Raw genomic sequence first — 233070 nt, 5'->3', positions numbered from 1 at the left:
GGAAGAAAAATGGTCGTTCGATTCATTTAAATGCAGAAACGATTGATTCACTTCTACGAGGAATATTCATTGTGCTGCATTTAAACGTTCCGTCCCAATTCGTTACGCATTCAAAATTACATAGTTGTATCAAAGAGGAGATATAATAAGAGGCGTCACTCGACAAGGACAGACATAAACTAGGGAAATCACTAGACAACCAATTTAAATGCCCACTCGGCAATGATCGGTAAACCACGGTAAACTTCGGCAATAATCAGCAAATTGCGGTAAGGTCTGGATACATTTAGTCGATTTGAATATCCCGCTCGAATAGACAACCAATTTAAATGCCAAGGTCAAGTAAGAACTTCAAAGGTTCTGCTCAGAGTGATGTGCTTTAATAATGCAAACAAGTGCGATTGGATGATTTATCTGGGGTATAGCGGCAGAGTGCCATCTAGTTACATTATGGCGGCAACGAAATATCCCTAGTTTTAGGGCAAGTGTTCACAGCAGCGAATAGTCTCATTGGATACGTACCTTAATATGGGGCGCGACATTAATATTAATTCGCCCTAACGATTTAGGAACAATACGTAGTATGCCATCTTATAATCATTACCAATGTAAAAATTGGTAAGGAACGGAACTTGGTTCTCTGCTATAATTTTCACATTCGATCGGATGTTATCGTTAACGTGAACGGGCTACGCGCGTGTGAAAATATAAAGATAAAAACCGTGCTCACGTGTTGGAAATAGAGTCGGGCGGAATTTCTGTCGAGAATTTCAGGGGTTGCCTGCTGTCAGGTTTCGACGCTGCACGATGGATTCCATTCCTAGAACGCACGAAGGTTTGTTTGTTGTGGACTGAATTTACTGGCGATCCGAAAGAGAAACTGTGCAATATGATTAGTTACACGAATTTTATTACCATTTTCTGAATTGCGATTTACTTCTCACACCGTATCACCGTAACGAATAGTACTATGCTAATCCGCAGACATTGAAGCACAAATAAGAGAAATACAGTCCAAGAAAAAGGAGATTCAAAATGTAGCGGCAGAGAAGGATCAAGTGGGTCTGGGGAAGACTGGCTTCTACGATCAAGACATTTACGATGGAAGTAACAACAAATACGAAGGCTACGTTACATCGATTGCAGCCAACGATGAAATTGAGGTAATTTCAGTAAGTTTAGTTTGAAGTTACGATATTTAACGCGTTGCTCTGTATTTTCCAAGGACGAAGATTACGAGCCAACTACGTTTAGCACTAATAAGAGACCTGGTTACAATGCACCCGCCGCATTGCTTAATGACGTTGCACAGGTAAGGAATACGCGAAGGAATGTTATTACTAATCGTACGAGTAATTGTAACGCCGCTAATAATTAATCGCTTTGTTGCGCAGAGTGAAAAAGATTATGATCCCTTTGCGGATAGACGACGACCCACCATAGCGGATAGGGAAGATGAATATAGGCAAAAAAGACGCAGAATGATTATATCTCCCGAACGTGTTGATCCATTCGCAGAAGGTTGGTATTTCTTTCTTTTAAGCTATGAGTTATAAGAACAGAACAGGTAATTAGACATAAGTGTGTTTACATATTACCGTTTTTGTTTATATTTTGTAGCAGTATAATGAACTATGATAATTGGTTGTTACAAATATCTTTACACACAGGCAAGAGATTTTCACTATTCATAACCGAATATATTTGCAGTCTCGAATAGTCGAATGTAGAAAATTGCATACTGATTATATCGCGACAAAATATATGCACAACAAAGCTTTTTATCACTACAGTTTATAAGAAAATGAACTCATTAAATATATTGCAACGTATCGCAAAGAAGGAGTCAACTTGACTTTAATAAGGCAGGAGTATAACGTCGTGCGTAAGCGGCTAATATAATTTTTCATTAAACGGTATTTATGCCTGACAAGATCGATCCTACGTACCAAAAGCGGAGTTGACTCTTTCATATCATAATGCTGTATACATGTTTGAAAAACAGTCACCACACAAAGTTTTCAATAGTTAAATAGCAACATTTAATTACGTTTTTTCTCTATTCACTATTATTTCTTTTTACGATTATCGTTTATAACATAGAATCTAGAATTTTGTCAGATAAGCGAAATTATAAATATGCAACGTAAAAGCAGAATACGCAATTCCCCTGAATTAGTCGAACTCTGTTATATAATCTTACTCACTCGGTAAGATCATACTCTGTCCGTCTTAACCAGTAAATAATTAATACGAAAGCTTCGTTTCAAACGATTCACGGTATAGTTCGATTCGCCCATCATGTATCTGACATCTTTAATTCTTTGAATGTTTCTGTAAAGTCGAAGTTTTCACACACTGACTCGTGTAAGATTGTATGTTCTTAGATAAGCCCTATGTACATATATATAGAGTGAAGATATTAAGTATACCGATACTACAGCAAGCACGAACTACTCCTAACATGTACAGGTTCTACCTTAAACAATGTATTGTAATCCACGTTTCCCTTACGAATGTTTAAGTAATCAGTACATCCCTGTATTGCTGTAGTATTAGCCGCTACAATAACTGAGGAAACGACGAAGCGCATTCCTGCTTCCCGAAAAACCTGAGGCGCCACAGCTTGTATAAAAAGTTTTCATCTAGTTCGTAGACGAGAAAATGTTGCCCGGAACACTGCCTCAGTTATTAGTAGCTAATAGATTTAAGATTTCTTTATGCTCAGATTATGGGAGCAATGAGAAGTAGAAAAAAAACTGTCTTGAATGAAGAGAATGAATGCGACTCTTTCAAATACATACTAATGTATACATTTTTTTCCAATCTTAGTGACGGTCTGCACATTTGGAATCATCTGCTTACCGAGGATACTATGTCGAAGGTTAAGCGAGATTGAATTGTCACAGCATTACAGTCACTTCGTATAAATGATACAATGAGACTTAATCTTGTTTTCCATCTTGATCACATATCATTTCCGCGCGCCCCCTTTCTTAGCGAAAGCTTTTCCGTTCGGCATCTTGATCGAAACCTAGACAATGGTATGCCATTGAGCTCTCATTGTGTCATGTGTTTTTCGCGAGAACGTAAATATTGAAAAAAAAACTAGTATGAGTGGTTGGTGTGCAAATATTATTAATAACAAGAATGAGTTGATTTTTAGATGGCTAAAGTATTTTTCGATGTGGAAGGCTTGAGCAGGACAGTGCTCCCTATGGCACCAAATTTTCACGTACGTATGCTATATGCCATCTGCTGTTGCAGCTCTCTAATGTCCGTTGTGCGATTAATATGGTACATTTGTGATCTCTTTCTAAAACCGCTCTGTCGCTTAACTTAATGGTATATGCAACGTGGAAATGAGAGTGAATTCAGTAGTTTACTTAGAATATGCGCAAACATATTCTGAGGGCATTTAAACAATGAATATTATAATAAAATGACTAGGTATGTCAGAAGTTTCTGAAAATTTGAGCATTCTTCGAACGATTATCTAATGGTTGCGCTTTGCGTGACGTTTGATTCTTGATTACAGGTGGCAAGACTCCAGATATCGGTTCTAGGACGTACACTGAGATTATGCGGGAACAATTACTCAAAGGCGAAGAAACTGAGGTATATTCAACATTCCGTTTCCTTCGTTACCCCTGCATGAGCAATACAAACATTTATACGACTATTCTTCCGTGCACTTACAGTTAAGAAAGAAACTAGCAGAGAAAGCCAAAGAAGGAACATTAAAAGCAAACGGCGAGCCCAAGCCAGCGCCTAAGAAAAGGGGCCGTTGGGATCAGACAGATGATGCTCCAACTCCGAAAAAGTCAAGTGGTACCACTGCCACGCCAACATCCTGGGACAATGCAGATGTAATAAAGAACTACCCCCGACCTTATTTCTGAACCACGTAAAACGAGTTACCATTAATTCTCTTTAAACACCAACAGGTAACACCAGCTGCGATTAGATGGGACGAAACGCCTGGCCACGGCAAAGGTGGAGAAACTCCTGGTGCGACGCCAGGCGTAAGTACTAGAATGTGGGATGCTACTCCAGGGCATGCAACACCTGGTGCGGCTACTCCTGGTAGGGAAACCCCGTCTCACGAGAAAACTGTTTCGAGCCGTAGAAATCGTTGGGATGAAACGCCGAAAACTGAACGGGGTATGTTCGCGCTGTAAGTGCCGCCGAAACATTACAGACCAAGCTAACGATATCGGAATTCTTTTCAACAGAAACGCCCGGGCATAGCAGCGGCTGGGCCGAGACACCGAGGACCGATCGCGTTGCCGGAGATCTAATTCAGGAGACACCGACACCGTCTGCAAGCAAACGTCGAAGTCGGTGGGACGAAACACCTTCGAACCAGACACCCGGCTCTATGACGCCCCAGACTCCAGCGACGCCCCTTGCGACTCCACATCAGACTTCTATTCTAACACCTAGCGGAGTGACGCCAACCGGACCTAAAGCTATGGGACTGGCCACCCCAACGCCGGGACACCTGATGTCCATGACGCCGGAGCAGCTCCAAGCGTATCGCTGGGAACGAGAAATCGACGAGCGAAATAGACCGCTTTCAGATGACGAACTAGACGCCCTGTTTCCACCTGGGTACAAAGTTCTGCAGCCACCGGCTGGTAAGCATTAGGGACACTATCTACCCCGAGACTACAATGACAGAATAATAACAATCAAGCGTATATTCTCCTACGACAGGGTACATACCAATTCGTACGCCCGCGAGGAAGCTCACTGCTACGCCAACGCCGATCGCCGGCACCCCGCAGGGATTCTTTATCCAGACGGAAGACAAAACCGCAAAATTCGTGGACAATCAACCGAAGGGGAATCTGCCGTTCATGAAGCCAGAGGACGCACAATATTTTGATAAATTACTAGTGGACGTTGACGAAGAGACTCTCAGCCCCGAGGAGCAGAAGGAGAGGAAGATCATGAAGCTACTTTTGAAAATCAAGAACGGCACGCCGCCAATGAGGAAGGCTGCTCTAAGACAGATCACAGACAAGGCGAGGGAATTTGGCGCGGGTCCGTTGTTCAATCAGATACTTCCTCTCCTTATGTCTCCTACGTTGGAGGATCAAGAGCGTCATCTTCTCGTGAAAGTCATCGATCGTATTCTTTACAAACTTGACGATTTGGTCAGGCCTTATGTACATAAGGTGCGTATGCTTATTTTACACAGCATTGTCTGTCTCTGACCTCGACAAACGTAAAATACAACTTGCGTTTCAGATTTTGGTGGTCATTGAACCTTTGCTGATCGACGAAGACTACTATGCTCGCGTAGAAGGCAGAGAAATAATTTCTAATCTGGCGAAAGCAGCTGGTTTAGCTACGATGATCTCCACGATGAGACCAGATATCGATAATATAGACGAATACGTGCGTAACACGACCGCAAGGGCATTCGCTGTGGTCGCGTCGGCGTTGGGAATCCCTTCTCTACTACCGTTCCTCAAAGCCGTGTGTCGTAGTAAAAAATCATGGCAAGCTCGTCACACTGGCATCAAAATCGTACAACAAATCGCTATTCTTATGGGCTGCGCTATATTGCCGCATCTGAAGAGTTTGGTCGAGATCATAGAGCACGGTAATTATACCATTGCGGACCACCGAGTCATTCTATTTCAAAGGAAACGGTTAAAGGACGTTGATTAATTCACAGGTTTGGTCGACGAGCAGCAAAAAGTTCGTACTATCACAGCTTTAGCGATTGCTGCGTTAGCCGAGGCAGCAACGCCCTATGGTATCGAAAGCTTCGACTCTGTTCTGAAACCACTCTGGAAAGGTATCCGTACGCACAGGGGGAAAGGTCTTGCTGCCTTCTTGAAGGCGATTGGTTATCTAATTCCTCTTATGGACGCTGAATACGCCAACTATTATACTCGCGAAGTGATGTTGATTCTCATTCGTGAATTCCAGTCGCCCGACGAAGAAATGAAGAAGATTGTTTTGAAGGTAAGATGCTCGAACAATGATACATTCTCCTGTCTAAGGTTTCGCCTGACTAAAAATTATGCAAACGTTCCCAATAGGTGGTGAAACAATGTTGCGGGACAGATGGTGTGGAAGCGCAGTACATCAAAGACGAGATTCTTCCTCATTTCTTCAAGCACTTTTGGAATCATCGAATGGCTTTAGATCGTAGAAATTATAGACAGGTAAGTATCCCACGCGGAACCGAAGCTTGCGAGAGGCTGCAAACGTTCTAACTTCTTGATTTCGTAGCTGGTCGACACGACGGTTGAAATCGCGAACAAAGTTGGCGCGTCGGAGATTATAAACCGCGTGGTGGATGATCTGAAGGATGAAAACGAACAGTATAGGAAAATGGTTATGGAAACTATTGAAAAGATAATGGGTAACTTGGGAGCTGCGGATGTTGATTCCCGCTTGGAGGAGCAACTTATAGACGGTATCTTGTACGCCTTCCAAGAACAGACGACAGAGGTTTGTAGTACTCGAAATGCTACGAAAGCTTCGTTTATGCGAATGCTATAATGAATTTACTTCGCCACAGGATGTCGTGATGCTGAATGGTTTTGGTACCATCGTGAACACACTGGGAAAACGAGTGAAGGCGTATTTGCCGCAGATATGCGGTACGATATTGTGGAGATTGAATAACAAGTCAGCGAAAGTCAGGCAACAAGCGGCTGATCTAATCTCGCGAATTGCTGTCGTCATGAAAACCTGCCAAGAGGTAAAATTGATTTTCGCAATTCATTGTACGAATTGGTTACTAATGAAGTACGTTTACGTTACCAACAGGAGAAACTAATGGGCCATTTAGGTGTTGTGCTTTATGAATACTTGGGTGAGGAATACCCTGAAGTGTTGGGTAGCATTTTAGGTGCGTTGAAAGCTATCGTTAATGTCATAGGAATGACAAAAATGACACCGCCTATCAAAGACCTGCTACCGCGACTTACGCCAATATTGAAGAACAGGCACGAGAAAGTCAGTGTCGCTTCGTGTAAAAATTCCTATTTGTATATTCAGATCTTGAGACGCAGAAGTTACTAAATCAAATTTGGCACGTTCCAGGTACAAGAGAATTGTATTGACCTGGTAGGTAGGATCGCAGACAGAGGCCCCGAGTATGTATCTGCCAGGGAATGGATGAGGATATGCTTCGAGCTTTTGGAGCTGCTCAAAGCTCATAAGAAAGCGATTAGGAGAGCTACAGTCAATACCTTCGGCTACATTGCAAAAGCTATAGGGTAACTACAGACTATTAACACGAAACTCTAGCTAGCAACTGTGCTTTAACGACCTTTTGAAACGATCATTTCTGTTTGCAGGCCCCACGATGTGTTAGCCACGCTGCTGAACAATTTGAAAGTACAAGAACGCCAGAATCGCGTGTGTACTACAGTGGCCATAGCTATTGTCGCAGAAACTTGCAGCCCGTTCACGGTACTCCCTGCGTTAATGAACGAATACAGAGTGCCAGAGCTGAACGTGCAGAACGGTGTGTTGAAGTCTTTATCATTCTTGTTCGAATACATCGGAGAAATGGGGAAGGATTACATTTACGCCGTTAGTCCGTTGCTAGAGGACGCGCTCATGGACAGGTAAAGAAACGTTCATGAAAACAGCTACCGTCTTTTATGGACACAAGGCCATATTATTTATCGTTATTACTGTTACAGGGATTTAGTACACAGGCAGACTGCATGTGCTGCCATTAAACACATGGCATTGGGTGTTTATGGTTTCGGATGCGAGGATGCACTCATACATTTGTTGAATCACGTGTGGCCCAATGTCTTCGAAACTTCGCCGCACCTGGTACAAGCATTTATGGACGCTGTAGATGGCTTGCGTGTCGCTCTTGGACCAATTAAAATACTGCAATATACTTTACAGGTATGTAACTTGGGAATAAATTCTTATTTGAAATCGTCGCTTCGAGATCCACTGGATTTCATCGAACTTTCTTAACGCGGTGAATAAGAGCACACCTTGACGATAACATTCTTGAAATTGCAGGGATTATTCCACCCGGCGCGAAAAGTACGGGATGTATATTGGAAAATCTATAATTCCCTTTACATAGGCGGGCAAGATGCTCTGGTTGCTGGCTATCCACGAATTATGAACGATCCAAAGAATCAGTACATTAGATACGAATTGGACTATGTTTTGTAATAGTTAAGTATATACGAAAGATGTGTACCATACATTTATATAAATGTTCACGAGAGTTAGTATCATTCGCTTACTTGTTTGTAAAATCTGCTGGATAGTTTGTACGTCACGTAGCACACATAAGATAGTCAGAACGGTGAACTTCAAAGTGCATATTTATTTCTCGGACTTCTTTAAACGAACTGTACGCAAATCTCTTTGACTTCAAGATCGGTTCTAATCATAGACTCACCCGACAAGAAATATATGTCAGTCCTACGAATAAAAAGTTTCATATCTACACTATATTGACTTTACTTTGTGGAATTTGATGCCCGTTTAGTCCTCCCCTTGAAAAAAAATAGTTTCTCTCTTCGTTACGTTAATTTTCGTCATCGCGTAGTTACACGAGACTAGTGGGAATTATTTTCATCTTTCTAAAGCCAAAGTTGGATATTTAACAATGATGTATATTGTGTAAGACGCTCGCGCGCTACACTTAGCGATTTTACCATTTTTAAACGTAACATAATATATGTTTTCTTCTGCGAAATATTTATATGCTTATCGATCAATGAAATTTTTGTACAAAAGCTGTCCAATGTATCGAACTTCAAATTGATCTTGTTCCGGAAACTAATATAAAATGCATATGCGTAAATATATAATCGTACGTTAGTAGATAATACTTTATTGTTCCCTTCCGGGCTACAAACGTTCTTATACATTTTTATTCATACGTGTATCGCTCGTCAAGATTCTGCCCCTCTTTCTATATATCTCCCCCTTTCTCCACAACTTCTCGCTATCATTTGTTGCTGTCGTCTCGTATTTGTATTTTACTACTGATATTTTGATTATATTTGTTAAAAAGCGTGTAAATAATATTCCATGTCTGATTAACCGATAGCAGGTTCGACATCAAAGGTCTATGTAAAAAGGGCGCAGTTAAATTAAACTTAACAGAGGCTGTTACGACAGTATATCATTTTATCATGTAATAAAAAAGAAACTTTGGTATAAGAAGTACATAGGAGTAATTAATGTAGTGGAGTCTGTTATTACAATGAGAACATAAAGAATAGTTGATTATAGAATTACATTGATATAATATACATATGACTTGTAAAAATTATTCTGAAGCTAAGTACTTGTTGTTACTGTTTACGAATTTGCAAGAGCAATTTATATTATGAGAAGCATCCCTCGTTAATTTCCTGAAAATTTACTTTTGACTTAATATATATATATATATATATATTTCTCTATGCTTTCAAAATTCTTAATCTTAGAATTTAAAAAATCAGGTTTGTTTACGAAGTTTATAGTATATAAAAAAGATATTTCAATTCTAATTTCAACGTAGCACCAGACACACTTCTAAACACTGAAATTCGGTTGCGTTAAAGCTTCTCTGTAAAACTTATTACTGGGGATGGATTTCTCGAAACCCAAGAAAGTTTTGAGTTTCGAGATGTCGAAACTCTCGAAACCCAGATAGATAAAGAAACGTATAAAATCAAAGGGTAAAGAATTGTTCGCGATGTGCTTGGAGAATTTTCATTTTGTTATATTTTTGATTGAATTTTATGGTCAATGGCGATTTATACAAAAATTTTGTTGACTTCGGTTTTCGAGCACTTCGAGTTTCGAGAGTTTCGAAGCCTTAAAAACTTTCGGATTCGAGTTTCGAGAATTTAAAAATTAGCTTCGCACCCACCCCTACTTATTACTGTAAATCTATGACTGCAGTGATTTATACATACCGCAGGATCTCACGATTCGAAATCTGCTGTTACAGAATTTAAATTAAAATAAAAAGACAGTTAAAGAGATAATGTCGTTATAGTATTAAGTATTCATTTCTTCTTACACCCTCAAAAACTGATAAGTATTGGAACACACATACACGGTTATCGTAGAGCGAATTGATTTGATATAAAAAAAAGATCGATAAATATCACAAGCACGCGTGATCATAACATACGATTCTCGATGAAAACTAGATATATCTCGCCTTGCATCCTTTGCACTAAGAAATCCCTTTCTTATACAAGTTGCATTGAAATATCCGTTTATCTCTCGTTGTGTAGTGCGATCGAATTTACAATAAAATATCGTATATCAATAACTTTGGTAAATGACTATAGAATGTGAAAGACTGTCAGTCATTTCTACAGCTAATAAAATTCTTTTTTAAAAGTATTTCAATATCGTAGCTTCCTAGTTCTATCATAGCAGATTCACATATAAGTGGCCCTCCCTTTCGGAATCAGTTTACATAATTTATGTACCGAGGGTACAGAAAGATAACACTGTACTAATTTCAAAATGGAATATTTCTTTGACCTTTCCTTTCTCAAATCCTGTTGCATTTTATGTTTGATAGAAAAGAAAAATTGCTACCAACGGCTCTCCAAGGTCGCTTACGCCTAAGCTCGGGGTTCTCTCACTCTCATCCGCGTTGTCAGGGATACCGCGAAGACGCTAGCCCGGCTAGCCCATCATGGCAGCCTTCGTAGCGTCGCGCGGTCTCCTTGACAACGGAAAGCACGCTGCGCGAAAGAAAGATTGGAAGGGGAAGCAAGCGCGTGAGGGGCCCCTACGCTGGAGAGCCTCGGTTTAAAATTGTAAGTCATAAAAAAAAAATTCTAGCTTATAAAGCTGCCTCGAAAATTATGGGCCATAGAAATTTCTCGTGCGAAAAGAAATCTGAGGTTCCCATACTTTTTGCAGTCAAACTTCGTTCAAGATGCGGTCATTTAAAGCGTAAGAGCTCAGCTTCCGGTCCGTGGTACTTGAATTTCAGTTGCAAGATGTACTTACGCGCGATAAAAATAAACACAGATTTTTATTTGTTACGATAACTTTAGTATCTTATTAGTACACTATTATTAGCGTACTATTAGTATACTTCAGTATCGTCACTTTAATTATGTCTGTATATACGACGTAATCTTTTAGCTACCTCCTTGGGTAGCCAAATAAAGTATGTTTCTCGTTCGATATATGTTATCGACTTAAGCAATCTCACACAGGCATTCGAATATCATTCTGGAACGCGAAATGAAATGCGCATGGATAAAGTGATATAAAATACGCTCAACACAGTGGATTCTAAAGTTGTCAATGTTGACATGGAATTTCAATCAGACCGGCGCAACGATCGCCGCCGCCTCGCCTCTGCTCGTCTGCAGCGAGGCGCATTTGTGCCATTGGTTTGAATGCGGATCGTAGCACTCGACGGTACGAATTGTGATCTGTGTTCGGTAAAAATCAATTTCCTGTGACAGATTACCTCCTATGACGTAGAGTCGGCTGTCAACCGCTGCGACTGCTGGGTACGCCCTACCCAGATGCATGGGCTCCACGTTACTCCATTTGTTCTGGAACATAGGAAACGACGATGTAGAGAATGTTTAACAGAGATTGCGTTAGAAATTACCTTCTCGAAAGAGTATCGTTCGACCGACGTCAAGAATAACCCATTCTTATTAGTGCCGCCAATAACGTAAAGGTACCCATCGAGAATGCTGATTCCCATTTGCGAGCGTGGCGTGAGCATCGGAGCTAAGGAAGTCCATTCCCTAGTCACTGGATTGTAACACATTACATCTTGACGATGTCTGCTGTCATGCGTGCAACCGCCCACTATATATATCAATCCTGCGAAGGTAGTCAAAGGTTTAGCATCGCCTGTTACCTGCACGTGTTTATTGGTTTAAATTCAGAGAATGCTCACCTTCATAAGCCACCACTCCCATACTAAATCTCGGTTCCGGAAGCTGCCCATCTAGTGTCCAAGAATTAGCTATTGGATCATATACTTCTATCGAGCCGCCGATATCGTCGCCCACCCAACCGCCGAATGCGTACAAGCTATTGTTCAAGGCACAGAGTCCAAATTCACACCTAGGCTTCTCCATACAGGCAAGCGGGGTCCACACGTTATTACGTGGATCGTAACATTCGCAAGTGACGGTAATACCTGATTCCATCTCTCCACCAACAACGAACACTCTACCATCTAATGACGAAACTCCTGGTAGTATTCGACCTATGCTCATCGGTGCCACTTTGCTCCATTGTCTGTAAGAGCAATCGTAAGATTGGAAGGCAATTAAAGATCTCTAAGTAAATAGAACGTGATTGTACCCTGTGAATATATCGTATTTCTCCACTGATTCATAAGTACTTTCGATAACCCTGCAACCACTGTGTTCCGAGTGCTCGCGCCTTGAACCGCCGATCAGTAAAATGTTCTTCTTCACGCAAAGTCTTGGTTCTGCATGAAGAGACACGAGGCACCCTTTGTTCGATACTAAATCTTTCTGTATGGATCTCAGCGCAACAAGGAGGCTCGCGTCTTTACACTCCAAAATAACTTGTTCTAATTCCACTATTGAACACAGCCGTAAACGTATGTGACCTAATATCTCGAATACGTGACACCGTCTCGATGGTATGTCATGGGTGATCCAGTTATATGCAGCTTGGAAGACCTGATAGTATGTAAAAACATTGACTGCGAATCCGCAGATACACGCTTTCAGCTCTCATGGAAAAGTACAAACCTGGAATTCAGTGTCGATATGAATATAATCACTGCTGAGAAAATTAACGAGATGTTCTTTCGGTAGATCCAGAAATTCTTCCTCCAGAGAAACTTGTGGGAAATTGACGTGTATAAAGCGAAGAGCGGTCTCCAAAAGATTCAATCGGTTATGCGCTTCCGCGAATCTGTGAAGTAAAGGTATTTCGGAAGACAGTTCCACAGAATAACAGTTCCGGTGTGGAAAGACCCCAAATATAAAATTTTAGCTTTGGTAATTAATGCGTTCAAAAGATACAGGGGTAAATGTACATAAAAAGGTACAACATACCGATTTTTTTTAATTACTTTACCACGATCCCTCCTCTTAACAATATTTCTGTTGACTTATACCGATGCAACGCATTCCACTTTCCAACTTATCCCGGGGTATTAGTATTTGTTGGGGCTAGATCAGCGCGGGAGTGCGCGCCCGCGAGCGGGCGCGTAAAGCATGACAGCGAACCGATGTGAGTTTAACGATGCTAAAAATGAGTGTGATTACAAAATTTCAAAAATAAAAAATGGCAAGACTGGAGAGTTTCCGGGTAGGGGAGCCTGCACCAACGTCCAAAAAAAATTTTAAAAAAAATTAACAATAATTTTTTATTAATATTTCGAAAACTAATAAATACTCGAAGCTACAATTTTAGATTTAGGGTCCACACCCCCTCCCCCCAAACCTCATCTCAATCGGCCACCGGTCCCTTTTGGAATAATATCCCTAATCTCACCTATAAATCCCGAGAGCATTCGAGTAATGCAGCTGCTGCTTCAAGTAGACAATACAACCAGACACCACTTCGTCCAATTCTAGCATATCAGCAGCTGCGAACAATTCTTGGACATTATCCTGAGTAATATCAACATACCCAGTATAAATGAAATCCACCAGTAGTGGCAGAATATTAGCAGACACGGAATGAATTTCTATGAGTTCCTGCTGTTCTTCGACAAGACCGCCAGTGAACATAGCATTAAAATACGCGCTGCCCGCTGCCAGGACCGATCTATGCGCTCTAATGACGCAGCCCTCGGCGACCAAGCCGACATCGGTGAACTGATTGTTTAGTCTTTGAGTGTTCAAGTTCCTCAGTACTTTCGGAGCAATAATATTCGGGACGTCGGAAGTTTGTTTTGCAGCTTGCGCCGTGAAATCCATATTGCTGCAATTATGGACATTCTTTATGGATGGCGTCGCAGCATCCGCCATGAAACCATCAAGTTGGCCTTTATCAGCGGTTCCTACTGACAAGATCATTCTCATCATCGTGCGTATCATCGTGTTTCTTAAAGCACTCGACGGAAGTAATAGTTTCCAATTCTACATAATTATGACCAACATACAGCATTTTTATTTCTCAAACTTACTTATCAGAGAAGCGAATAATAACATACGAGCAAAATGATACTTCGAAATCTTAAACTAGTTTTATTAATCCAATACATCGTGTAGAATAATAACAGAACCGTATCTCTTCAGGGAAGCAAATGGGCGGTTTTGTTAATTGAACTGTTAAACACAGTGTACTTACGGCATATACGCGAAAGCACCTTATAAACGCTGTGAAAGGATTTGCTATTGTTTTTCCCTTTTAAACGCATCACTGCTATCACATTTTCACGTGGTTTACTATTGTTCGACGCCACTTTTCAGGCAGTTCAACCCTTTAGCGATACTACCAATTAGTAGCTAATTCGGTAATAAGAAATCTGCCATATGTCAAATAACCTGTTTAGCGCGTGAAAGTAGCCGCAAGTGAATCCTTACTAATAAATACAATGTTCGCACCACACCTAAGAAATGTGATACAGAAGTATCGACTTTCGGCTTGACACGTATTATCGTCTCGCGATATCTCCGCTGAGCAGGAACCTGTGATTCCGCTTGAAACTTAAAAATGAACAACCGATTACTTTTTTAGTTTTACACATTTAAATTGAAGCATTCTGCTCACTCACTCTGCTCATTCGATTTTGGTAATTCAATTATGAGTTCATTGCCTCGCAGTTATGCCAACAATAAGGCGCACATACGAATATGGCGGAGGCGTAATTAGACAGAAAGTACGATAATTCTTCCTACCCAAGCGTCTTATCTGGCTCCGTCTTTTCAAACGGGCATTACTACTTCGGCGTTTAATTCGACGGATAAATATCGTAACATTTTCTTCAGTCAGCTGATCTCCATTTGTAGTGGTACGAATGGCATTCCACCTTCAGCCCTATTCATTATGCACAGGGAACGTAAATCATCACGTTTCGCCTGAAATTATAATAGATTGATATTACTCCGGACACGGTGTCTTTGTATTAAAGACAATCGTTCCTTGCTCCCCTTTCCGGGAGTGTACATTTGAAACTGTATAGGAAGCCTGGTCCACTCCGTCTGTTTGTTTGTTTGACGAAAAGCCTCGCCGAAACTTAAGGTAAGGCAGCTGTTTACCATCCCTTTGAAAGGGAAAAGGATCCTCTTTTTCTCACTTGTGCGTCGTGTTACAGAGCATGGGCAATCATGACGAGTTCTTAAATCGTATAACAAAGTCGTTATACTATTCCAAATTACCGATGACCGATTGTCTCAGTTTGCCTGTTATTGGTTAGTACAAATCGTTTGCATTCCCTACGTTTCGTGTGAGATGCTACGGTGGCGGTGTATCCCTTTAATTGGTTTCCAGCGATGTTACGTAATTGATCGAATTGTTTTCTCGCACAGCGATTATGTAATTACAATTTCCTCTTAGAATTGGCAGCGGAACTCTTCACCGAAGCGAGGAGCGGTCATACATTGGAACGACTGGATGTGGAGGAAGCGAGTAGAATCTCTAGAAACGCGTGCGTCTCGCCTTGTTCCCTAGTCTTGGCTTTGCTGTACTTAGAAAGACTAAAAGACTGTAATCCAGAGTACCTTCAACGAGTGGCCCCCTCTGAACTTTTCCTCGTTTCATTGGTATTAATTTGAGTCGCATTGCTTTAAAGAAGGTATCGTGGTTTGGGAGACTATAATATGTATTTTGTAGATGGTGGCGAGTAAATTTCTGAACGACGAAGGGGAAGAAGGTGAAGTTTTTAACTTCGAATGGGCACAATCTGGTGATTTAAGTATAATGGAAATGAATCAATTGGAAAAGGACTTTCTCAATGCCATTGTAAGGGAGCTATATGATTGCACGCCATTCCGCTATAAGTTACTGGTGAATTTTACTGATAGTCTTTTGAATTTTATAAACTACTTAGGATTGGACGGTTTTCGTTAGCAATCAAGACTTTTGGGAAAGACTACAGAGACTGGAGAAAGATATAGCTTACAAAGAAGCACGAAAGAGGGGCTGGTTTTCGTATACGGAGTTAAGTTGTCTAATGAATTCAATGGAGCTAATAACAGTGGCGCACGCCATGATAAACATATCGTCCATATGTTTGGCAACGTATACCGCGGGGATAGTCACCCTCCTGGGCTCCGCTTTAGTCGCGAGCTACCTTCCAGGGACAGTACTTAGCCCACGGCAAGCAACAACAAATCCTACAAACATTACGAAAGTAGATTTAAATCCAATAATGGATACAACAGTAGAAGCTGCGTCGGAAAATGTTTTACCCACCGATTTCATGCCGACTTTATCGAATTGCAATGAAACTCAAGAGTATTGCGAAAGTACCGAATCAAACCAGACTGTGAACGAGCGCTGGGAATGGTGGCTGAATTCAGTTATGACCTGGCTACCGGAATATTCAGGCTTGGAATCGAAGCAGACGTTGCACACGATAAAGGATGAAATCGGGCATACAGATTCATTAATGACACCTACCAAGTTCGTGCTGGACAGTACCACCTTGAGGCAGGATTCGGACGAGCTAATAAAAATGCAGGACTGGAACCAAGTCCTGGGCATAGATTTTTTTCTGGACGACTGGAGCTATTACGTGAATTACGTCACGAAAATAACTCGGGGTCACAAGTACTGAAGATTAAATGTCCGAATTTTAGAGAATTAACAAAACGTAACACCTTCGCTAGAGAAAAGAAAGAGTATATATTTTTTGTACTAACTTGTAAACGTATGAATAATTTCTATACTAACAAAGTGATTTTTTCAATAAATACCATGAGACACGCATAAGTGTGTTATTATTTTTAAAGCTAAGGCAATCCGCGAGAGGCTAGTCTCGTAGGAGTTCGCAAGTTGCTGTAATAGACGGAGAATTAATGAGGAATATAAGACACCTATAGTACATCTATTGCTAATGCTATTGGTACCATTTCGATAATACATTAAAGTTATCTTATATACATTCGTACATTAAATACATTCGTTATTACAGAGAATACAATTATATTACATAAACACGTATGATTGTCATAAATTAATATTGCAAATAATGATAAAAGCTCCATTTATATCATACATAGTAACCGGATGATTTCCGTCTCCATTATCACACATCTACTTGATGCGTAAGAAAGATTTTTAAGCGCCTAATATTCGCAACTTCAATCGCTATTATGGAAATACGAAAACAGAGGAATAGGCGACATCCCAATTAGACATCCAATCGTAACTCCAATAACTCGACCCTAAATTGTTAGATATTATTTTCCTTCTTCCTCCGGCGAAGCATTAAGGTAGCATTTTTAAATAGAATATAAAAGCAAATATCATACCACATTAGCAGCTAGTTTTGTTTTAGGCAGATTTAACTCGATGGAAGTAAGCTTCGGCGCTCGAAATCCAATCTTTTGTGCAAAAATTTCTACGTAATGTACAGATCCGATTCCTATTATATCGGACACAGTGTTTCCTAATGCGGCGGCTGTCATAGTGGATATTGGAAATCTTTTATTTAACATTATTTCGATCTGATCCCCCTGAAACGAGCGAATTACACACTGGAGAATAAACTGTATTAAGCCTGTGATACGTACAGCGACAATCATGATGAAGTTGTCAAGAAAACCAAAGCCGATGAATGGAATTGCGTTCGCAATTCCAACTGTAAGAACATTAGCCAAGAAATTTGAAATTACGTGTCTTTCAGATAGATTCATACTTCAAGCGTAACATGAAGCATCAAATACGAGATACATCGAGTTTCGTACCTAATACTAGATCTCTGGTGGTTGGTCCTGGAATTTTTTCAACTGTAACGGGAAAGAGCAGAATATAAATGGGTGTACTTTCGTAAAGAAACAAGGTTCGCTAACAAGAAAATACTTGATTACAAGAAGATAATCTTCACATTACTTACGAAACACAAAATAGTTACCATTCATGCACTCGTTTCTTTAGATATGCAATGGGGATGAATTAAAATGTATCTTTAAATAATAATTAACTCTAAACATTCATATGAAAAGTGCCTGCCGGAATTGAGTGAAATCTATTCGATAGAAACTCAAGATTCTTAGGACGATCGACTAATTAATCACGTACACAAGATTTTGCGAAATAAAACTTTATTCAAACCAAAGTACATTCTTTTTACCTAAACATTTACATTAAAGTTTACTAAATAGTGCGTAACATATGTTAAAAAGGAGAATTCTACGCTAAAAAAGGAGCATTCTTGAGTTTGTGCAAAATTGCGGTTCTGCGGGAGATGTGAAAATCAACTTAAATAATGGAAATTGTGTTTGTAAAAAATATTTCAACGATTTAGTCTTATGTAGTGGAATTTGTAAGATTATTTACCTAAAGCCTCAATTTATTTTTACCTGCCTATTCAGGCAAGAATCATACCGCATTATGTTCATTGAAGTGATTCTCGAAACATGAAAAATGTATTCGAGCTTCTTAATCAAACTGTAGAAAATCCTACTGAAGAGAATGGTACGTTTCAGTTAAAAAGCAGGAAGCAATTGTTCGTTCAAGGGGGAACACCACTGCGACGGCCGGAAAAGTAAGCCATTTTGACGAATTTTTTTCAGGAATAATTTACAGTTTTCATAGAGAATTTGTATTACCTACCTTTAGTACGCTGTCTTAAGAGACTATACAAGAAAAAATAAATAGAAAAACATCCATAAATTTTAATATATTAATTAATCTTTTAGACCCCCCACGCGAGCTGGTCGAATCTGTAACTATGGAACAGCAGGTCCGAAATCTAATTTCATTTTTTTTTTTATAAACTATATGAGTGTAGTTTCCGTTGTACGTACCGATTTCTTAAACAAATTATTTTTGTAAAAATGGTGCGCATTAAAAGAAAAGTTTCGAAAATCCGCGAATAAGATAACAGTTTTTCGAGCGTATTTAAAAAAATTTGTTTTCAATCAAAGAATCCGTACGTACAATGGAAACTACACTAATATAGTTTATAAAAGAAAAATGAAATTTGATTTCGGACCTGCTGTTCCATAGTTACACATTCGACCAACTCGCGTGGGTGGGTCTAGAAGATTAATCAATACATTAAAATTTATGGATGTTTTTCTATTTATTTTTTTGTATAGTCTCTTAAGACAGCGTACTAAAGGTAGGTAATAAAATTTTTCTTTGAAAACTGTAAATTATTACTGAAAAAAAATCCTTAAAAATGGTTTACTTTTCCGGCCGTCACAGTGGTGTTCCCCCTTAAAGTGCAGATTTCTCGAGTGTATTACCCGTGAAAAAGTTACGCATATTGAAAAGGGCAAGTCTCCATAAATATTTATCATCGCATATTATGTTCTTATCCAGAAAATATAATTTAAATGGCTCTAATTGAATGATATTATCGTGTATACCGCGACAAAGATGGTACCAATGTGTATATAATGTGATTTATTACCTAAGTGTGGCTCTGTAGTCTTTTTAAAATATCCAGAATGTTCAGTGAGAGTAGAAGAGAAGCAAGTGAAAGAGTTAGGCCATAGAATTTAGTAAAATATATAGTTTAACATGCATTAAACTTACAGCGTGATGTCCGTGTAGAATGCAATAAGGGGAAAATTTTTATATTGTTAAAGAGTAATGGGAATTACACTGAATCGCAATATGATAATAATAAATATCTTCACTCTTCAACTTAGAATTATTAGTAAATTCGTATATTATTCTGGGTTATTATTAGTCCATCAAAGTCTCCAATATCAAAAGAAAATTATGTTAAATCAATGGTGGTATCTTGGACCAAGCGTGCTACGACCGTTACATACCGTTCCCACCAGCTTTTCAAGCAAAAAGTATATAACAAGTATAGCTCGCTCTAGTCCAAACATCTCTGTCGATTTAACAATATCCCTTACACAATACTAGTAATATCAAATGTTATTGAATCTGTCTTAATATTATGAATTATTCTTGATTAATTATGGTAAATGTTATTTTGGTGTTCCTACCATACTTGCGTATCAGCCAATCGTCAGGCACGCGGCAATATTTGCCTGTAGCGTCCACGGTGCCCAGCGAAGGTATCTTGCTAGGTCTCCCAAGTTCATTGCACCACCGGAAAACTGCTAACTGACCTGAAAGAAGTATAACAAGGATATATCTGCATCGCAAATGTTTCTCCTGTACATTCTTCTATCACAATAAAAAGTAGTTACGCTGAAATCCAGCCTTATCCTCTTCGGATTTAGATTCTTGCAGAGCGGTCAGAAAGAGATCGCGTTCCTCTGCGGTGAGCTTGGACGCTAGCTCTTTCGCCTGCTGTTTTGTCAGAATGCCAGGGAAACTGTCTACTTTGCTTTTGCTGGTGTGACAGGTCCTCTGTACAGTCCACGTATCGGCGAGGAGCGGTGCTGACAAGCATTTTCCTAACAGAAAATCATTCACACAGCATAGTTTTCGATGACGATGATAAAGGCGCGATATATTTCTACCGAAATACGCTATTTCCCGCGGGATCAGAATCGTTTGACCGGCGATGGCTGTGACCGTCATCTTTCTACGAAACCGAAGTTACCGAAGGTCCTTTAAATATTATTTTATTCGGAAGGAGCTAAAGTCGGACCAGACTGCAAGAACACGCGCCACGTTAATCCTCGGAAACTAATCAACTGAACCGCTTAAGAATGATAATGTTTCAAGTGCGGATGTTAAGATCAGCGCTCGAAGGCAGATAAAACCGCATATGTATCTCTGTTCGGATCAACTGGCGGTGAGTGGCGACGAGTGACTCAATCCACTCGATCCTGTCACCGCTATAACTAGTAGTCACTAGTAGTCGAGTCCCGTCATGTGTCGGACACAACAGTGATGCAAGAATCGTGGAACGTGGGACAAGTGCTTTATCCCCACCATGACCTACCGTCGTCTCCCACTTTGCTGCCACCGCTCTGCACACAAGCGTAGGTATCTCTAAGTATTCCCGTCCGTGTGCGTTGTTTCTTCGGCTTTTTCCGCCAAAAAAATTAAAAAAAAAAATTAAAACCGACTTCAAAAAAATAAAAGTGCACTAAAAAGTGAAAAATAATTTTTTCCCCTATTTAATCTACGACTCACATTTAGTGCTCTACCTCTGTTGCGTTTTGCGATTCTTGCTCTAGCGGCGTTTAGCGCAAGCTCTTGGAGCGCAAAGTTCGAACTTTAAAGAGTTAAGGATGAAGTTTATTACATTTGAAATTTGTCTTCGCCTCCTTCCTTATCGCTCGAAAACAATGTATTAATTTTAAAAAGAGGAACGAACGTACGAAGAAGCCTGTTTCTTCGCCTCGCAATTCATCACCGACGTTGTAAAAGCACGGACGTGTTATAATAAAGCCCAACTTTTGATCAATCTTTAAATATCTTTGTTCGTTTCTTAATAGTTCTGGTTAATATTCAATAATTAAATTTAGTTCAGTTCAATAATCTTTATTTCGTTCAAAGTTATTCGTTACAAATTGTCTTGTTCAATCAACTTCGCACGATTCGCGAGCAGAACCCTTTTGGGTTCCACGGACACCGGACCACGTTGAAATTCCCTGTCAGAATTTCCAGCCGGCCCCACAACACCTCAAAGACACCTGGTCTCAGGCGCTCGAGGCGTCATGAGTGTCCCATCTTGGCGTAGTCGTAGTTATATAATTAAAACTTTATGAAGCTTGTTGTTAATTAAGTATACTTTCAAATTCTAAACAAATGATTTAGTTTGCCGCACATTTCAAATTAGGGACTTTAGTGCGCGGTCATCACCGCCAGGTGCCGGAGCGAATTATTTGCGCGCCGTGTTCTTATACACTAATTTCATTTAGTGTAGCTGCATGGGAAGGCATCGGAAATTTAAATCACGAGACGCTGTCAAGTACGAGTTAGCGAATGTAATCGAAAAATTACTTGGGTGTATTTCCCACGAATATGGTTTAAGTATGCAGTATTAAGTGTACGAAGATATCCAAAAGAGATGAAAATAAGAAACATATACTATGTCATGACATTATATGGATTGTGTATATTGATTTAAAAGTCGGCAAAGTATTTGCCAGCGATTGTTCTGTACTTCTGAAGTATGGCTCGCTCATCGGTGTCGGCGCAATGTGATTTGGTTGCGTCCTACATGGACGGTGTTCACGTCAAAATTGCAGAGGCCTATAAACCTCCGAGGAAGGTGTGTTTACCAGCTGTATATAATAATAAACTACCGGACGTGTCGAAGTTGACTTACGACTTTAGTTTGGAGCGATCCGTACTCGAAAAGGTAGGGTACAGCTTTGCGTAAACAATGATAATGGGCAAGAACTGTTGAAAGTTTGATTTCTAGATGACCGAATGGCGTAAAGTTAGACAAGCGAACAATAAAGCACTGGTCGCACGATTAGACGAAAAGAGGAAGAAAGAGAAGAAAGAATTCTCCCCACCTCCACCACCACCGCTACCTGACACTGTGAAACAAGTACCTGTAAATGCTCCCGTGCCGGAGACAACGATTCTTACTCCACAGCCTTTATCTCCGCCAGCAAATGATCTCCACGACGATGTGAAAACGAATGGTCTTGATTTCGCCGATTTTGATAACGACACCAGCAGTCCTTTTGACAACATGGAATTAAAGACGATTAATGATATGGAAGAACTTGCACAGGTTAATGGAATGGGTTTATAATTGTTTAAATAACGAATAGCGACTTCAATCTGTTTATTGTATATTGTTTAGGTGCTACAACCTACATCTCAGTGGGTACCGCCAGCAAAATTAGAGAGTATACTGAACGACTTAACCATTAGGACCGAAGTCCATATGGAAGAGAAAAATGATAATACCAAAATCGAAATGAGTAATCAAGAAGAAGAGAATGAACAGGAAAATGTTAAGCACCGTAGCGTGTCCACAATTGTACAAGAACTACAGAGAGACTTAGAAAGACCTTTTATGGAGGTAACAGTATTTTTTAAAAGACTAGACTGTTTATATATGTTTAATTTTCCAATTATCTATCTGTTATAACAGGACTGGAAACCCTGGCCAAATTTACAATATCCTAACACCACTTCCCACAAAGCATCGAAAATAGAAGAGCCGATAGTATCGAATCAAGTTACACTTATGAATTTGTTACTGGACTTAACGGAGGAGGACAAGAAATTAGCTCGCCATCTAAACGACATGGGTTTCCCTTTATCGAGAGCTGCTCGCGCCATACGCGACTTGGGTGGCCAAGATAACAAAAAGATCGTGGAATACTTATTGGCTGTGCAGTCCTTAGAGGAGATAGGAATTTCTGAAGAGGACGCTGAGAAAGCACTCGCCCTTACAGAGTACAATCAAGAGAAAGCCAAAGTTTACTATAAAAATCTGTGCACTTTACGCGACTTAGGTTTCCCCGAAGAGGAAGCGTCTGCCGCGCTTTTAAAATGTAACGTCGATCGCGACAGAGCTTTAGACTTTCTTATAGCTTAAACGTAGGACTGCGTAACGAATAAATGAAAGAAACGGTCTAAACAAACTTTCTACTTTGGAAAAGATAGAAATTTACTACAAATAAAATTTTCGAGCCGTAGAGAGACGTGCTATTTTCTGAGCAGGCACTATTCGGTGACTAAAATATTTATAGCTTGTTTGTATAATAGGAATTCGATCTACTGGCCGCTGTAAGATAGAACGTTAGGTAAATATTTTTAAATGATATACATTGAGCAACTGCCGATAAACGTTTAAAGTAAATGATAAAAGATCGTTAAATCTAATTTAAAAACACTACAAGTCTTTTATTATTACATTTTAGATATATTATATTTACAGAATTGCCTATTAAACGAAGTAAGTAACATTAAACTATACGATGCCAGTCATGAATAACTGTCATGTTGGAATGTTTAGTAAACTCAGACGCACATCTGCAAAATTAAGATAAATTCTTGATATTATATAGAGATGTATATATAACATTTCTCGTACCTTTTGCAGCAGCATAAAGCGACTGTTGTCACAGGCTCTGTGTGATGGCTAGCGCCAACGGTAACCCAAGCTTCTGTGAAGATTGGCTGCTGGCATTCAGCATTCACGCAAATACTAATAGGTCCATTGATTAGCAAGTTGCAAGAGGCATGATTTATAGGAGACATTGCGAAGTCAAGTACTTGACAATTATTTATGGCAATCGGTTCATAGCGAACAGTTATATTTATAGGTGATGCAGCAATATTAAGCGTATGATTATACCTAGAATTAAGTATCGAATCTTTGCATTGAAGTATCGGATGGCGCCGAGTTCTCGTTAAAAACGATATAGTCCATGAAACTACGGTATTTACCTTTCGGTGTAAGATCTCCTCAAAGCTAACTCCCACAGGGAAACAACTGTGCTTTCGTGAACATTATAGACCTTTAAAAGTTGTCGTGGTAACACAATCAGAAAATCAGTATCTTTTCCGTGCAGTGCATTTATTATTATGTTCAACTTTATATTTGTACGTAACACAGTGTTCTCGTAATTGGATTTGAAACATCTAAGATTGTATATACACGCTTATTTATAAATATAATAACAAACGCGAATTTCTTAGTGTTAAGAATTAAATGGAACAAGAAATCTGTATTATGCGTTAATTTATATTAAAAGGTTTAAATATACCTTAAGTTACATTTTTCTGCTCAACCGTTATATTGTATTTATTTTGTACTCATACATACTACTCACCCGTGCCCCAGAATGCCTCTTTGATCGTATGTATACGAATCTTGAACTTGTGACATTAACTGATGAAGAAGTGGGTAGGACAAATAATTCAAATATAAGTTTGCATCGAATCTAATGCAAGGGGATGCTACAAATCCATTTAGTGGTAAATGCCTTAGCCTATATAAAAGTTATTCTGCATAAAATGGAAGCATTTAATGCCGTTAACAGAAAGTCTTATATATAACTAATTTATCTCAACGCTGTGACCGCTTCTATTTATTCCATATAACAACCTGTTAGAACAGACGGAGATCACTGATATCTCTGGTGATAATGTAAGTCTATTAGGTAGTTCCATCAGGTAATTATTATCCGCATTTAACTCTTTCAGTTTGGGCAAAGAACCGATCCATTCTGGTAACACAACAAATCTGTTTCCAGAAATGGACAAAATTTCTAAGCTACGCATTCGTTGCATTTCTATAAAAAGTATGCAAAGAATTAAATTAAATACACCCACGCGGAGACAAAGTTTAGGGACTTACCAACTGGTAATTTATCTATTACATTCTGATTTAGTAATAAAGATTTCAAATTAACTAAGTTCCCTATACAAGGAGGTATTCGCTCTAATTGATTAGCGCTCAAGTCGAGGGCTGTTAACTGAGTCATCTGACAAAGTTCCGGAGGTAGTTCCCTGATCAAGTTTCCATATATGTATAAATTGGTGACATTGAACAGTTCTACGATCCACGGAGGCAACGTCGTGAGCTTATTCCATTTTAAATATATTTCTTGGATGTGGCTCCCATACATTCTTATCGCCTCGGGGAATTCCACGAGGCTCCGACAGTTCCAGTGCAATATTACCTTCTCTTTGATTTCGTTCACCATTTCCGTAGAATCTGAGTCCATTTTTAAACGAGTTTAATCAAAAGAATGTTTTAGACATTAAATCGGAGAAGCAGATTCTGAATTTCTGAGGTTGGCAGCCAACCTTCGGGGTATGCTCAAAATAACTTGGTCTGCTCGAGGGATTTATATTAATACCCTATTATAAAGCAATGTCGTTTGATAATAACATTGTTGTATAATTATTATATAGAAATTTCTATCGACAGACTCGAGAAAGAATTGTACGTGATCTCGGTGATATGTTCGGATGATATCTACATCAATGACACGATCTTTGAGATATAAAATAATTGGTATCAGTTTAAAAATGTTACGCATATTTATTTTGAAACATTGTACTTACTGCTTCCCTAATAATGATGAATAGTAGGAATATATAGTAGATAGTAGATAGTAGAAATAGAATTACACAGACGTGACAAGCTGTCACATATTTTATTACGTTGTATGAATAAATACGCGATTGTGTTGGAGACAACAATTGAAAGTTAAGGCTATATCTTTATTTATTTCGTGTATTGAGGTGTGCTTGTACTTATCCATTGTTTATTTCCGACTCTTACCGACAGTTTATATCCGCAAGAATCGATACATGTTGCAAAATGCATGTAACAATGCTATAGGCAAGCGGGATCAGCTGTTTCAAGTTGCATATATAGTGTACCCGTCCATTAGTATACAGAGTGTTCCACAAAAATAGTACGAACTTAGAACTCGTAAAAAGAAACAAAAAATGTCTTTTTTCATTTATGTAAATCTATAAATGTATACTCTTTGAGGTATATATTATTCAGTTTTTTAGTTTGTAACATAGTACAGTTCTTTATGAATACAGAATATGCTTCGTTGTCACAAATTAATTTTGTTTAAATTTTCAACGATATTGATATTCCTCTGATGATTTTCTTTCTTTATTGCTGATTTTCTTTAGTCTTAAATTCCGTGTATATATTAATTTAAAATGATTCCTTCAAATTTAAAATCCAAGAATTTCATGGCTTTTAAATGCAACTTGGCCAGGAGCGAATTTGAAGATTCGATGCTCCTAGGCCCTAGGCTAACAAGCGCATGTCGCCCTTTCCGCGAAATATTATTAAATATTTTAATTTAAAATAATTGAGACAATTTCAAAATTAATTAAATATGGCAACTTACATCTGAGTTGTAAAGTTGTCTCAAGCGTCTGTGTTTAAACCTTTCCCAATTTCTTTCGCTCAAAATTTGCCGCTCTCCAAATTATGCCGCTTTCCAAAATTTGCCGCTCCCTAAAATATGTCGCTCTCAAAATTTGCCACTCCCCAAAATTTATCACTTCCCAAAATTCATCGCTCCCCAAAATTTGCCGCTTCCAAACTTTGATGCTCCCCAAAATTTTGTGGTTCCCAAAATTTGCCGCCCTAAACTGCAATCTACTTAACCTATACCAAAATCCGCCCCTGGTCTTGTCAGAGCACTTGCAAATCACACAGAAAACTGTTGGATTGCAAACAATAAGACAGAATATTAAAGATATTATATAATAGTTAGCGAACCGTTAATTACAAAGTTGTTTGTTTCCTTTAATTAATTCAATTATCCACTTATAAGTCTGCACACTTCGTGTATTTCTGGAACACCTTAAAGTTCTGGTGGGTGGGAAACGAAACTACGTCGCATACTTATCTTATTAAAACTATGTGATTTTTTAAGATTCTCAATTTCTCTCGAGTGCGATATATTTGCCAAATATTAAATATTCTCGAGTATCTACATCTGTGTATTATCCGTCGAGGAATGTAAATTGTAAATCATAAGTTCATTCAGTACGTGTAATTATGTATAGTTTCATACGCGTGTGATTGATGATTCTGCTTCATTCTACCAGGCGACGCTTGTGGAAACCAATGTCATTTCCAACTGTTTCCCACCCTGCCCGAAATCTAACCTAAATCGGGTACAGCGTTACATCGTTTCAAACACGTCTCCCTGAAATTCTCGTTTGTCACGCATTTGGAAAGTAATCTGAACTTATCAGCGCGCAAAGTTGAGTGATAACTTCCTTAACGCAAGTGACGCATCGTTCGATGAAGGATTACAATATTTGTACTTCAGTTGAGCGAAATATTCTGTTATTTCGGTTACACGCCGAGACAGGACGAAGAAAGTGTCATTAATAAACTGTCCAGCTAAAGCACGAGTATCATTTATTTTGTAGGTGGTATTTATAAGTTAAGAGAATGTTGAAGCGTAAGTTTGACGAGTTGGATGCAGCCACTAATAAGGCTCCGGTGAAAAACTCGTTAGACTCGGACGAGGAGGACGATGAGAAGGACGAGGATACTTACAATGTGATGCATGAGGACGACTTCGAAGGTACGCCAAGATTAAAGTGACCAGACGTCCCGCATTTGAGCCCTTTGTTCCACATTGAAAAGTGTCCCGCAAAGTGTCCCGGATTGGACATGTAGGGTGGATGTACCAGTGAATGGACATTTTATATTAAAATGAGTAAAATAAGTTGTTAAAATAAGCAACTGATTAATTAGAGACTCTTTTAATTTCTTGCTTCATATCCAAACAATTTTTGCAGCACGTGGAATCAATCGCGCTGCAAACATAATTTTATAAAAATGTCCATTCATTAGCCTTAAGTGTTCATCTATTGGTGCGTTTACCCTGACCTTTTACATTTTCGCAATGGCATAAAGTTACTGTTTCCTCTACTTTTTTTGTTGTGAAAAAAGAAATATTTATAATTTCGTTTCAATGTATCACTTTATAATCACAAGTATGTATTTTTAAATATATTGTATATGCTTTAATAAACTACAGAAAAGATCTCCTCACGGATCTGTTAACACTTTTTTTTTTGCTTGCTTGCTTGTCCCGCAGTGGAACAGAAAATATCTGGTCACTTTAGCCAAGATATACATGGATTAGCGTCGACACGCGAACTCTTTGTAGCTAACAATTTCTATCGTGTGCGCAGGTGTCGAGGATGGGCCTACTGCTGCAGAAACGAACGTGGGTTTCACGGCGTTTAATATGAAAGAAGAATTGGAAGAAGGGCATTTCGATAAGGATGGCCATTATCTTTGGAACAAAGAGAAAGAGATTAGAGATAATTGGTTAGACAACATTGATTGGATGCAGGTTCGTAAAATCAGTTGAAAGATGAAAGTCGTGCCTATGATCGATAATGTTCTATGGAATTTGTATTTGCCATGACAAAACGTGACTTTAATAGCGAACGATTCGAAAGCTGGATACGCTTTTATTTTCACAAGATTTTTCTTGCTCGAGGACTGTTGCATATTGAAATACCAGAATATGTTTTCATACAGCAGAGAAATAGAATTATCTGTAAACCTGCCTTGTTTACTCAGTGACGCAAAACATTACTAAGGCATAATCTTGATAGATCAAACCGAGTTCCGCAGCAAGCGTAAAGAAGGATACTGAGAGCAGTGAGAAACACGGATTGGCAGATAGCGATAGCGATAGCGACAGCGACGAAGACGGTCCAGATATTATGTTCGACCCGACTCAGCTTTATAAACAGATATTGGAATACTTGAAACCCGGAGAGACAGTTTCCAAGGCTCTATGTAGGCTCGGTAGGTGTTCGAATCGATTAGATTCTACTTTAAGGAACGCATATTCATTTCAACGATCGTGCGTAGGCAGGGGAAAGAAAAGGTTGACCACTGCGGAAAGATGGAAGAAGAAAAAGGAGAAAAAGGAAGTAGAGGATGACGAAAATTCCATTAATATAACAAAACTAACAGAATTGGCCAATGAACTGTTGACGCGTACAGGAAATATGGATATATATCAAGAAAGTTATGAACAAATCAAAAAGAAGGTAGTTTATCACGATGAAAGTACATTAACAGGTAGCGAAATTTCAAAGATTCTATCGCGATGCAAATGTTTACAGGTCGAGGTGGGTGAAAAGCGTGCGCATCCTTCCAAGCAGGAGGCTGAATTGGATATGTACGCCGACGACTTCGATGAGAAAGAGAAAGCAAAGTTGGATGAAAGTGAAAGTAATTACACTTCCCGCGTATTTATATTCGTACACAGTTATGTGCACGTAACGCATCCGATATCTACTTTCAGACAATGTCAAAGGAGCAGCGAATTCCGAAAACGATGAAGCCAAGGAAGAAGAAGTGACTTGGGAGTTAAAGTGGTTGCAGGACGAAGCCGCTGAAATCCATGGGCCACATACGACCCAGCAAATGCACGAGTGGGCGAAGGAGGGTTACTTCAAGAGCGGCGCGTGGGTGCGAAGAACAGGGGAGACTAATCAATTTTACAACGCTGCGAGAGTGGACTTCGAACTTTACCTGTGATATTCCGACGTAGCCATCCGATAAGAAAGAAATAGTATCGTAACTTTTCGGAAGCGACGCTGCAAAGCTTGACACATCCATACACTGTTCAGCTAGCATTCTAATTGACTTTAATTAAAGTGTCAAATATGTACATTACTGTTGTAAAGTTCGTCGAACAAGCATTCAAAGCAATTACTATGTAATAAAACTGTGAACTCGTCTGTATTTAAACAATCTCGCCAGTAACGATACAGTTCATTCCACACACGTTGAATGGATGAAAAAAAAGTGAAATGTCCGTACGTAATACATATCGCACGAATAAAACGTATTTGTGAAATATGCGCATCGACTTATTTTCTGTACTATCAGTCTTCGACGAACTCCGTATTGATATTTCGAAACTCAAGACTCTCGAGTTATGCACCTTTTATGGTGTACTCGCTTTGCTTGTTTTCTTTACCGTTTTACTAAAGACCATCCGGTGCGGCACTTAAGCGTGTGAAAAAAAAACGAAACTTACACTTCGGCAACTTCCTGCGCTCACCCGATGGCTGAATGGAGGGGAGAGAAGAGGTGAAATTTATGGTCCTCGAGGCGTGGTATTTTTAAATAGGATTTTATCCCTAAAGTAAATCTATTTGTACCCGTGCATGAAAAAACCTCCCGGCTATCCCCTGTTTATTCAACGGAGTGCAACTCGACGTCCTCTCGTCTGGCGCTTTTGTGTTTTTTAAAAAAATAAATTCTCGAAACTCGCCAACGCTCCCTTCGTATTCGCCTTATCCACGGTTACGTCATAAGCGAATATCGTTCCCTTTCTAGAATAAGGGGATATTAATATCGACGACACAAACGGTACACACAGAAGGATGGGACACATGAGACAGTGGGGATTACAATAGCAGAGATAGTCTACACGTGAACACAGCGAGGCAACACAGCGAAAGGGATCGAACATGTTCTACCGTCTATACTGAATATACAATATAACTTTATTAGGTATCTTAAACATTTTTATTAGCAATGTATGAAATTTCTATATGTTTACTTAAAATATTTCGTGTATGTAAGTACATACATATGTACCCGTGAATATGTGTATATATATATACCTTTTTTTTTGTTATATATATATATATAAATCGTTAAGTATAAATTCGTAGCTCCAGCCGAAAGTTCGAACGAAATTTCGAGCGGAGTTTCACAAGACGAGGCTCGCCCCTTGCAATTTCAACGCGTAGCAAAAGTCGACCGAGCCCCTATGGTCGTAGATCGGAATTGGAAAGAATTTTAAACACGACTTGCGATACATTATGCAAAATACGAATTTACGTCTACGTTTTATCGAACACCGTAAATCGTTGCGCCTTCGATCGAGCGTCGGTACCATCGATACTTTCGCTACGCTCGATCCAAGGAGATGCTATGAGATCCAAAAAATCGCGATCCTCCCCACTGATAAGAAACTAGCCAATTCCGCGTATCAGAATTCTGCGAATCAGCAAAGTATAAAGTCGTCGAACGCCGGGAACTGTGCCCTCGACGTTTTCACCCGGCCCGGCCCTTTTTAGAGGGGCAGGGGGGGGGGGGGGATGAAGAATGCAAGAGAAAGAAGGCATGAAGCGAACAACTGTACAGAAAGGCTACGAGCGGACGAAACTATTTACAGGAAAGATCGACATAGGTTAGGTTCAGTGCAATGACATTTTGCGCGGAGATGAACGGAACGGTTACACGTGACTGGTCTTCGTCGGTTCACGAGGACGCGACAGTGGCTAAGGGTGCACAAAAAACGAGCAGACAAAGGGACGAAGGAAAGGTACGAATGGCACAAACAGTGGACGCATTCAAGTAAGCCGGTTTCATAAACGCACGTAAATACACAAGCTTGTAACGAAGCGCTTGGCATCATTGTTCCGCGATAAATCGTTCGGGAAACGCTGGTGTCGATATTGTCTTAATTCTAGCCTTAATCTAGTACTAGCTCCATTAAACGTCGGATACACGAGTAAACGCGGCTGAGTCGACGGACACCCTGAGCGTTTCAGAGGGAGCTGCTCGGGCAGCACTGCTTACTCTCAGCGGTGCGTAAAATAAATCCTTGTAATATCCTAACCTATTGACACGTGTCGGAGGGTTCGCAAGGTTCCCTATCGTGAGCTCACGAAACACAAATTCCCACTGTACTGTTTACTATCTATAGACATTTCGAGAACCTATTAACTGCTAATAACTCAGTAACGCAAGGTGTAACAGTGCGATCCCTCGTGCGAAAATAAATGAAATTGTGCAACTTACGTTGATAAGTTGCAAGTACCGCATCATAAGAGATCGGAACATAAAGGCTCAATGAAAACACAGATAGAATCTCCTCCGAGATCATCCCCACCTCTCGTACAGCGATCTACTCCCAGCACTGTCGCTAATTATTAAACGCAGGATACCAAGTAAGTACTCTCAAGTGACTCTTAAGTCCAAACACGCAATTTACGTCCACCGATTAATATTCTAATGCCAAAACGCGCTTAAACGCCCACCAAGGAGAAGTCGCTGTACAACATACACCGTGGCCGAGCAATCTCCCTCGGAAGGCGGGTGTCGCCTCGGCGGCGGCACCCTTCATCAGGGATATTAGCATCGTCGAAAAGGCGAGTGAACGAGCAGCACTCGAGCGATCGAGCGACGGGCGTCGTTCACCAGCCCCGGAGGAAGTGGTGAAGCATATACACGTGTCGCCTACCATTCCATTTACAAGCGAAATTCCATCCGAAAAAGGCTCTCGAGAGTTTTGTATCTTTGCATCGTTGTTATGAAACCGGCGGTGATAATGTAGAGAGAAAGACAGAGATAGATAGATAGATAGATAGAGAGAGAGAGAGTGAGAGAGAGATAGACAAAGTAACACAGACAGGTAAACGAACAATTGAGAAACAACGGACACACACAGACGGACGTTTTCACGCGTTCGAGGAACGTGGTGCGCATACGACGTTGCGTAGGTTTCATTCTATGTACATACAAAAATAGCCGTCGAACGGGGGCGCGCCCTCGAAACCCATCGGAATCCCCCCCCCCCCCCAGGAGCAAAGCCGGAAAAAGGGGGGGTTGCCCGTCGTGGAACGGAAAGAGGAAGCAGACGGGTAGAAGCCGCTTAGCCCTCTTCTGGGTCTTTCTTGCGCGATCCAGCCGTCCTCCTGGACCATCCTCTCTTCTTCATCCTCCTCTTCTTCGTTCTTCAGACTCGGGGAGTCGCGTAGCGTGGGTAACTACCATGACTAACGAGTCGGGGCCAAGTGCCACCGAAGAATCTTGGCTAACCGAGCGGGAAGGTGGCCCCGACAAAACGCTTCCTGCGCTAATATTTTCGGCCGTCGGAAGGTGGTCTTTTCACGCCTCTTCTCACCGACGCGCTTCGCGTTCACCTCGAATTGGTCGATTATCTACCTTTGCTCTATGCTCAATGAGAATTTACGCCAGTGATTACTACCCTAAAGAAAAAGGAGTAACCACGACTGAAGCAATTCAAAAGTTACTTCTGCATTGTAATTCAGAAAATTGTTTAAATAACGGATCGAATAAAAGTTACTGTAACTCTAGATTATTGGATGAATTGAGTTAATAATTTCACTCGACAATAATGTTTCTAACTTTGATTCGTTATTCGAAATGTTTATTTGAATAAGACTTTCGCCCATCTCGGATCTGCGGACACTTCCTATCTATTTCCACAAGCGACGCGTGACACTGATCTCTTCAACCCCCTTTCTCCGAGCCACTCCCCGTAGTTTGCCAACGAAATGCCAGGATAAGTTCCATTCCCCGTGGATAAAATCATGGAACACGGCCCGCCCTGTTCACCGACTCAATCATCGAACTCCGCCGCGATAGAATTAAGTGGGGAGGGTTTTACGTCGACCCCTGACATATCCCGACAGTTCTGCACTTTATCGATATCAGCGGCGGAAGGGACGCGGGTCGACGGGATATAAAACGTGCAAACGGAAAGTCCCGGCGTAACCAGATTGCCACGGAGGAGCCGGGGACGCGAGCAAGTTTCCAGGTTCCGACCGATCGGTTTGGGAACTTCGTATCGGAGGCTGAGAAGTTGCGCGTGATGGACGACCTCGAGGGCCAGAGGAGCCAGCGGCTTCTAGGTCAGTGGGACCTTCTGTTTTCACCCTCGACTCGCCCCCTCCGCGGTATCGCTTCTCCGCGGCGGGGGAAGATGAATTTTTCAGACCCGTCTGCTCCTGGCGAGACGCTCGGGGAAGAAATACCAGCGACCGCGGAACCGTCCCGGCTCATTTCCCCGGGAATCACGTTCTTACAGGTGGCGCGAATATTTCATCCCCCGCTTAGCTCGCTCAATTTTTTATGCCGCCACCCACGCGCCCGGCTGCCATTGCCACTGAATGGCAACGCGAATTAAGCGGCTGAGTGTCAGGCGAATTGGTGAAATTCAACGCGATGGGGGTGCACGAGGGACTACAGGGTACCTAATACGCACATGCAAAGCGGTGACTCTGTTTCAATCACTCTTCGGCTTGGTACAATTGATATATATATATAATTAAATTAAATATGTATATCGATAAGTTAATAGTTGTAAAAGTTGCGTTAAAAATAATAAAATTAATACGCGATAATTTAATTATTGGGGGATAATTAAATTAAATAAATCGTTAATTTCTCGCCCCTCGTTTGCAATTCTGTGTACTCGATGCGAAGATAAGCTACTTGCAAGTTATACAAATTGTGCGTTCTTATGAACTTTCTTCTTGTCTTTTGGTACTGAATGCAACTAAAGGAGAACGCTATGGGTACGCAACTCCCTTGCGTTTGATGTAAACTCGAGTCGGCCCCACATAAATCATAGATCCAGTGTTTACGAAGCCATGGTCACAGTTCCTTCACGGCGAGATGAATATTTAACGCGGAAACTTTGCCTATCGAGGAGCTATCTAAATGGGAGGCTTTAATCAGCACGGAATTCAATATTCCGCGAGAATTTCTCGACGGACGGGTGACGCTTCGAGGACACGCTCTCGACGGCGAAACACACGCACACAAACGCAGAGCACGCATACAGACGAATCCCCGTGGATCGTGCCGACGAGTTCGCGTAATCATCCCGCGACTTGGTGACGCCTGCCGAAGGTACCAGTGCGGGACCACGCGAATTCGAGGGCGCGCGACAACCCCTCGGCGGTGTTCCACGACGGAGACGTGCGCATTATCTTCGTGATGCTTTAAGTACTATATTTTCATTTCCTCTCTCATTTTTGTATTCAAAACGTAACATCTTTCCAAACTTAACATCATAAATTAATAAATAAATATATATATATTATTTATATATATATATATATATGTATGCTTATGTCTGTATAAACGCGTGTAATCTCGTCTCTAAATATATCCAGTGTGTAGTGTGGTGCCTACGGTTAAAGATCGCGTCTATTATTGCTTCAATTTACAAGATCCTGATGAACGGTCCTCTCCATCGGCCGTGCGACGGGCGGGACAGAGAAGCGAAACGCGGGGGCCCGTTCGTCCCAGCGATTCCGAACGTCGCGCGTCTCATTTTGCTCCCTTAAAAACACGGAGGGAACGGGAATCGACGGCTTCCTGCTTTCTCTTTACAAATCGTCCCCCGTTAAAATCCTCGGCCGAGGTAGGCGACCTGGCACGCTAGACATCCGTCGCCCAGGTTTACACGGCCTAAAGTGGACCCTGGACGAGGGGACCGGACGGGGGTGTAGGGGGAATGTGTACGAAGGGTGCACCGTTGCGCGGGTGAACGTAGAGGAGAGAAGACGTCCAGCGAGACGCAGACGGATAAAACATAGCGAAAGACGGAGATGCGATTTCGAGGGATGGGATGCTATATCCTAGAACGGTTTAAACGGGCTAACGAGACGCTGCTTTGATTTGATTTGTCACCGCGTTTAAACGCGAAATGAACGCGGAACACGGCGCCCCCCGACATTTGCACTGAACCAACGGAATCCGACGCAATCCGTGGAAATAAATACGTTCCCGGCTGCAGCCGGCACGTTTGCGCCCCCGTACAATTTACATTCCAGGTCGGATCGCGCTCTCCCTACGGCCCGCCCGCCTACGCGCCCTCCCTAGCCAGCGAAAAATGCATATCTGGTTCCCCGGCGGCGCGACTATCTCGGAAGACATTTCATTTCCAACTGCGTGGCCGCTCTTCGGTGTCGCGTCACGTGGCAGCTTCTGTCCTTCCATCCTGGACGAACGCTCGTGGCCCGCTTAAAGGTCTGCGCATACATATCGGTTCCGTGTCAGTTCCGTGGTCGTAAAAGGTATCGGTTGCTTGTTTTGGAATGGAGCAGCGCACACTTGTCTTCTTCTACGTGCAGTTGTCCGTAAGAAAAGAATGAGACGTGCTACTCTTCGTACCGCGCGGCGATTTGTTCTTCAATAAAAAATATCTTCTCGCGCCCCACACATTTTTGGACAAAATGTTTCTCCGACAAAAAATGAACGAGATTGAAACGTTGTCTATTTGGATTTTACACAAAAGATGTAGTAAAAAACGAGCGAAGAGAAAGCATTGGGTTCATCCCATAAACAGTATTAGACGTGAAAAGGGAAGCGTGTGGATGAGATTGTATGGATTAAAATGTACTTTTACTTTAATAATTAGCAGTGGATTGCTGATGTCGAGGAAAGCATCCATTTACAGGAAACCAGATGTTTTACTATGTACCAGCATTGGAGTAAAACTTACTTAAGGAATTTTTGAATTTTCATTACAGGTGCAGGGAAAAAAAGGAAAAAGCGACCTTCATTATTTTCTTCGCTATTCCAACCAATTGCGATTTTTTTCAAAACGACGTAATACGCCACCTACTGAGGAACCTAGTACTTCTAGCTTCTAATAAAATCACGTGGTTTGGACCAATTTTAAAAACGTTATTCTGTTTTGAAGGGTGTGCGAATACTTCTGTCACCTGCTGACTGAAAGAACTGTACAGCAGGCTTGCAGAAACGGCTGAATTGGCACTGACCGAGCCGGAGCGGGCCTCCTACACAGTTGTCAGTGAAATTAGGGACACGGAACGGATACGGAACTGACACGGAACGGATATGTGTGCGCAGACCTTAAGGCTGTCGGGTACGCTAGCAGTCCCTGCGGACGCTGGGATCGATACTTCCGGGAAGGATTACCGTATCACGGCTGATCTCGCGCAATCAGTTAGAACAGATCCAGCCTTATTAGAGCCTCCTCCGATCGCGACAACGATGGATCCACCTCGGGGGACATTTCTTACGGTAATCCCCTCGCCGAAACACGGATTACTCGTCGAGTGCGCGCCCCGTTCGCCGTGGCGGCTCTTTCTCAGATTCCGTTACATCGGGTTGACGGACGTATCAGCTCATCGGCACGGCTCAGCCTCCATCGTCGATGGCACTGCCTCGCGTTGGTAGGGAGAATCTGCCGGAGGGAGCCGGAGGTGGAAAGGCGGCGGAGAGACAGTGGTTCCGTATCCCCAGGGGACAGCGTTGGAGCCAGGCAGACGGGAGACCTGCTACTCCTGCTTCCACGTGTCGCGGTGGGGAATATTCATGGGGATAAGTAGCGCAGGGATGCAGACGCCGTTATTGCATCAGCTTCCACGCGGTTACCACGACGCGCCCAACCTGCGTTTCAATAGGTGAAACGAGCCGAGGTGCGCTTGAGGAGGATCACGGCCTCCTCGCTCTTGTTCTGAGTATGTACTGCTCGGTACAGAGGGCAAGAGGCTGCGCGCTCAGACGAACACTACGTGAGGCTTCTGGGGAAGCGGAGGTTGGTAATCGTAGTCGTAGTCGTAGTCGTAAGCGCAGTCGAGTCTGTGAACGGCGGACCTCGGTGGAGCCGGGGTCTGGGCGCGATAAGGCGACAAGAGTTCCGGCGGCTCGTCGCGCGGATCGCTCACGTCGGCCACAGCGTACACGCCCTCTTCCGCCGGCTGTCTTGGCTCCGCGTCCCGCCGGCTGACGCGGGTATACCTGGGCGTCTCATAGATGTTCGTGTCCTGGGGCTGGCGGCTCGGCTGGCCGTTCTTGCCGCGAGACGTGTCGTACGGCGTGTCATCGCCCAGAGCCAGCAGTCGCCTGCTGTACGACTCCGCGTTCTTGTCCACGCGGTTGTTGCTCCTGCCCACGTAGACCAGGAACTCCGGCCGGCTAGGGGCCGCGTACGCTAGCCGTTTCTTCCTCCTCGCGTGCGTCTGACGGGCGATCACCAGTACTATGACAACGGTAGCGGCGATACTGCCGGCGGCCATGAGGGAAAGGTAGAAGAAGGTCAGGCTGCACTGCAGCGAACCCTCCGGCAGGGCGATCAGCGGCTTCCCGGCGAACTGCTCGTCGGTGCAGATGATGTCGTGGGTGTCCAGCTCGAGCCTCGACTCGTTCCGCAGCTCCTCCGCCCTGATCACGTTCCACAGCCAGCGCATCGAGCAGTTGCAAACGAGAGGGTTGCCGCCGACGCGCAGGGACAGCAGGCCGTCCACGGGGAACTGCATGTGGTGGAGGGTGGAGAGGCTGCAGCGACGCAGGGAGACCCACTTCAGGTACCTGGCGCCGAAGAGAACGTTGAACGGCAGTTCCTTCAGGCCACGGTTACCGTCCAGCGAGACCCGCTCCAGGTTTACGTTGTCACCGAACGCTTTCGAGTGCACGCTGAGGATCGAGCAGTCGTTCAGCTCGAGGTTCCTGAGCTCGTACAGATTGCGGAAACCTAAGGCGTCCAGGCTACCCAGAGGGTTCCTGCTGAGCACTAGCTGCGACAGTACGCGCAGCTTGGCTAGCGCGAACGTGGGCACGGACGTCAGATTGTTCCCAGAGAGGTCCAGCTTGAGCAGACCGGGCAGACGGTCGAACGTGTCGCCGGCGATGTTCCGGATGACGTTGTTGGCGAGGTTCAACGCGACCAGCGACGGCAGCGGGGGCAACGAGTCCCTGTCCAGCTCCTGTATCAGGTTGTCGGACAGGTCGACGTTCTCCAAGCTGGGAGCCAGCGCCAGGTTGTCGGTCGGGATCTCCAGCAGAGAGTTCTGCTTCAGGATCAGTGTGCGAATCTTGTGCAGATTCCTCAGCAAGCCGCTCGGCAGGCTGGTGATGGTGTTGTCGCTGAGATTCAACACCTCCAGCTCGCCCGTGCTCTTGAACGCTTGCTCGTCCATGTCGGAGATGTTGTTGCTGGCAAGGTTCAGCTCCTTCAGGGCCGCGAGGCCTTGCAGCGCGTTCTTCGCCAGCGCTCTGACCGCGTTGCCGCTCGCGTTCAGGGTGGCCAGCTTCTTTTGGAAGACGAAATTGTCCGAGCCCAGCGTGTGGATGGTGTTGAGGGTGAGGTCGAGGGTCTCCAGGTTACCGTAGAAGCCGAACGACAGGTGGATGTTCCCGACGCGGTTGTTGGACAGGTCCAGATGCTTGATCTCCGGGTTCAATTGGATCGGCACCACCTCGAGGCCTGCGTAGGCGCAAGACGCGCGCAGGCTCTCGTCGTCGCAGCGACATTGGCTCGGGCAGAGACCGTTCGCGACGACTGACATCGCGACGGCAATCGCTATCGCGATTGGCAGCGTCGTCGCCGAGGGTCCACGTGATGCCATTCCATATGAGCTCCTCCTCGACTGGAACTGCCCTGCAATCAAATAACAGGGGCCATTCAGTTGACGTTCCACTCCGCAACGAGGCTATCCAATAACGCCTAATTTATGTGTCGATGAAAATCTCCGTGTGCCTTTAATATCGCGAGCTTCTGTGATATTTTACTAGACCCGAGGTCAATTAGTATTTAATAAAATCTAACAGAGTTGCTAAGTGTTTCTGGAAGCCAGGAGGAATTAGAATCCACCTTCAAAGATAACACTGGCAATTTTTTATGAGGAGCTTAGCTAATGCCTTCAGCTTCGTAGAAGATATAGAGGTAGCAGAGAAAAGGGTAAAAAAACAATTCTGAAGGACTATCTTCCCATAGCTTCAGTCCCACGTAAGTGCAACTTATGCAAGCAAGTACCTTCCTTGAAATAAATATTCCAAATTTTCTTAAAGCTTCCCAAGTTCCCAAACAGTTCAATAACTCGAGCACAAGCTCCCGAATAAAAAGATGCGGTAAACCGTAGCAGGTTGAAGTCGAGCATGTCGACTGCTCGAGCATAATAAAGATCTATCCAAGCATCTTGTCCCCGTCAATAGCGGGGTCCTGATTATTGGAAACAGCCCATGTCGGGGACGCGCACTGTCGTCCCCTATAAAATGCATCGAACAACATGTGATTGGTCCAATGCCAGAAGGCCACGCCGATACAACTCAACCCCTAACTCTGCGAAGTTTCGAGTTACGCGACCACTCAACTTTCTATAGCTCTCCCTTCCCACAGTTTTCTCCACAGAGATAAAGACGCTCTCCTCTGGCGGCGCTTATGTTTCAACCACCCGAGCTCTGTTAACTTCAACCCCTCAACCCTACCGCCTGCGATGTAGACTAGAATATTGAATAGAGACCTATAACCTCTCAGTGGCATCGTGTACACTGTGTACCTCGCGTTCCTTTACTTCATTTCGCGGGTAAGTGAAAAGAAACTGGTACGCGGACCCAAACCCAGGAATACTTCATCAAGAAGCCACAACAGAACTATAAAACCCAAGGGACAGAAAACGCTGGTCATGGCTGAGTTGAAACGTCGACAATATCTACCACGACTAATTATTCAAGATGGCATTGTGTCGCGCATGCTTTTGTTCAGCGTGGACCACCGGTGGCTCACGCGGCACGGAGCGCGTTAAAGACCCTCAAAGTGGATTAGATAAATTCCCAGAGCCCCCTTTCTGAATAACAGTGGCTTCTCCGTGGAGCCCCTACACTTCATAATTACTTCTCGCTGAAAAGAAGCACCCTCTCCGCGCCACTAGTAAACCCTCCACCCTCGACGTCGTCTTATTTTTATTAGCGAAGCGCGGCAGCCTCGGACGACACCCAACTCCAGGACACCCTGTATATAAATCGCCGACTTAAAATAACCCTTTCCACTTTCATTATTACGCGCGCTATACGCGGAAGAGCGCTCCTCTTTGGCTGGGATCGCCGGCGTAATTATGTAAACGATATTCCCGGAGGCGCGGGCACGGCGGACCCGTCGGGAACGGTTCGGCGGTATAAAAATCCCGGCGGCCGAAAGAGGAGCTTTGTAAGCGGGCAGCCCGCGAGAGCGTAACTACCCTATAACGTTCGCCGGTTTGCTGCACAAACCCGATGCAAGTTTATTTACGGACACCTGCGCGTTCAATTCGCGCTCGGATCTCGCCCGTCCAGCCCGGCCAGTTCAGCCCCTGTGCGGCGACTTTTTCACGCTCCCCAAAGTAAATAACATTAGCTCGCCGACGCGAGAGGGACAACGATAACACCTCGGATAGTTCCGAGAAGCAAGCGGATCGCTCTGAAAATTAACAAGTCGATGAAAGCCGGTATTCCCGCCGTCGTTTTTACCACCCCACCCTGAAGCTCGCGTGGACGCAGAGAGAAGTTGTGGAAAGTTGCGCGAGTACACGTTTGAGGATCAAATGGAGAGCCACGCGTAGTTAAAATCGATGCAGTTGGCTTCGTTTCGCCGGAGGAGCAATATTGGGGTGTAAAAGAGACAATCTTGAATGTAGCACAGAAGGCGAGTCCAAGGCCGGATTCAGAGGGGGCGATAGGGGCGACCCCCCCCCCCCCAGGGGAATAAAATAGAAAAGTATTATGACACTGTGTACTATTCTGTATAAATAATTAATGTGAATGTAATTATTTAGGTTATAGTTTCAGATAGAGATATTAAAATATAAATTTCAAGCAAATTTTAAATCTTGTAAAATAAGATTAAAAAATGTACTTATGTACTTTTACATATTTCGCCCCCCCCCCAAGAGTAATAAAATAGAAAAATATTATGACACTGTGTACTATTCTGTATAAATAATTAATGTGAATGTAATTATTTAGGTTATAGTTTCAGATAGAGATATTAAAATATAAATTACAAGCAAATTTTAAATCTTGTAAAATAAGATTAAAAAATGTACTTATGTACTTTTAAATATTTCGCCCCCTCCAAGAAAGGCTCCTGAATCCACTACTGGGCGAATCTGTCGGTTTCGGGGCTGGAATGAAGGGATTTAGGGAGAATTGTGCGACGATAGATGTTTGTGTTTTTATGGAGTAGATAGGGGAGAGTTGCCAATATCGCACTGGTCACGTAAATGGTACCTCTTCATTTCTCGGTAATTAATGAATATAAATGACATCTGATGGTAAAAATATCAAGTAAATGATAAATAGGAACAAAACATTTCGAGCTTGCACCCTGTTCTATGCGTGATATAAGCATTTAAAAAAATCAAGTACGATTGATGTAACTTTTTACCAGAAAAACAAATTAATAACAAATTTATAATATATAATAGTAGCTGCCTAAAAGATCACGCTACAATATCCAATAGCCACTTGCGTTCAAATTATTTAATACCAAATACAACGTAAAATATTTTAACTGCGACGACCATCTAATATAAAATGGCTATTGAAGCTAATACTGATATTATTCTTTTTATCAGAATAACCTGAATATGTTCAGAATTTTATGCTGATTCAGAAAACCTGGTCGATATTTGCTTCAAGACAATATTTCTCCTAAGGTGCTAGGAGAGATAGTTCGTCGTTAGAAGGGACGGTTTGCGTCTTCGGGAGAGATGACCCACATCGTGTAACTTAATATATACTTTCCCATATTACGAAGTTACTCGCTCAGCGTTGGAAAATAAGGTCAGATTAAAGTCACATCCTCTTAATCGAGTCCACCAGCGTTTTCGAGGCACATTGCTAGCGCTCGACATTTTGTAACTCAATTTACAAGCCTAACGCTATTTACGATGATACTTAGCAAAGATCATAAACGTCGTTAAAAATTGAACCTCGTAGGTTCCCCCCCGTTGGACGAATTCCATGGAAAAAGAGGAATTACGTCTGGCGAAGAAGGTTGGAAGAGTTGGTTCGCGGCGCAGCACGAGAGCCAGTGTAGAGCATCATCCGAGAGCGACCGCTGATAATTTCAATTCCGTAACTAGTCTCCTGGCAAGTGTTCCGCAGTGGGATGTTCCCCGAAAGCCTCGTTTCGGTAAGTGCTGGCAGTGGCAGTAATTTTTCACGTCCCCGTTTCTTCCCTCTGCGCCCTGCCCGGCGGAATAACAAATGGCGCTGATCTCGCTGTCATGTATAATGCACAGATTTACAGCATTCCGCCTATCTGACAGAGCTATACGTCTCTCCCTGCCCTCCGCGCTCTCTCTCTGTCTCCCAGGGCCGCGGCAAAAAAAAGAGAGAGAGAGGGAGAGGGAGCGGAGGAAAAAAAGATACAGGCGGACGTTAACATCCGCGGCATGTAATATCCCGTATGGCAGCAGGCCCGACGTTATTTTCTTCCACGAGAAATCGGACGTTTTTTCCTTCGACCCTACGTCCCCCACCGCTGTTCGAGAGTTAGGCCTGGAGGAGACAGCGTATTTCTTGGGGTGAACGAAGGGCACCGTATCCACGGGAAGGAAGTCGCGAGGAATAGGGTGAAAGCGGGCTTTCCTCGAGCTGGGATCAAGGGGGACGTGATTACCTCGAAATTCGGGCTTTCTGGCCATCGCTATAAGCGACATCAGCCTGATAAACAACACTTGTCTACGGGCAGATAAGGGCGAAGGGCTCTGCATTAGCTGGGGGAAGGGGAGGGATCTTTCGCCACCAGGGGGGGAAATATTTGTGCTGGATGCTTCCGTGAAATTAGGTTCGAACTGTGCGGTGTTTGATCGGGTCAGTGGAGACTGGTTTATTGCGTTTCTTCCCTTGATTCGATTGCTCCCGCGATTCTTGCACCCGGGGAAATAGCGTAGGGGTAGCGAATAGAGGATTGCTATGAAAATCGGAGCTGGTGATATATGTATTCAAATTCTTTCCCCTCCACTGTCTCATTTACTTAAGGGATTATACCTAGTCAGGTGGCCGAAAAGAGGTGAATGTTTGTGATTTTTTTTCGAAAAAGCGGAAGCATATAGTTTTGCACAAATTTTTGTACTTAAAAGGGCAGCATTTAAAGAACATTTGGTAATTTTTTCGTAGAGATATATTTACGTTTATAGTAAAGTAACAACCGACATCCAAGAAGCCTTTTTAAAAATTTGCTTTTGCGGTGAGCACTGCCGGTCGGAACCAGATTATCTAAAATCAAAAAAAAGATTTCGAAATATTAATTTAAAACAAAGTAGCGGCTATTTAAAGCTAAAATCCTGATTTTTCGTGCAAAAATCAGGCGAAAAAATCGGGATTTCAGCTTTAAAAAAACGCCATTTTGTTTTAAATTAATATTTCGGAAATCTTTTTTTGATTTTAGATAATCTGGTTCCGAACGGCAGTGCTCACCATAAAACCAAATTTTTAAAAGGGCTTCTTGGATGTCTGCTCTTTTAAGGGGATGTTCCGGTCTAGAGCCCCCCAAAATAGGTGATATTTAGGAATTAATTAAAGGAAAACTACTGTATATAATTTAATCGGACTTCGTGCATTGTATTAAGGGTGTCTTAAGCTACAGATATATATTTTTTGTTTTATAATTAATCATTGCAGACGGCACTGGGGAGTCGTTAAAGTCAAGGCGTCAAAAAATTGATCCAAATCGGTGGGACCTGTATCTTGAAAAATAATTATCCGATTCGACTGAAACTTTTTTATTTTGAAGAATATACTTCTGGCTAGGGGGAGAAACCAGAAAAAAATACAAAAAATTGAAAATTTATAATTTTCAAAGGCGTTGAAAGGATGAAAACTGTAGGGAAAATGTGATTTCAAACTACAAGTGTCGTTATTTTCTAAGAAATGCCATTTTTTGTATTTTTTTCTGGTTTCCCCCCTAGCCAGAAGTATATTCTTCAAAATAAAAAAAGTTTCAGTCGAATCGGATAATAATTTTTCGAAATACATGTCCCACCGTTTTGAGAACACTGTTTCGAGAAAAACGCGTTTAAAGTTTTACGCGAGTGCCGAGTGTTGTCCATGCATTTGCCGCTACTCAAATGTCTATAACTTCGTGAATTTTACGAATTTCAACAAATCCTTTTAAACACGTATTCCTAAAAGGTTGAACATTCGAAAAATGAAATAAAAAAAATCGACTTTTAGACCAGAAGGTCCCCTTAAGTACAAAAAATTGTGTAAAAATATACGCTTCCGCTTTTTCATAAACAATTCACAAACATTCGCCTCTTTTCGGCCGCCTGACTCGATGATATAACCCCTTAACTCGACAAGCTTGGTGTCTACAGTTTGTTCAGGATGTAGAGAAGCATGGACAGAGATCTACTTTCAATCTTCAATCGACAAACCCCAGAGAAATATTACAGATCACTGGATGGACGGGTAACGACGTCCCATATAATATACCCATAATCGATCCCATCCGCGTCGATTGTGCAGGTTCGTCTCGTGTCTGCGTTCTTAGCCCCGTTACATTGACTCGCCCTAAATTATTCAACCGCCCCCGGCCGGCCAGGAGCACGTCGATCCGAGATTTCCCGTTTACCGATAAAGAGCGAAATAAATAATAAACGGAGGCGTTTCCTTGTCTAGCGCGGACGACGAAATTTGTCCGCGCATGCATAATACATGGCGGCCACGGCATCGAACGAGGCACCTAGGCCGTGCTCTGCTGACTTCTTGTCTATAATGGAATCTGCGCAGTCCGCCCAATTTCGGGGCCGCGAGGGAGGCCAGGGTGGGTGGAGTATAAAGCAAAGAAAACCGCGGGTAACATATAACAGGCCAAGTCATTCAATTTACAGGATCCCCTTTTCCGTTTCCAACTCATCTCGTTCCAGCCTCGGCGGCTCCAAAACTGAACTGAAGATGAGCCAAACTCATACCCAGACTTGGCTAACCACCGACCGAGCCCGTCGGGAGCTACACCCTCCGCAGCGATGGCTGCGAGTCACGCGCGAGGGAATCACCAACAACCTGAATAGCAAAAGTTTCCGAATCTAGTACGAGCTTCGTAACAGCGTTCTCCTGGTCACCCACAGAGTGGAAGCAAAGTGTGCAGTGACATTTTAGAAGGAGCGACGCGGTGCGTTCAATTCGCTGTGAAAAACAAAGCCTGGTCGCTTCGCGAGGATGTATTAGGTAGCGCAGAATTTCTTCATTCATGCTTAAAGAATTCAAGTACTTTCTTTTATCATTTGCTGTTTAGGAAAAATAGGAGATTTAGTTTGGATACACGTATCATAGAATTGGTGGTCAGAAGTTTAATTAACTGTTGCTACCACTCGGAATCTATGGGATATGAATTTTTAAAATTTTATTGTTTCTGATGGAAGCATTTTGCTTTTGTTACCGTTCAGAGTTTAAACTTTCTTTTGATCACTGCTGCGTGTGAAGGCTAAAGGGGAAAACGAGGAATGTTTATTTTCCGTGACTTTTTGCCATTTTTCGTGGCAACTGGAGCTACGGAACTGTCGAATAACAAAGGGTTATAAAGTTCAAATACCCCCGCAACGAAGCACTTAATTTTCTCGATAAAGCTGTATTGTGACATTCCTTGTTTCTCCCCTTAGCTTTCTTGTATGGGTACGTACAGCTGTGTTTCATTGCTTGGATTTTTGAAAAATAAGAATCGCTCTAATTTTCGCACGCAGTGTTCGCAACAGACTCCCGATTTAGGATCGCTTCGAACGCCATTCGCCGCGCTGTGAAGGAGCTAACGCGCACCAGCGGTCACGTTCTCAGGGTATCCGCGTCGTTTCTGCGACGGCTCAGAGTCATTAAGTGGAATTTTTGACGGAACGAAGGTGATAATCCTTGACTCGCTCCACTTTCTTGCTGCGTCAAAAGAAAAGTCATTAAGTGGAGGTCAACTTGAAACTAGGTTGTCTGTCCGAGAAAAACCTCTCGGGGGCATCGCGCGCGATATAACGCCGGCCATGTAAAATTCATTTGCCCGTCTAACGACTTGTGGACTTTGAAAATTGCAGTTGAAAAGTCAATTATCACTCTGCGACGGAAATATGACGCGAAACGAAACGAGACGCAGAAATAATCCCCACGAATCACTTCAACTTCGAATGATATTAAAAAAAAACATATTTTCTCGACGCACTTCAAATAATTCGTCTGATCCACCTAAAGTAAACTTTTGCGACAGGAGAAAATTCAATTTGTACTCGATAGTAAGCGTCAAAAATATTCCCATTCCATCGCTAAGAAGTTCAAACAAAAGGGAACATTCGAATCTCAATCATCCCTTAATCATCCCTTAACCAGTCACGTGGAGTCTGGAACTAATATTCCCCTCTTTTCATTCGAAATTGTTTCAGAATACGTGGTGCCACGAGGGCAACTTTCAGTGGATCGATCAGAACACGCAAAAGCGTCTTGTCAAATACGCAATAAATTCGCTAAATGCTCCAGTGGATGTTAGAAATAGGCTCGACAATGTGAAATTAATAAAGAAGGGTCTGCGAGACTCCGCGTCACCGTATACCTATGTCGCGCAGTGGGACGTCACCAATTAAGGGTTAAAGAAACATTCACATCCCCCTAGTCGTACACGTTCCACTTACACCTCCAAACCCACCCTCTCCAAAAAGAAGCTGCTCACACCTCTCATCTCGCGCCAGCAATTCATTTGCACACAAGCAACCACCCTTCCTCGCCCTCCGCCGCAAACTCCACCCCCATCTCTCTGCGAATCAAACAAGAACCCAAGCGCGAAAAAGCGTGCGCGTGTACGCGACTTAAAAGCAGTCTCCGTGTCGGGATATTCATGGGGCTGCGAGCGGTAGACGCGAGGCCGAAAGAAACGCGACGCTATAAACGGCCGCTGCCCGGCATTTAACCCAGATCCCGCGAATGCTAACGGATCAGGCCGTTAATAACGGCGGACGTTCGGCGGGCGAGTAGTAGAGGTCCGCGATTGGACCGGCGCGTGCACGGGTCTATACAAATCGCGCGAATCGCGGCTGCAATTGAAATGCTAATTCGATTACCGCCCACTCCCAGCGGCCGGTGGAAAAAGTCGCAGGCCGGTATCATCCCGCCGGAACGGCTAACTCGATCAGCATATTTAAAAGCGCTGGGAAATCGGGAAATTCGTTAAGGGAGCGGGGGTCTCCGCCGCTGGCTTTAATCTAACGCTCTCCTACCCGTCTTAATGAATAGTCCCCGGACCGTGGGTGAACGACGCGCTCGCAGCTGGGAATAAATTACAGGTCCGTAGACCGGGCAACTGGACCCCTTAGCGGCGAGCCCCTCTCGCTTAATTTATGCATTTCTTGACCCGTACAGACCCGTCGGATTCCTACCTGTTGGTCCCCGCTCGAGTCTACCACCTGTTCGAAACGGATACCTCCTACCTCGCCGAGAAAAGGAGACAAAAAGGTACTGGGTGTCCGAGAAGAAAGTGGTCAAAGTTAAGGAAGCCGAAGCCTCTGCTTTGGGGATGAGAAAAGGGTGATGGGATCGTGTGGCTGGAAACACTTGCTCCACGAGTTATCGACGGCTTCTGTCCGTGGTAGAGTGTTTTGCGAGTGCTGTAACTCGCGAACTGTAAAAAGTCCAAGTTACCAAATTAAAAGGAGTAACTTTTATTTGAGAACTTTTTCTCTATCTGTCGCAGTTCGCCAATTACGTATAACACAAAATTGGAAAATAGCCGGATTTTCAGGGGTTAATTTGACACCCTTAGAGTGAATTTACGCAGCAAGAAGAATATCTATATAGCTTCTACATAACCCCGAAGTTTCATAATTTTTTTAATCGAAGGGTTGGGGATCTTGTAAGCTTCTAACTCTCTACGACCACCCTCTATACGTCCCATTTACATTTTCGAGGGCAGCCGAGCGATTCGACACGACAGATGCCTCGTTAAGTGCTCGTGGAGTCGTTCGGATGGCCGAACGAACGCCTTCGGATTTAACGGCGTTTAACGAGCCGGGAGGCTATTAATTTTCGGTGCAGGAGGAGACCGATATTTCCAGGGAACAACAAGGGGCCCGTGGAATTCCCCCGCCCGTCGGACAGCTGTTCTTCCCAAGGCGCAATTTATCTCCGAGTCGATATCGATATAATCGGAAGGCGCGCGCGCGCGCGCGCATGGACCGTCGCCGCGGGGGCGTCCGATAATGGGCGACGTCCGCTCGAATATTATACCCGCGGAAGGGGGCTATCACTGTTCGGGAGTCGGCCGGCGACGATGGCCGCTGGGACGCGCCATGAAATTTTCATAAAACGATCAACAGGCTAGGGGCACGGCCGCCGAGAACGCTAGTTTGGGCGATCGTCGGGAGTCGCCTGCTCGTTCGAGGAGCACTCGTGGCTGCCAGGAAATTATGCAAATGACGGGGAAGATTCGCCGATGGCCTGGAATCCTGGCGCGATAGCGGAACCGGGTGCTACGAGCGATCGCCACGGGAAAAGGGGTGGAACCCAACGAGCGGAGGCTCAAAGAGTATATACACGGTGGCTCCGAAATAGCTGGTCGGAGGCCAGGCATTCTACGCGGCTTTAAGGTCGGGGAAGTGCGAGAAGTCGTCGGTGGGATACTACCTCTCCGGTTATTAAAGTGGCTGATATTTAAAATTTTACGAAGCATAGGAGACGGTGGCAACATTCTTGGGGCGTTCGGACTATTCTTTTCGTTAGGGGATGATGCAGCATCTATATATGAGCCGTTTATTTTGAAAAAGGCGTAAGTCCATTTATGTTCGAATCGAGATATTGTAGGGTTTGCGTTGGATTAAGGGGAGGTTCCGGTCCAAAAATCGATTTTTTTTATTTTATTTTTCGAATGTTCAACCTTTTAGGAATACGTGTTTAAAAGGATTTGTTGAAATTCGTAAAATTGCATGGGTAAAACCCGGCCACTCGGCACTCACGTAAAACTTTAAACGCGTTTTTCTCGAAACAGTGTTCTCAAACTCGGTGGGACCTGTATCTCCAAAAGTTATTACCCGATTCGACTGGAATTTTTTTTTACTTTGAAGAATATACTTCTGGCTAGGAGGGATACCAGAAAAAAATACAAAGAATTGAAAATTTATAAATTTTAAAGGCGTTGACAGGACGAAAAATATAGTGAAAAAGTGATTTCAAAATTCAAGTGTCGTTATTTTCTAAGAAATGTCATTTTTGTATTTTTTCTGGTTTCCCCCCTAGCCAGAAGTATATTCTTCAAAATAAAAAAGTTTCAGTCGAATCGGATAATTATTTTTCAAGATACAGGTCCCACCGATTTGGATGAATTTTTTGACGCCTTGACTTTAACGACTCCCCAGTGCCGTCTGCAATGATTAATTATAAAACAAAAAATATATATCTGTAGCTTAAGACATCCTTAATACAATGCACAAAGTCCGATTAAATTATATATAGTAGTTTTCCTTTAATTAATTCCTAAATATCACCTATTTTTGGGGGCTCTAGATCGGAAGGTCCCCTTAAATTTAAAAATATGGGTAACAGATAACATGGTAGTATAATGTTTTTGGGTTCCCAAAGGTGTCAAATTTATCATCCCAATTAGCGTAATTAACATTATTTAAGAAATAATATGTGTTTGATGGCTATGAATGGACTTACGCCACTTTCAAAATAAACGGCTCATATATCTATAGATGTTGCTAAGTTATCCCTTAACCAAAGCTACTCTAAAATTCGTTCCATACGATTAACACTCGAGGTGATCTTTCATCGCCAATCTCCAAGTGATTCGAATCCCATCGGTATTTCCGAAACATCCGGTACACAAGTTCCCCAGCGGCAGAGCGCCCCTTGTTTCCCCGTCCGGTTCGCATTTCCAGAAGGGGGATGCCACTCGATCGGTCATCGAGTATCTCGAAGCGATTCCACCGCGGCCGCGGTCCGTGCCCGGTGAAATATTGCTTTACGCGGCGGAGGAGGCCGTGACGACGTCGGCGTCGGAAGGAAGGAGAGCGCGCTAGGGCTCCCCGAGGGTTGGGACAAGGCGGCCGTGCGGCGACAGGGATGCTTGGCAAAGGAGGAACGAAGAAAGGTGACACGCAGCGCGGAGGTGGAAAAGCGTGGTCTCGCGAGAGGGTAACCGACGGAGAGGGGTGGGATGAAACGAGTGGGAAAAAGCCCTCTGCAATTGCAATCCGGACAAATATCCGGAGCCGAGACGAACGGCAGGCGAACAAAGAGAAAAGAGAGAGTAAAGAGAGAGAACTGGAAGCAGAGAAATTGTGCGAAACGAAACGAAACGAAACGAAACGAAACGAAACGAAACGGAACGGAACGGAACGGAACGGAACGGAACGGAACGGAACGGAACGGAACGAAACGAAACGAAACGAAACAAAACGAAACGAAACGAAACGAAACGAAACGAAACGAAACGAAACGAAACGAAACGAAACGAAACGGAACGGAACGGAACGGAACGGAACGGAACGGAACGGAACGGAACGAAACGAAACGAAACGAAACGAAACGAAACGAAACGAAACGAAACGGAACGCTTTTCTCGCTCCTCTCTAACCCTCCCCTTCTCTCTCTCTCCCTCTATCTCTCCCTTAACCTCTCATTCACTCTCTTTCTATATATACATACATATATATATGCGGCAGTCGATAAACCGCGCTTGCGTAGCTCAAACACAGAGAGCCACTACTACCCCTGCTGCTGTGAGACCTGGTAGACTCTCAGGGGGTGCTTTCTCCCTGCACGCATACCTCCGTTCCGCGTTCCCGCGCAGGGGTGTGGATTAAAGATATTAAAGATACCCAGGTCCGCGCGCGTCTCATCCATCCTCCTTCAACCCACCCACCAGTTCCCCACCCCCACCTGGGTCCGTCGTACGTCCACCAGTCACACCCTTCGCCTTTCATCCTCGCGATATCATTTTCGCCACTGTCCTCCGCGAGTGCCCCTTTCAGCCTCTCCCACCCGATCACCCCCGAACCACGCGCCTTTCTATTTCCTTTTCATTCGTGTTTTCATTCCTTCCCTACTTTTCTCTCTTCGCCGTTTCTAATGAATATTAATCGAGCCCCCGCCACGAACAGATCCGCTTTATCGGTAGGAGTGGGCGGTAGGGAATATTTACGAGCCCCGGCACCCCGTAACATCCTGTTGCTTTGAGAGCGGAAAAGCAGCCGCACGTAAATTCGTTTTTGCATGGTAAACGGGATCGCGACGCGCCTCTCCGCACACCGCGTCCTGCCGACCCCCGTTCTGCCGTGTCGCAACCCCGATAATCCACCCCCGCGCGCCTCGTTTCTCCCCGGCACGCGCGCCCAAGACGCACACGCAATCGATATCTCATAGGTACCCGCGTTGGGGAAAAAAATCAGCCCCCGGCGACGCGGGCTCCGTGATTTTTCGCCCTTTGTCACCGGCGGCCATTCCGCGTGCACACGCGGCCGGGAATTATGCCCGTTGAATTATTTAGTCGGCGTTTCGATCGCCGCAGCGGAGACCGTCCACGGATGATAATGAAAAAACCACGCTTCCGCGGGGGTATAATTAGCCCTAGCACGCCTCCCCGCTGCAATTCCTTCGGCTGGATAGCAGGGACTAATTAACATTGCATTAACGACCGCTGATCACCTCGCCCCTTCCGCGAACACCGTGCACACGTAAGCTGTGTACAGGGTTCGGCTAGGGGGTCGTACTGTTGAGTCTTGTACTCGAAGCACGGACTGAGTTATAGGAGCTTAAGGGAGGAAACCAGGGTTCGGAAAAATCAAAATTTTTGTTGGTGTGTTTTCTTAATTTCAGGGGTCTCAATAACGTATCTACCCTTAAAGTATTAAATTAAAATTGGAAGAGATAACGGAATTATAATTTGTTTGGTGCAGGTAGTGGAACGCTCGGAATTGGCCGTTCGCAGGTGATCGGAGCTCCTTCTAAAACTTCGAACGCGTTCTTCTCGAAACGACGTCTTTCAAACTGGGCACACGGATAACACAGTTAATGAGGTAAAAGAAAATCGACTTTTCGACCGGAACCTCCCCTTAAGGGAAGAACAGGCTCTGCGTGGCTGCATGGAACACTTGAAAATGAAAGTAAAACCGGAGCGCATTCCTAAAGCGCTGAATTCTGTTGCAGCCTGCATAAACGCGCATCTCTCCCGCAGATTTCAAATCCAACAACCGTGTGGGAACTTTCGGTCCCCGGAACAAAACACACACGCCCCAGAACTGGAATTTATCGGGCTCCATCAGCCCGTCCCATTTTTCCCCGCGCATCGTCCCCTCCACGCGAACGGAAGGGTTTAATGGCCCCCAATTTTCCAGCGAATGATTTATTTTACGACTCGAATGTTAATTACCGTGATTTTTCTGTGCGCGGCGTAAGGCTGCCGCGTTTTCACCGGCCATAAAGCACAGCAACGTTCGGCGCGTCCAAGGAGCGTGATTTACGCGTTCATTAAAACACGTTCAGCCGGACAAGGTTTAATCATCGACGCGGTTTCAAGGGAAGTTCCGGTCCGAGGAGCGTTCGGAATCTTCGGGGCTATCGTCCCCGAGCTAGACGAGAAACTTTCTCCCATCCCCCTGCGCGCCCACCCCTGCCTCCCTCTCGTTCCCCCCTTGTTTCCTGTCCCTCGAGAACTTCCTGCCTTCCTTCCAGCCCCCTTTTACCTGTTTTCGCGCGAAACAGTGAATACCTCCATCTGTCAGTCAGGATGTGCTGTATCGAATTACAGGTGTACTCCGCGGGCCCGTTCGATCGGTTTGCGGTTACGGGAAACCGGAGATTAAACGCGTCGTTTCTTCGCTCCTCGCGCCGGGTGGAGCGGCGCTAACGGTGGATGAGGGAGGACAGGGCCGGCGTATACAGTCGATCGTTATCAAATGATTACCGCGTTTCACGGCTATCATCCCCGGGCGGTGTGTTAAGCGGGCGCTGACTGTAATTCAACGACACGCCGGCCGGCCGGCGCGGTCCGCTGGGCCACCTCTGTTTCCCTCTTATCTCGCGGACGGCGATGTGTCTTAATTTTTTACAGCCCGAAGCCGGAATATCACGCCAGCGGTGTTTTCGCCCGGCGACGCCTTCTGTATCGCGTTAAACGCGGATTTATGGCTTCGCGGGGAACGGACGCGACGTGTATATTCTCGCGAGGAGTAGGTACAGTAATTATTCGCTGGAATGGAACTTGCGAGTTCAGGGGACGCTTGGACGGGCATAGTCTGTCTCTCGTGTAAAACATAGCTCGCGGAATTCGGAGATAATGACTGGGGGTGGTCGGTGGACGCATTTTGCAGCGCGGTGGCGATAAGTAAGATTCAAACGAGACGGTTTAAAATTGTTCGGGGTTCTCTGAAGTATCTGGATGCCTGCCGATAATTTATCAATGCTACTAGATGAAACAGTGGGCCACATTGCAGAGTCCAGGATTTCGGATGGATACAGTGATGGTTAAAAGAAAGTTTAAAAACAAACTGAGCCTCGTATTAGGAACACATTTTTTTTATCTGCGTATTTCAATGACTTTCGTTTTTATTTTGTTATTATGAAACCGAATCTTTGTTATAGTACTTTTCAGTAGGTCGCTAAAGAATACATATGCTGCTTATCTTCAAAATGGTACCAAGTTGATGAAAATTTGTGAGATTGTTCTTTCTAATCTACCTGGTGTGCTCCAAAAAATTTAAACAAATTCTATAAACGATTGCTGAGTTATAACGATCTTAATTTTCACTGATTTTACACGTACTCTTATGGAACGAGACTACCTTTTCGGATAAAACAGCTGAAAAAATGTTGAAGGAATAGTACCAATGTTTTCAATTTTTTTGTACATGTAGTATATGGATAGATGGAAATATCTGCCGAGTTTCAATTGTTTTCACTGCACCGTTTTAGAGAAATAAATTATAACTTGAGAAAATTGCGAATTCAGGGCATTTTCACTGCCAAAAGTTTAGCAAATAATGCTTGAGAAAGCACTTGTCAAGTGAAAATACCTTCCTAGGAGTAAAAATAAAACTCCAACTGTCGTTCGAGTACGTTACATCTAGATTTACTATGCGAAACACGAAGATATTCAAGTATTTCTAGTTTCGTATACTTTTGTCTAATATTGTACATTCGATACATCCTTAATAAATGGGTCTCATATTCGGCTACTTTACGCTATCTTTTGTCGTTTTTCCACGACTTGGAAAGAAGAAAAGAGCATCATAGCGTTGGACTGGCCTGCACAATCGCCTGATGCGAATCCAATCGAAAACTTTTGGGGTTTCATAAATCGAAAGGAAACTCTTCAAGGAAAACATATATTCACGGCCAAGCAGTTATCTCGAAAATTTCGAGAAATATGGTCTTTATCTTCGGAGTATGCAGAACAGTTAGTTGAAAACATGCCTAAACCGTGTCAGGCGATTATCGATAACAACGTGGTGGTCTGGACCATACCACTTAGGTAATTGCGTAATATAAACTTTTTTTAAATCTAAAGATATATAATAGTATATAATATTCGAGTACCAAGATAAATAACTGCACATTGCAAAAGTTCAAGCCACACCCCCCAAAAATCTGCCAACATTCCGCTCCACCACAACAGAACTTTCTGCCCAAAGGAATCTCGAGGCATCGGCTAATAAAACCGCAACAGGGCCGCGTAGAAGTCCATAGCCGTTTCATTGGCCTCTATTAGGCGTACGTTCCCGTGGGATACTTTCCCCGATCCCCATTGTTCGATTGCACAATGTTGTTGGTCGTGTGGTAAGTAATCGCGCATTGTCCCGGCGCAGGATGAACGTCAGGGGCCCGTTCGTCGCGGTCTGAGTCAATTAATGGCGCGGTTCCTCGAGACAAAAGAACTGCTCCTCGAGCGGGGCTCCGTGAACCGTGACCTACCACCGAAGGGGTCCGTAAACAATGGCGGTTGGCAAACAAAGTTGGTAACAAAGGCAAACACGATGCCCGCCCTTCAACGTGTCGCGCATAAAGTTGAAGTGCAAGGTACAAGTTCACAGCCACCGCCGACGACGCCCACCCGCCTCCCGGGCACCCCCGGCGTAGCTTAAGTCTCCACAAAATTACCTTTTTTAAAAAAAAGGTACGAAAAAGTGCGCCAAGTATACGCGCGCGCGCGCAGACGAACAAAAAAAAATTGTCGTAAATTTATTAATGCGCTATATTTAGCTTTACAAAATTAATGATATACGAAAATTGCGCCAATTATAATAATGGATATTTGTACAAACAAAAAATGTATTAAATAATATTAAGCAGATATATTTTTATTTTATGCAAATAGATATTTCGATACCAATAAATATTTTATTCAAAATACTTGGCGCTGCGAAACCGAAAAAATGTTAATTGTCTTAGTATTAATAATTTCCAATAACTCCGTTGCAATCTAAACTATATCAGCATATACATATTAGAAACGCAATTTATACATATTTATTACATATATATTAAAGGATTAATGCAATTTATACTTATTTCTTCAGTTTAGCAACACCAATTCGGATCGCAGCGCCAAGTATTTTGAATAAAATATTTATTGGTATTGAAATATCTATTTGTATAAAATAAAAATATAGCTGCTCAATATTATTTAATACATTTCTTGTTTGTATAAATAGCCATTGTTATAACTGGCGCAATTTTCATATATCATTAGTTTTGTAAAGCTAAATATAGCACATTAATAAATTTACAGTATTTTTTCGTTCGTCTGCGCGCGCGCGTATACTTGGCGCACTTTTTTGTACCTTTTTTTAAAAAAGGTAATTTCGTGGAGATTTCACACATTTTGTAGTGTTTATTTATGACTGGATAATTTTTTCACCTCCTCAGGGGTTATTTTTTTTTAAAAATATATTGTATTGTTATTCAAACTATGCACGCCTGCAAAACTTCAAGACAATTGGATTGGTGGAATTGGTTTAAATTTGAGTTTTCAGATATGAACCAAACATACAAGAAGCAAACAGAGGATCGAAGCTGAATAAAATCGTTTAATTAATATAATACTATGTCACAATAAATTTTGTTCTCTGGTAGATCACACTGCATCATCTTCTGCTTCGATTATCTGTAAATATATAAAATCCACATTTTAGTTACAACATAACGTAGAACTTATATAGAAATAGAGTGGCCCTTTGCCATAGTAAGTGTAGAGACTACAAAATGTGTCCAAAGGAGGTGAGAGCTTATGGCAGAAAGTCTTGTCGCAGAAAATTTAAATGCTAATGGTAATAATTCAGCAAAAATGAACCAAGGGATCCAATATTCTTAACGCACAATTTATTGGTGTTGGAATAAAATTAATTTAGTATGTTTATTGACGAATTAAATTAATATTGTTAATAGGAAACTAATAAAATTAATGATTAGCGTGGCAACTACTTTGGATTTTAAAGTATTACGAATGTCTTTCACAAAAGATTGAAAAGAATCAAGGGAGATGTGTTTTCAGCGTACTTTCTTCACTAATGTGACTCGCTCTACACTGCAAGCAATCGACTATAATTTTCTTAATTCTTAATGCTATATCTTTTGACAAATTTTGTCGATTTACCTTGTTTGACAAATTTCCAGAAACTTGTGCAACAGAAGATGCTCCTCTGTCTATCTAACCTTCTCTGGACAACCTCTAAGCCTGTGCGCCCCTTCATTTCTATAAGCTTTACATAGAAACTCTAAATTAAAAATAATTTGCTGGTATAAAAATATCTGGCAAATTAAATGCAACATGTTACAATATATTATTTTGTACAAGCGTGGCTTCTCCTTACAACTTCCAAATCTGTGCGTCTCCTTCGTTTCTATCAGCTCTACCTACTAAGTTTATTAAAAAATTTCAGCGCTTTACCTTGTTAATTGAGACAATAATTCAGTGTTCTAATTGGCGTAAAAACTCGTGACATAAAAAATTTGGACAACTTACCTTATTCGACACTGGGCAGGTTATGCTGGATTGACACTAGCTAGGTTACGTTACTAGCGACCTGAACGCAGCTCCTTTTTGTCTTTCTCGTGCTACGTGAATTGACGGTACATTTCCTCACCCTTTCACGCCCCCCTCTTGCCCACACTTGACGACGACGATGATTAATCTTTCACAACATAAAATTCGGCAAACTGGAAGTTTGCATTGAAATATCTCAGCTCATAAGGCACGTAGGAACAAAACGAAGACACTTTTCTTATATAAATCAAACCCAAGCTATCCATTAAGACCATTCAAAATCTAATCGGATCAACCATTATTGAGATTCGATAATCAAAGGGTTCTTGATAGCGGGTCGTGGCGTAATACAGACACTCTGTGTCTCTTGATCGCGGGCGCCCGCGCGGGCAGGTGGCCGCGAGCCGCGACGGGCAACATACGCGCGCGCCTTTATACGGCCAAGTTCGCCGATAAATCTTCCCCTTATCGCGGCTCGCGTGTGCGCGCCGACGTGCACGCGCGAACGAGCGGGAAAACGCTGGGAAACCGTGGCGAGATTCCACCCACGACGGCGACGTGGAAATAATCCCCGGTTACAAAGTCCTCGATCCTCTCTCGATCTCCACCCCTATGCCCGCTTCGCGTGGACTTCACAGCCTCAGCGCGCGGCGGATAGAGTCGTCGGGGACCTTAAAAGACGAGCGATTAAAGGATATTTATACACCACACCGAGACAAATTCCACCAGCACCAAAACACGATCGGTTCCAGCTTATTTCGGGGATACGATATCCGCGAGAGAGGACAAAAATACGCTTCTGCTCGAGGCTCTAATCCTGGGTGCGTCGGTGTACGCCGTTGTTTTCGGGAGGCTTTCTTCGTCGGCTTTCGATGTCCGGGGTGCTTGCTCTGCATCTCTAATGGTTCGGGAGGGATCGTATCGCGGAGTCAGAGAGGATGGACTCCGAAAGAAGGCTGCGGGACCAGCTGCAGAGCCCGCGCCGAGGAAACGATTCGATTCGGGGATAAAGCGGTTAGGACCCCCTTCCACGTCCATCCTCCTGTTTCTCCCATCTTCAGTTCCATCTCTCCTCATCGGGCCCTCCTCGCTTTCTGTCTGTCGCTTTTTCCCCCGGCGCGGGGGGAGGGAGATGTGTATCTCTGAAAATAGGATTGGCGCGGCACGCATTGTGCCGAGGACACTGTCTCTTTCCGCCTCCGTTTCACCGAGCCCGCCCCTGTGTCTGCCTTGTATTTATAGCCCCTCGGCTTTTCCACCGCGCTTCGCGCCCCACGACCGCTTAATTCGACCGCCCGCGAGAATACGATCTCCCCGGGTCGGCGTGGAGAAGCACCAATAGCCGCGGGCGAATGCTTTCCACCCCGTGCACGCAACAAGAGACGCGACGCCAGGTGGACCCGCTCGCTACTTTTGTAGTCCTCTTTCACCGACCGACAGCGGAGAGAATGATGCGCGCCGAAGAAACGCCGCGCGGAAGGAGGCGGACAGGGGATGGCCTCGTGAACAACCTTTTGTTAGTCTACTCGCTTATAGGGGATGCGAGGAGTAGCCAATGCGCGTATAATAACGTATTTACTTGTAAGAACAAAGCTTACTTTTTTTAAAGCACGCGGTGGCAACCCCGATGTCTGACCCGGCGGCCGAGGGTTTTAGCATTTAACGGAATAACTGACTCCACCTCTCAATTGATATTTCCCAATGGAAGCGCGTAACAAAGTTGCCCATAATGGAATCCAATTCGCAACCCCTGTAAATAACGAGCCGGCCCTTAGATTCCAACTTTCGCGTCGCTCCTAACTTCCTCGGAGCTCGAGGTGGCCCATAGATGCAGTCGAATCCTTTCTTCCTTCGCTCCCAATGCAAATACGCGAGGTTTCCCCGCCTGAGAGGGAAACGGCTTCCATTTTCCGCCACTCCGTCCATTGATTCCTCCGACGAATGATCTATGCGCTCCCAATAAGGAACCTCTCCCTATCGCCTAACTAATTCTTAATTACTCCAGACTGCGCGTTTTACAACCCAGACAGGTTCGACTAGGGATTAAGGGGTTGTACCTAGTCAGGAGGCTGAATAGAGGCGGATGTTTGCGAAAAAGCGGAAGCGTATAATTCTACGGAACCTTTTGCATTGAAAAGAGCAACATTTAAAGAACACTTGGTAACTTTTTTATAGAAAAATATTTATGTTTGTAATAAAAATACGACTTCTAAGGAGCCTTTCTAAAAACGGTCAGAGAGGTATCTCAAAAACTACTGCAACAACCTTTGCGAAATTCTGTGAGCTCTTATTTTAGTTATAAAAATCTAGTGGTAGATCGAAGGATTTTATTTCAATATGCACTTTCGATTTTATCAACGAAAAACTGCCTTTTTTGGAAAAATTGGAACCTTAAATTTAAACTGCCGCCAGTTTGCTTTAACTCAATATTTAGGAAATTCCATCGATTAATCGGAGGATGAACTAAGTAATATACTAACGAAATCTTTTAGTTTTTTGTTATTTTAGCTAACCTGATTCCGAATAGCAGTGCTCACCGCAAACTACTTTTCAAAAAGTGCATAGGTATCGGATATTGGTTGTAACATTCCTATAAGTGAATATTTTTACACGCAAATATTACTGAATATTCCTCAAACGTTGCTCTTTTAAATACAAACAGTTCTGTACCAATATATACTTATATTTTTTTTAAATAAATTCTCAAAGATTCGTTTAATTCGGCTTCCTGACTAGGTATAACCCCTTGAGTCTAACCGAGTCCCACTGTCTATCGTCTAATTCTGAATTACTCCAGACTGTACATTTTATAATCCTCCCTGGTCTAACTGGGGATTAGGTCTCGCCGAGTACCACTGTCCACATCGGCGTCCGGAACCCCTTTTCCCCTCTCGCTTTTTAAACACTGAACTTTGGTAAGTTTATACTAAAAAAGTGAATATATTTAATATCAGTATTAAACTTTTAATCAAATTGGCACTACAAAATGGTATGGAAAAAGCAAGAAGGCTACTCGCGCTGCGTGTTTCATGATCCAATTCGTCGACGTCATCGTCAGGGTTGTTTCTTCATTACTATATTTTTCTTCACCGCCACCCCAATGTGAAGTTGCACCCACACCTGGAAAGAAGTCTGCGAACGCCTTGTCCCTCGTACAATTCTAAATTACCCCCGACTATACATTTTACAACGTTCCATCCACCGCTCCATCTCCATTTTCCACCGTCGATTTAACTCCCTCCACCCCCTCCGAATCGGGGCTGCGAAAATATCCGAGCCGCGGCGTAAACTGTCCCGTCCGCGCTTTCATCTTCCTCCCCCCCCCCCCTTTCCAGACCTTTTTGCCGTGCATTTGTGGCCCATTTTCACAGGCCACGGTTTTTAATGCGGCCGCCGGAATACCTTTTCTCCAGCCACGGGGAAACTAATCGGGGGGTGGAGACCGGCGGCGTGCACGAGCGAGTGCGTCCGTCCGTTCGCTGCGCCAGGTGCGTCGCCATTTAACGCGAGAGACCCGATGGAAGTCGATTGACGGTACAGAAGGTGGCCTAGGGTGCACGCGGACCTGGTCCCCTTCGTTATTAAAATTTCTCACGGGTCCCTTTGCTCCATTTCCCCGTTCCTTTCCCGCTTCCCTCAGCCCCTCCGCGTGTAGAGAGGTTACCGAAGCGGCGAGCGCGACTCCCGCGATAATCATACTTTGCTCCGGTCTCTCATTGTCGGGGATTCGACTCGCTCTCCTGCCACGTCCCTGGGATCGATTCAGACGCATTCGTATCGGGGACTTTTCATCCTCGACTTCATACCCTCGGCGACGGGGAACGCGAGTCGAGACTCGTGCTCGAGGGAGCGGGAGGGTTCGTGCACCGGCAGATTCCTATCAAACTAATGATAAGAGTTATGTACCTTGGACACTTGATCGTGTGCTTTAACGCGTGGGGCTGGGCAGTTGATATCGTATCGTATTTCTGCACGGTTATTTATATTCGCGAAATAGGGGTGCAATAAAGGTTTCCGTGGAGGTCTCCACAGGATCGGTAGACGCGGCTTCTGCTTGGATAATAATTCTAATTTCCGTTTTATGGTATTCAAGTAGTCGATAGTGAAGCCCTTGGATTATACAGTGGCGGGCGGAAGAAAGTTTACAACTTTTGAAATCGAATAACTCTTTTAAAATTGGCCCAAACCACGTGAGTTTCTTTCAGAAGCTAGAAGGATTAGTTTGCTGAGTGACGTGCTTCGTCGTTTTGAAAAAAAATGAAATTGGTCGGAATAGTAAAAAAAATAGTAAAGGTCGTTTCTTAAACTTTTATTTGTGAGCCTGTAATTAAAATTCAAACAAAAGTTTGTAGATTCAAGTAAGTCGTATACTATATGTAAGTTGTATTGTAAAATCACGAAAATCCCGAAATCAGCGATTTTCGACCTTATTCTGCGATCTTTAAGCGTTTTTGACTTTACATTACAGGCTCTCCAAAAAAAGTTTAAAAAACCATCTTTACTATTTTTTTTTTTTGCTATTCCAACCAACCTTATTTTTTTTTCAAAACGACGAAACACGTCACTTGGGAAATTAATCCTTCTAGCTTCCCAAAAAAGCTCATGTGGTTTGGAGCAATTTTAAAAAAGTTGTGCGATTTTAAAAGTTGTAAACTCTTAACCTTTTAAACTGTTAACCTTTATTAGTATGCACGGGGGAAGAGACTTGCCTCGAGTCTTGCGTATTACAGTAGTGAGTAGACAATACGGTGCTCGAAGTTTATCCCCCGTTCTAAATTTAAACAACTGACCCCGGGAATAATTAAAAACCAGACACAGGAGGGAAGTGAATTTTCTCAAGAAACTTTGATCGGTGCTTCGCACGCGGTCTGGCGCGTCATCGCCCCAGGGTGCGTTAACCGTACGCGAAATCCGAGCAAAATCAATGCACCCTTGCCTCGCCGGCCAAGTGAAGCGACCCCGCCGCCCCGCGGAATAAAGAAAATCGTTTAGAGGCGGGCGAGGCGAGACGCTTAATATTAAATATTATCCCCCAAGACCGGGGCAATCTGCGACGGTAGCAGCGCACACATCGGGCATTATTAATCAGCCATTTGAACTGGAGCAGGGAAGTGTTTGTCGACAAGAGCGAGTGGACGTGCGCATGATTTATGAACATCACCGATATTGCCGGCACGGGGTCGTCGGGGGTAGGTATTGCGTTTCGATGCGTGCGCGTCGTTGAAGGCTCTTGAAACTCTGCGGCCTCTCGCGCACTTCTACACGGCGAGCTGGAAATTCAGTTCCGGGGGAAAAGGGATTACAGGAACGGTCATACCGGCGCGTACTTAATACCTGGCCGGCGATATAAGCCGATGTTAATAACGCGGCAGGAACATTTTTGGCTCGGGGAAAGAGGGCAACCCTCCACGGCCTGCAAAAATAGTAATATCCCGTGAAGGGGGTAAGGGTGCATTTCATTAACGAGCCTCCCCCTCGCGAGGAACCGGAGTTATCAGGATTAGAAGTATCCCCCCCATCTTAATATCAGGAAATTAATTATGAAGTTTGAGAGCGGCGGAGGGAGGCTGTAATACAGGGTGGCCAAGTCAAGGTGCAATTGGCCAGCTGGTGATTCCTTACGAAGTAAGCAGTAGAAAGTGTCTACGGAATTTGTTCCATTGGTCGTCCAGTTTCAGAAAAGCGATTTTAGATTTTAAGACACAAAGTGGTCTGGTTATGAAGGAGACTGCTGTACCGTGGAAGCGAGTGTGCTAATCTAAGGGATCCTCGTTGTGATCTTGAAGGGGTAAGCAGAAAAAGAATTGTTTTAAGGCTTGAAGACTTGGGGAATCGGAAAGTAGAGTAATTCACTCCTGATGATTTAATAATAAAAGAGGAATATGCTACTTCTACTAGATTTCTTATTTTATACCTAAAGCTACTAAATAAGTATAGCTCCATGTTAAATAAGTAAAGCTACTAAATAAGTATAGCTCCATGTTCAAAATGATTTTCTTCGAGAACTATATACAACTATGTAAGGAATTGCAAAAAATGTATTCTTTATTCTTCTAACTTCTTCCTCCCCTTGCACCACTATTTACCAAACACCCTGTATATTTTTCCCGAGGGCGGGCTGATTGTTTAATACATTTAACGGTTCGTGGCATCGCGAGCGTTATCCCCGCGTATCGGCGATAAACCATTGAACCGTGGCCGCCTTTGTGTTCGCTGATTTTTGCGAAATCGTATTGCTAGGGGATGGTCGTGGGCAATAATGCTTCTCATGAGCGTTTTAATTCCGAATCCGATTGTTAAAAACGCGTGGTATTGTTCGGATCGCAATCGTACCGGTAATTGCTTTGTGCTTAATTACCACGCTCGACGCTTCGATGAATTGCTAATCAGAATATTAATGAATCGTCTTCTCCATCGCGCGTACTACGGAGAACACGCGAGATACTGTAGTTCCACGATTTGTTTCTAAGACTCGACACAAAAGAGGAAATGAATTTATTTTGTATGCTACGTGCCTTCGCTACAGCCGAATAGATTGCGCAGCTTTAGCGTGGTCTTTTGTTGTTCGAATGACCTTACGAGTGCTCACGCCGAGCACTGTTTACGTTCCGCCCGTTTTCGCGAGACGTGTTTCGACGTCCTTGTTGGCAAATGTGTACCTACGTGTACACGAACAGCGCGCTCGCATCAAGTTTTTAATCAAATCGATCCACATACCCACGACTCGAGACTATTAATAGGAGATATTGCTCGGTAGCTTCCCTTTTTTCCATTTTTTTTAAGAAGATCGATTAAGAACGCTTTCTACTTTCTTCTTTCTGAGCTACATAAGAATCTCGGACAGATTTCTTATCAAAATAGAAGCAAGATAATGGCTCTTATTGCCGCTGTATATTGTATTTCCAACTCTTTCGATGTTTCGAATGTTTTTATCGACTTTTGTGAGCGCATGAACATCTAAAAGTCCCTGTACGCATACTAAGTAGGGTAAACCAACCAGTGAATGACCGAATTGTGGAATCTATGGACCTTTGAGATTAATACTTGAATATGTTTATGTATAACAAGAAAACAGCTGTTGAAATTGCATTTAAATTTATTTTTCTTGAAATTTCTATAAAATAATTACTTATTCTTATCGTAATTTAAAAGAAAACAATTATAAAATGCAAAACGTGTAGAAGCCCAGTAAATGACCGCATACTTTTAATAACAAGTGTACTTATTAATGTTTGCTTAATGCGCGTAACTAAAAATATAGGATATTAAAAGAGCAACTACACTCCATTTATAAACATATAATAATGTTTAAATTTATAATAGACATTTCTACTGGCTAATGGTCATTCACTGGTATGCGGTCAATTACTGGTTGGTTTACCCTAGGTATCATTTGCAGAATTCAAAGGAGGATTAAATATGAACGCACTTGAAATTTCGACCGCATTCTTTCTAGCAGGGAAGAGGACTATTTAACCGATATGCACACAGTGGTGCTCGTTATAATTTATTCGCCAGTGGAAGGGATGTTATTTAAACAGAATTATTAGCATTTACACTGCTCAGAGTAATTAGAGAGCCGCGCACTCCAAAGGGCAGTACGCGCCGCACAAACATTTAGCAAACAGGAAACTTAATTAGACCCCCCGGAATTTCTGAAATAAATTCTCTAATTATTCCAACCAGTATCCAAAAATTTACACAGACTCCGACTCGTCCCACCATAATTTCCCTCCACCCCTAATATAATAAACAATGCCTCGTCGCTCTATTAAAGCCGTCATTCCGGTCTGGATTCTTTTCCAGCCGAACCAGGCGTTCACCTGGCGCTGTTGCTCCAGTGGCGAGCAAAGGGCTCATTCTTTCGCGGGCACAGCTGACTGCGTGTGCCCTTAGACGGGTCTGGCCCGTGACTCATTGTCGCCTGCGTACGCGGCGGCGTGCATAAGCAGGGGGTGGCGTGTACTTACACCGACAGACGTGGAGTTTCAGTACGTGTCCCTGGAGTTGTGCACATCGACCTGGCCCACCGTTGATTCTGCACGCACACGCGCCCGCCCGGAGGTGTCCGCGGGCCCGAATGCCGCGCGAAGCCTCGATCAACTGGCGCACGCACGTTTCATCCAGCCGCGGTGATCGTGGATGAAGTCAGGCCCCGAGGAGCGAAGCCGAGGGCCGGCTCTCTTGAGTCACTGATGCCGCCCAGCCACGTGACTACCCATCCGCGAGGCGGGGGGAGGGTAACACTCGGAATCTCCGCGAGACACGGTCTCCGACCGCGACAGACGCTGGGTGGTGCAACGCTGTGGCGAGCGGTATCGGCGAAGGGAACTGGGGCTTCGTCGAGGGACGAACGACGGAAAAAATGCTGGAGGATGCGTGCGTACGCTTTGCCACGCCGCGAGAGCAACTGAGACAGAGGGTGGTTAGGCAGCGCACGGGACAGACAGGGAGAGACAGAGGGTGAGACGGATGAGAGGTGACAGGGCGAGACAGAGGGATAGACAGAGAGAAGAGAAGAGAAAGAGAGAGAGAGAGAGAGAGAGAGAGAGAGAAAGGAAGAGAAGAGAGGAGGAGAGGACGAAAGACCGCGGTTTCTCCCTGAGATTTCCAGCTGCACTGCAAACGGGAACGGTCACTCCTCACTGAATCGGAGTTTGGCTACCTACTCGCGGCTGTGGGACTTTGGGATCTGCGCAGTGGCTCGCTCGCCCGCCACCCTTCCCCTCCACCGCCGACATCGCCGCCCACCACCGCGACTACCGCCGCTCCCACCACCGCCGCTGCTAACCCCAAACCCCCTATGGCTCCTCCGGAGCTACAACCCTAACCTCGGGCCAGCAGGCAGCGCCCCAACCGCGCCGGCTGGAGAGAGGCTCTCCGAGGCAACGCGTGAACGCGAGATTATTCTTGCTCGCCGAGAATTGCTGCTCTCCGACGAACTTGGCCCCGGAGATTAAATCTGGGCGCGTGTACCGAGGGCGGGCGCGTAGGAAGCAGTCGCGAGTCCAGGAGTACGGGTCCGTCGGCGAGGCCGTGCTCCGAGGAGACGATGCAACCGGGTTGAGGAATGATGCGTCAGGCGGTTGAGCGATGAGTGGGTTCTGCGGGTTGGCTTGCTCCCTGCAACAGGCATTGTCGCTTGGTTACTTAGCACTGTATGACGGGGTGTGTGATTACAAGGGGAGGCTGCAGTTATAAGTTCGTTAGCGTCGCAGACGAATGCTAAAACAGGATCATGTACGTAATATGTAGATTAAGGGCCTCGTATCGAGAACAACCCTTGTCGGTTTCTCGTGCTTTTTAGGAGAGTACAAGAGCACTCTACCATCTTGAAATTTTGTTCCATGGATTTCGATTTTTTCTTTAAATATTAATAATTAAAAAAACGAGGGATGTTTTTATTGCGAGCACCTGGATCGAGCTCTGCTAATTACATCATTCATCATTGTTTATCGTGGTAAGGGGATCGTTTATATTAGCTCGAGAATTATCGGGGCACAGAAATGCTTGGGTTCTCCGTTGTGAAATTTATGCAATTACTGCATTCTCGTGTGAAACGTGTAACGAGTTCGTTGTAATAGTAATAAAATGGTGGGCAAGTGAAATGGGTGGGCTGTGTGCGCGAACCTTTTTTCCCCGATGCTGAATTCACATACCGAATGCGACTCAGTTAGAAGAGTACGCCTAGTATAATTCAACGTTATCGCGACAGAATGTAATAAAAGGATACTAGCGCTGTTAAGTGTGAAGTTAAATCAGGTGTTCGTGTAGAATCAGCTATAAATTCTCTCACGATCGTCTACGTGCAATGTGAGGAATGCTTCGAGACCAATTCTGGGAACACTTTGTCCTTCGCACCTTCGTGCTGTGTGTCAAGAGCTTTATGGCTGACGTCGGTTCTCAGCTTCTATTGTAAGAGCGAGGCTCCTAAATAACCAGCGTTTAAACCAAATCCCCGATCCCCCTCCTTCGTAAAGGGAAACAATCCTGAAGGAGGCACTCCTTTCCTGCATTAAAATCACGAAAGGTTAGAAAAATTCCAGTACCTCGTTGCAGTCGTTGCGATCCCTACGAATTAAAATGTCGCAACCTTCGTTCTATGTACACTCTGAAACCGGAATGCCGTGATACTTTATTTCCGTAAGAGATCGAGACTCCCAGCGTCCCGACGCTTCGATTCCTTCAGGAGGAAGCAACAAACGCGACGTAATTCCCCGGACAACCCGTTCGATGGTCTACGTATATATTCGTGAATGGAAATAGAAGGGAGCGAATTCCAAGAAACGACGAGCGAACTTTACAACCGAAAAGATTTTCTAAGGGAGAGAGAAAAAGAATTCTCGTCCCCGGAGTCACGCTTACCAAAGTTCGTTGCTCCGTACATGTTGTCTCCGCGCGTTCTGCGGCACGCTGGCTGGTTGCCAGAGTCATTCTCACATAATTTCAGGGGTATATAAGCGCGAAAAAATACACGGGACTCGCGGCCATAATTCCGCCATAAATCCATAATACGGGAAGAATCATCGCTCGTGCTTCTTGCCGGATTGAGACGTTAACGTGACTCGGCTTAATTAAATTTCATACGCTCACGTGATAACAGCTATCGCTTCAATTCAACGGGATCGCTGAAGCGCACGTCGAATGGGTTATATACGCGCGTCCATTTTCCTCTGTTCCGTCGCAGATGCTACGATAATGCTCGCCATCGTACGTTTTGCTAATTAACCGAGAGACATCGTATAACAGGCGTTACGGAACGACAACGCTGGAAGATCTTATTTATATTAATAACACGCTCCGCGCAGCGTGTGCATGTGCGCGAAGGTAATCGTGATAAATCTCGAATCCTCCAAGATGGAACTAATCAGGGAACGATTATTGTGATTTTAGTCGCGAAGAAATGCGGTTTGCTCGTTAAGTGGGACAAATGAGACTCTGTCGCCCTCTGGTGTCGAATGGTAGGAACGAATAAATTGCTCGTGCATGGGTAAAGTAGTCCGCTACCTTTTTTCGCCAAGATTACGGGGCACTTACAGGAATACAGTGGACCAAATTTGGAAATTTGTTTACGGAAAAACGCGTGCTGAAATTTTTCCACTTAAATCAACGATTCGAAAGTACAACCGATTACTTTGGTACACAAATAGTTGAAGCTAGATTAAATGTGTTTTCGAAATGAGATTTTAAGAAGATAAGGAAAATAAGAATTGAAAATTGAATATCGTACGAACGTAGGATAGACGTCTATTCCAAGAATTACTAATGCAGAGCAGTTTCTTTTGGTCGGGTACGTGTAAATTATAAACGAATGCAAGTGTCAAATCAATGACCTTAAACTCTGATAACTGCATTAGTGCATCATGAATAAACAGCGTGATTGTGCAATTCGGAAACGAAGTACACACGTGTACAGAACGGTTGCGTATAATCCGCGGATGAATATAAAACAGCCTATATAAAGCTCGCATAACTGTACGAGTTATATCACATCTACACATTTTTAAGTCCCTTATAATACGTCAATTGATTCCGCTCGATGTTATATTTCAGCCTGCCACGGACAAGTCGATCTTTCTTCAGCGCACGCGTGACCCATGAATCAATTGAATTTATTAAGTCACATACTCGCCGTGGAATATTCTTAATGCACCCACTCGTTACACTCTTATGTTCCTCCAATCACAACCTACGTTTTTATCATTCAATTTGAAAGTGAAGCTTCCATTCAAAGGAGCAAGACGTTCCTCAATTATTCAGTATCAAAATCAGAATAACAAAGACTGGTGTTCATTGGGCTGTATAAGATACCTTGGAAGCGTCATCTTTTAGTTTTACGAACAACATTGTATACTAAGAGAAAATAGAAACCCGAACCTTAACCTTAAAATCAGAAAACAACAACAAAGAGATTTTCGTAGCGTTACTTGTCTTTATTTACTAACTTATCATTACCGCGCAGTCGGTAGAGCGTGAAACTAAACGTTTCAACCACCGCAAACGAATTAATAGAAGTATGATAAAATAACGACCCGAAATCTCAATCGGACCCGGCAGTACATTTTCCAGCAACCTTACGCGGTTCAATATGTTTCCGTGATCGTTCGTTCCGCGAGGCCGGAGCGAAAAAATTGAGTCACGGCGCGCCCGCTCTAAGAGGGAAATTAATCTGGGGCGATAATTCAGTGGCACGTTATCGGGAAACCTAATGTCAATTGCAAAGTTAATCGATGCCCCGGCGTCTTGCTCGCTCCCACGCCATGGAGATACGAGCGTGGGGCTGGCAGGTCGTTGTTCCTAGTCAAGATCATGAGATCCTATTCCCGACGTTTCGCAATGCCTGGCGTAATGCCTGACCTCCGCTTCCAATTCGGCCGAATGCGATTCTTCAGAATTCGACGCGCCGCACTCATCGCTCAATCACGCATTGACTACGTGAACAAACGCTCCCGGACGTACGAGTGACACGTACCATATCCAAGCCATATCGATTTCCCATTGTCCTCTATGGCCATTCAATACGCCTGCACGTTTGTCGTATTATGATTGGCACAGAGATATCGCATTAACGTAACCTAAAATACTACATCCGTCACCGTTTCGAGTGGATACACGGAAAAATCCGCGGAGAAATTGTGATTCTCCATACGACGGATCGCCCGTTAAAAAAACTCCTCGTTTATTCAGCACGACAAAGAAAAACGTATAGGATGACTTTGATTAATGCTAATCGCAGAGGAAACCAGTTTTTTTGTCAAGTACTTTGCCGGTCGAGTGACTCAATTGCTCGCCCCATCTCCCGGTTTGGCCCTAACCTAAGTTGTGCACCTTGACCACGTACACGTGCACGTGACCAAGTGTGCTTAGAATTCGCGTAAACGTGCGTAAAACAACTACGCATTGCTGAAAGTTACATATACGATAATCTTATCTCGTGATAAACAGCGTCTGCGCCCGAGCGTCAGACCAGTGTAAAAAAGGTCGTAGAATAAAAATATCGCGTTATTCATTTAACACGCTTATTAAACCGAATGTCAGGCTTCAAACGTTATTGCCAAAGATAATCGTTGAACGAAATTGGGGGGGCGCATGCGCGTGTTATGTCACCGGTGCCTACTTCGGAGTTAATCGTTACCACTGTTCTGTTTGGTATAGAAACTGTTATATGTGCGTTTCATTAGAAGAATATCCAGAAGAAAGGAGGCTTAAGCTTTAAACTACGAATCAAGGTAAAGCTTTAACTAAAACCTTTAACGTCATGGACGATGTATGCATTAGATTCAAGGCAAAGTACCACCGGTCGATTCATTGATTTCTCAGCTTGTATCGCGCTTGCGATATATCGCATAGCCTATGCAATGGGATCACGGGACACTGCTAATTATTTCACGATATCGTCCGATGTTTATGGAACGCAAGATACGTTGAAATTCGCGCAGATAATGGATAATCAATAGAGCACGTGTCAGTCGTGACACATCCCATGCGATATTCCCATTACTCAACCGCATCGCACCTTAAAACCACTCTACAAAGAAGAGATTCTCGATATATCCAGCGAACAGTTCTCGGGTTCGAGAAGCATTACGTGTACGCGAATTAAGCCCCACTGAACGGAACGTGTTTTTAAAAAGGGTTAGCTTTCGCGCGCATGCGTTTCGAGTGTGTACATCAAGATTGGTAGTGTTTTCCAACCCTTCCACTCTAATTCTGCGTTACTAAGAACTCGAGAGTATAATCGTATCAACGAATCGTGAATATACGCGGAAATACCGATCAACATCCTTTGGAAGGAAGCGACTCCAGCAGGTAAATTATGACTCTGCAAAATAGTAGGAGGTTAGGACGGTCTAATGGAAGAGAATTTCAATCCCGCTGAATTTTTACTCGGAAGCTATGAGACTCGGGTGATTGACAAGGGGGGATGAAAGACGGTCGCGTGTGTGCGCGTGCAATCGTGGCACGCAAAAGAGGAAGGGGGAGGGGAGCATAACACCCCGTGAAGACGCGCGTCGCGAGACTAATACGACGCAGAAAGAACGAGAGTGCGCGTCAGTAGGTTTTACCCTGACCTCGGTCAGCCGGACATGGTTTAATTTAACCGGGGTACCAGCAAACTCAGTTCAATCTATCTTTGTCCAGTGCCACGCTCGAATCCGCCGCTACGCTCGCGGCTTTAACCTCACTTCTGCCGCGGGACGGAAGGATAACATCTATCCGGTACGTGAACGCGTGCATTTCGACCTGTTTCCGGGACGAACTCCACACGCAGCGTAAGTAGCGGTGATCTCGATCGGAATCGACGCCCGTCCGGATAATCGGTAACCGCCGGTGGATCGTAGGAATCCATTTGCCTCTGCGAGCACCGCGTTTCTTATGAATATTCATTCGACGACACTCTCTCGATACCTATGCAAATGCTCCCGCAGTATCCAGATTTAAAGAACAGTAGAGAAGATTCTGTGAACCGAGGCAAATGATATTCGGTCGCGATACAGCAACGTCACTGTGATTCACGTCGATAAGGTGGTTCCCTTCAAGGCGACTTCTCAGAGACGTAATTCCCTTGCTAACCGAGCCGTGTACTCTGGTTTATGTTGTTAATTATGCGAAGTGTTTGCTTCCCGATTAGGACAAAAGTGTGTGTCACAGTGATTCACGCGATCGCGTCTCGGGAGAAGGGAATGGGAGGGGGGGGGGGCGTGAGGAAGAGAAGCTTGCAAACCGTAACTTCGTTTTGAATGCATGCCGTGCTGCAGGAGACGTTGTATGTGTTACCGACTCGGTCGAGATAGAGAACTCGATAAGAAACAGATCTCGCGGAGCCGTAGATAAACTGTGGATGAATGGGTAGCGAAAATGGTTCTAGCTAGCCGCCTCTTCTAACGAAAGCTGTCGGGTTCCGCGTAAATTCCGCTTCAAGGCGTCCTCCTCCGCCGATGTTTGAAAACCCCGGATCGCGAATAAAGGGAGAGGATATTTGCAAAAAGTATGAATGTCTCGCCTGGAGTCTGAATGCAAATGACCCGAGCTCCGTGGCGGTAGAGGGGTCGCTGGCTCGGGGATGGAATTCAAAAAAGAAAGATTTGTGGCGCCAAAGGCGAGGCGACAGTGAGAAATACAAGGAAGAATCGAAAGGGGAAAATACACTTCCCCATACCAGACAGAGTCTGTTTGATGGGGGGTTTGGGGGGAGGGGGCCGGCGGATGGTAATGGCCCAGGGCCGAGGGTGAACTATACGTGGAGAGCTGAAGGGGCAGTGGAGCGTGGAACGCGTGGCATTCTGGCGGAAAGATTTCCGCTGGGCTTCGCCTGTGAAGTTGACTGCTGGCCAGAGGCGTCGCCACTTTTCTTTGTGCCGGCCTTCGCTCCCCGGCACGAAAACTTCCTCGAATGTTATTCATCGCTGTAACGAAGATGATTGTGCTCCGCGAAATTTAATGCGTACAAATTACTCCCATTAGCCGGCGCATGTTTGATCAACGGACCGATGGTAATGCAGATGAAGGCGGGCGCTAGCCGTGCCGCGCTGCACATGTATCATTTATTCGCCACAGTCGCGTCTCCTGTCGTAGCACGATTTTAAATAATACCCGTTAAGCCGTTTTAATCGCGTCCGCGTATATTCGTCCATCAGCCGCGTTGCTCGCTGTACGATTTTTATTTTCCAGATTAAAATTACCCTGGCTTACCGATGGAACGGCAACAACGCCAATTAGACCGTTCGGCCGAATAACGGGAGGCCGAGTTACCCACGGATTTAACGATAATAATAAATTAGGGAATAAAAGGAATTCGTTGAATGGCTTCTTTTAAATGGGGCTTTTCGGGGAGGGGCAAGAAGGGATAGTGAAGTGTGCTTTACGGAAACGATTAACGATTCTGGCTCAACGACCTGTGGCGCCGTGCATTGTTGCTCGGAATTACCGACCGCCAATTGCGAAGTCCGTTCTTAACTGACAATTGTTCCACTTGCTTCAGACCATTAGTACTCGCCGGTTATCTTGTTGGCAATGCACTACAATGAGCATGGCCGTCGTAACCGAGCCGTGTAAATCTCGAACAGCAACGGCGTATTTCCCTCCTTTTCTGCATTCATCCGTCCGTTTCTATACCGCATGTGGCCAGACAAATAAAACAATTGTTCCCCTCCCCCCCCCCTTCCGACTCTTTCTTTCACGTCCAATTCACGTTCGCAGCGAGGCATCCATGTTTTCCCGTCCCGAAGGGACTGGCGTTCAAGAGAAAAATATGAAATAAGGCTGTTGTATGAATAAAACACTGATCGCTGTTCGTTGTGATTGCAGATATATCGCGCGATTGAGACGATGCTAGGGCAGCTACTGCTGATGGTCGCCGTTGCGACCTCCACGCTAGCCTATAACGGCGAACTGGTGGAGCAGGAGTGCCCCATGGACTGCCATTGTCATTATTTTCGCGTCAACTGGGTGACCGACTGCTCCGAAAGCAATTTGACGAGCATCCCTTACGACGAGCTCAGCCCTAATGTCTACGTCCTGGATATGAATGGTAACAACGTCGCGCGGGTCGACCCGTTTCCGCAATCGATCAAGATAAGGCGTCTCCAGATGGCGCATAATCGATTAACCGAGCTCAGTCATGAATCATTCGCTGGATTGACTTATCTGCTCGAGGTGGACTTCTCGTATAACGAAATAGCCCATGTTGACCCTGAGGCGTTCAGGTAAGGATCGCTGGGATTAACGCGCAGGTAGACAGAAGTGCTAATCGATTTTAAGATTTGCTAATCGAGTCTGTCCCGCAAAATCTACACCCCATTCGAACTTATACGAACGTCTCTACCCTTCGATAGGGACAGCCCCGGTCTTATCACGCTAGAGCTTCAGAACAACCCGTTGGACGAGGTGCAGGGCCACTTCTTGAATTGTCGGACTCTGCTCTACCTGGATCTAAACACCTGCGGCATCCGTCGTCTGAATACGCAGTTCTTCCATAACACGACGAACTTGAACAAGCTCGACCTCTCCCACAACCCTCTGGAGCGAATCGAGCCTGGCCCGTTCGACCACCTCACCAATCTGGAGTACCTGAAGCTGAACGGCTGTAACTTGACCTACGTGTCCTCCGTGGCGTTCGCCCACCTGGAGAACCTGCGCGAGCTCGAGATGACTGGGAACGACTTGCGCACTCTGAGCTGGACCAACATGCTGGCTCCATTGATACGGCTGGAGCACCTGGACATCAGCAAGACAGGCATCACGAACCTGCCGGGCGACGCTTTCGCGAAGAACCTGTACCTTCGCCAGCTGGTGCTCGCCGACAACGAGCTGTGGCATCTAGACGTTGGGAACACGCTTGGCCACAATCTGCACAACCTTCAGTCGCTGGACCTGTCCAACTGCAACTTGCAGGACCGTTTATCCGAGGAGGCGTTCAGGAACGCCAGCAAGCTGCGCGTTTTGAATCTGAGCGGCAATCCTATGTTCGCCGCTGACCTGACCGTGGTTCTCCGTCACTTGCCGAAGCTCCACAAGCTCTCGCTAAGCAACTGCAGCTTGCGACGCCTGCCCAACGCGTTCCACGTCTTCGAGCACCTGGAGGAGCTCGACATCTCGCACAACCCTCTGTCAGACGCGTTCGGCAGCCTCCTGAATCCTCTAGAGTCGTTGGAATACTTGGACATGTCCTACTGCAACCTCGGCTACGTCGGCAACAACACGTTCGCTCACATGACCACCTTGAAGAGGCTGATACTGTCGGGCAACAAGCTGCACACCCTGGAGGAGGGTCTGTTCGCTAATCTAACCCGGCTGGAGGGCCTGGAGCTGAACAAATGCGACCTGAAGACACCCATAGACCCCAAGGTGTTCGGCGATCGCGTGAGCACTGATATAATCGAGCTGAGCCTCAGCGGAAACCCTCTGGTGGTCCCCGAGAACGAGCCCCTCCTGCCTCCTCATCTGTCCAACTTGGAGATCCTGGATCTGAGCAATTGCAACGTTCGACATCTGAACGAGAACTTGTTCTCGCGAACGAGGAAGCTCACCCAGCTGAATCTCTCTGGCAACAACATCTCCGGAACGGAGAACCTGGCTTGCCTGAAGAAGCTGCACGCCCTGGAGCACTTGGACCTCAGCAATAACAACCTGAGCTCGATTAGCCCGCGAGTATTCAGGACGAATCCGCGGGTGCTGTCGGTGAATCTGCTTGGCAACCCGTTCGTCTGCAACTGCTCGATCGCGGAGATGTGGGACTGGGCGGTGCAGGTGAAGAACAACCTCCCCGTGCTGGTGGGCAGCCAGCCGACCAACTTCGAGACCGGCGCCGCGAAACTGAGGAAGAGCCTGACTTGCACCTACGGCGAGGAGACCTATCGCAGCATCATGGAGCAGATCCGCGCCAGCGGTGACCAGCGCAGGCTGCGAAAGGGGGACATGGCGCCCACCCGCACCTGGGCGAAATACGTCCGCGAGTCGAGCTGCGGGCATAGCTCATGATATATGGTGAACAAATTTCAACATCCGTGGCTGAGCGTCGATTACGAAAGAGCACGCAGACAACGGATCGAGCTCTAACGTACCTTGACGTCAGACAGGAGGCGCTCCCGCTCGTATCGTTAACTCGCTGAGACCTCCGAGGATATAAGATAACAGAGGGGTGCCAGGCGGCGATCGATTTCCTGGCATGCTTGGCAGGTCTTCTGAATCGAAATAGTTATCTACGCTGTGGCCTGTTTTCAATAGTTACGGGGATAAACATTGCTCATTCACTGGAAGATCATATTAGAAACAGCCTTCTGCCGTTCGAAGGCTGCTCTTATCTGTCTGTTGATAAAAATTGTGACTACTGCTGATACCAAGCCGGGTGGATTGACCACAGAAACGAGGTCTCCTTCACCTGAACTTCTGACGATAGCGAGAATGGATGATCTGTACTTGGAAAAGGGTGTAGGATTGCACACTTCTCATCAGTATCTAATTGATTTTTATTGGGAGCCATCCTCTATGCCCCTGTTGATTCAGAATTTACCTACCGAGGTTGCTGGAAACGTTTACCAGCTCCTGCCCCCTCGGCACCCCCTGCGTACACTCTTTGCTTCCATGGCGTACAAGTTCATTTTTTGTAGCCGTCGTAGGATTAAGACGTGTATGCGCACGAGACGCCGAGATGTTGAAATGTATTTTCTACGCTCTACCAACGAGAACGTTGTACATAAGTTAAGGTGTAATATCATCCGCGTGCATGCTCCGTTGCAGCGAAGTCTGTCTTACTCGCCGGGCGATTATTATTGTCGCGGAATCAGTCGACGTCGTGGCCAGCGAGCAAACCGATTTACACTTTCTCTGCTTGAAAGGGATTCCTCGCGCTCGCCCGCCCGTCGCGCGGCGAAGCTGCAGCTTGCAGCTTTCGTCTCGAGGGCCCCGGCCGCCTCTTGTCAAGCGATTAGCGGGTCGAGCGCGCGACGAAGGGTGCTGGATTTTCCTCGAACCGTACAGGCGAGTGGTTCGCGAACAAAATGGTCCTAGTCGTTTGCATTCTGCTAGTCGTTGCATGCGAACCTGTTACGCAAGGCGCATCGACGTTCTATTTCTATATATTTAATAAGGTCAATTGCAAGTTCCATATAAGTTCTATTATACCTATTATTGTTCGCCTTAAGCTGCGTTTATCATGCGAGTAACATTTCTGTCTCGCGTTTACCGTTAAGTTGCCAATTAGTCGCCAAGAAATGTTTGCCTCCATTCAAGTTTGTCTTTTTTTACGGATATAATATTTATATGCTTTCCATGTGTCAGTAAAGCTGCCCCTTTTGATCAGAGAGTGTCCTCTGATAGTGCCCATGTATAAATAAGGTACCCCGAGAGATACGTAGATCCCCCGTGTAAGCCTGGTCCGAAATGGACAGTGGAGGATTCGATTCTACTTCAGCATACCGAAACTTTTATCAAGGTAACACGCTCGTCGTATTCCCGTGTACCTGGCGCGGGAATATCGACTCTAATTGTCTATTAGAAGCGTCGATCCTTGCAAATGTAGATATGTTAAAACAGATCCCCCTTTTCGCTGCCGACTTTCGGGCTACACGACTAAAATCAGGCGCCCTGGTTACGGTTTCATTATGTTCGTGAAATGTATAAGACTGTGTTTAATAAAGGAGTCATTTTTCTTGGACAAAAGTGGTTGCTTCCTTCTGCCTTAGATTGCATTATAAGAAAAAAGTGGTTTTTAAAATGCAACAATCGTTAAAGTATTTTAGAGATTAGTAATTAGAGATTATTGTTGGATACGATAAATGTACAGATAAAACTAAGACAGTAAAGAGCAATGTTACAAAAAAATGCAGAAGGTTTTATTAAAGCTTATGTCGCGTTATTATCACCAGCATATTAGCGTCTATGCTTGGACGAGCCGGTGATAACTACCACGCGATCGACCGCAAACGTAGACGTGTGTCTACGTGTCGGAGAATAAAGAAATATGAGATATAAATACTATAGCGAAATTGTAACACGAAGAGTCTCAAAAGGTCTGCGGTTGAAAAGGAGAACGACAGACGGCTTTCCCCTGGCGTGCTTCCCAATTCATTTTTCTTACAATCTAAATCACGCGGTTCTATATCTTTTCCCAATTGGGAAAGATAATCATCTTTCAATCCCCAATCCATATTCAGAGAAACCATTAGCGAACTAATTCTTGGGACGTATCGATCATTTGCATGAAATCGATTTCCAAGACGCGCCACTGGAAATAATGGAAGAACCACTGCCTCTCTTCGAAAGGCAACTAAACTGTAATTGAATTAAAGGCTGGAACAGACACGTCGAGTAATTTACAAGGGAAGATCCCGAACCCGGAAATTCAAAAAATTCTGAAACTTTGTGAATATGTAGAGAATTTCCTCCTGATTAGAACGCAATTTTTGTTTGCTGCCCAAATTCACTCTAAGGGGGTGTAATTGACCCCTGAAAATCCGGTTATTTTCCGATTTTGTGTTATAACTCGAGAACTGTAAAATATTTTTTTTTACCAAATGATAGATCTAATTAAAAGAAGTAACTTTTGTCTTGAAACTTTTTTTCTATCTGTTACAGTTCGCGAGTTATAACAGAAAATCGGAAAATTGCCGAGTTTTCAAGGGTTGATTTCACCCCCTTCGAGTGAAGTTGGGCAGCAAACAAAAGTTGCGTTCTAATCAGGAGGAAATCCCCTACATATTCGCAAAGTTTCAGAACTTTTCGAATTTTCGGGTTTGGGATCTTCGCTTTAGTCGAATCGCGAGTAATTTAGTAATTTATCATTATTTTACTAAACTACTTGACTAAATTCTAGTGTTCATTCACGAAAAATTACTAAATTACTCGCTACTCGACTAAATCACTCGGCGTATCTGAATCAGCCTTAAACGCGAGTAATTCCTACAGCTCCCTGTTTGGTTCATCGAAGACCCCAAAACAGTGGCGCATCCAGAGGGGGAGAGGCAAAGGGCCCTGGCACCTCCGCAAGAAAAAGGAAAAAGTAGATGACCACCACTGAAGTAATTCAAGAGCTTCGTAAAAAGAATAGAAACCTGGATTTTATTCTTGAAATAAATTTTTATAACCCCCTAACAAAAACATCAGCCGTTCGGAACTCATCAAAAGCAACCTCGACGACGCATGAGCGTACTGCACGAACGTACCCAACATATAATAAAGACAAATTATCGCTTCGCGTTCCTCTGTCTGCAGCTTTACCGCAGCTGGATGAAAACCACATACCGCGCGACTTCTGATAAGCATCGACGACCTTCCCCGCTAATTTCCTACACACTAACCTTCCGTTTAAAAAGAAACAAAAAGGAACTAACACAACTTCCTGCAATACGCTCCATTAGTGGCCATTCAAACACTCATAATGACACTGCAAAATATAAGAGCAGCGTGTGTCGCAATAGCGCGAGATCGCCGATACAGCCGACTTGCCCGCGATAGTAAGTTCTCGCTGGAAGACGCATAACCGCTCTGCAATCTCGTGGATCGAGCGTAACGCAGGAACGGCCCCTTCACGATCGAGCCAGCGTTTACGCCGCCGCTCGGCGCGGGGCGTATTGGTCGCGGGAAGCGAGTGCAGGCCGCATTACGAATGTCGATACGAAAAGTTCTGCTCTCGCGTTATATAACTCGCGTTACGCGGCGGCTCTCCGTGCACACGACGAAGGGGGCCGTGTACGTGTCTGACAGAGGCTCGTCGCACGCACGGCTCGGGCGAGCGGCGGGACGACTCGGGTTTTCGCCAGTGTGGGAGCGGATCCGCTCGTGCGCACGTGACCGAATCTCGAGCATACACACCTATGTGCGAGCGTGTAGCTGCAGTGGCTATCGGTACCGGTCGGCCGGCTAGCGAGACTAGTTGGCCGTCCAATTATTTGAACGTCATGCGCGCGGTCGCGCGACACTGTATGAAAGCGTCGCGATCGGTTGTTGGCCACCGGCGTTCGACGTGCAAGGATTGTCAACGGTCCTGGCGATCAGCGGCGTTTACGCCTAACCAAGCCCACTTAGACGTATCGATAGAGCATAAGGATGCTGAACTACATCGAGCCACTCCTCGACATCCCGACGGTCTACTACGGGGCGCTGCTGGGCTTCGGATTTTGCGTCTACTACCTTTTCGAAGTGGTCAAAGTGAGTAAGCATGGTGGGCAAATGTAGGTAAGAAGGCATGCCACCGTTTTCCTCGCCGTTGCCGGTATTGGCCACCGTACCGTGCCGAAAATATCGCCGAGCATGGGTTACATTTGAACGAACCACGGTATTGAAACGAAGATTGATCAATTAATCATTGATGGATTGATTGAAATTACCGACCTTGGTTGGTCGGATTCCCCTGTCGCGATTTAAATGACAGTTCGTAGATTTCGTACGAGATATGTGAAACGCGGTAGCATGACGCAAGGGGCTGCACCTCGGATGTCGAGGTTGGTGCTTCTTCGGCTGGGAATGTCTAGATTGTGAGGTTTTCTATGGAAGATAGGTTATGGCTCGTAGATCGATTGCACTTCTATGTAGAAAAGCATCTGCGGCAGGAGCGTTGGCTAGGATTGCTGTGCCTGCAGCGACGTGTTGCGAAATTACTAGTAAAACGTTCCTGCGGTGGCATTGCACGCACTGGCGTTACTTAAGCCTCAAGTCAAACTTGAAATTAGATCGTGCAGCGGCCGTTATCGTTTATACGCAGACTTTTAACCTTCATTACTCTCAATCAGCACCGCGTTTGATTCGGTCACGCGTATGCCGTGTCTGGCTTGATTCTATTCGATATAGTTTCGACGGATAAAGAATTCCGTTCGTCGAGTGTGCACCGTGCTCGGCTGAATTTCACGACGATCAAGGGTTATTGACACTTGCTCGGGGATACGTGACTTCGATCTCCAGGCGTCCGCTGGTCTACGATCCAACGAGAATAAGTCTAATTGAAGGCGAATTGATTCGACACTCCCTGCATTCGGTGCCCGTAAACGTACACGAGCGTTAACTACGTGTCTGCTGTGTCTGATGTCATTTTCGCTCGCGGTCGATCGATTCATCCTCGATGCATCAGTCTGCTAGATTTGCCACACGGAAAGCTTCGAAAATCTGCGTAAAAGAAACTGCTCGGTGAAGTTCGAGGCTCGTTGGAAGGAGCATTACCCGGCAGGCATTTGGAAATATCGGCACGCCCCTGGCCTCGAGCAAAGTTTCATTCCCCTTATCGCGGCATCGGGATCGCGATGCATCGCGTCGATATATTATCACTATTTCCGCGATACGACTACTTCGAACTCTCGCACGACCCTTCGTGGCCTGTACGAGCCACGAGGAGCCACACAATTTATTAATTTGACCTTAAAACTCCGAGGCGCTCGCCCCGGACGAATTGCCAGAGCTTTGATGCGCGTGTGCGCGCGCGCGCACCAGGCGCAAACGCCGGAACAGGTAACTCACGCTCACCAAATAGTCAGCCGCGAAGAATAACGCAATGTTTCAATAGACAGGCCTATTCACGCATGCGACTCGTCGTGCTTGCAAAGTAGCTCGCTTAACGTTCTAAGAACCGATTGTATATGAAACTGATGCAAACGAAGAAACAGCTTTCACGCGGGAATGCAATTTGCAAATTAAATCCGGGCCGCGTTACAATGAAATATTATTCCGAGTAAAAGACGAATTTCGAACGGAACGTTAGTGGAAACTTTTCCACGGGATTCGTAAGTTGTTTAATCGCACTCGCAGATGTATTCTATTAGTTCCAGCGTCGTAGAATGGAGCAATTTAGGGCCAATTATAGAGCCGCTGCACGCGATCACTGTATTCAGCTCTTTATAAACACGTGTGACGGTTGGCCATTACAGTTTTTTCCACAACAAAAGCGCTAATGACAGATAATGCTATATTTGTCGTGGATTAATCCCGCCTCGGTATGCTACTCACGCGGTCGGAGTGTGTTACAATGTTAGAAACATGATTATTTTCGTTGCAAACGTGTCATAGGGACCGTCGAAAAATATGCGTACAGTAATTGCGCCGTTAAAGATGCCTGCGTGGAAAGTTTCTTGCCAAAAGTAGAACAGTGACTATTAATGCTCGAGAGGCACGATGCGAAATCAAAGTACATAGATTGTTTCATTAATCTCCACCTCGGAGCGTGATCTATTATAGACGGGCGACTAGACGAGCGAACGAGCGTCGCGAACGATAAGATGCAGATTCGATTTTATCGAATTACGGTCTCGAGCCTCCAGGCGATGGACAATGCTCGGTGAATCGATAAAAATGACGAGTGTTTTCAACGACTTTCAGATGCCGCTGCTGGTATGCGCGAACGGGCCGTTCCGAGCGTTCCTAGAAGAACATGTACCGCTGGTCAGGAACAAATTCTGGCCGACCTTATGGTGCTTCGAGTCAAGAGCGCAGACTATATTGGCCAGCCTTCTTAGATCGCGAATATTACCGTCGATTCACTATCGCAGGTTGGTAAGTCTACCTTTAACTTCATACTTATTAAAAACTGAGGGTAATTGCTTGGAAACAATCGGTTACGTATACGGTGCTGCCCCCGTCATTTAAAATGTCCTATCTAGCGTTTCGAAACATTCGAGAAAATTGATGTTTCGTCATTTTCTTTGTACCGTCCTTGTGAAATATTAATTAAATCAGACTTATTCCAGATCTCTACGAAGCACTTAGGGTTTTATAACTTTACTTACAAGGTGAAAGACGCGTGGAACTTCAGATATTTCAACTTCTCTTGATAAAAATGGAAAATGCTAGACAGGACATTTTAATTAAGAGGTCAGACCAGTTTGGCCAGGTCAAGAAATATCGCATCTTTGGTAATTTATTTTTAAGTGACAAAGGCACTTTTATCGATAAAATTTTTATTTTAATATATACAATTTTTTTCAAATATCAAAACATTCCGAAAACTTTAAATGCGTTTTTCTGCGTAAAAAACTTTATGGATTTTTATACAATTTTGCACAGATGCTGTTAAATGTATTCTCAATCGTCGGACCGGTAATTTGGGGGAAAAAAATTGAAATCCGTCCGACCGACAATTTTTTAAACAAAAATTGTGAAAAAAATTTTGAAAAAATTGTCGGTCGGACGATAGAGAATACATTTAAGAACATCTGTGCAAAATTGTATAAAAATCCAAAGAGTTTTACTCAAATTACAGCGTACACCGTTTCGGAAAACGTGGTTTCGAGAAAAACGCATTTAAAATTTTCGGAACGTTTTGATATTTGAAAAAAAATTGTATATATTATTCAAAGATGTGTCTATCTTCATTGAAAAATTTGTATCGATGAAAGTGTTTTTATCACTTAGAAATAAATTCCCAAAGATGCGATATTTCTTGACCAGGCCAAGCTGGTCTAACCCCTCAAGGAGGGCCGAATGTACGTTAAAGGAAACACATTTTAATTCGCGAATATTGTATTAAACAAGCGGAATGTACATACAAGTATCGAGAGAGACGGGGGAAAGTGAGATTAACATAAGGAAAATCACAGGCGACCTTAAAATGACCTCTTTTCCCTCCATCTCCCTGGATTCTTCACTTGCTCGATTGTCAGAACTTGGAAGTACGCACGTTTGCAAAATAAAATGTGTCACCTTGTACATCGTCGCATCCTACGCCGTACGACGATTTTAATAGGTACTAATTACTGACCACTCTTGTTCAAGTAAACGATCGCGAGCTAATTATCTCGCCCGTTCTCGCTGCAATTAATTAATTAATCGTCACGCAGGGAGATCCTGACCTTGGCTGACGGAGGTGAAGTGGCCTTGGATTGGGCAGAGGGGGACTCCTCCGCTATTTCACCGATCGTGATCATCTTGCCGGGGCTGACCGGCGCGAGCCAGGCGGAGTACATAAAGTGCCTTGTCTCCTCTGCGAAAAAAGTCGGCATACGATGCGTCATCTTCAACAACAGAGGCTTAGGAGGTGTGGAGCTGAAGGTACAGTTAGCACGGAAACGCGCTGCGAATATAGGGAAACGGGCTTAACGTGTAATCGTCGGATTGCAGACGCCGCGGATGTACTGCGCCGCCAACAGCGACGATTTGTCGGAGGTTGTCGAGCACGTGAGAAAGCTCCACCCCCATGTGCCTCTTGGGGCGACTGGAATATCGATGGGAGGGTAACGAAGCCTTTACCTAAGAAACAATTGAATTCCTAAAATTTCTGTAAACCACAATCGGTTCTTTAATTCTATGGTAATAGTAGCAGCGCCGCAATGAACTCTGTTTGTAATATATTCCTTATGCGCGTTTACTTGCAGATTAATTCTAGGTAATTACTTAGCCCAACAGGGAGTAATGGCGAGAGGGAAGTTGAAGGGATGCTTCCTCATCTCTGTGCCGTGGAACGTGTTCGCCGCGACGAAGAACACCGAGGAGAATTATTTTAACCTGATGATGAACAAATACTTGGCCGGCACGCTGCGCAAGAACATAAAGCGTCTGCATTACGCGACGGAGTCTGGATTTTTTGACGTTGATATCGAGACAATTCTTAAGGTGAGATTAACGAAGTCTACCTGCTGATGTAAAAATTCTATGCGAGGGGACTCTGGCCCTTATTGCGGTTAATTTAATTTGACTTGCTTGCAATGATCGCCTTTGTACATCAGAGCCAGACCGTAAGGGAATTCGACTCGCATTTCACGGTGAAGCAATTTGGCTACAGAGATGTGGAGGAGTATTATTCCAACGCAACGATACATGATAAACTGCATCTGATCGGCGTGCCGCTACTCTGCCTGAGTGCCGCGGACGATCCGTTCCAGCCGGTTCATGGTAATTAACCTTGAATATTGAATCTACTTGCACAAAGTATGACGTCTCGCTTAAAATAATGTATTCTTCCCATCGGCGTCTAGCTATTCCGCTGAAGGAGATATCGGAGACCAAGAACGTAGCCGTGGTAGTAACATCCCGCGGCGGTCACATCGGCTTCCTGGAGGGCATGTGGCCGGTGAAAGAAGAGCAATACATGGGCAAACTGTTCTCCCAATTCTTCACCGCGCTGTTCACAAGCGGCGTGGATCACCAGGTGTTGTGACGAACATGCAAATTAAACTTCAAGTGCATCTACGATTATCGATCCGACGTGTCTCCTCTAGGTTTGGCCATTATGTAAAAAAAGAAACGATCACGTGCCATGATTAAATCGCGTTCAGGGTATCGCACATGTGATGTTAATAGTGATAAGAATTACACAACACTCGCCGCTTTTGTAAAAACAGAATTTTTATCAATGACCTATGCGTTAGTTACTAATCCTATAGATGTGATTTTTATAGCGCGCGTAAGCTGTCTTAGGAACTAAATGCGCACATCCGCTCGCACACGCGTTTACATTACAGCGATGTTGTATTTATTTCTCGCGCGGCAAGCGTCCGCCACGAAGGTTCCGCGGCCGATATTTGCTGGGGTTCCAGCGAGCCAAATCGTAGTTTAAAATGTTCTTTCTCGGAGATCCGTTTGGGCAACGCATTTGCGAGAGCATCGCTTTCACTGATACGTTCCGAAGGAGTAAAGTCAGAGACACAATCATAGAGCGTGATTAGGGGGATTCTACATGTACACACGATCACGATACGCGAAAGTTCCTTGTTTAAAAGAATAATTTATCCTGTTAATAGTGCTCGTGAAAGAAGGAACTGGTATCTTTTTCCAGCAATATTAACGACATGCATCTATTTACACAAGTTCCATGATTTAGAGTAAAACACGGACAAGGCGATTTGTAAGAATGAAGTATCATTGATTGTGATACAAAAGCTGTCACAAAGAATTGTAAAGAATTTACGAGGTATAACCGCATCGTATTGTATCTTCTTTTTTATTTCTTTACTATTAAAAGCATATAGGACAACCAAATACCAATGTCATACGTTACTAATGAAATGTATACTTGTTATTTAGTGTTTAATAAAAAAATTCATGTATTAACTCTATTCGCCACCGAAATCGACGATGGGTACTGTTTACTCTAACGCAGCTAAAACTCCACCGTACGCACCGACGAGTACGTGAGTTTCGTGGCCAGTAGAAAATATATGAACGCTGTGGGGTAAATTGCATGACCTTTTTATTCGTTACGGTAGAAATTTTCCTCCTGTATAAAATAATTTGCTAAGAAGCGCATTACATCATTTTAAAACAGTATTTTGCAATATGTACGATAAGCGTGTAAACACACTTTCCATGTTATCGCGTAACGTTCTTAAACGTGTTAAAAGATTTAAGCGTAGTATAAAATATAAAAATTGTTTATACTCTCGGTATGTGTTACAATTTGAATTCCAAACCCAAAGACTTCACAATGAACGTTAAAATGTCTGTACTTTCATCGATCTGAAACAGCAAAGGGTCTTACAGTGAGAAGTGCCAATAAAAGACAAACAGTAAACAGAGAAATAAATTATTAAAAACTAACCACTTTCATAGTTGGCTTTCCACCACCATGCCCGGCCTTAGTGTCTATTCTAATGAGTAACGGATTTGTCTGCTCCGGTAATTCCCCAAGTGTGTGTTGCAACGTTGCAATAAGCTTGAGGCTGTGCAACGGCACTACGCGATCGTCGTGATCCGCAGTTAATAGCAATGTTGCTGGGTATTGTCCGTTTTCCAGTACCCTCACATTATGCAAGGGGGAGTATTTTAGAAGATTCTCAAAGTGTTTCGGATCGTCGGAACTGCCGTAATCAGACACCCAAGCAACGCCAATTGTAAACTTATGGAAACGTAACATATCCATTACCCTGTATTTAAGAAAGTATGTAAAACAGAAGCAAGTTTATAGAACATTGCGAATCCGCGATGTACGCTTACCCGACTTGAGCAACCGCGGCGCCAAAGAGATCGGGTCTTTGATTCACACACGCGGCGACTAGTAGACCTCCGTTACTTGCACCCAGGATACTTAATTTCGATGATGCGGTGTAGCGATTTTCAATTAGGTACTCGGCGGCGGCTTGGAAATCGTCGAACACGTTCTGCTTGTTGAAGAATCGCCCAGCGTTGTGCCATTTTTCTCCGTATTCGCTGAAATCGATTATAGCGCATGCTGCTGTGAAATGTGAATATATTTAATTAACATCAGCCAACCTTTCAGCTTACCCTCCGCCACGAATATTTGGAATTGCGAGCACCCCGTTTAAATGCTGGACAAACACTAGCTTCGTGACGCTAAACGTAGGTTGAATGCTTACATTAAAACCTCCATAACCGTACAATAAAGCCGGCATGGAGCCGTCCAAAACTGCATCCTAAATTAAATCATCGTTGTCGACATTTGTTTCCCTTTATAAAGATAGAAAAATAGTGCCGCAAATACGTACATGCTTCATTACTATAAACATTGGAATCTTTGTACCGTCCTTACTCTTGTAAAACACCTGACTAGTCTTGTACAAGCTCGGATCGAAGTCCTTCACTTTAATCTCTCGTAACACCTGCGAACGATCATTGTGTACATGTATATGCAATTCTTCAATTTTCATCAGTTGCATTTTATCGAGACACGCATACCGCTTACCTCCGGATCGTCGTCCTTTTTCAGGTCAACTCTGTATATAATACTAGGGATCAAGAAGGATGTGAACTGGTAGAATATCTCGGAATATCTTTTCTTCCCAGTGAAAGTAACTACTGTGCCAACATCTAATGGAAACGTTTTGATTTTGTCGCCAGTTTTCAAGCTGTGTAGTTGTAAAATATTCTACAAAAGAGAACTCGTGGTATTATTAACGTTACGACGTCTGTATTTGTTCGTATATTATAATTTGCCGTGATATAAATTGCTTCGGAGGGGTTCTCGCTCACCTTGACATCTTCGATGTAGCAAGCCACAAACTTATCGCCGTCAACCGCGCTAGCCCAATCCAATACATTATCAGCGTGCTCTGCTAAAACATCAACCCACTTCTCTTGCTCGTAATCCAGTAAATCTATAGCTATTAACTTGTAGTTCGGGGCGTTTTTATTCGTCCGAAATATGGCCTTGGCGCCATCGTTCGTTACATACTATTTAACAAAGAATAATCAGTGAATAAAGCGAAGGAGAGTGAAACTGTCCAACGAAATCGCTTTAGTAGATGTTACGAACTTCATAATCGGCTTCAAATTTATCAACGACTTGATTTAATTGCAGTTTCTCATTTAGCTTCGTCTCCGGCTTCAATTCCGTGAAGTAAACTAAATTATCCCTGCAGTCCTTCACAGGCGTGATAATTAGCCACTCTCCGCAATCAGAGACTTGTGCTCCTCTGATCGTTTGAAAATACATACGTGAGAATGCTAGAAATATACGCGCAATCGTCTTAAACAATTACGTTACTTACATCCTCCACAAAGGTTCTTCAGGGAAATCAACTACAACAACATCTTCCGAATGAGGCGTGCCAACAACATGGTAGCACAACTTCTGGTTCCTATTGCCTTCCGTCTCCGAGCCATCAGTTTTACCCTTCTGGTCCGGATAGCATCCGTAAAAGACTCCACGGTGGTCGTGAGTCCATGCTATCGGAGAGTACTTGACTTTCTCTAAGATTTCTGGATACTTCTTGCCTGTATAAACAATTGTTAATGGCAAACATTCCCCAGGCATTCGACCCATAAGTAAATTGCATTGACCGTACCAGTTTCAGTATTTATAAAATGTATTGTACACCAATCAGACCCGCTACTGGATAATCCGTACGCGCATATGCTGCCATCTTTGCTAAATTTACAACTAGTAATTGCGACAGTACCGTCTTCGGAGAATGTATTTGGATCTAGAAATACTGTCGGTTCGCTGTCCAATGTATCTTGTACATATAAAACACTGGAACGATACATGTATGTTCATTAGGGTGTTCGAACTAAACGAATGCTTACGAATCTTACCTTTGGTTCTGCAAGCCAGTATTTTTGTAGAAATAATATTTATCCCCGTGTCTAGCTGGACAGGAGTATTTCGGAAAGTCCCATAACTGCTTCAGTCTATCATGGATATCCTGACGTGCCTTGCAGGACGCCAAATACGGCTTAGTAATGGCATTCTGGGCATCTACGAATGCTTTGGTTTTCTCAGAATCTGGATCCTCTAACCACCTGTATGGATCTGCTACCTATCGGATGGAATGGAATCTTGTACTCTGCGCGCGTGATTAAGGTATTAGCGTTTTTTCTAACCTTGGTTCCATCGTAAACATCGACGGTGTCGTCACGATGCGCTTCGGGATACTGCAACTTCCCCATTATTTCTCGATTCCCTGTGAGCTCTTGTACCGAAAGGCCCGACACCTGAAATTCTCACGAAACGGTGTAATCAGACTCCATCGCAACAATACCGATGGGACAACTCTATTGTAAATAAGGAATCTCACTTTAACGGTGGAAAAGTGCGATGCACGGATAAATTGCGAACGATTACGACCAGTGAATTTCACTGTAATCCGATAGACGGTACTTCCGCGCAAGCAGATTCTCTTTATGGTATTTACGACTAACGACCAGGCCATAACGCCGGCTTCACCTATGCGATTGTTCGTAACACGATTAACTCGGTGTTCACGTTCAACACGCGAGTATTGAATATGAAAATTAATTGATTCGAAACGCTGAACATTTACGAAGCAACCACTCTTCGCTTCCACCCAACACGCTTCCTGAAGAACGCTTCAATTTGTAGGTACTTAAAGGGATAATTAATAGATTATTGAAAAACGCGCATTGGCGCGAGAAATTATTCTACATAGTGTCACCGTTAGACTTCTATATAGGTTCTCTCCACCACATTTCATCGAAATCGTGGGGAGGGGAGGGGGACCGATCGTCGGACGCCTTTGTTACTTTGGACATCTTCGCATAAAAATATTTGCTTTTCTTTACACGCAATCGATAAGAATGTATTTCTGTTTTCTGCACGAATAACAAATAACGTCGTAAAAAACGAATGTGTGGAGACAATGTATGACTAATCGTACAAAATGTTTGTAGATTAAATATTAATTAGCGCATATATGGAGCCGGCGTACCACGCATGATTATAGGGGCGCCTTATCCGTGCATCTTAATTTTGAATATTTTATCGGAACAAAATGTTTTTGCTAATTAACGCACGGATTAAGACGGCAAACGTGTCAATTAAAACTGTATGTCTCCGTTATCGATAGATTGCATGAAAATCGAAACTAAAAATGGTTTATTTTTATTTGTTTGCTATATATATATATATATATATATATATATATATATATTAATAATATTCGTATATTTCCTATATTTACGCACGAAAGCGTTGATACTTTTCAATGCCTTTTCACTAGTACGCGTAGAATAATCAACTATCTAAATACAAATAGACGACCGAACTATGCGAACGGAAACTGTGAAACTGAAGTCGAGTTGCGCTTAAGTGACTGCAATTACAATTTGCGCGGCGCCAGATAAAAATTATACGATAGATAACACTGTCCAACAAAATTGAACTTTTTTCTGAGTTGAGTTTCTCATTTTCAGTGGTCTCCTTTTCCCTTTCATCGCTGTTTAAACATATTTAAATGTTTATAATTCAATAATAACTTATATCGTTGTGTTCTCGAGGGTTTATAGAATAATTTGGCGGAGCAAGCAACCGAATAACTATTACTGTTTGAACTCAAAAAATGTTCAAAGTTGAAAATTTACATTTTTAAAAAAAAATCAAATTTCTCGAAAACTGAGAGCACAAAAATCTATAAGAAATGACTATTGAATGTTACAGAGCAAATGGCTATTAGACAGTGTAGTTTAAAGAAACGAGAATCCTCGATGAAGCGAGACAAAACATCCATCAGTTGACGTGGCCGATAAAAATCGCGGAGTTTTCTATTGCAACTGCCACCACAAACCTTTTATCTACAACACTGCTACAAAGTCGATAATAACGGTAGTGCACATCACGCGGAAGGCTAAGGAATACGTATTGTATCTTTATCAATTGGCCTTAATTACCCCCTCCTATGGTCGGCGACGTTAACTGACACGTAAACGTAACTTTTCAGGAGTTTTGTCTGGTTATCAGGAATCATGGAGGCACAGTGTCGTATACAATACATAAATGCAAAATACGTTTGAAGAAACGAGGCGTTGATACGCGTACGTTTGCATGCATGCTGATTTGCATGCAGCCGCGTATAACAGGATATTTTGATACGTACTATTTCCGTAAATTTAGACGTTATCTTCTTAAATGTAATTTATAAATTTCTCGACCCTAGCTTATTGTTAGATAATATAAAAATTCGATTCTGACTTTGCTGAAATCGATAGAATTTTTTATCAATGTAAGCAGATAATCTATCAGGTAGTATCTAACAAGAAGATCCCCAACTCAAGAGCTCTTGCAAGGTGTAAAAAAGCCCGATTATTAATTACAAACAGTAATAAATAATGTATAAAACGCATTTGTATGTAATTTCGTATACACTGCGAAGAACGATCGAGAAAGAGATGTAAAAAAAATACAGACAAGTCACAACGGGTCTCGAACACGCGCGTGAATAAGCAAACAAGACGCGAGTTCGTAATCTAACACCTTAGCCACAGTACCATTATACTTTGCTGTGAAGAGCGTTTACAAAACAGCAGGTACAGGCAGTGGAAAATTGAACGTTAAATGTCTAGTAAATTATTAACCATATGCGGCAAGGAAATATACTGCTGGATTGAATATTTCAACCCCTGTCGCCCTGCACGAGCACACTGAAACGTGAGTGTTACACTTCCACTGCACCCCACCTTGTAAAATTCTAAATATATGACTCACGTGTAAAGCTATCCTTTTCCGAAGCAACCGCGTTCACAGAAATACTCACATTTAATAGCAATATTCCCTCGGATACGTAACGTTCATTGACGGCAGCGAAAGAGCTATTTACAGAGGGGCGCGTATGCCGATAATTACGATCCTGAAATAAACGCTGCAGGAGGGTGGGCGGATCACGAAGAGTAGGCGAAGAGAGTCTCGTTGGCCGATATCGCGCGCGGGACAGCTGTACTTTGTGCTGCGAACTTAGATAACCTCTTGCGTGTGTTCGATGCACCCCCCCTCTACTTTCTCCGACCACACGGAGCTCATATAATATCAAAAGCCAATGCCTGACTTATTCATTACGAGTCCGCGAGTGCGTCGATGAATTTTGGCTGACATTCGTAACCGCGCACTACAAAGTCTCGAGTGCTCCGACCGCGCGTGCTAAGCTTGCGACGTCCTTGGGAACGCGACACTACTGCCCGCCGGGACACGATCGTTGCTACCTACGCGTGCCGTTCGTCGCGCGTAATTTGAATGTTTCTTTTCAAACTGCCAGCACACGGAGGAATGCAAAAGGACTGCCGTGACTGTTTAGGTATCCGATACCGTATCAACTCCCTGGACCAAACGTGGAAGTGGCTGCACCAAACGATCACGCTCCACGATTACCTCATCTCCATAACCGCCAGTCAATCCGACGTCTCGAGACGAACCTGCCATTAGGGCTGCTACCTGCAGACGTAAATATTAACCTCAACCAAGGCTGATCCCACCTACGTGCAGAGGTAGCAAGCGCCCCTCGGAAGCTCATTATAACCAAAGACTGATTTCAAAAGGCCAGAGGCCGCGCGGTTTTCTAGGGAGTACGGTTGCTCGTATCGGTGCCTTCGCGTGCTCCGCTCCACGATCCCCGTTCGGCTCTGGAACAGGCGGCGAGGGGGGGGAGGTAGAGGCAAAGAGGAATAAGGGAAGAGGGACTAGAGAAGAAACTTGCCAACGAGAAAGATGTCTCTAATAAACAGATTTCTGATTGTTGTGGAGCGGAGAGTTCGATGCAGTGGTCTGAGCCGAGTGGCCAGATTCTCGACGAGCTTCAAGGAAAAGCAGGGTGACCCGAACGACTCGATAAAGAAGTCAGTATTTATATCGCAATCCACGAATGTGTTCACCAATTTAGCGCTAGAAGATTGGCTCTACAGGCATTATAATTTTACGAATCATCACGTGTTACTTCTGTGGCGTAACGATCCTTGCGTCGTGATCGGACGTCACCAGAACCCGTGGATAGAGCACAACGCTCAGCTGGCTGAGAAGCGCAGTATAGCGTTAGTCCGCCGTAACAGCGGGGGCGGCACTGTCTACCACGATAACGGTAATCTGAATTTGTCCTTCTTCACGCCGCGGGAACGATATGATCGGAAATACAATTTGGGGATAATCACGAGAGCCCTGTATCGGGAATGGGGCGTGAAAGCTGACATTAATAAGCGCGAGGACATCGTCGTTGAAGGGGAATTCAAAGTATCCTTCAATGTAATGTATACATGGCCAATATATTCCTAGCGATAAGGGTGTTCCAAAAGTACGTGCAGAATAGCTCAACATTGTCATACAAATCTCATGAAGCCCTTTACCCCTGACTTTACGATATAAGTTTAATTGGCTTAACAAAGAATGCTATTAAAATTTATATACCTTAAGGTGTGTTTACAATATTGTTTACAATAGTGTGATCAATATTGTGATCAGTGCGTTTTTCTGTCTATGTCTTATATCAGAATTTGTATACAATAATGTGTCAAAGTTTTCTTCAACGCACGCATGATGTAAGGATATCCCTACATCATGAACGCACGTACCGTGATTGAAGAGGCACCATCGAGCGTCGGCAGATTATTTTTTTTTTATTTCAATTTTTATTTACGAATAAAATATGCGTAAGTTAAATGATGTTGCGAAAGAATATTGGAACAACCTAATTGACAGTGGAGCTGCGCGCTTCACGAAAACGCGATCCGTTTTTCCTTAACTCTATTGAAACACAGGTGTCCGGTACTGCTGCAAAATTAGGGCGGCCGAATGCGTATCACCACTGCACACTCTTAGTCGACGTGAACAAATCAGCTTTAAGCCTAGCCCTTGAAAGAAAAGAGGTAAAAAGTTTTCCCCAACGATTATCATATTTTTCCGCACAAAGTCCACTGGATCAGTTGAATGATGATACAGTTATGTATATAGTCTCTTGAGATTAGCGTTATATATGAAACTATTGCCAAATGGTAGGAGATACGAGGAAATATAACTGAGCTTTCTTCCTTATTCTTCGTTTTGCATCCGATATTAGTAGGGGCAAAATGTTTATGCTTCTCGAACGCTGGTTCGTTCTTTTCATCCTCTCGTAGAACAATGTATCATTATTTAATTATCACTGGTTATTATTGGTCAACACTTAATTGTAATGTTTATCCGAAGACAGCCTCTGTCTTCTTTCTTCTAAGTAAAAATGAGAAAGTGTCTTTACGTTACAGAATGGTGTGGAAACGAATGCCACGGAATCTACGCGGTCTCCGATAAAGAACTTGATAGATGTGAATTCGCACATATGCATGGACAAACTGATTGATGCAATTGGCTGGGAGTACCTCCGTACAAAAGCACTGGTTTTGGAAGACGGCGGGCAGGATCTCATTCAACGTCAAAAGGGATTCCAGTTCATCAATCCTACCGAGGACTGGTTCCCAGGTAAAAAAATTGATCTTCATCTGCATACGTTCCCTAAAGTTTATGGTTGCCTATGAACCCTTAGGAATTGAAATGTAACCAACTATCTTATAACCTACGATTGTACTTCCAGGTCTGAATGAATTAATAAGCACATTTCGCTCGTGGGAATGGAATTATGGTAAAACGCCGAAATTCAGGGTAACACGCGTTTTAGATGTGCTCGGCCAAAATGAGAAATTCCATCAGTTTAATTTGGTATTAGAAATACAAGACGGTGTCATCGAGGAGATCAAGATGCGGCTTCCGGCTGGTTTGATATCGAATGATTTCAACGAAGACGCGAGCGTGATAAGCGATCTGCGCGGTACGAGATACGACTACGAAGTAACAGAGAATATTATAGCCGCCATTGGCTGCAAGACTGTTACAGTTAGTACAACCCAAACTGTAGATAAGAGTAACATGATAGCTACGCAATGATTAGACCCGCGAAGCGATCGCGACGATTGCTCCTGAATCGCTGCGTCGTATTTGACGCGAAATTTAAGCTTGTATCGTGTAAGGCTCCGCGAAAAGACTTACCCACACTTATCGTTAGATACGTATGTAATATATTGTAGTATAACTTGCAGCCATGTACCCGTAGATTATGTATCGTGAAATTTACATTTTTACACTATCAATGTGTACGTACGACTACCATAAATCGTTTGTCTTAATAAATCTTGTTTACGAACATATTCGTTAACGATTGCTTATCGCCAATTAGTTTACTGAATTTGCTTGGGAATCCTTGTGAAAAAAAAAGAGAGTAATATCCCGTCACTGTGATTGACGATCATTGGTCGATGACCGGGTCGTTAATACGCGACGCGCATTAATCGTGCGCAGTATCATGGCCGAGCAGGCTCGTGTGAAAAAAATATAACGAATGAAATGTTGAAATTCGAACGGCTGATAAATTATGTAGCTAGCACGATATTTATGCGTGCTTTGTCCCAGTGACGTCGCAGCAATGAATTGCCAGTTGCAGCTACGTGCACCTACCTCTGTATCCGGTAGCATTGTTATTCAAATTGGTGGCTGTCTGTGGGCAACGATAAAGAGTCGGTCGTAACATAACCTCTCGATACGGCGGCGGAGGAGTACCGGGGCACGATCCTACAACATTCGCGTCACTGTCTATACTGTCTCGTAGGTACGAATTCAATAACAAAGAGAGTCCTTGGGAAGGGTCATTGAGTGCGTCACGATGCCCGTGCCTTCGGGAGCACGAAAATTTGCCAGACAGCCAAACGTAGGACATAATCATCCCACTTGCTGCGCCCAGCAAGAAACCGACAGCAAGGAACCAATACGGTAAAATATCCCTCACTGAATCGACGACGTTCGTTACGTCCGTGGCATTCCCACGTGTCGGAGCGTTATTCAGCAGGCTCGCGGTGTTGTTCTTCTTAATTACCGATTTAGTTCCCTGAACGGTCTGGTTCTTAATTACCGAGCGATGGTAATTCTGCTGTTTGCTTATCGGTCCGAGAATCATCTTCTCGAATTTCTTTGGGCCTGCTTTCGTGCCGCAGACTTCGTCGAACTCGATATTCTTATGCTGGAGGTACGCCTGTAGATCGAACATGATCCTGTTGCACGACCACGGGTTTCTGGAAGAAGGTTTTTAATCGTTGCATTCCTAGTGGTCTCTAATGTATCTACGTACGATAAAGGATCGCGCGTCGAGTAGTATCTCAAGGGAACTGTATTTAGAACTGTAAATCGAGCGTTACTGTGACGAAGCACGAGTATGAAAAGGTAGGTTTTAGCGGAACGTCTGGGTAAATTGATGCAGAAGTATACACGTTTCAGGAGGCTCGCTTATCGTACCCTTCTAATGATAACTTCTTCAAAAAATGCGACGTCTGCACGACAGCGCTGCTCATCTGAATCATCAAATTGTTCGAGAGATCGAGACGACGGATACGCGTGAGTCCATTGAACGTGTCCGAAGGTAAATGACTAATCTGACACGAGTCCAAGCTTAGCTCCTAGACAGAAAATGTTTTCCCACTGTTGAAATTGCAACTTCTCTGCGTTCTCTTTCGAGAGAGGCCATTCTAGCAAACGTTGGATCGCTCCCGTCATTACCGTCAGCCAAATGGAACGCAACTTCGGCACGTGCGAGTTAAAATTATTCCTCGACAGCGTCAGGATTCGTAAATTGCTGCTTTCCGCGAAGACATTGTCCAGGATATAATACAGATGATTCTTCGTCAAATCCACCACTGTTAGTTCCTCGAGACCAGCGAAGGCGTTCAGACCGATTTCGCTGATCGCGTTTCCAGAAAGATTCAGATACTTCAGACTCGTCAAACCTGCATTCTGAAACGATCTCGGTCACTAAATGTAAACAACGATGCTTAATCTCGTTAACGCTACAGAATTTACTATAACACGTTCAATTTTCCTTGCAGATAAAACGTCTCATCGAAACTGGATGCTTACTGCCAGCTCAAAATTATTCAGATACGATATCACATTATCCGACAAGTCCAAGGCTTGCACGGTGCTGGCTGCACCTGTATCTATGCTGTAAAGATGGCGGCCTGTGCAAGATGCGCGCTGCAACTCGTACCAATTGTCACACACACAGAACACGGGGCACGTCTCCGACGGTTCGGTGGAAACTACTATGCTGACAGAATTTAATAGGAGCGAGGCGACCAGACAAACGGCTGCGCCGTCGGTCATGGTAAATAGACCTGCCTGACGAACCACGGGGAAATTAATTGCAACGATATTACAGCGCAAACGATTTGAACGTAGCAAAATCACTTGTGATAGGGACTCTTCGCGTTTTCACGAGGCCTGCGATTGCCTCGCCAACGTAATCTTATCTTCCAACACGCCTATACGTATATCGCGGCGATGGCGATGTGTTAATGATCGAGATACACGTCATCGCGTACCGTCTTACCGTTTCCTTGCTTCTTTCTCGACCGATAAACGGGATAATGAAGTTCCACGAAAACTGTACAAGATAATCTGGAATCGAGGGGAACGCGTAGTTATCTACCACGCAAAACCGTTTGTCCCTTTGCTTGGAGGCCATTGCGCATATTTGGCCGCTGAAAACGCCGGGGGATCTAGAGGGTAAACAGGATGTTTCCATAGACAGGACGTAAAGGAAAGTACAGTTAGGAATTAGGCGTTATTTGTCGGGGCTGTTGTATCAATTTTTTTAAACCGACTGACACGGTCGGCGAGCAAGAACAATAGGGAGCTGTCATAAACAGAGGGCAATTCTTTGAAAAACAAGCCCACCGCAAACCAAAACCGATGACCGTGATAGATTTCGTTTGCATGGGCCGGCGCTGGTAGGCAACAGGAACGAATTCCATTTTTTTCTTTTCGGTGTCGAGTTCACTTGGGGCGTAAATATGTACGTATTGAAATCTTTGCTGGAATCGCATTAAAATAATGGCTGACGGTTACATCCAACAATGAACCTTGACCTTTTCGTTATTCCTTCAACCGAACTTCATTGTCTCGCCGTTACGATGCAACAGGTAACCCCGAATTTCTTCTACCCAGCACGCGGACTCTGTTAACAATTAACATGATTTGCGAACAACGACAGAGACACAGCAATAAAATCCTATTCCCTTCGTATCCAGCTCGGCCTATTTGCGCTGCGCCGCGGTCTTGTCGCTTCGGTGAAAGTACGGCCCTAAACTTGCGTAATTGAGTTAACGCGTTTCTTAATTGATTGTTATTAGGGAGGCAGGGAGGGCGAGCGAGAATAAAAGCTTTTCAAAGAAAATTAACACGGTACATTTGATTCGAGGATCGGCATAGCGGAGATAACGTTACAGTGCCACGGTGCCGGGCGTAATTACGTTTCTTTATTAGACGAGAGGAATTGCAGCCGGTGGCAATTAAATGTTACTCACTAGCCCTTGGCACCTCTTTCGAAGCCGCGCGAGGGGTAGCGTTCAGTGAGCTAACAGCGCAGCGTTTATTGCGCAACATCCACGGAAATAAATCTAGGATAGGCTGCTGAGAACGCGTGGACCGTTGCCTTCTATTCGGCCTTACCGTCCCTCCCCGCCGGCCTCGTCGCATCTTCCGGCCATTTTCATTGCTCGTCCTCCACGCGCCGCCATGACAAGCATACGGTGTGGGCACCGCAACTGGCTGCACCCGATCGATTCATCGGCGTCCGCCGGTGTTTTCGGCCGAGAGCCGGCGTACCGGCATCGCACTCCTCCCCTCCCACCTAAAATCGCTCACAACGGACAAAACGATCACGGTCGTGCACCAGTTTCCGAAAGCGCGATTACTGCGCATCGGCTAAGAAAGTGAATCTTCACCTTCCAAGACCCTCCACTCGCCGGTGTTTCGTCACTGGCGCCCTCAGCTGACGCGAACCACTCGTAATTCGACGTCGCTGCAATTAAGCGTTAAATCGATCGCGAGCACACGGACAGGAGAATGACGGGCGCATAGGAATAGATCCGCCGGCAGGAAATCGAATTTCACGAGATGTATCCCCGCAGGCGCGCCTTTAAATTCGTTACGCTCATGTACTCCTCGAACGGCAGGCATTCGTTCGACAACCACGCGGGACCATGCACAATTGTCCGCGATGCAGTGACAAGCCTTGGAAATAGTTTCGAAGGTGAGGTTCTTTGCGACACGTTCCTCCGAGGCTCGAGCGGCAGCAGCGCGAAGATATTTCACTCGCCGCGTGTCGTCACCGACCTTCTCAGCTGACGTAAAATGGCCGCCGTCCACTGACAGCTGAAGCACAAACACGGCCTTTCTCTGCTAAAACGTGTCCTATTACCGCGCAACCGGCGTCCCGCCTTTTCATGCAGACACTGCGAGCCTTTGACGCTAAGGTCCCCGTGAAATTCAGGGTATTTCATCGAAAAGGTGATACAGTATGGTATCGTAGCGGCAGTAGGAGCGTCTGGCGAAGCGAGGTCTCATTGGCGACAGCTCTGTATATGCGGCAAGACTGATCACTCGCTTGGATTTCGTCACAGACGTTCGCAGCTGATGGCAAAATGACCGCCCTGTGCATCGAACGCTGCCAGCTGATTACGAGAGTTGGATTTACGGAAATTGTACGGAATCCGCGATCGGGTCTGTACGCCCAAATGCTCGATCGTCGGTGTCGCAGGGAACGTACGCGGATGAAATTTCGTACGGGTCCGTACGGAAAAGTCCGGCGTACTTTGCGGCTTGCGCACGGCGGAAAAGAGAGGGACGCCAGTAGAGACGCCGAGTACAGGCGTACGAAAAGTGGAGAGGGCTGGGATAGTGGAGGGTCTCGCCGTGCGGAGCGCTTTGGCTAGGGTTCTGGCCTGCGATTTTTTCCCGTTCTTCTCGTTGTCCCGGGCGGTCGGCCAATGAGAGTAAGTAGGTCAGCGCGCCCGTCCAATCGACGCTCGAGGCCGGGTCACGTGGGTTTGTTGTTATCTATCAGCTGTTTTTCCCGGGCGGGCGGGCGGCCGGCCGGCGCAGTGAAAGCCGCTTGCTTAGTCTCTCCTCAGTCCCTCCCGGTCGCTCAGCTGTGCGTCACATGTCGGGTACCGCGAGACCCATTCGTGCCCGTCTGCCATCGTATCTCCTACCGCTCGCTCGCCCAGGCCACCGTAAAACGCCGGATTTCCACACGCCGGCAATCGTCGGTCATATATTATGCTATCTACCGCGTGCACGGCCACGTATTATCAAGGATCAATCACCAAGTGCCTGGAACATGCGGACGGCGTGACGAACACGGTGACGGGCGACGGTGCACGCCGTTTTGTTGATACGCTCAGTTCTGTGTTCAGGCCGCGAAGGCCGCCGCGTCTTGCCGCGGTCTAGGAATCTTTTCTATCGCGATACCCAGCGCGAAGCTGCCGATCGGTAGCCGGTGTGTACACGGAGGCTCTCGTTGCGACGATGACCTAAATCGTAAAGACGTATCCTCTACGCACGGCGAGCCAGATTAAACGGGCTCGTGAAGGGGGGAGAGAGAGAATAAAAATCAAGTCGACGCAACGTGTCCGGTGACCCGTTTCCGGGAGTGCGTATTCGATTGCATCCCAATCGATTCGTGCGTACAATATCGATCGCCACGCTACTTGCATCGTCTCCCACGTGTGTGCCAGCAGTCGGACTGTCGCGGATCGACGCGCACGGGCATTAACACGTCTCGCGGCCGTGATCGATCATTGTTTACGATACGCGTGCGGGAGTGGTGTCTTTTCTCGCGGTATCCAAGCCGAAGGGAAGACAGAGGAGGAAGTAACGTGTGCAAATGAGATTTACGAGAGACAAATCGGTGGAAGGAACTTTAACGAAGACAGTGCGCCACGGTGACCCGTGAAGGTGTTCAGTGCACGCGCGTCGACGGACAAAGCGTATCGATCGATAATCAACTATCGATCCGCGCCGGCTGATCAACGAGAAGTCGTTCAACAGCAGACCCCACGAATAATGTCGACGGGCAAGAGGCTGGCGAAACGCAGCATTATCGGCACCAGAGTGTGTGCGCCCGGCGAGGACGGCAAGTACTACAGCGGCGTCATTCACGCGGTGAAAACGCCGGCGTCGGCCGCCTCTGAGTCAGGCCTCAGCATTACACCCAAGACTCGCTATTCCGTGCGGTTCGACTCCGTGCCCGGCGGTCGTCCACCGAGCCCCAGCACCGAATACTCCGACCGCGACCTGATCGGGCCTGGTTTCGGTTCCGTGACCACCGCGCGGCTTGTCCCCGGTCAGAAGGTCTACCTGACGTACAACGGACGGGAAATACACGCGGAGGTCACGCAGCATCGGGAGCACCTCGACGAGGTGGACGTCATCATCGCGCCGAACGGACAAGAGGTAAGCGATTTACACTGTGCATGCAAAGCGGAAGCGAGGCAGGATATTGTCGACGCTTTCGGACGTATTAGGTTAGGTTGGAAAATCTTCAACGTAGGAAAGCGATGGTCGCTGGGGATTGCTTTTTGAAGGTTAGGTGGGGAGGTTGAATTGCGAATACTGTTCTCGATATTCTTCAGTTAGAAGACGCTGATACAAGGAACGTGGAATATAATATCGGTGAATTTTGAGAACGCGGGAATTGTGATCGACTCGTATAAACGCGGCTGTCCGCAATGAGCCTTTAAGGGAGCGATTATTGAAATGTGAAAATTCTTTTTAAATGGTTGAAGAGTATGCTTTTAGGAAATGAGAGGAAAGTTGGATAAATTAGTACAGTAGAAATAGTCGATTTTGAGAGAATGGTGTATCAATTCTCGATTTTGCTGGGCCTTCGAATTTCTTGGGTTAAGGTCACATATTTTCGGGATGTAGGTTTTTGTACCGTATAGGAGGATCGTCAGATGCAGAAAAATTGAAAATTCGGATAGAACGTAAATCTTAACATTCACCGAGACGAAGTTTCCCTTTTATTTACGTGTAACAGTTTCATCGTTTCGCTGTTTCGAGCCTCTTAAAATAGATTCGCGACGGCTTTTTTTATCCTCCATAAACGGCGGAAAATTCTTCTAAAGGAAAGGGAACAAAGGTTCGGCGAGTGGGGCGCGTTAAGTGCAACGAGATTTGATACGTCATCCATACACCCGCCGGATCTCGCTGCATCCGAGCAGGTTAGAGCGCGCATCAGACACGCTTGGTACACGCACACGCAGGCGCAGAAGCCACGCACCTCCGTAGGCCGGTGTCTCACACGGATAGACCACTTTCCAGAGCGGGGAAATGCGTTTTTCGCCGGCGATAACGCGGCACCGGCTGTGCCGGCGGCACGCCCGGCGGATTCCAGCGTATTTCCTCCTCTTCGTTTGGCACAGTGGCCCGATCCGCGGCTATTAGGGAACGCAAGGATCCCGCGTTGACAGGCGCCGGGGAGTTGCCGGGCGCGCTGCGTGCGCCGTTAATCAGAAAATTTAATTTTCGTGACCTCGTTCCGCAAGCGAACTATAGAGTGGATGCTCCATTTACGCGGCGCGCATGAGCGAGACACGCTCCTCTGGCCCGTGCTCGAGACGGGATAGAGAAGGATGGACGGGACGGACGCGTTACCTTGCAACGATGCGTCTGGATACGAGCGCGGGCACGCCACATAGTCCAGTGAAATTAGACGGAAATCTGCCCAATCTACGGAATAAATCCCAGCAAGCTAAATTTTGGTATAGACCTTTATTTGGACGTTTTGAACAATGTGTCAAAAGTCCCCATCGATTCCGACCGCCGCTAAAAATTTTATAGAGGGTTGAAAGAAACAACAGTTTTTCGCGTATATCTCGTTATCTAGCAGTTTTGCGACAAAAATAGTTATTATGCAATTTATAGCCTAGGAAATTCTCTACAAAAAAGGTCCTATGAGTTTTTTTCGTAGGAGTAATGAGAACGTCAGCACGGCGGTACTCTACCTCCGAGGTGGTGTGGAAATGTTTATTATTTCTCACAAGATCCTCACCTCGCAAATTCAAAAAATTGTAAAACATTGGGGATATGCAGAGGTTAATATAGGTGTGTATTACGCAATATTTTGTTTGCTGCCCAAATTCACTCTAAAGGGGTGAAATTGACCTCTGAAAATCAGTTTTTTTTTTATTTTGTGTTATAACTCGCGAACCGTAAGAATTGCAAGAACTATAAATTACCAAATGATAGTCCTAATTAAAAGAAGTAACTTTTTCCTGAACACTTTTTTTCTATCTCCTACAGTTGGCGAGAAATAATACAAAATAAAAAAAAAATCAGGGGTCAATTGCACCCTCTTGGAATGAATTTGGACAGCAAACGAAATTGCGTTGTACTCAGGAGGACTTCCCCTACATATTTACAGAGTTTCATAATTTTTTGAATTTCGGGGATTGGAATCTTCACTTGTTAAATGTATGGGGGTTGAAACTTGGTAACCCGGCATACATGAAAATGGTTACTCCTACGAAAAAAACTCATAGGACCTTTTTTGTAGAGAATTTCCTGGGCTATAAATTGTGCAATAACTATTTTTGTCGCAAAACTGCTAGATAACGAGATATTCGCGAAAAACTGTTTTTTTTTCAACCCTCTGAATTTTTTTTAGCAACAGTCGAATCGATGGGGACTTTTGACATATTATTTAAAACGACCAAATAAAGGCTCATACGAAAATTTAGCTTGGTGGGATTTATTCCGACGACAGATCCTAATTTCACTGGACTAACACGCCCGCGGCGTAACCCGGTGGCGATCGAAATCCGTTTCGCTGGCGGCGATCCCGCGACCGCCGAGAATATTCCAGGGTAAAAACGGTAGAGGAGACTGGCGGGAGCAGGGGTAGGGATATATTATCCCTCGTAGCAGACGAACAACAGGTTAACGGATGGGTTCGAAGAAGGAAATGGCTGCGCCTCGTGGCGCATCCACTGCCAGTGCCCGTCGATTTTCGACACGCCTTTCTCGAGTTACGGCCGGGGTAGCGGCGCTGGCTGGCTTGCTTGCGCGACCGCCGGTGTGCCGCGAGAGCGTTCCCGTGGAGTCGTAGAAAAGCGTGGCGAGCGCAACGCAATAAATACCCCATAAAACGAGGGATAGGGCTATTACGGTCGGTCAGGCGTAGCGAAGAAACATAGGCTGCCCCGATACCGCTATGTGGGCGCGGTTAGATGCGTAATGAGAGGCACTGGCGAGCGCTGGCCTGCGCGTGTATGCGGGAGAGCCTCGGTTTATGCGCGAGGCGAGCCACGGGCAGCGCTGCTCGCCTGTGCACCGGCTACCGGTGACCCCACGTGGAACGCATTAGCGCAATATCTTTCTACCTCCGTTAGGTAGCTGAGGCGTGACCGCAGTTCCATTTCGTGGAAACTTTGCCGCACGCTCGCTCGGCTCGCTCGGGGGAAAAATGAACCGGATCTGGTCAAACCGAAGTGTCCGGTTCCGATGTTTTTACGCTCGGCCAACGGCTTGCCCCGCTCGCGCGTGGTCGAGAAATCACCGCTGGGTGGTTCTCTTACGGTAGCACTCGGCGCATAACGTTATCTACCGCAGTGATGTGCGATATTGGTCCCAACTATCGCTAATGCTTATCGGTATATATTTATTAGTTCAATATCGATACACGAGATATATTATTCAAAAAGTATCGATATTGATAATATCGATGCGAGGATAGTATTAATTTACCAATTAAAAAATAAGCTACGTATATTCGAGAGAATATTATTTTGGATTGAAAAGAATTTTCTAAGATAAGAATATTTAAATTGCACCATTATGAAATTATTTTATTTAAATTAAGTTCAAAGTATTAAAATGGAAACAAGTAATTTACTTGCCAAGCCGTATTTATAAAGGAAACTAGAGTTTATATTTAACAAACATCACGGGCATTATTCAATATGAGTTTGAAAAATAATTACTGAATTTTATTTACACGTAGTAATTTGTAAATTATTAGCTTGGCATGAACGAAAGAAGGTGCAGTAAAAGTTATCGACATTTCGACAAAAATTATCGATACCTGTAATTACTACTGTTTGAAATATCGACAAAAAATATCGGTATATCGACATGCAAATATCGATACGTACAGTTATCGATAAATATCGCGCGTCACTAATCCACCGGCAGCAGTGCGCAGCGAACGTGCCGGGAGTATTTATTCCTACCGTTTATACCGCGTAATTAACGCTCGCGCCGGAGATCGCTTTTATAACAGGCGGGATGGAGGGGCTGACATTTCTTACCCTTCTTAACAACCTTTAAACGCAGGGTGTCACAATTAACGCGCCGCTACAATACTTTGACGCAAGCGGTATCCCGCGTCAGCGTCTGTTTTCACATGCAACACGGTAGACTCTCAATGACGTCCAAGTTCACCGAAGCGTGAACCGGTAAATACCGGGCCAGCGTTTATCTTTTCGCGCGGGCACGCGTAAATGGTCGTTTTCGAGCCGCCGCTGGTCCCCCGCAGGGGGGGGGGGTAAATGCGCACTCCGGTTCGCTTCCCGGCTGAGCGTTCTCGCAACCGGAAGACAAAGGAATTTCTCGGCGGTGCACCGCGTTCCTTGTATCGCAGCTAGTCATCAAAGCCACCGATCCGCGATCGAGTCACTTGGACGCCCGCTACGCGCGTGCTTCCAGCGCCCGTGATGTCGCGCAGGAGGGAGAAAGAGAGAGAGAGAGAGTTGAGAGCCACTGACGCGTGCATTTCACTCCGCGGGTGCGAGAAGGTACACGCGCAACATTGTACGTGTAACACGTTCCGCGGCGGGAGTGCGTCTCGGCGGCCGTTACGCCCGCGATCCATCGGCTCTATCTACGGTCACCACGGAAATATCCGACCCGCGGGGCGCATTCGAAATAATGGCCGCGTTTAACGGTGTCACTGGTCACCGGCACGGGCGTGAGACGATTGAGTAAGAGATTCCACCGCCCGGTGGACGGGCTCGCGCTCGCGCGCCCCCTTCACGTACACGCCCGGCTGTGCGCACGGATCCAAAGATAGATATCCCAACAGCACTGGCTGACCGAGCGCTTCCTAACTGGCCTCGGCTATATGTATACACATACGAGCGCATCCGCGACAACCGGCGCGATGTAAACAAGTCCCGGTACGCGTGCTGGGCTTGTCCAGCGGATGACGTAGTTACGCGGATGTTTCTTCGCAGCGCCGCGATCCCCGCGCCTTATCTTCCCGACCGCTGGCACTTCCGGTAAATACGGCTTATCTTCCACTCGCCTCTCCCCCTTTTTCGCATCTCTTCGGGGCCGAACTTGCTCGGCGAATCTTGACGCGGCTGACTCCTCCCGTTCGTGGAACCGGCGTCCATCTAACAGCTGCTGACAGCCCGCTGATACCCGATGTATAATAATTCATTGCTCTAGTTGGTCGCGCTGCAGCAGGTGGTCAATCTCTTCGCTGGTCCCTCCACCCCCTCTGTCTGCCCTCGATCCTACAATATGTCCGAGATTAGGTATTGCCGTGGAAATTAATTAATCGCCGAACTTTAGGCGAAGTTCGTCAGAAGTTACAGGTTAATCTCTGCGAGGAGTATGCAGCTCGGATCCGTCTGCGAGGCTTTCCGCACCGGGCTCTGTCTTGCACGTACATTAGGAATGCGTGTTATGACGCGGAACAGGTTTGCACCGTGCAGCAAGGTGGAAATTTATACAGCTGAAAGAATTGTATCGCGTTGGTAGGTTGGTGTAACGATGTCTAAATTGGAAAGCAGGATTAGGCCCTGTTCGGTCGGCTCTCCTCGCGTACCTTTAATTTGCGTAACGCCGCGCGTCGGCTCGATCCACGGCGCACGCGCGCCTCGGCAACGGGCTATTTAAAATCGTATCCGAACAGGCCGGGATCTACAGTGCGTGCTCCGCTGCACGGGATTATGTCATACGTGTGCCTGTACCACTTCGCCGGTAAATAGGTTACGCAAGATGGATCACGGATGGCCACTCCGCATAAGTATTAACCTATAGCCACGAACCGGCCGGCCGGCCGGCGTCCGTGTTGCCGTCTATGTCGCCGAGTGGAAACTAGAGGCGGCGCAACCACCGTGAAACGCCACTTCTCGATCGCAGCCAACCGCTCCGCGTTATAAAATGAATGTTCCTTTTCTATCGCTGCCGTTCCGTACCGCGAGCGCAGCGCTTTTATCATATAATTCCTATAATCAACGGCAGAATCTGTTCCCATAGCTGGCCCGAGTAATATCGCCGAGGAAGCTTGATGGTCGAAACTCTGTTAGCCTCAGAATTTTTTTTTTTTATCTTAATACATGCAATTATTCCGGGTACTGCCGTAATTATGCCACGGAATTTCCTACGGTAGCTTACAATCTGTGGAGCAGTAGATAAACGTCCGTGCGCTATCCTGGAGAGGCCGGTTCGGAAAATGGGCGTCTGTTTAGCATCGACCCGTCCGATAAAAATCGAATATGCATGAGGGAGGGAGAAAAGCGTGGATCGATACGGGGATCCGAGGCAGGATTCCTTTGCGTAACGAAACCAGAAGAATTACCGTCGAGTGACTCGGGCTCGTATGGCAGCCGGGAACGGTTAATCGCAATCCTTCTCTTTCTTTTAAACGCGCGTGCGATATTCTCTTGTAAAATACACAGAGACACGGCACCGAAAGTTATGACATAATTGCCCGCGAAACAACGATCGCCTCACCTTTCTCCTCGTAAACTGCTGCGAGCTTGATTTCGGCGTTTGGAAACAACATGGCTGCTAGCTACGGCGACCGGCCGCTGGAGGCACTGCATCCTAGCCGATCGCTCGTAAAGTCGGTCATAGAGTTTACAATGCAACGCCTTCTCTTTGCTCGGCCCATACTCCGCGCTCTCCCCCCTCTCTCTCCTCCTCCTCCTCCTCCTCCTCTCCCTCCCTCCCCGCGTTCCCCTCCTCGATTTGGTTTACCGCGATTGCGCCCGTGTCGCAATCATTAGCACGCTCGAGTACAATTACCTTGGATATTGGAACAGGTCTGTGGCAGTGCGATGCATATGCATCGCGCGCGCAAGGCTCCGCGGTCGAAATGGGCGCGTAGTACGCACGAGACGCGCGGACTTTTAATAAGCTGCAAGCCGAGCCGCCGACGTGACGGCATGGGATTGGAAAATGGGACGCGCGTGCCGCTACAATTACCCGGAATCGACCCCGTCGCGGATTCCATCGGGAACGCGAGGCGGTCGCGGCGCGGCTTCACCGAATCGCCCACGCCTCCGCGCACCTTTCCACGGGCCCGGTCGCGACATTTAAGCAGTACTGGCCGTGAACGAAATTTCATTGTCCGTGAGAAAGTAAATCAGCATGCCACGCGAGATCCGTGCCAAAGCGTGGGCCCTTGGTCGCGAGAATACAGTGCGGCTCGACGAGATCGGCTCGTGGGTCTCACTTTTCCTTCGTGCATATCTTTCGCCGAAGGCTTAGCACGCTTAGATACTCAACGGTTGAATATACACACGTATTTCTTTGATACTATGTACGATTACCCGGCCGAAAGGAGATCCCCAAGAGGCGGGCTCGGGCGATACAGTCCGTCGCTATGACGATTGGTCGAATCACCTATTTGGGCACACTTTTAAAGACGCGGCACGCGTGTTTTGGTTATTGGCTGAAGCAGGCACATACATTGTCGCACCGCGCGACGAAGACAGCGAACAAAACACATCGAGATCGAGTGGAATAGAGCGATCTGACCGACGAACGCCAAAGCAATAGCGTAGGCATCTCAGATAGTTAACCATTAATATATAATAACATAAAAATTTCCTTATTTTTCACAATATGTTCAGGAAAGTTTTATCATTGGTTTGGTTAGATTTTTCTGATTAAAATAAGCCCAAACACAATCTCGCACAGATTGTTTGAAAAGTAAGGAAATTTTTATGTTATTATATATCAATGGTTAACCGTCTGAGATGCCTACGCTATTGCTTTGGCGTTCGTCGGTCAGATCGCTCTATTCCACTCGATCTCGATGTGTTTTGTGCGCTCTCTTCGTCGCGCGGTGCGACAATGTATGTGCCTACTTCAGCCATAAACCAAAATACGCGTGTCGCGTCTTTAAAAGTGTGCCAAAATAGGTGATTCGACCAATCGTCATAGCGACGGACTGTATCGCCCGAGCCCGCCTCTTGGGGATCTTCTTTCGGCCGGGTAATAGTAGGGTGGATGTACCAGTAAATGAACACGTACCAGTGAATGGACATTTTTTATTAAAATGAGTAAAATAAGTTATTAAAAGAAGCAACTAATTAATTAGAGACTTCTTGTAATTTCTTGCTTCAGATCCAAACAATTCTTGCAGCACGTGGAGTCAATCGCGCTGCAAACATAATTTTATAATAGTGTTCATTCATTAGCCTTAAGTGTTCATTTATTGGTGCGTTTACCCTACTTACTCGATTTTAGCGAAATGCTCTTTGTGTTCCTTATCGCGAAATCTTCCGTTTCGAAGCTTCGCCGCAAGCAGGGAAAGGTTAGGGAATGGCGTTTACGAACCGTCCCTGAACCACCGAAGTCGACTCTACCGTAGAACATCGACTGCAACGGTTCGACGAATTTTCGTGAAATTTTATCACGCGGCGTTCGAGCCGCGGCAGTGGAAATCTCATTTTCATTCTCGCAACATCAGAGGAAACTCCGCGAAAACAGCTGATCACGGGCAGAACACGCGTAAGTTTATGAATCCCGTCTCCCACCCGACACTATCGCTCGTAAGCGAGTCGCACTGACGTAACGATGCAGCACGCGCCGTAAATTATGATCGATAATGTAACCTTGTACGTGTGCGGAGGTAACATATGGTAGAATATGCATCGTTTAAGCCCTCCGGGACTTTCTAACAATCCACGCCGATAGTCTACAACTATCAACTGTTACGCGGCCAACAATGCGATTTATATTACGTAAAAACTGCCTCTAACCAACGCTCGGCCCTCTGCGCATAATTTCGCACTGCGAATTGGGCTTCTTAGAAGCAAGCGACCATAGAATCCAACAGCACTTTCCCTTCGCTCCAACGACTCAACGAAAACAGCATTTCTTCACAACGATGAAGTCGAAGTTTAAGAAGCTTTCGCTGGTACATGGAACACAGAGTGCATATGGTAAACAGAACGCAACATGGCACGTTTCTATCGCTACCATAGAGAAGTGACGGTCGCATGCGTCGATGGTGCTGCCCCCCGTAGGCGGGCGATCGGCGGTACGAAAACTTAGTTCGCGCGTGGTATTGCATAGGACACAAGGACGCGAGGAAAAGTGGCGCGTATTTGCACCGAGAGAAAAGCGAGGTCGGGCCTTTCTCAGAAAAGTGGGTCGAGAAGGTGCCGGTCGCGCAGCCAGGGGAAGCCGGCGGTTGCGTTCCACGCGCGAGATTCACAAGGAAAGGCGTCACGTTCCGCTCGTCCCCGTGCGAACGCGAGCGTAAAGGCGGCCACGCACGGGCCGGCCGGCCTGTGCAGGTCGGCCGGACGCCCGTGGCGCCCTCGCACGCTCTGGTCGGTCTGACAGTGTTTTAAATTTTTTCAATTTTGTTTCCATTGATGAAACAGTATCATAATGGATGGAAAAAAGGATTTGAGTCGTTGAATCAAAAAGTAGAAGCTTGAAGCGTAAAAATGCCTTTTTTAAATATTTTTTGCGACTACTTTTCGCGGAGTTAGTACAGCCATTTCAAAATGACCAATTTTTTCGGGAAATTATAGTGTTCCTTTAATTTTGTCCAGCAGTTTAGTTCCATTTTCAGTTTACTTTATAATTATTCACATTATTAGCTACCATTATTCATATTACAGTAGATACACATTTCCTAAAATATTCGAAACATTTTCAGCGCCCGAAACTTCTGGACGCCCCGGAATGGCTAGCGATCACTCTCTTGCTTAATATTAATTGTGGCGGGTGATAAAGTATCGGGCAGCACGCGCACCATCAGATTAATTGGGTCTTACAACCCCGAAAGAAACATCGATTTTCGCGCGTCTCTCGGTACGAACAAATACCGATAATTTAGTTCAGTATGAAAGAAGTATCTATCGATATCTTCGTGAAGTATGAAAGGGGTATTGATTCAGTATAGTATTTATTTGATATCGATTGAAGAAGAATCTGATACCAAGTACCTTAAATTTCGATATGTATCGATATTTAAGTACCTTAAATTTCGATATGTATCGATATTTCCTATTGAATAATTTGGTATTGAATTGATATTTCCTATTGAATAATTTGGTATTGAATTGATTGAATATCATTAATAGTATCGGTATCGATCCAATCAAGTTTGATCAGGGTTTAGATTACAAATTTTTACACGTTTTCCGATCAGTCCGATTCAGGCAGACCGAATCGTTTTTCGTATTTGCTCCGGCCGGCCTGCATAGTCCGGATTGCGCAGGAAAAATAAACTTTCTCCTATCGAAATCTACTGAATGAATACTACAGAGTGATTCTCCAGCGACACCTGTCAAAGAGATGCCGCCTGGTACCCCGTGGCGAGAACAGGACTCCCCAGTGCCTCACCGAATTTGATGGCTCTCGACCTTCGAAAGGGTTGGAATATCATTAAAAAGTCAGAGATGTCCAGGATTTCCGCATTTCTCATCAGATCTTTGCAAAAAACGACGCCTATCGATTCCTTATGTTTCGCCGATGAAACTAACACCAAAAACGACATAATTCGGACCATAATGAAGGAAATTTCATGAAAAATTGATTTATATAATTTCAAGCTGAATTTGTTAACAATAGTCAGATTTACATGAAATTTTGTATGATTTTCACCGGGAAAACATAAGGAATCCATCGACATCACTTCCATATGGATACAATAAAGAATAAAGAATTTCTTAATACTCTGAAATGAATAAATCCGCTGAATAAATTAATAATAAATGAATAATAATGTTTAACTAAACGGTAGATTTCGTCACAATCTCTAATAGTACCATTTGCTTTTTCCTTATAATCGGAAACTAAAAGTTTACCCAACAAGCGACTTAAATCGCTTAAAGAGCATTAAATTAACTACTAAATAAACAGTTTTCAATTTTTTTTATAACAATTAAGTTGAAAAAATTTAAAAAGAAACATTAAATGAACGTACAGTATATTCAATTATAAATAATTAAAAAGGAATAATTTTTTCATTTCATATTTTTTGGCGCCATTCCGATATCGTTTATAGTTTAAAAGTTATACAACACGAATGTTACTACCCCTACCCCGACCGCTGTGCAGCGTCGGGCCGGCCTGCATAGTCCGGCCCGTGCAGGCCAAACTGACAGGCCGGCCGGGCCGCGTGCGGCCGCCTTTATTACCGCGGTGCCAGGAGAAAGAGAGGCTCTCCCGCGCGCGCGGGTATCCCATCGGGTCTCTTCGTTTCCTTCTCCCTAACGTCGCCGCGCCGCTCTTATTTCTCACCGCCCGGCGGCTTTCCAACAACGCAGCGATTATGTGGAGCGGGCTAGACGGCCTTCTGCGCCATCGATTAAACGATTTTGTGCCGGCGTCCGCCGACGAAAAAAAAACAGCTGTCGAGAGTAGGTGGCGGCGCGGGCTAACCTATACGACGCGTCTGACGATTGAACAAGATGGATGAATAAATTACTCCCACGAGAGGCAGAACACAGCGGGCTTTCCTCGGCTAGTTACGCGGTAGGATAAAAGTAACCGTAATATAACTGGATCCTCTGACAAGCCTCTAAACACTCGATACGCAATATACACACATCAGTGCCGCTAGATAACAGGGGGTGGGTACCCCACCCAAGACACTTGCGACGTTACAAAAAGTAGGCGACTACGCTGCGGGTTCAAATTGCATATAAAATACTATTCGCATCGTCGCAGCTGAAGAAGACATTCAAGTGTCTATTTCGGTCAGCTTTTCCTCGCCAACGAGAAACATTCTCCGTTAGCATGGACGCCATTCGTCCGCCTGCGCGCTTATCCCGAAAGTGTCGATTCGGTGGCACGCTACCGGCGCAGCAGTGGGGCCCGAGCGCGTGAAAAAAATGAAAACAAACTTTCGCCGCGCGCGGACGAGGAGATGCTTACTAGCGTCAGAGTTCGCGCGGCGATGGCTGAGCCGCGTGTAAAGAGACGGAACGAGGAGGTAGAGAGTCGTGGGAGGTTAACGGGGGGCAGGGGGGAGGGGGGGGGGCAGGCTTAAAAAGGGGCCAGCGGAGGGGCGAAAGGCGGCCACGATACTCCGTAACGGAGAGGAGAGCGTGTTGCCAGCGTACGTTTTACGCAACGTCGCCTGTGATATAACGAGAGCGGTCGGGGCGGAATAGCGCGCGGCACTCGCGCGCGTAGGGGCACGCACATGCGTGGACACGGGAAGGTGCATAACGCTGGCGCGCGCCCCTGCTTCTCCGCGGGCAGCAGGGATCCGCGCGTGGCGGGCCGCGTTCACCCGGTTTCGCTGGACCCGGCTGAAACACAATGACCCAAATGATATCGCGAAGCAGGTCGCAGCCTAGATACCGCCGCGGGCCGGCCTTTACCCTCCCCACGTCCCTCGCGCCTTCCTTCTTTCCCCGTCGCTGGTCGACAATCGGCGAGCGTGGCGGTATCTCTCGCCTGCGCTCCGCGCGGACCCAGATTTTCACTTTCACGCGGGTGAACGTTGACACTCTCGCCTTTCGATAAACGCGCGCGAACTGGATCGAGAGTTACTCTCCTCGTACGCACGCGTACGCGGTACCGTTCGCCGACTGTTCGCCGATGATGCACCGACTTCATTGGGATCCTGGGATGTAGTTAATCGTAGGGCGGTTGTCAACACTTTTTTGGGGGATAATTCGGTGCCGATGCGTAGGGATTCTTGCTGCAAGCGCGTTTGGTACCGTCAGGCGGTAATGGAAATGCAAAAAAATCGTGGGTTGAATTTGTATGCTACAGATTGGGGATTTGCTCAGAGTAGACTAGTGGTGTGAATATTGTTAGAATGTGTACAACGATGGACTGTTCCTGGAGTTGAAGTGTCAGGGACTTCCCTAGTAGCATTTATTGTTGGCATTTTGATGGCCAACTAATTCCCAACTGGGGGATACTGTGGGCCAACCAGAAATGCTACTAGGGTTTGGGGACCCGGTAGTTTATGAGTTTCCTTTCTTTCGCTACAGGAGACCCAAAAGAGGGGAAAACGGTCTTCTCGACCCCTGCGCTTCCCAGTCCGAGAAAACCCTCCAAACGGTTAACTTGCATCGCGCTAAAGACTATTCTTTCCATTACTTTTAGTTTAAGTATTACGCAGTTATTATTATTATACTGACGATCGACTGTGTAACTTTTATTTTCTTAAATAAATAAACATTATATTCTAACAAATATAATATGTGGATACGAAAGGGGTGCAAAAGGGCCAGATGCCTCCCTTGGCTTTGAAAGAACTCGCTTATTTTTCAAAATTGATCTCCATTAAGTTTATACTAAAGAAGGGAATACTTTTAAACTACGGTTTTAAAATTTTAATTAAATCAGTATTACATAATGGGTTAAAAATAGCAAGAGGGGTGTATTTTTCTCTACCATCACCCCAAACTTATGCCCCACCATCCCCTGAAAAGAAGTCCAGTAGACTTTTTTTTTACCACCACTATACTTTGCTCTTACGAAAGAAAAGGTATTTTACTGAACTTGGATGTACTTAACTGTGTCTCGCATAAATTGAGAGTGAAGTATTGATTGAGGAACGGATGATAGCGTAGGTCGTAGTTTGGAACCACTAGCTTAACTTCAGTTCTGTTACGTTTGATTTCCGGGGTCATTGGAGGCCCCCGTTGCACATGAAACATAAATATCTCTGCTTCTGATAAGAGAGAGTATAATACGCATTGGAAGGAACTTGGCAGGCGTAACGAAAGCAGAATATGCACCCATTTGATATTAGACTACGTCGGATAATTGCGAATAGAGCCAGCCGCATGTGCGTATACGCGTGCTTGCACGAGCTACTGGCACATAAGCATACTCGACGAATGAGTAAGCCTCACTTGGACGATAAACTTCCTTTGTTTAATGTCTCCTGACGAACCTCGGACAGAGCATAGTGCTCCATTTATCGAGATGGCTCGACATCACTGCTCGGACGCTTCCCAAAAAACAATCAAATTAAAATTACTTACTTAACGTACATGATTTTTGTCTCCAGCTTTGGTAAAATTATCTCGGATTTACGATTCGTCATAAGGTCCTACGAGTTGCCCGAAAACCACAATATTTAGCTTGGACTTTCCAAATTACTACCTCGGTAATGGCCAGAGTGATCCGGGGGGGGAAAACCCACGCTGCCATTACTGCCTGGAGCCAGTACAAAGCTAACCAAGCGGTAGTATTGCAATTTATGAGAGACGTGGGTAAGACACGCTTTTCTTCGTTTGCTTTTCCACGTGGACGACGTTGCACCACGGCTTCTACGGATTACCGTTATCACCGTTGCGTGACCTGCTTTTTGGTACGTACCTTCTCGTAACGGGGAGAAACACCTAAGAGACAAGGCAGACGGAAATACCAGAGCAATCGCGCTCCGCATCCGTTTGGTTCTCAGAGAAATTTTTTTAGCCTCCGGTAGAAATCAAATATTAGGAATAGGGGCAGTTCTCTGTAGGTACCACCTGCTCCCATAGGATCTTCATCAGGTGGCTTTCAAGTTGCTGGAATACGTATCTCGAGTGGCTTTGAGAATTGAAATCACATTTGCATATAACTCTGCTTGAACAGGTGTTCCCTCGATTCCACGATCAATTGAGATCCCTCGATATCATTAAAGGTGCTAGGAATTTGTTGAAATATTTCGTACAGAATTTTCCCTTCGAGAAGGAGCGTAGATTTCTCAATCTATTTCTTAAAGCGGTCCCTCGCTGAGCCTGCTCCAATTTAAAAACCATTTAGAGTTCAGACGATCCCATTCACATACTCCATATCCAATACTTCCTTCGCAGCATCGTCGGTAGCATGGAGAATCATAAGTTCCCCGTTGTTCTCATATCAATCCCATACACGCGATTCTCTCGCAGCAACGTTCCCCCCAATTCACGCGCCGGTCCTGACACACTTGGCAGATTTAAGGCCGCCCGCTTCGTTTCCCAGCCCCGTACGAATTTGAACAATAGCCGCGTCGACGTTCCACGGCGGCCGCTCGTGACGTGTGCCCGCGCGGTGACGCGCAGATAGTAGGAAGAGCCGATGACAAGAGTGTCGGTGCCATCAGAACCGAGGAATTACTCAGCGAGCGTCACTCGCGGCTGCCAGCCGTTTCCACGTCACACCGTTCGTTTGAAATAGACCGCCGTCGAACGGAGCGCGATGCGATCGATCTACCACGTCCTCTGACATCCATAACTCTTCCGGATTTCGAGTAGTGGAAACGAACACCGCCACGTCGAAAGAGGTCCCGGTACAATTTTTCCGCGTAAAGAAGTCGCGCTGCGCCACCGAGGAGGCGTACAGTGCAGCATTCCACCTCAAAAGAAGTCCCAAACGCAACGCCCAGGCCCCGAAAGAAGTCCCAAACGCAACGTCCAGGCCCCGAAAGAAGTCCTACCGCAACCCTTCCCCTAAAAGGCCCGAGCCTTGGCCATAAATAAATCCCCAAGCGAACTTTGCTCGGCCACGGACGCTTGGCCAACTTCTCCATCGCGTAGTGATTCATTTCGCGTCCCATTTACGGCCGCCCCGGCTGCCATTTCCCATCTGAACGCCGCCAGGGACAATGGAGCGCGCGCTTCGTTGTTCGCCGGTTTTTGCGCGCACGCGGCAACATTATCTGCCAGCTGCTAATCGGCCGCGCTCGTTCGTTCCTTATTCAGTGTCGTAAGTGTCGGGGATAACAGCGGCGAACGGAGTAGGGGCCTGTCGACGGTGTTTAGCAGTGACGTCACCGGTAGCAGCTCGACACAGTGACACCGATTGCCGGTTTCTACCGGGAGGAACAATCAGGCCGTCCAGCTGCTCCGCGATTCCTGGCTGCTTCTGTTGTCGCGATTGCCGTCACTCGTGCCCAACGAGCCACGCGACGTACGCACCTCCGCCGATCGCGGGGCAGAGCTATGTATTTTCAGCGAGGTAAAGGTGGACCTGGGACTTGTACGAAATAGAGATCCCTATTTCACGTGTATTTAAATACACGTGAATTTAGATACTCGTGTATTTATAAATACACGCATATTAACGTATCCGTATTTTGATTCGTCTGATTTTTAATATCTATAGATATCCCAGAACTCTGGGGGATCGCGAAATTCATAAAAGAATTAATGTATTTAAATATATTTACTAGAATAATATGCGGAAAGTATGGTTTTACAAATTTTCAGATTGCAACTAATAACACAATTATAAAATTAACAAGATTTATTTAATCGATTACCTATTTTGATACAAAAAATTAAGGCATTACTGGTAATAAGCGAGCTTCTTTTTAGACGCAACGATAATCCTTAAAATTGAGAAACATCACTCGGTTTTATTACACTTATTGCTTAAGTGACCGCCATTGCCCAATTCTGATGAAAATACACAAATACGTTGATACACGTGTATTTAAATACACGTGAAATAGTGCACGGGTACCCGTGTACTAAAAGCTACACGGATCGAGGTACGGATATATGTAATACACGTGTACCCGTGTCTTTTTACTACACGTACCATACCATGGTCTCTAGTACGAATGGGCCCATTCGATTCTGGCTTCTCCGTTTCACCATGTCACCAATTTTACCATTTTGGTGGATATTGTGCAGGCCAGAGCTTATAGAGCTTTCCTCTAAGCTCTAAACTACGTTCAGGAAATATCGAAGAGTTAGGGGGGAAACGAATGCCGACCGGGTGAAGTGGACCTTTCTAATTAATAATTGCTCCTTTAGAGTTGGTCATTTCGCTCCGTTTGGTCTGGAACGAAGGGAGGAGCGTAGAACTAATGATAACACGGGGCATCGTGGCTCGATCGATTCTGGTACCAAGGTTGCGTAAATTACTGTAAATAATTGTGAAGGATGAAAAGAATCGAAACTTTTCATTAGTAGCTTCCCTCATCTAGGATCTTCGAAGAATCGTTAAAGAGATTCAAAAGGAGGAAGTATCTAGGAGGAGGACCGTACTATTATATATAGTATTGTACTATATTTTTGTCTAGTGTACTATATACTTAAATAATATAATTTGAATTCTGTACTATATACTGTTAGAAAAAGATACAGTACGCGAAAATACTATATTTCCGATACATCGATAAAATTCTACAATTTTTATTTATTTCTTTATTTTATAGTAACATGAAAACTTTAATTTGCGAAATTAAACTTTAACAGAGAGAGGATGTTTTCTATAATGAATATGAAGTGGCGGGAAGAGAGAAACAGAGCCAATCTCTCATAAAAAATGTTAATTTGTACCACTTTCCTCGGAAAACTACTATATTTTCTCACGACGTACCTACTGAATTTCTTACCACATTTGGCCGTGAATTACTTTATTTTTAATCGAGAAAAAAAAGTTGGCGACCCTAGAAGCACCTAGTAAGTTTCATGTTTCACCCTTCGCGATCCTGCAGTTTTTAAAATTCAATAAACAACCAGGTGGTGATAAATGTTTCTTTATTAATTCGCTGGAAATGTAGCGCGGAATCCGTGGTTCCCAGAACAGTCACAAAAATTCGAGATTGCCTCGAACGACTTGCACCTTGCGTTGCGCGCAACGCTCTCCGCATTCTGCTGATAAGATTCATCGGCGTTTCGCGGATCGTTGCTTACGTTTCGGGAAACGTGGACGTGTGCTTTATCTCCGCGAGATAATTGCCGCACGCAGTTTCCTCTTGTATTCCCTGCGCCCGATGCGACGACAGAAGAGCGTGCAGAAAATTTTCTGATCCCAAGCGGCACAGAGTCCCCATTATCTTCGATGCTCTCGGCGAGTATTTTTTTTTCTCGGTTCTGCGCAGTTTCATTGTCACTCTTGTTATCAGCCGGCGAGCACTGCTATTCGGAGCTGACGTTCCACGCGGAAAACCGTCTATGATCGCGCGATAATCCCCGATACCAGTCTCATAGATCATTGTTTTCGTTACTCCTGATTAAATCCGCCCACCAAGGCCGTCTTTTGTACCGATCTTATCGAGCAATCGGCTCGAATGCGTCGCGGGTATTGTTCCCCCCCTATCTGTCTACGCGTCCCCTCCTTATCAGTTGGTCAACCGATGTTTGTGAATTTTTTTCTTCATAACGCGACACTTCATTCCCCGCCTTTCAGCACACCCAAACAGCCGCTCGCCTTCTTTTCCCTCCGTCGCGGTAATCGGGCAAAATGTATCGCAGGAGAGAGCTACCGTGCTGTACCGCAATAACATTTGCAATTTCATCTCGTTCCTCCACCGTTCTCTCGCTTGGAATGGAACTGCGGCGGAGGGTTCCCTGGCTCTGCTCTTAAGCCGCGTTCCCACGCGCGCGACTGGACGTTGCGCGATTTAAATAGGGTCCGTTTCCCAAAGGTAACTACGTCTTAAGGGGGTATACCCGTTTGAACCCTCGGAAAATGTATACATTTTGTGGATTTTTTTATAAGTCAACGGGTTGACGAAGATTTCCCGTTTTTTAACTATGTTTACATAGTATTATGAACTACTTATAAAAAAAGTTTCAGTTAAAAAACTATTGTTTTGCGGAAGTTACGGATACATGTCCGAAAGTCTCTCGATTTTAGACGGCTAAACGGTGGCCCTAAAAACTCGCGCTACGCTCAACCAATTCACTTCCAATTTTGCATGCAGAATCATAATAAGATTCCGCATCGTCCAACGAAGGCGATTTTGAAAATTTTGAAAAATAAAGAAATGGTGAGAGATCAAAGGTAAAGTTAAATTTTTCTAAGAGAAAAATCCACCTTTTTCCTTTATAAATAATAAACGGGGAATCGAAATAAAAAAAGCCTTCGTTGGACGATGCGGAATCTTATTATGATTCTGCATGCAAAATTTGAAGTAAATTGGTTGAACGTAGCGCGAGTTTTTAGGGCCACCGTTTAGCCGCCTAAAATCGAGAGACTTTCGGACATGTATCCGTAACTTCCGAAAAACAATAGTTTTTTAACTGAAACTTTTTTTATAAGTAGTTCATAATACTATGTAAACATAGTTAAAAAACGGGAAATCTGCATCAAACCGTTGACTTGTAAAAAAATCCACAAAATGTATACATTTTCCGAGGGTTCAAACGGGTATACCCCCTTAAGATCGATCTACACTCCTGACGAAACAGTAGCTTGAATATTCAATTTTGAATCCCTAAAGCAACGATCCCACTTGTCGATGGGCGGCGCAGATCATGGGCATGCGAAGCTTAGTTACGGTCAGATTTTCTGCTAGATATTCCAATTCAGTTGCAAGTATTCCCCGTGCGAAATATTCAGTTTTATATTACACAAGTGGGAACCCCGCTTTAGTCATCGCAAACCCAACGTTAACTCCGTTCCGCACGCGTGGTTCCGCCTTAACCCCCATCGTAGAAGGACCAAGCCTCCGTGCTCCTCGCGCGCAGCGGCGACGCATCGAGGGGGAGTAACGCGTTATCAATTAGTTCGATACGAATCTCGATGTAGGAATCGTACGTCGGGTGTCGAAAACAGGAATGGCATTAACAAGCTGTTTCCATCGATCGGCGATTCGCATTGATAAGGAGGTTATCGGCAGACAAGTGTTTACCTATGGAAATGAAAATGACGTAGGGCGGTTTCGACATTTGTTGACCACATTTCGATTGATTAATTCCCCCCGGACCGTATTTTCTCTGCCCACGAGCGATTCTATCACTGTGGATGCTAACGAGAGTTAATCTAATCGCTCTGTATCCCCAAATAAGAATTCACCTTCCGGTAAATTCATTTCTCCGTTGGAAAACGAGTTTGGATATTTATCTCAATTACAAATACCTCGGGCATATTTCCGGAACAGAAGCGTTGCTTTCGGAAATTCGTCTTCTGTCCACGGTAGATTAAATCATGCGCAGACAGCGGAATAATTTCCCACAGATCAAATTGGGTCGTTGTGACTAACGTTCTCGAAATTTTCCAATGGACTTGTCGGACGCTTCCGTTATCTTCCTTGTGCTCTTAAGCCCTGGCACCGTTGGCATAGTCAAGGAAACGCATTAGCAATGAACCTTCTAGATAAGTAGTCGTATGTATTTAGCGTGGCGTGCAGACAGCCTAAGGTCGAACGAAGTGTCTTCATTTCTCAAGCGACGGTGAAAAGTGCCATTTAAAACCCCTCCTTGAGATTTCAATCCCCGAAATCACATTTTTCAGCGGGTCCAAAATGTACACTCCGAGCGTCGAATTAATCATTAAATTAATTAAGATCGCGGGTGCCGTAATCAAGCTACATTTTCATATATAAACAGCAGACGATAAGGAGAGTTCACTAATTTCTGCAATACATAAAGCGATAATTTCAGTCAGATAAACGTAATCTCGATACTCGCCAGATCATCGAAGTAATTGCGATGGCACCCCGAGAAATGCCCACTGTATTTTCATTTAGTTCGGAGGTCCTTTATTTTAGATAAGAAGTGCCCTAAATTTTTCACGCAGATAGAAGTCGTGCCTATTGAGCGTCGCGTTAATCAATCGTTAATTAAGATTACCGATCGAGCCTAACGAATGACTCCTCCATCGGAATGGTAAATCGTTCGCCTGTGTAACGTTTATGCTTGCTCGACGAAACCTTCCAGAGAAGGGACGGACTCTGTCGTAAAATAACTGGAACTGGTCACCGCGCGTGGTGTCGCCGGTTCGCTGACTAAGATTTCGACAAGACTGAACTTTCCGCGGCGTCAGAACGCTTACGTCGCAAGTTGTCAATGAGCGAGGGCTAGCTGGCTGATGTTTGGCTAATCCGAAAGGTAAAGTCTGCCTGGGATGGCCGGTGTGCATGGCCACGCACCGTCGGGCTGTTTCTCGAGCTACAATTATCTAGCCCGTCTCCTTGATCTGTCGGCAAACAGCAATTATCTGCGTGAACTTTGCATCGCGACTCTTTCTTTGCACTAAAGTAGGTACTGTTCCCTGCTCGGTGGTAATTGATTCGGAGCAACCGAGGAAGCATGAGAGAATGATATCGTCGCTAACAAGGGGAGGACACCATGCGATATACATCGATTTTGATGAGCCTTGGCAGGATGGATCTGTGTTGAAAATAAGTAAATAGGTGTCCGAGTGTTTCAGCCAATAGGCCTTGATAATAGAGATATTTATAAGTAAATTATTAAAAATTTCATAGTGGAGTTTTAGTGGTTAAAAATCCCACAACTACCTTGGTGCCCGCGGAGAATTCCCTTCTGGAGGCGTCGGGGTGCTTTTTGAGGATATCTCCATGTTAAAAAACTTTTTTTTTATTAATTATTTTTTTTTATAATTTTTTTTTAACTTCGGGAAATCTTCAACAGGCACCCCCATCCTTCCAGAGGGGAATCCCCCGGAGGCGCCAGGGTAGTGTGGGATTTTTACCCACTAGAACCCAACGGCCATTATGAAATTTTTAATAATTTATATGTAAATATCTCTATTATTAAGGCTTATTAGCTGAAACCCTCGGACACCTATTTACTTATTTTCGACATAGATCCATCGTGCCAAGGCTCATCAAAATCGATGTCTATATCACATGGTGTCCTCCCCTTGTAAGTTGTTCCCATTTAAAGGCAGGTTTTCGTATGGACGCAACGTGGAGAATTTCAAAGTCGATTATCTCGAAAATGAAGCGCGATATCAAAAAAAGTCGCTATTACTTTTCGACTTATAACGAGTAAATAAGTCAAGCAAAACGAATAACATTTTTTGATATTGCGCTTCATTTTCGAGAAAATCGACTTTGAAGTGACATTGTATTCCGTTGCGTGTAGGAAAACCTACCTTAATGAGGACGGGGTTCTGAAAGAAATGTTTAAACAAAAAACCTGAAGAAATATTTATTTCTTAAGATTCGCTTGGAATTTTTTTAAACGTCGTTCCACATTAGTTCTCCTCGGTTGGAGGTACATATGTACAGATTCGTGGTGGATTCCGGTAGTGCCTGGACCTTCCAGCTTCCAAGTATCGCGACTCCGACCGAGCGTCCTTGCTGAATATTGTATCGCGCGGAGTTTCGAGGTACATACCGACTTTGTACCGTGTCCCGAAGATACGGATAAGATCGGACCGCCGCAGCGCAGCGAACTTTGACTAAGGACTTGACTTCTTGACGAAAATGTTTAAAGATAGACTTTGAAGAGCACACAAAGTGAGGAGGGGGATGGAACGTATCTCGAATTTGGAAGCGAGCTTGTCAGACAGTGCGGGGTCTGGTTTAACGGGCGAAAATATTTTCCTTATTTCGTGCCAGGTGGTCCGAATTAATTCGGTATGCAACCTTCGGAATACACTGGCGTGATCGTGTTCGATGGAGGATTTTTCTGGGCCCGAATTAATGAATTCAGGAACTGGTAGCTCTCGAGGGCAGTACTTATCACCTAAGAAATTCGTACCAATTGAAGATAGGTCGTAGGAAAATAGGGGGGGATAGGTAATTAGTGGAAGACTCTTAAGAATTGGGTAGAATGTATTTCCATGCGAGCTTCTCTATTTCAGCACCTCCCACGAGGGTGTTCTGTAAGTGAATAGGTAATTGTTTTTTAAGCTTTCTCCCTGTAGGTACCACTAGAAGAGGGTCAAAGCCTTTCAAAGCATTAGCACGAATTTATCATTTCTTCCAAAATTCAATTCCTAAAGGGGCAAATCCAATAACTGTGAGATAAAAATAACGTGTCTCACTTGAGACTTTAATCTCACGAGACAATTATTTCATTATTCTATTATTTCTTAATTACTTTGCTATTAGTTTCATGATCTATCGTTTGCTAAGTTATAGTTCTTGCAGTTCTTACGGTTCTCGAGTTACAACACAAAATAAAAATAAAAAAACGGATTTTCAGGGGTCAATTTCATCCCCTTAGAGTGAATTTGGGCGACAAACAAAAATTGCATTGTAATCAAGAGGAAATTCCCTACGTATTCACAAAGTTTCAGCAGTTTTTGAATTTCCGGGTTCGGGATGTTCCCTCGTAAGAACTATGACTTCTAAAATTGATGATCAAAGACACGATAGTGAATTAAATTACAAAGAAAATGCCACCAGATTTTTTGGAATCGGCTAATACTTTCTTTTGTTATGCTGTCTACCGTTCGCTAAAATCATGATTCGACAAAACCGCGTAAAAAGTTTTGAGTGCCAAGTGGCCGGGTTTTAACCAGGCATTTGCCGCTGCTCAAATGCCTTCGCGAATTTTACGTATTTCAAAAAACACTTTTAAACACGTATTCTTAAAAGGCTGAACATTCGAAAAGTGAAATAAAAAAGAGTCGATTTTTAAACGGGGCTTATGTCCCCTTAAGGATCATTTTGAGGTTACCGAAAACCACTATTGTTCACCAGAGAGAGCACCCTACACAGTTTCCCAGTGGCCTGAACACCGTGTTTCCCAAATCCGTGTCAATTACCTTGGAGCAGTGGACACCGGGTCTATCTTGACCCATAACGTCGCTACAAGCTTCCACACCAGCTCATAACATCTAAAATTCTCATTTTCCTTTCGAAACCTCAATCTCTCTCCACTTCACTCAGAAGCACAACCACCCCTATCTCTTCCTCGCTCCCCTGTCTAACCTCCGCCAGCAGCCCAACGATCCAGCATCCGTCGCGAAAGATCACGGCGATGGATCCCTGACGCAACAGCACCGACGCGATCGGCAAGCGGCTGTCTTCGCCAAGCTTTGTCCTTTCCCGCGATTGGAGGCCCCCTCCGTTCCTAGATTCCTACATGCCCAGTTTCCTAGCAGACGCTCGTTACTCACGTTCAGGTGCAGGCTGCACGTGGAAACGCGATTACGAGGTTGCGCCATTAGCATCGGCACCCGGCCAATAACGGCCTCGCCGATCACGGGGGAACGGGAATAGATCCGCGGGGAACAAAGAAATCCACGGACCTCGAGCGCGTGTGCCAGTCCAGTGGTACAGAGAGAGATAGAGAGAGAGAGAGAGATGAGGGAGAGAGGCGGATAGATAGATAGGAGGCCAGATGAGCACGATTCACGTGCCCTCTTTAGATAAGGCGGCGATGAGTGCTGCGATCCAAGGTGCACATCGTCTCTGCTGCAACCGATTCTGCTCGCAACTAGGCGCTGTCGATGCTGACCAATCTGTGGGCTGTCCGTCCGCGGAAATCGACGTCGATGCGTTGGCTTGGAGCTTTAGCCGTGGGGCATTTTTGAAAACTGGGGCATATTGCAAGGAGCCCAAAGAAGTATGCCATAGAAAAGGGGAAAATTCGTATTTTAGAATTCAGAATTTTTAATCGAGTTGCGGGTGAAATTTTGAACGGCCTCGAGGAAAGTCTCTGCAACCTGGGAGTATTAATGTTTTGTTCCTCCTGTCCGCACCGATTTTAACCCTTTCAGTGCCGGAGTCGATATATCGGCCCGCGCCTTATTCGCTTTTACTTTCTTTATGATCTTTTATACCTCTGTTATTTATATAATTTTCAACGAATATAGAAAAACTAGTGTCATCGTTTTGTTCTCTATTTCGTCCTTAAGGGGGTATACCCGTTTGAACCCTCGGAAAATGTATACATTTTGTGGATTTTTTTACAAGTCAACGGTTTGATGCAGATTTCCCGTTTTTTAACTATGTTTACATAGTATTATGAACTACTTATAAAAAAAGTTTCAGTTAAAAAACTATTGTTTTTCGGAAGTTACGGATACATGTCCGAAAGTCTCTCGATTTTAGACGGCTAAACGGTGGCCCTAAAAACTCGCGCTACGTTCAACCAATTTACTTCAAATTTTGCATGCAGAATCATAATAAGATTCCGCATCGTCCAACGAAGGCTTTTTTTATTTCGATTCCCCGTTTATTATTTATAAAGAAAAAAGGTGGATTTTTCTCTTAGAAAAATTTAACTTTACATTTGATCTCTCACCATTTCTTTATTTTTCAAAATTTTCAAAATCGCCTTCGTTGGACGATGCGGAATCTTATTATGATTCTGCATGCAAAATTTGAAGTAAATTGGTTGAACGTAGCGCGAGTTTTTAGGGCCACCGTTTAGCCGTCTAAAATCGAGAGACTTTCGGACATGTATCCGTAACTTCCGAAAAACAATAGTTTTTTAACTGAAACTTTTTTTATAAGTAGTTCATAATACTATGTAAACATAGTTAAAAAACGGGAAATCTGCATCAAACCGTTGACTTGTAAAAAAATCCACAAAATGTATACATTTTCCGAGGGTTCAAACGGGTATACCCCCTTAATACACTGCTTTTTGAATCATGTAAATATTGTTTCTTGTTTGGTTTTTACGAGCATTTTCCCAACGCCTAGTAAAACCGTGAAATTCGGTCGGCTATTCTCGCATAGGCACCCCTTTTTCGCCTGGCACTAAAAGGGTTAATTTCAGAGTACTATAACCCTGGACGCGGTTAATTATTCTGCGGTGCTGCGCTGCTGTTCGCGTACTAGTACGCGGTGTAATCGAAAGTGCACTTCATTTCACTGCAGCTGATTGCTTTTATCTCTAAGGAGCTTGGTGCTTTCGCGTTGCAGCGTCCTTCGGTTGGCAAAGGTTCAAGGAGGCCGTCTTTCAGTAAGCTGCAGCTTACGTTTTCTATTGTACGACTTATCTGAATAAACGGAGCCCAAGACGGGGGACGGCGAACGTGTGAATGTCCTCGGTTACGCAACGGTTGATTCTCTTTTAATATCTTGCTCCCCGGTGATACGCACTGCTAAGTACCGAGCGTCCACTAGCGTTTATCGTTCTCCTATGTTACACGGCCAACAAAGCGGCAAGAGGAGCACGCGTCGGTCTTGTATAATCGACTATCAACAGAGAATTCATTGCAGCTGTTACTTCCGTGCAATTAAACCTTACGGTTATACCTCCCCGCAGTTCTCGTTTATTAAGATCATCCTAGCGGCAGCTTGAATTTCGCGCAGCGCTGAACCCTGCATTTTTATTAATTTCTTCTCTTAAATGCCCCGCCGCTGCGCGGATTTCCACGCTGCTAGATCACGCACCGATCTCTGCGAGCGAATCTCGCGCGAGATTAAATTCTTCGAGATTAATTATGCTATCGATTATGGGTAGTTTGAAAGGGAAGTCGCGTGATTCGCATCGGGTGGAACGCGACGGTTTAAGAATATCCTTTGTCTCCGAGGAAGTGCATCTGTGGCTCGCGCCGAGTCGCATTGTGGCACGGGAAAGAAGGGTGAACGGAATGCAATGCAAAGCGGATATGCAGTACCAAAACGGGGCGTGCGTTATCTCGCGGAAAAGGAGCTGTCATTGGACGCAAGGTACGCGTGTGCCGAAGGATGGGCTGAATCACCAGCTCGTATTATTTCGCGGCGGCAGTGACAAAGGTCATTCCTCAATTGCACTTTGATAGGTGCGATTAAAGCTGCGCGATTAATTGCACACGAGGCGAACTGTTTCCTCTAATCAAACTGCGCGCCTCTCTCTGGCGAACAATAGGTAGTGATTTTCGTTGTCCTTAGCCTCGGTAGACCTGCCGATGTCCTCGCCTGCGCGTTCGAATAATTACCTAAAAAAGAATACCCCACGTTCAGGATTTGAAATCATAAATTATCCCATGAAAATTTAATTACTCTTCATCTGCTATTAATACCCAACCCTGAAAATGGAGCAGTGATCACTCGGATACCTAATTAGTTTCCACGGTCGCCTGATCGGAATAATGGAATATATAGCCTCGGAGAAATCAAGGAGAAGCCATCTTTCTCGTCCAGGATTGAAAGTCGTCGACTCGAAGATTACCCTTAAATAGTCTAAGGTATCTAGACACCTAGCAGTATCTTCCACTCCTACGACCCGTAGATTATTGCAATCTACGCAACACCTTCGCACCGCGCTCGTAGATGATCGTCCCGAGTGTCGTTCGCCCCAGTTTCGTATCAGTACTCGAGCACAGTCACTGCGAGCAGAGACGTACCGTCACCAGGAAAACGGATCACGTCCACGCGCAGAAATAACCAAGAACCTTCCTCGCATGACGTAACCGTTGTTTTTCTAAAGCCTCGCTGTACAACTCGTAATAATCGCCCCTGCGATGTAAATGCTTATCCACGGATCCACTCCTCGTTTCCATGCGCGATGTTAAACGCGAAAGGAAGCCTGCAGATTAAAGGCCGCCGCGCATTAATAATCGCGGAAATTAATAATAATTCATTCATTGTCGCTGCGCTTCGGTCATCGATTGTTCGCGAGCCTTTCCCTCCGCATCGCCGCGCTCCGCCAAAATGCGGATCATCGATCCAAGATCTCGCGCAAGTGGGACCGCGGCTTAAGGGGTTATACCTAGTCAAGCAGGCCGAAGAGAGGCGAATGTTTGTGAATTTTTTTTGACAAAGTGGAAGCATATATTGTTACAGAACTTTTTGCGCTTGAAAGAGCAACGTTTAAAGAATATTTGGTAATTTTTTCGGAGAAAAATATTTACGATTATAATATAGTAACAACCGACATCCAAGAAGCATTTTTAGAAATTTGGTTTTGCGGTGAGCACTGCCGTTCGGAACCAGATTATCTAAAATCAAAAAACAAAAAAGATTTCGTTAGTATATTAATGTATCCTCAGGTTGACAGAGAGAATTTTCCGAAATATTAATTTAAAACAAAATGGCGGCTATTTAAAGTTGAAATCCTGATTTTTTCGCGGGATTTTTGCACGAAAAAATCTGGATTTCAACTTTAAATAGCCGCCATTTTGTTTTAAATTAATATTTCGGAAATTCCCTCCGTTAATCGGAAGATACATTAATATACTAACGAAATCTTTTTTGTTTTTTTTTATTTTAGATAATATAGTTCCGAATGGCAGTGCTCACCGCAAAACCAAATTTCTAAAAATGCTTCTTGGATGTCGATTGTTACTTTATTATAATCGTAAATATTTTTCTCCGAAAAAATTACCAAATGTTCTTTAAACGTTGCTCTTTCAAGCGCAAAAAGTTCTGTAACAATACACGCTTCCACTTTTTCAAAAAAAATTCACAAACATTCGCCTCTTTTCGGCCGCCTGACTAGGTAAAACCCCTCAAGCTTCAAGCTACTCGCCCCGTCAGACTCTGGTCCCAGCGCTGCGGCTTCTTAGCCGCAATTCTGCGGATGAGAGTCGAAGGACAAGGTGGTCCTCTGCTCTTCGTTGCTGCGACGAAGCTCTCGGAGTTGGAATTCAAGAAATTAAAGCCATTACGGCTGACGTCAGAGCGCGCGAGCCTTTCCCAACGTTTCGCACGGGACTTCCTCGAGCTGCACGGCGCGCTTTCGCGGAATGACGTCAGGGATAAATTGTCAGCAACGTTCCCGGATCTTGCGAAAGGCTCGCGGGGGCCAACTGGCTGTTCCAATCTCTTCTGCTGGCTCGCTCTGCGGCCGGTCAACCCCTAATAAGTGTCTCGCGGAGGAATGCAGCGTTCGAGGGCACGTGTTTATCTCGCTCTTTCGTCCCCCGTTTATCTCGTTCCAAGTGCGATTCAACTTCCCTCATTAGTCACTCGTCACGAGCGTCCATCGATAAGAAGGCCTCTTATCGAGCGCCCGTTGCCGAAGGAACTCTCGATGCCTCCAACTATCGAATTACCAAGTAGGAACTTTATTACTCCGTCCGACATTATCGATGCTAATATTCTCGGAGTACGCGTCGTCCTTTAGGCGAATAAAGGCCGCTGCGCATCGTGGCGAAGCGCGGCGATACGAGGAGAAAAATTCATAAATTAATTATTATTAATTTCCTCGGCTCGCGGCGGCCTTAACTCCAATTGATGTTTAAAGGTTTAAAGTATCTGTCGCGTGGAAGCTGCCGGCGGAGTTCGCCCTTGGGAATAAGAGGAAGAAGGAGCGCAAGCCGCATTCCAAAGTGTTTTCCACTGCTAAGCCTACAAAGGGTGCCCGCGAAGTTATGCTAAATCCTATTCGTCGAAAAAGGGGAGAAGTCGAAGGTTACCGCTTCAGGGTTAAGCTCGGCATTGAGCGACACATAACTAACGAGATTATCGTAAAACCACGTCGCGCTTCCGTCTTTCCATCGTTGCTCGAGGTTTCCAGCCGGTCCTCCTGCTTTTTAAAGGGCACCGCGCGCCGGCGTGGATTTTCGCGGTGGCTGTAACGGAGCCCAGGACAAACGGCCTCGTTCCCGGAGCCCGCGCTATTTTTCTTCGCTGTCCCCGGAGAAAGACGCCAAGCAAAGTGGCGCTAACTGGCTCCGAAGTGAATTTTACGCGTCCCGTTACCCGGACCGAATCTCCGCGCATTCTTCGATCGAGGTCATGGCCTCGCGAACGTGGCCGTTTTCTCGCCGATGTTCGCGGCGTTCTGCGCGATGATCGCTCCAGTCAGTGAATGGCACTGGCACCTGCCTAAACAATCGTCCCACCATTCGGTTCCCTCGGTGTTTCAGTTGTATCAACCCTGCTAGGCCCCATTCCGTTAAGGGCTCTCTTAATTTTTAGGGAAATTTAAGAACGCTATATTTCCAATTTTCTGGCATTATTTATTTTCTATTTATACATACGGATAAGCCTTTGCCGCATAGAGAAAACCCGTGGAGGGTTAATACAGAAAACTAGAAACAGAAAAACGGTGAAAATAAAGGAAAAGGAAATAGTACCTAGATAGGAAATAACTTAAAAATATGTTAAACGGTGGACTGAAGTCCGTTGAAACGTTACCGGTTAATTTGGCACAGCGCTGCGATTCTTCGAGTCTTGCGTGTTCGCGTTTCGTAATTAAAGGGGCTGGTGGTAAGCAGAATTTTGGAGGGCGATGGAATGCGAGAGGTGCAGAAAATATTAAGTTCGAGATTATCTGGTCTTCAATCTGGCGATTGACTATCAGTGCTTTGAAAATTAGTTGCACAGAAATCATTTTTGTTAACTAGAGATTATTGCAGTCGAAAGCAGTGGAGCTGAGGAGAATATAATTTTTGAGTTCGAACAGTGCCATCGGAATTTCTTAAACGTTTGCTGTTCATTTACATTCTGTATAGGATTCGGCTCGGAATGAAGGCTGGAGAAGAAGTACACGTTCGCGGGTTGTCTCACCGGGAACAGGTGTACACCAATTCCACGTTGACCTTTCATGATTGCACACGGGTGCCCGTGCAGGTGTTCAAACTATGCGCGATTATGAATAACAGCCGTAGCTATGAAACGGGACAATGGTGACACGAGCTGCCGGTCGCTCCTACGAATTTCACAGCAGTCACTTTTGCCGACGTCGGTGCTCGGGGGGAATCGATAATTACTTCCGAGGCTCGAAAGAAACCACGTAGGTGATCGCTTACGCGCGGTACGTCGATGATAACGCGAGACGCGTGGGACCTCTCATCCACCGCGGATGGAATAAATAAGTACGCGAGGCGTTAAAATTCAAATTCACCGCAAGATGGAATTCTTTCCAGAATTCTGAAAATTAGGGGAAAGGCCATTACTCCAAAAGCTTGGAAGTAAGTTTAAATACGCAGGTACCGTAACCTGGGGGAGCATTGGCAGTCAATTGACAAGTATTAAGGTGGAGAAGGACAAAAATTGTTATAATAGGATATTTGAAGCAAATGTAAAAATCTTAATTATTATATTACATAACAAAATATTATAAAAACATGCCAATGTTTTTCCAGTTAACGGGGACATTCCACGCGAAAAAGGCCAATTTTAAAATGCCCATATTTTTGACAATTGGACCATGAAGGGGAAGGGTAGAAATATATTCGGTTTCTTCAGATTTTTAAAATCGCGTCTGCTGTTAAAAGACTGCATTTGTTTAAAATAATTGCACAAAAATGGTAAAAAAAAATTGAGAAATACTATAATTTCTCGAGAAACTTAAGTCTAGGAAAAATATTATACATCTCATTTATTTTCGTAAATGAATGTATTACTAGTTAATCGCGAGAAATACTATAATTTCTCGAGAAACTTAAGTCTAGGAAAAATATTATACATCTCATTTATTTTCGTAAATGAATGTATTACTAGTTAATTGCGAGAAATACTATAATTTCTCGAGAAACTTAAGTCTAGGAAAAATATTATAAATCTCATTTATTTTCGTAAATGAATGTATTACTAGTTAATTGCGAGAAATACTATAATTTATCGAGAAACTTAAGTCTAGGAAAAATATTATAAATCTCATTTATTTTCGTAAATGAATGTATTACTAGTTAATCGCGAGAAATACTATAATTTCTCGAGAAACTTAAGTCTAGGAAAAATATTATACATCTCATTTATTTTCGTAAATGAATGTATTACTAGTTAATTGCGAGAAATACTATAATTTCTCGAGAAACTTAAGTCTAGGAAAAATATTATAAATCTCATTTATTTTCGTAAATGAATGTATTACTAGTTAATCGCGAGAAATACTATAATTTTTCGAGAAATAAGAAACAAGCAATTATAAAATTTCTCGAGAAATTCTCGAGAAAGCATTCTCGAGAAGGAACACTAATCAGCACCAACACCCTAAAAATAAAGGCCACAAGCAACCTATTTACCCATTGAAACCTGTCAAGAGATCGGAAGCTTGAAAACAAACTTCCATACCATACCCTCAAACACCCATCGCCAACGATCGCACTCGCGCTGTTGCGTCTCGTTAAACCCATTTCTCTCTCGCTCCTCGGAAGTCTTCAGGTTGCCCGTGGGTCCTCGATCGAGTCACTCTCCTCTCCGCGCGAAGGTTCTGATTCATGAAATCTATATGTCCACCACGCGCGAGGGAGCAATCGCGTGTACCTTGCCCGCGAGGGCCGAGTGGTCCGCCAGAGCTGTATCGCGCTTTATTCGTCGGCGCTGGGTTTACAGTTATCATTGTTTGATGGAATGCGGCCTTCCTTTCCTGCTTCATGACGAGGCCAGCCGTCCGCGTTGCAGTCCCACGGCAATATGGCCGGACCAGGAAAAGCCTTGGACCGCTTCGGGCGTAACGATTTCGCGGCTGGTTTCGTTGCGCGCCTGTCGCATTCCGGCCTGGTCAACCTTAACGCCGAGTGCATTTAAACGGAGCGATAGGCATAGAGAGGAAAAAAAGGGCGATCTTGCCGACGATTGCAGGTGCTTCAGGGACCTATGGGGCAAGCAGTGTCCGTCGCGAATTCCGTTGGACGATAGCGCGCCCTGGTATGCGGCGATCGCGCGCAACCTTGCCGATTGCGACAGTTTAGGGGGCCTGCCGCGAGTTGCAACCTTAAGGCGCGTTCCTACTTGCGCGATGCGCGGCTCGGAATATAAATTCAGGCTTCTGTAAAGCGGCAGTTATTTTATGGATGGTGTTCTTTGAATTGGTGATTCGGAGGTGGTTAAGCGATTGGGTGGGAAATGGAGTTGGTTGTTCAGTTGCGGTTCCTTAAGCTGCGCTCCCACTTGTGGAGTGATAAAATTCGCTACTCCCGGCAGCACTCGTTTCTTTGTGGAATTGTTGGCTACGTGTACTTATGTAAATGAGCATTGGTGGCTTCTTTCACAGAAGTTGCTGTTGATGTAATATCTGCTCCGTGATGTAACTAGTCGCGTCACGTTCCCGCAAAATCGCAGCGTTTCTAACGTAATAGCAGCTTGAATAATATCAGAGATACTATAAACCATAGATCCCCGAGCGTAGTAAGCAATTACTGCATCACCTTTATTCTCTTTCAATTTTGTACGCCCGCACTTTTCTACATAAGTGGGCTGCAGAATTGAACTGTAGACCGTGGAAGTGTAGAATTTTATTCATCCCTCAGGAGTAACTCTCTTTTGCCAGGGACGAAGTAAATGATACGTTATCCGCGAGTCCCGGGTCGAGCACGGGATTCGTCGAGGCTCGTTCAAAACCGTCCAATTGGAGTGTTGCAGTTGCACAAGTAGCTTTCCGTTGCTTAACGCGAAACGGTGTTGTCGTTGCGACACCCTCGGAGCGGCGAAACTCTTCAGCCCAGCGATTCGGCGGCGCCCCGCGCTCCGAGCGTGCCTCGTGAAATGAAGCAAATGCACTTTCACCCGATATCGCGTTTCGCAACCTTCCACCGCCGTCGGACGAAAGTGGTGACGTCCCCTCTGGAGCCTAGAGCAACGTCACGTTTCCATCGTTCCGCCCGGCATGCATCTATCAAGGAGCAAAAAGAAGATCGAAATCTAGACAGAGGAGTGTCCTAGCCGCGCGCACCATTTCGTTGCTCGACAAAAACCGGCGATTTCACTTCGTCAGTCGCCTCGGCCGCTGGCACGATTAACGAAGTTCCGTGGTGACGAGGACTACGCGAATTTGTTGAGCTTAAGCCACTCTGCTTTAGAGTCCCCTCTGTACACTGTTCGTTAGGTTCCTGCGAGTGTAGGGAAAGATAAGGAGGAGTCTCTGTTTTAAGTCCAGAGAAATAGCGTGGCGGGAAGATTTTCTATTTCGTGTCAACATTTCAATATAAATTTATCTTTCTTTTGGCAGTGTTACAGAGCACACGAAGCAGAACAATCGAAGAGTCCTTGTAGAAAGCACTGTAAGTGCAAAGTTGAACAGACAAATTTATTAGAAAATGTTCTACGTGCGAATGGTAATATAATATAGAATTCGATTGTTTTTTACAAGGACTCCTCAATTCTCATAGCTGTTTAAAATTTTCTTAAAGTTATATTAGAAAATGGAAAGACGCGAGAAGTTTGAGGGTTGATTTCACCCCATTCGGATAGAACTTCCGCAGAAAAAGGAATTGGGGACCTTGCAACAAGATGCAGCTTCATCTTTGCTAACTCGGTGTAAATTAGCAAAAATTGTTGATAAAATTATTGCTTTGACTTAACATTAAAGGGGTAATTATTATTTCAGACAATAAGTAGTAGTTATTGAGTGAATAATTTTTTATTTCTATTTTTGTCGCAGTAATATTGTCTAATAAAAATATTAATATTTCTATTTTTGTCGCAGTAATATTGTCTAATAAAAATATTAATATTTCTATTTTTATTTATTCGTAATAAATTGCTCATTTGTTATCGGATTCGGATGAAAGGTGGAGCCCTGCAAGGTCCTAAATTCCTCCTTGCATACTCCCACGCGCTCTACGTTACCACGAAGTTTCATCGACCTCAGAATTTTCACGCCGGGATCGCTACCTCGTAAGCAATCGCGCAGCAGTCTGAAGAATTCGCCAGCTTTGGATTTTCACCCGCACTTTTCCGCGGGTCAGCACAGCCGCGTGTCACGGCGCATCGAGCCTGGAAGCTCTTCCAGGGGGTCCCCGTCGATTAAATCTTGTCGCGGAGTCGCCCAGCCGCGTGACGTCGCTAGTCGCGAGTTTCGTGGCTCGTTATCTAACCACGGTTATGCATGCGTGTCCCCGCGAGCCACGCGAGCATTGTTGTCACACAGAGGAGAAGGAAGCGCGTGGCCGATGTCTGGTCGGTGGGAGTTCGATCCGGGGACCCGGGAGGTCGACGACACCTCGCCTACCAAATTCTCCTAGCCGTGAAAGACTCGAGCAGCGACAGAGAGGTGATGGGCGCGTGGACGAGCCGGTAGCGGGTGGAGCACGCTGGAAAATGGAGCGGGGGAGGGGGAGGAGGCGATAGAAATTTGAAAGTAGCCTGGTGAAAGTGCGCTGGAGTGCATCGTGTGCACGTGGCTCACGGCCACGGAGCATGGCGACCTCGAGCGTAGATATACACTTCCTCCTACGGCCCACTTCCTCCCCACGTTTTCCACGGATTTCCTCCTCCCACCCCCCTTTCCGTTTCCATGTTTTCCACACGCGCCCTTAATCGTCCACTCGACCCTGCGTGGCTGGTGACCTTTGAACGGTCTTCCTTCCTGCCTGGCCTTTAGGCAGCGGGGAGGGTTCAGCCGTGAAGAACGTAGGTGCTCCGTCCCATCGGAGTTATGGAGCCTCCATAGGGAGACTAGCGTCCACAGGGATAGCTGTGGAGTTCTTGACGATCTCGCGCTTGGAATCCGAATGTTTAATCAGTCGGACCTGTAGGTCGGCCTTGGCGATGCTCCGGCACACGTTCCTTGCCGCATGCAGGCGAGGTGGGGGCGGTCGTTATCGAACTGTCGCTTTCCCAAGGGCCTGGAATCGCTAATTGGCGGTGGAAATTGGTGGTCGTAGTTTCAGGAGCGCTTGGGTACACGGGTGGAATTGTTGGCGTTTGAGGGATCGCAGTCGTTGGAGTGGATCTGATGGAGGATCTGTCGCAGCGGCTTGGGTATAATGGCATGGTGGTTCTACTGCTTCGCGAAGGTGCTTCGGGGGTTGTTGCGCTTTAGGTGGACGGGGAAGCGAACCGAGGTGACGATGGAGGGACGAACGTGCGGTCAACGTGATGAGGACACTTCGGAGTATGTGGCTTCTTCGGGTAACACGTGCTGGGATTGGGGAACTGTTTGGTTGGTATGGAAGTTGAAGTTCATTTTCAGGAAAATCATTGAGGGGTAATGACACTGTAGAGCTCGGGGAAGCAGACTGATTTTGAGAATTTTTTTGTACGAGTATAGTGAATGGAATACAAAATCTGTTTGAAGGGCTTTATTGTATATACCTTGAAGTACGATCACAATTTTTTTAAAAACTTTTTAATACAAAATGGCGCCGCCACAGCTCAATAAAAGAAGCTTCTTCTGAAAAACAGTGTTTCGCGGCCGGAAAGATTTCTCCTTCAATTTTTGACCTAGAACAAGAAACCGAAAATTTTGAGTTCTGTACAAGATTATCTCGGGAAGTGTACGAGAAAATTAATAAATACTGATTTTTGTAATCTCTCTGGTCGCGAAACACTGTTTTTCACAAGAAGCTTATTTTTTTAGCTCTGGCGCCGCCATTTTGTATTAAAATTTTTTTAAAAATTGTGATCATACTTCAAGGTATGTACAATAAACTATGTCAAGTGTATTCCATCCACTATACTCGCATAAAAAAATTTCAAAATCAGGCTGCCTTTCTGGGCTCTACAGTGGCATTACCCCTTAAAGGGTTACAGTAGTAAAGCTACGGGGCACGCGGGAAGGGTTCTGTATTGGATAGAATTGAAATTTATACAGCGTGTAGGATGTTTCAAGTAGGGCACTCTAGGGGCAAGTGTCCGCGATGAAGTTGTTTGAGCGGGCGATCCTATAATTGCGCTGCTGAAACAAATTAGGGTGTCAGGTTTCTGGGCAATTCACGAGAATGGACCAGGTCATTACTTGTAATCATAGTAATCAGTTGATCGCGTAACTGATTTATATCGAACACTGCAGTTTAAGAACACGCTGCTGAATACAGAAATTATTTTTACATACAGTAGTAGTCGAAAGAAAGTTTAATACAAGTAGGCACTTCTACAGTGGGGTGCATAACTTTAGCGTCACCGCAATTTTCTGTAATTTTCGACTTTGCCGCAAGTAGCTATGCAAAGAAACTAGTCGCGCAAGCCAAAACTCGAGAAATGCTGTAGTTATAAAAAAAGTTGAGACATGGATTCTATCGTTGCAACAAAATGGTGCTCCTAAATACCTACTCGAAAATTTGAAGTGGGTATTGTAAAATATGCCTATTCCAAGAATCATAGTTATTAAAAATCTAATTTTAATTGATATTATTATCTAATAATGAGTAATGTCTACGTGTAATTGTAATCCCCATAAAAAACTTCAAAAAAGTAAAAAAATTACGTCAAACACATGAAATCAAATAAATCACAAAAAATAGAAGATAATAATAATCACAAAATTACAAAAAGATGTGAAATCAAAATGAGCTGCGAGTACATAAAGGTGCTTTCCAACTGCGCTTAAGATGACACAACTAACATATCGCGGACATTTTAATGAACCCATCAAAAAGAATCCCATTTAAAAACATTGTCGTAAATTAATAGCTTTACAAAATTAATGATATACAAAAATTTCGCCAATTATAACAATGGCTATTTATACAAAGAAAAATTGTATTACATAATATTAAGCAGATATGTTTTTTATACAAATAAACATTTTAATACGAATAAATATTTTATTCAAAATACTTGGCGCTGCGAAACCGAAGAAATACTAATTGTCTTAGTATTAATAATTTACAATAATTCCCTTACAATCTAAAATACATAATTGTAATTCCCGAAGAAATTAAAATAATTGAATTAAGAAGTGGTATATTATAAGGATTGAATTAAGTGAGGTTAGTTCAAAAGAATGCAATGAGAAAAAATATTTCCGAGAATTATCTCAGAACAATAACAGTGGGGTGCATTGTTAAATAATATTAATTTCCAAGGTTTTTATTCTCTTACACCTTACAGTAATAAAATTAACACAATGGGAATTTCTTTCTAACGAATAAGAATGAAAACCTTGGAAATTAATATAATTTAACAATGCACCCCACTGTATATACTATCACTTCATGCCTCAAAGCAATTTCCTTAAATCTACCCAAGCATTTCCTTAATCCAAGTATAATCTACCCCTAGTATTCTTCCCCTATAAAACTTTCTTTCACCGCAACAAAATCCCATCTTCCACGCAAAAAAAAAAACCTTACAACCCCCTCCAAATGCCAAACATAATCACCCCACCCTTGAAACACACCGAAAGCGTCCCCACCCACAGAAACCCCTGCTAAAGCCATTTAATTAACCGCACCAATACGCCGAAGCGAAAAAAGGGGTGGTTTTCGGTTAACTCAGCTCAGCTAGCTAATCCTCGAGGGAACTCAATCTAGCAGCTGCTTATATTTCAAGAGCCCCATGAACATACGTTCCTCCAACTTCTGGCCCGTCAGACACGAAACTGTCCACCCCTTTCGCCCTTCCGTCCACCCCTACTCCTCCGCGCGATTCGCGCGTCATTACCATCCGCGCGTAATTGAAGGCTTCGGCGAATGAATGATGCGTTCGCTGAGTGAGCCTGAATCCTCGAGCGGACCATGGCGTGCGTGGCATTCTACAACGGCGTGTATTTACATGCCGAATTCAGTGGCGCGTGATTCCTACACTCGTTCGCCTGGCATTCACCGGTGGATTAAAATTACGTAAGAACGCAGGTCCCGTGTCACGCTCCCTCATCGACGGTCTCAATACACGGAGCGACTGCGTGGCGGGAAGGGCCCAGATGTAACGAAACCTCGGGTCGCAGGCTTCCGCATATTCGGTGGCCCCTACCGAACCTCGGGGCCTAGGGACTTCTTGGGAATTCGGAGACGGTGACTTGACGCGAGTTCCTTGATTCGTACTTGCTGGTCGGCGATAGGGTGTTTCGCGAGTGCTACCACAGTGGCCGAGACGAATCGATTCGCCGCGAAAGTTTCGTAATTGCGGCGGCCGTAGACGCGGCGTTTGCGCTCGTCGCGCGTAACATTTACCGCGGGCAGAGCGAGCTGATTCGATTTTAATCGGCTTTTAAATACGCCCAGAGGAATGGCCGAAGGAATCGGGGTCAGGTGACTTCGGTATGGGAAAGGAATTGTGTTCCTACGTTTTTTCTGTTCCGTAAAATGTTTCCACGCCTGTACGTGAACCGATTTGTCGCTCCTTCCTAGCTTCCTCTCGCGATTGACGATACTCTGGCTACGCGGACGGATATCAGACTTCTGCGCCGTTTTCGTTTGCTCGAGACGCGTTTATTATCGAGAGTGGCGATGGGAGAGAGAAAGAGAGGGACAGTGGGTTTTAATCGAGGAACCGAGAGACGCGCGACAGACTGAACTCGGTTCCCCGATATCAGGCTCCCGATTCTATCGGCGATAAGCGCGACAGCTGTACTCGACGGCCGGAAAGGTGCTGGCTGATCGCTGGATTAGGCGGAAATTAATTGCGATATCTGGGACGTCGACGAAAATTTGTCTGGCCGATTGATTGCTGGCCGTGGAGGGGCGTAGTTACCTTGATGACTCCTATGTTTTGTCTGCGTTATCGGAGCCGCCGCGGGTCGACGCTTCGCAGGAGTGGCTGGCTAGTAGTATCGCGCACACGGCTGCGTTACACGCTCGGCTCGATTAGAATAAAATGGCACCGTTAGTCAAGTGCGTATTCAAAGGAGTACGCGGAAATCCACAGTAACGGGAAAGAATATTTTCCTATGGAATAATCTCTTTCAAGGCAGTCAGCCATGCGAAGACTTATTAATAATTCTTCGACACTTCGTGCTCCATCGTTTCGATCATAACACGTTGAATACCGACCCACTGCAGAGATTCTATCACCCAGCAGCTACTGAACGCGTGAGCACATTATCCCTAAAAACAGCAGGCCCATTTTCTCGAGGTCCTAGCATCCATCGAAGGAGGAACGCGCGATGAATTCCCGCGCTGGACATTCCGAGATGAAAGAGAGAAATCTGCTTCCTTCCAGCGAGGCTAGCGAGCCTTTCTTGCCCCGCGAGGATACGCTCAGAAGACATTCGGCTGAAAAAGGTCGCGCTTCCCTAATGATCAGCCGCGAGTATCCATCACGCCTAACAGTATCGTTATTTTTCAACGCGCGTTTCCGCCACAGGAGGTGCCGATTCTTTTTTTCCCACCGATCTCGTTCCTCGCGTCTCGAGACTCACCTGCATCTCTCGGCACACCTGTTATTACGATGTTTAATGGTAATCAGTTAACTCGCTCCTCGACCGTTTAACGCGCAGATTAGAATTCGCCATCTGCGCGCTCCAATTCGCCGAGCAGCGAGTACCATTGAAGCCTGCGGGACGTCTAAGTGGATGGGCGTCGAGTGGTCCTTTTTCCTCCACGCGAATACGCCCTGGGCAGGAATTCGAGGCGGTAACTCGCGTGTATTTCTCGTGGTTTCTCATTATTGACCATAACGCGCTCCGCTCTCTCTCTCTCTCTCTCTCTCCCTCTCTGACTGTTGCGCGTTTCTCGGATCGAATGGTTGCATAGCAATTATTTAAATGATATCCGGCCACGAGGCTGTTTGTCTCGTTGCCTCGGGTCGGGGCCAGGTGCCAGACCCTTTACCGCAAGGGTGCGTTTGTTTAAGCTGTTGCGACAAGTCGCGGAGCTAGTTTTAATTCTTCGAGTCAGCGATTTTAGTTGACTGCGGTGTGAACAGGTGTTTTTATTTTATATAAAATGCGGGGGTGGATTTTGGTATAGGCTAAGTAGGCTGCAGCCTAGGGCGGGGAATTTTGGAGGTGGCAAATTTGGGGAGTGATCAATTTTTGGGAGGATCAAATTTTCGAGGGCGGGAAATTTCGGGGAGTGGGGAATTTTAAGGAGCGGCAAATTTTGGGGAGCATCAAATCTTGGAACATGCTTTTTTCATCTACCAAAATAGCAATAACTCACACGTGAGTTACTATATTGAATTAATTTTGAAATCGTCTCGACTTTTCTTAATTAAAATATTTGATGATATTTCGCGGAAAGGGCTGCAGACGCTTATTAGCATAGGGACGCCAAATCACAAAATCCACACCTGACAAAATGGCTTTGGAGGACTTAGCGGAGGGCGGGAAATTTCGGGGAGTGGGGAATTTTAAGGAGCGGCAAATTTTGGGGAGCATCAACTCTTGGAACATGCTTTTTCATCTACCAAAATAGCAATAACTCACACGTGAGTTACTATATTGAATTAATTTTGAAATCGTCTCGACTTTTCTTAATTAAAATATTTGATGATATTTCGCGGAAAGGGCTGCAGACGCTTATTAGCATTGGGGCGCCAAATCACAAAATCCACACCTGACGAAATGGCTTTGGAGGAGTTAGCGGAGGGAATAGAGGAGTTTAAGTTTCCGCTGATTGTTCGGGCAAGCTTCAAGGGAAATTGATGTGCAGAGTATGCGATAGGTTTTAAGTGAGACAGGGGTGAATGGATGTTCGTAGTGGGTAACTTTATAATGCCGAGTGAAACTGAAATTTCGGGTGTGACACTCGATCTCACGTGGACACGTCCATCCTGTTGCAGACGATGAGCTTGACCAAACGTATAGACGAGGTCAGGTTGCTCGAGTCACGTAAGAGCGCCCGGTTGGCCGACCAGGATACTGATTTCGCTAGGCTCGCCGATATGGCTGGCGATCGGAAGCGGGCCTCATCTCACTCCATCGACGTCCCACACGTGATTGGGTAAGTCTTCAACCTCTTTTGATAACCATTTTCTATATCCATTAGACCGGCGGTTCTTAACCCCTTTAAATATCTTTAGCTGTAATAAAAATATTTATTTCAAATTGCTCATCAGCGGCTTTCAAATTTAAAGAGAAAAAATAAATAAATAAATCCGCATACTCCTATTATAATATTTTTATTGGAACGATCCCCTACGAATTTAAATCCGCAGACCACGGGTTAAGCACCGCTGCATTAGACTGTTTGACATCGCCTTAACTGTATCTACTGTCAGCCCCTGTCATTATCACCTTATCGATCTATCGGTAAAATCTGTTCGCGCAACGAAGCACTTCCACTTCCCACCGTAAATTCGGGCGTCGTACGGTTTATACAAGCCCGCACCGAAGTCCACGTGGAAACATCAGATACCAAATTCCGCAGTGTCCAGCGTACGGTTACACGTAACTCGATTGGCAGAAGTCGAACTTCCTAAATTCGACCTATCCCTATTATACTAACAGTCTAACAGAGCCCAGCGTCAAAGTGAAGCTTCGCACCGCGCGTCTAAAATAATCCCCTTTCCTCCCAAAATTCAAGCTGCAAAATTGATTCACGAACTACCTCATGTACACCCCGCAGATACCCATATCCCATCCCGAAGAGTTCATCCCGAACCTCGAAATCCTGCATGCGTTCCCACGCCTGGACCGTCGTCTTGGAGGAGCTACCCTGAAACCAAGGAATGATTCCTGTGAGTATCCGAACCTTGCACAAGAACCTACGGTACCTTGCAACCCGGAATTCTTCGACTCCCTTTTGACTCCGCCAGAGTGAGATCTTATCAGCCCTCTGCGCGTTCTCCGATCATTTATTTTAGATCCATTCGAAAACTCTTCCGCGGCCGTGAGAGGGTCATAAAAGATGATATACCGCGTCGGTGGGCACCGAGCGCGACTGCAGTCTCCCTTCGAGGATTCTTTCTTACGCCTCGGACCGTTCCGAGTTAGATTTAGGGTCGACACGTGTGCGACCGCGTCTATGCGTCCCCGCTGCACGCGTGTGGGTGCAGCGCTCCGCCCAAAAGATCGAAGGTATCCGCCTGCAGTTTGAAAAAGGCAGCGCGCACCCACACGTTGCACCGGGGGAGCGTTAAAAGGCGTCTGGTTGCCGCCGATCGTTAGACCGTGAATGCACCCTCGCCGGACACCTGTCCCTTCGCCCTTCCACCACACGCGAGGGTCGCCGAAATGCTTTTCTTCTCTCGCCCTCGTTAAACGTCGTGGAATCCGATCCAACTGTCGCGATTCGGGCCCCTTGGACGGGGGCTCGGGGGGCGGTGAATTTCGTGGGATCCTCCTCGGTGACAGAGCTCACCCCGAGTCGGGCAAGATCGGGTGCCTTGACCTCTGTAACCGTGCATGCGGGTGGACGGTGACGAATTTTACGGCTCGGACACTTCTCCGGCGAAGAAGTTTCAAAGTTTTCACGTTGCACTTAAGCGGGGTGTACATTGCCGTCCGTAAGCAGAGTTGGGCCAAGAATTATTTGAAATAAAAATTTGTGTACCAATTTTGTATTTCGAATTATTCTTTGCCCATCTCTTCATAAATATTGGAACTTAGGACATCTATTCTGTGTGGAATAATTCTGAGGAACATTGGAAATTCATTTACTATCTCTAGCAAATTTTACTTCCTTTGATGTTTTAAATTTAAAGCAGTGGAAGTTTAGAAAGGTCTTTATAAATTATATGAAATTTTTAATCCTCCAATTAAATTTTAATATAATCTATCAAATTATTTACGGGAGACCGGGGTTGGTTGTCGCAAGGGGTAGGTTGACTAATTTTTAATATCTTTGCACCAACAATATACTATCTAGTCTACTGCGGATAGATTTACTGTAGAAAGAAGTCACTTCTGCTATGGCATGCATTTAAAAATTGACTACGTAAGTGAATATTTTTTCTTAAAAATTTTATTTCTTCACGCTCTATATAGTTACAATAGAATAAATGTCAAGGGATTAATTTAAAGTTTGTTTATTAGACGATCTATTGACATAGTATCGATCATGGGGCTGGTTGACCAGCATGGAAGGTGTTAGAAAAATATTAAAATACCTTAATTGTTCTCCCATTGAGTCAACTTTAATAATTTAATCAGATAGCCAAATGTATGCTCTATCGAATATACTAACCGGTTTAATGATATTTCGTTCGCGTAATTTATTAAAAATCAAACACTGAAAAACTGGCCTACCAGCCCCGATCTCGCCTAATCTTCGACTACCCAGACCTATTCAATCTCTACCAAACATCACACTTTTGCAAATACAGCAGGTGTCCTGACACCGACGAACGGCACTGTATATTTTAGGAGTCGACAGAAGAATAACGCTGTAGTTAATATATTCAGCGTCCACCTGATTTTCCACCAGTAAACTCCAGCGAGCAAGCACCCCGTGAAATCGAATCAAATCCCCCAAAAACTGTCCAGTCTGGTGACCCTATGAGCCGCTGAAAAACCATCAGCGAGGCAGCTAGCGAACAGGAAGCGAGGTTAGCTGCCCAAACTCACGCTTTCCACCCACCTGCGACTCCAGATCCCTATCTTTCGGACAGACAGCCGTCCCGTACTCTTCCCTCCGTGAACCTGTCCCTTTCCAACCCGACCTCCCTTCCCCCCAAGGTGGTTTCCCTCCTCGAGAAGGGTGGAACGGCTGTGTTTCATGACCGACGACCGATGCCAACGACCTCCTCGACTTTTCGTTTTTTCCCCCTCCGCTTCTCCTTATTCTTCTTCTTTCTTTCGCTCCGTGAACGAAGTCGTGCACGACCGTGCCTCGAAGATCCTCTCACAAAGGACGACCACGAAGCCTGGGAGGGGGAACTCGTTGTAACGTCCGGTGGGCCTCGCCGGGGCCAGGTTACGCAGGTAGACGGCCGGCGTTTTCGGCCGCGGCTGCACCTGGCCCTGGCACGACCTGCCCCACGTGAAAGGAAAGGTCACAGGAGAGAAATCGAATGCCTTTCGAATCTCTCGGTATCGATGACGAAAGCATACGCGCGTCTCCAGTTCAACGAGACCTTGCGTCGCGGCCAAGGATCTCGCCCCGTGAAACTCATCTGCGAACCGAGCCACAGCTTCTTGCAAATATTTACCAACCCTTTGATCGTCCGCCCTTCTGCGGTGATGCAGCGAAGGGGTTTGAGTTGTGAACCTCTCCTTTCGCACTAGTAGCTTATTTTTTTTAAAGATCGTGCTCCATTTTCTTGATCGCTATTTTCCTGGGCCTTAAACTTTGAAAACTTTAAAGGATAACTTTTAAAAGAAATCACTTTTCCTTCGTGCAGCAAATTAGCAATTACTCCTGTGAGTTGTCGTAGTGAATTAATTTTAAAATTATTTCAACTCTTTCGAATTAAAATATTAGGGCGGCAGACGCTCGTTAGCCCAGGGGCGCCGAATCTCCGGCCCCGCCCCTGGATATGGATATTTCCTCCTGTAGCATGATCTCCGATGCTGGAATCTTACAGTGGACAAAAGTGGGAATTGAATTCGGAGAAAAATACTGTTTCACGAGGATGATGTCATAGTGGAGAAAGTTACCGAAAAAACTCTCCTGCTCCACATTGCGCCCGTAACGGTTGTCTTGCCCGACTTCAATTGGCCCTTTTGTTGAATACTCAAACTGAGCTCTTCTCCGCTATAAATAGTTCAATTCACTGCGCCAGCTTTGTGAACTCATTCATGGACAGTCAATTTTCTAACGTGTCACTCGATGCAGTATGTTTAACGCTTCGGCTAGCGTCGGGGGATGCGCACCCTGTGCACGCTTTCTATTGGAAATTGCTTATTAAATAAATGAGCCTTTTAGTTTGATATTTTAATTTTATTTAACGGCTAGGGAAGAATGTCTTTCTACGACAGTATACCGAACAGAAGTGAGCTTTTCTTTAATAACGGACTGTTTTATCACCGTTGCCAGATATTGAAACAAAAAAAAACGCTCTACGCACGTATCATTATCTTTTACTATATTCAGGTTTCCCTGAATGTTGAATCATTTTTGCCTTTTAATAATTATAGCAATTAACACTTTCGGCGTGTCTTGAATTCGAGAAATATTCTGGATAATTCTGAACCTACCAAGACTACTTTCTGCTACACAGCAGGTGAATTGTAACTCCTTCCCAGCCAAGAGACGACAAAACTCTGAATTAATCAGTTCTCGACCTAAGTACCCTAATAATTTGTTTTAAAGAGCACAGAAAGACGCATCTATCGATGAAAAAATAAAATAAAATTGCATTTAAAAAATTAAAAGTGATCTTAATTTTTATTAAACAAAAAGGTTTTTGCTTTTTAGACTTCGGTTTCCATACTTTTGTCCACCACGCGTCACACTGTGCAAAATTTCGCTCGCTTCGTTGAACAAGTCTTTGTTAAAAGTAGAAATCTATTTCAATTTTTCTGTAGTCGAAGTATTTTCCTTGGCTATATACGACCTTTTGCCACTTCTCTGGTAGAAGTTACAAGCGGAAGACGTTTTCGTAACACATCGGTAAAAATTAGAATCAGAATGGGGCACGTCGTCGCGCTGACTCATCCAGAGCCCCTTCCATTGGCTGTCCCTTTTTTCTGTTCGAGCCGTGAGGCCCATTTCGACCTTTCGCGCGGACAACCGTGCTACGTGAGCAGCCTCACGCGTTGCATCTCCGTAAATCGTGGAAGACCGCATTTTTCACGCGTAACGAGACTGCAAACGATCTCGGTACCCCGGACCTCCAACGCATCATTTCCTCCGTCGTATCATCCTCGGCTCATAGTTCGCGGCTGTTCCTGAGGAGGGATATAGCCGAAGCTCCGTCTCAATTACGAGAGGATGCGGCTTACGGATCTGTGCTCTAGGTTCTTCCGCGATAGAAGCAGCTTATCGCCGCTGTGCCTTATTAAAATCATAACAGCGTCGTGACACTACGCTGCTTTTGTAGCGGGGGATTAGTATTCTGCCTTGTGTCGCTTATTAGCAGCGTCTCCGGAATAAATGAGATTAAATTGTTAGGAGGAATCATGGTTCTACGGATTTCTCTTAATATGCTGCTGGTATCTGCTTTCTTACAAATAGGGGACTTGTTATTCTTCGTATTAAGTATTATTTTTTGTATTAGAAATGATATTGTCGTCGTCTACGTTTTAGAACTCGCCACCTTGGTCCCCGATGTCTCCAATCTATTCCCATGGATACGAAATACTTGTAGAAACACTCGCATCTCATAACAGAATGCCCATAGGAATGGAAACCGTTTAAAACTTTACCGAATCTTCGTTAAGCCAAACCTGCCATTTTATCGGAACTTATAAAATCAAAATCCTTCTCTAGTCCACGCGATGGAACCTTCTCCCAAAGGAAGCGTTAACAATCACTGTCAGACGCAAGTGCCCCATCACCCAGAGTTTCTCATTTTCGTCATCTCGAGCTTCGAAAATCACCTCCGAAGCACCATGCTACACCCTGCTATTTTGCTGAATTGTAGATTCTGTAGCCGAAGCGTTGAAATCCCATAGTCTAGTTGCACTCTGCTGGCGGCTCCATTAAAAGTATAGAGCCGCGTTTACGGTGGCGAAACTCGAAACGCGGGCGTAACAACTGAAAGTTTGTTCTGCGGCAACGGGTGCAGTGAGTCAGTAGGTTAGCTTACGTAATTTCGGCCAGCAATCTCTGCGGGCGAGGTGGAGGGTTTTACTGGAATTAGGTCGATCAATACCGGCGCCGTTATATGGGTCAGGTGCACTACCACGTTCTGTATATGCCCTAGCAACCCCCGGACCACCCACCCCCAGGACTGCAATTGTCCTGTTTCGATCCCGGTTACCGCGCCGGTGCCCCCCGTTGCTCCCCCGTGCCCCCTTCGCTTCCCTTTCGTTTATTCGTCGCGCCTCGGCGTGCTAATTGAGCCCAATCCGCGTCGGTCTTGACGAGCGTTCTCGCTGGGAGTCAAATTGGGTGGCCATTTAGATCAGTGGACACAGTAATGGCCTCCAGACATCGAGCCGTTTCCACCGCTGCTTTCGAGAACCTTTCCTTTCCGATAACCGTAGAAATGGTAGTTCTGGTAACAGTGGCATCGTTCGCGTATAGCAGTGACTGAAGGAAAGTTTGAACTGTGAACGGTGACAGAAGCAAGGCAGAATTGTATGTTAAAATTTATATCTATAATTTATAATTAGTCAAAGGTTGGGAGTAAGTTTGTTACGTAGAGTGCCACTGTGGGTTTCGACTGGAAGGAGTCATTAAGATTTTCGGGTGTCGTTAAGAGGGAGGTAGATAGTCTTAGAGTAACGATCGTTATGGTTGTGGCACTGTTTGCAGCTATTAGTGTAGTTGGATGTTAGAGAGGATTGTGAAGGTTTCGATGAAGCACGACTTGGTGAATGGAGTCTATTGTGCTTTATGTAGGCTTGTAATTAGGGTAGCCTTGTGATTATTATCCAGCTATTTCTACCTGAACGTTGGGTCCGAAATTGCTCCCTTAATGAAGCTCCTGAATAAGGTCCCCGCTTATTAAGATAAGAGGCCGAAAGTATGTTAATTGAAAATAAATATGTCTGAAGGCGCGGTGCGTTGCTTGCTCGGGACCTCGTGTTACAAACATAGTAAATTGCTCGTTAACACCAATGCGTTTCAGTGGGAGCACGAAGATGGATCGAAGTTCTTCAGCTGCTATTAGACCAGCCTTGTTTGGGAGTTCGGGGATAGTTTGTGCGCGATAAATCTAGCGGACATTTTCTGGTAATAAATTCATCGAAGTCGTATCATAATGATTTCTAGATCCCCAGGTTTTAATTAAGCAAGTTTACGACGTTCGAATCCTAAAATCGATTGAAATTTCCAAAGCTGAGGCTACAAAAAGGCAACGTCTCAAGATTCTTCAGGAAATTTTAAACAGTGCACTTCGCACACTACTACACACCCAGCGCATTAATTACATAAAGCAAAATTCAAATCAACTCCCATATCCTCCCAGTTCTCATAAAAACACAATCCCCCGAGCACACAACCACAGAAGCGAAAAAGTAACGCGACTTTCTCGCACAGAAGAGACCTACATAGCCCCCAAAGCGACGGCAAACGTGTGAACAGGTGTTCAAAGACTTTCACTCGTGGCATACGCTAGCTGGAACGATTTACACCGCGCACCTACCAATTCAAGCTATCGCCACGAACCAGGAATATTTCGCAAGCAGGTAGCCTCTGGTAAACTCCCATTCCCAGAGCTTCTACCGGATCTCTTGCCTTGCCATTGGGTTTTTCTGCCGGTTATTCCACGCGGCGCCGCGATCCCCGCGCTCAACTGACCTAGAGCAATCCATTGCGAGCGGAGTGGCTCGAAACGAAGGCTCCGCAAGGCTAGAGTAGCCAGGACGAGGCTGCGACGAGGAACGCTAGAAGGTGGGCCTCTGTCAGCGGTGTGCAGCCTAGGCGCACTCCTCAGCCAAGGTCTCGAGCGACGAAATATGCCAACGAGCCGCGTGGTCTTGACCTACAGAGTATCGCGCGACTGGCAGATGTCATTTCTGTCTGCTGGCTCTCTTGAGCACGAAGCCTCGGCATAGAATTGTTTTTACCAGCATAAAATATCCCTCCCTCTGCCTGCGCGTTCAGCGCCGCTGCGTTTGCCGAGACAACACTAGCTGCAATTGCAACGATGCACGGTGGGTTAACGCAGCGAATGGATTATGCGCGCTGTAAATATAGAGAATCTACTAGTTTCTGGGGGTTAGAAGTGATGCGAGGAAGTTCTGCAGAGGATTAAGCTCCGTTGTACTGGGCTCTAGTAGCAGATTAACAAGAAGTATAACTTTCGAGGTTGAAGTTCAAGAAAAGACCAGGAAAATCGGATTCCCATCCAGATCTCAGAATTCAACATACATTTCCTTCACCCTCCAGCAAGGGCGGATTCAGAGGGGGGCGATAGGGGCGACTGCTCCCCCCAAGAGTAATAAAATAGAAAAATATTATGACACTGTGTACTATTCTGTATAAATAATTAATGTGAATGTAATTGTTTAGGTTATAGTATCAGATAGAGATATTAAAATATAAATTACAAGCAAATTTTAAATCTTGTAAAATAAGATTAAGAACTGTACTTATGTACTTTTACATATTTCGCCCCCTCGAAGAAAGGCTCCTGAATCCACCACTGCCCTCCAGCAGTACAGTGTACACAGTTCGTACCATTAACTGATCAGATCCCAGTAGCTTCCCCTGCTTTGGAAGAAAATAAGGCCCAGCGTACATGACACCGTGGGTCCACCGCGCGCCGCCGGATAAGTTGCAAGATGGCCGCTCCGCCAATTTCGACCCCTGGTTCATCAGTTTCCACCCGAGCGCCTCGAAGGCCTGTCACTCTCCCTGGTCAGTTCCCAAAGTCGAGAGTCCTCAGCAGCTCGCGACCTTCCGCGCTCCACAAGGTTGTCGGAGGAGAACCGCGAGGGACCGGCGGTGTTCCGTCGGGGCCGCGATCGCGACGGGCTAGGGGCACGCAGCGGCGTCGGCACAAGAGGGTGGCCGAGGTGGCCTAACAAATAGTAGGTCGTGCCAGGCTGGGGCCACGGATCTGGGTCAATCGATAGAGCTACGTAGCAAGCGGTGCGGAGTCGCATCGGATAAATGGGTCAGGTACACGATGCCACGCGCCTCGTTTTCATCCTTCCTGTTTTCCCGTTCCCTCGTCGCGCCCTCTTTCTCCGCGACGCTCTCCTCCCTTTCTCTGCCCCATTTCTCCCCTTTCTTCTCGCACGCGCGCGCATATATATCCACGGGGCAGGCGAGCCGCGGCCGCTCCACTGCGGATGCACGTGCCGCTGCATACGGCGTATGTACCTGTTGTAGTACTTGGCAGCCTCCGCTACTTGTTGAGGTGGAGGAGGAAAGGGGAGGAAGAAAAGGCGAGGAGGATGAAGACCGAGGGTTCCCTGACGACGCTCTTGGCCCTACTCCCACTTGGACTGGTCAGAGGGGGAGAGGGTCACTCTCTATCCATCGGCGAATCTGGGGCAATGAAACAGGGAGTGGTGCACGTGCACCAACACACACACGCGCGCGCGCGCGCGCGCCTGGGTGCGATGCATGCACGAGCCGCATTATTGTGCACAACGAGAACCCAGAGACCTTGCCTCCGCTACAACTTTTCTCTCGCGGGCCGCCCCCGCTCTTTCAGCCAGCTTTTGTTCGAGCAGAAAGAACGGCCGAGGGTGGGAAGGGATTATTTCGGCGGAGGAAGGTCGATGAAATAACGCGACTAATTGGATGACCTTACGCGGGGACCTCGGGAGGATCGCGCGGAGGGAGGTTTTCGGGGTATCTACATACCTAGGTGCAATTAACAAGCTGGCGGAGGGGCGCTTTGTGGAGTAGAGTGTCTTTTCTTTGGTGATGGAGGGGACAATAGGCGAGCATTGCGAGATAAGGCTGAAAGAGCTTCGCACGTCTCTTCATCAATTCTGCGGAGGCCGAAGAACAGTCTTCGGAAATATTCAAGCATTATGGGACACCGCGGCTAGTTGATACAGGGGCAGGTTGATAGAGACGAATTATCTGGACACCGTATATATGTAGCTCCATTTCAGCGAGATATGTGAAGTTTGTTGTTTAATTCTTTACTACGATCCAGCGTACGTCTGTGTACCTTGACGTTAACAATAGTTTTTTTTAATTGTTTTCGCTTGTATAGAGAAAAAGAAAATAGTTGTGTTCGCTTTCCAATCCGTCTTAAGACGGTGTAGAGAATTTTATAATCCGAAATAATTTGGTATCACATTCAGTCTATTGAAGGTAAGGTAATTACGTTTTGTTATTTTGTTTATATGCTCTACATTTTTTTATGCAGATGTTTGTACATAATGACTTCCTGTGGGGTAAGTTGATACGTTTTCTCTGGGTCATGTTGATACAGTGCATCAATTTTCACCGACTACTCTTAATTGGATTTTTCCTTTTGTTTCTTGGAGAATGGTTAGAAATTGTATCAAAGACAAATCGTCGCGAAATATGGCAAGATATATTTGAGAAAGCGTGAGTCGCAATAGAAAAAGACAAGAGCAATGAGGCAAAACGCGAAAATATACAGTATTGACGAAATGAGTTTATTAAGATATATTAACAAAAAGAAGGACACATCATGTTAAAGTGGAATATTGGTTCTTAGAATACGTCTTTGTTCATTTTGAGTCTATATTGTTGGAAAGGTATGTAGATTAAAATTTTATTTTTCAAATTTATTAGTTATTCTTCTCTTCGTCCAGATAACATTTTTTCATTCATTTCGTATGTATTTTCTCAAGTTTTCGTCTACTATACATTAAAGAGGAAGGACCAAACTATATTTCGGCATATTTGTTATTAAGTAATTAATGCAAACACAAATGAAAAAAATTAAAAACTGAATAACGTATCAACTGGCTCCGGTCTCTCCTACCTCAATCATCGTTCGAGGAACGTCGCAGAGATTCTTTCCCCCACACAAGTTACTCAGCCTCGACCAACATCACGCCTCCCGAAATGTACAAATTCTAATTCCGTAAAATAAACACCGAAAGCATAGCTAGCTTAGCGATAGCGAATTCTCTCAAAGTTCTCTCAAACTCAGAGTGCTAACGTATCCTTTCTCCGAAGACCACAATGTCGCGCGATAAGAGTGATAAGTTTCAAAAGCGTTGAAAATTTGAATGGCGCTCTTCTATTCACCCTGTGTCACCCGTTTCAGCAACGATTCAATCCCAATGTAACGGGGTAGCCGCCCAAGCCTCGGCGCAGGGGGTGCCCTCCGTAAATTCCAAGCCAGTGGAATCGGGGGAATCGGGTCACCGAATGAGGTCGGCGCAGCCGAAATCAGGTTGTCCGGGTTGTCCTGCCACGGAATCAGGTCGCTCGATACAGGCTATGTACCGCGTTCCTCTATCCCGCCGAGTGACCCGCCGTCCGACTCCCGTAACCCGGATATCGTTTGGAACTGGATCGATGCACTTGCCACGCGCCCCTTATGGGGGTGCTGGCTGACCCCGCCGCGGGTCGCCTCCTGGGGCAGACGACGGGCGCAGGATGCGTGGAATCGCTCGGAATATGCAGGGGCGCTGCAACATCCGCGACGGAGGGTGCAGGAGTGCGTTTGCACGTGCATAAAGGGACGTTTCATGGGAATTCGGTGTACAATGAACGGGTTAGTTAGATATTCTTTGGATTAGCGGGGGTAAATTAGGCAATTACTTTGTACCTATTTCTCGTTAGGAACTCTGATAGTGTCCCTGCATTGTTATGTGGATATAAGTGGTAGGATCTACTCAGTGTCTAATATGCACTTCAGTGCAAATCTACGAGGAATTCAGCCCTTAAGGGGTCATTCTACTTTGATCGGCTAGAAAAATTAAGCTATTTTTAATGATATTTTTCTCAGTGAATACAACATGTAATGAATTAAATCTTTTTGGCATTTATTAAGCTACTCTTGTATTATAGAAGAAAAAATAAAAAGAATTTTTTTAATTTGTTTTAATGGTTTTTTACAGCGTCAATGTGGCACCTAAAAAAAAGAGATAGGTTCATGACGCAGGTGATTTCCCGGCTCAGGCTTATCCGAAACAAAAAATTGCGAAAGATTCTTAATCTGTATGAGTGTCGTTATAGCCACTAGCTCAATTAACAATTTTTGTCGAGAAATAACCGAGATTTTTCTCGTGGAACACACGAGAATACATCCTTTTGGGTGTTTTGTCAAACTTTGTTTTTCAAACCGACACCATTTTGTTACTTTCCAACAAAACTGCTTAATTGAGCTAGGGGCTATAGCGGCACTCACACGGATTAAGAATCTTTAGGAATTTTTCGTTTCGGATAAGCCTGAGCCTGGAAATCACCTACGCCATGATCCTACCCCTTTTTTTTAGATACCATATTGCCACTGTAAACAAAAACAATTAAAACGAATTGCAAAAATTCTTTTTAATTTATTTTGGTATAATATAAGAATAGCTTAATAAATACCAAAAAGATTTATTTCACTACATGTTGCATTTACTGAGAAAAATATCATTAAAAATAGCTTCATTTTTCGGCGTCACCTTAAAGTTATCCTAAGTAGTTTTTCGTCTTTTTTTATATAACTTTGTAACGATGCGATATATGTAGAATGGATGCTTAGGTATAAGAAATGTTCAGTTCTGTGTGCCCTATTCACCCTTTCAGAGTGAATTTCCGCAAACAAGAAAAATGCTCCTTACATTCCCGCGAGGTTTCATTAAAATCAGAATATTTTCGAGTTGCGAATGTTCCCCTGTCAGACATTACAAGAATCTTCCCACATTAATGAACGCGGGTGGTATTGTGCTTCGTGCCCCTTCATCCCCCATTGGAGACACTGGATTCACAGTCGATGTCTGTTAACGAGCAGAAGGAACGTTTGTAGCTCCTGTATACCCGTTTCAACGACCTCGTACGCCGAACGTCCCTCAGCCATAGCGAATCCCGTGGATCGTACGGTGGCGGGCTAGTAACAGAGTTTCGCTGGTGCAGCACGAGTCGCTGACCCAGTTACCCGTCCACGGGGACGGCGTATCCCCGAATATGGATCAACCCGCTTCCCGACCCATATAACGGCAAGTGCATTACGGTTTCTGGGGCAACCGCGACCTGTGCACCCGGCCCAGGACACGGAAGAGCCTCTCCTCTTTACGCCCGCCTCTCCCAGTCTGATCGGTGTGCTCGCTCGGGGAAAATTAGATCGAAGATGAAGCGACGCATGCTGTACGTAAGCGTTCATCCACATTACAGTAGCATAAAGGTGCAAATCCACGGCGTGACAAATATATCGCGCATCGCATGGGTCTATAATCTAACGAGAGAATTATTTAATTCTTTTTAATTACTTTATCATTAGTTACCTGAAACTAGACTCTCGCGAGACAAGTTTTATTATATATTTCCCAAACTCTGTTCTCTCGCGACTACTTCCATTAATTATGATAGAAAAATCTCACGTAAACTCTCATCGTGGATTCGCACCTTTAGACTTGAAGCAAAATATCCGCGCATATATTTTTCAAAAAATCGCCCTCGTCTCACAACCGCAGCATGTCCAAATCCATATCTCGCGACTTTCTGCGACTTGTTGCTGTTGCCTGATAGATGTTAGTTTGTTAATAGAGTCCTGTACGAGCAGCGGTATATTTTAAGAGTGTTGCTTTTTGTGCTTCGTCGATTCTACGAGTGACAATCGCATGGATCGTGCCTAGACGATCGGGTCCACGTGTTAGATGTCTGTAGAGGGTACTTGGCAGGTTTTGGTACAAAGTACCTCTTGAGTTCTCCTGTCTTTTAATCGCTGCATGCCTCCCATCTCGGTTCCAACTGCAACACGCAGCCTTCCTACAAGAAAACCGTCGTTACTCCTCGAGTTGCACCCCGTCTTCTACAAAACCCAACCGAAGCTCCCGCATAAGCCTATTGCTCCTACCTCGTCGAAGCCAGCGCATTATTCGACCTTTGCCTGTCGCGATCGGGGCTTAATGGGTCTAATTCGAAGCGTTCAGACGATCCTCATTAAGTCCTCCCTTCAGACGTCATTGAAGCTAATCGGCGCTGCGCCGTTGCCAAGGATTTAAGAAGAACGTTGATCCACGGGCTGTCAGCGGTGCTTGCCCACCATCCTCTCGCGACACGTGGAGCTCTCGGCTCGTCCTTCGCTCGAGCCGGTTGCGTAACGTTACGTCACCGTGCACGCTGATAACGCTGGTCGTTAACGCTGCAGGCGCGTGCATAGCTCCGCGTTTTCTATCGGGCCAAGGTGGTGGGAGTGGTTGCAAGATCGCCGCGGATTTAAACGCCGCGAAATCGCCGATCGAGGCCAGGAAGAGTCGCGTGGGTAAAGGGATCGGCGCGTGCAGTCCGTCCGCACAGCTGGCTCTGGCTGAAACCCAGCTTCGCAAAGCTCGGCTCGGCGGCCCACCCTTGCAAAAAGACGAGTCGAACCGGAGAAAGGGAAACGATCGATCGGAGACTCCGTTTCCCACGCTCCAATTTTTCTTACGACCCCATCGCTCCACCATGCAATTAGCGGGCTATGGCGGAGACGTCGAAAGATTATCCCTCCTCTCGGGCATGTTGACCGTGTCCAAGTACAAGGCAGCGTGGATCCGGTGCACTGTGTATAGGGGTAATTAGTACTTTCTCTTTCGTTTTTGTCGATCATCTTCGCGAGGCGTGTCTTTAATCGAGCGGCGGGGACAGGGGGCTTTCGACGCGTCAGTGTCACGCTGTCAGTATTCTGGGGCGCTTTCGCGGGTTGCGGCTTCTGATACTCGACGCTCCACGGCGAGGAGACGTTCGTTGAAATTGTCTTTTCGGGCGAACCTAGTAGTAGGAAGGGACTTGTCACTTATTCTATTTTTACTGAAGGAACCTCTGTGCAAGTATTATGATCCTCAAGGTCCAGCTGAACTGTGGTAATAGGTCAGAGACACTCAAATTCTAGTATAATCAAAGGGAGATTAGCACTTGTACACCTGGCCTTTAACTGCCAATATCTTAAAAGTCACTTAAACCCATCACTCTGTGCTTTTAATTTATTTATTTATTTTCTCGTGAACGGGTAAGACCCAACTTATGACAGGAGAAGAGACACGGAATAGAGAAACAAGCGTTACCACTAAACAAGAGCAGAAAGTAACAGAAAAAATGTAACAGACAATTATAATGACTTAAGGGGGTATACCCGTTTGAACCCTCGGAAAATGTGTACATTTGAGGGATTTTTTTACAAGTCAACTGCTTCGTGAAGATTTCCCGTTTTTTTACTATATTTACATAGTATTATGAACTACTTAAAAAAAAAGTTTCAGTTAAAAAACTATGGTTTTTCGGAAGTTATGCATACATATCCGAAAGTCCCTCGATTTTAGACGACTAAACGGCTACATTTACGACTTTCTTGTCGTGAAAAAATTAGTGCGACATGTCTGTACGAAGACACACAACCACCCTGTCCATCCGTCGCATCTTTCCTCGGTAACCCAATAGTTTCATCAATCTCGCAGCTCCCTTCTAAACGTCAAACTTCAACTTCGTACCCAGAACTCCATTCTTTCTCGCATAAACGGTCCCTTCTACCCCCTCCGCCCGATTCCAGCCTCTAAGTTCGACACGATTCCGTTGCAATTAGCGTGTTCCAAGGATTATCGCGGAACGAGCACTCGGTTCCGCTCGGCGGCCGCCGTAACGGTACCCCGTGGCTCCCCTCGAGGTCCAATCTCATCCCCGCTCCAAGCCCAATCGCGTATCCCCTCGCGCGACTCGTATTTCCACACGGTGAAACTCCACCGGGGCCCCTCCCTCCCCACCTTTCCCAGCGGTACGTTTCCCCAGGTTGTCGCGATCCGATGGTAATGATCGGAGCGATCGGCCCGCGCCCCTTCCCCCGGCGTGCTTTCGCGAGCAGCCTTCGGGCTGTCGACGGCACTTGTCGGAGCGTGCACGTAGCCAGAAAGTGTTACTTTCGAAATACCGCCTAGTGCGTGCGTCATTCCTTCGCGGCGGGGTAACACCGCGACGTTTCACTTTCGACTCTCGATGGTACCGGTCCGAGCGGAACGGCTCAACAACCGACGGCCTTGACTACACCGTTTCGCGTCGCGTTCCCTACTCCTCGCGGGCCATCTATCGCGTGCACGCGTGCACGCCAGGCGCCTTTCAGCGACACGGCCACGTCGTGGGGTGCAGCAGGAGCGGGGGAAAAGTCACCTGGCACCCTTGGCTCGCGTCGCGCTCAGCCGAGGCGACGGAAACGTGTTCGGCATACTTTTTGGATGCTGGCACTCGGGTGTGCAGGAATGGGACCGAATATGCGCGGACTGGTAATAATTGCTGACAGGGAACGTGTAACGGTGACTTTGTAGGATGCTCGATCGCGGCTACGGATTTAAAGGGGGGGTAGGTATTACCAGGAAGGTATTTGGTTTGCACCAGATTTGGGCATTATTCGAAGGAATTTTTATTCAAATAATTTCGAGTAAGAATTGCGAATAAAACGAAGTCATTCGAGAATAACGAATAATCTTTTATTAAATATTTTTAATTCAAGTTGAATGAAATTCGTTAGGGGGTTATGTAAATTTATTTAAGGAATAAAATCCAGTTTTCATCTATTTTTACAAAGTTCTTGAATTACTTCAGCCGTGGTTGCTTTAATCTTCTTTTTCCCTCTTCTTTGGAGGATGCCAAGGCCCCTGGCCCCGCTTTGTGCGCGCCACTGGTTTGGATGTTACTGCTTCGTATAAGTATAAATTTGCAATTGGTGGCTTCGTACCATTTACAGCCTCGTGGATATTACTTTTCAGGGGGCGAAGTTAGCGGTGCCCTTCGCTTCTGTTCTTCGAGTTCGCAATCCAGAAATCTATTTAATACAGTTTTTGATATCAGTAGCTGAAGGCGCTGACGTGTTTAAATAAGTGCAGCCTTGTAATTGGTAACGAAGGACACGCGTGCTGGCTGTTCTCTCGTGGATATCGCTTTACACAGAACTTGAGTGGTTACCAGGCTAGCCACTGTATCTCTGCAAGCTGCCATACACACCGCACGCTTGTTCTTCGGTGTAGGAGCTGACCTGACGGCGCACAGTGGGCCGGATTTCAAATTTGGCGCCTTTGGGTCTTTTTTTAAGATATCGGAATAAAATTTGCGCCAAAAAATAGGAAGAAATTATTCCTTTCTAATGATGTATAATTTAACATTTCTTACATTTATTTATTTATTTATTCTTGAATTTTTTAAATTTATCTGTGATAGAAAAAAAATTAATTCTGTTTTTTTTTTACTTATTTAATGCCCTTTTCAGTTTCTTTTCCAAGTAATAAGCAAACGTCGAATAATAAATGAATGCAGCGAAATATCGTTTTGTTTAAATTAAAGACCAATTTTTTGCGCTAAACATCATCTTCTATTAGTAATTAATGATGTGTTGAAAATTAATTCTGAATATAGTGAGCTCTACACCATAGCATAAACAATTTCAGGTGCCTAAAATCCAAAATCTTTGGCTGCATTAATTTATTATTCGACTGTTGCTTATAACTTGGAAACGAAAAATTCCCCGAACATTCCATTTAAACTACTGAAAAGGGCATTAAATAAGGTACCAAATAAACAGAATTAATTTTTTTTCTATCACAGATAAATTTAAAAAATTGAAAAATAAATAAATAAATAAATGTAAGAAATATTAAATTATACATCATTAGAAAGGAATAATTTTTCCCTATTTTTTGGCGCAAATTTTATTCCGATATCTTAAAAAAAAGACCCAAAAGGCGCCAAATTTTAAATCCGGACCACTGTGCGGCGGGGGGCACGTCGCCTTCTCTGTTCCGCGTCCGCTCGTCCCTCGCGGCTCTTCGTATGAAAAGCCACGCTCGGCATGAAAGTTCCCCAGGGGGGCTCCCCGGAGAAAGAACGTCGCTGAGGTGAAACCCGCGCTCGGTTTCTAGAAAGTGCGCGATCCAGCGGCAAACGCCATACGGGGCGACGGTTAATCGTCGGTTTCATGGTGGTTTTGAGCCTGGTGCATAGACGATTCACTCGAATGGTCCCGGAAATTATATTCTCCAAGGCACGAAGTGGCAGATGTGCTCTTCGCCTCTGATCGTAGAGCTGGGATGATTTGGTTATATTCCTATTCCTGAGACGCATACCTTAGGATTTTAATACATCACAGGTAACAAGCGCGTCGGGTGCAGGGTCCGTTTTGACCCATAATGGCATATACCCCTCAGAATAAGCTGTTTGTATTAGATTCTTATTCTTCAACAAGTGATTCTAATCACACGTGACTCAGGTAGCTAATATTTAATCCAATAGTAGTACAGTGATACCCGTGGGTCACGCCACAGTTTTTGTTTTTTTTATAAATATTATTAACCCGGCGTGGGCACACTTGTTTTCGTACCTTCCGCGCGCACACTGTTCCTCTTTATGTCTATGGCTGTTTTATTTTTTTACTGTTTTTGACTTTAAAAAAATCCGAAAAAATTATGGGATACTATTTACTATTTTTTCTGCTATTCTGACCAATTGCATTTTGTTCAAAGCGACGAAACACCTCGCTTAGCAAACTAATCCTTCTACCTTCTAAAAAAAACTCCTGCCATTTGAACCAATTCTAAAAAAGTTATGCAATTTTAAAAGGTACAAACTTCCCTTTGTCCGCCACTGTATATTCTGAAACACCTATTTTTTAATGTGTTTTCTTTGCCTCGTTTACCTCAAGCCTTTAATGAATGTCCTCGTGCTTTCTGTGCGCTCCTTTCATCCCCAGTTTCGCGGGTCATTATCAAGCACGTGGCCGTTGTCAGTGGGCGTTGCTCCGCAGGGCGCCAATATCGATTCGATTATTCCACGGTGGCAGCCTGATACTCGATCGCCGCGGATAACGAGGAAAATCTAGCCAGGCAATTTCCTAGAAAGTCAGGGTCCCTATTGATCACCCGGTGTCGAATGTCCCGCGACGACCATTCGATCTACTCGCGAGCAGCGTGTCAGGGGGTGCCGTCCCGCGTGGGCTTCTCCATCGACACTCCTCCAAATTAAAATCACGGGCCGTCGCCTTGAGTCGCTCGCTGAATCGTTAACGCGTCCGCTAACTTCTTCCGCGAAAGCGTAATTTCGAGCGGCCACTCGACGAGCGCAACTGCCGAGGCGGGAAACGCCAAACTGCCAATCTATCGCGGCATCTTTACAGCTCTTCTCGGAAAAGTGGTAATTCACAGCGTCCATCGGGGCATTATGGAACAACGACCGAGTTCCCGGCTACCTATGGACTACGGCCAAAGGACAACCACCGTTTCACGTAATTGCAGGAACGCGAAATTCCACGAACGGCCTGGCGCAGTCGTTCCGTTACCGCGGGACTCTTATTCTCTTTTACGGGCGACAGGGCCCCATTGCCGAGACACGCGTCTATGCTTTTTAAAAAAAAAAAATAAGAAAAACGCTTCCTCTTGCGAAACCGCGCGTTCATCTACTAATCTCGTCCCGTTACGCCCCGACGAATCGTGTTACGTGACCGGCTTTAATCCCCGTCATTCCTCCTCGCGACGTGCGATTGATCGCTCGCGTGTGTTCGTGCGTGCAACATTGTTGGGAGATCGGTGTGACTTGGCGTGAATTCTGCTTGGTCACTAGGAAAGCGGCAATTTCACTGGGTATTGCACTGGCATGGAATTATCACCGGTGTATCGGCTCACTCGTTACCACTGGAGGGGTTGTCCCTCGTGAACTGATCGAAAGTACGGTTCCTTTGACTCTCGGAGTGCAGTAAAGTCGCTTTAATAGTTCGATGCATGCCGTATGCGCGGGGAACGCCGATGGGCGTTCGACGACCATGTTAAGAGATATGTATATTTGAATCCCGCACGTGAGGTACGCTCGTGTTCTTAGGATCGCGAGGGTTAAAGCTCAGTGCAGTGTTGGGCACAATGTAATCCAATTACAAATTATAAAATACGATTAAACTGTAATTGTGTAATTGATCACGCATTATTTTCGGTAATCGTTCGTTCGGAGAGTTGACTAAATCAAATGGTCGACTATCTAATTTAACAATTACAGAAAATAATGCGTAATTAATTACACAATTACAGTTTAATCGTACTTTGTAATTCGTAATTAGATTACATTTTGCCCGACTCTGGTTCAGTGTTTGTGTTACACAAGTTCCGCGGAGTGCGAATGGTTGGTGTGAATTTGGCGAAGGTGCGACGTGTTGCGCCGCGATTTCGTGTCGTTTGGGACTGATTAGAAATGTGCACTGCTATGGTTTCAGGTCCCGGAAGCGGCGACCCAGCTCGAGCAACGATTCAGAACGCTCCTACAGCGGCTGGAACGACAGAATACCCCATGGCTGCGGTCGCGAGGGTTGCCGTACCAACGAGCGCGGCGACTGCATGGACGAGTGCACCGCCGCCCTGGTCCTCATGTCGCTCTCATGCTCGCCACACAGTCCTCACAATCCCCTGCCACTTCACTGCCAGCACAATTACGGTCAGTATCATGCGGCGAATGCTTACTAATACTAGGAACGCCGGCAATTGATCCTAATTTTATTCGTGAGCCGCGGTCGTTCCTTTGCCCGTGCCTCCGCCTCGCAAGAACGAATTATAACGACCGAAATGCAATTGCTACCAGTTGCGTTCAATGTCTGGGGATATTGAATCGACGAGCTGGAGATATCTGCCGGCGCAATTGGCGCCTTTAATTCCTTCCCCTCGCGGCTTTGTTCGAAACAATTGCACGCTCGCCTCTGGTGTTTCATAAAAAAAAAACTCCGACGTGAGGCAACTGCACCGTGCGTTTTATTGCTGCGCTCAATGACAGCTCGAGCTTCGATATCTGTCAGACTATATAATCGGTTAAATCGCGAAAGTGTTAGGTGGCTGCAGAATGTACTCATTAGCTGATGTACGGAGCTGCCTTCTTTCGGTAGTTTTACCAAAAAAGTGGCGAAAGGTGGCAGACAGTCGAGAGAAATAATTCCAGTGAAGAATATTTAATATATTTCTACTTTCAATTAACACTTTGGGTCAATAAAGCGAACGAACTTGAGCTATATCTCTTCTTGAAATCTTCTTGAAATCTTGAAAATGCAAATAATTTGTACATGTTATTGGCGAGAAATTTTCTTTTAACTCTGCTGATGGTGCCTTTCGCTATGCTTGTGTTAGACGAGGGGCGAGCAAGGACCCCGGCCCTAGAATCCTCGGAAATCTTAAACCCCCAAAGGGGCGCGGAGTCGCTGCTTCCTGGTAGCCCGTTCGATCTAAGCGTTTCATTAATTCCGCGTACCCTGTTCCCCGTTATCAGCGTGGAATCTGTGCCGTGGAGGAAATAATTAATTGAGAAACCACCCCTGTTCGCGTCGATAAGGTTCCTGGGGAGGTCGAGGAGGAGGGAGTGGCGGCATGGTCGTCGGCTCGCCAGGAGTCGGTGGCACGTCGAACAGCAGCAGCAGCAGCGGGGCTTCATGGCGAAGTGGCACCCCCAGCCCGCCCCTCAGCGACGAAGGGGCACCGACAACAGGTTCCCTGTGGCCGACCACCGCTCATCCTTCGCACAATCAGCAGCACTACCCTTACAACGCGTCTGGCTCGTCGTCGAGCAGCACCCCGGGCTCCACCACCACCCTGGACGAGGGCATCGTGCCCGATTACCTCGAGGAGCAGCACCCGCGCAAGAAGAAGGTGAGAGCACATCGGCACACGCGCGCGCGCGCGCGCGCACACGTTCTATCGATTAATCGAACGGTCTCGTTATCTGATAAAATTCAAGTGCAACGCTCACCATTGCAACGTTAATCCGCAGCTGGTGAACTTGGCCTTCGTGTAACCCATAGGGATTATCTATCGTTCTGTCGATGCGCGATTCCAGGAACAGTTTCCTCTCGGTCTCTTTCTGTCTTCCGTCGCGCTCTTTCTACTATCCACCGCGGCGGTGATGCGCGGCACCGATCATCGTGGATGTATTTAAACGATTACGGGTAGGGGACATTTATGGGTGAATATTGCGTTGTGTTTTTGCATTCTGCTTCAATGGTGGGGTAACAGGTTTTGGAAATATTAGTGCGCGTTAAAGTTATAATATTTTCCAGCGAAGAAGGTATTTGAAGATCTCGGAGGGGGATCTTATTTTTGGGGCTAAGAACATAGCAAAATTTGGGATTTTTTTAAGAAACTATTCGGTTCGTCTGAGAATCATGCAGAACTCCTATATTTATTATTAAAAATTAATAAAGAAAACTGCAACTTCTTCAAAGATGCATAAAAACGTGGTCCACATTTCAGATGAATCTTAAAAAAAAATCCTAAATTTTGCTACGTTTGTAACCCGAAAATAGGAACCTCCCCCTCATTGAGATTTTGTGTACCTTCTCAGGGGTTTTCAAAGAAGTTTGTAAACTTCCTATGTAGGTCCTAGATCGATCTCTCGCGTGCTGCGTTTGAATAGTAGGTTTCTTTGCAGTCTTGAAAGTCAACTTTTACTTTTCCCTCTGCTTTGCGCCTCTTACTTTCAGACCCATTTTTTTTTCCTGGTCAAATCGTCTCAGTAACGCTTCCACGTAGTCGGGCGAAATCGCGGGCGAGTCTGAAGAAGTTCGAGATTGGATTAAGAAAGTTCCTTTCGTCTTCGCGGGATTGCTCGTTAATGGTGCGATATCCTTCCTGGAAACAATTTCCCAGCCTGGATTCCAATTGAAATCAGTTTCCCATGCTGGGACTTGTTTCCAGTGCTATCATACGTTCCCTTAAACTTGTCAAGGCTGCGTATACTAGTTTCCAAGTCAGAGATTCGTATCTTCTATCGCTTTGTAAGATGTGAAAGCATACTTGAAAGGTCGAGTGTGCAGCTCGGTCGTGCGTTTCCCTGAGACTCGATAATTAGCAAGTCCCATTTGCCAAGGGTCAGTGTTATTCGTCGGCTTATCAAGATAACACTAGCAACTTCGAATACGGCGTGTAATTTAAGAAAAATAGTGTATTCAACTTTATATCTCTCCAGATGCAACTGTTTAACTCAGATCTTTTCCTTATCGAAACCTATCTCAGAAGATAGCATTGCGATAGATAACACAACGCTGGGGTACATTGCAGATCTAATTAGAGACCTCCAGCTCGATCCACACTGCCACCATCGCAGCCCCATCAGAGGGGATCAAATTCTTCGATCCTCCTTCGATTCCCTTTACATCCTCCTTCGGTGGCGGAAAACTATCCTCCACAGCCATACCTTCACCGGTGTCTAGCGTTCGACCTTCGTAACTAGTTTCCAGCAGGGCTTGAAACGGGCCCGAAAATAACTCTTTAAAACTGTTATATAACGGTTCTGATTAGAACGGTTTTGGAGAACTTTTATTCCAAACAACTGTTACGAACAACCGAAATTTCTAAATATTATCTGTCTCGGTTACGGTTTCTATTTCCCTCTTCATATCAGTTCCATAACCGTTATTTTCTCGGTTCTATATCGGTTGCGAAACGGTTCCAGAATCAATTCTTATATCGACTTTTCCCTAATTGATATCATTGTTTATCGTAGCTGTAGATTGCTATTGATCTGAAACCAAAAATCGAACAGTTTTCTTTTAGTTTATGAGTGTACGCACAGAATGAAGAAATTTGAAACTTAAAAGATGCAAAATGAACAAATGGCGGCCTCTTGAATAAAAAGTTCACTGTTTCCAACGAAATTTTCCCTTAAATGTCTAAAAAAAAGTTATTTATTTAAACAATATCATTATACTAATAACTTAGTACTGTGAAGAAAATGTTCACAAATATCCGTGCACAAGGCCAAGTCGATTGGTTGAATATTTTTTTAGTTACATTGCCCGCAAAGTATAAAACTGTCGTTTCGAGAAAAACACATTTCAAGTTTTGTGGTAGCCTAGCGCTCCGTAGCAAAATCGGCTATATCCACTTTAATTTTTCGAATTTCGTTTTGCTGCTTTGGGAGCATATTATCGTGATGTTCAACTATTGATTTATGCAAAAAAAAAAATCGATTTCTTCGATCCGCTACACCAGGCTCCCCCCTTAAGCGGCGCGAGGTTTTAAGAGCTGCCTCTTTAAGGGGGTATACCCGTTTGAACCCTCGGAAAATGTATACATTTTGTGGATTTTTTTACAAGTCAACGGTTTGATGCAGATTTCCCGTTTTTTAACTATGTTTACATAGTATTATGAACTACTTATAAAAAAAGTTTCAGTTAAAAAACTATTGTTTTTCGGAAGTTACGGATACATGTCCGAAAGTCTCTCGATTTTAGACGGCTAAACGGTGGCCCTAAAAACTCGCGCTACGTTCAACCAATTCACTTCCAATTTTGCATGCAGAATCATAATAAGATTCCGCATCGTCCAACGAAGGCGATTTTGAAAATTTTGAAAAATAAAGAAATGGTGAGAGATCAAAGGTAAAGTTAAATTTTTCTAAGGGAAAAATCCACCTTTTTCCTTTATAAATAATAAACGGGGAATCGAAATAAAAAAAGCCTTCGTTGGACGATGCGGAATCTTATTATGATTCTGCATGCAAAATTTGAAGTAAATTGGTTGAACGTAGCGCGAGTTTTTAGGGCCACCGTTTAGCCGTCTAAAATCGAGAGACTTTCGGACATGCATCCGTAACTTCCGAAAAACAATAGTTTTTTAACTGAAACTTTTTTTATAAGTAGTTCATAATACTATGTAAACATAGTTAAAAAACGGGAAATCTGCATCAAACCGTTGACTTGTAAAAAAATCCACAAAATGTATACATTTTCCGAGGGTTCAAACGGGTATACCCCCTTAAGTCAGTCAGCCCTTCGTAAACATCCAAAGACACTCCAGCGATGCTGGCGACGCATTCCGTGCGTCGCGACGTTGATCCCCAAGCTCCCAGGCAGGCTAGCTCGGACTGTTACGAAGCTCCGAGGAGGAAGAGCACGCTCGATAAGCCTCGCCGCGGCTTCGACCTAGAGGCTGCCCCGATAACGGTCTCTTATCACCCGTGAACATTCCATGGATCCTTCTGAATGCCCGAAGGTTATCGCCGCCCCGCGAGCCGTACAATTAAATCGCTCGCGAGGCGTGGCGAACTTATCTCCCCGAACATAGTTCCTTCCGTGTCGAAGGCTTACATTTAATTAACGTCAACGAGACCGATAAGACCCGCCGCCGTTGCGTAAGTAGCTGGCGCAACTCGCGCGTAGGACCCCGCCACGACCAGTACATGTGATCCGCCGTAACGATACCGAGGCACCCAGCTTCCTCGTGCGTCCAATCGTTCTCTTTATTCCTGAGAAACTTTCAGCGTCGAGTATTGCCTGACCCATTGAAGCGTGGGTATATAAAATGAAGTGTACACAGAAATTCTCGTTCCGCTTGGGGAACATCCATTATACGGAATTGAAACAGTCCAGGGGTTGAACAGCAAGGAACTGCACGGTTCAAGTCTACGCAGCATGTTTGCCACGCGATCCAGCTGGTATCTCGGGTGTTTACTAAGCAGCATCTCCGCGAGGAGAGCTGTTGTCGTTTCCTGGATGAACTGTCGTTCCTCGAGATTTCGCTAATGGGGAAATGACATCTAGGGTGCTTGGGGATAATTGGCTACGGATTCCGATGGGGACGGATGAAGGGTGGATAATCTTCGACTGCTTTTATTCGTGCCTTGCCTCCTCTTATTTCCGTTTTATTAGTCGAGTGTGCCGGTTGATCGAGGAGCGTGGATGTATCCCACGGGTGTAATTGTTGGTGGTTGGTGGAAATTCTGTCCCCCCCTTCTGCCGTGTTTCGTCGTGATCTCATCGAAAGTTGAAGTGAAATCGAGCGAGCTGGCATTCTCTCGCGTACGGGTTCTCGCCTCGTAAAAATTCAGGGTCTTCGTTCGGAGGAGGTAACGGTGAGTCGTAATCGGTGGATCGCAGGCGGAGCTGAAGGGATCTAAATGAATCCTCGATCGTTGGAGCGCGGCAAGGCCGAAACCGTTATCGGCGTGCGCCGCATACAGTGATTCGCAGGGCGTCCGCGGCTGAACTTACCTTGTCGACGGCGGGGATCATCGTCGTTTCGTAACGCCTATCGATCACTCTGTAATCGGGGGATTACAAGGCAGGAAGGAGCGATCGATGGCGAGAGGTTTTGGCACGAACGCCGGCCCTGACCGGCAAGAAATGCAGTCGCAACAACTACCGCTACTTTCGCGTACGTTCGCGGAGCGGCGAAGCTTCGAGCTCGCCCTCTGCAACCTCGACTTCCCAGGGATGCCGGCGTACGGATACCTGGTGGAGTTTGTCACGCATTCAGCGCAGACACTGCATCAGTTTTTTAAATACAAGGAACTACTGTGCGGTTTCTTTGAATTTATACTGTCAATGAACGGTAGGGGTAGGTTTCCCTGGTTGCGAACGTTTATAATTCGTGACCGTTATGGCCTACCCAATAGCAAAATTCCTTACGGTGATCCCATCGAGTCAAGACGTGGTCTTTCGGAACCCACTGTGCTTTCCGCCCACCCTGTGGCCTGCACGGTGGTTTCCTAGGGAGGAACGATGCTCGCTCCATCTTGCTTGGTTTAAACGCTGCTATAGAGGAGACTCTGAGGCGCAGCGCGTCAGTTGGACCTTTGAAAAACCGACACTATCTGTCAATGAACGGTAGGGGTCAAATGGAGATTTAACTCTGCAGTGCACGCCTAAATTAAAGTTACACCGTTGCACACGTTGGGCCTCGCAGAGCTGTTTCTCCGAATCCAGGAAAATTTCTTAGACTGCACGTGATCTATTGCACTCAATCGTCTCACACACAAATATCTCTTTAACACTACGTTATCCGAATCTTTTTCAATGTCACGAGAACGGTTCACCTGCATCTCAAAATTTACATACCATATATTCGGGGTATCTAATAAAATGGACTAGAGATACTGATGTAAATTCGCTCTGAACCGCCTTCGCATCCTGCAAGCGTGCAGGGACATTATTTTTTGCTAATCAGCAATAGCAATTAATTCTTAATGTTTACTCTAATTATTTTTCAGCTACACATATGACGTTAGTTCTTACTCTTGATTACGTTATTTGGCTGTCTATAATCACTTTCCGTGTACACTATTAGTGTTAATTTTAAGTAGCTTTAAATGGCAAGGCTAACAACAGCTCACAGCTGTACCTCGCCTTTTGCACTCCTTTATATGTGCTATTCAAGTCTAACTATTCTTTTTCTTTTTCTTTTTCTTTTTCTTTTTCTTTTTCTTTTTCTTTTTCTTTTTCTTTTTCTTTTTCTTTTTCTTTTTCTTTTTCTTTTTCTTTTTCTTTTTCTTTTTCTTTTTCTTTTTCTTTTTCTTTTTCTTTTTCTTTTTCTTTTTCTTTTTCTTTTTCTTTTTCTTTTTCTTTTTCTTTTTCTTTTTCTTTTTCTTTTTCTTTTTCTTTTTCTTTTTCTTTTTCTTTTTCTTTTTCTTTTTCTTTTTCTTTTTCTTTTTCTTTTTCTTTTTCTTTTTCTTTTTCTTTTTCTTTTTCTTTTTCTTTTTCTTTTTCTTTTTCTTTTTCTTTTTCTTTTTCTTTTTCTTTTTCTTTTTCTTTTTCTTTTTCTTTTTCTTTTTCTTTTTCTTTTTCTTTTTCTTTTTCTTTTTCTTTTTCTTTTTCTTTTTCTTTTTCTTTTTCTTTTTCTTTTTCTTTTTCTTTTTCTTTTTCTTTTTCTTTTTCTTTTTCTTTTTCTTTTTCTTCTTCTTTTTCTTCTTTCTCTTTTTCTCATATATTTTCTTTTGTAAAGTGTACTGTGCAGTAAAGAATTATTATTATTATTATAATACTTGAAAGCTTTATTGCTAAGACAATGTTAACTTCCACAAGAAAAGGTACCAACATGTTTCAAACTCTCGCACCTCTTGACCGCGCAGAAATTCAGTAAAAATCAGCCAAATGTTTCGTGACCCCCAGCTTCTTCAACCCATTTGACTGATACACCAAATCGCCGCGATAGTAGGTCAGCGACCTGATTCCCCCCCGAATATCTTATCCCGAGTAGCGCTAGTGTGCATCGGCGACCGCAGGCTGCATCAGGCGGACCACTGGCCCGTGCCAAGTCCACGTCGATGACATAAGCCTGGACCGAGCCAAGGATGTAAACACGCGCGGCGATTTTCGGTATTTCGTAAGACGGCTAACAAGTTGAACCTTGAGGTATTATCGCCGCGCTCTAAACTTAGGTGCGCGCCGGTGAGCGCGCCGGCGGAGGACCGGCCCGACCGGCTACGAAAATAGCTGAGCCCCGCGGATGCTGGGCCCCGCAATCAGCCTTTTTTAACACGCTCCCCTTATGGTTTTTCAGATTCGGTCGAAAGTGAACCGTGACCCGATCGAGAATGGACCAGCGAGCTGCGCCACTTACGAGAGCGAGCAGGTGAGTGACATTCTCTTTCAACGTCCTGCTACCACCGAGAGAGCGCCAGGGTACAAACTGAAAAGGTTCTCTCAGTGGTTTAAGGAGTGATCAATGATCCACTGTCAGTGGCGGATTTAACGGTCGCACAGTGGGGAAATTTTGCGATTTTAAACCGCAAAAATGAAATTTTTTAATTTCACAAAATTAATGCAAATGTCAATTGGAGAACTATATCCATTTTCGTGGTCGAAACCTTGAAACTTATTTTTAATATATAAAATTCAGCACTTATACGTTCTGACATATGAGGAAATAAATTATCCGAAAAACAGCACTTACAAAAATTACGAACGATAAAGATTTTTTTATTATTTACATTTATACACTTTTTTACAAACAATAATACAAACAATCAAATATATTTGAAATTTTGTAACATGTACTGCGTAATCACTTGATATTACTTGTAAAATAACGTGAACTCTATTAATACAAACAATCAAACAGAGGATAAGAGCTAAATTAAATCGTTTAAGAAATAATAAAAAGGATGTAATGTATAACATGTGAACCAGTCTCGGTCAGTTATGTCGTATGTTAGACAAGACACTGGATCGTGTTTAAAAAAATGCATATAATTACAAGATTAGCAACTATTAGCAACTAATAATTGCATTTATAGAATCAAAATAGTCGAACGTCAAATAGGAATGAAAATCATTGCAGGATATTATGGGATTGATATCTATTTTATGTAATGAAAATTGATTCTTATATGAAAAGGTTATTTCTAAAACACTACTTTAAAAATTGTATAAATTGCTTATTAAAAATCTTAACATAATTATTTTGTGGACAAAAAGATAATACGATGATTAAAGATAAAAGATGATTACGCACCATCAGGAATTGAATCCATGCCTTCAAATTATTTTCAGAACTTTGGATAATACAAATGTTTGAAGTAACTCGAAAATCTAGATTAATTTATTCTTTGCGATCGTTCTAACCTCGCATGAACATAAATATTTGAGCGTCTACGCGAGCTTTGTATTAAAACATTTGCATTTATTTTGTCGAATTGAAAAATTTATTTCTGTGGTTTTCGCCATAAAATCGCAAAATTTCCCTAGCAGTTGCCGCTTGGGCCCCCATCCAGAAGGCCCCATCTTCCAAAAAAAAAAAATTATGATTCTATCTAAATACTATATTTTCGTGTCCCATAATTTTCATACCACACGCGCGTAATTTTATTCGTAATTCTGCTGCGTATGCAGGGTGTCCCAGAACCCTTGCACACCTGGGTCATTTTCTTTAAATCCGCCACTGCCCACGGTGCAGTCCACTTCTGTATCCATTTTACGCCTGTGGGAATTAGGTAGTAATTAATCATTCGCTCAGTGGATTTCGAGCGCGTATTCGGTACCGCGTCAGATTCCTCAGCGACGCCTAAGTTAAGTACCTAGAGCCTTTAAAAACATTCTCCCTCGGCTCGCACGGTGTCCGTCTTCCTCCGTGCACGGAGGACAGCGCGCGGCCGACTTTCGTGCAGCCGACTCATCCTTCCACGAGTCCGGGCTTAAATGCCAAGTAGCCATATCCCTGGGATCGTCGAGAGCCTTCGTGACCCAGTTAGTCGAAGGTTCCTCCTACTTTCACCGACCGCGAAGTCGACTTCGGGCTCATTCATCTCGGGCGGAACGCGACCCGGGTCGGAGTACCGTTCGAATTCCCTCTTACCGGCGATCTACGATCGGGCGAGCCGGGGTTGCACGCGGAGGCGCATAATTTTCGAGGGCCCCCCCCGACCACTTTCACTGGCCGCGCGAGCGTATCGCGAGCGTATCTGCGCCACCTGACCCGGCAGCCGAAGATATCCGCGCGCTCGGCGATCAAGGTCGCCGGGGCTGCCTAGATTCTTCCTGGCTAGACTCGTCAGCGTGAAAGGTCGCGTTTAGAATAGGAGAACGGGCCCGCAGCGTTCCCATATCGGCCTCCCATCAGCTGGGACCGCGGTGCACGACGGGGCAGAGGGGGACCGGCCAGGAAGTGCCCACCGCCGTGTCACGATTCCGCTCCCCTCTCCCGCTTCGCGTCCCGGGGCCCGAGCCGCGCGCGCGAGGCACACCGGCCGCGTTTTCTATCTACTTTCTTTTACACCTTTATCTGGCGGCCCGCTCGAAGTAATCGCCCGCGGAGATAACGCCGATAGCGTTGGCTGCTGCATCGAATTTTACAAGCGACTTTATCGCGACGCATCGGGGAACGATCCGACGCTTCGAGGAAATTCGTCTGCGCTGCGCGATGCGGGCGCGGCCGGAAGCCGGAAGCCATTCGAAGACTTCGCCGTTGCCATTTGCAATGGTGATCGGTGGATCCTTGCGGTCGAGCTGGCACGGATTCCTTGGGGATAGATCTCGCCCCGGTGTGGTAATCGTGGCTTCGGTGGCAGCTGCTGAGGTTGCTCGCTGCTTTTCGGTCAGGTGGATGTATTTTCGTCTTTCTGTAGATTCTGGCTGACATTGAGAGCAGGCCAGGTTTGTGGCGTTGTACTCGCGACCTTGAGGAACGGCTCGAGGAGCAATGGGGTTTTTGGGGCAGGGCTGGGTTTTAACACTCTTCCCGAGAGATGTTAATACATTGCCTCCGCTCATCCTAAAGTAACTGACCATAGAGACGGCGCACTTAATCTGCCTCAATTCCTACAGTTTCTTCTACGGCGCACAGATCGGTCCCTTCGATGTTCCACACTGTAGCAGGTTGTGATCTGTAATCAAAACACAAGACTGCAAACCTCAGTCTTCGTATTCATCGGACCTCTCACCTTATTGCTACCGAAACTGCAGTGCAACTTGAAAGGTCCTTCTGGCCAGTGGCGGATTTAACAGGGCGGCCGATGAGCAGGTGCCACCTGGACCTCTGCTCGGAAGGACCCATCCTTAAAAAAAAATTATGATTTTATTCAAACTATATTCTTTTTTCTATTCGATTTCGATTTTATTCAAGCACGTTTTTTTCTCCATTCTTCTCTGTACATTTACCCACTTTTAGTAAACTACCTCTTCATTTTCCCGAAAAATGGGCCTCTCAACGTTTGCCACTTGGGCCTTTTTCTTAAATCCGCCACTGCTTCTGGCAAAGTTACTTAATTAGGGCTCTCATTTGGTAAAAGTGATAGGGGAGGCCGGGGCTAGTTGATACGTTCTTCAGTTTTCAATTTTTTAAATTTTTGTTTGCATTAATTCCTTAATAACGAATATGCCAAAATATACTTTGGACCTTCCTCTTTAATATATAGTAAGCGAAAACTTGAGAAAATACATACAAAGTGAATGAAAAAATGTTATTTGCACGATCAATTTGGATGTATCAAAACTACTGTTTCTCTATATAAACGAAAACGGTTAAAAACACGATTATTAACGTCAAGGTACACGGACGTACGCTGAACCGTAGTAAATTGAACAACAAGCTTCACATATCTCGCTGAAATGGAGCTACATATATACGGTGTCGAGATAATTCGCCTGTATCAACCTGTTATAACACAAAATCGAAAAACAGCCGGACTTTCAGGGGTTAATTTCAGCCCCTTACAGTGAATTTGGGCAGCAAACAAAAATTGCGTTGTAATCAGGAGGAAATCCCCCTACATATCGACAAAGTTTCAGAATTTTTCGAATTTTCTGGTTCGGGATCATCCCTCGTAAGAACCTAATTGTAATTTAAAGCGTACAAAAGAATCTAAATCCTCTCAATACATTCACGAATAAAATTACAGGGCGAAACGGATGTCGCGCCCGGCTGACGAAATACATCCGCCGTTGGAGGGATTAATAAATTGAAATTAATAACCGCGCGCGATGTCGGTCTCGTTAGTTTCCCAACGAAACACGGTGTTTCGCCTGCGAAAGTGCCAAGGCTGCCCTGTGCAGCCGCGAGGGTGCGTCTGCGCAGAAAATATTGCACCGTCGCGACGCACGCCTCCGCAATGGACCTAGATCTCTAGAGCCGCGGAGGAAACCGGCGCCGGCGATGCACCGCGTCGCACTGCACACCACGTGACGTCACCGGTGGCACGTGCCACCCCTCTCGCCCTCCGCCGCCCGTTGCGCAGCGTTACTCTACGCGCAGGCGGCTGCACGGGGAGGAGGAGGAGGAGGAGGGTGGTGGCGGCGGTGCAGGGACACGCGGGGGACGGTTGTTAAGGTCACCGTGGCCCTGACTGCACGCGCGCGAAACAATATCCGTGTGCAGGCCGTCGCAGCTGTGTGCGCGCCGCGCGACCGCGCGCGCTCGTCGAATAGAACGCGCAACGGGGAAGATTTATTTCTAGTTCCGCGATATCTCTTTTCCGCTGCTCCTAGCCCCCCCGCGGCACGGCGAATTCGACACGCGGGGCCTTGACCATCGTCGCCTCCAAGGCCCCCTTCCGTCTACCCCGTCTCGCCTTTGCTTTTAGAGGATGCACCGCGACCGATCCGAGGGGTGTATCGCGAGCGCTAGCTGATGCCGAGGACGTTGGAGTCTCGCGGGGTGTGGTAAGAAAGGGTTGTACCTTGAAATTTATGTCCCATGGATTAAAAAACCCTGGGCTCGGCAATCTTGAACATTTCGCTGAGGATCGTTGGTCGATTTCGGGAGAGGGAAACCCGCATGAAAGTTCTGAGACACATTTGGCTGCGTCTGTCTATGCGACGAGCTCTTATATTTTTACGACCCGCGCAGTATAGTCTGGCAAGGTTTCCGGGACATTTCTCGGAACGTTCGTTGTGTTTGGGTAGGAATTCACGCTCTCACTGGGAAGTCTCCTTGACAGTGGAGCTCTGAACTCGAAATAGCTGCTTCTGGTTCTGTTATTAACCACCGCGGTACACTTCGCTTCGCAACTTCACGCGCGTTCACTTTTGCGACTTTTGTACAGGTGCTTGGAACTCACTCGAGTTCGTACAGGTATATATTTAAGATCGAATCCATCGTCTAGCTACCCGAAAACACCAGCCTGTTAAATATACGAAACGGGTATAAGGTGGATGTCCCGATTTCTGATCGTGTCCCCATTTCTGCTCATTTCGTATTTTTTTTAATATTGTATGCGTCAGGTTTGTACTATAGTTGCGACAAAATAATTCTAAACATTTACGCGAGTGCTGCACGAGCTTGGTTCGATACGTACATCGCTATTTTTCATGAGCAGAAATACGGACATTTAGAGGATTATATATTTAATTACGAATTACTAATAGTTAAGCATCTTGAAATATCTTTCTTAAATAGTTTTTGAATTGGTTGATTTATTATTGAAGAATTAATCAATTACTCCGCAAATTTTCATCACAAACAAATTTTTTACACCTTCTTTACCACGAGTTACCGCTTAAATCAGCAGAAATTGGGACATTCGCCGTAATTCCTTTCACTTTACAGTGGCTCGCATTAATATTCCGACACTTTTTAAAATCGCATAACTTTTTTAGAATTGGCCCAAACAACTCGAGTTTTTTTGAGAAGTTAGAAGGATTAGTTTGCTAACTGACGCGTTTCGTCGTTTTGAAAAAAAATGTATTTGGTTGGAATCGCGAAAATTCCCGAAATCAGCGATTCTCGACCTTATTCCGCGATCTTTAAACGTTTGTAGCTCGGAGCAACGTTAACCGATTTTGATAAAGTTATAGCCACGTATACAACTTACTGCAATCTACAAACTTTTTTTTTAATTTTCATTACAAGCTCGCAAAAAAAAGTTTAAAAATCGACCTTTACTATTCTTTCCGCTATTCCAACCAAATACATTTTTTTTCAAAACGACGAAACGCGTCAGTTAGCAAACTAATCCTTCTATCTTCTAAAAAAAACTCAAGTTGTTTGGACCAATTCTAAAAAAGTTATGCGATTTTAAAAAGTGTCCGAATATTAATGCGAGTCACTGTATATACAGTCCGTTCGCCCTTCCCAGTAATTTACATCAGTCCTCTATTCGCGCGTACGTATCTCGAGCACGGGTTTCCCCTTAAAACAGTAACAACAACTAACTAACATACCACGCCATCTCGCCGCGAATCGTAAGAGGAAACGCAATCAATGCGCTTCATCGTAACTGAAAAAAAAAACTCTCTGGGAACTCGCGTTACGTTAGCTGCCGGCCAATCAATTACGTAAATGTGCATATCGTTTGCATAATCCTAACGAAACAGATGGAAATGCAAGACAACTTATGCAAGCATGTTTCCACTGGATAGTGCCCGAAGACAGTGATCCTCGAGGATGTACAAAACGTCCATCCTCGAGGTGCGCTTTCACCTCCGACCCTTGAGTTTCGGACAACGCAACAGGTAGGCGTTCCTTATCACTGACGATTCTATAAATCTCTCAAGCTCCAACGAAATTCGGGGCCGTTTGGGTGGACGTTCCCAGTCAGCCGCGCGGATGTCTCGATTCATTGCCAACGATGCACATAGCACATACGCACACGCCTCGAGCTCTGGGATGTCGAGCCGTATTGTGACACGTCCGCCTTACGTAATAGCATTGCGTAAACCTGACGTTCACCGTAATGCCTGTCGTACGTATTTCCGCGCGCCCGGCAACAACGAATCGGGCCTAGCCCAGCATTACGATTACGCACACCGAGTCCCCTTTCCTTGCCTGCTTGCGTCAATTTTCTTTAAACAGTTGTATAATGTGCTTTGAAACTCCGGCGAACCAGCAAGACACCTTACCCATTTCTGTTCAATGGAATCGCGATAATTCCCGGCTTCCTAGTGCCACCAGTTGCGCATTCATTTCTGACGAAACACTTTGCTACGAATAATGTTGTATTCCGTATTTTTCGTATTACTTCTATTTTATTAAATAACTTTGTACAAGTAACGGAAACTAAGACGATTACAGATAAATACTAGATTATAGATTCAGAACTAGATTCTCGTGTCCAGACTATTCGGACTGAAGTGCTCAAGTGCTTCTGACTGGAAGAATTGCGTGTAATATATATATATGTACGGTTTTCGGTAAGCTGAAAAGTGGGGGTTGTCCTGAGTTTAACGGTCGTTAAGGGGGTATACCCGTTTGAACCCTAGGAAAATGTGTACGTTTTGTGGATTTTTTTACAAGTCAACGGTTTGATGCAGATTTCCCGTTTTTTAACTATGTTTACATAGTATTATGAACTACTTATAAAAAAGGTTTCAGTTAAAAAACTATTGTTTTTCGGAAGTTACGGATACATATCCGAAAGTCTCTCGATTTTAGACGGCTAAACGGTGGCCCTAAAAACTCGCGCTACGTTCAACCAATTTACTTCAAATTTTGCATGCAGAATCATAATAAGATTCCGCATCGTCCAACGAAGGCTTTTTTTATTTCGATTCCCCGTTTATTATTTATAAAGGAAAAAGGTGGATTTTTCTCTTAGAAAAATTTAACTTTACCTTTGATCTCTCACCATTTCTTTATTTTTCAAAATTTTCAAAATCGCCTTCGTTGGACGATGCGGAATCTTATTATGATTCTGCATGCAAAATTTGAAGTAAATTGGTTGAACGTAGCGCGAGTTTTTAGGGCCACCGTTTAGCCGTCTAAAATCGAGAGACTTTCGGACATGTATCCGTAACTTCCGAAAAACAATAGTTTTTTAACTGAAACTTTTTTTATAAGTAGTTCATAATACTATGTAAACATAGTTAAAAAACGGGAAATCTGCATCAAACCGTTGACTTGTAAAAAAATCCACAAAATGTATACATTTTCCGAGGGTTCAAACGGGTATACCCCCTTAAGGGATGAGGCATAGAGATCGAGGTTCAAGGATGAGTAATAGGGTACGGATAAGGTCATAAAAGAAGGACTTCGGGATGCTTACTATTGCTATCTGGAAAACTAACGCGCTGACTAATACTTTATATAGATTTAAATGACGTTGGTATACAACAATAATATCTTTTTCTCTGTAAACGTAATCGTTTTATAATTTCGCAGGGTGCGCCAAAAATTCCTGTACTTTGCAATTAAGTTCGTCGTTCAGTGGAATCGCGATAGTATGCGTATGAGGGAGGTCTTTATATGTATGGTAAAAAATCAAAGATATTAAAATTTTCTTCTGACCCTCTCAGAAGTCTCCAAATAGTTTAAAAGAATTTCGTCTAAAATTTTGTTGAAATATATTAAGGATTAAACGTCGCTCAGTGGCATTGAAATATTACTGTTTTGGTATTAATTGATAGGAATGTTTGCAATAAGGACAAAATAATTGTATTAACTTTTAAGGGAGAGTACAACATTAAAATTCGGGCACACGTAGCATAGACGAAACGAGTTTATAACGAGTGTGTACTGTATTGTGTCGTGGCATAAGGCTTTATATGCACATTTAAATTTCTCTCATCAGCAGCTCTCGAATCAGATGCAGACGCAAACGCTGAAATAGATAGAAGCATGGTTTCGGATTCTTACATGCAAATATGAGCACGGTTTCATTAAAATTGACAAGTGACAATTATGGAAAGTCGCAGTTGCCAAACTTGTGGCGCATGCGATATATAAAGTCCTCGAGCGACCTTTATATATCAAAATATAAAAAAAAACCCGAAGCTATTTTTTTTCTCAAACAGAAGATTTTAAGAGCGTCAGACAATGCAAATTTTAAAGTTGAAAAACAAGGACCACCCTAATACGTATGCACGGTTGCATATAATTGTCTAACAATTAATTCTCGCTTGCGCCGTAAGAACAGCTGTACCGATAATTAAGCCATTTTTATCGCTGAGTTGGCGGCGAGGAAATTCTACAGAAGCGACTGGAATGCGCGAGTAACTTTTCCGCGCCGAATCTACTTGGAAGCCCGTAGAATGCGCTCGGTTTCGCAAGCAGTCCGCTATTCGCAGCGCTTTGGCATCGTCGGTTCATTGAGCAACTTTCCTTTCCTATATAAATTATATAACTGTCCCGCGAGCAGCTCGATTCATCCGAGAGTACCAGTGCCGGTCGAACAATTACCCCACAGTTTCCCAAAATTAATCCGCCCGCGCTAAAGTCTAATCCGCGTGGACATTTCCCCGGATATTTCTAACGGTGCGTTACCAATTCACCCGAGCTCCATACTAAACGATTCCGCGGCGAGCACGCGCGGGCACCGGCGCGGCATGACATAAGTCAGTGGCCATGACATCGACATTACGAGTGTAGCGAACGCTTCTGCGATCTTCTTTGTTTTGATACGTTCCATGCCACGATAAAACCATCCGATCCTTCCCATCGCGCGGCTCTAGTCGCCCGTTTCGAACTGCGGGCACGTAGGGGCCCTCGTGGCGCGCATTCTTAAACACCCACTCGAACGCCCCCCCGGCTGCTTACGCTCGCAAGTATATCGTTCTCGTTTAATTTCGATCGTCGATCGGCTGACGGAACGATGCGCTCAACCTTCGCCAATGCCAGCCCGATCATATTTAAAGCGGCTGCCGGAATGCAACGGGCCCGCCTAAAATTAACACCGCCCTAGCAGCGCAACCCCAAACTGACGCGAATTGTCCTCCGATCGGCTTCGGCGATATTCCATCGGGCCGCGATACGCGAGGCGACCGTGCAGAAATAGTTCGGACACGCGGACGCGACATACGTTGCTCCGCTGCGGCGGATTAAAGGTCAACTTGCGTTCCCCTCGTTGGCACGAATGCAAGTGACATTGCTGCTTGGAGAGACACTCCTGATTCGCATCTGATGGTGCAGACACCGAACGACGTCTCACGTATTATTCCAAACAGTTTTTTGGTTCAATTAGCTACTGAATCCCCAATTTGAAATACAGATGGATTAAGGGGGATTTTATTCTTTGGGCTGGAAACAGCGAAATTTTCGATTTTTTTTTTAAGTGACCAGTGGGAAATTAATTAGAGATCATGGTAGGGTACCCGTGCACTATTTCACGTGTATTTAAATACACGTGTATCAACGTATTTGTGTATTTTCATCAGAATTGGGCAATGGCGGTCACTTAAGCAATAAGTGTAATAAAACCGAGTGATGTTTCTCAATTTTAAGGATTATCGTTGCGTCTAAAAAGAAGCTCGCTTATTACCAGTAATGCCTTAATTTTTCGTATCAAAATAGGTAATCGATTAAATAAATCTTGTTAATTTTATAATTGTGTTATTAGTTGCAATCTGAAAATTTGTAAAACCATACTTTCCGCATATTATTCTAGTAAATATATTTAAATACATTAATTCCTTTATGAATTTCGCAATCCCCCAGAGTTCTGGGATATCTATAGATATTAAAAATCAGACGAATCAAAATAGGGATACGTTAATATACGTGCATTTATAAATACACGAGTATCTAAATTCACGTGTATTTAAATACACGTGAAATAGGGATCTCTAAAATTAACCCTTAACTGGTATACTGTTTTTGGCAAACGTTGCTGGTATACTGGGGTCGTGGCAGACCCCAAATAAAAAAGGACACAGAAATTTGTAAAGTCGACCCTGAATCAACCTCTATGAATATTTTGTTCTTAGGTAATGTGTAAAATAATAGAAACCTAGAAAGTTAAACTATTATTATAAAATTAATTAGAAAAACAGTTTACAAGCTTAGACAACCAAAATTTTTACAGCGAACTTTGCGTGCCTGGGGTCATGAGCGACCCCAAGATACCAGTTAAGGGTTAAGATATCAGAATCGCACAGATGGGGAGCACAGTGCTTCTAGGGATACTATATGGTACCCAGTGCCGTGTATTTTTTACTGAAACGCAGTGTCCTATCGTCTGAAACTGGGCTTCTTTATTTTACCCACAACGCAAGCGATCCACTCGTCTCGGCTTCGCACAGCAAAATTCCATCATTATTTACCAGATCCGAGAATGAAAAAGCAGGACAATCTGGTCTGAACTCAGTCGAAGCCGAGGACGTTGTAAAATAAAACGAAATTTTAGATATCAACTTTTACAACGTCCTCCCTTTTAAACGATTTCAGACTGTCCTCCTTTTTCACTTTTGCATCTGGTAGCCCTAAGTGCTTCGCAGTGTCTCAGCGCAGACACTTGTGGATTTGCTCTCCGAAATTGAGCTCAGGAATAATTCGCTTAATGGATCGAAGATCCAGGGACCTACGCCGCTTTGCAGCACTTGGCTGCTTAGACTCCTTATCGAGATCGAAGGAATGCAAACGCGGAGACAATGCGTGCAAGCTCCTCGGAAGGCCAAGAGGAGATGTATATTCATCAAGCATCTCCTTGGAAACTATAGCTTCGCCGACCTTGTAAGGATTGACGCCGCTTCTAATGAGCAAAGAGTTGCGGGGGGAGGGAAACTGCGCCTTCGGTCATTATAAAACTCGTACCTGCCCGGAAGGAGTCGAGAATTCCTCGACGTGACGTTATTTTCCATCACGTAATTCATTTCAATTTCACGTCGTGCGCCCGAGCGCGAAAGCCGCGTTACTTCATCGCGATCGATCGTCAACGGTTTGTTCGAGCGTTGGGCTGATCAGCCGCGGGTCTGCATCACTTGACAGTGCCTTTCCCCTTGTCGCCCCCTGGCCAATTACGATCCCCCACACGCGAGTACTCGCGGAACGGTTGTCGAACTTGTGCCATTGACTCTCTAAAATTTAGAGTCTAAATGGACTGCTTTGCTGCTTTAAACGCGGCACCGTTGGCAAAAGCTTCGTTTTGTGGATTTTTTTACAAGTCAACGGCTCGACGAAGATTTCCCGTTTTTTTACTATCTTTACATAGTATTATGAACTGCTTAAAAAAAAAGTTTCAGTTAAAAAACTATTGTTTTTCGGAAGTTATGCATTAATATCCGAAAGTATTTCAATTTTAGACGGCTAAACGGTGGGCCTGAAAGCAGCTGTATGTCCTGTCTGAAATCAAATACAATGAAATCTTCTTATAAAGTATGTCAATAGCTATCGTCCAACGGGGCCGGTTTTGAAAATTTTGAAAAATAAAGAAATGCTGAGAGATCAAAGGTAAAGTTACATTTTTCTAAGAGAAACGGCCAACTTTTTTCTTTATAAATAATAAACGGGGAATCGGAATAAAAAATGCCCTCGTTGGACGATGCGGAATCTTATTACGATCCTGCATGCAAAATTGGAAGTGAATTGGTTGAACGTAGCGCGAGTTTTTAGGCCCACCGTTTAGCCGTCTAAAATCGAGAGACATACGGGTATGTATGCATAACTTCCGAAAAACAATAGTTTTTTAACTGAAACTTTTTTTTTAAGCAGTTCATAATACTGTTACACTTATGTGTAACGGGGGTTGCTCGGTTTGGCATAATTAGGTTTAATACAACAATACAATATGAAACTACAAGAACGGTGAACAACAAGAAATGTCTAATACAAGGATAATGCAGTAATCTCGATATGTCTATTCGCGATGGCGTCTGACTCTCGAATGACAGCTTGACAGGCGATCGATCCGATCGCCTTCTTCTCGCTGTCCTCTTGTTCTTGTCACGAGCACCAGCAGGCCTTGGGTTTCAACTAAAGGGTGCTCGCAACACTGCCTCCCCCTCTGAAAGAGTGGTCGTCCCGACCGCTGCAGCCTCTTCGTTGCTGGCAGCCGTACCCTGGTCCGAAAGAGTGGAAAGACACTGCGTGGCCTCTTCCGTCCGGCGCCTCGGCATTCGCCTTCACGCCCAAGGGGAAAACCACCCAAAAACCCTGGGCAAGGCGTGGATACGGCGGATTCCCCCGAAGAACTTTCCCGTCCTTACCCTCCACTTGCGTCTTCTTTCTTGGACGCTTCTCTCTTGAAAAAGGCTTCTCTTCTTCGGCGACGCGTCCTCTTCTTGGGCAAAAACGGGTGGGGGAGTCCTTTCGTCCGGCGGTCGGTACTGTCATTCCTTTTTCTTGTCTTTTCTCTCTTCCGTTCTTTTTTTCTTTCCTCTCCTGCTCCTGGGTCCCTTGTGTGTGAAAATGCGTAAACCGTCCCCTCTCCAGCGCATGGTTGCTGGAACTGCTCCAGCTCGCGGTCGTGCCTCCGACTGATGACGTTACTCTAAATTCTTTCCGGTATTACTTCAAGTGGCTATCTGCAGGGTTGCCTAATAAATAAGTGACAACACTTTAGCCGATTCATTTTGATTTTGAAAAACGTTGGAGTCGAGAGAACCTGGAGGACGGAAAGGCGAACCGAACACGAAAGCAGAGGCTCACACCTAAACAATGAGCTTGCTATCGGCCCGTTCCCCGATCAATCCGCCCGGTACTCCCAACTCGTGGAGTCTTCTCTCTTCTTTCTTCAATACTCCTCCAGTACTCCATTCCTTGGCATCCTGATGGCCCCATTCCTCTTCTAGGCCTCTGGTGCTGTCCCAGGGGACCGTCCTGTGCGTCCGGTTAGCGCTCCCGTCTCCGCGACATCCCCTCCAGCCGGTCCAAGCACCGCTTGTCCGCCTGGTGATTGGGGATGCCATTTCCCGTCTGCTGTCCACCCTTCTCCTACTTTTCCTGGGTACCCCACGAGATCCTCCATCCCGGCCATCCCGGGGGCTCGTGAGGTCTCCTCCAGGGGGCTAGCGGGGCGCTTTCACGTATGTCCGCGCCCCCGCTGCGGACCGCCACGCTATTATGGCACATTCGGGGAATTCGGGAGCGCATATCCCAGCCGCGGTGGCAGTCCCCCGACACCTTGTCCCTCGTCGTGGGGTATCGAGAACCTGTAACAAAATAAGAGAGCGGGGGGCTGGACTGCGTACGCAGTCCAGTCCACCAGATTGAGTTCAAATCTTCTCTCTTGATTCTTTTTCTATCTTCAGTCCTTTTGTTCGGTAGATTCTTCAATAGGCTGCGAAACGTCCTTCGTATTTCGCAAGGCGGCGTACGTGGACCACCTGGCACTTCTTCCTAGGCGAACGTTGTATCCTATAGACAAGGTCGTTGATCCGATCCACTACTTTGTATGGGCCTTCCCAGTCAGCTTGTAGTTTCGGGCATTTCCCTTTCGTTCTTCTTGGTTGAAACAACCACACTCGTTCTCCTGGCTGGAACTCCACTGCGTGTACGTGCCTGTCGTACCACGTCTTCATCTTGGAGCTGTAGATATCCAAACGGCGGCGAACAAATTCGTGGATCTTCTTCATTTTCCCTCGGATCCATTCGGAATATCCTTGTTCAATGTCTTCGTCTTCCTCTATTTCTGGAGGTAATCCTCTCCATAACTGTAGGGGTAAACGAAGTTCCTGGCCATACAGGATCATCGCTGGGGTCAGTTGCGTAGCCTCGTGACGTGCTGATCTATAAGCGAGGAGGAACATGGGGATCCACTCGTCCCAATCCCGCTGGTGTTCTGAAACAAACATTGCGAGGTATTGAAGCAATGTCCTGTTCAAACGTTCTACCAGCCCGTCGGATTGAGGATGCAGGGGAGTTGTTCGCGTCTTCCTGATTCCAAGCAGCTTGAGCAGTTCCTTGAAGACGGAGGATTCGAAGTTCCTTCCTTGGTCCGTGTGTATCTCTAAGGGTACACCATGACGACAAACTACGTTATGTAAAAGAGCTCTTGCCACTGTGACAGCTCGCTGGTCTGGCATCGCGATGACCTCCGGCCATCTGGTGAAATAGTCTGCCACAACTAGCATAAACCTGTTCCCGGCTTGGGACCTCGGGAGCGGACCCACAACGTCCAGGGCAAGTCTCTCGAACGGAGCTCCCACGTTGTACACTTTCAGGTTCCCTGCTCCCCTCTGACGTGGTCCCTTCTTCGCCGCACAGGTGTCACACCGCCGGCACCACTCTTCAACGTCTTGTCGACACGTGGGCCAGAAGAACTGTTGGCGAATCCTCGCCAAGGTCTTGTTTACTCCGAAGTGTCCAGCTGCTGGAGCATCATGAAACTCCTGCAGTACCTCTGCAACCCTTTCGTGTGGCACCACCAAAAGCCACGATGTCGTTGCACCATCGTGAGACTCCCATTTCCTGCAAAGTAAACCTTCGTGAACTTCCAGCGAGTCCCAGATTGTCCAGTAATACTTCAGTTGTGGGGAGAAACGAGCGACGTCTTGCCAGACGGGCTTCTCCCCTTCCCCTTTCTTTTTAAGGATGAACCCTATTTCTTCATCCTTTTCTTGACTTCTTTTCCACTTAGTTCTCTCATCATCGTAGAATATCCCGTGAATCTTCGTCGTAAAACCTCTTTCCGCTTCCGCTTCCTTTTTCTCTAGTCGATCACAATTCTTACAGTCTTCTTCGGAGCAAGGTCTTCTGGATAGTCCATCGGCGTTCCTATGGGCTTTCCCTTCCCGATGACGAATCTCGAAGTCGTACTCCTGTAGTCGTTCAATCCAACGTGCGACTTGTCCTTCGGGGGTCTTGAAGGTGAGTAGCCAACGTAGCGCTGCATGGTCCGTCCTTACGATAAATCTTCGTCCGTAAAGGTAGTGATGGAAGTGTTCGATGGATTTCACCACTGCCAGAAGCTCTCTCCGGGTGACGCAGTAGTTCCTCTCAGCTTTCCCCAAAGTCTTAGAGAAATAGGCGACAACCTTTTCTTGTCCTTCATGTTCCTGTGAGAGGATGCCGCCTATGGCGAAACCGGAGGCGTCCGTGTCCAAAATGAAGTCCTTTCCTGCCACTGGGTACGCTAGTACCGGGGCTCCGGTGAGTCTCTTCTTGAGCTCTTGGAAAACTTCTTGGCATTCTTCGGTCCAACGGTAATCCTGTTTGGTCTCGGTGAGGCGATGCAGGGGCTTGGCGATCCTGGAGAAATCCTTCACAAATTTTCGGTAATACGTACACAATCCGAGGAAACTTCTTAATTCCGTGATATTCTTCGGTTGTGGCCAATCCGATATTGCTCTGATCTTCTCTGGATCCGTCTTGACTCCGTTCTCGGTGACGATGTGGCCCAGATACTTCACTTCTCGGCAGAAGAAGGAGCATTTCTTGGGACTCATCAATAGTCCGGCTCGACGTAGGCGCGAAAACACTGTTCGAAGGCGTTCGAGCTCCTGCTCGAAGTCACTCCCATAAATAATGATGTCGTCTAAGTAAACTAAGCAGATCTTCCAGGTCAGATCTTGTAGTACGTCTTCCATCAGGCGTTCGAACGTTGCGGGGGCATTGCACAATCCGAAGGGCATTACTTTGAACTGCCACAATCCTGTTCCTACAGAAAAAGCAGTTTTCTCTCGATCCTTTTTGTCCATAGAGATCTGCCAGTATCCGCTCTGCAAGTCCACAGTCGAAAACCACGAAGATCCGGCGAGTGCGTCCAGGGTATCCTCGATCCGGGGAAGAGGATACGAGTCCTTCTTCGTAATTTCGTTCAGGCGTCGGTAATCTACGCAGAATCTTAAGGTCCCGTCCTTCTTCTTTACGAGGACGATCGGAGAGGACCAGGGACTCCGTGACTCTTCGATCACGCCCTGAGCCTTCATCTTCCGGAGCAGTTCTTCCACCTCTGCTCGACGATGTAGAGGTAGTCTCCGTGGCGCCTGTTTTATGGGTGGGTAGTCTCCAGTATTAACGGTGTGTTTCACCCGATCACAGTTCCCGATCTGGTTCGAATCCGTGGCGAAAACATCCTGAAATTCACAGAGCAGGTCAGCAAACAGCTTCTTCTGGCTTTCTGACAAACCTGACGAGCAACGTGTGTACAGCTCCTCCAAATGCTGTGGGACGACTGTTTCCTTCTCTTCTTCCTGCCGCTTCTTCTCGGCGGTCGGCTCGCCCAGGCGTATCTCCGGTTTGCCGGGAAGGCACAGCACACTCCGGGATAGGTCGATGCTGCAACCGTGTTTCTTCAGAAACGCTGCTCCCAGGATGCACTTCTCCACCATGTCTACGATGTAGAAGTCTTCCACGCTCGAAAGTCCTCCGATGTTGACTTCCAAGCTCTTCTTACCGAAGACTTTAATTTGTTCACCCGTAGTGGAACAAATGTCGAGTCTTGTCCGGACGATGCCCTTCGACGGACACAACTCCTTGTCCAGAAGGTTAACGGGGGAACCCGTGTCTAAGATGATTCTACAGGGTTTCCCCGCAATTTTTCCACATACGCATATCTCTTCGTACGGAATTTCTGGATTTCCAGTCGCCTCCCGCATCGCCACACTCTTGACGACCGGGGGACTGCTCCTCAAGGTCCGGCGTCTCCCCCTTACACCGTCCGCTTCCCGTTTCCCGAGTTGGGTCTCTTGGGGGCGCCGTTGGTCCGGCTGTTCTTGGCCTTGAAGCAATCCCTTTGAACGTGGCCCGTTTTGCCACAGAGCCAGCAAGTAATCCTCGATGTGTCGTCGTTCTGGTGCTCGGGCTTGTCGGTCCTTCTCCTCTTCTCCGGGAACCTTGTAAATTCGGAGGGTTTAGCCTTCCGTTTCTCCGAGTATCTTTCTCGTGATTCGACCGGGGGACCGCGAGACATCGCTTCTACGGCCTCAATTTCTAGTGCTCTAGTCACCGCGGCTCTTAGGGACGTGAACCCGCCGAGCCGCAGCTCCCGTTGCATGGCAGAGCTTGACAATGCCGTCACAAATTGAGACGCGGCGAGCTTGTCACGGGTTTCCACCGGGCAGTCGGCGAACGCGGACTGCGCTAAACGTTCGATTTTGGTGGCGAGCGAGGAGATGCTTTCATCTCTCCGCTGCCTATGGCTCTGGAAGAGTACGTAGTTCAAATTGGACAGATTTTTCGCCCCGTAGCGAAATTCGAGTGCCGAAACCAATTCTGTGAAACTTTCACATTGGGCAGCGGAGAGCGTTGTGAGGACGCTCCTCGCAGAGCCCCCGAGAGAAGCGATCAAGGCTGTAGCCTTCTTTTGGTCATTCCAACCATTCGCGCGCGCGATCGTCTCAAATTGCACCTTATACTCTTCCCACGAATTTTTCCCATCAAATATTGTCGGTTTCACAGCGTATCCCAAACTGAGAACGTGCGGTTCCGACAAAGAAGCAGCGGCGGGCACACTGAAGGGTGCGGGGACTTGCGCCGGGGGAACACAATTTATAACACTATTTACAACAGGCACATTCTCCCCACCCTGAGGGTTTGCGCCGCTACCAACCGAACTACAGCTGTTTTGTAACGAAGCGGTTACGACCTGAATTCTTTCCTCCATATTCGCCATGCGCGCCTCGAAAGCCGCTTGTGTCTGTCGGCCAGCGGCTTCCCTCTCTTCTCTGCGACGGTCTTCTCTCTGCCAGCGGGCCTCGTCATCCCTCCGCTGTTCCCGCATCTGTCCAACGATGCTTAACTGGAGGGAGGTGAGAAGTTCCTGTATGGAGGTATCCCCCGTCGGTAAAGGAGGAATGTTTGAAGAGGCCGCGGATGCGCGAGTGGGCATCCCACTCCGTGTGGGCATCCCACTTCTGACACCATTGTTACACTTATGTGTAACGGGGGTTGCTCGGTTTGGCATAATTAGGTTTAATACAACAATACAATATGAAACTACAAGAACGGTGAACAACAAGAAATGTCTAATACAAGGATAATGCAGTAATCTCGATATGTCTATTCGCGATGGCGTCTGACTCTCGAATGACAGCTTGACAGGCGATCGATCCGATCGCCTTCTTCTCGCTGTCCTCTTGTTCTTGTCACGAGCACCAGCAGGCCTTGGGTTTCAACTAAAGGGTGCTCGCAACAATACTATGTAAAGATAGTAAAAAAACGGGAAATCTTCATCAAGCCGTTGACTTGTAAAAAAATCCACAAAACGTACACATTTTCCGAGGGTTCAAACGGGTATGCCCCCTTAAAGCGCGAGGCAACATCTTGGAAATAGGGTAGCTTTGCGCAAACTGAACTCAGTGGCGGTTTTAAGAAAAACTCCCAGGTGGTAAACGTTCCGAGGGGCCATTTTTCGGGAAAATGAAGAGGTAGTTTCCTAAAAATGGGCTAAGTGTAGTAATACAGAAAAGACACTACAGTGTTTGTATAAAATTATTTTTTTATTAAGATGGGCCCTAGATCTTAAAACGCTGTATATTTCGCAAAATATAAAAAAATTAGCAGCGAAATTTAAAAATCGGGCTAGACAGGTCAATAGAGAATATAATTTCGAATAATTTGAAATAAGAATTGTCAAGATTCCTGAGAATTTACGACCTGTAGACTGATTTGAAAAAAATGTTATTAAGCACCTCTCCGCGCCCTATAAATCCGTCAGTGACTGGAGCATCTCCAGTGCAATCTAAAATATAATAGACTTTCTGAGAGATCAACTAGCGAGTTGTATATAATCATCCGTGGCAGGAAAGCTTATCGGAAAGCATAATAGATGCGAGGAAACTAAAGCCATCTGAATGAGCAGAGGAACGTCAGTGTACTTAATGATTATCATGGACGCGCGCGAGCAGGAGCACGCCGCTTCTCTGCCCGTAGTTTCTTATCGACATTAAAATTGTACGTTGCGCAAGCGATTGTGTAAGAGTTACGGAACATAATGACGAATCAGGTGTACTTTATGAAAGACTAATTATTAACCGCGTAGAAGCGGTAATCCCCATTTGATAATGGATCCTTCCGCACAGAATGCCTCTACCTGCTTCATAGATAACAGCTCACAACTTTGCTCGGAAGAGAACCAAATCCAACAAATCCCTGAACAAACACCACGCAAACGTCCCCAAATCTACACGCTGCGATAAATCACGCCCTCTAACTTCCCCCAAATAATTCAATACCATCTCCGCTGTCCCATAACTTCATCTCGAAGCCTCGCTATCCCGCTCCTTCGTCCCGAGCCTCCCCACCGACCCTTTCCCCCGTTTCAACCCCGTTATTATCCCACCGATGAGCCCGCAATTATCGACCCAGAAGCTTCCATGGTCAAAAGCATCGGCGAACCACCCACGGTCGGTTTACACGCCTTGAGAAGAATTATCATTCCCCGCGCAGCCACGGTGGAACGGTCCCCTCGACGATGATGGACGGCGTGACGCGCGCCGGCGCGCGCGGCTAGCGTACCGATCAGCCGGCAGAGGGCCAGGCCGTGCAAGGGGGGTCGCCGTCCCGCAGGGGAGCCCCGCGTTAGACGTTTTCTTTCGGCGGGAGAGCCAGTCAAGGCCGCACGCTCGCGAATTTCTCGGCTGCTTACCAAACAGCCGCCGGTGGTGGGGGATGAGAGATGCACGGTTCCGGGGCGATGTGCCTCGCGTTGCCCTAGGTCCTGGTAGTCTTTTTTACGCACGCCGAACGCGCGCACGCCGCGGCCAACAGCCCGGACGGCTTCCTTAACGAGCGGTCATGAGTCCGCTCGGGGCCGATAGGCCGCCCGTTCTTCTTGCGGAATCATCGCCTCGGCCCCGGTTCGCACCCGTGGTACGTACCCGCTACCTGGCGGGGCGCAGGCGCGGTATCGACCGTGCCGCGGACTCCACCTTGACCTCCACCGGCGAACCTGGCTCGAGCAATTAAAGCTCTCCGAGGGCCTTGGCTCTGCTCGAATCGACCCGCTTGATCACCGGGCGATCGCGCTGGGGGGACGGCCCCGGCTTTTCCTTCCAGCTTGCTGGCTATCGCCGATACCCTTGCCCCGAGAAACGTTCGAACGGGGCTACTTCAGCCGCCGGAACTGCCGCGTCGCCTGGTCGCAGGAGAATCGTTATTAGCCTGCGCTCCCTCTCCCTTTCGTCGGACTCCGAACGCTTTACGTGAGTACTGAGTGGGACTTGGAAATCTCTTGTTAGAGAGTAAAGAGTTATTAAGCTTCGCGGAGTGTTGGGAGAAGCGATAAAAGCCACGGGGACTGTCGGAGAATCCTGGGGGAGCCAGCGGTGATACCCTCGGTAAATTAATGTCGCGCGATGCGACGCGCCCGAAAACGGGGGTGCTCGCGCTTGGCCAAAGGTGCGCGTTAATACCTTCGTTATGTGCGCTTGGCAGCTGCCGCGAGATGCTTGATCACGCGCTCCGCGTGTGATCGTCGACGACAGCGCTCGAGCTGCTAGCATTTGTGCAAGCAAAGTTATTTCACCGGTTACGTAGTATTTGAAGTGGCACTTATGCACTTTCTGCCTTGCGTGCCTAGTAGCCTAGCACGCTTGCAGCTGCATCTGCGGTACGTCATTACTCCTGGGTTTATGATGAGACTTTCGTAAGACTTCAGCACTGTCTTCTCCTGCTAAATTTCCAACTAGGATGCTGCCTACTCTGACCTGTGTACGCAGACCTCGTTGTGGAATATTAATATGCAGCGAGTAGTTGTTCATCTAATTCGGCTGTCAAATCTTCCAATTTCATTAATTCAATTCTAGCAGCTGCGCTTTGCCAATAATATTCTACAGCTTACAATTTCACTTGCAGGTAGTGAAATTGATGCAACAGTAGAATTAATTACTTAAGCCGAGGAACATTTAACTCCGAATAATGTACCCGCTATCGAATCGAAAGCAGAGTTGGGCATTAAATTAATAAATTAATCTAGTTTTTAACATAAAGAAATCGAATAGATATTTCTTTGAATGAATTTGTGTCGGAATAATTTCGAATGAGAATTGCGAGTAAAATGAAATTATTCGAGAAGAACGAATAATAATGTTTTATTTGAATAAATTCGTAATGGAATAAATTTTTAATCGACTAAATTTTTATTCGAGGATTAGTCTCCTCGAAATCGTTTTTGAATGCTCAACAGCGCATGCGCCGCGCAGGATGCCCGAGCACATCAGCCGGCGCGCTATTTACGTAAGCAGTTTCGACACCATCGCAGCCCGATCGCAATCGGTTAACTTTCTCCCTCGTATCGATCTCGGGTCGGAAAGTCACATATCTCCCCAGGGACTTGTTCCTCCGTGAAACGAGCTTATGAAAGAGGAGGCTACACGCGTGAAAGGGGAAAGTGCGCGACGGTTCTCCTCCAACCACCGCAGAAAATCGCGTCCCCCTTTCATCGGCGCGCGCGTTTACTTCTGCGTCGAAATTCGTCGCCCTATCACCACTTCGCCTCTCTTTGATCGCTACGCGTCAACCCGCGATTCCATTGCGTACGTTACAAGTCCTTTCGGCGCGCAAGGGAGGGAGTCTGAAAGGGTACTAATAACAACTCGAAAGTTTTAATCGCTACAGCTGTATATTTAAAAAAAATGTTTCAGTAAAATACATTTAATATTCTGCGTATTCCAACTTCTCCGTTTTGAGCCCAGTTTCACTCAGACAAACAAACGTGTTTGTGATAAAGGATGAATTATTTAATAAATTGATAAAAAAGAATAAAAAGTAAGAGCGAATTCAACTGAATTTGCGATAAAAATATATCATTGCTTTCTCTGACTAGCTTCCATCACGGGAATAAGATTTATTAATATCTCACTGAGAAATTGATTAATTTTTTATTAAGATTGTCGCTGAAATTCATTCTTACGCGTGATCTTCGAGCATAAAAGTTTGATTTACCAATCCGCCGTACCCAGCATCCTCGAATAACTCCGTACTAACTTTCCTCGCGCGTCAATGAAAGCTACTAGCGCTCAGACGATTATATTGTACCGTGGCCAGTAATGGGGCCAAGTACCTTATCTCGACATCGGTCTGCCCAGTTAATAAAACGGGCACACGCGATATCTCTGGTTCTTGCTGTGTCAATCGGTGTGCAAATGAAAGGTGCGAGGGAGTCTGAAATTTAGTAAGCGGAAAACTCGACGCGATCTAATAAATAAATTATCGATCGCAAGAAACGGGAAGACAGAGCCACGATAACCGAATGCTCCATACGGAGTAGAGGATGTTCCCTTAAGGGGAGGTTCCGGTCTAGAGCCCCAAAAAATAGGTGATCTTTAGGAATTAATTAAAGGAAAACTACTATATACAATTTAATGGGACTTTTTGCATTGTATTAAGGATGTCTTAAATTATAGAAATATATTTTTTGTTTTATAATTAATCATTGCAGACGGCGCTGGGGAGTCGTTAAAGTCAAGGCGTCAAAAAATTCATCCAAATCGGTGGGATCTGTATCTTCAAAAATAATTATCCGATTCGACTGAAACTTTTTTTATTTTGAAGAATATATTTCTGGCTAGGGGCAGAAAAAAAATACAAAAATTACATTTTTTTAGAAAATAACGACACTTGAAGTTTGAAATCACTTTTTCCCTATAGTTTTCATCCTTTCAACGCCTTTGAAAATTATAAATTTTAAATTTTTTGTATATTTTCTGGTTTCTCTCCTAGCCAGAAGTATATTCTTCAAAGTAAAAAAAGTTTCAGTCGAATCGGATAATAACTTTTGGAGATACAGGTCCCACCGATTTTGAGAACACTGTTTCGAGAAAAACACGTTTAAAGTTTTACGTGAGTGCCGAGTGTTATCCATGCATTTGCCGCTACTCAAATGCCTATAACTTCGAGAATTTCAACAAATCCTTTTAACCAAGTATTCCTAAAAGGTTGAACATTCGAAAAATGAAATAAAAAAAAAAGAAATCGACTTTTAGACCGGAACCTCCCCTTAACGCTGGACGGCAGCTAATACCAGTCATTAGCTGTATCTCTGAAGTTTGAAACGCTACAAAGCCCTGATATCGCGTGAACCGTGACAAAAAAAACAGCAATTAAAAATTCCTTTCTTCTCACTTGAGAATAAACCTTAAGGGTCCGGTACTAGGTGGGGAACTCCCAAAATATAAGTCACAATAATAATATCCATGAATTGACAACTACTACAAATCGAGTGCAAGCTCCACCACCCAATATCGATTCAACCACCGCCATGAGGTGTTTTATCCAGCGCCGAATGGTTCCAGAGGATCCACCGATCTCTCGCACTCCTCGACGCCAGTTTTGAAGCGGCGGCGGATAGCCAGTTGGTTTCTTCTGCGCTGGGAGTAACTGTAAACTGGTCCTATGACGGGGCCGCGCCCAGCCGCGTGTTGCTCAACTTCAGGTAAGCCGAGGAGAACCGGTGTGCCCGCGCTACGTGGCAAGGCCGTTGACAGCGTCACGGGGATCGATCGTTGTCACGCTCGGCCTGGGCAAAATCTGTTGCCAGCTGATCCGCTGTCCAAGCGAAACGCGACGTGACCAGCCGCGAGAAAGGATCGGAAGCGTTGGCCGGCGGGTCGATCGTTCGCCTATCGCTCTTTCGTCTCCACTCCATCGGCGATCGTTTTCCCCTGGCGATCCTCGAGACCGCAGCTGGTCCCGATTCTCCGTCTCCAAGCCGCGGTGTCGCTGTGCGCATGGAAAACGAAAGTCGGCTGGCTACTGCGCAGCGATGCACTTTTACTTGCGCGCAGCGCTCGGCGAGCGGCGAGCTTGTATTGAGGGAGCCGCTGGATGTCGAGTGGGAAGAATCGTTTCTTTTTGGATGGTTTGGAGCGATGTAAGGCAGCGGCGCAGAGAAGAAGGGACTTTGTGAAAAGAAAGGAATAGAAATCTTGTTGGAAATTACTCCGCAGAGGTTGAAAATAAATGTCACACTATAAACACAACTATGGTTTATTGTATAGATAGAGAATACACAGTGTGTCCACGTATTAATGTTAGTTGGTTATATATAAAAGTATACAAGAAAAAAGAAACTTTAAGAGACGGAACGCGATCTGCACGGTTTGGTCAGAATTTTCAGACTGGCTACGGTCGTCACCTTATGCCCCGGTCAAGACCCTTCGCCCCTCTTCTCCAGAAAAAGAGAAACGCAGCCCCTTAGTCCTAACACTGAGACTCGTTGAACTCCAACAAATCTGGATTTCATTCTTCGAATCAATTTTTATTGAATTTGCTTTCAAAATTAAATCCTCAGTGCGCCACAGATATAAGGGTGTTTTTGGGTATAATAGGGTACAGATGTTACAAGAGTTTTCGACTGTGATGAAACATGGAGGGAATATTTCTCTGCGTTCTCGATTTCTTGCATCATGGACTGCTGCGTAGTATCAAAGGGAAGGTGTACACTCGGCGCACCAATGAACGAATGAACTCCGCATAATATCCCAACGAACGTTCGGCATTCCGTGATTAAATTGCAAAGTAGTCCTGCCCTAGGGTAACGTTATCCTCGAACAGTATCCTTTCTCTTCGCCTCGACCATTCGGTGTAACCGATTGGCCAGCTGGGAACTCGTTCGGCACCACCCCCTTTTAAAATTTGCGAAAGCGACCTTGATTCTCTCCGGCGCTGTCTCTTGTAATCCGCCGCTCGACTGGCCACCCGAATTCGATCGCTCCAGGGAACAGCAGCTAGACCTGTCGCGAAGGAGATCGCTTTTATCTCGAGCGCGCTAAAAAAAACACCAGACACGATCGTACTAACGTTTCGCCACCGATGTGCGCATTGTTCGCGCGAAGATAAAGACACATCTTTTTACGTGGATGTATATATAGAAGGATGTTTGCGCGAGGCAAACGGAGAATTTGATGCGAAACTGATTGAAATCAACGGGACCGTGCAAGTCAACATTGCCCGCCGATAAGGATGCGTCGTTTGTCTTATCGTTCGCTGCACGATAAATCGCGAATTTGAATACAACAGCCGTTTCCTTCTCGTTCGCGGGCCGACGAACAGTTTAATTCGTGATTAATCAAGGAACATGGACCCGCGCTGGGGGGTCTGTACCAAAGTTTCGAAAACACGCGGAGACAAATTCACTGGCAGGGGCGGATTTGGGGGTAGGCTAAGTAGTAGGCTGCAGCCTAGGGCGGCACAATTTTGGGTAGCGTCAAATTTTATAGGGATGCGAATTTTGAGGTGCATCAAATTTTAGGGAGCGGAGAGTTTTGGGGAGCCCCAAATTTTGAGGAGCTTCAAAATTTTTGGGAGCGGGGAATTTTGGGAAGCATCCAATTTTGGAGGGCGCCAACATTTGGGGAGCTTGAAAATTTTTGGGAGCGGAGAATTTTGGGGAGTATCAAATTTTGGGAGCGGAGAATTTTGGGGAGTATCAAATTTTGGGAGCGGAGAATTTTGGGGAGTATCAAATTTTGGGAGCGGAGAATTTTGGGGAGTATCGAATTTTGGGAGCGGAGAATTTTTGGGAGTATCAAATTTTGGGAGCGGAGAATTTTGGGGAGTATCAAATTTTGGGAGCGGAGAATTTTTGGGAGTATCAAATTTTGGGAGCGGAGAATTTTGGGGAGTATCAAATTTTGGGAGCGGAGAATTTTTGGGAGTATCAAATTTTGGGAGCGGAGAATTTTAGGGAGTATCAAATTTGGGGGAGCTTCAAAATTTTTGGGAACGGAGAATTTTGGGGAGTATCAAATTTTGGGAGCGGAGAATTTTGGGGAGTATCAAATTTTGGGAGCGGAGAATTTTTGGGAGTATCAAATTTTGGGAGCGGAGAATTTTAGGGAGTATCAAATTTGGGGGAGCTTCAAAATTTTTGGGAACGGAGAATTTTGGGGAGTATCAAATTTTGGGAGCGGAGTATTTTTGGGAGTATCAAATTTTGGGAGCGGAGAATTTTGGGGAGTATCAAATTTTGGGAGCGGAGAATTTTAGGAAGTATCAAATTTTGGGAGCGGAGAATTTTGGGGAGTATCAAATTTTGGGAGCGGAGAATTTTGGGGAGTATCAAATTTTGGGAGCGGAGAATTTTGGGGAGTATGTAATTTTGGGAGCGGAGATTTTTGGGGAGTATCAAATTTTGGGAGCGGAGAATTTTGGAGAGTATCAAATTTTGGGAGCGGAGAATTTTGGGAGCGGAGAATTTTAGGGATTATCAAATTTTGGGAAGCATTCAATTTTGGAGAGCGGCAACTTTTGGGGAGCTTCAAAATTCTGTGGTGCATACAATTTTGGGGAGCATACAATTTTAAGGAGCATACAATTTTGAGGAGCATCAAATTTAGGAAGCGGCAAATTTTGAGCGCAAGAAATTGAAAAAGGGTTAAACACAGAAGCTTGCGACAACTTTAAAAACAATCCCCTTTTTCAACAACTCATATGTGAGTTGCCACATTCGACTAATTTTGAAATTGTCACAACTCTTTTAAAGAAAATATTCTAGCGGCCCCAAATTACTGGGGGCACCAAATCCCCAAATGCGCTCCTGTTCGCAGGTGGCAGCGAGCAAACACGGTGCAACAGACGCAGACGTCTAACCGTGCAGCCGAATTTTATTTTCCCAAGTGCTGCTTGCCACCCTCCCGTTTTATCTCGCCGGAACGAGATCGAGCTTGTTTTCACGCGAGTCCCAAGAATCGCGTGCAGCGTTAATGCAGTTGTAGGAGTGAGCTGAATGTCGGATTCGAGAGCCATGTACAGGAAGCGAGGACAATTGAGGCTCTAGCCGCGGTATAGGGCAGCGAAGAGACCGTACGAGTCATTTTACGTTCGTGACTATGGAGGACTCGATGTTCAAGTACCTCGTCGTCTCTTTAATCGGTCGATTTTAATCAGTCCACGGGGCAGAGGTGAAACATCATTGTTTCACTTGCTGGTGACGTTGTTCCTGCTTGAGTATAGAATTTAAAATGGGACAGTGCGTTGTCACTGTGCTTGAAAATATAGGTAAAGCTTGCAGGAGTGTTGATCTTCTGAATTTCGCGAAGACAATTTCTAAATCTAGTTTCCAAAGAAAGATTAACGTCGAAATACAAATGCTTGCCGGCGGCTTCTTTAGCTGGCAGACTGCGCAAACTTATGGACATGGATGTTGCGTGACTCGTCGCATTACCCGTATGTAACTACCAAAATTAAAAAGATAAAAACGAGCTCTTCTATGACAACAATAATTTTACACACTAAAACGATTAGCACCGCTAAATCGAGAAGCTGTAAGAAGCCCTCCACTCCGCCAGACGTTGCTTCATCGGATTATCACCTCTTCCGTCATTTCGACAGTCTTTGGATTCATAAAAAAAGCGTTCGCACGTGCGAGAATCCATCGACTCCGAGACTTAATACTTAGCGATCCTCAAAGGGTTGTCCCTTGGACTGGGTCTTTTTAGACCCGCGCGTAACGCCGCCGTGACAATGAATACAGAGAACTCGCGGAATGGAAAAGAAGAATTATATGCGCGTGGTGCGACGGGTCAAAACAGACCCAGGCCTCGACTCCTGCGCAGTTCATCGGGCCGCTCGTCACTCGAGGGTTAATATGCAGCATTCCCATCGAATTTTCTGTCTCTCGCGGGACGAGCTGCGCACGACCTCAGATTGGATGTTGAACCATCCACCGTCCGATAGCAGACGGCAGACGGTGCCGTCCAGTTTGGCAATAACAAGTGAGCCTCTCACGATAAGAGCTCGAATAAATATTTCACTCTTTGCAGAAACGGGGCTGGCCTTGAGGAGCATCCTTGTTCGATACGACGCACAGTGGGGAAATTTCGCGAGTTTCTGGCCAAAACCACGAAAATAAATTTTTCAATTCGACGATATTAATGCAAATGTCAATTGAAGAAGTAATACGAGTATCAAATGCCACCAATTTTACTGTTAAATGTTTTGATACACAGCTCGTGTGGACTCTCAAATGTTTCGCAAAGAATTAATCGCAAAGAATTAATCCAGAGTTTCAAGTTGCTTCAAACACTTATATCGTGTTATCCAAAGATCTGAAAATAATTTCAAGGAATGCATTCAATTCCTGGTGGTGCGTCAGATATCTTTTTGTCCTGAAAATAATTATGCTTCGGTTTCTAATACGTAATTTATACAATTTTTAAAGCAGTGTTTTAGAAATAACCTTTTCATGTAAGAATCAATTTTCAACGCATAAAATAGTTATCCTGCAATGATTTTTATTTCTATTTTACGCTGGACTATTTGCATTTTTTTAAACACGATCCAGTGTGTCTTGTCTAACATACGAAATAACTGTGCCCGAGACTGGTTCACATGTTATACATTACAAACTTTTTTTTATTCTTTTTTAAACAATTTAATTTAGTTCTTATCCTCTGTTTGATTGTTTGTATTAATAGATTTCACGTTATTTTACAAGTAATATCAAGTGATTACGCAATACATGTTAAAAAATTTCAAATATATTTGATTGTTTGTATTATTGTTTGTAAAAAAGTGTATAAATGTAAATACTAAAAAAATCTTAACCCTCGTAATTTTTGTAAGTGCTGTTTCTCGGATAATTTAGTTTCTCATATATTAGAGCGTAAAACTGCCGAATTTGATATATTAAAAATACGTTTACAGATTTCGACCACGAAAATGGATATAGTTCTTCAATTGACATTCGTATTAAATTTGTAAAATTGAAAATTTTCATTTCTGTAGTTTCGGCCATAAAATCGCAAAATTTCCCCACAGTGCGACGGCGAACAATCGCTCGCTCTTTCGCTGGCCTGCTCGAGAATCGGTGAACGGTAACAGTCCGTCACCGCTGACAGCCACCTGAAAAAAAAGCGCGCGTAATGCATGCGACCGGCTCGCCGCGTTTCGAAACGTTTTCATACGTGACCCGAGCAGAGGTGGCACGGTCGACGAGCACGTTTCACCGTGGGCCCGTTGCGGCAATTAAGAATGAACGACGATCGGCTCATCTCGTCACCGAAAACCGTGTCTCCCGCCTGTAACGGTACCGCGTGCCGGTTTCGGGTGCTCGTTGATCCTGGAAGCAGCCAGGGACTGTGGCGAGTGACGACAGCGTTCGTACGCGCCCGATTCTTTGGAATTTAAAGGAGAGTGAATTTTTGAAAAAATGGGGAACGTTCCAGTAGAGGCGATCGGTCCGCGTGATATATTAGCAGCGCGAAGGTGAGAGGACGAATGGAAGTCACAGTGGTCGGGTTGTTTCTTGCGTGCTACTCGAGAAAATGCATTGTGGGAAGTGTGTGCGTAGGAGGCTGTCATCTTCCTCGTTGCTATTTTCTGGAATTTCTAGCGACTTTGCATCTCTTGCCGTCATTGTGGTAGTCATAGGTCGTTCAAAGCTACGCGTAATTGAGTAGCATTGAAATTGCAAATTCCTCCGTCCCTCTGTTTTATTTCACGGCGAAGTCACTCGAGCATTATTGCCGGCATTGCTCTGTACCGCGGGAGAACGATCGACTCGATTCTCCGTTTCAATTACTCCCCCGCCGACAGTCCACCCTCCTCTGTCTTCCTCGATCGATTACAAGCAATACCAGCGCCGGCACGAAAGTGCAACTGCGCATTAAATTAGTGTAATTAGGGGCATAATTAATCCCCGTTTGAAAGTGGAATCATAAGTTATTATGCTAATGCGCGGCACTTCCCGTAGACACGTGTGAAAGAAAAAAAAAAAAAAATGGAAGGCTCCGCGGTGGAGCGGTGTCGGTGGTTATTTAATCAGCCCCCGCGTTTTCTCCTCGAATTCTCAGATACCCGCGGCTGGCGACGGAAAAGAAACCGGCGCGCGCGCGCGCGCGCGCGCGCGTATCGCGGAAGAACGAGCGAACAAGGTAACCGGTCGGTTTTTACCGCACGGTGGAATGTACTCCGAGTCAAAGTCAAAGTCAACGATAAGACGATAAGCAGGAAGAGCAAGCGACCCGGCAATTTGCGTCTCGTATCTCGCCGCTTTATCCTATCTTGTGTCTTTCGTGTTCGCTCATTATCTCCTTTGTTGGCCAGCTCGCCCGCGGCGATCATCTCTTTAGATATTTCGATGCCTCTGTGCAGGGACTTTTTAAACGTTTCTTACTCCCAACATTCCTCGAGGCGTTCAAAGTCTCGTGGCCTCGAATAGTGCCGCGAAACTACTCGAACTTGTTCGGAAATGAACAGGGCTAGAGATTCGAGCAGCTTTCATTAATCGTTCGTTCGAAACCCAGCGATACATTCGATCGAAATGTGAATTGTATCACGGTTGATCCGCCGGCCGGTGAGCTAGCGTCCTCTGTTGTTTCGTGAAGGCGCCGCGAGGGACGCACGCCGCCGAACGGAGACGTAAACAACGTCTCCGCGCATGCGCGACTCTTCCCTCCTGCGCTCTTGCTCTCGAGCACATCAGTCTGTCCTTCTCCTTCGGTGCGTCGCTCTCTGCCCCGCTGCCGGGGCCAGGCAACCATCGTTTCATCGCGTTCACGCTGGTGGCGCTGACCTTCGTAATGGCGGCGATCACGCCGGTAAATCGGGATTTATCGCTTGTATCTCGAGCGGAGGGAAACCACCGTACGGGTGATAGAAAGTCCCGGTAATTGGGCAGTAATGAATTACGATGAATTTGCTCCTCTCTTCTTGCTGGGACAGAATTTTCGTGGCGCCCCTTCGCCGCGATCGGCCGCGGATTAAAAACAGTTGAATATCCTGACGCAGTTACATCGTGACTCACGGATGTTCAACCGTTCTCCTCCCTCCTCTCACGTGCTCGGAGCGATTCTCTTTCTCTGTTCCCTGTGTCGTCGACCCCTGTTCTTGCTTGGAAATTGCGCCGAATCGCGCGAGTTCCAGCGTGTTTCTCTGTGTCCGTAGAGTTTTGCGGCGTTTCAATTTCTACGGGTTAACGACGCCGAACAATGCCAGAACTACACCGCCGGCCCGTGACTTTTTGTCTGCCCGTATCAACGGACCGCCTCCCCGAGCCTGGCGTTCGAAAATAATAGTAGCAGGCCGGGCCCCTGCCCGCAGACGCGCGTCACTCAAGGTGGTAACGTTAAAGCGCGAAATAATAAGCGCGCAATAATTTCTGCGGTTTACTACCGGGTTAAGGGGGGGAGGAGCATAAAATACGCGCGGCTGAAAATCGCCTGCGGATCGTTATGGGTTTTTTCGCTGCGTCATTTCGTTGCCCGGTGAGTCCAGCTATTACCGGGGTCCCTTATCTGTTGCTCTAAAAACTTTCTAATCTCCCCGTCGGCCGTCACTCCCGTGACATCTGCTCGGCCCTCGCCGCCGCGATATCCCCCCATAACAAACCCATAGATTTTTTCCTCTCTCGCCACCCCGTATATGCGCCGTGTGTTGGTGCGTAAAGCGTTTGTGTGTTGCTCTGAAAAGGGTCAACGTCCGACCCTCACCACACGCCACGGATCGACGCGCCAACACACAGAAGCCTGGTTTGTTTTGGTTTCCCGGGCGTTACCCTCGCCTCCCCACTTCTCTTGCCGACCGAGAAGTCCTCTCCTCTCTTTCTTTCCCTCTTCTTTGCCCGCCCTCCTGCGCGCTTGGTCCTCTTTCACCCAGGGGGTTCCCGCGCGGCCACATCCGACCGGCTCTCTCCGTGAAAGCCGCCCGGCGTGTGTAGAAGTGACGATGCGATTCCAAAATGGGAATTGACATCGAATTATAGCGTGACGTCAAGGATCGTACACAGCCGCACGTCGGTGGGCGCGCGAGGCGACGATACGGAGCGGTAGCACAGGGGAAGATGCGTTCGTCGACTCGCTGCGACGCATTTTGCGTAAAATTGAGGTTAGAATCCGCGGGACGGATCGATGGATAGATAGTTAGGTCGAAAATCGTATCTGAACTATCGATATTGGTATTTCAATAATGGGAATGCAATGATAGGATAATGTTATGGTAATAACAATAGTAATAGCTTTATTATAGAACAGATACTGGAAAAGGAACATATTGCAAAATGTAGTGGTTCGTGTGAATGCGTGGAAAGAAGGGTAGAGCTGTGGCGCTGCTACTGCCGCGATAATAATGATCGAGAAACGGTCTAACGATCGTTTCCAAGGAAGCCCAGCGTGACTAGAGACGCGCGGAGAAAGCGAGAGCCACCGGTGGAAAGCAAGTCGTCGCGGCGCGACTAGCTTCGGATCGATTTTCGTGGCTGTGTCGCGCTGGTTGCGTTCACCTCGGCGGTGAATGCTCGATTCGATGCCATAGCGCGGCGCGTGCACGGTAGCCGCCACGGTGCGAGGCGAAACAAACACACCCGGCGCACGGAGAAAGAGGGACCTTGCTTGGAATTTTCATTCGCCGAGCGGCGTGCCGCGGGTCGGTTTGGCGTGGATCATCGCATGCACGGGTCTAATTATAAGCGATTCGAGGCTGCGCCCGAAACAGACGCCAGACGTGCATGCGTGACTTGATAGACGGACGTTAGATTCCAGAGGGCGTGCACGCTCGTGCTGGACATTCCATGCGAACTCGGACAGATTTCGGAGTAAGTTTTCGTAGATTGCTGAAATTTCAATATGTTGTAGTCTTTAGCGATATTTAAACGTACCTCAAAGGATTTTTGAAAATTTTCGAAAATTACGATTTTACAGCTGTTTCAAGTTAAGTGCTAACTTTTTTACAATGCATTGTAGCTATGGAAGTAGGAAGCGGATGGAGATGAGCTTTACGGTGCTTATAGAGAAGACATTGAAGTCTTAAGAAAAAATTATTTCAGTTTAAAAAAAAAATTTGAACCATTTTTGTGCAATTATTTTAAACAATTGCAGGTTTTTAACATCGGGAGCGGATTTTAAAAGTCTGAAAAGGAGAATATAGTTCTATCCTTCCCCTTGATGGAGAAAATTTAAAAAATATGGACATTTTAAAATTGGCCCTGTAAAAATTGCCGAAAGTTGACGCTGCGTCGCCCAGCACCGCGGTACTCGCAGCGGCCAAGCGGCTACACCTGATATTCTTATACAGGATTCTCGAAAATGGTAAGTATTTGAAAAAAACTGAAGGAGGAAAACTCTTACTGTTTTTTATATCCAACATAACACAGTATTTCAATTTTTGGTGTTCGCAATATTTTCCTTGAAACGAGGGTTACTTTCAGTTTTTTAAATGGAATGCTATATATTTGATTACCCAATATGAAAGCAACTGTCAAGACAAATTCAAAATATATTGAACTATCTATCTGGTAGATTGAGTTTCTTTCTTTCATTCCTACACTTGTGTGGCCTTGAAGGTCATAGTATACCATATGGTTGAATTTGTCTTAACAGTCGCCTTCATATTTGGTAATCAAATATATAGCATTCCATTTAAAAAACTGAAAGTCACCCTCGTTTCAAGGAAAATATTGCAAACTCCAAAACTTGAGATACCGTATTATGTTGAACATAAAAAACAGTAAGAGTTTTCCTCCTTCAGTTTTTTGCAAATACTTACCATTTTCGAGAATCCTGTATAAGAATATTAGGTGTAGCCGCTTGACGCGGTGCTGGGCGACGCAGCGTCAACTTTCGGCAATTTTTACTGGGCCAATTTTAAAATGTCCATATTTTTGAAAAATTTTCCATCAAGGGGAAGGATAGAACTATATTCTCTTCTTTTAGATTTTTGCATTTGTTTAAAATAATTGCACAAAAATGGTTCAATTTTTTTTTTAAACTGAAATAATTTTTTCTTAAAACTTCAATGTCTCTATAACCACCGTAAAGCTCATCTCCATCCGTTTACTACTTCCATATCTATAATGTATTGAAAAAAAGTTAGCATTTAACTTCAAACAGCTGTAAAATCGTCATTTCTCAAAATTTCGAAAAATCTTTTGAGACGCGTTTAAATATCACTAAAGACTACAACATATTGAAATTTCAGCAATCTACGAAAACTTACTCCGAAATCTGTCCGAGTTTTCATGGAATGTCCCGTGCGTGCTCCGTTTCCTGTAGGACGTGTGATGAACTAAGGGAAGACAGAATGGTAGCGCAAACGAGCTCGCAGCTAGGGGCCATCCTTAAATTACGCAAGGGTAATTTTTACGAATTCTTACCCCCTCCCCCCAGTATAAGAATTCGTAAGATTTGACATTCCAACCCCCTCCTTACGTAATATTTTTTACACTTAATTTTTTTAGTTATTAAAATTCTTTTAAAGGTTTATATAATAATTCATTTAACTTGGTTTGGGGAAATTGAAACTAAAACTACTTTTCTGGATCACTAATGATAGAATTTATATTCATTTAAAACTAGGTCAAACAATATTACGTAAGACGCTACCTGACTCCCCCTCTTGTAAGAAACCGTAAGAAATTCGCGACCCCTTAAAACAGAATCTTGGCAACATTTTTCCACACGAACGCTTCGAATCCATTACTATCAATCGATCCATCGCATAAATTCCAGTTGACCAAGAAACTTCGGTAGTTTGCGTTCAAACAAAAATACTCGCGAGCGGTTCGAACCCGTCACTACTTTCGCCAAATAGCACTCAGGTCCGTGCACACGAGCCATTAACCAACGAACGGGGCGGGGGGAAGTGTCCGATTCCGCGGGAAGTAGCGGGAAGTCCCCGAAAGTCGATTCTTTCCTCGATCCTAGGATAGCCATCCAGACTGCCGGCAACATCGTATCCGTTGCACCCACGGACGACTCTAGCACACGGCAACCCTGTCCGCTTACTCATCCCTGGCCAGCTCGAAACACCGCACGAGATCGTCTTCTCCTCGGGAGATTTACATCTCTCTTTCTTCTCGATCGCGGCTTGTTCGTTTTTTCACCGTCTTGCCAATGGGACAGAGCGTGACCAATCGCGGCGCTCGGCATTGTACCGCGCGCTCGCGCGCGCACGCCGCCGGTGCAACCTGTTAACGAAGCAGTCTACTCCAATTTAGAATCTCTTTTTGCTCTTCCATCGAGATCCGCCTACCTGTCGATTTCAGATATTTTAAGAGAGAGCCCGGCTGCGACTGTTCAGCAGGCCGCGATGGTAGATCGAGTTGGCCGAGGGCGGTCCGTATCCACGATTACGAACGAACGTAACCGAACGCAGCTCGAAAGCCGGCACGGCGAGAGGGAAAAGGATCGCGGGCGCGCGGGCTGACTCGTTGGAGGCAAGGCAGGCAAGCCAGGCAAGGCAAAGCAAAGGGAGAGCATTGCCTGCCAACCGGCATAGAAGGTCTGTGACCTCGGTAATGCCTATGCTACGCCGTACGCCGCTGCCCGCGTTGTACCGTTCCAGAGGTGATGTCACGGGTAAAAAGATCCTTGAACAAGCGAACGATTTTTCGCGGGGACAACCGTTTTTCCTGTCACGAAGCTACCTGGAAAACTCCGGGCGTTATGGGAACTGTCCGTATAGGCGTTTTCCGTGACTCACGCGCGGATGGAGGGACTCGCGTCGCTGTGGAACCGCACTTGTGGCTCTTTCCAGCGGTATCGGTTCTTAAACTTCAACGGAGCAGCGTCCTGGTTTCAGTCTTCGGCACTGTGTATTTCGATGCGACTCGTGTCGGCTCGGTTTTTATATAGCAGTTGTTAATGGCACAGATTTCCCAATCCATTAATCTTGCGCCAACAGCTACCAGATCTACAATGCTTATCCGCGGCTATAAAATCTCCCGTCGTATATCACTTCGGATCAGCGCAAAACTTACTTTCCCCTCAATTGCATACTCTTGCGCGCCCATTGTGTTGCCGCGCAGCTGCTTACCGGCGAGACATTTACGACTGCGGTAATTTCGTTGTTTAGCCTCCCCTTTACACGTGTACGCCGTGGCGTACGAGAGGCGAGCATCCTTAGAGGTAACATTCGTACTTTCACAGCGCTAACGCACAGGCTCCCCTTATCACTGTTCAATTCCAACGTCAGACGCACTAATGCCACCGTGAAAAACTGTTTCTCCAGCACGGTGGACCTTAATAAACCTTTCGAACCTACCCACCACACTTTCTCAATTAACCGCTGCCGTTCTTCCAGGAAGTTACCTCGACTTCCAACTACGTGGCTATCATTTTGAGAAAAATCGACGAATTAAGAAAATGAAGGTTTTTCAACCTAACTGAGATTTACAATCAGCCCGGAGCCTTAGTTACTTAAGGGGTCAGGCTCAGGCAGAAGGCTGAAAAAGGGTGGTCTTTGGGAATTTTTTACTCGAAAGCTATAGCACGTTTCTCAAAAAATCTTTTTTCCTTTTGAGGATTGCATCTAGCAGCGTGCATCGGAATTTTTTTATTTAAAAATATTTAGCAATAACTAAGTTATTGTCCATCACTCGAAGGTTCTCTAAAAGAAAGGCTTCTGCGGTGGCCACTGCTGCTCGAAAGTCGATCATCTAAAATAAAAAATTCAAAAGAATTTACTTATTATATTGTATTGTCTAGCATTTGAACGAAGGATTTTTCGAAATATTGATTTGGGAAAAAATGGCTGATGTTTAAAGTAAAAGTTTTAATTTTTATCATAAATCGTGCCTGATTCTCGTCAATTAAAAGAAAACTAAGCATCGGATAAAAAATCCTTCGTTCAAATACTAGATAATATAATATAATAAGTAAATTCTTTTGAATTTTTTAACTTAGTTATTGATAAATATTTTTAAATAAAAAAATTCCGATGCACGGTATTAATGGTAATTCTTCGTTTTGGGGACCCGTAAATTTTCCAGTATTTTCAGGAGAATCATGATTGCTGTTATATTTTCCGAAAAGTCATTCATATCAAATACATATCTGTGGATATTAAATGACAAACGCATCTTTTGAATCTTTTTGAAGAGATTCTCCATTACCTATGCAACAATTCCACATCGTCCAACGAAGGCGATTTTGAAAATTTTGAAAAATAAAGAAATGGTGAGAGATCAAAGGTAAAGTTAAATTTTTCTAAGAGAAAAATCCACCTTTTTCCTTTATAAATAATAAACGGGGAATCGAAATAAAAAAAGCCTTCGTTGGACGATGCGGAATCTTATTATGATTCTGCATGCAAAATTTGAAGTAAATTGGTTGAACGTAGCGCGAGTTTTTAGGGCCACCGTTTAGCCGTCTAAAATCGAGAGACTTTCGGACATGTATTCGTAACTTCCGAAAAACAATAGTTTTTTAACTGAAACTTTTTTTATAAGTAGTTCATAATACTATGTAAACATAGTTAAAAAACGGGAAATCTGCATCAAACCGTTGACTTGTAAAAAAATCCACAAAATGTATACATTTTCCGAGGGTTCAAACGGGTGTACCCCCTTAACGACCGTTAAACTCAGGACAACCCCCACTTTTCAGCTTTCCGAAAACCGTACATATATATATATTACACGCAATTCTTCCAGTGAGAAGCACTTGAGCACTTCAGTCCGAATAGTCTGGACACGAGAATCTAGTTCTGAATCTATAATCTAGTATTTATCTGTAATCGTCTTAGTTTCCGTTACTTGTACAAAGTTATTTAATAAAATAAAAGTAATACGAAAAATACGGAATACAACAACGGAACACTAGATAGGAGATACGTTCTTAGTCCTTTGAGAAGAAAATCGTCGAAGCAATGTGGCTAGCCCGTTGCGCACGCACCGCGATGGATTTCGAAAGCCCGATCGCGGTCGGCCTCGTGGTGGCTAGCAGCGTCCTATCGTTCCTGGATCAATAGCACGTGATCGCGACAGCTCCGCGCCGCACTATCCGGGCATATAAACAAAGAAACGCGCAGGCTAGCCCCCGCGCATCGATTTCCCCTTTGGCGGGAGCGCGAGTGCCGCTTGCGTACGGACGATTCACGCCAGGGCGCGTCGATCGTCCAGCCGTGAGGCGCCCTCAAAGGGCCGATGTTATTTGCCGAAATCATTGCCGGCAATCGAAGCTGCCCCGCCGACGGCGGGGCCGGCTCGATCCGCCTCGAAATCCACTTTTTGCCGCGCTTCCGTCGACCGGGACGGGGAAAAACGAGGGGCGCCCGCGAGGCTCGTGCGTTGACCCGTCCCCCGGCTGATGTAACCGTAACCGTCGTTTCGCCGTCCTCAGCGTTACCTATGCTTTCAGGCGAACGCGGCGGTGGTGTTCAAATGCACTTGGCCAGGCTGCCTGGAGATCAAAGCGACCGTCGCGCTTATCGAGGAGCACGTGCGCCAATCACACTTGGGGTAAGTGGCGAGGCGCAACAAGTCCCGCGAAAATCCGGGGCCGTTTGCGAGGTCGTGCGCCGATTAACCTTGAACCGAGCGATAAGATAACTTCGCGGCCTCCTTCCCCCGGCTCGCGAAGGGACGCGCGCGATCTTGCGCGCCGCCTGCGTGGGTGGACGGCAGATTTGACACGGGGTGACGTTTTGCAGGCCGAAGAAGTCGAAGGGCTACGACAACGAGGAGGACGATGACATGTCCGACCACGAGGAGGAGTTCTATTATCAGGAAGTCGCTGTGGATCATATGAGCTCCCCGCCGACGATGTCGCACCGCGACATGGCCAGGCCTCCTCACGAGGATCCCGAGTACCAGAAGCAGCTTCGCCTGGAAGCTATCCCCGCTGCTAGTAACAATAATGCTGAGAGCGTGATGGTGGGGATCAGAGAACGGAACGCAGCGTTCACTATTTCACAATCGCCGGTGGGTAGAGTGGCTGCGAGGGGAGATTGATAGTAGGGCAGGGTAAAGGATGATTCCTTGCGAATGTATAAGCGCGCAGTTTCGAGTAGAATTCGACATTCGCTACGCATTTTGTTAACCATACTTTGGTCCTCGCACAGTCAGCTAGTTCGATTCCGACGCTCTGGTGGAAATTGCGGCTGCCAGTGGCGCACGCAGGATTTAATCTTGGGGCAGAGAGTTGAAGGGATACAAATGTGTTTAAGGGGACGTTCTACCCCTGTCGGTCGAAAAATCCGCCACTTTTCGGGGATGGTTTTTATAATGAAATACACAGTTAACGGTTTCGAATTTCGGGGGGTTTATTGCACCACTCTTGAAATACAAGAAAATATCTTTGTTGTTTGTTTATTTTGCTTGTTTACTTAAATACTTCGCGGCGAAGTTGACGCTTTCAGAATTGCTGGCGGTTGAAATTTCGGACGACTGGGTCATCGGAAATAAAGGAACCAAACGTGTTTTTAATTTGCATAAATATCTTAAGACTTTTTAATATTTTCACAGATTTTGTATCTATTAAGTCGACCGACTCCCATTCTAATAATTTTCGTCGAAAATTGTTCTTCCGTGGAAAGCGAGATAACTATAATCCTGCGAATTAGAAATACGTTTGGTTTTTTTATTTCCGATGGTCCAGTCGTCCGAAATTTCAACCGCCAGCAATTCTGAAGCCGCCAAATTCACTGCGAAATATTTATGTAAACAAATGAAATAAACAAACGACGAAGATTTTTTTCTTGTATTTCAAGAGTGGTACAATATACCCCACGTTTAATCCTATTTCTTTTATTGTTTTAATACTTATTCACTTCGCGTGGTAGCGCGGTATTTTTGATTTCATTTAATTTAGAATTATTTAGAGAACGATAAGACGGCACTGATGTACACCTAGGACCGTAAACAAAGGGGACTTTTTTTACCTATAAGTAATTTTTTTAATCAAAAATCGGAATGTGCACTTGAAAGCTTATAATTTAAAGAGTATTTTACAAAAAAAAATGACGATAATTCATGTTGTTCGCCGTGCAGCTGCTGTTGAACAGAGCAGGGTCGTCACGTAAGGAGTTGGCGGTGCCTGAAATATCTCCTCTGGGTGTCATCCAAACGAAAAAAAGAAAAATGTCTCTTAAAGTATGTAAAAGAAATTAGCATTTATCATACGCTATTTTTTAAAAGAAAAAGTATGTTTGAACTTTAATTCAACCTCGTAACGCAATTTCTCGGACGAATTTCATCGGTTTTTTAATGATTGAAACCAAACTACGGCTATTACATAAAAATCCGTATGATAAAGGCTAGATATTGATGTGAGAAATATTCGTGCCAAGTTTCATTGAAATCGGTTGAGTAGTTTTTGAAATAACGTTGGCACCGATTTACAAAACGTAGTTTCGAGAAAACCACGATTAAAGTTTAAGGTACAGCTAAACTGAAAGAATGTTTCTCCTTGAATTTATAAAAAATCGGCGATTCCGGGGCCCCAGAATTGACTTTCCTTTGCTGGTTGTAGCTTCTCCAAATTCTTTACTGGAAAAACATCGATTGTTTCGACCATTCTAGATGTATGTAACCCCTTAAAGAATAAAATCCAGTTTTCTATTCTTCTTACAAAGCGCCTCCATTCAGGGGGTGCCAGGGTCTCTTGCCCCCTTCTGGGTGCGCCACTGCTGGTGGCTAGTGATCCACTTCCCAGTGTTCTGCTCTCCTTACTTAAAATGTCCTATCTAGCGTTTCGCCATTTTTCCAGAAATGCTGAAATATTTGAAAGTTCCTCGCACCTTTTACCATTTAAGTAAAATTAGAAAACACTGCGTGTTTCTTAGAGATCTAGAAACAGTCTAATTACTTTATTTTTTTTTACAATGACGGCACAAAGATAATAATAAAACTGCAGTTTTCTCGGACGTTTCGAAATGCTAGATCGGACCTTTTAACTGAGGAGGGCAGTGTTGGTATCCATTTACTGAACATCTGCAGAGTATTCCTGAAACATGCTTGGAATCGAATAGCAATAGCTGGCCACACACGGGGAGGTTTCCCCGCGGTCTTCGTCCGTCGCGTTTCAAGTCTACGGACTTAATTGCATGTTAGTGATGCGTGTCTATGATCGATTTATACCGTCACGGTTCTCGTGACAAACTCCAACCGCGCGACAAAACAGTTGTTCAACGTGCAGTTTTCGTCTGCAGATAAAAAGCGTCAGGTCGAAATTGAAAAAACTGTAAAAACTTACTGTTACAATATTACATTATAGTAACGTCATCTAAAGACATTGATACAGCAGTATTCTTTTGGGCAATTATGTGTATTCCAATCACAGCACAGCACAAATTACGTTGTTTATTATTACGCTTAAACGTATTTCGTTTTGTGCAACTCCGTGCGAGTCTGCACGACAACTGAGAAAACTTTCAGCGAATTGAAAGAGTCCACGGTTTCGATGAAATCCGCGGATAAACCAGCGGTTTTCATCCCTAAACGCGCAGTTGCATCTGTGACCGATTTATCCAATTCAATTTGTCTCTGAACTTTCGTCGTACGTTAGTGGGAATTCGCAGTTTCGATAAAAGACCGCGGGGAAACCTCCCCGTCTGTGGCCAGCTAATGCTACAGTAAAGCTCGCGAAACGAGTACCAACCGCGTGAAGTGGGCCGCTGCCCCCCGGCACACGCGTGTCAACGCTGTCAGAATCGAACGAGCCAATTGTACCGGCCCTGCTACGAATCAACCCCTCCCCGTTTAATGGAAACTTGCGCGCAGAGGGTGGCTTACTAGCTCGTACTATATAATCCTCCGTTTACAGGGGACGCCGATCAAGCACATAAAGCTGTCGCCGAGGCCGTTCCAGGCGTACCAGCAGAACATGGGCCTGCTGACAGTGTCCACGGGGAAGATGCCGTCGTCGCCGCGGCGAATACGCGGCGAGACGAAGAAGTGCCGCAAGGTATACGGTATGGAGCACCGCGACCTCTGGTGCACGCAGTGCAAGTGGAAGAAGGCCTGCAGCCGTTTCGGCGACTAGGCCAAGCGACCGCCCCGTTCGTATGTCCGCGGGCGGAGATCGTCGCCGAGCCGACCCCAGAGTTTGCCAATGCTACGTTAACAAAAAAAGAGAGAGAGAAAGAACGAAAGAAAGAAAGAAAGGAAAAAGAGCAGATGAAACACCTCTCGCCAACTGCCAATCGCCGGCCCGCGTGGTCGTCGTCGTCGTCGTCGCCGTCGTCGTCTGTCGTTGGTCGCGACGGCGACAGTCACGGGCGACACTGGCGCGGGAGGAGCCGTCGACCAGAGCGATCTCGTCGCTCCCGGCTCACCCTGCGCGTAGCAGCAGCCGCTCACGGGCTGTCCCGTGACAAACTTATCGTCCATCATCTTCCAGCACGAACGGTTCGCTCTGTCCATCACGAGACACGACAGCCGCCCTCTCGCGGAGGGGCGTTCGCGTCGGCGAGCGTCGGAACGCCTATTCCTGTTCTTCTTCTACTTGGTCCCCGGTCAGTCGTGTTCCTTTGGTCCCTCTTGGCGGACGGTTCGAGGCGGAACGGACAGAGGGACACGCGTTTGGCGGGTGAAACGTCAATCCCATGACGGATGGCAGACGGTTGAAGAAGCAGCGACGATTCTTAGCGAACGGAGGAAAAGGATCGTCGACGCGTCGGCGTTCGAGTGATAGGGAGTAGAGAATTGGACGCGGAAGATCGTTGCACGAACGACCTCATGGTCGCTCGTCCGGCACTTGGCAAACTCCGTTAGGGTCATTTTTTTTTTAGACGTAATCAAGGGGATATCGATTAGTAGATAGCGAATAATTGGCGTGCGGGACGAGGCATCCTTAGACTGTTGCGCTTTCTCTGTTTCCCTTCCCTTCTCTCTCTCTCTCTATCTATACTTCTATCTCTCTCTCTTTCTCTATCTCTCCCTGTATCCCTGAATGGAAGAGAGCGCGGAACACGGCCTCGTTTCCGGCTCGCCATAACGAAAATTCTTTTGGTTCGGTACGTAGAAGAGACACGCGCTCGCCCGCGATGCCCAGGCGAGCACGCATGTCCCTCTCGATGTGCTGGTTCCCGAACCGACTCTCTTAGGTCATTGCAATAGGTCTTCCTTCTTCCGATGAGGGCGGTCACCGCTCGATTTCCCGCCCTCATTTCGGTCCCCGAGAGCCGACCGTCGCGCGATCCTCGGCGACTGAAAATCGTGAGCCGCGGAGGAGAGGAGTACCGCCGCGTGAGACATCGCGCATCGATTCCAATAAGATTTCGTAGCCACCGCAGACACCCTGAAAGTATGTGACCCACGTTCGACCATAAGTCTAGAAATCGATGCGCGATATCTCGCGTGGTAACTGTAGTAATAAAATCAGTAGGGGGTTGAAGCAGGTAGCGAGCTCGAGCGGCATGAGTTCTTAATTAAGAATTTTTGAACGCTGACGAATTTAGAATATAAGCGCACCGTGGCGAGCAAGCGTCCCGATCGCGGGTGCGCCCCGTAGCGATCGTCGAAAGTCGTATTAGTACCCTCAAGGATATCGCTTTACACATCACTTGAGCATGCCCCGAGTACGTCGCTACGCTCCTTCCGCCCACCTAGCCGCGTTCCCTCCATCCGCGGCGATTATCATTCGATCCCGTCGCCGAGGAGCGCGCGCGGCAACGCGCGGCGAGATCGAGGGAGCGAGGAAGAAGGCCGGACGCGTTCGAATTCAGTTCGACCGATGGTTCTTCCTGGAAGGACGCAGGCGTGCAATTGGAACGCGATTGCGTCTCGAGCGGAGCTAATTGTGATATTTTTCTCTAAATTTTATCGGATATTAAATCGTGGGCCGACGGAGGCTGAGACGGACAAACGAGGATGCACGGCGGCGCGTTCGGCGGCACGCGCGAGAAAACGGGTGGAGGCGCGCGTCGCAACGAGGCGGGAGCAAAATTTTATACACCAATTATTATACTGCCAGATAAACAATTCAGCGAAGCAAAAACGACGAGGAAAAAAAAATGAAGGAGAGGCAGGCGCGCGAGGAAAAAATACGAATACCGAGGCTCGCGGCCTGTGCGGCTGTGTCGAGCACAGGCCCGCGACCTCTCTCGACGACCTAAGCCCGCGTTCGCCGACGAGGGAGCCTGCGCGCGCGAGACGCAGGGGCCTCGCAGTTGAATCGATCGACGCGATCCACCGGCGGCCGATTTTTTGATCGCGCCGCCCGCTTGCGCGCTCCTGTAGCCGTCGACGTCGTTAAACGTGCTCCATTCTCGCTTTCGATCGCTCGCACGACACACGCAAGCCGTCGCGAACACGCGGCACGAGCCGACGCTGATGGAATCGGTTCGAGAATGTCGAGTAACACTTCCCTACGCCCAGCGTTCGATTTCACCACACACAAACGCGAGTAAAGCGCGCGCTTTACTTTTTACAAATCAACTCGCGACTCTTTCACTTCGCGGCTCTATCTTGTTCAATGAAATGTACTCTAATATTTATTTCTTTTTTTTATTTTCTTACTTGGCGGGCCCTTTGACGAATATTCTCCTTTCGCAACTGCTTATCGTAACGTTGGAGGATGATATTTTTTACATCTGTATCGACGAATGAATTCCGCGTGCCTCGTGCTCGACGCGCTTGGCGTACCGATCTTTTCGAAAACGAAGCTGCGTGGGAAAGATTGTTCCGCATTTTTCCGACATATTTCACCGAGGTGGATGGCCGTGTCGGGTTGTACCGCGTGATTCCGGGCGCTGCGTATAATTCGTATTTGTAAAAAGGAAACTGAACGAACAGATTTGATCTCTATGACTTTTGCGACGTGGCAGCGGCGCGAGATCTCCCTCGCGTTCGCCTTCGACCGAGATCGCTCCTGGGGGACGATCCCGCTGCCACTCGGTCGTCAAATTTTTAATCGATTCTTTGTTATTGTTAATTTTATTGTTCGTCTCTTTTAACGATGTAAGCGTTTGCGCGTCTCGTCGCCGCTTGGTGAACAACGCGAACGAAAAATTCGAAGGGTACTTTTCTCAAAGACTACAATAGGGTATAGAAGCCGGATTTGGACGCTGTTCGAATGAATTTTTATCGGAACACAATTCATGCGACGATTCGTTCGATCAAGCTTTCTTCGCGTGTCATTCGCGAATAACGAGAACCGTCGTTCCCGAATGAAATTCGCGCCGCTCGGTCTGTTTTACACATCACTCGAACGAAACCTACACCCACCCCCCCCCGCCCCAGAACTCTGGCAGAATCGTTTCGTATCCGCGAGAGGGGACTACTTCCATCGTGTCGATCGATGCTCATGTTCTAGTACAATTTTACCGCGTAGCGCATTCTTACGTCGTCTCTCTCGCATAATTCTACCGTACCATTAACCTCACGATCGCGCGTCGATATTTAATGTAGTATCACCGTTATTATTATTCTCGCCCCGTTAAACGATAACCGTTACTGAGATTAAGCCACTCGTTTTGTTAGAGCAGGCCACGGTGGAGCGTCAATTAAATGTTTATCGATCGCGCGGCCGATCGGTAAGATTTCATTCGCCGTGACTGTAATCGACAGTTCCCTAGTAGCATTTATTGTTGGCATTTTGATGGCCAACTAATTCCCAACTTGGGGATACTGTGGGCCAACCAGAAATGCTACTAGGGTTTCATTGCGACAATTCAGTTTTACTCGGAGCCAAAGACGGTCCGCGTCGCGTCTCCAATTCCCCTTTCGATCGGTCCGCCAGCTCTTCGCGGTGAACGCTGACGATAGTGATAACGATAAGAGGATCCACCACCGGGGGGGGGGGGGGGCTGTAAAGTTTTAAACGGTTTTCTTGCGTTGTCTACGTACTTAGGTTTTTCTTCTTTTTTTTTCTTTTTTTTTTTAAACGTTCCGAATCGATGAACCGTGCTACGCGAATCGGCGCGGACTCCAACGAATCGGTGAAGAGGGTTTTTCGTCGAGCGTTGGCGTCGGTATGTCAGCTGTGCTCGATCGAACGCAAGAACCAGCTGGTGTAGAAGTCGCTACCGTCGAATAGCGTTGCAATAACGACTGGACAGGTTGCCGGGAAACTTAACCGGAGGGCGACTCGCCGGGAACCATCGCGAGACACTTTCCCCGGTCGATGTAAAAAGAAAGGAAGAATAGAATAGAAAGTAATTGCCGTCCAAATAGGTTCCTTCTGTAGGTCAAAATTGTCATCCGAAATGGTTTATTGGGCGTACAGTTATCGATCGGTGGCGCGCGATTTCCAGAAACACCACGCGTTGGCTCTTGAGATCCCGGCTGGATCTCTCGGGCATTTCGAGTGGCTCGGAAAGAGCTCGGCAATGATTGAGCGGGGTCTATTATCGAAAGTCGAATAATACTACCGATAAAAGGGAAAAATATTGTTATACTCTTCGTGAAGCTATTGAAAGATTCAATAGGAATCGAACACCTAATTATCGCCTTCGTTGCTTAAGCTATGAAGAAGTGGGTGAAAGTTGAATGGAAATAACGTAGTTCCTCTAACGAAATTTGCTCCGTGCATACTTCACTTTGAATTTCGACTTTTACATAAAACTGTTCATGCCTTGAACAGGAAGGAGTATAAAGAAGCGTTCCGTTCGTATTAAATCAGCCTGTACTTCACTGTAAAATCTACGTATATATTTAAGTTGACTGGCGTTTCTGGAGAGGGGCAGATGAAATCATCTGCCCTTCTGCTTTTACACCTGCGTTTCTGTTTCGTTTTACTTTCAACGGTCGGACTTGTTAAAAGTAATTGACACTTTGCGTACACGATCTTCGCGTACCACCGAGCAAGTAGTATTATCCGACACGTGTCGGGCGAAGACCATTTCCCCCAGACCTTCCGGCAAAGCTGGCTCCGAAAGCGGCTCCCTCTGACGTTCGCGCGCGAACTAATCAGAGAAGCCTGGATAACTGACGCTGAACCCTTTCCGTCGAAACGGGTGTTTGAATGTGACGAGAATTTTGGCGGGAATTGAAGCGCAAGGCACTACGCGGATAGCCCAAGTACAAGATTAACGATTGTGCCATTCGAAATGCCAAATATTCCCTGTTCACTCTCTTGTTCGTGAAGTGACATTTCGCAGAAAACGTGAACAAAAAAAAAAAATGGACGATACAGTGGAAGGAAGAGGGCGCTAGGGGAACGATGGGAATGGTGTAGAGAAGCTCCGAGGGGAACGCCGGGGGCGCGTGTGAACGGGATGAGAACGAGAACTTAAAATGATTCGTAACGGAAGCTTTACAGACTTAAAGATACCTCAGGTTTATTTCATAACGAGAATGATAGGCGGGGGCCGTTGCGATCGAAGCGGGTCGCCTCGATCGAGGGAGAGCGGGACGCCATCTGTCGGCAAGCATCGGCGGCGAATCCAGCTGTCGAGCGCTTCGATCGCGACGGGCCCCGACCGATAGGCACTGAAATTATATTTCGTACGTTATACCTTCCTCGCGAAGCTGAACGTGTCAATATTACTTAGTCGAATTCGTTGCATCGAGTCGAGGGACTCGCTCGATATATTGTATAATATTGTAATCGCATTTAAATAGGTCGCCTGAAAACGTTCAAACGCCGGGGACGAATTTAGGCCGAAATTGTACATTACAGCGCCGACTACCCTCCGCGCGACAATAGGCAATTACGTCGCTCTCGCGTCTACAGTGTTGCCGGCAGCGGATTTACCGACGAGAGCGACTTGTGCTCGATCGTCGTCGATCTTGTAATACATATTCTATATCGGAGTTCTCCCGCGCGCCGGCGGCCCCGCGCTCGTATTTGTATTTCACGAGGATTCCCGCGCGTCGGGCTGCGCGCGTGCGCAGAGGCGTCCCCGCGGCTAGCAACACTGTACGCTGCGGCGGCGGAGCGTAGTCCGCGCGCGTATTAACCGGAACACATATATATTCGATCGATTCGACCAGCGAGCCAATTAGGGGCGATCATATTTATATATCATATATATATATATATATATATCAAACGAGCCAGCAGACAGCGATCGCCCCGTAAGGATACCGATCCAGGGCCCTGTCCAGCATGATCGCCGAGATTTCGAAGGTAAAAACAATCGTCGCGGATAACAATGGCCGGGAATTATCATACCAAAACGATCTCATATCGATTTTAATGAAAAAAAATGCAATTTTCGACGGTGCGGTCGACCGGGTGCTCCGTGTTTAAACCGCCCGCGCTCAGAATGGCGACATCTTCGGGCGACGAGATTTGTCGTATGTACCTGTTTAAAAAAAAAAAAAAGAGAAAAAAGGAGAGAGAAAAAGGAAAGCGTTGCCGTAACGATGAGACCAAGACGCGCGGCGTGTGGCGACTAATTAACAGATCGGTGGTCGATGTCGGTTCGAAAAGAAAGAGAACGCGATCCCCTGCCTGGCCGGGGTTGGAGCGTTATTGCGCCTGGTCGACCGCACGAAGCAAAGACATATTATTATTGATAGTATATTATATTATATTATATATTATATATATTATTATATTATATTATTACCATTATTAATTTTTATTAATTATTATCATTATTATTATTACCATCGTCATCGTCATTACCAATCATTCTTCGAAGGTACACGAATACCGTCTATCTAAGTAACCAGCTCGTCAAGTGGTTGTCAGAGAACGCGCGATCCTCGGATCCGTTTCTCGCGGGACTCGTTAGTATTACGCCAATACTCCGTGTCAAATATATGCGTGTGTACCGATTAATTCGCGCGCAGCACCGTCGCGCCGATCCGGCGCGCAGCGACGAGCATGCGCGTCGCGCCCGCCGCGAAATACGAAGAGCGCTGGACCGCGACTAAAGGCCGTCGCGCGCATTTCGGCGAAGATTTCCTTTATAAATTGGTGACCGAGCCGCCGCGACAACTAATTAATTATTATTAATTTCCTCGACTCGCCAGAGTGCGCGACGACCTTAAATGCCACCAGCCACTCTTTCCCCCGATTTCTTTTCTTCTTTTCTCTCCTCAACCCTCCCGCGTGTGTCCGTAATCTGTCGCTGCTGCAGACGCTTTCTATTTATCGACGACCAACGCCGTCTCGTGTAATTAACGCTGCGGTTATGCCACGTTATAAGACACACGGATTATTCTAACGTACACACACACACATTACATAGCTATATACCGACCGAAGGGTGAATTATAAATGCAAAGAAGAGACGTCGGTCACGTTTCAGTGTAAACTTTATCGTCAGACTCCTTATGGTAATAAACCTGTCCAACAAAACCGTACCGAGCTTATTAACTCATCTTGTCCGTTACTTGTTGCACGCTTGTTCGCGCCGCGGATTTTTAGCTCCCTTTCGTTCATTCGCGCGAGCGAATGTTTACGCGTGTCGTTGCAACTTCTGGCAAACATCGTTCCACGCGAGGTTTATTTTTAAGATGTTCGCCGAGGGCGAATTTTTTAATAAAAGCGGAGGTAATTTAGGAATTGTATAATGGACTAAATAACCGTGCTATTAGCTTTTAACGGTTGACAGACATCGCAACGCGACGCCGCGCTGCTAAATTTTACTTTCCGAATTTCGCTTGTCCCCTGTTCTTATCGATTATTTGTTAGGTAGTGTTAATCGACGAGGCAATAAAATTAGCGGTGTATTAAACGCGTAGTTGTATGTTATTGCGTATAATATTCCATTGTGATAGTAACGTAGAGTGTAGCGATTAGAATTAATACCGACTTACCCTGGTTTCGACCGGCAGAAGGTCTTTCATCTGCGTAGCGCATAATATTTATTTCGTTGCTCAAAAGAATACACGTAACTTGTCGGGGGATTGGCGAGAAAATTTCATTACCGCGGGTGCTTTAATACTCGTGCCATTAACGAGACATAACCGCAGCCTCGCGCATTCACCCACCCTCTGAATGGAACCACGTACCAACCCCCGTAGGAATATTTGCAAAATTTAACGGATGATTCTCTCCGAATGACCACTTTATACACAACGCACAATCGATGTCTACGACGTTAGCCTATCGTTCACGGATCCAGTAGCAAATCAACATATTAATGCGCTAACAAAATCTGAGAACCTCGCTTCTGTTAAATTACCGCATAGATAGACAGAGACTGTAGCGGACTTTTTAATAGTTGCCGTTTATCCTTAGACGAGAATAGCGAGCAGGATGATAAGATAAATATGTCGAGCAGTGTTTAATGATAAAGGGCAGCTTCGATGGATATTCCTGCGAGCGCGAAATTCGAATGGGCCGGTATAAGTACCGCGACCTTAATCGATCAACGACTGTCCATTGAAGTAGTTTCATTCGTCTGTGCTCGCCGAGAACAGTGCTCTTAATTACTCGCCCCCGCCGGGTGTATGCAATATTCCGTCGAAGGCGTCGCGCTGTCATTGATAGAATGGAAACAAGGTAGAAACTTTTTGGACAGTCACGCTCAGTGGCGCACTCAGGATTTAATCTCGGGGGAGTCCAGTTGAAGGGTGGAAATATTTTTAACGCGAATTCGGTAAAATTCGTTGGGTGATTATAAAAGTTTATTTAGAGAATAAAATGCAGCTTTTCTTTCTTGTTAAAACGCCCCTTCTGTGGGGGTGCCGGGGCCCCTCCCCCTCTGGGTGCGCCACTGGCTACGCTGAATCTTTATTAGCAACATCCCTTCGACTGTGGAAGCTGGTGTTCGTAGTTTATCGGTATAATACAATCACTGTAGCTATTAGCAGTATCGTTACTAGATTAGAAAAGGAATTTAGGAAACGCTGCAACGAATCTTTGGATATTATTAACCGTACTATTGCGTAAGGATCTGCAGTGTGATACGGGTCAGGATAAATTTGAAAGAACACGAAGAAGCTGACGCGGTGTCTCTTAACGTGTATCGTAACGTGAGCTGTAATGTCGCTGGTAGCGGTGGTGGTGCGTGTAGGGTGGTTCGTTACGATCATTTTTTTTTTTAACTATTTTTAAGTAAAAGTAATCATCTCAGAGTCTTGCGGAAAGAAGTTTGAAAATTTTTCTTTCGAAGTCTCGATGTCCCGTTTGCGATGATAGCGGCGTTTTCTTTTTAGTAAAACCACCCTGCACGCACACTTACCACGTCGCAACGCAATGGTCGTTTGTGAGAATTTCGAAGCGTTTCATCCCCGAGGAACCTTTCGTCCACGCGCCCGAGACCAGCAGCGCGGGTTTCCCGAGGAATGATTTCGAGCAGGGGTGGGTTTCTCGAAGCATCGAAATCTCGAGATCTCGAGAAACTCTGCGAGAATTTGAAAAAATTGAAATATTTTCGTGACTCGAAACTCTCGGAAGCCAAAGTGAATAAATAATCGCTCGCAAGGTGCCTGGAGAATTTTTATATCGTTACATCTTTCTTTAATTATGGTCAATAGAGATTTGCGCAAAAATTTTGTCCACTTACAAAATAGAATCAGCACTTCGAGTTTCGAGAGCGTCGAGCCTCGCAAAGTTTCGGATTCCAGTTTCGAGAATTCGAAAATTAGCTTCGAAAAGCCACCCCTAATTTCGAGGGTGCGCGCGTACATACGTCGCCCCACGCGTCGAATTAGACAATAGACGGCGGCGAGTCGCATTCGTTCCATTAGGTAAAACGACTATTAAATTAGGCTACGCAACATCGACGCGCGACACGCATACACGAAGACTCCTTTTACGCAAAGACTGTCCCCACGCCCGCGCTGTGCGCCGCGTTGCTATTGCCAGCGTCGCACAGGCGTGGTTAGATAATAAAGCATATCAGAATTGGGCACGAACATCGAACATACGTTTTATACGGCTAGGACGCATTCCCATGGCGCACGATCGTCTGTTCTGATACCGGCGAAACGTTGAACTAACACTGAATGCTTGTAACCCACTCGATCCGTCATTCTTTTCTGCGACCAGTTCGAAGGACGGCTCCTTGACGCTATACCCATGCTCTGTCGAAATTCGATTTACATAAGTATAAATACACGCAAGAGGGTTCTGCAGACACAACTAGAGATTACTATATTGTACAAGCCTGTCATGCGAAGCTGTTTGTAAGGAATATTCCCGACACGGTCGTCCAGGTTAACCCTTCGGGTGCTGTGGACGCATGTATGTGCGGGGAACGCCCATGAGCGTTCAGTAGCTGTGGTTAAGAGGTGGGGCTAGAGGCGTCCCGCACGCGGTGACCGTTTGAAACGACGGCACCCGAGTGGTTAACAATGGCTCGTACAGTTACTCGTCCAGTGGAGCGTCCGAGGATAATGTCGTCGCGAGAGCGAAGTACCGAGCGATATAATCGTCCCGCCGATTCGTCGAGGGCTCATGCAATACGCTAATAGCAATAGGTGTACCGTGTATTTGTACGCGCCTCGATTTCGATGCTTGTCCGCCGCGATGTAAACACAGATTGAAAGGACAGGAAGGGCCTTTCATGATCGCTAGAACAGCCGCGGTAGTCCGTGTTACAAGTAGAGCACAAACTGCATTGTGTCTTCGCCGTGAGTCATAAAGAGACGTCGTAAAGCTTCGAAGAAGCAGTTTCTCGACGGTAACCCCCGAATGAAACCGAACCGACCCGAAGAATTGACGCGAGGAGGACTTTTCTCTCTCCTCGAGTTAATCACGAGTGTAATAGGCGAGTTTGCATTTTTTACGCGCAGCGACTTCGCCAGTCACGGAAGTTCGCTGAAAGTTTATTGAGCGATTCAGCCGCGGTCCCTTTTATGGCGCTGCCTCGCGCCCATCGGGTGCGCATATAGCGCGGCGAGGGCGCCTGCGTCGTAGAAACACCTGCGACCGTGCGTGTCGACCTAACAGCGTTCCCTTCTTTATTGTTTACCAGAATACACCGTGGTCTCGTATTAAGTTCGCATCTCACCTCCCTCCTCGTTTTCGGCGACACGTCCACGCAGTTTCTGCCTCGGGGTAACGACCCACCTCGATGCGCTTCAAGTGGAACGCGCGATACTCGATTTTCCAATAAGTTTAAACACTGTGATTGATACCATTCTGTTAGAGAATTAGATAGAAAATTGTCCCTCGGAGAAAGCCTCGATCGACCACGCGACCCCTCGGGGACGTGGCCATCGATCTATTGCGAATAGATCTGGAGCTAGCGATCCTTGAAATTGTCGAATTGATTTTCCTCGTGTGAAACGATCGTGAGGGAAGAAGCGCGCAGGTGCATTTACAAGAAACGTTTCCGTCGAGTCGAGCACGAAGGTGAACATAGAAATGGAGTAACGCGACGGAGGAGGTATGCAACGTGCGTACTCGCGGCGTAGGGATGAGCGCAGAGGTGTGGAGAATAAACGAGGACATCGTGGTTCAGGTAATGGATATATTGTACTAGAAGGTGGAGAGAAATATTTAACCAGGAAGTAAGAAATTTCAAGCTACCCGTACGCTAGCCGAATAATATTGTATAAGCCTTTTGAGATGATTATTGTTATTGTATATGTATATACATATATTATATATGAGCCGACATAAAGATCGTAGATGGTAGCCGAACCGATCGACGACGACGACGATGACGATGATGAGAAACGAGATAATAATGTAATGTAGCCGTACGATTAACATTATCGAGCATTATATTTTATTAATAATTCTGTGTTATATATATAATAATGGCCGGTTATTATATATATAATGGACACATAGACGTACCTATGTAAGTATTGTGTTACATAGAATATATGTTATTACGAACCCTTCCGTATCATTGTTTTTCACCACCGACACCTTTCGCGCGTTTAACGAAGTTACTTAAATAATAGATAGGGATTACCGATCGCTAAATTGTCGCGCGTGATTGGGCACGATGATTGCTCGCCGAGGGTGGTAGGTGGGGGGATTAGCGAGGCACATGGTTAACGGACCGCTGCAATCGGTGGATGGTATTTAAAGAAACATGTTCCTTAAATGATAACTGCGCGCAGAGGATTCGAGCAATTAAATCTATTTCATGATTATCACAGCATTGTATACTTGTATATGGTAATTGTATTTTAACAGTGAGAAAGAGTTAGGGTCGTATGTTTTAAAAATAAAGGCTACATTATTGCTTTGATGAAACGTAGTTTTTACTCTTCTTTGTTTCTCGTTCGACGCACAGTGACCACTGTGCAAAATAATCGCGAGTATCGTATCAAATGGAATGAAAAAACTACGTGTAGGTACGTTTTTTTGTTAAATTATGATTCGTTGAAGAACGCGTGTATATCGTTTAGAAAGTTAGTCTGAAGTTTATACTTCGTGGTCCAACTATAAAGTACATCAATTATTTATAGAGCCCATTTTATTCTTTCAATTAAATGAGCATTCAGTACGGACACTTTGGAAGATTTTATTGAAGCATTTATTTGTAAATTAATAATCGCTTGTAAACAGACAAAAGAACAAAATTTATACTATACAGTGATAATTTAAATAATTATTTGAGGAATTTAAATGTAACTAACTTCTTAACGAACTTGTTGATATGATGATTCCCCATATTATCAAAGGTATTAACATAACCTGCATTACCTACAAAGAAACGCACGTTGTGGGTATCTAGTGGTTCACAGCATGAACTATTTAATTTCAATTCTAACCGCTGGTGGCGTTATGGTCGCATACTGTTCTCAATCGATAATATTGTATGCGACACGAAAATGGTAAGAGAATAAAAAAATTAACATTGCATACTAACTTTATCTTATACTTTCGTTTGTAGGAATACTAATAGCAAAGTAAAAACATACTGAAAATAAAGAATATACACGGAGAGCAAATTAAAGAGCGAGAAGTGGCGCAGATGTTTCGAGACAGTGACTGTTTAACGAAGAGACGCAGAATTTTGGAGCGCCTCTTATTTGCAACTTTAAGGCGATGCCTTTGAAGCTGAAATTTAGTATACCTCTTTCCACTTCATGTTCTCCTGATACCTGGGCCAAAATCTGGCAAAAATTTTCAGAATGCACAAAATTGGGCTTTGTAACAGGAGAACATGATGTCGAAAGAGGTGGCACTAAGTAATGTCTTCGGAGAGAGAATCGAGGATGCCTTCGAAGCTGAAATTCAGAATACCTCTTTTCGCTTCATGTTCTCCTGATACGTGGGCCAAAATCTGGCAAAAATTTTCAGAATGCACAAAATTGGGCTTTGTAACAGGAGAACATGATGTCGAAAGAGGTGGCACTAAGTAATGTCTTCGGAGAGAGAATCGAGGAAGCCTTCGAAGCTGAAATTCAGAATACCTCTTTTCGCTTCATGTTCTCCTGATACGTGGGCCAAAATCTGGCAAAAATTTTCAGAATGCACAAAATTGGGCTTTGTAACAGGAGAACATGATGTCGAAAGAGGTGGCACTAAGTAATGTCTTCGGAGAGAGAATCGAGGAAGCCTTCGAAGCTGAAATTCAGAATACCTCTTTTCGCTTCATGTTCTCCTGATACGTGGGCCAAAATCTGGCAAAAATTTTCAGAATGCACAAAATTGGGCTTTGTAACAGGAGAACATGATGTCGAAAGAGGTGGCACTAAGTAATGTCTTCGGAGAGAGAATCGAGGAAGCCTTCGAAGCTGAAATTCAGAATACCTCTTTTCGCTTCATGTTCTCCTGATACCTGGGCCAAAATCTGGCGAAAATTTTCAGAATGCACAAAATTGGGCTTTGTAACAGGAGAACATGATGTCGAAAGAGGTGGCACTAAGTAATGTCTTCGGAGAGAGAGTCGAGGATGCCTTCGAAGCTGAAATTCAGAATACCTCTTTTCGCTTCATGTTCTCCTGATACGTGGGCCAAAATCTGGCAAAAATTTTCAGAATGCACAAAATTGGGCTTTGTAACAGGAGAACATGATGTCGAAAGAGGTGGCACTAAGTAATGTCTTCGGAGAGAGAATCGAGGATGCCTTCGAAGCTGAAATTCAGAATACCTCTTTTCGCTTCATGTTCTCCTGATACGTGGGCCAAAATCTGGCAAAAATTTTCAGAATGCACAAAATTGGGCTTTGTAACAGGAGAACATGATGTCGAAAGAGGTGGCACTAAGTAATGTCTTCGGAGAGAGAATCGAGGAAGCCTTCGAAGCTGAAATTCAGAATACCTCTTTTCGCTTCATGTTCTCCTGATACCTGGGCCAAAATCTGGCAAAAATTTTCAGAATGCACAAAATTGGGCTTTGTAACAGGAGAACATGATGTCGAAAGAGGTGGCACTAAGTAATGTCTTCGGAGAGAGAATCAAGGAAGCCTTCGAAGCTGAAATTCAGAATACCTCTTTTCGCTTCATGTTCTCCTGATACCTGGACCAAAATCTGGCAAAAATTTTCAGAATACACAAAATTGGGCTTTGTAACAGGAGAACATGATGTCGAAAGAGGTGGCACTAAGTAATGTCTTCGGAGAGAGAATCGAGGAAGCCTTCGAAGCTGAAATTCAGAATACCTCTTTTCGCTTCATGTTCTCCTGATACGTGGGCCAAAATCTGGCAAAAATTTTCAGAATGCACAAAATTGGGCTTTGTAACAGGAGAACATGACGTGGAAAGAGGTGGCACTAAGTAATGTCTTCGGAGAGAGAATCGAGGATGCCTTCGAAGCTGAAATTCAGAATACCTCTTTTCGCTTCATGTTCTCCTGATACGTGGGCCAAAATCTGGCAAAAATTTTCAGAATGCACAAAATTGGGCTTTGTAACAGGAGAACATGACGTCGAAAGAGGTGGCACTAAGTAATGTCTTCGGAGAGAGAATCGAGGATGCCTTCGAAGCTGAAATTCAGAATACCTCTTTTCGCTTCATGTTCTCCTGATACCTGGGCCAAAATCTCGAAAAACCCATATCGTTTAGACCAATTCTAAAAAAGTTATGCAATTTAAAAGTTGTAAACTTTTCTTTCGTCCGCCACTGTACATATAATTACAGTATTATAAGGAATCATTTAATATAACTTTTATAAAAGGCACAGTCTTTTAAAGTATACATTTAATAAATATATGGTACAATAGCAAAACATCGTCTAAAAACGTATCAGCTCTCGGAGAGTTCTTGCAAGCAGGCACGAAGGGTTTCCAAAAAGATATCAGCATGGTATTCTCCAAATATTAAGGATGGCCGTAATTGAATTGATCTTGTCCCGCAGTCTCCCACCTGGATACCTGATGTTAATAACACTGATAATTAATAAAGAAAGAGTCCTCCGATATCTAAGCCATTATCTATGAAACATACTTACGACTCTACATAAATAGTTTCATTTCACTGCATAGGGGGCATCCTTAAATTACGTAAGGCTTTTTTTGGGGGGGGGGTCGCGAATTTCTTACATTTTCTTACACGGGGGGGAGGGGGAGTCAGGTAGCGTCCATATGTAATATTTTTTAGACCTAATTTTCAATAAATAGAAATTCTATCATTAATGTTCTGGAAAAGTAGTTAGTTTAAATTTCCCGAAACCGAGTTCAATAAATTATATAAACCTTTAACAGAATTTTAATAACTGAAAAAATGAATTGTAAAAAATATTACGTAAGGAGGGGGTTGGAATATCAAATCTTACGAATTCTTATACTGGAGGAGGGAGGGGGTAAGAATTCGCTAAAATTACCCTTACATAATTTAAGGATGGCCCCATACAAGAACCCATTACCTTTACTACGTATCTGATGCATCAGTTTATTCTTCATGTCCTTAGATGACATGTCGAACGCAATGATGAATCCTCTACCTCGCACAGCAGACATAAGTTGCGGAAACTCATGCTGCAATGTATTTAGCTGGCAAAGTAGATAATTGCTGACGGCGCAAACATGGGTTAATAGATCTTCCGCTTCGATAGTATGCAGTATCCCTTCCAGTATTAATATTTTGCTCGGGTCACCCATCCACACATTAAAAAGTCTGTACGGAAGGGCCGGCCTAAGAGGACAGCAATTCAATTTGTAATACAGTTGAATATTGAATATTCTGATAACGGCGATAGAATAATAGAACTAAATTATAAACGCCAAAATAATAGAGAGATACGTTACATGTATTCAGAGGAATGATAGAAACCACTCGCTTGCATTTTTCGACTAAACGTGACAATATCTGGGGGCATGTTCAGGTCGAAATATTCATGCGCCCACATACGTCCTGTCGCACCACCTCCCGTTTGTATTTCATCCAATATCAAGGGGATAGATCTCTATATAATTAGTATTCTAGACACTAATTGCTCTCTTTATGAAAGTCAAAGTGGAATAGCAAGCGATTACTTTTTTAACAATAGCCTGTAAATCGTGGAAGAAATTTGGCGAAGCATGCCTGTCCCCTCCTTCGCACTGTATCGCTTCGACTATGACACCAGCTACTGGCATTTCCTTCTCCCACTTTTCTATTATATCCTCCACCTTTTAAGAAACATCTTGATAGAAATTCTGTGACTATCGGCGGCGTTGGTTTAGCATCTACATATATTTACTTCTTCCAAGCATCGTGCATCTTCTTCCTTATTTTCCTTCTCGTGTTGATCCAACGGATACAAGTAACGTGGGAAGCTTGCTATTGGCCATGGTAGGGAAGGTATGTCGACTTTCATTGTATACTTAGAATGTGTCATCGCTAGTGCAGCAAATGTTCTACCGTGAAATCCTCCTAATTGTTTCAGTAAGTTCATCAGTTCATGAATCAGTTGAATCATTTACAACCCTACGCTGAAATACCTTTGAAAGATAGAATGGATAATTCAGGGCAGCCAGGTGGTTTGTTATATGGTGCGCTCTTCTTTTCTTCCTCTGTAAAGCCTGCGCCTCGACGACGTCTATCTGCGTATTTAATAAATGCAGCCTGTATAGCGTACTCATTTGCGGAAGCTCCACACGTAGCTGTGTAAACGCATGGCAATCCCTTTGGCGCTACCTGAGATAACAATGCTACATTTAAGAATCGCTTCTTACTAGAATCTATCTAAAAATATCTTACGCAAGGTTGAAGCAGTGTATCTTGGAGTTTACACGGCCATTCTAAACCAGGGAATAATCCTAACGCTGGCCTGTTTGCCATTATCCGCTGAAAGTACATTACGTTAACAGTTTTCTGACGATCTTAGCGAACACGAGAATTTCGTGTTATGTTTACTTGATTTCCTGGGCACGCCAGGGTACCAAGAATTGCCCGGTGATTGTATCCAAGTGGAACGGTAGCGAGTTGCATAGACATATCTAAGAAAACATTTCCGTCAATATCTGCTAAATAATTTCCAGTAGACCTTTGGTAGTCTGCAAAATATTGAATGGAGCCTACTTGCTGCAATATTTCATTTCATGATGTACAATTATTTTTTAATATAGTTTTTGTAGCAGAATTATGAGAATATGAACCTGAATCTTGGAAAATTCATTGAGCAAAGCTTCTGATCTTGGTCCGGGGATCTCGGTAAGGGTATAGGGTTTCGCAGGTTCTCCCGGTAACGGTGCCTTCGCCACATGATGGAGTTCTGTAGATATTTGACAAACACTTATTGCCTTGCTAACTACGAGCGACATTCTGTTTTGCGAGAGCTACATTCCAATGTATTTACTTTGTACTTACGGCGAGGTTGTGGACGCTTTCGAACAGAATATAAAGCACCTTTACACAACATATTATTAGAAAGTTTGGTGTATATTAAAATATCGTCGCTGGTATAAAGAATCTACGAAATTTGGTTATACGTATATACATGTATCCTTAGTTCATAGAGAACGAAAAAACACTTTAAAGAAGAATTAAAGATAATAATAAAAGGTATGCAATTCATCCATGTGAATGACACAGTCTTACTTTTGTTTTAAACGACGACAGAAGAAAGTGAATGACTGATAATGCAACTTCAAAGAACTTATTAAGTTTACCCTATTCGAGTAATAATTAACGAATTAGCATTTAATCAATCCGAAAGCGTTTACGCCCACCAGCTCTTAGAATTCTTCCCTTTTTATATATATAAATCAGACGGTAATAACGTACTTCTGTTTAAAGTCTCATGAAGCCACTGTTATACAGCAGTTTATTATTTTTTTTTTAAGCAATTACAAATTAAAAAATGTAAATTAACGTACTATGCTCTCCTCTAACTTATATTTATAGTGCAATAAAAACAACAAAGTTTATGATTAAAATTAGTACAAATATATTTATTATAAACTAGTACTATTAGATTTATAGACGAATATAGTTATTGTAATCACACTTTGTTGCTTTTTCTCCTTAATAGAAATAAACACCTTGTTACATGATTAATAAAGCGGGTGAGCGAAACGTGGAGCGGCGTAAAAATTTACGCGGCTGCAATTTCTCCACCCGGTACTTAATTTTTTTTTTTTTACATTTCGGTAGCATGCCAGAAACTTACGTGGCTAAATATCTAGTACATGTCCCTTAAAGTGTTTCTACAATTCTGTTCTTTTTTACACAAGAAATTTTCCACCGACACATTGCCGGGCGTCGCTCCTCCCTATGTAAGAAAAGGAATTCCCACTCGACAGAATGATCGTACTCCGTCTAAGATTATCTTAAACGCGTTCATAGTTCCAAGAGTATTTAACGACCTTTGAATAACGAGCCACCACGCGCCTCGCGGCGAGCTCGCTAAAGGATTTACTCTTTCAGATACAGATCCTGTTTCCTCCGTTTGCCTCGGACGGGTAAATAATAAAGTTAGTGGCCGTTACAACTTTATGAATCGAGTGTAGTTTGCAGCCGCTCGTAGAAGTGCCATAACAATGCGAATACTTGTTAATACTTGCTATGAATATCCGTTTGAACGTCTATACGAGTCGGAGTACGTTCCGAGGCACGTGCAGAGGAATCTTAAACGTGTACAAGACCTAAAAGAGTGAATCTCCAATGTAGAGGAAGGGGCGCGCATCGTAGACCAGAGAAATAAAATTTCGTTTAAAATGCTCGCTTAACTCCCGACGATCTGCAGGGCCCCAGTACGCGAATTATAGATACAAGAGCTGCTGAGGAACGCTTGGTAGCTTAAAGACGGGGGGAGGCCGCAAGGGAAGAGTTAAGCGAGCAGAAATAAATAAAACCTTATTGATACGGCGCAATGTCTGAATGCAAATTTTTCAAAGCACAATCACACAGTGATAAAACGTGGCGGCGCCCCTGCCCCTGGCCCCGCTGATAAAGTTAACGAGACGCGTGGCGACCGCTCGGAAACGGTAGAGCTAATGGCGGTGTACGTATAATGAACCTGGGCAAAGTAACGAGGTACGCGTGTCGCGTGTAGTATCCTGTGGCTATAATCGAAAGTCGAAGGTAAAAAACAGATCAGTGCCAGGTTCCAGTGGACTTTGAGAATTAAAAATACTGTACAAGCGTTATCCTGGCGAGGAAATGTACAACCTGCTTTGAGCGATCTGCTTTTTCTTTCTCTCCCTCCTTTCGCCTGAACGATCGACAGTGGACGCGCCCCGAACTCGTGAAACATACAAAGTAGTTTAATGTACATGCACGAAGCCACGACTCTCCATTCTTTAACGCCAGAGAACAGATCAGCTCTCCTTACGCGAGTACTCTTATAGCTTTCTTCGCAGAGCGCATCCGCGGGTAAGTTACAATTCATAGAAGTAAGCTCTGCACCCCCAAGAGTCGAATATTCAATTATTTACTTTCACTCTTGTTATTCCGCTAGTGAGACGTTTCAGAAGCGGTTCAGAAACCCTTCATTTCTTTCATGCTTCTCTGTGACGAGTATATATATGTCTGTGTTTGTGTGTGTATGTATATATATATTTCTTTGTAGATGTCGCACGAAACGGTATTGCTCTCGTAGCTCATTGACACTATAGATATATGCCGAACATACTCGTACATGTACAGCGCAGTACAGCTTCGTAATTTCCATAAACGGTAGTTTAATAGCTAAAATATAAACAATATTTTCATCGAAATCAGCTTCTTACCGTTTCAACTGATTCTGTTATTTTGTCATATCAGAACCGAAAAAATTCCATAGTCTAGTTCCATCCAGACGCCTCTACTTGGGTGTATATACAAACGGCAGACATCGCCTGTTTACCTTCCTTACGGTCTAATTATCGTACGTGCTACTTATAAACAATTTTATAGAAAATTTATGTGATAAAACAACATAATAATAATAATAGTTAATTGTGAGCACAATAAACAAGTTTGTACAATTTATTATGCGCTTGCTAAATAGTTCTTACGTTTACGCGAGAGAAAAAATTTGTTTCCTGCTTTCGTTCCCCCCCGCCCCCCCTTTTCTTTTCGATGAAATGTAATGACGTCAACGATTGGACCATTTCCCTTCCTTTCCCCTCCTGCTGCATGCGAGTGAACCGTCCAACGACAGTCCGTAGACGTCGTTCCGCGTTGGGTTACTAAAAACTCATCGTTCTAAACGCTCAGTGGCACTGATTT

At 45.1% G+C, this 233070-nt stretch overlaps 14 protein-coding genes and 1 long non-coding RNA gene across 43 annotated transcripts; 8 read left to right on the top strand and 7 right to left on the bottom strand.

The window, feature by feature from the left end:
* The first annotated feature begins 585 nt into the window (after positions 1-585).
* Sf3b1 (splicing factor 3B subunit 1) lies at positions 586-8461 on the top strand. Of its 2 annotated transcripts, XM_076818945.1 has the most exons (19): positions 586-835; positions 985-1163; positions 1226-1312; positions 1395-1521; positions 3539-3618; positions 3702-3869; positions 3948-4164; positions 4236-4640; positions 4720-5183; positions 5257-5614; positions 5690-5982; positions 6060-6185; positions 6253-6474; positions 6545-6727; positions 6796-6984; positions 7072-7247; positions 7329-7601; positions 7680-7896; positions 8020-8461. In XM_076818945.1, exons 1-19 carry the CDS (start codon positions 808-810, stop codon positions 8176-8178), a joined length of 3951 nt encoding a protein of 1316 aa, XP_076675060.1. In that variant the 5' UTR covers positions 586-807; the 3' UTR covers positions 8179-8461. The 2 variants fall into 2 exon arrangements, with proteins under 2 accessions (XP_076675060.1, XP_076675061.1); XM_076818946.1 differs by lacking the exons at positions 586-835; positions 985-1163; positions 1226-1312; positions 1395-1521 and adding an exon at positions 1565-3235.
* A 666-nt stretch (positions 8462-9127) lies between these two features.
* LOC143372600 (actin-binding protein IPP) lies at positions 9128-14707 on the bottom strand. 3 transcript variants are annotated; one of them, XM_076818949.1, is made up of 7 exons: positions 14284-14707; positions 13483-14072; positions 12732-12897; positions 12313-12659; positions 11900-12246; positions 11603-11823; positions 9128-11543 (listed from the first exon to the last, which is right to left on the bottom strand). In XM_076818949.1, the coding sequence occupies exons 2-7, from the start codon at positions 14028-14030 to the stop codon at positions 11307-11309; spliced, it is 1866 nt and encodes a 621-aa protein (XP_076675064.1). In that variant the 5' UTR covers positions 14031-14072; positions 14284-14707; the 3' UTR covers positions 9128-11306. The 3 variants fall into 3 exon arrangements, with proteins under 3 accessions (XP_076675064.1, XP_076675062.1, XP_076675063.1); XM_076818947.1 differs by having other exon boundaries at positions 13483-13996; XM_076818948.1 differs by having other exon boundaries at positions 13483-13993.
* A 279-nt stretch (positions 14708-14986) lies between these two features.
* On the top strand, positions 14987-16869 carry LOC143372601 (protein CNPPD1). Its single transcript, XM_076818950.1, has 5 exons — positions 14987-15177; positions 15251-15347; positions 15493-15698; positions 15769-15897; positions 15986-16869. The coding sequence occupies exons 2-5, from the start codon at positions 15254-15256 to the stop codon at positions 16712-16714; spliced, it is 1158 nt and encodes a 385-aa protein (XP_076675065.1). The 5' UTR covers positions 14987-15177; positions 15251-15253; the 3' UTR covers positions 16715-16869.
* On the bottom strand, positions 16764-21123 carry LOC143372602 (uncharacterized). Of its 2 annotated transcripts, none has more exons than XM_076818953.1 (6): positions 20277-21123; positions 20070-20195; positions 17847-17873; positions 17673-17740; positions 17412-17615; positions 16764-17324 (listed from the first exon to the last, which is right to left on the bottom strand). In XM_076818953.1, the coding sequence occupies exons 1-6, from the start codon at positions 20611-20613 to the stop codon at positions 17241-17243; spliced, it is 846 nt and encodes a 281-aa protein (XP_076675068.1). In that variant the 5' UTR covers positions 20614-21123; the 3' UTR covers positions 16764-17240. The 2 variants fall into 2 exon arrangements, with proteins under 2 accessions (XP_076675068.1, XP_076675067.1); XM_076818952.1 differs by having other exon boundaries at positions 17847-17888; positions 20277-21094.
* A 705-nt stretch (positions 21124-21828) lies between these two features.
* LOC143372551 (uncharacterized) lies at positions 21829-24746 on the top strand. Its single transcript, XM_076818846.1, has 4 exons — positions 21829-22348; positions 22412-22732; positions 22805-23026; positions 23099-24746. Exons 1-4 carry the CDS (start codon positions 22160-22162, stop codon positions 23546-23548), a joined length of 1182 nt encoding a protein of 393 aa, XP_076674961.1. The 5' UTR covers positions 21829-22159; the 3' UTR covers positions 23549-24746.
* LOC143372548 (uncharacterized) lies at positions 23833-27500 on the bottom strand. 7 transcript variants are annotated; one of them, XM_076818839.1, is made up of 7 exons: positions 27218-27500; positions 25316-25675; positions 25064-25250; positions 24789-24947; positions 24403-24597; positions 24047-24310; positions 23833-23985 (listed from the first exon to the last, which is right to left on the bottom strand). In XM_076818839.1, exons 2-7 carry the CDS (start codon positions 25662-25664, stop codon positions 23919-23921), a joined length of 1221 nt encoding a protein of 406 aa, XP_076674954.1. In that variant the 5' UTR covers positions 25665-25675; positions 27218-27500; the 3' UTR covers positions 23833-23918. The 7 variants fall into 7 exon arrangements, with proteins under 7 accessions (XP_076674954.1, XP_076674947.1, XP_076674951.1 ...); XM_076818832.1 differs by lacking the exon at positions 27218-27500 and adding an exon at positions 26029-26764 and having other exon boundaries at positions 25316-25939; XM_076818836.1 differs by lacking the exon at positions 27218-27500 and adding an exon at positions 26066-26710 and having other exon boundaries at positions 25316-25695.
* An 84-nt stretch (positions 27501-27584) lies between these two features.
* On the top strand, positions 27585-30344 carry Holn1 (CD2 antigen cytoplasmic tail-binding protein 2 homolog holn1). Of its 2 annotated transcripts, XM_076818849.1 has the most exons (7): positions 27585-27707; positions 27880-28037; positions 28654-28817; positions 29086-29281; positions 29348-29529; positions 29605-29713; positions 29787-30344. In XM_076818849.1, the coding sequence occupies exons 2-7, from the start codon at positions 27902-27904 to the stop codon at positions 30020-30022; spliced, it is 1023 nt and encodes a 340-aa protein (XP_076674964.1). In that variant the 5' UTR covers positions 27585-27707; positions 27880-27901; the 3' UTR covers positions 30023-30344. The 2 variants fall into 2 exon arrangements, with proteins under 2 accessions (XP_076674964.1, XP_076674963.1); XM_076818848.1 differs by having other exon boundaries at positions 27595-28037.
* A 634-nt stretch (positions 30345-30978) lies between these two features.
* LOC143372544 (uncharacterized) lies at positions 30979-68803 on the bottom strand. The gene is made up of 3 exons (XM_076818822.1): positions 68361-68803; positions 65966-67118; positions 30979-39668 (listed from the first exon to the last, which is right to left on the bottom strand). The coding sequence occupies exon 3, from the start codon at positions 39634-39636 to the stop codon at positions 37789-37791; it is 1848 nt and encodes a 615-aa protein (XP_076674937.1). The 5' UTR covers positions 39637-39668; positions 65966-67118; positions 68361-68803; the 3' UTR covers positions 30979-37788.
* Positions 31707-78155, top strand: LOC143372540 (uncharacterized). 5 transcript variants are annotated; one of them, XM_076818811.1, is made up of 3 exons: positions 31707-31826; positions 74304-74701; positions 74831-78155. In XM_076818811.1, exons 1-3 carry the CDS (start codon positions 31707-31709, stop codon positions 76473-76475), a joined length of 2163 nt encoding a protein of 720 aa, XP_076674926.1. In that variant the 3' UTR covers positions 76476-78155. The 5 variants fall into 5 exon arrangements, with proteins under 5 accessions (XP_076674926.1, XP_076674928.1, XP_076674930.1 ...); XM_076818813.1 differs by lacking the exon at positions 31707-31826 and adding an exon at positions 71084-71224; XM_076818815.1 differs by lacking the exon at positions 31707-31826 and adding an exon at positions 71663-71804.
* On the bottom strand, positions 57022-58342 carry LOC143372120 (uncharacterized). 3 transcript variants are annotated; one of them, XR_013086214.1, is made up of 2 exons: positions 57975-58342; positions 57022-57868 (listed from the first exon to the last, which is right to left on the bottom strand). It is a non-coding gene; the product is annotated as an uncharacterized LOC143372120 (long non-coding RNA). The 3 variants fall into 3 exon arrangements; XR_013086215.1 differs by having other exon boundaries at positions 57022-57861; XR_013086216.1 differs by having other exon boundaries at positions 57022-57711.
* Positions 78156-80167: 2012 nt separating the features above from the next.
* Hydr1 (abhydrolase domain containing Hydr1) lies at positions 80168-86482 on the top strand. 2 transcript variants are annotated; one of them, XM_076818845.1, is made up of 7 exons: positions 80168-80642; positions 82797-82970; positions 84254-84464; positions 84534-84646; positions 84788-85025; positions 85139-85304; positions 85388-86482. In XM_076818845.1, exons 2-7 carry the CDS (start codon positions 82849-82851, stop codon positions 85567-85569), a joined length of 1032 nt encoding a protein of 343 aa, XP_076674960.1. In that variant the 5' UTR covers positions 80168-80642; positions 82797-82848; the 3' UTR covers positions 85570-86482. The 2 variants fall into 2 exon arrangements, with proteins under 2 accessions (XP_076674960.1, XP_076674958.1); XM_076818843.1 differs by having other exon boundaries at positions 80171-80642; positions 82797-82966.
* Positions 86483-86584: 102 nt separating this feature from the next.
* LOC143372537 (prolyl endopeptidase-like) lies at positions 86585-98694 on the bottom strand. Of its 6 annotated transcripts, none has more exons than XM_076818799.1 (16): positions 97516-98694; positions 97159-97392; positions 96898-97058; positions 96067-96677; positions 89691-89809; positions 89403-89626; positions 89153-89340; positions 88856-89081; positions 88621-88780; positions 88338-88538; positions 88051-88233; positions 87854-87967; positions 87633-87781; positions 87345-87557; positions 86950-87274; positions 86585-86867 (listed from the first exon to the last, which is right to left on the bottom strand). In XM_076818799.1, the coding sequence occupies exons 1-16, from the start codon at positions 97759-97761 to the stop codon at positions 86802-86804; spliced, it is 3420 nt and encodes a 1139-aa protein (XP_076674914.1). In that variant the 5' UTR covers positions 97762-98694; the 3' UTR covers positions 86585-86801. The 6 variants fall into 6 exon arrangements, with proteins under 6 accessions (XP_076674914.1, XP_076674915.1, XP_076674916.1 ...); XM_076818800.1 differs by having other exon boundaries at positions 97159-97385; positions 97516-97656; XM_076818801.1 differs by lacking the exons at positions 96067-96677; positions 96898-97058; positions 97159-97392; positions 97516-98694 and adding exons at positions 89885-90033; positions 92357-92485 and having other exon boundaries at positions 89691-89801.
* On the top strand, positions 93017-95759 carry Lipt1 (Lipoyltransferase 1). 3 transcript variants are annotated; one of them, XM_076818841.1, is made up of 4 exons: positions 93017-93816; positions 94341-94448; positions 94824-95037; positions 95150-95759. In XM_076818841.1, the coding sequence occupies exons 1-4, from the start codon at positions 93301-93303 to the stop codon at positions 95497-95499; spliced, it is 1188 nt and encodes a 395-aa protein (XP_076674956.1). In that variant the 5' UTR covers positions 93017-93300; the 3' UTR covers positions 95500-95759. The 3 variants fall into 3 exon arrangements, with proteins under 3 accessions (XP_076674956.1, XP_076674955.1, XP_076674957.1); XM_076818840.1 differs by having other exon boundaries at positions 93017-93828; XM_076818842.1 differs by lacking the exon at positions 94341-94448 and having other exon boundaries at positions 93017-93828.
* A 1848-nt stretch (positions 98695-100542) lies between the features above and the next one.
* On the top strand, positions 100543-224383 carry Glut4ef (Glucose transporter 4 enhancer factor). Of its 4 annotated transcripts, none has more exons than XM_076818818.1 (9): positions 100543-101895; positions 142505-142665; positions 162524-162741; positions 163624-163937; positions 170565-170636; positions 209102-209202; positions 209394-209664; positions 210733-210834; positions 212507-224383. In XM_076818818.1, the coding sequence occupies exons 1-9, from the start codon at positions 101506-101508 to the stop codon at positions 212723-212725; spliced, it is 1848 nt and encodes a 615-aa protein (XP_076674933.1). In that variant the 5' UTR covers positions 100543-101505; the 3' UTR covers positions 212726-224383. The 4 variants fall into 4 exon arrangements, with proteins under 4 accessions (XP_076674933.1, XP_076674934.1, XP_076674935.1 ...); XM_076818820.1 differs by lacking the exon at positions 100543-101895 and adding an exon at positions 113104-113178; XM_076818821.1 differs by lacking the exon at positions 100543-101895 and adding an exon at positions 142398-142421.
* A 3183-nt stretch (positions 224384-227566) lies between these two features.
* LOC143372519 (4-aminobutyrate aminotransferase, mitochondrial) lies at positions 227567-230506 on the bottom strand. The gene is made up of 10 exons (XM_076818748.1): positions 230227-230506; positions 230016-230131; positions 229774-229941; positions 229618-229704; positions 229359-229554; positions 229118-229290; positions 228912-229046; positions 228684-228841; positions 228302-228570; positions 227567-227810 (listed from the first exon to the last, which is right to left on the bottom strand). Exons 1-10 carry the CDS (start codon positions 230276-230278, stop codon positions 227683-227685), a joined length of 1482 nt encoding a protein of 493 aa, XP_076674863.1. The 5' UTR covers positions 230279-230506; the 3' UTR covers positions 227567-227682.
* Between the last annotated feature and the right edge of the window lie 2564 nt (positions 230507-233070).

This window comes from Andrena cerasifolii, chromosome 8 (genome assembly GCF_050908995.1).
Source record: "Andrena cerasifolii isolate SP2316 chromosome 8, iyAndCera1_principal, whole genome shotgun sequence".
NCBI classification, from domain to species: domain Eukaryota; kingdom Metazoa; phylum Arthropoda; class Insecta; order Hymenoptera; family Andrenidae; genus Andrena; species Andrena cerasifolii.
This window is presented reverse-complemented; position numbering and strand designations above follow the sequence as displayed.

Coding starts and splice junctions, on each gene's coding strand:
- Sf3b1 (XM_076818945.1), top strand. CDS start 808: ATGGATTCCATTCCTAGAACGCACGAAG. Junction 5,983..6,059: donor TGAAGAAGATTGTTTTGAAG/GTAAGATGCTCG, acceptor CGTTCCCAATAG/GTGGTGAAACAATGTTGCGG. Junction 7,602..7,679: donor GAGGACGCGCTCATGGACAG/GTAAAGAAACGT, acceptor TTACTGTTACAG/GGATTTAGTACACAGGCAGA.
- LOC143372600 (XM_076818947.1), bottom strand. CDS start 14,353: ATGCGTTTAAAAGGGAAAAACAATAGCAAATCCTTTCACAGCGTTTAT. Junction 13,997..14,283: donor GGTGCTTTCGCGTATATGCC/GTAAGTACACTG, acceptor TGATCTTGTCAG/TAGGAACCGCTGATAAAGGC. Junction 12,898..13,482: donor AATGCTCTCGGGATTTATAG/GTGAGATTAGGG, acceptor TTTACTTCACAG/ATTCGCGGAAGCGCATAACC.
- LOC143372601 (XM_076818950.1), top strand. CDS start 15,254: ATGGGCAATCATGACGAGTTCTTAAATCGTATAACAAAGTCGTTATAC. Junction 15,348..15,492: donor TCTCAGTTTGCCTGTTATTG/GTTAGTACAAAT, acceptor ATTTCCTCTTAG/AATTGGCAGCGGAACTCTTC. Junction 15,699..15,768: donor AACTTTTCCTCGTTTCATTG/GTATTAATTTGA, acceptor TGTATTTTGTAG/ATGGTGGCGAGTAAATTTCT.
- LOC143372602 (XM_076818952.1), bottom strand. CDS start 20,613: ATGACGGTCACAGCCATCGCCGGTCAAACGATTCTGATCCCGCGGGAA. Junction 20,196..20,276: donor GGATAAGGCTGGATTTCAGC/GTAACTACTTTT, acceptor TACTTCTTTCAG/GTCAGTTAGCAGTTTTCCGG. Junction 17,741..17,846: donor CACCAGAGATCTAGTATTAG/GTACGAAACTCG, acceptor ATGTTCTTACAG/TTGGAATTGCGAACGCAATT.
- LOC143372551 (XM_076818846.1), top strand. CDS start 22,160: ATGGCTCGCTCATCGGTGTCGGCGCAATGTGATTTGGTTGCGTCCTAC. Junction 22,733..22,804: donor ATATGGAAGAACTTGCACAG/GTTAATGGAATG, acceptor TATATTGTTTAG/GTGCTACAACCTACATCTCA. Junction 23,027..23,098: donor TAGAAAGACCTTTTATGGAG/GTAACAGTATTT, acceptor CTGTTATAACAG/GACTGGAAACCCTGGCCAAA.
- LOC143372548 (XM_076818832.1), bottom strand. CDS start 25,685: ATGGACTCAGATTCTACGGAAATGGTGAACGAAATCAAAGAGAAGGTA. Junction 24,948..25,063: donor ATCTCCGTCTGTTCTAACAG/GTTGTTATATGG, acceptor ACTTTTATATAG/GCTAAGGCATTTACCACTAA. Junction 23,986..24,046: donor GCTTTATGCTGCTGCAAAAG/GTACGAGAAATG, acceptor TTAATTTTGCAG/ATGTGCGTCTGAGTTTACTA.
- Holn1 (XM_076818849.1), top strand. CDS start 27,902: ATGTTGAAGCGTAAGTTTGACGAGTTGGATGCAGCCACTAATAAGGCT. Junction 28,818..29,085: donor ACAACATTGATTGGATGCAG/GTTCGTAAAATC, acceptor TAATCTTGATAG/ATCAAACCGAGTTCCGCAGC. Junction 29,714..29,786: donor AAAGTTGGATGAAAGTGAAA/GTAATTACACTT, acceptor ATCTACTTTCAG/ACAATGTCAAAGGAGCAGCG.
- LOC143372540 (XM_076818811.1), top strand. CDS start 31,707: ATGACATTTTGCGCGGAGATGAACGGAACGGTTACACGTGACTGGTCT. Junction 31,827..74,303: donor GACAAAGGGACGAAGGAAAG/GTACGAATGGCA, acceptor TTGTGATTGCAG/ATATATCGCGCGATTGAGAC. Junction 74,702..74,830: donor GTTGACCCTGAGGCGTTCAG/GTAAGGATCGCT, acceptor ACCCTTCGATAG/GGACAGCCCCGGTCTTATCA.
- LOC143372544 (XM_076818822.1), bottom strand. CDS start 39,636: ATGGCATCACGTGGACCCTCGGCGACGACGCTGCCAATCGCGATAGCG.
- Hydr1 (XM_076818843.1), top strand. CDS start 80,541: ATGCTGAACTACATCGAGCCACTCCTCGACATCCCGACGGTCTACTAC. Junction 85,026..85,138: donor ATATCGAGACAATTCTTAAG/GTGAGATTAACG, acceptor TTTGTACATCAG/AGCCAGACCGTAAGGGAATT. Junction 85,305..85,387: donor TCCGTTCCAGCCGGTTCATG/GTAATTAACCTT, acceptor ATCGGCGTCTAG/CTATTCCGCTGAAGGAGATA.
- Lipt1 (XM_076818840.1), top strand. CDS start 93,301: ATGTCTCTAATAAACAGATTTCTGATTGTTGTGGAGCGGAGAGTTCGA. Junction 94,449..94,823: donor TAGCCCTTGAAAGAAAAGAG/GTAAAAAGTTTT, acceptor TTTACGTTACAG/AATGGTGTGGAAACGAATGC. Junction 95,038..95,149: donor TACCGAGGACTGGTTCCCAG/GTAAAAAAATTG, acceptor TTGTACTTCCAG/GTCTGAATGAATTAATAAGC.
- LOC143372537 (XM_076818799.1), bottom strand. CDS start 97,761: ATGACCGACGGCGCAGCCGTTTGTCTGGTCGCCTCGCTCCTATTAAAT. Junction 89,341..89,402: donor ACTGGCTTGCAGAACCAAAG/GTAAGATTCGTA, acceptor GTATCGTTCCAG/TGTTTTATATGTACAAGATA. Junction 87,782..87,853: donor TGTTTATAGTAATGAAGCAT/GTACGTATTTGC, acceptor GATTTAATTTAG/GATGCAGTTTTGGACGGCTC.
- Glut4ef (XM_076818818.1), top strand. CDS start 101,506: ATGTCGACGGGCAAGAGGCTGGCGAAACGCAGCATTATCGGCACCAGA. Junction 101,896..142,504: donor TCGCGCCGAACGGACAAGAG/GTAAGCGATTTA, acceptor ATCCTGTTGCAG/ACGATGAGCTTGACCAAACG. Junction 209,203..209,393: donor GTGCGCCAATCACACTTGGG/GTAAGTGGCGAG, acceptor GACGTTTTGCAG/GCCGAAGAAGTCGAAGGGCT.
- LOC143372519 (XM_076818748.1), bottom strand. CDS start 230,278: ATGTTGTGTAAAGGTGCTTTATATTCTGTTCGAAAGCGTCCACAACCT. Junction 230,132..230,226: donor AAAGCGTCCACAACCTCGCC/GTAAGTACAAAG, acceptor AAATATCTACAG/AACTCCATCATGTGGCGAAG. Junction 228,842..228,911: donor TACAGGCTATTGTTAAAAAA/GTAATCGCTTGC, acceptor CTAATTATATAG/AGATCTATCCCCTTGATATT.